Source organism: Rutilus rutilus, assembly GCF_951802725.1.
Source record: "Rutilus rutilus genome assembly, chromosome: 25".
NCBI lineage: Eukaryota > Metazoa > Chordata > Actinopteri > Cypriniformes > Leuciscidae > Rutilus > Rutilus rutilus.
Window position 1 is genome coordinate 16,954,832 of NC_140229.1, and position 274,943 is coordinate 17,229,774.

The window sequence follows — 274,943 nt, forward strand, 5'->3', positions numbered from 1 at the left end:
GAGGTTAACTCTACTCTTACCGATCGTGACGGCAAATCCCCATGTCCTTACTGTACACCATACCACTTCATTAACTGTATACTACTGTCTACACTGCACTATATGCACTCCCTGTCTGTTCACATCACACTTTTCTGCTTTTTTTGCACTTCTGGTTAGACGCTAACTGCCTTTCATCGTCTCTATAACTGTAATCTGCACAATGACAAAAAAAGTTACTATAAATATAATCTAAACTCCTGCTACTTGTACACAGATACCCAAATACATGTCACCTAATATCACCATTATAAATTGTTTTGCAACCAGGTAGTTACATTTTCCATATTTATTGTATGTCATTATGTATCAGTATTTGCTTTCTACCATGCACAAATAAAAATGTCACTGAACTTTTGCTGTGTAATTGTAACAATGAGCACTCAAACACACCAAACCAACAATTACTAAAAATACTCACAAAAACTGATTTTGGACGGGCACTTTGCACTAGTATTGTTACATTTTCCAAGTATTAACTTTAGATTGGGAGGAAATTCTGATTAATCATAGGCTTTCTGAGAAAGGAGAGCTACTGTGTAAAAACTAAAGGTGCCTCAAATATCCTGTAGGATACTCAATTAACTTAAAAATGTAATTTAAGTGCCTCAAAGCTCTTTCTCTTATAGTAGGGTTACTGGTGGAGCATTGACAATCTTTGTGGTTCTTGTTGGAACTTATGGGATCCTTTAAGCACTTTGTATTCAGTTCAGAGGTTCTGGAGTCACCTTTTCATTACCATGAGACCTCGAAGTGTTTTGGCGGAAATTAGAGGAACTCGAAATCTATAAAAGGGTTATTGTAAGATCTTTTTAACATTTAGTTGGTTCCTGGAAGATCTCTTATGTTAAAGCCAGCATCCAGAGGAATGGTTCTGTGAGGCCACGATAATATTTTTATTATCCTATTATTATTACATTTACATTTAATCATTTAATCATTTAGCAGACGCTTTTATCCAAAGTGACTTACAAATGAGGAGAGCAATAGAAGCAGTTAAATTAACAATAGGACAACAATATGTAAGTGCTGTGACCCTTCCCAGTTTAGTCTGATGCAGTATAGCCTATGTTTATTTTTTTTATTTTGTAAACAGATATTAAGTAGAAGAGAAGAGAAAAGAAAGATTAGATTAGATTAGATTCAACTTTATTGTCATTACGCAAGTACAGGTACAAGGCAACGAAATGCAGTTTAGGTCTAACCAGAAGTGCAATAGCAGCAAGTGCAGGATATACAGTGGTTCCATAAGTGCAGAACATGGATATGTACTGAATAAATATAGAGTTGAATACTATTATAAACAAAAATTTACAGATAGATTGTCCTATGAATATAATATACAGATAACTATTACTGTGAGCAGAATTTACAGCTAGATATGTACTGAATATAATATACAGATGGCTGTTACTATAAACAGAATTTTACAGATAGATATGTACTATGAATATATATACAGATGGCTATTACTATTAACAGAATTTTACAGATAGATATGTACTATGAATATATATACAGATGGCTGTTACTATAAACAGAATGTGAGCATAATATACAGATGGCTATTACTATAAACAGAATTTTACAAATAGATATATGTATAAGTTAGGCTAAAATGAGCAGTATAACAATGGATTTAAAGTAGTGCAAATTAAGTTTGGACAGGAGCTATCCGAGTGAAAGTGCAGTGGAAAGTAGCATTAGTATTAATGGATCCAGTGTTTATATTTAAGTTTGATTCAGTATACATATGCTTACATTTATTTAGTATATTTTATTGATTAATTTAAACCTTAAAAATGACAACAACAATAAATAATAATAATAATAATAATAATAATAATTAAAGCTGCAAGCAACATTTATCGGGGTTCAAGCATTTAAGGCCTTTAAGCACAAAAGCATCAAAAGACATTAAGTTTAATTTGGCAAGCAATAGTTCTTGAGGAAAAGTTGTTCAGTATGAGGAGATCTATCAAATGATATGCGTATTTTACTCAGCTGTAAAACTCGTTAGCGCCAACTAGTGGCCGATTTCTTTCAAAATTTTCACAGACCTCTAGGGCCATGAGTCGAACATGCCCACTGAGTTTCGTTCCGATCGGCCTCCGTTAACCTTGTCTAATATGTGCTCAATGTGCTAGACAGTCATGGCACCTTGGACCAAGACACTGCATACCAATTGTCCAGTAAATCGGACTAATGATCTGGGGCCGTATTCACAAAGAATTTTAAGGCTAAAAGTAGCTCCTAACTGGCGAATTTAGGAGCAACTCCTAAAAATAAAGGGCGTGTCTCTCGTAACTTTAGGACTCCTCATTTTTTTGACTAAGAGTAATTCACAAGGCATTTTAGCCCTAAAAGTAGCACCTAAGCCTGGGACAGCTTAAAAGAAGTCGAGAGGACTCCTAACTCACTAAGACCTTAGACCAAGATCACGTTGCGATGTTTTGAAATACGGCGGCTACAGGAGCTTCCAATCGTGAGGGAACAATTTTGCATTGTAGGCATAACTAGGGATGCAATAACGCCACCAACAACAACCAAAACTAGGCTACTCATTCATTGCATGTAAACTAATTGTAACGTTTGATTGTGAATCAAATTAAAATGTTCTTCTCTTTGCAAACGTAGGCAGAGGCATATAGTGACAGATTAATTCAATAATGTTGCAAAGATATTGCATCAATCCATATGTTTCATTAGGCTAATAGGCTATTTGTTTTTCCTTACTCTTTATTCATTTAGGCTATTTATTCAGTTATTCATCATCTTCCGTCCTTCGCACTACTTGTGTAGCGCACGCATTCTCAGACCTGTCACCTGTCAATCATCATCGTAGGGGAGGGGTTTGGAATCATTCCCGCGTTACAATCATCAGCCAATCAAGGTGGTCACTTCAGTCAAGCTCGTGCATGAGTAATGACGTCATCCATAGCAACAAAGACTCACTCTTAGTTTAGGAGTTGTCATTTTTCTTTACTAAGAGTAGGTCTGAAAGGCGTTGTGAATAACTTTTAAGAGAAAACTCCTAGCTAAAATCTTTTAGTGCGATTTAGGAGTACTCCTAGTGGTAAGATAAAATGCTTTGTGAATACGGCCCCTGGTGGTTATAGCCATTTTTTTCCTGTTATAGCACCACCTAGTGGCCAATCATCGCGATTTTTGCACGTGACCAAAAATTAAGCTCAAACACAGGTGTTCCAAATTTGGTAAAGATATCTCATTCCATTGACGAGTTATAGCCATTTTTGTAAAATTGGCTCCACCCACTTCGAACAATTTAGCGCCCCTTAGCAACCGTGACTCAAAATTTCAACTTTTTTTTTATAATTATTGATATTCAGACACCAGAGAACAATTCTGCACTGGTTTGATTCCGATCGGACGAAAAACCTAGGACTAGTTAAAAAAAGTCGTTTTTTGACAAATTCAAAATGGCGAAAAATCTATCATGACGGAATTGAAATCGGAGATATACGTTTTGTCCTTCTTGACCCAAGGATTCCAATGATATAGGACACTTGAGTCTACGATTAACGGTCTAGGAGTTATGAGCAGTTTCGCGTTTTTGATCACTATAGCGCCACCTATGGGCTGATTGGGCTGAGTCCGTGTATCTGAGTAGCAAGCAATAGTACTACCATCTGGCCAGGTTTCAAGTCTCTAGGCCTTACGGTTTGGCCTGCACAATCAGTTTTACAAATCCTTACAATTGTAAAATGCCGCAAAATGCGACATAGCAGAAATTTCTTACTGATCACAGTGGTGTGTAAGACACTTGAGTCTAGGGCAAACGGTCTAAGAGTTATGAGCGATTTTGTACTTTTGGTTGCTGTAGCGCCACCTATGGGCCAATCTGGGTCATATTCTGATAGGTTGTCCCCAAATTGAGGCCTACCATCTGGCCAGGTTTCAAGTCTCTAGGCCTTACGGTTTGGCCTGCACGATCAGTTTTACAAATCCTTACAATTACAATAGGGTTTCAGCATTTCATGCTTGAACCCCTAATAATAATATGAAGAAGAAGAAGCAGGAGGATAAAAGTTTTATTCTGTCACGAAACCGCTGCGATTCCTCTGCTGTCATCGCTTCAGTGATCCTCGCGCTACTCACGCGCAACAAAGCTCAGCTGATTGTCATCGGATTTGAAAGTAATGGCTCCCCTCATCAAAGCCTGCCGCAGCTTACACTGTTTGTTCGGGTCTACGTTACAAGGTTTGTAAACTCGCCAAAGAAATATATACACAGTCTATTCACTATATATTCAAACACATACATATATAAACTAGATGTATTATACATTACTACGTCTTTACAGTGTTAACCACTCGTTTATTGCACAGTAACGTTATGTGGTATGAAGGTTTTAGCCACAATGCTAACTAATACACAAATGGATATTTGCCACAAATGGAAACCACTGACTTATTGTCTTAGATTTCAATGTACTGTGTACAACTGTGTCTTCAAATTGCTGATAACTAATTTAGCTGATTCCTGCTGTCGTCATTGGTGTTTGTTATGAATAACACAAGTGGTTAATATAGTTTGGTCTGTTTTTGTTTATTAAGTTGGCTTGAGAGAGCCAACTTACTGATATTGTACTTGAAAAATGTACAACTCTATCTCCTCCTAGAGCTTTAACTCTACATACTCCAAACTCGGCTCAGACACTCAAACTGATCTGACTCGGTGTGCTATATCTTTTCAGACTGATCGGACTTACGGTTTTCCTAAAAATGACGATCAAAACTCGGAAAAACTCCCATCGACTTAACATTGGGCATTCTAAAAATATTCAAATCCAAACCGCCGTTTTCACACACACAGACTCCAAAAGGGCCTGACACCCCTGCGTCTCTCCCTCTCTCTCTCTCCCTCAGAGGATTTATATTATTGAGCAGCCAATAAGTAATGGCCTAAAATCTCCATAGCAACCACCCAGGACACCCTAGCAACCGCCTAGCAACCACCCAGAACACCCTAGCAACCACCTAAAATACCCTAGCAACCGCCTAGCAACCACCCAGAATACCTTAGCAACGCCTAGCAACACCATAGCAACCACCCAGAACACCCTAGCAACCACCCAAAATACCCTAGCAACTGCCTTGCAACCACCCAAAAGACCCTAGAAACCACCAAAAATACCCTAGCAACCGTCTAGCAACCACCCAAAATATCCTAGCAACCGCCTAGCAACCACCCAGAACACCCTAGTAACCACCCAAAATACCCTAGCAACACCCTAGCAACCACCCAAAACATCCTAGTAACCACTCATAACACCCTAGCAACCGCCTAGCAACCACCCAGAACACCCTAGCAACCACCCAAAATACCCTAGCAACTGCCTAGCAACCACCCAAAAGACCCTAGCAACCACCAAAAATATCCTAGCAACCGCCTAGCAACCACCCAGAATACCCTAGCAACCACCCGAAACATCCTAGTAACCACTCAGAACACCCTAGCAACCACCCAAAATACCCTAGCAACCGCCTAGCAACCACCCAAAAGACCCTAGCAACCACCCAAAATATCCTAGCAACCGCCTAGCAACCACCCAGAATACCCTAGCAACCACCCAAAACAGCCTAGCAAATTGTATTGTTTGACTGTGTAGGCCTACTTGTGTTTTTTAATCAGTTATTCTCTGAAAATCATGCTCTCAAATCTCATTCATGTTATTTTTACATGTAAAATAATATCACATGTTTGTTGCCATTTTTTCTTATACCTTAATCTTTTGCATTTGAATATAAGACATTTGAACTCTGAATTATAACTTCAAGTTTAGTCTTTTTAGACAACAACAACAAAAAAAAAGCTATTATATGGCTTCAGAAGACTTACAACACAACCCATAACACATGATTTGTGGACTCATTTGATTATTTTTAGGATCTTTTCTGGGACATTTTTGGAGCTTAACAGAATATTTATCAATTTTTACATAAATTGTTGCATTGAAGTGTACATAAGAATGGTTTCATGAATGATTTACACATTTTTTTTCTGCTTGTGTTTCATGCAGTGAAAGTGAACGGTGACTGGGGTTGCATTATGCCTGAGATCTGCTTTTGGGTTCCATAGACTTTGGATTATTTTAATTTCACAACTATCACTTTAATAACATTACTAACAGTACATTTTGTACTTTGCAGGGATCTCGGTAAGCTGAAATACAAGTCTGAACAAGAATAAAAATCCTCCTGTAGACCTGAAAATCATTGAAGTGCCTGGACCATCCACCAGAAAAGAGGAAAAACAAACGGAAAATGAAGCTGCTGCATCTTTTCACTTTTCTAACTCGTTAAGTACCTCACATGTCCCTTGTGAAGATTTTATTATTGATTGCATTTTATGTTGCAGCGAGTAAAGGTGCGGTCACATTTGTGAATTTCGTGAAATTACACAGGCAAAAAGGTCTATTGACCATTGACCATATGAAGCACAGCTCACACAGGAGTCACTTTCAAGCAGCTTTCTGTTGGTCAAATCCAGCGAATTCCAGTGACCAACTTGGTCCCGTAGTGCAATTTTTGACCACACACGAAATTGCAGATCGTGTGGATTCTTATGGAAATGACTGAATTCACCAGTGAACATTCACAGAACAACAGATCATTTTACTGCACCTTAACTCTGTTAAAATGGAAAATGTTTTCCGCTTGTTGTGACATAAGGAATACTGTTTCCTTCTACTACACTGTAAAAAATGAATCATGAGTCTTGTAATTTTCTTTAAAAAAATTGAGGTGATCATTAAAAATGTTATGCATATTTTATAAAGAAAATTGTGGTTCAGTGTTTTGTTGAAAATATTGAGAACATTTCACTAATAACACCAAGAGATGCATTTTCCTATTTTTTTTAAGGAAACATACACAATTTTAAGGCTTGAATTGAGGAACTGATAAACCTCATAAAATTAAGGAAAAGGGGCTACCTATTTATTTTAAGAGAATTAGCTAATTTATGCGGTTTTATTTAGAGACACCATTGTTTGTTCCCAGCATCCTTTGCACATGGCTGGAAATGGAGAGTAAATCTTGAAATTAAGTGTTATTTCATGTGTTTTTGAGTAAAGGGAAACATCTGTTAATGTTTAATGTTCAGGTATGTTTGACATTTGAAAGAGTTTCTATTATGTTAAAGTTTTGATCGTTACCATTGTGCAGAAGAGTAGGGCTTATGGTTAGGTTGTGAATAACTGCATTATTTTAATATTCTGAAGCATATTGTTTTATACATGTAGCAATAACTCTGCTAATGATGATGCAGTAACAAGTTTGATTCTTTGCTGTCCTAGCAGCATACAGTCTTTTTATAAAATAATATATCTCAAAGTTAAATATAAATAGGTCATATCCATTCACTTGACTTCACACAATTTTAAGAATAAAAAATACTTCAAATAAAAAAGCACATTTCACTAAAAAAATTGAATTCATTATGTCATAGACTAAATAAATTAGGGCATTTTACATTATTTATTCAGGTAGATTCCATGAATGAAATCAAGCTTTAACTACTCAAAAATATTATGTGTAATATTGTTACCATAATAAGTAAATAGCAGTAACATTTTTTACAGTGTACTTCTACTTACTCTATCTTGTTTCTAGTGAGAATACTCAACAACCATTTATGAGCACTGTTGATTCAAGTCACACATTTAAGCTTTTCAAAAGCCATAGTATACATTACAGTCTCCAGTTTCATGGCATCCCAGACTTCAATATTTTACGATTCAAAATAGCTGAATCACCATTTGAGATTTCGGTATACAGATAAAAGTTAGGATCATAATTTTCAGGAATATTACAGCACAATGAATGCATATTAGCACCGTTTGTTGTTTGTTTTTGGCAGCTTTTGGATTTGGAAACGGTGACGTCAGACTTAAGAAGCTTAACAAAACTTAAGTTAAGTGAAGATGCACATTTTTAATTAGGGTAGTCAAAATGTTAATGTCAATTTCTTGTTTACATTGATTTATGTCTTTTCTTGTATAGCCTATTGTATATACATGGTTGATTATTCATGTTGCTTATGTATTATACTATTTCTTTTGTGTATTCTATTCATTGATATTAATCTATTACTAGCTTTTTTTCCCATGTGCATGGAAGTGTATGTATTAAAATGGATCTGAAATATGTAATAAACAATTCTTATTTTGTATTTGGTTCAGTTTGTTTATTATAATAGAAGTTAATGGTAACCATAGTAACAACAATAAATGAATAAAATTGTGGTTCCAGACAGTGCCTAATATAAGAGTTCCCCAGGAAACCTCTGTGGTTCCTCAGAGAACCGGCCCTTTTTAAAGGGTGTCTAGAGGATCTACAGACGGTTCCGCCGGTGTGGCAAAGTGAAGAACCCCAAAAAGGTTCCTCCAGGCACCTTTTATTTTTACAGTGTAGAAATTTTCATTTTCAGAATTATCGTCTAATAAGGGTAAATCGACATACTCTGGTTGACTGGAGCATTTTCTACATAGTCTGATTTGGGTTTCATGTTTTCAGAGTTGTACCTTCACCGTTTGTAGATCTTTGATGGGATCACGTCCTCGTGTTCTGATATCAAAGACAAGCGACATTCAACTTCTTGTATGAAGTTCTTCGTCTGCTGGTCGAACAGGAACAAACTCAAATGCGTTTGTAATAATTGAAGCTGCGTTATATTTTGTGTATATATTTTATAGTTTTCACATGATTTTATATCATTTTATTCATTGGTTTGTTAAATACAAGTATTGCTGTGTTATTATGTTTAATACGGTCTCTATCTCTTAAGTTAAAAACAAAAACTGCATACTGTCAAGTGGTAAAAAAAAAAAGTTCAAATCTTGTTTTTCATGCCCTAAGAACAATAAAAACATATAAAACAATAAAATCTAATGACTGAGATTGTCATAATTTTTTAAATGAGGGAAGAGCAAAACACTACAATTGGTTATCTGACAAAATTATTAGACAAAAAGGGGTATACTCACTGATCTATATAATTTTTATTTAAAAAATAAAAAAATAAATGCATAGAAAAACCAAAATGTTTTATTGCGGAATTATCACAAATAAAACAATTGACTCCATGCACAACCATGCAATATGCTTACAAAATCTTTCACACATTTTTTACATTTTTGAAAAAGGGATGATGTCAATTTCACTAGGCCAAACATCTCTTTTTGCCACTGCTGTATATCCCTTAATAACACATTGACCGATGTATCGTCATCCTGCACAGGCTGAACATTTATCTAAGCATGTTGCAATTACAAAAAAGTAAATGCACATTGTTCTTAAAGGTGCAGTAAGCGGTTTCAAGAAATGCTGTTGTGGATTGGACGGAGTGCCACAACACACTGGTGGCCAATCAGCATTAGGGGGGCGTGTCCACTCATGATGGTGGAGAGAGAGTGAGATTTGAAGAAAGGCTGTTTTTTGTGTCAGTGTTTGGAGCTGCTACTGGCGACTAACAACAAACTCTTGCTTGTATATACTCTTGTGCACTGTATGTTCATTTTTTGTTCTTGTTGTTCATTCGTATTTTTGATTCCCATAGATCAGGTGACAAACTGCCTCTAGTTTACATACAATGTTCATTCAATTTTAACTGATCTTGGATTGTTCTTATACTGTACGCTTTGGGTGCAGTCATTTCAAATCATTTGTCATTGAGGTAAATAAGGGGGAGAGCAGAACAGTGTGGTGAACTCTAAAGTTGATGTATCTCTTGTAAGAATTCAAAGCGCAAGGCGTGGAGAGATTCTATCAAATTCATTTGTGTTGAATCAGAACCGTTTTTTCCACCACCAGGCTCTGTTTAACAGTGAAGTTTCAGGTTTAGCTGCATATTTTCTTTGGTTAAGTAAACATAGTTGTGTTTTTTTGTGTGTTTTTTTTTTTTTTGCTTGAAATCTTGCACTTATAAATGCGCCCGCTTTTACTTTCTTTAGACTGAAAAGGGAGAGGTTGCACTAGAAAGAGTAAGTAAGCCATTTCTGATCTTTTCAGCAGTTAAATCAAATGTTTAAAAAATATATAAGGTAAGAATTTTTTTTACATGAAGACATCCGATGCAAAAGCTTCAAACTGACTAAATCCCAGCCTCAGCCCATTCAGAAATGTCGGTATTGGGTAGAAACCTATACATAGGAGCCTGATAAAAATTATAAACAAAATATTAAACAAAAACTTGAGATGGATTTAGAGGCTTTTGCATCTGAAGTCTTCATATATATTTTTTATTTATTTTTAGAATTTTAAATGTTAAATGTCTCTTCTACTTGTATGCTAAATGTTATATTTATTTCATTTGTGTGTCTTGATAATTGCAAATTCCAATAAAAAAAAAAAAAAAAAAAAGTTTTCTTTTTGCAAATTACTTTGCAAGCCTATAGATATAATACCTGCATGTCGCACTAACTTGATAAGGTTGCACAATGATTATGGGTGAAGTTTATAAGTTAAATCATCTGTACGTGTTTGCATTTTACAATAAGGTCCCATTAGTTAACGTTAGTTATTGTATTACCTAGCAATGTGTAATTTGTTACAGTATTTATTCATCTATGTTAATGTTAGTCAATACAAATACAACTGTTCATTGTAAGATCTTGTGAGCTCAGGTCTATTAAAGAATATTAACAAATACATTTGTTTTTAGCTACGTATTAGTAAATGTTGAAATGAACTGAGATTGATACATTTTTAAGTGTTTTTCATTGTTAGTTCATGTTAACTAATGTTATCCTTATTGTAAAGTGTTACCTGATTATGAAAGAAATTGTCTTATTTTGCTTTCAATATGTACTCAGAGGTAGAGGCTGCACAAAATAGAAAATAGTTTTGAATGAATCATTATATTTTTTTGTAAGATCAAAAAAGGAAACAATAATCTTTAATTAAATCATCATTGAATGATAGATTTAGCGATTAAGCATTTCATTACTACTTGAGAAGTCATTAATAAAAGACATTTGAGAATAAATGAAGAAGTAACATCTTGCCCCATAGCAGTTTTTGTAATCTTATGTTTTGTTCTACATTCATTAACATTCACTGTTCTGACAAGCAGCCAACAAAACAAAAACCAGTGGAACCGGTTCATAGGCCTTGTCGGCAACTTACTGGCAAGTGATAATTTTTGATTAGGAAACAAAACTTTATAGTTTCGTGAGGCTTGTCATACAGGGCTGAACAAACAGTTTCATTCTGAACAGTGCTGTAAAAGGTGACCTGAAAGTTTACCAATGCATACAAAACAATTTCCAATAATACCCAGCATGCATTGCTGTAAGAATAAAAATGTATAGAATAAAATTGCATTAAAGGATGAATTTCTTGCATTACTAAACCTATGTTCAATACACTGCCTGTTCCTCATTACATTATACAAACTTTGGTTACACTTTAGTTATAGCATATTTATGCATTTAAGGACTGAGTAATATCAATTAACAACATATACTTACTATAGGGTTTGGTTTAGGGTTAGTTTCATGCAATTATGCATCATTTACTGTTATTTGCCATAGTACGTACATGTAACGTGCAACAAAGGCACTGTAAAGTAAAGTGTTACCCAAAATTCTTTAAATCCAGCTTTCTTTGGGTAAACTCATCAATTTGAGTTGGGTCTACTCTTGGTTCTCTTTTTTAAGTGAGGACAGTGTAGATTTTCAGTAAAATTCAGTTTACAGGATACCATACATAACTAATACCATAATACCAAATATACCATACATAACTAGAATCAGTGAGAACCTTTACTTTTTTGTCATTCCTCCATATCAGTAAGGTCAAATCGGCGGCTGTAATTATGCAGCAAACTTACATCAAGGCTCATAATAAGGGCTGGACTTCAGGACTATGTAGCTGTTGCCAGGACTGTAATTCTTGTAAGTATGCTACAATTCCATTTAAAGGCCTTATAATAAATACTACAGCTCCATTTTTACTGCTCATTAAAACGTATACAAATGATTTCCCAATTTGTGCATTTGTCCTCAGGCTGCTATGCGTTCTGGTGCTTTCCTTGTTTTACCTGCTCCACCACTAGTGCGTTTGGAGAGGGCTGCTGTCTGCCTCTCGTGGACATATTCGGCCCAGGTTTCCTGGCTTTGTTCGGGATTGCAACATGTGTGCCGCCTGTGACTCTGGGAATGAGGGTGGCGGTTCGCTACAAATATGATATTCCGGTGAGTTTTCCTTCGCCTCAACCAATAAACGAAAGAAGGCCACAAAACAATAATTTGTTTGTTTGTGTTGCAACAGGGCAATATCTGCGATGACCTCGTGGTGTCTGTCTGTTGCATGTGGTGTTCGTGGTGTCAGATCAGAAGAGAAATGAAAGCACGCAAAAGAGACGTCACCATAATACAAAACGTACAACCTACTATGATTCAACCAATGCCTGTATCAGCCACCACTCAATTTGTCTCACAGCAGTCGGCTAGTGTGGCACCAGCAGCATTTCCTCCTGCAAAACAGATGAAAGCAATTTAGACTGGTCCACCTATGGTCACAACAGTTGTAAAATAGAATTTAGATGTTTGTGACACACACACATGCTGGGTTTCCAAGTTTTATGGGGACTTTCCATAGACATAATGATTTTTGACCCTTATTTTCTATCCCCTAATCCTACCCCTAAGCTTAAACACAACCCTCACAAAAAACTTTCTGCATTTTTACATTTTCAGAAAACATTCTGTATGATTTATGAACTCACGGGAACCAAAATATGTCCCCACAAGGACAAGGATTTTGGATATTACCATGTGGTGACATTATTTTGTGTGAATAGCATTTGGAAAATGCCTGTGTCTTTATTTGTTTATTCCTTTAATATATGTAATCAGACTTATTCAAATTATACAATTATTCAAATAATAATAAAACACATCTGATTAAATTGTTATAGAAGTCTTTTCTTAATCTAAAATTTTTGATTATTTTAAAGGGATCTTGTCTGTGAATAACTTTGAGTCTTAAATAGCAGAAGTGAGCAGACGCCTCAATTTTTTATTTTTTATAAACAGATTGTTATATGCTGTTTGCACATTTACAGTATGCAGTATGGAAACTGAGATTTGTCAAAAACTAAAGCATTTAATTGTAAGTGAATTTGAAGTGTGTAGTAGGCCTATATAAACAATTTCATAATGTAAATATATTTTATGTGTGCAATTCAACATAACATCAAAACACATTTTTTGCACATCATGCTGGTCAGAAAGAACTTGGACTAAGAAACGTTTCACAACAAAATTCTTTTGCCAAATGAAGGAATTATGTTCAATAGGGAAGATAATCTCTCTGTCTTCAGAGACTTTGTGAAGGCTTTTTCTGTTACGTAGGCAACATTTTTGTGCGACTGAAACTGTATAAGGCTCAACTGAGGTATGTAACCTAAACATAAGAGAACTTGATAGTCTACATTTTAATCCTTTTGTGTTTACATTTTTTGTATTAGAGAAATTGAAAGTGATGTTCATGCTGATTGTTCTTGTTATTTTGAGAGAAGAAAAAGAGAAGAATGTGTGGATACGTATTCTTCATTTTCCTTTGGACATCCATCCTTCTCTCTTTACCCTGTGGTTATAATGGCGACAAGATCCTGGTTTTCCCCATTGATGGCAGTCACTGGGTGAACATGGAGGTACTGATTTGAATACACAGGAAGTGTAGATTTAAATGAGTGTAGAATTCCAGCAAAGTTCATTGTTCTTTATATGACTTTGTGTAAGTTGCTGTTTTCCTGTGTTTCCCTCAAAGTAAAAACAAATCAGGTCATTTAAAATAAACCAAGAAGTGAATTAAAGAAGTGTAGTTGCATTATGATATATAAGATCACAGTTATGATAAATCAATTGCAAAATTTTCTCACAATTGTGAGATGTAATGTCACAATTACCTTATTTATTTTGTCAGTAATTTTTTTATTCCTCTGAAGATAAACCATTTACTTTATTTTTAAAAAGACAAAAAGGGAAATATATAACCAAGGTAATTTGTCATCCTTTTGGCTAGCGTTACATTATATGATCACTGCTTTTCAACCATTCAAGCGAGACGAGCCAAAAGAAAACGGGCTGTTTGTGAATCTCCTGTCTATGTGACACACACGACACGACACAAAGAAAGACGCGCGAGCATAGACAGGGCACCAGAATTGAGTTCTCCTTCACGCTTGAACGAACAATAACACACAATTATGCCACAATGTAAGTTTTGTCCAGTGTCCTCATAAGAGCAATCTTAAATGAGTTAAATAAAGTCTTAAATGAACGTAAAGAGTGTGAGGTGTGTGAGGTCTGTGTCATGAGCAGCAGATCTTAAAGTGACAGAAATCACTAATACAGTCTGTCATTAATGTTAAAGACCCCTCTGTGTTGAAAGTGCAAAGTCATAAATCAACACCATGGCTGAGTATTTTCTCCTTAAAACTGCAGTGAAAAAAAAAGACAGTCTCAAAAATGTGGTTTGAAATCGCAGGTGTTTCTGACATCACAAAATACCTTAGCCAATCACAAAAACATGCGGGTGGGCTTTAGCATATCATTAACTGCAAAGCAGTGGAGTCTCAAGAGAGCCTGGTTAGCCCGGTATATTTTTCTGGTGATATTCAAAATTCGGGTACATTAAGCAATATAGCGGGTGAATAATGTATTTGATGAGCAGGGTTTGAAATTTACACCCGCCAACCTGCCAAATGCGGGTAAAAATAAATTGTGGCGGGTAACTGTCAAATCACTAGCCAATTTGGCATGTTACTTATTGGGCCCTATTTTAACGATCTAAGCGCATGGTCTAAAGCGCATGGCGCAAGTGCACTTAGGGCAGGTCTGAATCCACTTTTGCTAGTTTAACAACGAAAAAATGGTGGCGCGACAGGCTAATGGTCTAAAAGGGTTGTCTTTATTCTCTTACTGAGTAATGGGTGTGTTTTGGGATTTACGTGCAATAAACCAATCAGAGTCTCATCTCCCATTGCCTTTAAATGCCAGTTGCGCTCGCGCCATGGCAGATTTGCTATTTACATGATGGAATATGATAGTGGAAAGACCGAACGCGTCGCAAACGGATCTGCTCGTGCGCGAGGTAAAAGCACGCGAGCAGACCATCTACGGGACAAGCCGGATTCCACCATATCTTTATATGATTATTTACATTGTAATCCTTTTATTTTTGCCATGTTTGTGTGCTGCTGCGCGTCACTGTGTGTTTAATAAGCAGAGTGTACGTGCGTTGTGGACCCGCCTAGGCGCACATTACTAGCGCGCTCATTAAATAACAAAAAAAAGATTGCGCCATTCCCACTGCAATTTGATTACCATATGCAGTTTTAATAAAGTTGAATTTAATAAAGTTGAATTTAAGCCCTATTCGGACGGGACTAGTTTAACATGGAGAGGTGGGTAGTAATAATTACCAGAGCTTCTCTGTGAATTTAGTCCCGTCCGAATGTGCTATCTCAGTAATCATTACGGACAATGTCATAAAGATTACGGCGACTTTTACCTTCAGTAAAAAGGTCCGGAAAAAATACCTCAGGTAATACTAATCCCGTGCGAATAGAGCCGCTGTGAATATGTACATACATATTTCGTAATTTCCTGTTTAAAAGTAGTTTTCCACGGTTTTTCAAGTATGGAGACGCTTGAAAAAGCATTCAGTTGCCTTCTAGGCTGTTGGACAAGTCTGTGGCAAGACCACACAAGGCTGTGGCAATGATATGTGTTTTCCACATGCCATTCAGATCAGAAAGAAGATCGAAAGCACTTGTTAGAGACACGAAACATCTTTTAGCGTTAGGTAAGTGCCTATTACCAACACAATCCAATCTGAAGTTAATTAATACATTGTTTGACCGGTGTTGTGCAGAATTTTGACTCCCTGCCAAATTATTACCCCCCTCATTGAAGTCAGTACCTGATTGCCTAGTCCTAACCTCACCCCTAATCCTAACCCCTCCCCCACAACTAATACTATACCTACCAATACTAGGGGGGTAGTAATTTAGTGGGGGTCAGAATTCGGCACAACACCGGACCTAACTGTTTTAGATATATAAATATCATAGACAGTAAAAGAAATGGACACAGCGACCCCATAGACTTCAACGGAGAAAAGTGAAGACAATTAGAAGCACTCACTTCCTGATGGCTGAGCGTACTGCGCAGCCTCAAACTGAGCTTGACGACAGGTTGACGTGAGCAACCTGTCTGTCTTCTAGTAGCTGTGCCAAGAGAAATCTGAATCATTCCCTTCCGAAACTTGCAGAGACGGACAGCGTGAGTAGGAGGTGTCCATGAGCTAGGAGCAGGAGAAACTTTTGCTAAGTATTCTGATTAATAAGTTGGTCATTTTGCCTCCACGTCCCCCCGATTGCCTGCGAGCTTCTCCTCCTGTCCATACGGTAATTTCTCTACTGTGCGACAGAGAGCCGCGTGGTTATGACGCAATCGTTAGCCTATTTTTACAAAAACTGCTTCTACGGGGCCATAACGTAAGATACAAGGTAATGGAGCATTTTATATATTTTCGTGTTTCTTTAGAAATAAATAATGGACAAATGGAGTCTTTAAACGCCTCAGATGTAAAGTTATTCGCTGACAAAGTGATGCCAAAATGAATGGGAGTCAATGGAATGCTAACAGCAGGTGATGGTCTGCTAAAAAATGGCAGCCCCCGGGGAAGCTTCAGTTTCCAGCTGATGGATTACCCCCTTGATAAATATAGGTTACATGTGTTTGTGCACGTGATATCAGGAAGCAACGTAATACACACATGATGACAGGAAGTTAACGGCGGTGTGTAAATCGAGTTACTCCCCCACTTCTGCTAGTTTTACTGAGATATCTTATCCCGTGCGAATTGGCCATTAATATTACAGACGTCCTGTGGTAAAATTACATTACTCCATCTACCCTTGTAAAGTTAATCCCGTCCGAATAGGGCTTTAGCTAACCTTCTATGTCATTTTTACTCTTCAAAGTGTACACTTGCAGGTGTTGATTATAATTAATTTAGGCTACTGTTAGGCCCATAAATAATAATAAGGATAAACGTATATAGTTATCTAACATCTGACTAATTAAAAATTAACCACAAAACAAAACATAACATGCTAAATGGGGGATATCTAGCCTGACGTCGTCATACTCAGATTCTAGTCAGAATGTGAGTCTGATACTGCTCCAATGGGCTGTGATTAAGGAGCGTGTTTCAACCGAACCAGGAAAGAAAATGCCTCTGCACTCAATTGGATAGACCTACAACCAATCAGAGCAACGGAGTAAGTGACGTATGTTCATCAAGGCATTTGTCGATCAGAAAAATGAATGATCACGGTTCTCTGTTCCTCTTTTAAAATTAATGCGCTGTCGATATCTCAATTCTCCAGCGGCAACCATCTTTGTTGTAAACGAATTCAACCCAAGTGCTCTTTGGTGACATGGATGATTACGTTGCTGTTGATCATCTGTCCATCATCGTATAAAGCCCGCCCTGACAATTTGATTGGTCCGAACAGCTCTGGTTCGAGAACTGTTGCTCCACAACGGATCAAGTCCAGACCGAACTTCCTGACCTCAAATGTTGTGGGCGGGGCTAAGTTCGGCTGGCATCCAGGCTTATATAGGCCTATAGATATATTCCCCATTCAGCATTTTGTGTTTTGAGGTACTATGATTTTTAATTAGTCAGATAATTATATACTTTTACAATATTGTTTATCCTTATTATTATTATTTAATAGGGCTATCAGTAAATTAGCCTAATTATAATTAACACCTGCAAGTGTACACTTACTCACTTTGAGTAAAAATGACAGAAGGTTAAGTTAATTCAACTTTAAAACTGCATGGTAATCTTCCAAAAGTCATACATTTGTGAATAAAGAAGAAAAACTAAATAAACAAATTTACAAATTTCATTTAAGTATAATAAATAAAACATAAAAAGCAAAAATAAAATAAAAAAGTCAACATTGTGACAATGCTGTAACAACCTTCACCACACAACCTAGTTATAGCAACCTTTTGGCCATGTTGTTAAAATGTTGTTAGAAGGTTGGGTACGTTGTGCCAACGTTCTGTGTTTGCTGGGTATATGCCTTTCTCCACTAACGTTCTAGATTGTTCAAAGCGTTTCTAAGGATTCTTAGAAGGCAGCTGTCTAACTCAGAGGTGGCGAATGGGAACATGGTTTTGTGTAACATTAGCAAAACATTATTAGCTGTTTGATAACGTAGTCAAGCAAAACACTAATCATATTAATTACCGTTATGTGTCCGACTTTGTTGAGAACGATACACAAAACGCATTACCATTCTGATACATCGACTTGTAGACAACGACGTATGACAGAGTGAATCTCTGAGCAGGTGCGAGTGAGTGGAGGCGGGGCTTAATGCATATTCATGGTTCCGTGTATACTAAATGAAGCAAGGGTGTAGTAACATTAAAGCTATTTTAAGGCATGAATAATAAAAAACCACAGGAAAAAACTTTTGTCATTTTGGTGATCAAAGATGAGTTTTAAGGGATAAAATGATTGACTACAGGGGGACTTTAATCAAAGAACAAACAGAGAAAATTACTCACTGCTCTTGATTAAATAACTTTTGTAGCTTTAATAAGGATTAACCTATATTTAATTTATAATTTATGCAGTTCAGACTGTTTGATAACTTTATTCAATTTCTGTATTTTTTCTACCTGTTAGACAGGTAGGAAGGGCACAGGTAAATGTGACATTTAGTGAAGTTCACAACGTAATTTCGGGAGGAGTGAACCCATCTAATCTTTCAATTAACTGCCGGAGCATATAAGCAGCCGCTCGCCTTGCTCTGGCATCAGCTGTTTTGGCATCCCTCCACCTCCACCTCCCCCAACTCCGTCAATATAATTTAGACATCTTGCTAGCATACTCATCATCCAAGCATTAGTAGCCCCACTGGGGGGTATATCTAAGCTCGAGCTGAAGCTGTTTCCTCAAGCCCCTCCACTTGCGGACAGCAAGCCAAATACGCTTAACCTTATTAGCTTAAAGATTATATGGGCAAAGGAACTCGTGAATTATGGGTTTTTGTGAGGATTGTTTTATGTTCACTTAAATTAAAAGTTGTCATTTTTTTTTAAGCCTAATAAATGTTAAAAAAATTGATAGCTTTCAATTATGTAATGTTGAATGGCTATAATTATTGTTTAAAATTGGGGGAAAAATCATTTTCATTGAGACATCAGTAGCTGTATTAGAATCAGGGATACTGGCCTTAATTCATAAAAATATGCCATTAAACAAGTATTTAAAATATAGGCTACTGTCTTTATGTTGTTTCTACATTAATTTGGAGATTAACTGTGAAATTATTATAAAAAGTTATAAAATATATGAAAAATATTGCGATTAATCACAGAAAAAAATGTGTATTAATCTAGTTAATTTTTCTAATTAAAACCTGAGTGCACTCCTTTACTGCCCCCTAGGTGCTGGTGAAGAAGCTGCAGTCTCGTGGCCACGAGCTGAGTGTGATTCGCATGGAGGACAGCTGGTTCATCCAAGATAATTCACCTTCCTACACCTCCATTACAGTGAAGCTTAAAAAGAAACATATAGGCCTGGACCTGTTTGAGACCGCAGTACAAAGGATTCTTGAGGCCCGCAGGAAGGGCCCGATGATGGGAGCACTAGTCCAGATGTCTGAATTTATTGGAATCTTGAATGTGGCTCACACCGCAACCTGTGCCATGCTGACCGCCATGCTGGAGAACAAAGCTCTGATGAGACAGATAAAGATGGCGAACTATGACTTGATGCTCACTGACCCTGCCATGCCAGGTGGGATCATCCTGGCACATTACCTCCACCTTCCAATGGTCTATAACGTCCGCTGGATGAGTTTCGGAGAGGGACACTTCTCCATAGCACCTTCTCCAATCTCCTACGTGCCTGTGCCCGGTTCAGGTCTAACGGACCAAATGGGACTGTTAGAAAGATCTCGTAACCTTCTACATTATGGGTTGAACCTCATTCAAGAGCGCTGGCTGGTGATTCCCATGTATACCAGCTTGTTGCTCAACTACTTCCCTCCGGACGCCGACCTCCTCGCCATGCAACTTTCAGCGGAGATGTGGCTAGTGCGTGTTGACTTTGTGTTCGAGTTCCCACGACCCTCCATGCCAAACCTCGTCTACATTGGTGGCTTCCAGTGTCGTCCAGCCAAGCCTCTTCCTGCCGAGCTGGAGGAGTTCATGCAGAGCTCAGGAGACCATGGGGTGGTCGTGATGTCTCTGGGAACGCTGATCGCAGGATTGCCCAGAGAGGTCATGGAAGCCATTGCCTCAGCTTTCGCCCGCATGCCACAGAAGGTGGTCTGGAGGTTTATTGGCGAGAGACCTTCATCACTTGGCAATAACACCCTACTACTTCAATGGATGCCTCAGAACGACTTGCTGGGTCATCCGAAAACCCGTGCTTTCGTGGCTCATGGTGGCACCAATGGTCTATATGAAGCCATCTATCATGGAGTGCCAGTTCTGGGACTCCCTTTGCTATTTGACCAGCTAGATAACATAGTACGTCTTCAGGCAAGAGGTGCGGCACGGATGCTGGACGCAGCTACTTGTACATCAGAAGAATTCCTTGAGGCTTTGAGCGATATCTTAGAGAACCCAACATATCGTCAGAACATGCAGAAGCTCTCCGGTTTACACCGAGACCGACCTCTGCATCCTCTCGACAAAGCAGTGTACTGGATCGAGTTTGTCCTGCGCAATAAAGGTGCGCGCCATCTGCACGCTGAGGCTTACAACATGTCCATGTACTCCTACTACTGCCTAGATGTGGCTGCAGTGGTTCTCCTCATGCTTCTGGTAACTCTGGGAGGTGTCTATACAACATGGATTCGAAGATGGAAAAGAGAGACAAAAAAAGCTGTTAGAGATGGCAACAAAAAAGCTGTAAAGGATAACAGTAAGAAGCTGAAAGAGAGCATTAAAGCTCTGAAAAACAGCAATAATATTTCTATTCCAAAACTAAGAGCAAGCAAAACAAGATTTTAGTATACATACTTCATTGTTCTTTATATTTTTCTCACTTTCATTGTATCCAGTGTTCGTTCGTTCTTTCTTGCTTTCTTTCTTTCTTTCTTTCTTTCTTTCTTTCTTTCTTTCTTTCTTTCTTTCGCCATTAACCCCCACCCACCCCCATTTCTTTTCCTTGAGCTCTTGCAATTCCCTGCCAAGACTAAACTGTGTGCTTGTGATTAGGTGCAGATCTCTTCCTGGAATCCTTCACATTTATTGTAATCCCCCTATTTGCACACAAAGCATTTAAGGCCATTCAGCAAAAAGAAAAAAAGGTGAGTCACCTCACCAGTGACAAACAGCTGCTGGTCAATAGGCTATCCTGTGATCGAATGATAAAGCCACGCTGTATAAGCTACTCATCCTGTTCAGGATATGACATACAGTTCCAAAGTTTAAAAAACATGTAATCATTTGTAGCTCCATGAAACAATTTAATTGTAACCATTCACTTTTTCATTGTGTAAAACATGGCTAATTATGCATAGTAATGCATAACAAATGGTCAAAATAAACGCTCTTCCCCGAGTCCAAAACAGCAGGTTTCATTTTAACAAGCGTTTATATTTTGCAGCCAATCACCAGCAGATGGCGCTATGGATGTATTAAAAGTACTGCTCAGAATAATTTCTGCAATCCAAAATCAGATTACATACTATTTTACATCAGCGTAATGCTTTTTATACACCATACATCAAAATCCCATGTTTTCATTAAAGCAAAAATTATTTAAATTTAGATGATCACAAACCTGACCAAAATGGTGCGTGTCACCACACTTTCTCTTTACCACAGGAGGAGGCCATTCTTTTCTCCAGATATGAGACAGGAGATGGCTGGAAGCGCATGCAGGGACAGAATGATAAAAAGAAGACAGGCAAGGAAGAGAGAGCTCTAACTGATTGAGGGGACATTAGCCTGGGCTGTACTCGCTAATGTATGCTTCTAATGACTCGTTATCTCATTATCAATCTTATTCTCGCTCATCTTTTCTTTTCCTCACTCTCTCCCCTTTCTCTATCTCTCTATCTCCTCCCAATCGACCAGCAATGATGGGAATAGCAATTAGGACGCTAGTCTGCCAAATGGCTATTTTAATTAGCCTTTCTTAGCGAGAGAGAGAGAGAGAGAGAGAGAGAGAGAGAGGTGGGACGAGAGAACGGGTGAAAGAGTGAGAGAGAGAAAGAAAGAGACTAATGTTCTTCATAAGTGCTACAGATTAGAAGGTCATTAGGCTTTTGCTTGAATTAATGATTAGGAATTCCTGCAGGTCATAGAAACTTATTACACAAGCCTACTTAACATTAATAGAACCATCCTATTTGTGTTAAACACAAAGAAATTAAAACTAAAAACCAATTACAGAGTGATGGCATTGTCTTTCGCCCTCCCCCTGGTCACCCATAACGGAGACCCAGTGTAAAACTCTCTGGACAGTAGAGACTCTATAGTCGCACAAGGATAAATGATCGGTTTCGCTCGCGCTCTCCTGTTTCATTCTTTCCCAGTTTTACTCCCTGGTCATTCTACGTTTTTTCTATCTGCTTTCAATATCTTCTGCTTTTCCACTGTATGTTCCGTCATTGTCAGTAAACCGCAGTGTTTCTCCGTTGTGGTACGTAATTTTCTTCAAGAGCACAATGCAACATTCTTGTGTGTTATTTGTTCATTTGTGGCTTGTTTGGGACACGGGCTGGTCTGACGAAAATCTCTTCAGAGGCACTTTCCATCCCAAAAGAGATAGACTACTTATTTCAGCCCTTTCTTAGATCCATCCCCCTGACGCATAAAAACAAGGCAAAACACACACATAAGGCCTACTTTATGTGCACAGTGTTCATACAGAAAAAAATACGAGCATACATCATATAGAAAAGTAATGTAGAGTATAGCCTACATAGCAAAATCATGATTAAAAATGTCCTCTGCAGCCATACGAGTGATTTGTGTGAGGAACAAACAGAAATTCACTATTTGCTGATAATCTTCCCCTCCAGTGAGCTGTTAACTGCTGCATTGAATCAGTGAGTCAGTGAGTTGAACTTAAGAACCGAATCAATTTGATTCATTAACAGACCATTCCGTCTGTGTTTGAAAGGAATCTGAATTGATCCAATGAAAAGATCTGGCTCAAAGGAACAATATTATGAAGAATGGTTCTAAACAGTACCAGATTAGGTACAACATTAAAAAGTCATGTCATGACTGGGGGTATATGTTTATACATAAACTAAACAGTAATTGAAAACTCAAACAATATAGATCTGTCACTTACATGCTTAGTGGAGGAGAGAAGTATCCTCAACTGAACAAAGCTGGCCATACATTTTCTGTTAAAAAGGACAGTATGATTGGTAAAATTTTAAAGTTAAAATGTATATACATTTTAAGAAGGACATCACGTACCTGTTGAGAGTGTGTTGGCAGTCTGTGTAGTTGGATGTTGATGATTTAGCTTGAGAAGATCGATAAGGATGTGGCTTTAAAAGAGTGTTTTTGACAGTTCCAGATTTAAAAAACAAAAGGGCGGGAATAAAAAAACTAAATTAAAACACACACACACACACACACACACACACACACACACACACAAAACATTTCAGCATCCTTCAGGATGATATTGTTCCAACTATATTTATTTGTAAAACCATCTTTTTTTTTTTCTTTTTTTTTTGTGAATGATTAATTTATGAATTTCTCTCATTAACTCTAAGGTGGATGTAAAGATTTCTAGCAAATAATGACTTAAGCTTTGATCTGTTTTTCACACAAGGTGTCGTATATGATTTAAAAAGATTTATAGCACATGAGTCACATGTACTACTTTTATGATGTTTTTATGGTCTTTTGTTCATCCTTTTTTTAAAAGCTTGACTGCTCCTGCATTGTATTTAAAAGAAAAAACAAACAAACAAATGACTTCATTACGGCTTGTAATTCATTGTAATGTAAGCAACCTTATCATATGTTACAGCCCATTTCAACAATTAAACATCACAACAATTCCTATAGCTGTACATTGTGGTTGTATTTGTATACTGTCCCTCAATTTTCTTTCTCTCTCTGTCTCTTTCCTTCTCTTCTTTATCATGACGTGCCCTGAGGTTATGATTGTTATGATTTATATCGGACTGTTTTGAGATCTCTCTCTTTCTCTGCCCTCTGTCTTCATCTCTCTTTAGCTTTCTCATTCCTCCTCTCTCCTTTCTAATCAGTTCTCCTTGCATCCCCCCAGGTCGATTTGGGGAGTAATAATGAAAGAGATTTAACCCTTTCATGTTCAACCGCTTTGACCCCGAACACCTTCCCTCCATAGCGTTTCACACACACACACACAAACAAACTCTTATAAATAAATACACACATATTTGGGTGCGGATGACAGCAGATTGCAATGGAAAACACACAATGTAAAAAAGAAATTTAATTTTTTTCTCTGTCCAAAAGAGTGAGAAATTGGAACACTGTTGACTTTATGAATTCACACATTTTCACCTGTTTATATCCTTGCTCTCTGTTTTGTACATCCATCTGCGAATCCGTCTACCTGCCCATCTGTCTGTCAGACTCTCGGCCTGTGCGTTTAAACCCCAGATGACGTCATGAATAAACAGATATCTTCCCACCTAATTATGCGCTGTTAATTACAAATTTGGACTAATGTGCTTAATTAGACGAACATTATTTGCTCTCAGACACAGGACATCTTTTTTTTTTTGATTTAGAAAATTATCTCTTTAACAAACAATATGACTTAATTGCAGACATTTGCATAAACAAATGAGCTAATTAATTACAACCAAGCACTTCCTGATGAGTCGGAGGACAATGAGACTCCAAATGTTTTCCTAAGGGATACGGAAGGAGGGAGGGAGGCAGCGAGAGAGAGAGATAGAGTTTAAATGAAAGTTTATGAGCTTGTGAGCATGCTAATATGACTCTCTGAGCATGAGGAATTATGTATGTGTGAGAATTTGCTATAAATGTCCAGATAAATAAGTTTAAGTAGCTTACTTATCGGCTGTGGTGGTTCGGCTCTGGCAATATATCTCCGGATGGTATCGGTGTAACACTTAAAATCCCTTATTCCCTCTCTACATTCATCTCTCTCGTTTTCCCCTCCATCTCTTTTTCTGGAGGGTTTGTAGATAGAAGGGCCTCTCCCCTCCTTTTCTGTGTTGGAATTTAATATGCAACTTTTTATTGGAAAACAATCGTGCGTGCCTGCGTGAATCCTGACCGCAATATATCTGTTAGTGCAACTAATCCGATCAGGCCAGAGAGGGCTATTTATCACTGCAAATCCAGGGCATTTCAGCCCACATTTTATTATTTTAATATATTTCTCAGCTATTAAATCACCAAAATGATGAATTAGAACTGTCTGCCATGCTTTCAGCTGTGTGACAGAAAATGATGCACTACCCAATTTGAGTGGTCATTTGGACTTTTTAAAGACAAAAAATGATACAGGAAAAAGTCCAATATTTTTGTGTTGTTACGTCTCTGCCACCCCGTCCCTCCGCCTCCCCCCTCTCGCTGGCTGTTTTTAATAAAACACTCTAAGTGAGCTTTATTGCTGTGTTAGAGAGGGCAGGATCACAACTATCTTTAATATACAGCCAATTACCAAACACACACAAACATACGCGCTCACACACATACTTATGCGCACACAAAGACGGGTACGACGATACACAACTTTGTCTCTTAATCATAGCGGGCAAACATTAACAAATAGTCAATCTGTATACACCCACATTTCAAACGATTGAAGATGAGAATTTATGTTAGGTTGCCAGTTACCCGAGAGGTGAAAATATGAATTGAAACACATATTTTCACTTTCTTTAGATATCATACAACAATATTTACACTTATTCAGCTCTTTATTTACAGTTTATATTCCTTTCTTTTCCTTCTTTTTTTGTTCTTTGCAAATGATGGGTTTATGCCAGATCAACCAGCATACACCTCATATTAGATTTTTAAAAAAGATTCAGAACTTCAGTTTATCTAAAATATTGGGGTCTGGGTTGAATTAGTGCTGATTATCCACTGAAAGGGTGAAAGTTTGGAATTATTCTAGTGGCCCAGAAGGGTCACAGGATTTTATTTATTTATTTTTAATGTAAGGGGCCCATAAGGATCTACATTATACACACACAGAGGCACTGAATTCATAGCTACAGCTCTGGTAAGGAGGGGAATTTTGTTTTGAAAAATGATCTTAAAATATTTAACCATATCTTTATTTACCTTGCAAGTGTGGTGCTTTATTAATGTAAACTGTTTTAGCATAAATCAATTCTAAAATTAGATACAAATTGAGGTGTATTTAGGGTGCTTAAAATGCTCAAAATCAAAAAGTATGCATTTAAAAATATATATACATACACACCAGTGGTGTGCGGTGGGTCCTCACATTTATATATATATATATATATATAAAAAATGTAAATTTATGTCCCTTTTACACTTAATTTTCCTGGTTAAATAAACATTACGTAAAAAAGAGAGACCAAATACAATTCTATTTTGTATTTTTACACTAACTATGTAATGTTCTATTTATTAGTGTTTTTACGCAAATTTGCATTTATTTACTTCGTTATTTTTTTATGCATTTTGAAGCATAAATTTAATTGACAGAATCGACCGGAAAAACATGAAAACATCTTGTGTAACTGTCGTAGGCCAGTAAGAGCTGTGTGTGTAAACCTCACTCCTCTGATCTCAAGAGGCGCGCTAGCAACTGATGCTGGAGGCTGCAATCTTTAGCCTCCTTGTTAGAGCGAGGGTTCAAGTCCCGCTCGGAGCAAGGTGAGAAGGACCGATTACACTCAAGCATTTAATCAAAAACCCATTAAAAAAAACCTTTCTGTGCATCTGAAATTTGAAAATTTTAACTTTGCGACCGTTAGAATGTAATCCGGATGTACATCCGCCATGTTAAGTCATTATTAGGCCTCTCCCGTGGCCTCATGTGACCTACCAGCGTCAGTTGCATCACTTCACCTCCATTCACAAATCCTCTCCCGTGGCCTCATGGGATAGTAAAGTGTCCATCGTATGCACGCTTCAGAATCTCGCCAGAAGTAGGTCATCCGAGTACTGTTTTTCAAATAATATGTATTCGGACATACTACTCTGTTGGCGTACAGTTTTTCACATGCTATATACTAGGGAAGTATTTGATTTCGGATGCAGCATTTGACTTCAGGACGATTAAACCGGAAGTGCTAAATGCTAACTCGTTTCCGGGTTTTGTAATCATCCATGCTGTCGCATTCGGGAGCAACAGTAGGCTGCTTGAGTGCTTTCCATTAGACGGGTACTGTATTGACAAAACATTCGCATTGCAATTATTTAGCACTTTACATTTTACAAGTATATCACAGAGTTTTGTTTAAACACTATTAATCCAAAAGACACTTATTTTCTGCGAGGCAGAATTATATCGACAATTCCCGTTAAATGTCGTTCCCCTTTGAAATTCAAGGAATAATTTGTTGAGTGGTGCGGCTACGGTCTGTTCAGCACAGACATTTTTTGACTTTAGGATGTGTAGATATGGTGCTTCACCGCCGAGACTCATCACATCAGCACATCGCAGCTTCAAGCACTTAATCTGCCAAGTACACAATAATTACTAATTACCTATTAACTAATTACTCTGCATCCAGCATCTGAAGGCAATCAAAATTACATTAAGAGTGTTGTATCACTTGTCCACTCCCTGCCCACCCCTCCCTTCCCTTTTACTCTGATAGTACACTGCCGCTCCAATAGGGGGCGTCAGTGCCGCAGGTGGGTGGTGGGGTACACACTGCTCTGGGACAGCTGGCTTTAGCCTCCAGACCCCATGAGTCCTCACACTAATCAGCTCAGAGCAGCCAGAATCAATTAGCACCAGGAGGGGGGGTGGGGGTTGACGGGGGGGAGACCCACAGAGGACGACTGGCCCCACACCTGGCCTGTCTCTCTCTCTCTCTCTCTCTCATCTAATGCACTGCTCTTGTCCATTCAATCATCCATTCATCCATCCAACCATGCGGATCCTCTAACAGTGTTGTTGTTTTCCGTCCATCTTCCTGGCTCTCTCTTTTGGCTCTACATTTTAAAGATGTGTGTTAATAACTTTTAAATAGTCTGGCAGCATAGGGCCGCAGGGCTGGTTGCTCACCTTATTGCTCTCCTCTTCTCTCTCGTGCGTTCATAAAGTAGCTCTATCTCTCCCTCTTGTTCTCATTCACCTGTACACTCCTTCCTCCCCCTGCCCACATCCATGTCCTTTTCTCGCTCTCTCCGTACAACAATAATAGCGAAAAGCATGTTTTTAAAAGCATTATGGGATTCGAGAATCTCCCTCTCTATTTCAGCTAATCTATTCCTCAGTGCTGCTCAGAGAGTGTAAATGATATTTTAGCATGTTCATAAAATACCATGATGTATTCACAGTGCAGCACGTATTCCACTTTATGGTTCACACTGTCATCGTCTCTAACTCAAATAGAAACATTACATTGAAACTGGAATAACACACGTTCACGGCAATGGAAATTTATTTTCCTCTCGAGCAGGCTTATACATCAAGCGAGGTACAGTATGATACAGTGTGTATTATAAAAGCACATGTATCATCTACAAGACTCCTGCACTCTTGTTTGAACACACACATACACAAGCCAAGTGCAGTCGGCCTGGGTAGTGCTTTATAAACACATATAATGATAAATCAATAACGTCTTTGCCTCAGAGTCGACAGAGACGCTGACCAGCAGGTGTCAGTCTGTGTTCCAACTACAGACCGCATGGAGCAGATGGACTGAGAGAGAGGGCAACTTCTCAACTCCCAACCGCTTCCTCGCTCAGAAACGGGAAAAGTTGAAGCAACAGAGGGATGGAGAAAGGGATGAATCGAGGAGAGGGAGTTGAAGATAGCCTTCTCCTACTCTCACACTAATTGCGTTTTCCCTGAGCAGAATTGAGTTCCAGAGAAAGAGAGAAAGGCCAGAGGCTTTTCATAATTGTATCGACAGGAAAATGAATATGATGAATGGCGTTCATTCAGCGCGGCCAGGATTTATTGTCTTATCCTCCGGGCGTTAATCGCTCTGAAAAGTGGGGTGGAGGGAGGGAGAGAGAGAGAGAGAGAGAGAGAGAGAGAGAGAGAGAGAGAGAGACAGGAGGAGAGGGAGAAAGAGAGAGAATAACTGAATTCCAAACCTCTGTCCTGACAGTCCTCTTCGAAACTTAAGTCAACTTGCAGAACACCTTCATTACGAACTCTGCTGGCCACGTGGAGCTCCGCCCACAACTTTGATTGACACCTGTGGGGAAATCTTCTAAATCTAATTAGTTGTGTTTTTTTTTTTTTCTCATTTAAAATTCGCAATAATTCTGAATGAAAGTTATATCTGAGATTTCAGACAAAAAAAAGCTCACAGAATGGATGAAAAGCACATATGCATTTTTTCCCCCACACCTCACTCTGTTTCTCTGTCGCTACCCAGTTTTTTTTTTTCTTTCTCACATTCGGTTCACACATGCGCGTGCACACACACACACACACACACTAACACACACATTCATACACGTCCCAGATAAATCTGGTTGTGGATGCTGTGAATCCAGATGAATGCTCAGCTCATAAAGTGTGTGTTTGAAAGCCATCCATCATGGAGATGTCAGAAAGAAAAGAGCAGAAAGAACCCTCTCTGAGTGTATGTGTGTGTGTGTGTGTGTGTGTGTGTGTGTCCATTGGTTTGGCTCAGGAGTAGTGCTGCTGGTTTGCATGAGCGTTTGTGGACATTGCTAAAACTTACTTTATTGCATACATTTTTAATTTGGTTAAAGCTATTAAGCTATTGGTTGAAGCTATTAAGGTAGTAATGAGAAAATAATCACTTAATTAATTCCTGCATTATACTTCAGATCACCGTATAATTACATGTTGACTTACTTGTTAATAATAATAATAATAATCTCACTGTTTTTTGTCCATATTAAAGTCAGAGGGGTCCAATGTTCTTTTGGACACCACTGGCTTTCTTTGTATATCAGTTCCTCAAATGATTTTGTGTGTGTGTGTGTTTGTGGCCTGGTAAACCCTACAAAATGTCCCCACAAAGATGGCAATATCTGAAATCCTTGACCTTGTGGGGATATTTTTTGGTCCCCATGAGGAAAACAGCTTATACTAAATGATGTCTTTTGAAAATGTAAAAATGCAGAACATTTTCTGTGATGAGTAGATTTAGGGTTAGGGGATAGAATATACGGTTTGTACAGTATAACAATTATTATGTCTATGGAAAATCCCCATAAAACATGAAAACACTACGTGTGTGTCTGTGTTCCACAGAAGAAAGTAAGTCATGTACAGTTTTGGAAGGACATGCTGGTGAGTAAATGCATTTTCATTTTTGGGTGAACTTAGAATACTTTTAAAGCATTTATCAGTGTAGATTAATGCCAAATCGAACATTTTCTAATGCATTTTGTAGCATTTCAAATTATATAGGCTGAATTCATGTAGTATGAACAAACATGAATAAACAATAAAAAAATAAAAGTATCTAGATTAATAAATGCTGTAAAACATGTTTTTCATGGTTATTCCATGACACTTAAAGCTAATGCTAATGCTACTTAATTGAATCTCACTGTAAAATGTCCATAACAAGCACTGTTATCTCTTAAATCCCCCAGTAGCCTCATGTTGGATGTCAGCACACACACATACTCGAGACAGCAAACAACATTAATAGAAAATCCTATAAACACCCTCAAACCAGTAGAAGAGTCTATAAACCGCGCTACAAGTATGTCACCACCTAATGTAACTTAAAACTGACAGTTAACTCTGTAAACAGACGAAAACAGCTTGGAGGGAAAAACAACTATTGCTACTAAAAGAAAATAGCACTAAAACTAAACCCCCCCAAAAAGCGACAAAACATAAAATGAGCGGACTGGAAGTGAGCGGAGATGGATGAGACATAGGAGGAGACAGCGAAAGCCTCGGGCAGTGCTGAGAGACGGTGTGTGTGTATGTATAAATGTGTGTAGGGCAGGTGGGACAGCAGGGAGACTGGTGGCTCAACAGCTTGCTCCACCCTGAGGGCCCAGCGTGCTGGGAGGAGCAGGGTCTCTGCCAACGAGCGGGGCAGTAAGACTGGTGGCAGCTGGTCCTCGCTCGCTCCCGTCCCGCCGGCAGGCAGCAGGCAGGGTGAGAAGGTCAAAAGCCAGTCGTTAGGAAGACAAAGAGAGGCACAGCGACACACTGCATAATCGCCTTTTATTGAGTGTCTCTGACACGATTCACGGCGAGGCTGACACCGACACCACACACGCGCAAAACACACACACGCACGAGCATGTAGGCCTACACACACATATGAAGAGGAAAACACAATGCAGCTGTAGGAAGAAGCAAAATAAACACTGAAGGTGAATTCAGTGCAGGTTTAGGCGATTGTAAGGTTTAGCATCAAGTGTCCCAACAAAAGTTGTTCTCCAGGCCAAAGAAGTCAAACTCTTGCAATGGTTCCTGCAGCTGACCCCCTCAAACATGCACCCCCCCCCCCCCCCCCCCCTCGCCCCCCCCTCCCTGTCTGCCCCGTCTCATTCTCCATTAAAGCAAAACAGAGCCTCGCACTCAACCATCAGAGAAGCGGTTCTGCTCTCCACATGCCTCAGATCCAGCGTCCCCTCCGGCACACACAATGTTAATCTGCTTTCCATGTTCAGCGAGCACTTCTGCCCTTTCTGATGACGACTTTACCTGCAAACCTGTTAGATCAATGGGGATCTGATTTGGTAATGTTTTAGATGACATTCTGTGATCCTCAAATTACTCTCATTGATGTTTACTTTATTGGTCCAGGCGATGAGTATATGTATTTGAATGTAATATATATATATATAAATGGCAATTGAAACATTAAAATGATATAAAAATGTTTGATATTAGAAAATATATTAATGCAAAGGAAATAATGTAAATATATGTATATTTTTAGAAATAAAAGAAATGTAAATATTGAAATGACATTAAAATAGTATAGGAAAATGTGCTGTCAAATCGATTATTCGCGATTAATCGCAAATAATATATAAGTTTGTTTATATAATATATGTGTATGTATATGTATATATTATTATATTTATATATACTATGTGTGTGTGTGTGTATACAGTATATATATATATAAATATAATAATATACACATATATATATTATGTAAACAAACTTATGTTAGATGCGATTAATCGCAATTCATTGATTTGACAGCACTAATAATAATACATAATATTATGTTCTTATCAAATGTAATAATAAGTATTAAATCAATGCTAATAATAATACAATATTTTATCTTAGAATATTAAAACAAGCAAACAAAAATACTTCAGTTGGATTAGATTGATTTAGTTTGTGAATTAGATGGGCAGAAACTGTTTTATATGACTCATAAAGCTCATCAAGACAGACAGAATGTGGAAACACTAAACGGCCATAGTGAAGCATTTACAAGACCACAATCTTTGCATCACATCAAACAAGGTCCAGTCAAACATACACATGGAGTGTATACGCACTTCCGATTGCGGCTCGTTTCTGCACAGCGTGGTGTGTTAAACTCTCTCCATCTCTTCACTCAATGGAGCGTAGCTCATCTGAACACTGAGCAATAATGAGGCACAGAGATGCACTTGTGTCTGTGTGAACCAAAGCGAGTGAGCGAGAGAGCTCTGGAAGAGGAGGGGGAGAGAGAGGCTATCCATTTCCTCCCTGGGGCAACTCCTCTTTGGCTCTTTGTTGCTGAAATGCTCCCAGTGAGCAGGTTACACTAAAGCCTGCTCTATTGTCTTAAACAGCTGTGCGTTGCACACTCCCTCTCTCTCTCTCTTGCTCATTTTTTTTCCAGGTTCCTCAATCAGGAGCAGTTTCTGAGATCTCTAAAAGCAAAAGCCTGTGGCAGTGCCCCCCCCCCCCTAAACACACAGAGAGAGATCTGCTTCTGTTTACAGTGTCCCACGGTAGGGGGTCTTTCCTGATTCAGCTGCTTTTCTATACAGATAAACAGGTTCATATTACCATACACTGCAGATTACTAATAACAGCAAGAAGTTGAGAAAGACAAGAAACGATAATTATTGTAAGCTGAATAATACAATAGAAAAAAGATGTCCTAGATGCAGTAAATGATATGTCTGGCATGTTAAAACTAATGTATTATTCTGTCTTGTATATTACAACATACAGACTGCTAAAATTATTCAGAAGAATTGATGTGCATTACAGTACATTGTCTTTAGTCTTATATTGATCAAGAAATGCATCTTAGTTTGACAGAATAATCGTGTTGTGAAACTTGGATAACTGTAAATTTGTCAGCTGGATATTCATGGGGACAAACAGAGTAAAAATGTGTGTATCTGCATTCAGTAATTTTGAAGACTCAATGACATGAATCAATTAGGGGAGACAGGAAAGTGTTACACTCAAACTCTGTTACTTAGTGTTTTTTGTGCTATATGTGTCTGATATTTTTGACATAATATTCCCATATTTATCTGATGTATATTAAAGTAGTTAAAAAATTGTGTGTCTAAACTGTGTAAATTAATGTCAGGTACAAAAAGTGCTGTTGTTACAACCTACCTACTACCAGTAGATTGTAATAGCCTAGAGATATAATACTAACGATTTATGGGGGGGGGATTTTGTGGATTAATTTATAATTTATTGTGGTGTTCAAATAATCATAATGCCATTCCCAATCCCATCACACCCCACCATGCTCATTTCATTTCAAGCTGTTTAATTCAGAATAGAAACAAAAAGGAACAGCAAATAAAATACAACAGTATAATACATCAGGTGAATAACTATATAAACAAATAGTGTTTTTGCTGGCCACTCTCACAATTGTGGCAGACAAAGATCTTAAAAGACAGAATTAGCATCATAATCAGCAGGTCCTCTTGTTTAATTTCATATATAGCTATAATAACCTCCACACAAGCTCATGTTTAATTAGAAATATGATGAGCAGAGAGTAGGGTTAAAAAAACAAACTTTCCAATGTGTTGAACTGCACAAAATGGGTCAGTGTAAGCATACATCAACATGACTGTAAAAATCAAATACATTTTACTTTCATTTTTAAATATGTTTTTGTATTTTTTTACACAGAAACGTACACGTTTTATTGTCATTTCAGGAGGGTTATGCACGTCATTCCACTGTGGTGCATTGACAGAAAGAAAGAAAGAAAGAAAGAAAGAAAGAAAGAAAGAAAGAAAGAAAGAAAGAAAGAAAGAAAGAAAGAAAGAAAGAAAGAAAGAAAGAAAGGCGCATGCAGATTACGCACCATGTACAACTAAATTAAAAGGAGTTCTATTACAGCCCAAGAATAATAAGCAAGAACAACAAGCAGAAAAACAAAGAAAAGCCATAAAGGACATTAGGCGCTGAGCTTTATATAACATTTGAGTGAATATTTCATGGGCAGAGAGATAGAGAGAGACTCTAAACTTTCATTAAGCAGGGTATTTCGCTGGGAGGGAATTTCGGCGCCTTTCACTTTTTCTTGGCTTTTATTGCAATAATACAGATATCTCTCTGGCTCCCAGCCCCTCCTCATTCAGCCCATTTCCTTCCCGCCGTCTCTCTCACTCTATGCTTTTTAAAATATAGTAATAAAAACATACTAGATCCTTTTTAAATGCACTATTACTTATCATGGTCTTTTCATATCGTAGCATCACAGGTGTTTTAAAGCCGCTATAAAAGTGCGTCATTTATTATTCAAAAGCAGCGTCGTCTTTTTGCATATTATCCGAGCGCTTTTATACTGCGGGCTGCCAGACTCCCATTTAAAATGTTCGGCAGAATTGATAACGGCAGACACGCGCAATAAAAACAGCGCCGGAGGCAGGGTGGCACGCGCGCCCGCTCATATGCAGATCCCGGTAATTACTCCAACAATCCGCCAACCATTCCTTTATTTGCTCTTTGAGCGAGGGATTTCACGCTTTTAATTCAGTTTTCATCAATCTATTGATTCTCGGCAGCTAAATTGTTTGCACGGGTCAAAGATAAGAAGTAGGTCCGAGCGCCCTGCCAGGTGAAACCGTTTGTCTCCCATAGTGATGAATGGAATTTATACACACCCACAAAAAAAAAAAAAAAAAGGAAAGAAATGGTTACATTTTTAACGTTGATTTTAGACCATGCAAAACATTTAATTGAACTAGGCCTACAAAAATGCAACAAACAAAAAAAGTGCTTCAACTTACAAACATATAGGCTATGTTTTTATTGTAGGCTACATAATAATAATAATAATAATCATAATGATAACAAGGAGATGAAGAAGAAGAAGAATACATAGGAATAGAAAAATAAAATATCGTACTATTTATGAGTTTTTATGAGCGTTATTTTTATGTGACTATCTACACTGTAAACAAGTTGCTGCCTTACATTTTTACGTAGCCTACAATCAACTTGGATGTTTAAGTCATTTCAACTTAAATTGCATTAAACTGACTTAGAAAATTTGTTTTCTCTTGAATAAACAAAAAATAAAAGTTGAAAATTGCTTAACTTATTTTTGATTAGTTCAGGCAAAGCAAAAACACATGTTATCATAACTTATTGATCATATCATTTTTTTTACAGTCTATCTATCTATCTATCTATCTATCTATCTATCTATCTATCTATCTATCTATCTATCTATCTATCTATCTATCGAAACAGTGACCGTGGGTCAACGACAAGCATCACGGGAATGACGTAAGCGTCTTCAGCCGCTGGACGAGGGCCGAGCTCCCGGGGGAACGGGGCTTTTTAGCGTCAGCACTCACTAATGGTCTATTAAAATATCAACTACTTCAAAGTAAACGGATTTGCTCCACACCAGCTCCCACCCCCTGAAGCTAATCAAACGCGGCGGCCAGGCCAAAAGAGCATAATCATTTTTACGTGGCAGATTACAAGGAACCACTTAGATCCGCTGTCAGAAGATCGGGTGTCCCAACACTCTCGATTAAATAAGCGCATGGGAGTGCAGCTCTCCGAGCGCCGACACTGCATGGCTCCTTTAGGCGCACAGCTGTCAAACGCTTTCCGGATGCAACAACTAGCTAAAGAGCATCTCAAAAGATATTAACATGTGCTAATTATAATGAACTAAATTTAGTATAGCATTTCAGAAAATTTTAACGGAAACAAAATAACTGACGTGGCTTTAAGAACACTTTAAAAAGTAAGATTCTGTCTGCATTAACAAAAGTTCATTTGTTTTAACTTGTGAGATGATGTGCAATGTTGTTACCATTGTTGTCAGATGATAGGCTATACTCTGTATCTCGGACATAAACCATTGCTAAATTAATTCGTCAAAGACGTTTTTCTTTGGTGAATCCTTCTGAGTCTCAGACTGTTTAATTTTTGTAACATTTATGATTAATATATAAAAGCGCTGCTCCATAAACAAGCAACAAAAGCAAGATATGCAAGACCATTCAATTAACATGATTAATAAAATAAATCCGAATTTTAATAGTAGGCTATTAACAGCGACTAAATTGAACAGCAAAAATGAAAATTGTTCATATTATTTCTTATTGCATACTTATATTTATTTATATAGACGTAGCCTATTATTATCATTAGGCTACTATATATTTTATATTTTCCTATATCTTGATATGATATAGGCTAATTTTATATGAACAATACACGACCTATATTCCCACATTCCAACTGCCCCATGGACATAATAAATAAAGAGGATATTTAATTTGTTTCTCTTCATCCAATAAAGCCGAGAACGAGTCTAAAGTTGATTGACATATTAGAAAAAAAGGTTGAGGGCAGCTTTAAGGTCAAAATCACTCATCTGATTGCTGGAGGCGATATAAAAATTCGATTATTTTTTATTTAAAAGCGTAAATGATAATAAGCGTCCCTTGTTTTAGCTCGCCGTTTTTAAGTTTCTCATTAGAACAGATGGTTAAAAAAACTCATCAAATTATGCTTTCATGCTCATCTGATTAAATTGCATTATAAACAGACAGGGCCATATATGGCCAATAATGCAGTTGATGAACACTTTATTTTCCACGTGAGGCCACGGTAGAATCTTTATTAAAACTCCAATATTTAAAGAGCTAATGATGACGTGCTGATGTCAGCATGTCCATAATAAAGAGATACTTGACCAATACAAAAACTGAGAAGTAAATGATCTGCATTTTGAAGAATGATGTCACAATATTTTCTGACTTGTAACAAAATGAAAGCCAATAAGGAGAGGGAGATTGAGCGCTGTCCAATCAGTGAAGAGAAGAGCTCAAGAGCCTCGTGCAGGGATCCAGTGGAGAGAGAGAGTGCCAGAAATCTGCCAAGTCCTCGTGCCAAAAACTTTTCACCCACAGACGAATGCGTCCAAGCCATCTTAAGTCAAGAATTGAATCTCGAGGAGTAATACATCACAAAGTAGATATTACTAGGGATTCCCTTACTCATAGAGGCAGAGTTTTCCAATAGTGCAATTCCAGGGCAGTCAGAAATTGTCTGTGGAATAAACCCACTGGAAAAGGTTCGGGTGGTGAGGATGGACCGAGCCTCAAGCTCCAGCCCAAGTGGCACTAGTCAAACATCACAACCTACCCAACATGAACCCATCAGCTTCGGCATTGACCAGATTCTCAGCGGCACCGATCAAGAGTCACAGCAGAACTCGAGCAGGAATAGTTCCGAGAGTAGCAGCAGCGCGAGCGGAGGCGGTTACCATCTCGGCAGCCCAACGGGAGCGAGCGCAACGCCGTACACGACACTAACCGGCACGTTTCACGGTATCGCTTCACCATATGAGGAATCCAGTCCATACGGAGTGAACTTGACCCTTGCACCCGGAGGAGTGATTAGGGTCCCGGCTCACAGGCCCCTGACCGCGGCCGTGCCTCCACCCATGGCCAGCGCGGTGCCCGGACTTGGGAGTCTCAGTTTTCCCTGGATGGACAGCAGTCAGCGCTTCGCAAAAGACAGATTCGCAGGTAAATAAAATACTCCAATTCTTTCGATCGGTTCCTTTCGTTTTTCTAACAAAAAGCTCCTCGTGTGTTTGAAATGTCCGAATCAGGAAATTGTAAATTGACTGAGAAAACAAAAATCACTCAAGTTCACCATTTGCGCCTATAACAATAAGACAAACATAACCGTAAAAAGCCCAAGCGCTTAACGAATTATGTTTTAACATAGGCTATTTGTGATGTGTTTTGAAATGGCGGTGGTTTGTAGGCTAGATGTTGTTTGACAGAAGAAACGTCAAGCAGACACAACTTATGAAATGCAAAACCATAATTTCTGCTTTTAGTAGCCTAAACAAACTACTCTCTGCTGTGTATGTGTGTGTGTGTGTGTGTGTGTTTCTTTTGTTTTAAATGTATTTTTTAAATTTATTTAAATTTAATTTATAGGACGGCATCATTAAACGTGAAAAACTAAAATAGAAAAGCATTTTTTTTACATGTTCATTAACAGCTTACATTAGTAATAACATTGAGCCTATTATATGAGGCCTATATTATGCTTCAGCTATTATTAAAGTACATTTGACCAATTAGGTAATACTTTTTAAATATATATATTCATATTAACAAACTACGGATTCATCGAGTAGTTTATAATGTTTAAAGATTGACGTATTAGGCTATGGTTATCGCAATATATACATGTTCCCCAAAATAGAATAAATGCACAAAAATCTTGTTATTTTAGCTGTGGAAACTGTGATGCTGTTGCGTGTTTGCTTGTGAAAGAATCTTAAGGATGAATTGATGAAGGTTTCAATACAATAAATATTAGACAGTCTGTCTGGGAATGAATGGATGTTAATGAAGAGCTCGTTTTAGTTTTATTTGACCTTGAAGAACGTGAAACACCTGAACCGTTTATGAGTGAAATTAAAAGAAAAGGGCAAAACAAAGTCAACACTTCACGTTCAGCTTACGTCAGTGTCTGTTTAAAGCTTATTATCGGCATAAAGATTTATTATCATTTTTTTACAATTTACGTTGTATTATGAGTAACAATTTAATCTTCTAGCGCCTTCAAATTGTAATATTTTATTATCTAATCGTTAAAACGATACCAAAAATTGATAAGGCGTCTGAAATAGGCTATAGCCTGTTTTATTTGAATAAACCGTTTAATTAGGTGAAAATATGTGAATATAAAGGCTATTTTTCCAAACATGTAGGCTACTGAACATCTACCAAACGTGCAACATAAATACGGAAGTAAATGAGTTATTGTATTTAGTTAACCGCTGTTTTGCATATGAATGTAAACTCTTCCAGTTCATAGCTGTCACATAAATCATCAGCTTTCTTTATTCTGTGGTAAATGGTGAACGCTGTTCCATTAGAAAGACATATCAATATTTTACCAGCTTTAATATTGCTACTATAACTGCGGTAACAGGCGCTATCTGCTGCTCTGTGTTTTTTAGGTAATAAATAAATTAACAATATGGGAAATTACTGTCATTATACGAGAACAGCTGCTGTTTGTATTTGATGCAACATTAATAGGATATATTTTGTGTGATTTTATTGTTAAGCTTATATGTAACCTGAGTAACAGGCCTCTCAACGAATCCTAAGAGCATCCGCAATCCATCTATTTATGAGGGATTTTTAGTATTTATCAATCAATAACACAATGTCTGATTTGACATCTAAAAGGTATAGTGCATGAAGGTAATTTAAAATGATGATGAACGCAGTTTTCCTTTGACTCAGCAAGAGTTAGAAACTTAGGCTGATTAATGCAGCTGTGTTCACTTCTTAACAGTCCTTCATAAAAAAATAATAAAAGATTAAAAGCGCATGCATTCTTCATCTAATAGATTTAAAATTTCCTGTAATGCAACCCATTTTTGCGGGGACTTGGACAGTCTGTCTTTACATTTAAATGGATTTAATATATACTCTGATACAGTGTAGATGCACAAAATTGATATCTTAAAAATATACTTTTTATAGCATTTTTAAAAGGCATCTTGAAACTTGAAAAGGCAGATTGCAATTATGCTTTTTTTTATCTACTAAGAAAAATGATTGAGTGTGATAGAAAGAGGTCAGTAAGCTGTGTGACAGATCTCTCATCTCTCACTCTGTGGCTTTTCTTTCCTTCTTCAAACCACAGCAGCTCTGACGCCCTTTACTGTGGCTCGGCGTATCGGCCACCCGTACCAGAACCGCACACCGCCTAAGAGAAAGAAGCCCCGCACATCTTTCTCCCGAGTGCAGATCTGTGAGCTGGAGAAGCGCTTCCACAGACAGAAATACCTGGCCAGCGCTGAACGAGCAGCCTTGGCCAAAACTCTGAAGATGACAGACGCCCAGGTCAAAACCTGGTTTCAAAACCGCAGGACCAAGTGGAGGTGAGACAGAGAACGAAAGTGAGGTATATACTAACATAAGATGAAGAAATGCTGAGTAAAATGATCAGAGGAACAAAGGCACAAGAACTCCATTTCACTAGAATAATATTCCCCATTACATTTTTCTAAACATCAATCTGGAGTCTGGATGTTGATAATGTCCAATAACACATACTGTGAAATAGGTGTCCTGATTTTTTTAATAACCTGTTTTTAGCTAACAGAAATGATTGGAATGACAGTCAAATTTACTTTATGAAATGGCAAATAAAGACATCAAATTATTGAAAGGACTGAAATTTATATTTTATAAATTATTGCCCTAAAAGTAACAAACTAAATTTAGGCCTTTTTGAACCATAGAAGTAATACAGTATTTACAACATAGGCTCTATCTATCTAGAGACGAAGAGGAACACATAGGAATAGAAAAATAAAATATCATACTATTTATGAGTGTTTTTATGAGTGTTATTTTTATGTGACTGAATGGCGATCTGTTTATTTACGGATTCTTGAACACGTTAGATAGATAGATGCATCTATCTATCTATCTATCTATCTATCTATCTATCTATCTATCTATCTATCTATCTATCTATATATCTATCTATCTATCTATCTATCTACATACCAACCAAATTAGTGTCTGTTTTTTTTTTTTTTGTAGATTTGACCTACTAACGGCCGTAATATCTGTAAGAATTAATGGGAAAATAATGGGGGTTGTCAGGAAGATATATGAATTATTAATTAAGGCAAACACACTAACGACATGCCACGCTTTGGAGAAGAGGAGGGGCCGTTCGAATATTGAATATTTAAATAAACTCTACATTCACCTTTTGCACTGTAAAAAGTGAACAGTTGGATCAACTTAAAAAAAATTCTGCAATTGGTAACACCTAAAGAAATTAAGTTTTCTCAACTTAAATTATCACGTTTTTCACGATAAAACGTGATAATTTAAGTTGAGAAAACGTAATTTCTTTAGGTGTTACCAATTGAAGTAATTTTTTTAAGTTGATCCAACTGTTCACTTTTTACAGTGTGGTTCGGGTTGATTAATCAATTACACTTCCTCGAAACCTTCAGCTGTGTGCTTCTCAAAATTTCGACAAAATCAGATCATTCCTATCCCAAATCCACATGTCGGTAAAATATTCACATCGTTTCTTCAAAGATGACTTGTCTTAAATGCGTAATCTAGTTGCTTGTGATTCTTTTAACCCTGTGATTCAGGAAACTGAATAGAGGCAGTAAATGAGCAAGTTTGTGGCAAATGTAAAACTTCCACTCCTCTAATTTTCTCTGTCTCTTTTCCCACCTGTCAGACGGCAGACGGCGGAGGAGAGGGAGGCAGAGCGGCAGCAGGCCAACCGGCTGATGATTCAACTCCAGCACGATGCCTTCCAGAAGTCTTTGACTGATTCAGTTCCGTCAGACCCGCTCTGCATCCACAACTCCTCACTGTTCGCCCTGCAGAACCTCCAGCCTTGGGCGAGCGAGGAGAGCGGCAAGCTCGGAGGAGTCACCGCGCTCGTATGAGCGCCAGAACTCAAGAAGGAAATGACATTCTCATTCTTTTTTTGATGGACTAGGATGTTGGTTGACCTTATCTCCGTCCCGAAAGACTATTTCATTCCGCAAAAAAAAAGCGAGGAACTAATTACGGCCGTCCAACAGCGAGCAAACCCATATAAATAAAAAGGTTCTGCGTCGAACGAGCTCCTGCAGAATAAACGATGGCCGTTTTCTGCGGCGTGTCTGTGCGTACAGAGACTTGTATCCCCATTAGGGTCAGTTTCATTGACAAAGTGACCTTGTAGAAAGCAACAGGCCATCTCAGCTGACCCTTTTACAGATCCACTGATCTTCTCCTCCATCCTTTCATTTGCCCTTCTGCCCCCTGTGTAATTTCTCCACCACTCAGAACTGTAGAATACAGGATTAATGCAGAAGAGGGAAGTAATGATGATTTAATTATTTATAATGTGAGTTGCACGACCTAAAATGCCCCCAATCTGGCCATTTGTGGAAGTAAAAGGATACAAACACGCACAAATAGACACACTCTTCAATCATCAATCTAATTTACGTCTTTTTTTTTTTTAGGCTGGGTAGAATATACATATTCATCTTTATAAGGGTTTAAAGGAACCAGCTACTTTTAAATTTTTTTTATTTTATTTAATGAAACCACATCCCAACCGTATGAGGAATCGCATGAAACGTCCAGAAGAGAGGCATATGATGTCATACGGGGGGGGCGGTTGCAATATACTTTAACGGTTCGATTTATTCAGCATTAACTTCGATGGCTGAATGTTGTGTGTCAGAGAGAAAGAACAATTCAGATGAAACAAGGGTTTGTTAGACGCCCCTATATGATGTAGGTGTGCTGTTGCATTCCAAACTCTTTATTATACTTTGTATTTGATAAATATGTAAATAGCAAACAAAAAAGTAATAAACATTCTGTTTTGGCATTAACACAAAACGTGTGCTTTGCTTAATTTGCTATTCCCCTAATGTTTTCGGAAGAGGCATATTCCAAATCCCTAGGCAGCACTCTTCTCTAGAGTAATGTGTTGCTTTCAGAGGTCCTAGCGTTCTACACAACTTGATCGACAAATAAACACAGAGTCCTGGTAGTTGGCTGCAGCCGATTATGCCTGCCACAGCAAAGAAGCACTTATGTCCTCAAGCAGATAAATGCGGGATCCTGTGGGACCATAAAATGCCTTTATGCCCTCTGCAACCAACTCCCTCCTCCCAAAGTGCTGACTCTCAGGAACTGACCTGTTTTAAAGGCTTGCCTGGGTGGGGGGGAATGGAGGGGTGTCCATTATAAAGTGATTTAACAGACTCCTTGCATTATGATGCTGTCGAAGCCTCGGCAGGGTGAACCTGTGGAGTTTCGCCACAGCTCTTTGTGGATAGATGGTTAGCAGTGACCTGTGCCAGGGCCTATTTGACTGGTGATGTATACGGTTGAATCGAGGTCATCTGAGAAAGCCTTCAGTGTTATAGACTCAATGCTCAGGATAATTTACACAGGATGTATTCCTGGCTCCTTTCCACATTTACAGCAGTGACATCACTTCTACAGTTGCTCAACTAGCCTAGAAATTGATTTGTGAAGAGTGGTGTTTTACTGCCCTCTGCTGGCTCTCATGTGCAAATGCTCTTATGTCAGTCTACAGCAGCAACCTTCCAATGAGAATTTAAGATTTATGTTAAACGTATAATAAAAATATCAAAGCTATATTAACAGAAATACATTAAAATAATCAAACTCGATTAAACTTGTGTAGAACAACATATACGTATTCAAAAATTCCTTGAAACATTTGATAACCATGTCTTGTCTGCCAAAATGGCAAACCACAGTGGCACCAATGAACAACATGACATGTTATTAAACTTTTCATTAAAGAGAACGCTTGACTTTGTGCATGTTTTTTTTTTTTTTTTTAAACACAGTAGGCTAATAGTAACGAAAACATCACATTTTGACCAAGTGACGCCCTTCAGTTTTTCTCAACGGTTTTTAACTTTACAATGGTTGAAGTTAAGATTTTAAGAACAAAATATTTTAAATTTACAATTTCACCAAAAGCAAAGAAAGTACACAAAAAAGTCCTTTCAGGGAATTTTTAAGATGTCGATTTGGTCTTGATGTTTGCAATTGCTCCTTTTGAGTTGATAAAAAAAAAAAAAAAAAAAAAACTGTAACTGTTCTTTTACTGTAAATTTGCCAGTGCCTTTTGGGAGGATTTGCATTACTGGTTATTGCCTAAATTTGAAGATTTACCTGCATTAACAAAGAAAAATATAATATTTTGTATGTTTATGAAAGATGAATCACATGAGCAATTAATTATTATTTTTGGGAAATACTTTTTTACATGAATAGATTTCTAAAAACACTCCCAAACGTATACATATTTCATAAGGAACTGTCATTCTTAAAATTAATGGGACAATTTGCATTAATTTTTGTAATTTGATATAGGTTCTACCCCATGCCATTTATTATTATTATATATTTTTTTATGATGCTAAGATTTGTTTCTTATTTTGTACCAGTCCTATTATAGTTTAAGTTTATATTGTTCAATAAAGTATAAACAAATTAAATATATACTTTACAATTGACAAACCAAACCAATAGGGTTAACTGAAAGTAAAAAAACACCAATACAGATATCCCATCCTGCAAAATCTAATTTCTGGGAGATGGCACAACAAAAAATATATTATAGCTACTATTATATTCGTTCGCACGCACACATGAACAGGTTTGTTCATCCAATAGTTTTCGTCCAAAACACTACACAGTAACTGGGTTTAAACCTGTTAAATATAAACTTTATTTGCATTTAAACAGATTCGAGGAGTCAAAAAAGGTGAACAAGAGAACCACACCTGAACTGCAGTCATAGATTGAGTACTGATTCTGTTAAGATTTAGCTGCACAGACTGTGACATTACCTAAAATGCACATTGTTGACATTTGGATTTCTTAATTCTCAATCCCAAACTAGCATGTTACAAGATCTTGACAATTACAAAAAACAAAAAGAAAAACATGACCTGCAGATATACTGGAATTCATCCTTGATACCATTCTGAAACCCACTCATGGATTGCAACACCAGGTCAAGCGTTTCAAGATTTCAATAAAATCAACTTCAGTCGCATCTCTAAACAGAATGCCATGCACATTTACATGTCATTTTAAAGAAATCATGGACGGGTACAGACAACAATTCTCCATATAAATTAGAGGGTTGAATTCTTCTGCTCAGAACCAAATTTGAGCAGCCAAATGAAGGCTACACTCTATGGACATGACAACACCACAGGGGTGAGGAGAGGGCAGATTACAAAGATGAAAAAGGTCATGTTCTGAGTAAAGTCTTTAAGGAATGGCACGGATTTGCATAAAAATGAAGATTATGGGGGGGGACAAGCAAACATAAAATTGCAGGTAACGAAGTAAAATCATAGGCAAAAAAAAAAGAAAAAAAAAAAAGCTTAATTTAAGCAAAATAAAAAAGATTTCAGTTCTTCTCCTTGACATTTTGTCTCCACTTCCAGAGCTCCTCAATGACCTTAGAGTAAAACAAAAACAGAAAAACAGTTAAGACAATTCTTCATCCAATTCATTGTGTCAGTGTGCAATATACTTTTGTCTACGATAATATTGTGATAGTTGTAACTACGGTTGGGAATCGAAAATTGATTCCAATTCTGGAATAGCGTGCCGCACGAGTGCTATTTTTAGACCGCAAGGCCGCGTGACGTCAGCAACGTAAACCGGAAGGGGGTCAACATAGAAGCGCGCTCGCTTATGATTCATGCTAGTACTGCTTGTTTTCTGCCGGTTATCCCTCAAATAAGAACATGCCGAGTAAACACTGCTGCTATGGAACTTGCAGAAACGACTCCAGACACTATGACCGTCCACATATGAAGGATGTATTCTTTATTCCCGTCTTTATCAGCCCTCTACACTCAAGCCATCTCTTCAATTGAATATTTGTATGTTCTTCTACTTCTATACCAGTGAATTTGGCACCGGGGACATCATTCTCGGACAGAGTTAGCAGGTTTAGCTCAGTAGACATCTCGTCCGTAAACTGTTTACATGCGTCTAGCATGAGTGACACGCGCGAGTTTGACCCCCCCTAGCAACCGTCGCTAGCTTAATGAATATTAATGAGAAAAGGTGACGTATATCGTGCGGTACGCTATTGGATACTTGAGGTCAGGAATCAGAGAAAATTTCGAATTTGAAATTGAGACGACTCACACACATCCAATGCGTGCTCACAGAAAGAGTGATTTTAAACCCGTTAATCCGAACCGTGAATTTTGTGATCCGTTCCACCACTAGTGTTTACTTGTCTTTAATAATGCTTGATATTTATATTAGTTAGGCTAGTTGTTAGGCTATCGTTCCTTGTATAAGTGTTCTTTAGCCTGTTGATTTTTGTTCATGATATTCAGCTACAATTAAATGTTTTGCAATAAGACTAAATGTTAATGATATCTTATTTTTTTTACCTTACTGGAATCGATAAGAATCGGAATCTTTAAAATAGAAATGATACCCAACCCTAGTTGTAACAGTGCTTTCTGACAATTTTGAATTTGTCCCTCACTTTACAAAGACACACCTAGAGAGTGCACACATGCTGCCACCTACTGGCGGTTTAAAATTTCACATTTAAAGTGTTTTAAAAACATTTCTAAAATCAGTATTTGGTTTACTAAAGCATCAAAACATTTATGCATTTGTAGCCGGATCTGGCCCGAATCCAGCTCAGACGAAGGATCTGCACCTAGACATGACCACAACGCAGCCCTGAAGTGTCAGCAGAGACAGTGTGTCAACTAGACTATCCCCTGCGAAGGCCTCATCGACAAGTTTTTTTTTTTCACGGCAAAGGTTTTTTCCTCTGTACAGATGAAAACGTTTTCACAATGATTCCCACGGATCCATGAAAACGACTAAAAACGCTTCTGCATGCCAGACAAGTAATTGGCAATGTCACTTTGTAAAGAAATACTATGCGCCCGCACGCATTCAAAACGCTCTTACCTATGGACTAGGGCTGAACGATTAATTGCATTTGCGATAACATCGCGATTTGATGAAATGCGATTTTTTAACCGCAAAGCTGCGATTACAGTCTGGTCACGTGACACGCGAGAGTAAACCAGTCTGTATTGCAGATGAAGCATCAACTTGGCACGCTACGCATATATGCCTGGCTAAAGGAAATAACAGTTAATGTTTAATTTATGTGATATTGTGTTATAGATTCTCTCCAACGATTCTGTATCGATTAAGATAATTTCAGATTTATGTCTGAGCTTAGTTTTAAACACAGACACGTGTGCTTTATAAACAACCATATTCTGCTTGCTTCTAATTCCTCTGTCTCTCTCACACACACACACACACACACACACACACACTCACACACGACACCACTCGAACCTTACGAGAAATAATCTTTAATAAAGTTCGGAAAAGTTGAAGCGAATTACAAGGACATTTGCGGGCTTCATTGCAGAAGACATGAGATACGTGCAGTCTGCGTGATGTTACTTTTGTAGTGCACGGTCTCGCCCGCCGGTATTTTACTTAGAAATGTTCTACGAAGGCATCATATGTCTTGGAATGCAGTTGGCTTATATTAAAATATGAAAATCACAGACAGTAGCTGCTTTCAATTTCAAATACTCGCGCGCGCTTTGTGAAGAGCGCTTGAGCATGCGGCTGTGAGCGACTCCGTCTACGTGGTATGTACTTGCATCTCAAAATGCTTTTATGACGCAAAATTAATGTGACACAGTCAGTTATATCTTAAGCTATTAGACAGGACAAACCACATCTTATAATTTCAAAAAAGATGAAAACGTTCAGACAGCCTACTCTTAAATACTGAAAGCACTTTGTTTATTGCTTGTAATTTTTTTTCCCGTCTTTGTTATTTGTTTTGAAGCTATATTTGTTCAAATTATTAACATGTAATTGTATTAATTTCGTTTTTTAATGTGTAATTATTATAAGTAGGCCTACTTATAATTCTGTAATTAAATATTTTAAGTTTTATTAATAAGATCAATTAAAGAAAAAAATGTGATCGGCTCATGAGGTGCCTGAAGATTCCCTTCCCTATTTTACAATGATTTATTGCTTGTTTTTGTTGAATAATAGGAAAGATAAAGAGCTTAAAAAAATAATCACATATTAAATTGCAATTAGATTATTTTTCAAAATCGTTCAGCCCTACTATGGATTACACACGTGCTGCGCATGCGCATACCGTCACCGTTTTCACAGATTCACGTTTTGAAGTTAACAGATAAAACGGTATCGTTTTCAAAAACTCAGGCCACCAAAACGCTGCTGTCCAGCAAATGAACGGCCAGAATACATTACGTTTTTTAGTTGAAAATGGTGTTGTGCAAGCAGCCCCTACATTAATAACTAATGATTTTTACAACGGAAATCAAATCAAAAACGAACAAGCTAGATGATCACTTTCTTTTAGAGCTGCTGTACAGCCAAAACAATCTTTTTTGCATTATTTTCCTATTATCACTGTAAAACTGCTTTGAAACAATCTGTATTGTAAGTGAAGGCGACATGACACTGCAGGTTAAATGCATTTGACACCTCTGAGCTGCATTAAACAGTTTGTGTAAATGCATCTAAATGCCACTTCATGTTTCCTCTGCATTGCAAAGATGAATTTTGTTGATTACATTTGATTGGTAACAGCCCTATTGTCTCTTATTATTGTAACTGAATGTATTGATGAAATGTAAGAATTTGACAAAAGATGATGCATTTATATTTAGTTTTTAGTTTAGTTATATATAGTTTTTTTTTTTTAAAGCCTTTATAAAGGTAAAAATGCCCATAAAAAGGTAAAAATCCATTTAAACTTATTGGAAAAGATCATTTCTGTCACTGCTGCAAACTGACCACCACACAGAATATGAAGTATATCAAAACTAGGGCTGTCACGATTCCTCGATTAAAGTACTCGATTTTAAAAAGTCCTCAATTGCAATTTACTGCATTATTATAAAAACTTGGTGGTGGCCAACATTTGAATTTCAATTTAATTGAACAACATTTAAAAAAATCTTAGATAATCTTATGTTTTTGACACAAAGTCAAAGAAAAACAGCAATACACATACCTTTGAATCAGTAACTTTGAAGCAGTTCTTCACAAAGTTCTCAAACTTTGGCTGTAGTTTTGGAAGTGATACACCCTACAAAAAAAAAAAAGAAAAAAAAAGGGGGAAATTAACTTGTTGAAAGTGACATCTTCAGGTATGATTATTTTGGCAAGAATACCATGCATCAACTTCACCGTATTCCATCGTATTGAGGTGTGGAATTGGTATTTTCTTACCACATACACTGCCTCTACTTCTGCAGAGAGGACGTTAAGGAAAACACACCTTTTCTACACTCGCCATCATCTTGGTCTTGATCTCTGGGACAGTGAAAATCCGTGGCGTCTGTGGCGTTTTAGGTGACTGTCCTTTCTTTTCACCCTTGTTGTTCTTTTCTGGAGTCTTGAGCTGTGAGAGCATAATATCAAATCAATGAGTAAAGAGACTTCAGCAAAAGCTGCAACCCAAGACAAAGAGAGATGCTCACCTGCTTGGCAGGTGTATTGGGCTTGGGTCCTTTTCCATTCTGTGCAGGGGTCTGTGCTTTGGATGGGGTCTTTACCTGACAGAACAATGGGAAAATAGGAAATAAGCATTTCTAATCACACTTTTACACATTCTACAAGATTTAAGGGGTCTGAGTAACTCGTCTGACCTTTGCAGGCGACTCTTCAAAGCTTTCTTCCTCTTCATCGTCATCCTCATCATCATCATCATCATCCCTGGAAGGGAAGGAAAATGTTATTTTATTTATTTTAAAAAGCTGGCATTTCTAAAACACTGAAGACTAGGGATGGGAATTGAAAACCGGTTCCACTCGAGAACCGGTTCTAAGTTTTATGAACCATCGATATTGTATGCCCTCGACGTTAACGATGCTCCCGCTCCGATAACTCTCAACTGTCCCTTTTGTCCTTTATCGGGCACCATAGCACGGCGTCCTATGCATCTGTGCATCATGACGTCAAAGCGATATGAGCAAAGGAGGGAATCATGGAGAGGGAGAGACGATCTAAAGCTTGGCTTTATTTTACTAAATGAGACAAATTATGCCGTTTGCAATGAAATTTTAGCCAGGCGAAAGTGTAAACAAGACCTCACTGTCTCCAAATTAAGCGCTGTCTTGCTCTCTCACTCGCACATATTAATCTAAATAAATCGACACGATGGTTACAGGTCGGAACACCAGTTTCATGTGGAGCATTCAGAGATTTTTTTCCCCTGAATTACCGCTGGGTGTGAATTGTGCTAAAATACGTTGCCTTATCTTCTCTGAAAAAGCGTTCCGCACATTCAGCTGACATAAAATCATTATTTAAATAAACGAAAAAAACCTATCTAGTGATGTAATGTTTTCTGCGTTGACACAAACCTTGTGGGATGTCCATGTCCTAACTGCTGGGATAATCACACAACTTGTGTGACACGTCCAATTCGCGAACTAATGACTCCTTTGAACCGATTCATTTTAATGAATGGTTAAAACAACTGATCTGTCCAACACTGAACTCACGAGACGACTGAATCGGTGTATAACTAATCGGTAACACTTCACAATAAGGTTCCATTTATTACATAAATAGTACAGTTTGCTTACTCAAGTGTAAGCTTTAAAACAAATAAAACAACTTGTTTTTTGTCGAAAAAGCATATGAATACTTTTTTCCACACAGTGCTATCAGGAATCGATAAGAGAATCGTTAAAGAATCGGATCGATAAGCAGAATCGTCAGTGGCATTGATAAAATCTTATCTTACTCATCATCATCGTCGTCGTCATCATCTTCATCATCATCATCCTCTTCATCCAACTTCATTTTTTTCTATGAAAGTTAATTAAAAAATTAGCCACAAAAATCAATCATCATAATGAATCCTATAAATTAATTTGAAAGCTTACCGAAAGCTTCGGAGTCAGTGACGCTGGCCTCTTTTTGCCTGTCAATGTCTCTTCTTCTTCCTCCTCCTCCTCCTCCTCTTCATCAAAGGACTGGTCTCCTCCCATGACTGGCAGAAGGAAGATTCCAATAAATTTTTTTTACTGAGGCTTCCCAAAGCAGTTTTCCATGTGTTTATCAGAGACGACAGTTAATAATCATAGACCAAGTATTATCAAGTACTCACTGATGAGATGCTGTCCACTAATGTGAACTGGACCTGAACCAGAGCGTAAACGGAACACAACAGGTGGAGTGATCTCAAACCCACCCAGAGACACCTGAGATACAAACAATTTTTTGTAAAAAAAATAAAATAAAATAATAATAATTCAGCCACAGCAATTCCAGATCAACTCAAGCCCAACCAAAAGGTGTGTGAAATGACATGACTGCTTCTGCTTACACTGGGGAGGGTGGAAGGCCTGAGTGTGGCCAGAACTGCTTTGACCTTCTGACCCTCTGAATCCTGCCCTTCAATCTCCACAACGTTCAGTTCATCTTTTGTTGCGGGATCGACGCAGGCCTGCAGGAACAGGAACAAAATGCTTTAAGTATGACACTTAAATGTTAATACAAAATTGAGGACCATTTAAAACAACCCCAGAGAGGTCTGACAGCAAACGTAACATACCATTCTGACTGATAACTGATGATCAAAATCATCATCCTCTGGATTAAAACTGACATCCTTGCCTGCCTTGAGTTCACAACCTGTAAAAACAAACAAAAAGTTTATTTAAAATTAAAAAAAGGCATCAATACATATTTTGTAATGGGTAGTGTAACTAACTTCAGAGAACCAGTACTTTTGAGCAACTCAAAACCAATGCAGTGATTCATTTCCGTCGACACGTGGTATATGACGCACACTCTTCTTGGCTTAATGAGCCAGTGAATCGCTAGGTCTGATAAAACTCGATTCGTTAAAAAAAAAAAACTTTTTTGTGACCGGATACGTTGAAATGGTCTAAATCTTAGGAATATCACAATTATTTCTAGCCGTCATTTCACTGCATGGCACGTTGCACCGGTTTTATTTGAGAATATCTCAGACCGTGTTTTACCGCAACATACCTGACTTTAAATGTGGAAGAAAGGAAGTCCGCGTGGCGAGGCTTGAGAGATGCTCTTTAATGTTGAAATTTCATTTTACTAAAGACCTGACAATGCAGACAAAATACTTAAATCGGGGCTGCGTTTCCCTAAACCATCGCACGTTTAAGTAGATAGAGATAATTGGTACCAATAGTTTAGCACTGGTGTAATTCGAGCAAGCAAATATCCAGGGTATGTTTGTCAGGAAAACAGACTACATAATGAACATCCTATTAACTTATCGCATATAACTAGAATACTATTTTCAGTAGCAAGCTCTCAGGCGAAATTTACACAGAATGCGTTGTCTCAAACACGTGTAGTAGAGTGACGCCATTTTGGAGCGCCAAGGCCAGTCCACGTGTTTAGAGAGCGCGTGCAGGGAGACATCAGCTGTGCCGCGAGGGTTCCGTTTTCGTTGCTTTAATACATTTAATTCAAAAGATTATTTTGAATTTGATCATAAAAAGGTGTCAATGTTAACTGCTGACTACCCTTATGAGATCATAATCTTATGCTAATCGATTAGCTAGTGCGAATTCATGCTGCACACGTGCTTTAGTTTGTCACTCCAAATCGAGGGATTTCAGCAAGATAATACGCCGTAGTTACACCACTTAAAACATCAACATGTGTTTTAAGCAGTTTTGAGTCTGATAATATAACTTGGGTTAGCTGGTAAGCTACCACACTACGCCATCCTCAGTTTGCTTAACTTAAAAATGCATATTGCCACGTTTACGTGTGATCTAACGTTAATAGACTGTACGACACAGAACGGATCAAGGTAAGTATTTAATGTATTACATACCGTATAAAAAGGTTTGGGGACCCATTTGTTCGAGATCCATCTCTGTAGGTTATGTGTGTGTCCGTAGATAAGCTGAACTGTGTCGCGACTCTAACTTTCAGTTCGCGATGGACACACTAACCCACATTGAGTAAACCACGCCCATTATGGGACGGTCCTCCAGTCCATCCAATCAATGACCTCCATAGCCGGAGACTCATAGTTTTAGGGTATGATTTGTACTGTAGACAGAGCATGAGATTTATCCAAGTGAACGTTTTACATTTATAACACTCTCGAACTCTGTGCATTGGAAAAATAATGCACATTTATTTTACTTTTTGTTTCTATTCAAAATTGTTCTGGGGCCTGTTTCAATAAGGAGGTTCAACCAACTCTGAGTTAAAACTTGAACTCTAATTTAATCAGTTAAATCTTTAAGCATAAAAGGTTCATGGCTTTAGGCTACATGACTTTACAAACATTTGACATATTAAATAGCCTAAATATAATTAAATGTCTATTTCAATGTGCCGCAGCGGTTTCCATGTAGTACAATGCTCTTTTCACATAATTAAACGTTCTCTAATCCAACCTGTTACATTTTTTAATTAGGCTAATGAAATTAACATTTGACTTATAAGTTACTCCGCCAACAGCAAGAATGCAGAGGCTGGACCCGCACCACCACTGATAGATGAGGAGGAGATACACAATATTGGAAGAATATAAAATCCAACAGGAAAAAGAATAACTGTTGCTTTTGTATTTTTAGGAAATAAAGATGAACAAACAAATTGTGAATAATTTGTTTATTTAACAGCTGTGGTGGTGATTACGGCATATATCTCTACCCTTCCATCTGGCATCCTCCCATACGTTACAGTAATGTTTGATTTTCAGAAGGTGCGATGATGGGATTATGTGTCATCAATGCATCCAACCACACTGGAAATCCTAAAGGAAATTCTAATAATTAGATTACTTTCAGAGGTCACAGCAAGATGTTATCAAGTGAACATCATTTATCAGATTAGCCTCATTTAAACCGATTTCTCCACCACTGAACTGCAATCCTGTGAATCTCTTGTTTGATGGCTCATACAGTTTTGTGTCCAGGAAACAACACAAAAACTCTCAGAAAGAGCGTGAGCGCGAGGCACACTTTCCCTCCCGCTCTGATACAGTGGCCTTACTAATGTGCTCTGCATTTCCGATGTTATATAGAAAAATGCACAATGAATGAATGAACTGCACAAATCTTAAATCAAGATGCATTTACTACATAAGAAAAACTCTGGGTTTACCTAGGAAATCCTGCTCCTGACCAGGTTAGGTTACCATGGTAACTTACTCTGAGTTACCATGGTAACTTACTCTGAGTATAAGTTACCTCTCTTTCAGAAACTGACTTGACTTACTCTGCTTTCTTGGGTTTGACACACCTCCCATTCTGAAACGGAAAACCCAGAGTTTCCCTCATTTCAGGGTTAACATACTCAGAGTTTTCACTTAAAGGGATACTCCACTTTTTTTGGAAATAGGCTCATTTTACAACTCCCCCAGAGTTAAACAGTTGAGTTTTACCGTTTTCGAATCCATTCAGCCGATCTCCGGGTCTGGGGGTCCCACTTTTAGCATAGCTTAGCATAATGAATTGAACCGGACAAGACCATTAGCATCTCTCTAAAAAAAATGAACAAAGAGTTTCGATATTTTTCCTATTTAAAACTTGACTCTTCTGTAGTTACATTGTGTACTAAGACCGACGGAAAAGGAAAAGTTGCGATTTTCTAGGCTGATATGGCTAGGAACTATACTCTCATTCCTGCGTAATAATCAAGAAACTTTGCTGCCGTACCATGAGTCCAGCAGGCGTAATGATATGACGCAGCGCATGCTGCCTGATAATAGGCTACTGAGCTGGGGACTATTATCAGGTGCTGCGTCATATCATTACGCCTGCTTCACCCATGGTACTGCAGCATGTCATCTTGATTATTACGCAGGAATGAGAGTATAGTTGCTAGCCATATCAGCCTAGAAAATCGCAACTTTTCCTTTTCCGTCGGTCTTAGTACACGATGTAACTACAGAAGAGTCAAGTTTTAAATAGGTTCATTTTTTTGAGAGAGATGCTAATGGTCTTGTCTGGTTCAATTCATTATGCTAAGCTATGCTAAAAGTGGGACCCCCAGACCCGGAGATCGGCTGAATGGATTCGAAAACGGTAAAACTCAACTGTTTAACTCTGGGGGAGTTGTAAAATGAGCCTATTTCCAAAAAAAGTGGAGTATCCCTTTAACCTCCTTTCTGAAACGGGCCCCTGGAGGAATTTGATAAAGCCTTGGATTTTTTTTAGTTTTTTTGAGGTGTAAAGATTAGAATTGGATGTGATATTACCAAGTAATAGATTAATACCAAATTATGTAGTTTGATTAGGACTCATTTATTTATTTCGTTATTTTTAATTAACGAGGCAATTTATTTTGCTATCCACACTATTATTTATCCTTTGTCAGGTTATTCACTGCCGTTCGTGACACATCCATTTGTGTTGGGTCGCAAACTCGACCCACCAGTTGAGAACCGTTGATCTGTTCTATTCTCCATTTCATAAAATATCAAATTCACAGTGAAACATTTTAATAAAACAACATAGTTGATTAACATTAAACATTTAATGAATCTGAGACGTCATAATACAGTTATTTTTTAAATAATAATTATAATGATGCACTATAAATGGATGTCATTCATGCTTCCAGCACCTGAACCAAGCATTTAAATAAAAAAAATTAACCCAACCTTTTTAGAGTATAATAAAAAACACAGCTGAATATTATTCCACAAACATTTTAATCAGTTTTGACTGAGATTTGAATTGCACAGCATATGTCTGATATTTAGTTTTCACAGTTTGTATTCCCCTCACTGGACATTTCTTCATGTGGCACCATACTTGCAATTATATACATATAGCTTATATTTCTTACGACTCACCCTGACCACTCGACTTCTATATAAATATTTCCCCCCCTTTTTTTTACAAGTAATCTGGGTTTTTGTTCTCTCAGAAATACTGTTTTGTCCTTCTTGAAGGTATTAGAGTATCCCGGGCCTAGATTGTCAGTCTCTTAAGTACTCCTCACAGACTTAACACTTAACTTCTGTCCCACCTTATTCACTATGATCTGGTGGGCAAAAATGGCTTGACAAGTACTGAGACAGATAGACATAAGCGGACGGACTGGAAACAGCAATTATTAACAAACAACTCTGACAACACAAGACAAAAAATCAACATCCAATTGAGTATTCCTCAAACCCCATAAAACATAAATAGATATTTTGAAGGCCAAGATTATTTTCAAGCAACTCATAGGGAACATATCTGCTGGTTTTTATCATGCAAGCTCTTTTGGCAAGAATGCAAGCAAAAGAGGCTGTATTTGCAGTTCCAGTACACCAAGAGTCCTGAGCTCTAGGGTCAAGCAAACGAAAAAAAAAGTTTGAGACTGGCGTTCGTTTTCACAGGGAAGAAGGGTGTTGATCATCGCACAATACCTTTCAAACATATGTAGTCTTCTGTGGCTGGATCAAGGTGGATTCTGGGCTGATAGTTTCCCAAAACACCAGCAAAAGACAACATTAAATATGTTACAAAGTTTGAATAGAGAGAGAGAAAAAACGAACCCTAAAGACTCTCAGATTCCCTCAGGCCATAATATTCCCCCAGAACTCAGTCCAGTGAAATATAACACATTTAAACATAAAATCCCTCTCGCTTTCTTTTTTTTCCCCACTCTCTGTTTTGTTCTTTTCTTCTTCTGGTTGATCTTCTCTACATCACATTTTCAAAGAGCTGCATGGATCTCATCATATTTTCATCCTGGTGAGAAAAAGAGAAACTTTTAGATGTAGTTCATGTGTTTGACCACACCGAGGCAGCATAATCTTTTCAGTTAAAGGGGTGGTTGATTATGATTTCACTTTTTTAACTTTAGTTAGTGTGTAATGTTGCTGTTTGAATTCAATAAAGAGATAGTGTGCACATCCAGACACTTTTTGGCAGGTGCTCGAACAAAATAAATGATCAAACTCAAAATAAACAAAAATCGCTACTTCTGCTCCCAAAGATTTATTAAAAAAAGCAACGTTTCGACCCAAAAGGTCTTCGTCAGGCAAGCAACAATCATAGACAGATACAATTTATATCAGTGTGATATAACCTGGTCCCTGGTCACACCTGACCGCATTAATGAACTAATTACTCAATCATTCCATGCAGTAACGACTTAATCACACACAGATAACCACTTGATACATGATCATAAACCAACATGATATTAAAAAACAACAAAAAAACACAGAAGATATTCACAAAAAGATTTTCAAGTCAAACTCCATATTTATTTGTGATTAAGTCGTTACTTAATATATTTGTAAGTAAAGAATGTTGCGTGAACTCAAATATTTAAGTACATATAACAAAGGTTTTCTTGTTAATTTTAAGTAAAATTATTCCAAGTTGGGATTACTTAAAAAGTGTAATGCAAAAATGGTGCATATATTTTAAGTAAATCCAACACATAATTTTTTAGAATGCACTCTGGGGACATCAAATACTTATTTTACATCTTGTGAAAAGGGCATTATACCATACATTTTTTTTTACTATGGAAGTCAGTGGGGTACATCAACTGACTGGTTACCGAGTACCGACATATCTTATTTTGTGTTCAGCAGAAGAAAGCAATACATACAAGTTTGAAACAACTTGAGGGTGAGTAAAAAATGACAGAATTTAAATTAAGTGAACTATTCCTTTAAGCCATAAATAATTATTATGGTTCTGAATTCACCTTAAGACTAAGGCAAATGCAAAACAGCTGAAATCACTTACAGCATGTAATGTGAACATACCTCCTGACAGGCAATGACAAACTCCTCCAATGTTACAACTCCATCTTTGTTTTTGTCCATTTTCTGTGGGAGAGAGAACATTTATTTAAGTTGCTCTGTCATTTTTGCTGTAAAAATTAAGCACAGGGATGGGAATATATATCACTATTCATACTGTACATGTTTAACCTCAAAATTGAAAGAAAGGAATGTATAAATTAATGAGGAAATTAAATCTACATGTATTTTGAAAAACATTTTTACACAATAAGAATCATCTGAGTATGGAATTAAAAAAAAAGGATCCTAATTTAATAGTATATTTGAATAAGGGTGAAGATGTCAATTGTCCTAGGCCGGACATCAGTTTTGGCCAGATACATTTTTTTCCCACTTTGTTGCAAAATATGACCAGCATGTTTTGGAAAGATTCACCAAAATAATTACTTATCACTGACCTCAAAGAAGGTATCCACATGCTGCTTCGCTACATCCCCTTTTAAAGCTGGATACGTGTACTTCCCCATCATGTCATAGATGGCCCTCACTATCTCCGTCATTTCCTGTGAGGTACATGAACATTGAGTTAGTTACTGAATTATGATAATTAATAAATTATTATAATTGCCTTTTTAATTATGACATACCTCCCTATTAATAAATCCATCTCTGTTAATGTCATAGAGATGAAATGTCCATTCTAGTTTATCTCTGACGGTCCCCCGCAGCAGAGTAGAAAGTCCCATCACAAAGTCCTGAGAGAAAGTGAGAAAATAAATCCCGTGTGCAAATATTATGCTGTGCCAAGACTGCACATAGGCTCATAGTCTTCATACCTCAAACTTTATGGATCCATTATTTCTGGTGTCGAACGCATTGAAGAGATAATGTGCATACGTGCTGGCATCTGGAACAGCAGTGACAACAGATGAAAACATTAGACACTTAAGATTCCCTGAAATGTACCCATCGCAAGAAGCATGTAAGGATTTTACATCAAGTACCTCCATGTGGAAAAAACTGTGCATAAATGTGTTTAAATGTCTCTTCATTCACCACTCCACTTGGACACTCCTGAGGGGGGAAAAAACACTTCATGTTATTGGCTTGAGACTGATTCGTGCATATGCAGATTGGATATGATAACTGGAGCTCTGCAGACATTATCGTTAAATAAAAACTATATTATATAATATAATTTTAAAAGTGGGTTACACTTCATTTTAAGGTCGCCATGTTACAGTGTAATTATACATTGAGTACGTAAGGGATAATGTAGAGCGAGGCGGTTGTTATAGCGAATACAACCGCGACAGGGGTTGAAGGGGTTGTATTCGCTATAACAACCGCCTTGCTCCGCTTATTACATGGCTACCTACCAAATAAATCAATAATTTGACACAAAATATTGATTTAAAAAGGAGTTTATTGATTTAAAAACAACTGTATTGCTTCCGCTAAAGAAAATAGTCCATTCCGTCTCTACGGTTAGAATCCTGCGTCCATAGCAACGCTCTGTTTTTCATGGCAACGGTGTGTTATACTTAGCGGCGGTCTGTTATCAAGAAATAACAGACCGCATTCTACATTAGAATTCAACCAAGCCATGTAATAATGAATAATAATAATGAACTGTAGCGACTTACTATAGGGTTAGGATTAGGGTTAGTTGCATTTAATAATTTATAGTGTAATAATAACTATAGTAAATCCAAGTAACGTGTAACAAGGACACTAAAAGTGCTCAAGCAAATATGTTGATGAGATGTACAAGTAGGTGCACTGCCATAGAGAACTACACAGTATGTTTGGTAAAGCTTTTTTTAACGCAACAAATATGAGCTGCTGTGTGGGTGTATTGCTGACTGTTTATGTGTGTGTCTAATACAGCGTGTGAAGGTTGGTATTGCGAAATATGACTAGCTGACTGTTGCTTTAGGCTAGCGCACAGTGATTAGTGACATGCTGGATAATGCAAAGAGGAACAAAAAGAGTTTACAGAGTTTTAAAGACAGATGAGACATGGCAAACAGGGCCACAGGGACAGTATATGCAGATGAGATGCAATGATTCATAAGAGAAGATATTGAGGCGTAAGGATGTATTACATAAACACTATAAGCTTGTGAAAACGTGTCAAAAGACATTTGTGAAAAGTAAATGTGCTGATGTGGGATTGAAGGAGAAATGCTGGGGAACATACATTTTTGAAGCCTCTGTAAAGGACTTGTAGCTCTTGCTTGGTGAAGTTGGTCTGCGCCTCGAGCTGCTCGAGACCCTCCGGCCGATGGCTGACCATTGTCATCTCCAATTCATCATCCACCTTATCTAGAGAGAGAACATATTTTAATGCCTTAAAATTGCTTGAATGTATATGCTACACCCTTGCCTCATTTAGTATACGCTGTTCTATGAATATGCAAATTAGCCCCGCCTCCACTCACTCACACCAGCTCAGAGATCCACTCGTTCACGTGATTGGTTCACATTTATCAGACTGTTTGGATCTAGAAGAATTGGATGTGAAATGGTGGACTTCATATGGAAATCTCAGACTTTTAAATAATGTAAATAATTTAATAATAATAATAATAATTCATATTATTATATATCCCAGGAAATTAGATTATATTTTCCAGGAAGTGATGATTTTGTTCTCCTGAACACATGGAATGGAAACTGTGCTTTATTTGCTAATGTTTTTTGCGGTACTCAAATTTTTCACATGAGTTAAATTTGTAACTTTGGATGGAAACATGGCTAATGAGAGATCTGGAGCCAGAAGATAGAAAAGCAAAAAAAAAAAAAAAAAAGCCCAAGCATAAATATCAGTACAGGACCAAAAGATGGAGAAAATCCTGAGCAGTGATGCCCAAGTTCCTTATTTTGTGCAGAGACTGCTCTCTCAAACTCACAAGTATCAGCGTCATTTACTTAAAACTCAGAGACGATCGTGCTGATTCATGTCAATAGATGGCAGCATCTAAAGTTGTGAACAAATTCGTGAAATTTCGCAGGCAACAAAGTTCTGTTGTTTGCTGTCAGTAGTATAGTGATGTATCAAGCATTGCTTACACAGAAATCACTTTAAAACCAAGCAGTTTTGGTCAATGTAGCGAATCCTGGTGACGAAATTGAACCCGTTGCGAAATCTTTCTCCCGCACACAAATTTCCCAGAGGTAAATGTGACATAACACCATTGTGGTATCAGTACTTAAAAAAGAACACAGATGCAAACACTAGTTAACTAACTATTCAATGCCCCTTTAACAACAACATTATTTAGATTAAACTAAAAGTTAATAATCTTTAGTTTGTATAACCGATAACTTTGTTTCTTCTCAATGCATTTGGTGAGATTACGAAAGCATTGTGGGATTGTCGAGGATACTTTAGGAACACGCTCACTGCGTCCAAAATCGCATACTACATTTGGTTTGAAACTTACTTCACAGTTGTTAAAAAGGTGTGTTCAATATATAATGTACTGTATGTAGTATGAATGAAATGTTGTCATTGTGACCTACAGTGCCAGTTGTGATGCTTCACGGTCATTCACAACTCCTCTCCCATGGCCTCATGGGATAGTAAAGTGTCCATCGAATGCGCACTTCAGAATCTCGCCAAATCCAAGTACTTTTCAAATATTCAGACATACTTCTACTGTTTTTCAGTAGGGATGCATTCGTTTTCGGACGCAGCGGCTGTTTCCCTTCACAAAAACAGAGGTGCTCAGGGCAAACGAACTCACACACCTCCATTTCGAAGGCTTTCTTTTTGGTAAAGAAACTCAGATGACTCATGTGTTTCAAGATACTCACACACACACAGACTCGGCCCCCTGCAGGCCCTGCTGCTGTGTCAGCACTGGAGAAGTGATTGTGGGTAGAGAGGCAGATGGGGTGATGGGGGAAATCAGTAGAACAAATGAAAATAGCCATGGGTTGCTTGGGGGAAGACCTCCATCTTTCACAGAACACTGGAGAGCCTTTGAATCTTGTTATTAATGCCCCAGCCCTTTATAAATCCTCTCTCTGGTTTTCGTACACACACACACACACACACACACACACACACACACACACACACACACACACACACACACACACACACACACACACACACACACACACACACACACACACACACACACACACACACACACACACACACACACACTTTAACCTCCAGTATGCCCTCAAACTCAAACACATGAAGATGTGCATTTATATAACCACAAAGTGTTGGTGCTTACATCATAGGTAAAGGTTTGTAGTATTTGAGATGTTAAATTACTCTCTAAGTTTGTTAAATGGATCGTTAAATGTGCAGAGGGATCAATAAGAAATCTAATCGTAGACTGATTTCCCTGAGGTGTCTGAACATTGTGCAGTTTTCAAAAGCTCAGTTACTAGCGATCCATGTAAGTTTTGCCTCAACCAATTGTGTGATTCTGGGACATGGAATACCTGTAATAAGGTAAGAAGGAGCTGCAAATGTAAATGGTGTGTGCTTGAATTCACACAGGATATTGTGCCATTGAGTTGGTCTAAATCTAAAGTTCTCTGTTTGATAAGGCTCCAAACTATTGTGAATTAAAGGTGCAGTATGTCATGTTGAAAGCTGGCTAGCGGTTGAAATATACTGCAGTTAAAATTCTAAATATTGGAGAGTTGTTTCCCCTGCCCCCTCCTCAGGCCACGTCCACACGAAGCCGGTGCGTTCCCGATCCGATATTTTTTTTTCCTCGTTCTAAAAAAAATTTCCGTAAACACGGCGTCGTCTCAAGAAATATCTGCGTACACACGAAACCACTGAAACCGACTGAAAACGGTGTAGTATATATGCCAGACCAGTGTAGGGCGCTGTAATTCTGCCACAGAGATACACTATACACGGAGAAGAAGACTTTGAGCATGCGCATAACCTTGCGCGCTGTATACGAACTAAGAAGAAGAAGACAAAGATTATCGCTTTTTGCTCACCACAGTTGCAGAGAAGCAATAGATTTTGCTGTAATAAAGCTAGTAGGCTTAGTAGCTTCTGCAGCACGAATACGATCATATAAGTCCGCCTTTATTGTTGTTGCTGTTACTCGTGACACAGACGACACGTGATGTGATGACATCATCGTTTCACAAAATATACGGATTGGCTGTACACACGAAACCGCAAGGGTGTCGTTTTCAGATTTATCCACTTTGGGACCCGGTTTCAAAAAATAGCGGTTTCAGTCTCCCAAAACGCCGGATCCGTGTGGACGAAACGCCAATACGATAAAAAATTTATACGTATACAGCGAAACGCGTCTCCGTGTGGACGGGCCCTCAGACTCTATGCTAATGCGGGTTGCCAGATTGAGGACACGCAACAGGAGTGACTGCAGTAATTGACAATGGAAGACACTGTAAGGGGCCGATCACTCCTAACGCGTTTTTCAGGTTCGAAAACGCGAGGTGCACAGCTTTTAGGCCGTGTGTCCACCAAAGCGTTTTTACTCGCGGCTGGCGCGTTTTTTCAATTGTTTTCAATGGGAGCGCCGCGTTTTTAAAACGCCATGAGCGTAACGAGGCGCTGAGCGTCTCTTTCACGCTGAAGCGCTGAGCGTTCGGCGTTTTTTATTGGTCGCCGAGAGTTGAAGAATGTTCAACTTTTGGTAAAACGCAGCGCTCATCACTGTCACTTTTTACCCAACCGTCCAATCACAGTGGAGGAGGGGCGGGACTAATACCACACCGACCAACCGCGTCCGCCCGCCACATGATTCTGCTTGTACAACGTCAACAGATGTCAACAACAAGCATAATAACGGAACAAAGCTGCGCTGCCAAAACGCTCTTAAGCGCCCACAGCTGAGCGTTTTTAGCAGAGCGCCTAGCGTTTTCAGCTGGCTAAAAACGCTTTGGTGGACACACGGCCTTAAGCGCCCACAGCTGAGCGTTTTTAGCAGAGCGCCTAGCGTTTTCAGCTGGCTAAAAACGCTTTGGTGGACACACGGCCTTACCATCACACAGAACGAGCAGTACGCTGCGTTTTTTATGTTGCTAGGCAACCACTGAAACAACTATCCTGACAGTCAAGTAAACGTCAAATCAGCCTTTTATTAAATATATTTACTTTCTGTTAACATTGTGGTAGTTACAGTCGTGAAGTCGTTAAGCGCCTGGTAACCTGCGAGAGCACCACAAGTTTATCCTCCTCCATCGCACTCTCCTGGCGTTCAAGCAACTGTAGCTTTTATCACTAAAACGGAAGGCCCGCCTCTCACTTCATTCAATTGGACAGTGAAAAAAAACGCGATGACGTCGGGTGCTTTTTCCGCTCGGAGTTGCTTTTTTTTCAACTTCAAAAACGCGAAGCGCAGCGGGCGGTAAAACGCGAGGCGCAGCAGGCGCATAAACAGCGCGCAGAACGCTCGCTGCCATAGGAAACCAATTGAAAACAGGCGCCTCTCACTGCAAAAAATGCGTTAGGTGTGATCGGCCCCTAAGGCTGTTGATGTATCTTTTTAAAGGGGTTCTATAATGCCCTTTTCACAAGATGTAAAATAAGTCTCTGATGTCCCCAGAGTGTGTATGTGAAGTTTTAGCTCAAAATACCCCACAGATAATTCTTTTACAGCATTTTAAAATTGTCACCTTTTGAGGGTGCGCAAAAACGTGCTGCTGTTTTTGTGCGTGTCCCTTTAAATGCAAATGAGCAGCAGCTCAGATGGCAGATGGCAGAGCTTCAAGAGCTCGTGTGGTGGCAAATTTGATTACCTCAGACACAAACTGGAAATTTCTAAACCTTTTAGACTTTTATGTTTAAACCTGAGTCGGACAAAGATGGAGAGACTCAAGAAGAAGTGACAACATGTAGAATGCAACATGACATTTCTGAATGGTTAGTTGATGAATTTATGTAGCTTATTGTGGAGTTAACTAACTTTACGTTAGCCTATATCTTCTAGTCATTGATTAGCATATTCTGTCATGATAATCTATAAATCGCGTTCCCAGGGCAGGGTTTATGTCAATTTTAGTAGGCCTAATGTCACTAACCTGTGAAGAAGCTCATTGTAGTTCCTACCAGCCGTTTGTTGTACTAACTGTTAGTCCTTAAAAAGCTATTTCTGTAAAAGAAAATATCTCCCTTTGCTTTGAACTTTGAGCGTCGTAACTTTGCAGATGTTGTTTATGCTCAAACAGCAACATTACACACTAACTAAAGTAAAAAAATTGATATCATAATCAACCACCCCCTTTAATATGCTCCCGTTCATAGAGATTTTTAGATGGATGCCTGGCTTTTTAGGTCGAGTAGAATCTGCGATCTCTGACCCAGGTCGTTTGCTGGCTTTGCATGGCTGCAATACGCTGTGTTTTCCGCCAACTGGCAACATGTGGTGTCAAAATACAATTAAATACTATTAATATTATTAATATTATTATACTAAGCTATAGTATATTCGCACAGATCAAAACAAAAACAGACATTCTGAGTTTCTGACATGGAATGCACATTTCAAAGTAGGCTAGAATTGTTTTTCTGCGAAATAAGTAACTTAGTTGAAGTTTCCTAAATATCTGCACACATAGTATGGTATTTTTATTCTTTAGTACAGTGAAAAAATGACATATAGCACCTTTAAATTGTCATTGCATGACAATCTGACCTCAATTTTCCCCTTTACTCAACATATGGCCACATTAGCCCTGTGATTTATAGCACGGCCACTCCAGTAACAGCTCTCAGTCACTCATGAGTTTTATTCATTCTTTATATCCTGCATACAGCTCTCAACACTGTCCATTTTTCCTGATCACATAAATGCACCATCACAGTCACACAAGAAGATAAAGAATAATCCCATTAGCCATTTCAGACTAGTTTGGACAAATTATGGAAAACAAATGAACTGATGATATCATGTTTATCACAGAAAAAGACCTGCTCAGAGTAGTATGAATTTCCAGGTTATTACAGGCTGGTTTATGCTGGTTGACTGAGGACCGGGGACATTATCATCCAAAATACAACATACAACTATTCAAAAGTATATTTTTGTGTGTGTGTGTGTGTGAAAAAAAAGTATTGCTTTTATTCTGCAATGATGCATTAAATTGACCAAAAGTGTCAGTAAAAACATTTATAACATTACAAAATATTTCATGCTGCTCTTTTGAACTTTTTATTCCTCAAAGAATCCTGAAAGCTATTATCAAGATTACTGCAAAAAAATATTAAGCAGCACAACCTATTTCAATATTATTAATAATAAAAAAATGTTTCTTGATCATCAATTCAGCATATTAGAATGATTTCGGAAGGATTATTATGTGACAAGGACTGAAGTAATGATGCTGAAAATGTAGCTTTGCATCACAGGAATAAATTACATTTGAAAATATATAAAAATATAAAACAGTTATTTTAAATTGTAATTATATTACACAATAATAATCTTTCTGACCCTAAACTTTTGAACAGTAGTATATGATATGCTGCCGTTGTCAGAGTTTGTCTCCCTTTTTTCTGTTCTGTTCCTTGGAAAGTTCGGTCAGTGTGGACATTTCACTCAGATGTGTCTACACCGCCTATATGATGCTGGTTATGTCTGAGTTAAATTCATCATAGCTAAAAATGATCTAATGTTTTTCTTCCCAGTTCCATGATTATCTTTTATAAAGAAATCAGTAAACAGTTATGTAAAAGCTATGAGATGACATCTGAAGCCTTTTAATATTGTGCATGAATTGTATGATACTATTGTGATGCTTTCTATAATTTTATGAGTTTAACAGTCCCTGGTCATCATTTATTTACACCATTTGGAAAGAGCATGTCAGCATTCTTATAAACGTCTTCTTTTTGTGTTCCACAGATAAAAGAAAGCCATAAGGATTTGGAACAACATGAAGGTGAGTTAATGATGACAAAATCATTGTAGTATTATCTTAAAACACAACACACTCTCCAAAGTCAGATCCCAATCTTTTCTTTGCACCAGCTATTTTCAGATTCTTCAGCTTGCTCTTCATTTCTTTGCCAGGCTTGTTTGCTTCAGTTTTAAAGGGATACTCCACTTTTTTTGGAAATAGGCTCATTTTACAACTCCCCCAGAGTTAAACAGTTGAGTTTTACCGTTTTCGAATCCATTCAGCTGATCTCCGGGTCTGGCGGTACCACTTTTAGCATAGCTTAGCATAGATCATTGAATCGGACAAGACCATTAGCATCTCTCTCAAAAGAATGACCAAAGAGTTTCGATATTTTTCCTATTTAAAACTTGACTCTTCTGTAGTTACATCGTGTACTAAGACCGACGGAAAATGTAAAGTTGCGATTTTCTAGGCTGATATGGCTAGGAACTATACTCTCATTCCTGCACTCATGGTACAGCAGCAAATTTTCTTGATTATTACGCAGGAATGAGAGTATAGTTCCTAGCCATATCAGCCTAGAAATACAGAAGAGTCAAGTTTTAAATAGGAAAAATATCGAAACTCTTTGGTCATTTTTTTGAGAGAGTTGCTAATGGTCCTGTCCGATTCAATGATCTATGCTAAGCTATGCTAAAAGTGGTACCGCCGGACCCGGAGTTCGGCTGAATGGATTCGAAAACGGCAACTGTTTAACTCTGGGGGAGTTGTAAAATGAGCCTATTTCCAAAAAAAGTGGAGTATCCCTTTAATCTCTAACAGATCTCTGACATTTTAAAACAAATTCTGTCTATTTGGAAAGACTGAAGCTATTATAACCAGTTTGACAAGATATGTTTGTGATGGAGAATATAAGCTTGAATCGTGACTGAATGTGTCTTGAACAACTCCCAGACATTTTCCGATCTGTCTGATAACTGTGATAAGAGTGTAGTGAATATATCTCACTGGAATGATTTGAAGCTGCTAACTGAACAGAGCAGCCCCTCATTTCATCAGTCTTAATTATCACCTCTCTTCTTTTTAACACATGCAAACTGATGTGAGAGTGAGAATGAAAATGGAAGTTGAGAGAAAACCTAAGGTGAAATATGTAGAAAGGCAGAGAGCATTACCGGCACAATTAAAGGAACACGCCACCGTTTTTTTTTTTAAAATAGGGGTTATTCACCATCTCCCCTACATGTAGGTGGACAAACACATTTTTGTCTCAGTGCATGCATTGTCTTAGTCTGGCAGTGCCGCCGCTAGCTTAGCTTAGCATAATGAATGGAATCCTTTGTTGCCGGATAGCATGTCCTGAGTAAAAGTAAAAAAAAACAAATTACTTCTTGTGGCCTGCGTATTCACAAGAAGTACAAATAGCAATACAGATTAAGACTAGGCGATTTCCAAGGCAGATATTGACATGGGACTATATTGGGGTGAAGCACAGGCGAAGCACTTCTTGGGTGCAGAGATATCACGCAACACCTGAAATCCGCTATCTCTGTGCCCAAGATATCTGATATCTCTGTGCCCAAGTAGCAGTGCTTCGCCTGTGCTTCACCCCAATATAGTCCCAAGTCAATATCTGCCTAGGAAATCGCCTAGACTTATTCTGCATTTGTACTCGTTGTGAATACGCTTTTACTCTTGACATGCTATCCGGCAACAAAGGATTCCATTCATTATGCTATGCTAAGCTAAGCTAGCGTCGGCGCTGCCAGACTAAGACAATGCATGCCCTGAGACAAAAATGCGTTTATGAAAAAACGCAAAAAAAATCTAAATGTAGGGGAGACGGTGAATAACCCTTATTTAAAAAAACGGTGGCGTGTTCCTTTAATGTGTAAATTATATTTTATTTTATATTTATATTATTTTATATTCTTTATTTTATTTTATTTTATTTTATTTAATGTAATGTTTTGTGTGTGTGTGTGTGTGTTTTGTTATGCAAAACAATAATGGCAATAAATTACTTGGAAACTGAAAATGGAAAAGACGGCTATTACACAAAAGACAGAATGGGTTGAAGATGTGTTTTTAGTAGGGGAAAACAGAGAGATCAGTTGAAAGATGGAGAAGGAGAGAGATATCAGCACATGAAAAAAAAAGGTCTTGGAGAGCCGAAGTGCAACAGAACACAGCGTGTGTCTGAAACTCTCTCTCTTCATCCATCTATTGCTCTCTCTTCCTCTTTAATGCTTAAAACAGCAACAAAGCCCTTGAAAACAGTGGCAGTAGGAACACACTAAAATAAACTTTAAAGACACATTCTCCATTCAAGCTGCTATTAGTGCCATTAGAGTGCTTCCTCTAGCACAGAGATAGATGAAAGTTTAAAACAACATCAGCACAAGCCTTCTTGTCTTCTTGTTATGATGTCTATCTTTTATTGATTTTATAACTGAGATGATCTCTTAAATTAATGATGATACATGTGAACTCATTAGGAAATAACTGCAGATTGAAATTGGTAAACTCCAAGCAAATTGTTATGGAAATCAGTTATGACAAAAATTAAAATGAGATGTTGTTACCAGTGCAGAGATCATCGTTTGACATGCAATTAGATATAATGACACACTATAACATATGATTGCCAAATGAAAACCAGTAATTAATTATGATTGCAGAGTGTTGTATTTTATTTAATTAGCTAATTCAGTGTCAAACATGAGCATTTTAATGAGCCAGTTCTAAAGACAGGTTAAATCAAGTTGGCATCTTCTCAGTACAGGCCAAGTGTAAGACAACAAATAATTCCAGTTCAGCACTCTGGGGTTATATATAAGACTGTAATTTAGAAGCCAGCCTTTGACGTCAAACTCAACTATATCCCTTAAGAGGTAATTAACCAGAGCAAGCCGCCCACATTCTACCGCAAGGGAGCACGCAGTGATCTATAGGATAAGATGTCAGGGAAAAGTGACAAATAGCAAACAAATAGATAAACAGCAGGATGAATATTCATGAGCAGCTGCTGTAAAGGCTGTGTAAATCACTTGTTACTGCAGATCTAAACTCCCCTCTTATTAGGACCGGGGTTGAGTCACACCCCTCAGATAGAGACGAGAAGCCAAGCAAAGGCATCTCAGGCCAGTATAAAAAGTCTTGGATGGAGCAAAGGGAAGTAAAGACCATCTGCCAGATGGAAGCAGTTTCATTTCATTTTGCATTAGACCACTGAGGTTAAGAGATTGTTGAGGATATATATGTCATTCTCTCTCCCGTTTAATGGCTTTAAAATGTCAAGGATTTTTTAATACTTTCCCCCAAAATATTTGCCTGACTACGTCAGACTTCGTACTTCCGCTCAATTTCAGTTCGCTTCTGTACTCAGTCTGAGATAGCGACCGTTTTCCCCGTTTTCCTCCGGCCTCAAAACAGCCGGCCAATCAACGAACAGAGGGTGGGCTGAGAGCCGTGACGTAGACGCTGATTGTACCGTGGATGCGTAGATTTACTTCACATAATCTGCAAAAGTCGTTCACAGCCATGTTCACTCCGGTATTTCGCTCGATGGTTTTGTTTTCGCATCATACATGTGTTTACAGTGGAAGTCAGATGCGGCTGAGCATGCGCATAACACACGCCATAACCAAACGTTATGTGATTGGCTTACGGGTAACCAATTATTTTAAACTTCAGACAAGCGCCCCCCCCCCCCCCCCCCCGCGAGAAAGAAAACATTTTTCAATTACGCCCTTCCAGACTCTGTCTACGAAGCAAAGCGAAGTAGAAGAGTTTGGTATTACCAGGCTACCAAAATATATATATATATTTTAAAATATATTTAAAGGTGAACTAAGTAACTTTTTTTACCTTAACTGAACAGCTTCGGAGTCATTGGAATGGTTATATTACTTATTTCGAGTTGAATGGTGGTCGTTTCGCACCCCCCTGGTGCCCGTGAGCGGAAAATACGCACTTGCAACTTTGGAAGTCTCGCGTGATATCAGGTCTCGCGATGTAAACAATTGCTTTACGGCCAAAAGAAATCTGCTAAAATACTGTCATTATTGCGCTCCCTCACGCTGTTCGAACCCGAATGAAGAAGACGTTTTAAAGAATGTCCCATCTGCTTTGATGTCGTTGATCTACTAGCCTCTGGTGTCTGAGAATCACCAACGAGTTTTTACAACAGTGTTGGCAAATATCTATTCCGAAGCTGTGGGGGGAGCTCTAGAGAGAAACATGCGAGCAAAAAGCGAGAATACAGCGAAGAAATCCCGAAGCTACTGAGTGCTGCTTTAATGTATTTAAATGTATAAGCACAGAGATTTTTTATAGATTTCTTATTATATTAGTTTCAATAGATTCCTGTTTATTTGCTGTGCAGTTGACCTCTAATAGTGTATTATTTAGTGATTGAATGAATCAATGAATGATGCATAGTATTACTCGAGTTTAACCATGATTAAACTTGTGATCCATGTGAATTGATCAAGAACAGTTGCAGTGCTGTATGTATAATGCTGTCATGTCGATCATAACATCCCATCATCTGCTGTACCAAGCATTAGAAAGCTGTCTCCATGACAACTACACCAGGGCGCATGTGAACAGGAAGAGGGTTGATATGTGAGCAGAGTGTTAAAACAACCGCTCACGTACCAAGATGCCACACACACACACACACACACACACACACACACACACACACACACACACACACTCTAGCGATGATGTTTATCAGTGAGGGATGAGGTTAAACCATCATTTGTAAACAGCAGACCGTGATATGTTGCTTGTCTACTGCATATCTTCTCTGTTTCAACCATGCATCCATTCCATCCTCTATCAGCTCTCTTGAAAGAGGAGGGAAAGATCACATCTTTTTTTCAAGTGTTATCCATCACAAATAGGGCACTTCTTTTCTTTGAGTGCTCTTTCAGTCCTTTCAGGGTCTGAGTTAGACATTGATGCTGTTGTTGATACTTCAAAACTCCTTGTGCTTCAGTGTTTCTGAACAATAATGCACCATTATTTATGCGAGTACAAGTCGGATAATCTGTCATTTGTCAACATACCTCTGGCTCTGGATGGTCTTTGTCTTGTCTGCATAGTCAATGTGCCCACTACTGCTCCCATGTTGTCACCGCAGAGACACGACGTTCAAACTAATAAGCGTTGAGTCCGCCAGTCTGTCTTTCTTTGTTGAAGCCCCTGCTCTTGTTTTCCTCTCCACTCTTCTCTTACTTGTCAGTGAATGAAGACAAGCTGGAATTTTCTTGCTAAAAGCATATGGTTGCTTCATTGATGCCCCTCCCACAAATTTCCCTCCCTCTCACTCCTTTCATTTCTCTCTCTTTGCTCTCGCTCGGGCTGTTTCTGCTGGGTCCCGTTTGTTATTTGGTGTCAGGAACTGTTGCTCTGCATGATGGGAAGCAGTAGGAAGAGTGTGAGGATGAAATGCTCCTTTCTATTGCACACGCACATACAGCAAGCAGATCTCAATTTTTTTACACTGAATGTGGCAAGATGGATGATGACTTTCGTCTACACACTGCTGCTCTTATACGCACATACATTTGTTGTTCTATCTTAGTAGGGATGCTATTGACCTCTGTTGTTTTTATACTGAGCTAATGATGTTTATCCTCTAACCTTGCATCTGAAACTAACAGAAACCATTTTAAAAGGGATAATTCACCCCAAAATGAATTTACTTTCATGGTAATAATAAATAATAATAATAATAATAATACACCCCCCCCCCCCCCCCCCCCCCCCAACAACTTTAACAAATGGTGACACAACTTTTTCTTTTGAGTGAAATATCCAAAAATATTATCCCTTTAAAACTTTATTATTATTATTTATGGGTTTTATTTATTATTATTTGATTATTATATTTGTATTATTACTTATTTGTTAGTTTATCAAGCATTTTACCTTGGAACACTATAAAAATGATATGTAAAAAATACATAAATAAATAAATAAACAGCCGCTGTGGTTGCCTGAAATTGACCATAAAAATATTGTGACAATGTTTCACATATTATGGGATGGCATGTTAAAAGTTATAACTAATTATAAAAATTATAACCGAATACTGCATTTCATTATGTGATATAATGTTAATTTACCAAGCTACAACAAAAAATCTGCTTTTTACTTTAAACAAATAATAACCACTAAGTAAATAACATAATATTTTATACAAAACACCCTAATGTAAATTACTGAGAACAAAAATAAGAAACTAAATTGCTTACATATAAAATGTAGTCACGTGTCATGCAGGGAATCTCCTTTACTGTTTTCATCGTAAATTATTGTAATTCATACTTTTGACAATATTTTACAGTAAAATTACAATAATAACAAATAAAGTTAAAACATTAAAATGTAGAACTATTCTAACATGGTTTTACTGTAGCATTTTTAGTCTTGTTTGTACAAACATTTTTTACAGTGTATCACTGGCTGGTCATTGTAAGATATTTCAGATTTTACTGCATTTGTGGAGTCATTTGGTCCCCATAATGTTGGCAAATCCTGATCCACATTCATCAAATGAGCTGTGGTACGACTGTAAGTAGTTTGTTTTATCATCCATTGTTTATTTCCAGCCATTGTGCGTGACTCAGATAAGAATGATTCATGGATCATTACACATGGATCATCATGGTCATGGATCAAATCACAAAGTAATTTATGCACAAATGTGCTTTTTTGTTTGTGTACTGTACATATACCATTTGAATGCATTGTAAAATGACCTATTGTTTTGTTTCATGCTTTCCCTCATTAGTAGGGAACCGATCCAACAAACGTTTCTGATTAAAAAGACGGAAACAGAGATAAAGCAAGATAGAGACTACAGAGGAAAAGAAATTGCCAATAAGGGATGTCTGAGTTTCAAAACAGCAGATCTGTAACCTTATTAATAATACAAAAAAAAAGAGACTTCAGACGGACAAACTTTGGGCTGGGAGTGTGGAGAGAAGTTGAAGGTAATGAATAATTACATAATATCAACCCTCACTGCTCCGTATTACGCAAATCCAGCAGGACTGACCTGAAAATCAGGCCAAGATATCCAGAGATATCCTCTAGCTAGCACATAGACATCTGCACTCCATCACCACAACCCTGTCTGCACAAAACACACTCTCTTTCTCTTCATCTCTATCACACACCACCTGCCTTACACAGGATAAAGACGTTTGTAATGGAATTCCTCTTGCTTTGGCACTCGTCCATGGAAGAGAAACAATAATATCCAGCAAACGACTGGCATGTGTAAAATCCACGCAAGCAGGTGTAAGCCTCTTTTTCCCACTCAAAAAGTGTCTATGTTGGACTTTCTCTATTCAGACGCCTTATTGCTTAATGCACTTGGGAGATGGTTACAGATGATTTGCTTACCCTTGGAAACATGCAATGGTGCGAATAACAGCCTGAACCCTTGTATAGCTTCAAAATGAATAAAATACACCCAATATAAACCATGTATTTAAACTAATTTTGTAGTCAATTCTATGTTCAATTAAAGCTTTAAGTAACTGTAACTAATGAATAGTAACTAGTGACTTTAAGTAAATATTACTTAGGTTGGTTTGTTATATTAAGTGTCTATCACAAAATAGAAAAAAAAAAACCTTGATTAATTGATTTATTGATTGATCGATTGATTATTAGAAAATTTCCAAGGTGTAAAATTAGGCGCTGTGTCCAAATACTATATAGTTAGCGGAAACAGTACTGTATGTGAGCCGAGTATGTCCGAATTCATAGTATAAAACAGTATAGGCGAAAAGTACCCAAATGGCCTACTACTTCCGTTGAGATTCTGAAGTGCATTCGATGGACGCTTTACAATCCCATGAGGCCACGGGAGAGGATTTGTGAATGGAAGTGAAGTGTCGCAACTACCGTAGGTCACATGACCATGACAATATGGCGGATATACTACTTCCAATTTTCATACTACATACATTCATACTAAATAAAACATACTTTTTTAATGGTTGCTAAATAAGTTTTAAACCAAATGTACCTAATATATAATATAAGCCTACGATTTTTGATGCAGCAAGGGTGACAGCTATTCAAGCTGGTTTTCCCAGCATGCACCGGGGCGTAAATAATTAATAAGGCTGCATGCTTTCACTGTTTGTCAGCTTTATTTACAGTCTAGGTATTGATTTTGTTTAATAACTTGTTTTGTGATGTCTAAAATTACCTGTTAACTGCTAGCGGGACGTAAAATAGATATTTTAGCACTGTTTTTTGTTACAAATTATGTAGGAACAGTAATAGATACATTTATGACAAGAGTGCACCTCAAAAAATCTACATCATAACAGGAGTTCTGACCTTTGTCACAAAAAGTCGACGCACACACTTTTAATAATTGAAACTTTGGTTTTCATGCTAAAAGTTAATAATAAAACATATAATCTAGTATTTGTCAATAAAAAAATATATAAAATAATATTATCCTCTAAAAAGTATAATATGTATATTATCCTCTAAAATATAATATTATCTTTTTTATCGCCTTTTTTTATTACATTACATATTTTAGTAGTTATCATAAAATAGGTATCGTTTGAAAGCTTACGAACTCAGAATTCATCCTGTGAAACCCGTTTTGAAATGGGACGTTGCGTTACCATAGAAATGGTACTCTAAATTCTTTCATCGGGCTCCTCCCCTTTTGGGCGTCATCATGTTTCATAATTTATGATCAAAACCTTTTCTAATCTTGACAAAACACATATTGTCAGAAAGGTCTGAGTCTCAAGGTTCAAAATTTTGTGAGAGAAGTGATATTTGGACAGAAATGTAGTAATTTGTTACGGCAGAATACATACAATTAAATTAAAGCTGCAGTCGGCAAGTCTGGCAGATTGAGTGGATTTAGCCAAAATTTTGAATGTTTACAACTCTCGTGCCCCTCCCCCACTACCAACGAGCACCCGCCCATCGTCAGTGCGTGTGTACCTGATTTTCTGTGAACGCGCGCGTCTCTTCAGCATCGATCAACACCATGGACTCGGAGGTAGGCTGCCCTGGCTAATCTATCCATAGATAACAATAACCAATACAATAAATAATACAATCTTCAGGCGAACTTTAGGCATGTCGTGTGCATGTGATATTGTAATGTGCGCGCCTGCGCGAGGGAGGGGGGATCTGTGGCGTGTGCACGAACAGTGATTGACAGTCAGATCTCACACCTCCCTGCGCTGATTGGACCCGATGAGACGGGAGCGGTGGATTTTTGCAAAACAAATAACACGCTCCAGGTGGAGTTAGAAGCTCGGTTTTTTTTCTAAAACCTCCTTATTTATGTTGTTCTGTCGGATTATAGTGTCGATTTCACTGAATATGACCAAAAATTTTTTGCCGACGGCAGCTTTAATTGGAATGTATGTCACCCAGTGGCTATTATTGGTATTACGCCTAAACAAAATCTCATGGGAACTTCAATTTTTTTGACATCAACTTTGGTTAGATATATTGCTTTGATTTTATAGTAATTGTATAGTAAAAATATTTTGTAAAACATATATATTTTATATAAAAGAAAAAATATTAAGTACAGTATATTTGATTTACTATAAATTTAAACTTCTATAACTTTTTCATACTTTCATTTTTTGATTTTATGCTTTCACTTCAGCAATAATCTACTGAGTGTTTTCTTTAAAACAAGACCAAACTTAGGTCTGTATTCCAAAGCATTCTTGAATTACAACCATTTAAGTTTGAATAGTGCATTTTAATGTCCATTCTCAAAAAGGGGGGTGACATTTTAGGGGTTAAAGGAAAGTCCACCAAGTACAACTATTCCTAAGTGAGTTAAACCTACGGGTTTAACACAAACACAAACATAGTATTTTAAAACATAGTGCAGTCGCAGTGCTTTATAGGCCATTCCTACAAACTACAAAACTAGAGAAACACTATTTAAAGTTGAAACTGAAATCTCTAGTGATCATCCTCACAGTTTTTATCCCCAATGCATGAACCTGAAGCAGCGGCGTTCAGAAATCCAGCAGAAGTTATAGTCCGTCAGGGCTGAGTGCCGTAGCTGACACACAGTTTTTCTCTAGTTATAAACTCACAGACAGCTCCTGTAACTCCTGGGGATTTTACTGAAGACTTCAAACAAGTTTTCTGTCTTTCTGCCCAGAACTCGTAATCCTCTCGGCTCCTTAATCTTTCTTCAGGTCTCCGATGTGTGTATACGTGTGTGTTTGTATGAAGTGTGGCTCTCTATTGCTCTTATGAGTGAGTATAAACACATGCTCACACATGTGAGTGCAGTGTTGTTGATTTGTTGATTTGCTTCGGTATTCTGTAGTGCATTAAGGCTGTGGCGAATCAGAAATGGTAATTTTGCATACAGTGTAGGTTAATTATCCTTCAAGGCATAAATAATCACTAACAATCCGCCTTCTCTTTTTCCTCTTTTTATGCATTTTCTTATCACATACTTGCAGCCTGATCACTCCGGTTTTCCGCCTCCTCCATCCTCCATGGAATAAATGGCCATGTAATACTTTCATAACTCATAATGCCTTGTATGGAACCCATGCCAGCATATGCCAACACATTCAATTCATCCTTCGCACATGCAGACTTCTCATTGACTTTATTGAAACTAAAATTTGGCTAATTAAAATTGCTATTTGCTTGCCCTTTGAGATATCAATTCTGGAATTTGTGGAAGTGAATACAAAATTATTTAGTCTCTTTATGAACCATTTCCCCCATTTAACACGGCCCCAAGAGGGGTTTTTCTGATTTAGCCAACTTCAAGGGCATTCTGTTGCAATTTTTTTCTCCAAAAATGATCTGGGTTAGAAACACACATGCAGACATTCAAGTCACACACTAAGAGGAACAAGATTGATAAGTGTAATAAAAGAAATAAAAGGCATAACCTCAAAGAAATCTATTAAAAATCATCAAAATGACACTGAATCTAATATTGTCTAATTCTCTAATTTTTCTCATCTATCTATCCTTCGATCTCACAAACCAATAACACATTAGTGAACGTATTTCTAACTGGTTAATGTGTAAATTGGATCCTACCTGTCCTGTAGGTGACCTGTTTGGTGTGCATAGAGAAGGTCCCCAACACCACACCCATCTTCAAAAGAGTTCTTCACTTTCCTCACTTTGATCTTGGTTTGAAAAAATCTCTATTCCCTGTTTTTGTATTTTATCTCCTGATTTTTCAACCCTCTCTCGCTCTCAGGGTTGTTGGTTACTTAGCTCTCGCTGTCTCTGACTTTCCTCCGCGTTCTGTCTGTCTGTCATGTGGACTCTGAAGGATGCTCATCATTTCCTGAGCTTTTATTGGGGGCTGAGAGAGAGAGAGAGGGAGAGGGTGAGAGATGGTGAGTGGTTCATATACTAGTGGTGAATGAGGGAGTGATAAAACTGAGTAGTTAATAGGTCCTTTCAGCAGAACACTCGTGGGTGCAGATATATTTTATATCAGATATCTTTGTCCAGCAGGTATGAAAAGATGATTGTCTTCAGTCAGAGGTTTTGTGAAGTGTGTAATATCTGTAGCACCAGCATCATCAAACAAAATTGTAAAAATAAGTACACTGTAAAAAATTTGTAACACTCCCAAATCAAAAATTTCAATTGACCGATAACATCTAAATTTTTCAATTGGCCCAAGTGAAAATCTGTACATTTAATTTTAGAATTTACAGAATTTCACTTGGGCCAATTGAAAAATTTAGATGTTATCGGTCAATTGAAATTTTTGATTTGGGAGTGTTACAAATTTTTTACAGTGTACTGTTTTCCAAACAGGTTTCCTAAACATTCCTTGTCTTCTATTGGTCGGTCAAACAGATTGCCCTGCCTCAAATTCACACCATTGGTTAAGCCAGTGCTGATGTTGTCGGGCTGGTCAGGATGCTCTTGTTTTGATAGTGCCACAGTGTTCATGCTTTTTGGTGAAATCAGCCTACAAATAGCTTATTTATATGGGGATCACATAACTTTTTTGGTCTGGTTCTCAAGGGAGCATTTTACGTGGCACGCTTATCCTACAAGCTGTCGTCATCACATTCCTCCTGACTGCTCTCCTCATTATCTTCTATCTTCTAACAATATTTGTTCACAGTAGAAATTAAACATAGGTTAATCTTTGTCAAAGCTGTATTTTAACAATAATGACAGACAACATCAGGAATATTAAGCTGCTGTCACTTTAAGAACGAATGCACCGACCGAATATACTGATACACATCCAGTTTCTTTCTCAACTGTTCACCTACGACATAACCGAGAGAATACTTGCTGAGATGGGTGTGTATGTTTCCGTTCAAGCTCAAGTAAACACGAAAGAGGAACTCATTTTATTGTTCGAGCGCTGTCTGAAACACGTCTCTCTCTCTCTCTCTCTCTCTCTCTCTCTCTCTCTCTCTCTCTCTCTCTGTCTGCGTGCGAAATCGAGTCCCGATTTCTGCCTCTTCTTCCACATTTAAAATCGTTTGAATGAGTAAATTGGCAAGACAAAACATGTCCAATCATGCCATTGTCACTTTCTGAGGGTGAGCAAAAACACGCCGTTTTTGTGTGTGTCCCTTTAAATGCAAAGGAGCTGCTGCTCCCCGCACAGAGGGCGGAGCTTCAAGAGCTCGTGTGTGTGGGTTAGCAGCTCCGATAACCTCACATGGACACGCACTGAAAATTGAAAAAACATTTAGCCTTTTATGTTCAAACCGAGGTCGTACAAAGATGGAAAGACTCAAGAAGAAGTGACATGTAGAATGCAACAGGACATTTCTGAATGGTTAGTTGATGAATTTATGTAGCTGATGTGAAGTTAACTATCTTCTAGTCATTGATTAGCATATTCTGTCATGATAATCTATAAATCACGTTCCCGGTGTCAGGGTTTGTGTAAATTTGAGGGTTAGTGATTTCACTAACCCGTGAAGAAGCTCCCTACCAGCCATTTATTGTAGTCCTTAAAAAACGATTTCTTCAAAAGCTAATATCTTCCTTTGCTTTGCACTTTGAGCGTTGTAACTTTGCAGATGTTGTTTATGCTCAAACAGCAACATTTAAAAAAGTAAAATCATAATCAACCACCCCTTTAAGATATTTTACCGTTAAAATTAGAAATGTTAATACTATTCATACATGTTAAATATGTCGGTGGTTTGGGACTATACAGCTCTTGAAGACACATACTGTGAAACATTGAGAATAATTTGCTATTGAAAAGAGTCATATTAGAGAATACTTTGATCTCTAATGGAGATTTTAACACGTTTTATTACTGGATGGGGTGACTTAATGTTTTTATTACTTGGTGTTGATTTTTTAATTATGCATATAGTATGACTTATAGTACAGCAGTCCTATTAAGATTATGTGGTTGGATATACAGTACCAATCAAAAGTTTGGGGTAATTTTTTAAAGAAGTCCATTATGCTCACCCAGGCTGCATTTAATTAGTCAAAAATACAGAAAAACAGTAATATTGTGAAATAATATAAAAATTTCAAATAACAGTTTTTTTTATATATTAGACCTATATGATATCAAAGCTGAATTTTCAGCCACCATTGCTCCAGTGTCACATGATTTGGTTTGATGCTCAAAAAAACAAAAAAAAACATTTATTATTATTATCAATGTTATGTCCTGCTTAATTTTTTTTTTTATTTTTTTTGGAAACCATGATTCTTTCAAAAAACAAAGAACTTACTAACCCCAAATCTTTGAACACTAGATTTGTTTGTTAAATAAAATATTGAATATTATTTATTATTGCATTGTTTGATATATCTGTCTACATATTTTGATATTTTGATTAAATATGCAGTCCTTTTCCATTTCTATAGTGGATTTTGGAAATGTACATTTGATTTGAACCATTGGATTTCTCACTTTATCAGTGGTTAGAGTATCACAGTGTGAGGATTAAAATAATCACTTTAACCGAAGCTCTCTCACTCGCTCTCTAGAACATGCTGGACTCTTATCTATCTGGGCCACTTAAACATTAACATCTTTCAGTTCAGCACTCCATATTGACTCTTTCACACACAGAGGGAAAAGACTAGGGATTCAATTACACCCCGCAATTAAAATACAAGCATTCTGGCTCTTAAAAAGAGAGATTTAAGAGCATCAAATCCTTGAACTGGAAAAACCACTGGATAAACGCATGTCCTCGGGAGGGAGAACGAATACAGAAAAAAGGCTTAGATGAGGTTAGAAAGAACAGGGTTGATGTGAGGATGACGAGGAATTGTGAGGACGAGGCTTTGCGCCCTTCATCTTTGCACAAATCTCTCTTCTACTCCGTGTGCGGAGGAAAATGTCTGACAGCCGGATAGAAGGGAATGAAAGTGAAGCAGAATATAAGACAAAGCGATAGAAGGAAATGTTGATGAGAAAGAGAAACTCTTGTTCTGTCAAGAGCTAAAACATGTCTCAGCAACGTGCTTGCACATCATTCTGTGTCCTTTCATCTGCCCATCCCTTTCTTCTACTTCTCCTTAATCTTCTTCCCCATCATCCCCGTTTCCACCCGCCCTGCGTGTCTAGCTTCTGCTGTCAGAGGAAACTGCTGGTGCAGTGGAGGATCTGAGGCAGGTGAGGTAGGACACAGGATTGATCTGTGTGTTCATAGTTCAAGATCAGATACTGGTTTTCTAGGAAAGAGAAATCACAAAGGAGATCTCTTTATTTTTTCTTGGCCGTTTCTCTTAGACAGCAGTGAGATTAAACGGCAAACAAATTGAGACTTTTTCTTTAAGTCAGCATGAAAAAGTGTTAACAACTCATTTTACTTCCATAAAGAAGTAAAATGCAATCATTTGCAATCATTTTTTTTTCATTAAATGATTGCAAAATACTTTCATGTTAAACAGGTTATTTAAAAATGTTCTACTGATAAGTACGTTTTCGAGCTGTTTAATTAATAAAAATGTATTTAATGTTAAAAATGTATTTAAATGATTTAACTAAAGCTAAATCTATAAAATGGTCCCATGATGGGAACCCATAAACGGTTCTGAATCACCTGAAAGAACCTTTTAAGTGTCCTTTTAACTTTTCTTATTCACACCAACACGTTTGGCACGAAAATTAGGTCCTATTTTTGCATATAATTTGTCTTCTGCTCGTCACAGACAATAAAGTTAAACAGTATTTGCATGTTTTCAAACAGTCAATCAGATTTTTGTATTCGCTATGTTTATCAAACAACACCAGATAAAAGAGTACAGAGACAAGAGAGCTGGTTCTAGATTCTTCCTCTGTTATTCACTATTGCTTAGTGTAAGCCCGATTATCGGTCCAATGGCGGTTTTCCAATAATACGGGCGAAGGTCTTTGCGCGTTACTGTCTTTCCTTTTACGCAACACAACAAGATGAAATGAAATACATTTTCTCATATGTATTACTTCGTTATTTCATGTTTGATAATTCTTTTTAACTCTTTAATTATATTTTACCTGCTCAGATTAGGAAACTATGTCACTTTTGAGGTCCTCACGCCTTCTGTTTTACGCGGGTCTCACTGTCACAAACTCGCCAGCTTCGGTCACTAAACAGAGGTAATTGGCTATACTGTATACCTGAGATGGTTGCATTCACGCTTACACAATCAAAGATACTTTGATATAGCCCCCATGGTTTTTGCATACACTTGAATTTAAAGTAACGTTTACTTCAGTAGAGGTATGGCCACTACTACAGATATAAGTCGACCAATTTTACTTCTCTTATAATAGCTTTGGACTGGCCATGCCGTGATTTCTCACGTACACTTATCTAAAGTAACATTAAATTAAAACAGAGGTAAGACACACCCAAATTTAGGTTGGTCAAATAGCATTTGCTGCCCTAAACGGAAATTCCCTTCTTGTCTTTGCAAAACCAAGTACACTTGAATTAGCGCCAAATATTAGTCGTCACTAATCTGACACAGATTTGAGGTAACATACGAATCCGTTTAATCTACTTTGGAAAACAATTTCAGAGCAAGTCAGAATAAAATCAAATGTAACAATTTATCATGTCAGGTAAATGTATCATGCCAATTTCATAATCAGTTCAAAGATAATAAATACAAAACATCAAATGCTCTGGAATAAAGAGAAAAGATGCAAACCTGACATTAGAAAATACATGATGCTGAGATTCTTGGCCACTCTCTGCATCACAGGCTAAGTTGAGTTACAAATCGCCATGAGCCTTCTTCAGCATCTCCCTAAATACTCAGACCAAGGCAGAAACCTCTTTTCAAATGTAAAGATGAGTTCACAGTGGGAATTTGCATTAATCACCGTCCCAGATTTACTGGGACAGAGGTTGATTTACATGGGAACACACCCACAGCAGTTAACAAGATATCTCTAAACTCTTCACACCTTATTACCTTTTTGGTTTACTTCTGTGGGAATGAGACCTTTGTACCAGTCGCACTGAGACATTTCAAATGATACCAAACATGTATAATACTGAATGATAATTGTTCATATTAAACCATATAGATTTTTGGGTGAATTCAGGTAGGGATGGGTGAAGGGAATGATGTGTAAATTGGGAGGTGATCAACTCAAGTGTGATTGTGTCTCGAATGGGGATGGTAATATAGCAAGAGAGTTCAAATGTTAATGAGAGTAGCCCTCTCTTCCAGTTCTTCCAGTTTCTCCAGTCTTACATTAGTTTTAATGTAACAGCAGCAGCTCAGGGTATGTGACCAAGTTATATTTTATTGGTTGGTCAGTGGGAAAGTAAAAAAAAAATAAATGTTTATTTTTTCAACTGTGAAAAAGTAATTTAGCTTATGCCAAGATCTCAACAATGTCACAATGTTGTGACTCACATTAATCAAAATTCAGAGATCCCAATATGACCTTATTATGAATTTCTCAGAAAACAAATGCTATTCACATTACTTTTATAACACTACACTCCTTCTGTCTGTGAATTGTCTCATTTGTTTCTATTTGTATTCCTCCATAGGATTAGATGAAATATCTGAGCCGAAATCGATATTTAAATGAAACAAGCTTTGAAAGAGCAACCATTTAGTTTGCAGTCGAATTTTCCTCTGAGTATATATATAAGCCAAAGGCTACTCTGCACTGTAATACTAACAACAGGACAGAAAGAACAGAGAAAATGCGCCATACCAGCTTAATATTGTTAAAATGAGGTTATTCATCTCATTATATGGTATTTTCAAAGCTAATGGATCAGTTGCTCGACAGCGGCAGCTGCAGCTCACAGTATGTGAGTTCCTGCCTGGGGTGGATCATCAGCCCATGCCCCCTCATATACCCACAGTTCACAGTCAGCTTCTGCTCCAGGCCTGCTGTCCACTGTATGTAAACAGTCCCTCGTGCCCGCGCAAGGACTGCAGTATGATTTGTGAGTGTGATATGATTAAGATTACAAATGCTGCAAATAGCCGACATGGCATGCTGTTTATGCCATGGAGAATAAACGTACAGGCTCTATTATTCAATTGTGCAGTGCCTAAACTGTGTTTTTCAGGTTTCTAACTTGTAGTCAGTTTCTTGATGAATAGCTGTTACACATGTTTTTGCCTTGTAGGCAATTTGTTGAGCCTGTTGGCTGCAGATGTATTTTCCTTTTGCCATATCTAATTTTACCAGCCACCCTCTGAATGCTTACAGAAGAGCATTAAATCATTTTAGTGCAGGGATTTTCCTCAAGTGCTTTTATGTTGGATATATACTGCCCTCTTGTGGTTACGATGGGACCAAAGAAACCAAACCAAAGCTGTCAGACATTAATGGCTAGGCTAACCGCCCTCTAGCGGTTGAAGCATAAAACTACAAGTTAGTTGCGGAGGTACATTATTTTGGTTGTTTGGTGAGTTTTGCTTATACTCTTCTATTTTGTGCTGGTGAATCTGATGGCTTTATGCATAAACACTGTTTTGTGAACTCTGTCAATGCACAGAAAATGTGATGATTTGCAATTATTCCTGAAACTCCATGCCAGTGTTCTATTGTTTTTTTTTGTTTGTTTTTTTTATTAGGAGCACTATTGCTTTCCTTTTTGGCTGGAAAACACGTTTTAGTTCGAGGTTAATTTGTTGTGGCTTTTCAAGCCATTAGGACCTTCCACTGCATATTAGTAGCCTATATTTATGGATATGAGGTAAACAAGGATGAATGACGGAAGTGGCCTATGCATTTTCCCGCGAAACCCGTCCCTGGTCTTGACAGCTCTAAAACATAAATAATTATTAAAGGCTTAATTTTATGAGGGTGAGGCAAAAACACGGATTGGAAGATGGATTTATGATGTACTCAGTCATTATTTACATTTTGTTAATTTAGAAGAAAAAATATTGCATAGTTTAGCTCAATAGCCTATGTAACTCAAAAATAAGGCTTTTTACACTGCCCCAGATTATCGTTGCTCTAAAAGGTTGCGTGCTTCGTTCGTCCAATCAATGACACTGACACTGAATTTACCCTAGGTAAATTATGAGCAGTGTGAAACATGAAGGAAGATAACCCAGGATTCTGTATACCGGGGATGACCCAGGGTTAACTATTTCAAGTGTGAAATGCTCTAAGGAGTGTAAGTAAACAAAAGTGCATTTCACATTTAAAATAGAAAACCTGGGTTATTCTAAACCGTCATAAAAAAAGAAACGAAAGATGTGCTCTGAGATTTGTCAATATTGATTTCATGGTTAATTTAAAGGGATAGTTCACCCAAAAATTTTAAATCATTCATCATTTACTCACCCTCATGTTGTTCCAAACCTGTATGAGTTTCTTTGTTCTGTTGAACACAAAATAAGATGTTTTAAAGAATGTTGGTAACCAAACAGTTGACGGTAGCCATTGACCATAGTAGGAAAACAAATGACATGGAAGTCAATGGTACCCCACAACTGTTTCGTTTCCAACATTCTTCAAAATATCTTCTTTTGTGTTCAACAGAACAAAGAAACTCATATAGGTTTGGAACAAAATGAGGGTGAGTAAATTATGGTTTTGGGGTTAACTATCCCTTTAACAGGTGTACATAGATAGTACTTCCATGAACCAAAAGAGGGCAGCATTTTACACATTATCTCCCACCAAACCTCTGCAATGCCAGGCAGTGATGCTGTGCAGTTGTAAGCAACTTTTATCCACAGCTGTGCATATTGATATAAAATAAGTCAACTAATCTTGATAACTAAATTCCTCTCTGTCCAGTTCAATGAGCATCCATGCTTTTCTTATGTAACCCAATAGCTTCCTAACATTCACTGCATGTTTGACTTGTGTCAGATATCTCTATTGTCCAATTTTGATCTTGTAATTTATGGAATTTGAATGTGGACATAACTGCATAACTATACTGTTAGTGAAGATGAGTTTATAAAATATACTTTTAAAATCATAAAAAAAAGATTAAATCACATATATGTAGGAAGAACATCAATATTTTCAGGGCCTGCCTAACACACACCATATTTATCTCCTTGGAAACCATCTGCGCAACCTTAGCACAGATGCTATATATGTATATCTTCTCAAATGAGCCTTGCTGAAAATAAAAATGTGCCTATAATCAAAGTCATGCACAGAATTGTTTTGATGCAGTATCATAGATGTCATATTCATTTTAGTTCCTGTAAGCGGCAGTCTTGTTTGGTCCAGCACGTTGTCCATTTAATGAATGTACCTCCTCCAAAAAACCTTTAAAGTTCATTATAAGCATAATGCTTCCCTCCTATTAGAGGTCACATATACACCTAGAGGGGTAAAGAGTCGCCCACTCTTCTCTCATGCGTGCTTAACTTCAGTTTCACGAAAATCACAAAATAAAATGTAAAAAAATGACCCAGTTTCTGATTTGCAATCATTGATTTGCATATTTTAGTGTTCCCCCACACACAAAGTCCCAGGTAGTGATGTAGTACTCGAGTCCGGTCTCGAGACCGATTTCTGCTTTCTCGGACTCGACTCGGACTTGTTCCTTCAAAGACTCGGTCTTGACTCGGACTCAACCCTTCAAAGACTCGGTCTTGACTCGGACTCAACCCTTCAAAGACTCGGTCTTGACTCGGACTCAACCCTTCAAAGACTCGGTCTTGACTCGGACTCGGAATAGGCGGTCTTGTCCCCATCACTAGTCCACTAGAATACATACCACTAGAAATTTTTTATTTGCTCTGCATGTCCTAACTATGATTAAAAAAGTCAGGGTGGGCTTAACATGTTGATGACAGAGCAGCACTGTTGAAGCAGTTTAGAAAAATAGGCAGAAGATGATGCATGTAGGGATTTTTTTAATGATAGTAAAAGCATAGTCCATATTAAGACGTTAAGACTGCTCCTCTAAACAATTCCCAATCTAGCTTAGTCTGTAGGCCTAACTGTTGATTATTAACTGGGGTGATATTAAATCATGAATATGAAAACTGACATGTTTTTATGGTCTTGGTCTCGACTCCTAAAGACTCGGTCTCGACTCGGACTTGCTTCCTCAAAGACTCGGTCTTGACTCGGACTCGACTGAATTTGAAAACCAACGGACTCGGTCTCGACTCGGACTCGACCCTTCAAAGACTCGGTCTTGACTCGGACTCGGCATAGGCGGTCTCGTCCCCATCACTAGTCCCAGGTAAAGGACATTCACATTGACAATGATACGAGGTAACAAAGCTACCAGAGTAAAGTCCTTCATTTTCAATGCAACTTGGTAATGATTATAATAATAATGTCAGTCTATTGGTTTAAAGTTATTAACACTGATTGTAAGCTACTCGTTGCAAACAAACTGCAAATTGGGGACCCACTTTTACCAAAAGCACATGCTCTGTCATTCCTGAGGTATTGCTAGAAAGCTTACAAGCGATAGTACAGTGCCTAGCAGGGATAAAATCGCTATCAGCGTGAACGCCACTTATTCTGCTGCCGTTCTGATATAATGCACTGATCTCATTACTAAATGATTCGTAATGTTTGTTTCAGTGGCTCGTAAACTCTCAGCGAGCAAATCTGAGCCAACAACGATCGTCTCTGTAAGAGTTGTGCAACATCGACCCGACGCAAGGCCTCATGCCGTGGGTCAGCACGCATATGACAAGAGAGAAGGAAATGATGGATATGGAGAAACAAAGAGCAGAGAAAGAGGGAAAGAGATGAGAAAATGTGGGGAAGTGTCATGAAAATGGAGGAATGATGGGTAAAGGAGGAGAGAAATGGAGAGGAAGAGTGCAAGAGAGATGGATTGGGATGCTGGGGATAAAAATAAACTGCAGGAGGAAGTAGATTACGTAAAACGGGACGAGTGATTTAAAAATTAAAGATGGAGACGTGCCCTGTCTGCTTCGATCTGCTGTTAGAGAGAGAGAAAGTAAGGGCAAGACAGAGAGAGATAACGTAAGATACCGAGTATTGTAGTAGACGTTTATGTTCACTCTGCAGGGGAGAGAAAGAACTGCTGCCGACCAGACAGAGTCTCTGTCTTCACTCCAGTGAGTTTTACATCTGGCTTCTGCAGACATCTGGATAGGCAGCATTTTAACAGCTGTTTCTTAGTCTTTAGTCTCGGTGGATAACGCAGCGAGGCAACTGAGTCTCATATGAACTTATTCCTACTTTAGTAAAGGATGGATGTATTTTTGTTTGTAATTTTAACAAATTTTATGAAATATGTCCCTGAATGGTAGCTAACTGTCATGATTCCTATCTTGTGTTCCCCTTGTCTTGTGTGGACTTTTATGTTATTTCCCTGTTCTGCGCCATGTTTTTGCCAATCTCCCCTTATATATACCCAAGTGTTTCTCATGTTCTTTGTCTGGTGTTGTCCTTAGTGGATGTCATACTGCACTTGGATCCTCCTCTAACTTGTTTGGATCCAACATATGGATCCAGCAGTGAGACTTATGTGTCTCTGACTATCGGACTTTATCGATCTGGCTCAGTTGACAAACATGGCACAGAACACTCCATATGTTGGATCCAAACAAGGAAGAGGAGGATCCAAGTGCAGAATGGCAGTTTATTAACAAAATAACACAAAAACATCCAAGCCACAGGAGACAGGCAAAAACTAGAGTAAATCCAAACAAGGGGTAAAACAGAACTGAAAACAACTCACACGAAACATCCACTAAGGACAACACCAGACAAAGAACATGAGAAACACTTGGGTATATATAAGGGGAGATTGGCAAAAACATGGCGCAGAACAGGGAAATACCATAAAAGTCCACACAAGACAAGGGGAACACAAGACAGGAATCATGACACTAACTTGTACTTTCGGTGATGTCCTCAGCCATTACTTCAGTCTGTCCTCAGCCATTACTTCATTCTTTAATGTAACCAATATTGAGTTGTGCTCACCAAGATAAATGTGTCCGACTGTAACATAGTCCACTGTAGGCGAGATTGATAGAACCCAAGTGCAGTATTTATTAACTTCCAACGTGAACAGATACAAAATAAACAACTGACTTGACTTGACTTGAAACTTACTGACAATGGTTACAGGAACAATACTAGACAAAGTAACATGGCAAAGATGGTGGCTGAAATACACAAGAGGACTGATGACTACAAGACACACCTGTGAACATGAACAATCAAGACGATGAATCAATGACAACATGCTTGTTCGACTTGAACCGGCGCTGCACAGACCGATCGGTTTATGACATCAAAGTACCGCAAGAGCGATTCAAAAGCATACGGAGCCGTCTGCTTTCTAATCGCTCTCGCGGTACTTTGATGTCATTCACCGATCGGTCTGTGCAGCGCCGTTTCAAGCCGAGCAAGCCTAACATAACACATGAGACTTGGGAAGCACATGATATGATCACATGAGGACAAGGGAATCACATGACAAAGGGGAGCATATGGCAAACCAGGAAACATGAAACTAGGGATGTTAACCGATGACCGTTTGACCGATGGTTGACCGTATCAACGTTAACCGATCAAAGTTGTCGATCAAAAGTGATCTCTAAATTAGGCTATTATAGACAGTGGACTAAACGCTACTACAGTTAGCCATCTCATTCCAAGATCTTTTTGTGTGAAGTGAACAAATCCCTCACACTCAATTTTTCATAACTCGCCTGTTTGTACTTAATAAACCAATAAAAACATTTGGCGCGAGGTCACAGCGTTTGGGTTCGCGCGCTCACAACGTTTGCGAAAAGTAAAGGCTACAGGCTAAAACACTCGAGGTTAGAGCCAGGGCAGATGACAGGATGAAGCGTGCAAAGAAAAGTAATGTGTGGGACCATTTCACCAAAAAGAATGACACAGATGTAAGTTGCAACTTGAGTGATACAGTGCTTAAATACAGTAGTAGCACATCATCTATGATGTATCACCTGAAAACGCGACACCCGCAAGCCTCTTCGGGTGAGAAAGGTAGCCAAAGCCAACCTACCGTGTCATCTATGCTAGCTGGTAGGAAATGTGACAAACAGCGCTCAGAGACTATTACCCAAAAGATATGCGGAATGATTGAAAAAGACATGCTGCCCCTTTTTTCTTAAATGAGCCGCGGCAATGTTTCAAATGAGCTTCTAACGCTAGACAAACGCCTTTATTTTCAACGCGATCACCTTGTACCCAAACCATTTCGAAACTAAGGAGCCATTTGTCCTCCGATTACATACAAGCTCCTCGGCGCTGCGTTTGCGGGACTCATGTTTCGCGCTGTAGGGGATTTAAAAAAAGTGACGTGAGTGGAAGGGCGGCAGTGTGTGTGTGAGCGGGAGGCAGAGCGGCAGAGAGATGCGACAGAGTTGCGAAATTGCAGGCGCGGCTCGAAATGGCTGTTATTTCAAATAGCATAGCATATTTTAAACTAATCGGTTAACCGGTTTCAACCGGCTAATGAGGCTCGGTGGTCGGTCAAGAAAATGTTTAGTTTTCGCCATCCCTACATGAAACAAAAACCAAAACTATACATTACAGCAACATGTTTTTGCCTAATTCGTGAGAAGCATCAGTAGGAATAATTTATTATTATTACTATTAATGTAAATTAAAAACCTTGCAATTTATTTGTGATATTATGTAAATGAATAATTCAGTCATGAAACTCTAGATAGCGCAGACTGACTGGTCCTTTAAATGCTGTCTGTAAGCAATCACATCATTATCGCATGGCACAAGCTGATTGGTGTATGCTGATCCTGTAGCCAATGAGATTGCTTGCTCAACATTTTAATAGTCCCTCCACCTCCCCCAGCTCCACCTGCTTAGATCTGCTACAGGGTTTACATGACTATTCTTGCAGCAGCAGCATATCTTACATGCTCACAGCAGCGTGTCTGTGTATCTATTGGCAGTATGCACACACACACACACAGTATATATGTGTGTGTGTGTCAGGCCAGCTGCAAGTAATGTTTAGTCCTTGAAAGAAAGAGAAAGAAAGGGAAAAAGAAGGGGTGTGTTCATAGCTAAATGTTTCTATTTGTGTGTTTGTTCTTGTGTGTAAAGAAAAGGACAGGAAGGACAGCAAACGAGAGAGGACTATGGTAGAAAGAGAGCTGACTACTATCTCTAGGGAGAGTTCGGTCCAGGTGTTTCTGAAACAAGTGCGTCCAAGTGTGTGCCAATGTGCGTGTGTGACCCTTGAAAAGTGCTGAATGCCTCTGCGTCTGTGTGTGAGTGTGTGTCAGCGTGGCTACTTCTGTTCAAGCTCACATAGACTCAAACACACCTCTGGGACACTGCAGTCAGGTGGACTCTGCTCTCATACACATGCGGTGCTGTTCCGCTCTGTTCTCTCCTGGTTCCAGCTTATCTCTCCATTAAAAGTCAAGTCAATTAAATCGCCTCTGTTATACAGCAGTGTAACCATGGTTACACACTGTATGCATGCAAACCTTAGTTTGCCTGTGCAAAGTCAGAAGCGTGAAACCAGGTTTTCAGTTGTGTTTTATGAAACATGCTGCACTGAACGTTGAATGAACGTTGCTTGAGCAAACTAAATAACAGAAATCTACATAAACTCTGAAACACTGCAGTGCAGTTCTTCATTGTTTATTTTTTCTTACATCATTTTATTTTTAGGTGCGTAAACATGTTAAAACCGCAGTGTGTCATTTTTCCTATGAACTATCACACTGTGTATTTATATTTGTGGTGATTTTTTTTGGGGCATTCTGCAATTTCATAAAGCTGCTGCATTATTCAAAACATCTACTTTTGTGTTCCACAATAGAAAGTAACTGATACAAGTTCAAAAGACACAAAAGTGAATGGCCATCCTGATTCATTCAGGTTAATTGGGACACTTTTTACCACTGAGGTGACTGGGAAAAAGTGTCCCATTTAACCTGAATTAACCCTATAACTGGTTCAGACTGCAGTGTAGTTTTCCAATGCACAGTTATAGACTAATGAATGATAAAGATCACACCAAGAATGATAAGTACAAAAAGATAATGATAACCATACGAGCTCTTTAAAGCATGATGGATTCTTATTGACTGTCAATGTTTTTATTGGTCATCAGCTAGAAAAAAATCGTTCTGAAAGTGATTCCAACGATATTTCTCTGTGACATTATCGTTATAGGACTCTGCGCTTGTTTTACACTTAGAACATATTTTCACTATAGTTATCATCCTTAGTGTGAACGGACTTAATGCACAGATCAATGCGAGCACACAGGACCTGAGTTCAGTCTCCCACACACATATTAACATGCTAATACAGGCATATTCTTTTAAAGGTCATGAAAAGGTCATTAGGAAGTCAGAATACATTTTTTTCCCTCTCTCTCTAATTACTTTTCTCCTTCTTTAGATAAAAGGAAATGTGTTAGAGGTTGGGTCCTGCTGGCATTGCCTGTGTTATTGCCGCAAGTTATTATGAACCTCAGAGACACACACTCTCACACACACGTATTATCAACAGCTCAGCAGGAGCAGGAGGCCGAGGTGGAGGAGGACGTGAGCAGGCCTGAATAAATTTGAGATGTGAATGTTTCACATCTAATGTTACATTTACATAAGATGATGCTGAGGAACATTTGGCACCTCCACAGCTGCTTGAGCCAAAACGAAACAGAACAGTGCATGCCGGTGTTTGAAAAGAGATTGAAATTCAGCGAGTGACAGAAGGAGATAGCCTAGAAGAGGAGAAAATGTGCGAAGGAGGGAAAGAGTGTGGGGGAGAGTTAAATTGCATTGGCATTGTAGCTGTCAGACAGATGGTAACAAACTAGTGTCAACTAAAGAGTTTAAAACCAGATGGAGAACTAAAAAAATTGATAATATTAGTTCAATGGATAAAAAGCACCTTGACTCATATATCCTCATTGCAATTTATGCATCCAATTTCAAAGACATTTTTAGTATGCGCATTAAAAACCTCTCAAACATTTTTTTATTACCCTTATTTATTGCATCTTAAAGAGGTCATCTCTTTTGGGGTTGTATATTGAGAACATTTTAATGAACTTTTGAAATAATAGTTCAAAGTTTTTATTGGAAACTAAGCTGCAAACACATTTCATTTTGTAAGTGTATAAGTTTTAGATGTGTGTAGCACCTTGCACTCTGCATATCAGATGGGATGATAATCAATAACTGGTATTTTGGTCAGTTTCTCACACAAAGCTACTGTATGGTTTTGAAGATTTGGAATATAGACTGAGTCATATTATGATACTTTTCATATGATAGCCTACTTTTATGGGGCTTTTTTCATTTTGGAGCTTGACAGGTCTAGTTCCTTTCACTTTCATCATAATGAAAAGAGGTGTGCAGGATATCTTTCAAAAATTCACCTTTTGTGATTTACTGAAGAAAGAAATTTATGCAGGTTTAGAACTAGGGTTGTCACAGTACCAAAATGTCAGTAGTCGGTACCAATATACCAGTCTCAATACCAGTTCTCAGTACCAGTTTTGGTACCATTGCAAAAACGATTTTAACTATTTTGTTGAATTTTTTTTATTATAATTTTTTTTATTATGAATGGCTTATATATAGAACGCGAGCAAAGAATGCTCCTTTTAATAAATATGCATGGGAGCCAGGGTTGCCAGGCTTTTGCTACAAAACTAGCCCAATGGCCAAAGTCAAAGTTTATTTATATAGCACAATTAATACAGCGACAGATGACCAATGTGCTTTACACTACATCATAAAACATAAAACAAAACATAGTAAAAGGATAAAAAAAAAACCACAACAGACAAACATCATATATGAAAGGCATGTGAGTATATATCAGCATCTAATGATCATTAAATGCCAGAGAGAGTAAACAGGTTTTTAACAAAGACTTAAAGGTATAGCGGAGGATTTTCTTTTTCCGGGTGGATCATCAAGACTATTGGTCCTCCTAAGTGTCAATCATTCTGGTGATATGTTTACGTAAGGCCGTCGTACGTGCTCGTGCACACGATTCACACGATGGCGTGCGCTCAAAACACAGGTTGGGCTTCCCACTGATGCCTCAGTCGCGAAGTTTCTACTCGACAGGTAAAGTTCGGCATGCTGTTTGGAGAAATCCATTTAAAATCACTGCTAGTAAAAGTTAATGTAAGCTATGATTAGCTCGTGCACACGTTTAATAGGCGTTCCCTCTCGGGAGCAGGTAGAGTGTTGCGCATGTGCTTTTTTTCAAAAAGTGGAGAGGGCGGTTCTTTTCTAAAATTCGGGAAAATCCTCCGCTATACCTTTAAAAGGAGGAAGGGATGGTGCGGATCTAATCTGTAAAGACAAGCTGTTCCAAAGTTTAAGGTTCACAACAGAAAATGCACAATGTCCCCTTTGCTGTAATCCGAATCTAGGGACAACTAAAAGTTTCTGAAAGGAACTAATAGATTAGAGATGTAGGAAAGCGTCGGATTATTCAAACATTTACAAACAAATAAAAGGATTTTAAAATCATCTCTTAAACAAACCAGCAACTAATGAAGTGATGATAAAATGTCAGTGATCGTCATGTTTTTTGCATAGACATACCGACAGAATGATCTAAAAAACAAAACAAAAAAATTATCACAATTATTTTCATTTAGCTTTAAAAAGTTACCGGACATCCACATTTGAATATCGTTTAAGCAAGCCAGAAAAGGCTCAAGTGAATTATTCCAGAGTGTTTGACATAAATCTAGGTGTCGTCTGCGTAACAATGGAATAAAACATCATGTTTCCTAAAAATGGAGCCCAAAGGGAGCATATTTAAAGAAAAAAGGGTAGGGTGGAGCCCTGAGGGACCCAGAGGACTCAGATGAGCCAAGATTGACAGTGAATTTACAATATTTCAAAAACGAGCTGAACCAGTTTAATACAGTTCCTTTCAACCCCACATCAGGTTCAATTTGAGAAATAAGGATATCATGGTCCACCATGTCGAATGCAGAGCTGAGGTCACCAGCATCAGTTGTCAATATCAAATAAATATAATTGAGATTCGGTACTGTGGAGTGCTCTGAAGCCAGACTGAAACCTCACATAGATAGAATTTAGGTTAAGATAAGAATGAAGTTGACATAAAAAAAACTTTTTCGAGAACTTTGGAGATGAAAGGTAAATTAGAAATGGGCCTATAGTTTTCAAGTATAGCAGAATCAAGATTTGGTTTCATAAGAGATGAAACTACCAGAGCATGTTTAAGGTCACCTGGAAAAGTCCCCAGACTCAGTGATTTATTGACAATAGAGAGGCCAATCAAAACTAGCCCAAAAATATGCCGAAATTGTACTTGAAAAATCAACCCGCGGCAACAATTTAAAAGTAACAACACCGATGTTTAGACACTAAATCACTGAGTCGCTCTCCATCTCTTTCTCTGTTTCTCTCTTTGTGAGTGTGGTACATCTTGGTCTGCACTATTCTAAAATGTTCTGGTTTAGAGTCCTCAGGCAATTGGACTGTGAACATTGCATCAGCACTTCAGACTTGATAGCCTATAATTCATAAAAAAATCTATTAAAGGCACATGAAATGGGAGAGGTTGAACTTTGGATGCAGTGGAATTTTGTAATCAGACCTATAATTATTATAAAAATAATTAATTTATCCTCATCCAAACCTGTATGACTTTATGTGGAACAATAACAAGGAGTTATGTTATATATTTAGAAACAAGCTGGTGCAAAACTCTAAGCGAGTCTTTATCAGTATTGATTCCGCCAATCAGAAGGGTTCACATGAAGTGTTGTATGGATGTACCTTACACTTTTCATGTGCGCTACAGTTCCTATACAGAACAGGGAAGATTTGCAGGATGTCAAGGGAAGTAGGCAGGATTGATCGACCCTGTACTCTTTTAAAATGTCAAATGCTCTTTCTCTTTCCCCCTGAGGCTTATTCAAATGGAGCTGTAAAACTGCAGTAACACTAACATAGTCATTTTGTCACCCATACCAAAAATGTTTTCAATGTCAAAAATATTGTTTTCATATTGAGTTTCCACAAACATTATTATTTTTATACTGTACAAACTGTATATTCTATCCCTTTCTACACTAACCCTACCCCTTAACATGCCATCACAGAAAACTTTCTGCATTTTTACATATTTATTAGCAGTATTCCTTACAATAATGTCCCCACAAGAACAAGGATTTGGGATATTGCCATCTTTGTGGTGACATTTTGTCCCCCCTCACACCTTACACCTTAAACACAACACTTACACCTTGCCATGCGCTTGACTGACCTTGTCACTCGTACTCAAGGTTGCTACTGTAACAAGTCTACGTGGCCAACAATATTTCTTCCTGCAGTGTTCTCAATTTTTTTTTCCGGCCATAGGTTTTAAATAAAAAGGTTATGATGGAAGATCTGGATACGGAATGTGCCATACAGCTTACATAGACAATTTTGCAACATGAATTAATGAGTGTGTAAAATATTAGTGTGCAGAAATAGTGCATATTTAGGGCAGAGCAGGAGGAAAGGCTCAGAAATTCACCATTAACGCTCACCATTAACCCATTAATAGGTTGACTGACGTAAAGAGCAGTGAACTAGAATAACCATGATGGATGAATACAGTCTCTCTCTCTCTCTCTCTCTCTCTCTCTCTCTCTCAAACTCTATTCACTGAGTTTTCATTACAAATTCCATTCTATTCAGTTATGTTTTGTTCTGTCTATTGAGTAGACAGAATATTCAGAATATTTATAGAATATTACTTCAGAATAGTATAGGTTCTATAAATATTCTACTCTGCTTTGATAAGATTCGATTAAAGATTCTACTATTTTGTTAAGATGCCATGGTTTCTCATATGCTCTGCTAAAGACCTTATTCTATTCCATAGTCTAATTTTTTTTTTTTTTCTGGTGCTGAAGATTTCAAGATTCCATTTAATTTTTCTCTTTAGAGAAGAACAGAATAGTACCTATGCAAACTATTGAGCTAAAATTCTATTATATTTCGGTCAATTTTCCATTCGATTCTATTATATTCTGCTAAACATTTATTTTTTTCTAATTAAAATTCTATATATTCTATTAAAAATTATATTCTACTTTGATTTATCCTAATAAATATTCTATTCTACTCTATTAAACATTCTTTCTATTGGATTTAAACTATTCCAATCTATTCTTCTCTATAATTTTGCTATAGATTCTAGTTTATTAAATATTTTATTCTACTCTATTCTTTTATTCTGTTCTACTTTGTTAAATATTCTATTGTATTCTGCTAGCTAAAGCATAAGACTATTGTAATCTATTGTATTGCATTGTCTCTAACTAAACTTTTAGCAGTTCCTTTGGGGGGGAAAGACTATCTTGTTGTCTGCTACTATATTTTACTTGCACAGCCTAAGATAACATAAAGTCAGTGCACACAAGTACAAAGTATTTGAGTCACAGCTTCCTTTCACAGCTTTAGCGCTCTCTGGGTTTAATTCCATACTGTGTTGCTATAGTGGTCTAGAGAGTGGTTTAGATTCTATACGGTCTCTCCAAATCCTCAATATCCTCTTTAAATGAACTTCTTACTCCCCTGTGTATAGAAAGAACATCTATCAGTGAGGAAGATCTAATGAAGGAGTGGAGAGATAGCGGGGTTCAGCCAGGTTCAGTGACAGCAGATAAACAGCCACTGCTTGGTTACAGCGTCTCCACGGGCACCGTCGGCATAGAGATGAACCATGCAGTGCTTTTTATGCTGACACAGTGCTATGATACTCGAAAAAAAGAGATAAGAGAGCTGAAAGAGAGTAAATAATACCACTGCCAAACAAAGCACCCAGACTCTACTATAAAGGAAAAAAAGTGATAAAAGGACGATTTTCTAAGACCCAAATGAGGTGGAAATGTGTGCTGATGAAAGAATCCAGGTGAAGCATACAAGAGTGAGGCATTGAAACTCCATCCTAACATTGGCGTATTTTTCTATTTGGTGCTATACAAGCTTAAAAAACAAACAAAAACATAATGGACAAAAACATTAGAAATGAATACAGGTAAATTGGGACACTTAACACAATTCTGTGGTTGGTATGGTTTTACAATATGATTCTAAATTGCTCATATCCCATAAATAATACCATTTTCAATAGCAAAATTATTCTCTACAGGAAGAAAAAAAAAAACAAACAAAAAAACTTTGCATTACATATTTTACAATAAATAAAATATTAAAAACGTTATATTGAAAATAATATTAACATAAAATCTTAAATATACTAAAAACAAAAACTTTAAATATAATATTAAAATATTTTTTATAGGCCTAGTAAATAATAGCAATATTAATGACAAATTCTTACTAATAAATACAATATTAAAGTTTACACTGAATATAATGACTAATATTACGAATAAAACATTTAATATAATAGAAAAACTATAATATAATATTAAAATACAATTTTATAGTGAATATAATAGCAATATTAATGACAAATTATTACTAATAAATACAATATTAAAAAGGTTATACTGAATATAATGACTAATATTACAAAAAAAAATCATATAGAATCTAATATTACAGTAAAGTCTTTATTTTAAATATAATATAAAACCCTAAAACTTTATTTGTCCCAACTAACCTCTACTCAACCTTATACACAAGCTTTTCCTTTTTCTTTGAGCTTCATGTTAATGAAGGTGTCTTACCTTTACTGAGGGTTCCTGAGACAAGCCTCTGAAGGGACTGAATGAGCTTTAGCACCCCCTGTCTGCAGCGGCTGGTACAGCCAGCCATGATGAGAGAGAATCCGAGGGTGCACAGAAAGCCCCTGCAACAGCCCAAACACCGCACAGAGCTGCTTTCACCAGCGGTGCTCACAGACGAGGCGCACGTCCCATACGAGCCTCTCTGTGGACTCCAGAATGCTTCTCACGTCACAGTCTCCCACGTTTAGTCCCACAAGAGCTGCGCTTTAAGTCCAAGAATGAGATGACCAGGATGCCCTCCGTCCAGACAACACACACACCTTTCGCCCACTCTCCCCGCACACTCTCACTCAAACAAACACACACAAGACGCTCACAAAGTGCCTGACCTTGTTTTTCCTCTACCTCTGTGTCAACTGTTTTTAAGTAGGAGAGTTGCTGAAACAGCCGACTGCTTATGTGCAAAAGTTCGAGAAGGAAAAGTTGGTGAGCGCTGCAGGCTCAAAGCTCAGAGACCGACCTGATGAATTATTAAGCGGATGGCAAGAGCCCGCTGCTGTGCTACACGAACTAAGAAGTGCTCGAAGGAAGTGGAGTGTCCATGGAGACAAAAGAGTGGCTTTCCTTTTCTTTCACGATGCTTCTGGTTACGCCTCTGTGTCTCTCTCTCTTCCTCTGGTTGTATGTGTGTGTGAGAGTGTGGTGTGTGTTGTGGCGAGAAGTCGGTGGTCTGCTGCGGTGTTTCCGACTGCTCTGTGCTGCTGGACAGATCCCTGCAGCATAAAATAAGAGACAACTGCTCTCTCTCTCTCTCTCTCTCTCTCTCTCTCTCTCTCTCTCTCTCTCTCTCTCTCTCAGAAAGCATTTCTTGCACACCTCTCTCACTCTCGAATGTCATAGCTGAGTTAAAATATAGTAGAATAGATAGAATAGATTATTAAAGATAAAATTCTATTAAGAACTATTTATCTTTTGCTGTATTCTAACATATTTTATTAGTTTCTGTTCCATTCTATTCTATTCTATTCTATTCTATTCTATTCTATTCTATTCTATTCTATTCTAATTTTCAATTATATTCTACTCTATTCTGTTAAAGGGATAGTTCACCCAAAAATGAAAATGCTGTCATCATTTACTCACCCTCATGTTGTTCCAAACCTGTATGATTTCCTTTCTTCTGCTGAACACAAAAGAAGATATTTTAAAGAAGGTTGGTAATTAAACAGTTGCTGGTCCCCATTGACTTCCATAGTATTTGGATTTCCTACTATGGAAGTCAATGGGGTCCATCAGTCGTTTGGTTACCGACTTTCTTCAAAATATCTTCTTTTGTGTTCAGCAGAAGAAAGAAAGTCATACAGGTTTGGAACAACATGAGGGTGAGTAAATGAGGACAGCATTTTCATTTTTGGGTGAACTATCCCTTTAAAGATTATATTTCATTAAAAACTATTTTTCCATTCTGTTCTTCAAGTCTCTATTATATTAAAGGGGACATATTATGCAAAATTCACTTTTACATGGTGTTTGAACATAAATGTGTTTCAGCAGTGTTTGTACACAACCATAATGATAAAAATCCACCCACTCGTCTTTTTTTAATCCCCATAAATCATGTCTCAGAACAAGCCGTTTGCAGATTGTAGCTTTTGTGATGTCACAAATGCTTAGGCCCCGCCCATGACAGCTGACAGACTCTGCCCTATTAGCATAGACTCCGCCCCGAATGAGCTATACACAGTCCCACGTTTATCTTCTCGCCAGAGCATTTAACAGCAGCATTCAAGTAAGAAATGTATTCTTATTAAAGCTATACTAAAGTTATTCAATCAAGACCAGTGAGTGATTTTCAGGTTTTCTTTTGTTGTTTGATTCATATTATCAGCATATGTAGCAGGTACTGTATATTACGCTGCTGTCACTTTAATACACAGATCTAATATACACATGCAATTTCTTTACTTGCTGTTTACGTTCATAGACATAACCGACTGAGTTTATGTGAACTTTGTGTTTTTGACATAGCCTTGTGTGTATAACGCAATAAGACGTGAAAGAGAACTTAGTTTAATACTCACGGGACGCACCGTCTGACATCCAGCTTTGGATGTGTGCGTTCAGAAAACCATATATCAGAAGTTAGACAGATATGGCTTTAAAACGCATGCAGATAATACACTTTCATGATGATGAAGAACTGCAATGTCAAGTGAGCGTGACGATGATCAAAACCAAACAGATGGTTTAGTTTTTGGCAGAGTATGGAAGGCACGAGCTGTAAAGGCTCCGCCCTCTTCTGGAAAGCGGGGCGGGGAGCAGCAGCTCAGTTGCATTTAAAGATACATGCACGAAAACAGCATGTTTTCCCTTCTGCTCAAAAATGGCCATTTACAACATGGTATAATAAATTATATGTGGGGTATTTTGAGCTGAGATTTCACAGACACATTCTGGGGACAACTGAGACTTATATTACATCTTGTAAATTGGGGCATAATAGGTCCCCTTTAAAGTTTCTTTTCTGTTCTATTTTACTCATTTGTTTGATTATATTTATTATTAATACTCTATTTTATTCTACTTTATTTGACTATATTCTATTCTATTAAAGTTTGTACTATATTCTATTGAATTTCCTAATAACTTTTTTCTACTATATACCATCAAATATTATATTAAATATGTTATTCTATTCTGCGCTATTGTTTTAGATTTTATTTATGTTTTAATGTTTCTATTCTATTATGTTAAAGATTATATTCTATTAAAAAATGTATTCTTTTGTTGTATTCTAACAGATTATATTAGTTTCTGTTCCATTCTATAAATTATATTCTAATCTATTCTGTTAAAGATTATATTTCATTATTTATTTTTTTACATTCTATTCTGCTAGCCTCTATTATATTAAAGTTTCTATTTTGTATTATTTTACGCATTTGTTTGATTATATTTATTAATATTCTATTTTATTCTGCTTTATTTTCCTAGATTCCATTCTATTAAAGTTTCTATGCATACACTTTATAACTTTCCATTATATATACTGTTAAATATTATATTCAGAATATAAATAACGGTTTGCTAGGTAAATTGCTTGTTTGAAATATCATTGTTTCCAACCCCAAAATTCCCACATGCAACCCACTCCAACCTCTTACCCTCATTTTTCATCCTTGCCCTAACTGAGGGGAACCCAAAATAGTCAGACAGAATACGAGGAAAGTGATAGAGAAAGAGGGAAGAGGTAATGAGAAGTGACAGCTCTGATAGATGGCAGGATGATGCCGGAGGAATGAGACAGATAAAGTTAAGAGGAAATATGGGAAGAGATGGGTGATCTGTCTCTGTATTCTCCAGAGAAAAAGACCCTGGAAATATCACATGTGTCTCCACAAGGGTTTCAGAAGAGATTTCAACAATGTCTCAAACTGTGCTCAGATAAGATACCAAAGTCTGCAAAGTAAGAGATCTGAAATATGAACTTTTGGACTCTCATGTCCAAACTATGTGCAATGAAATCCACATTATTTGTATATTTATACTGTACAGTATGTCAACAACTGTTTAATTTTAAAGGACACATCTGAAACGAAGCTGAGACCTGAGAGCTCCTTGGAAACAATAACCTCTCTGCGGTAAAATTTACCTTTAGGCATAAGGCGACATTTTTTTTTAATGTCACTCTAAATATAACAGTAACGTGATAATTGACTATTTGTTTCTTTGTTTGAAACCTTTCTTTCAGTGGGAGGTTTGTAAAGGTTAGGTTTAGCATGTCCCCAGAGCAGATGCTTCTTATTCTATTAGACATGCTCAGAAAAGCCCTTTTATGTCCTGTGTTGGATATTGAAATATTTTTGGATTATGTGGGTGGAAGTGCAAAGTGGATCGAGAGCAAGCAAGACAGAGTGAGAATTTTGTATTTATTGATTAGGAGATTTACATAAGAATTTAGACTTCAGTCTCCAGTTTTCCTTTTATATTTCATATCTGCTTCTGCAAGATTCTGAATCTTTTATGTGCACAGATGGAACTAAAAGAAGTTATATTCCTGCCTAAAACAATAAAGAATAATGTTATCACATAATTATGAAGTAACATGTGCAGTAAAACTGTGCAGTAAAATTCAGTGATCACAATATGCAATAGTATTCTGTAAAGCATTTCAGAATGCTTGTGTTTGTGTGTTTAATGTTGTAAGAGAGCAGCAGGATTCATTCAAAGCAGGAGTATCAGCTCACAGCAGCTGCAGTGATGTTCAGTCCTACAGAGATGTGCTTTAACTCTGCAGGTTTAATGCCCCTATTTCTGCAAGCTGCTGGATGCATTTGATGCAGTCAAATTTGAAGAGGAAAACAATTATTCAGAAAAAAAGCACGTTACAAATAAATATGTGTTCTTGGATAAGTGCTTCATGATGTATTCTTATGTTATGAGTACTGTGTTCTTAAAGGGATAGTTCGCCCAAAAAGGAAAATTTGCTGTTAATCTGATCACCCTCAGGCCATCCAAGATGATTATGTATGATTATGTAAATTTTCATTTTTGGGCAAACTATCCCTTTTAACTGTTTATATGAATACATCTTGAATTGCGAGACCAATATCTAGAACAGGGCAATTAATTATAATATAATTTAATATAATAATGTAAAAATCTGAAGACTTAAAAAAACTAAAACATACAAAATAAAGCGGAATCTAAATATAGGCACAATATACCCTTTGGCACATAAAGTCCACTGGAGTGGACAGATGTATTTTCTGTCACAGAAAAAAAATTTACAAGAAAAATATTATTAAATTCTGGATAAAAGTATTTCTAACATCTTAAGCTGAAAAATATTTTTGTACCTGTCTGGTTTTCTGAGAACAAAAGGATTTAACACTTATTCCTGAGGTCCTTGGTGAATCTCCTCTTTCCTCCGCCATTTTGAATGAATGCAATATCTCAAAACAACAAAGAAATACAAAGACAGTAATTAAATGAAATCGTAGACAACCCTTTGGGGGTTCGCACTTGATGGTTGGGACATGGTACTACAACTTAAATGGTTCAAAATGGCTTCCAAATATCTGTCCATTGTAGTGGACGCCATGCATGAAAGGGTTAATAATCCATACGAGCAAACAATCCAAAAGGCAGACGAGCAAACACAATCTAACATTAACGTGACCAGACGAATGAAAAGTGCAAACACAGCAACTTAAATAGTTAAACAAACGAAGGTAATTAATGCCACACAGCTGAACTCAAGAGTGGTAGGAAACTAGAACAAAGGAGACATGTGACTAAAGAGAAACAAACTAAAAGCCATAATGGTGACTTGACTGACGACATTCGGGGGACAACTGACCAAGGTGAAGCCAATGAAAGTGCAGCCCTAAGCGCAGTTGGAAGGCAGAGGGAGTGATGGGATGCTGTTGACCTGGGTGGCCACGACAGCGCGGCAGCGATAACTCCCTGAGACGGAAGTGGGGATCCGGGGGGGCTGAGGTTGAGCTAGAATGACCGAGGGTGGAGGTGGAGCCTGAGGGAGAGCCAGTCCGCAGCGAAGGCGCGGCGATGTCCGACCCTGGTGGAGCAGGCAGTCCAAGGGAGCCCGGCGAGGCCAAATGGCCAATGGTCCACACTGGAGTCGAGGGAGGAAGTAGCGCAGGCATAGGAGTCAGGACGACGGGTCAAGGAGGGACAGAGCACTCTGTGGCTTGAGGCGAAGCCACGGGCTCATCACGCCTAGGAGGAACTGGCTCCCAGCAGGTCCGCGGTGTAACCATGCCACTGAGAGGAGGTAGAGGTGACACTGAAGGTACATGGGGCAACTTTTTGAGCAATGTTGCTGGGCAATGTTGCCGTCAACAAGCAACCAGGTAAGACACAGGGCCCACGACGGGAAAGTGCCCAAGCAACATTGCTCAAAAAGTTGCCCTGTGTATCATCACCTTGAGGGACCGATGGGGGACGATGATGACTGGGTGGCAGGAATGGCTGAGGACTGAGTAGGAGAATGGAGAACAGCACAAAAACCAACAAAAAACAGAGCATTCCTGATAGCAGTCTGAAGACGTGGTGGGAGAGGGATGCTGGATGGGGTCAGCAGGACAGAAGAAGACAAAACACATTCTGGCAAGATCAAGGGACACAAGGAATTCATATCTCCACAATTACATGAACTGTCTATTAGGTCCAGCTGGTGCTCACTCTCGGTGGATGGAGGTTTGGGCGGGGCTCACTTCCATACCCTCGAACTCCACAAGGACTCCCACGGCGATGGCCGGTGATGCTAACATACACCCCTGGTCAGACTCACTAAGGTGCTTCGACTCCGGGGCAATGATGGGCGCTGTCCTCCCTTCCTTGGGAGTAGGCTCACACGTCGCGGCAGGTGGAAGCTTATAGTCGATTGGGGATGGTGATGGGCTGGGCTCTGGGTCAGGCTGTAGCTGAGGTGTGGATCAGGAGTAGACACTCTCCAGACACCTGATGATGACCTCCCTCCACATACAGTGAGGAAAATAAGTATTTGAACACTCTGCTATTTTGCAAGTTCTCCCACTTGGAAATCATGGAGGGGTCTGAAATTGTCATCGTAGGTGCATGTCCACTGTGAGAGACATAATCTAAAAAAAAAAATCCAGAAATCACAATATATGATTTTTTAACTATTTATTTGTATGATACAGCTGCAAATAAGTATTTGAACACCTGTCTATCAGCTAGAATTCTGACCCTCAAAGACCTGTTAGTCTGCCTTTAAAATGTCCACCTCCACTCCATTTATTATCCTAAATTAGATGCACCTGTTTGAGGTCGTTAGCTGCATAAAGACACCTGTCCACCCCATACAATCAGTAAGAATCCAACTACTAACATGGCCAAGACCAAAGAGCTGTCCAAAGACACTAGAGACAAAATTGTACACCTCCACAAGGCTGGAAAGGGCTACGGGGAAATTGCCAAGCAGAATTGGTGAAAAAAGGTCCACTGTTGGAGCAATCATTAGAAAATGAAGAAGCTAAACACGACTGTCAATCTCCCTCGGACTGGGGCTCCATGCAAGATCTCACCTCGTGGGGTCTCAATGATCCTAAGAAAGGTGAGAAATCAGCCCAGAACTACACGGGAGGAGCTGGTCAATGACCTGAAAAGAGCTGGGACCACCGTTTCCAAGGTTACTTTTGGTAATACACTAAGACATCATGGTTTGAAATCATGCATGGCACGGAAGGTTCCCCTGCTTAAACCAGCACATGTCAAGGCCCGTCTTAAGTTTGCCAATGACCATTTGGATGATCCAGAGGAGTCATGGGAGAAAGTCATGTGGTCAGATGAGACCAAAATAGAACTTTTTGGTCATAATTCCACTAAACGTGTTTGGAGGAAGAATAATGATGAGTACCATCCCAAGAACACCATCCCTACTGTGAAGCATGGGGGTGGTAGCATCATGCTTTGGGGGTGTTTTTCTGCACATGGGACAGGGCGACTGCACTGTATTAAGGAGAGGATGACCGGGGCCATGTATTGCGAGATTTTGGGGAACAACCTCCTTCCCTCAGTTAGAGCATTGAAGATGGGTCGAGGCTGGGTCTTCCAACATGACAATGACCCGAAGCACACAGCCAGGATAACCAAGGAGTGGCTCTGTAAGAAGCATATCAAGGTTCTGACGTGGCCTAGCCAGTCTCCAGACCTAAACCCCAATAGAGAATCTTTGGAGGGAGCTCAAACTCCGTGTTTCTCAGCGACAGCCCAGAAACCTGACTGATCTAGAGAAGATCTGTGTGGAGGAGTGGGCCAAAATCCCTCCTGCAGTGTGTGCAAACCTGGTGAAAAACTACAGGAAACGTTTGACCTCTGTAATTGCAAACAAAGGCTACTGTACCAAATATTAACATTGATTTTCTCAGGTGTTCAAATACTTATTTGCAGCTGTATCATACAAATAAATAGTTCAAAAATCATACATTGTGATTTCTGGAATTTTTTTTTTTTTTGATTATGTCTCTCACAGTGGACATGCACCTACGATGACAATTTCAGACTCCTCCATGATTTCTAAGTGGGAGAACTTGAAAAATAGCAGGGTGTTCAAATACTTATTTTCCTCACTGTAAGTCCTTTGGTGTCTTGGAGGTCTACTGGCTGGTAGTAGTTTGCCCTGATCCAATATAGTGATTTGAGGGTTTCAGATGATAGATAGATAGATAGATAGATAGATAGATAGATAGATAGATAGATAGATAGATAGATAGATAGATAGATAGAAAGATGGACTCATTGGTTGACCTCTAATTTTTATATACTTTAGAAAGTGGCTTCTAAAATATCAAGCAGCAAAACATCTCCTTCCATATTTTCTGATCTATTAAACGATCCTCCAGTGTGCCTAGTAAAAATGCCATCCCGTCCCAATCTATCCCACAAAGTCTGTGCACCTCAAAAATGTCTAAATGTTCCTTGAAACACACAGACCAGACACTCAGTTGCCATTGCATCACACTGTCTGAGAGCACCCATCTCAGGCTATTTTTTACTGCTAACCATTTAATGAAGCTGCCACAGCTCACATTTACACACAAACACACAGTGATAAACGCACACACGCTTAGGGCAAGAAACTGCACTCAGCACTGTTGAATTAACCTTCAGACTTTAGCTGCCTTGCATCTGTTCTATCCCACTGCACTGAACGACAGTCTTCTAGGCCACTAAGAGCACACTTTAGTGTGAAATTATAATTAAAGAACTGAATCTATTATAACAGAACTTTTTTAAATACTTAAAAAAATAAAAAAATCTAGGGATGATTATGGGTTTTTAAGAGTATATTTGATATACACAGACTACCAAATAATCATAGATCATGTATGAGTCAGAACTGCAGTATTTTTGCTGTTCCATTTTAGACGGAAGCAGTAGGTACAACAGAACACATAAGACCAGATTAAGTTTATTCTGAGTAAAAAAAAATGAAAGTAGAGAACAATATAATAATAATATATCCTAATATATCAAATATAATATAATAAATCCTTGTCTAACTACCTTACCTGCCCACCTGAAGAGTGTGCTTGCTTGCCCTCAATGGACAGACTTTCAGTTTCAGACAGACTGTACTGCCTGACTGACTCATTCACATTCAGTTGCAGCTTGAACACATACCTCTTCAAATACTCTTGCCCTTTACCAGCACTCTTCTTACTCACCTGTAATATTTGAGCTGTACTTATCTTCAATACTTCTTAGTTTTGTTTATAATCCAAAGTTTTGTTTATAATCCTATTTAAAGTACTGCAATAGTCTCTGCTATTTGTATTTTGAGTTTAGTACTTTTCACAGTAGGATCTTTCTGCCTACAGAGATTTAGTTTTGTGGTGTAGGACATTAGCACCCAAAACACACCATATACTGGTCACTAGCAATGCTGCTTTTGGTAACTGAAATTTGCAAATGTCTCGGGTTACGAATTTCACCATGGTTCCCTGAGAAGGGGAACGAGACGCTTTGGGGAGCGCCTCCAGCGTGACCGGTGTCTGAAGCACGTGTCTAAATTCAACAATAACATTGGGCGGCGACAGCCTATGACGTCACTACCTGCGTGGCCTAGAGTATAAAAAGGCTCCTGTTGTAGACTTCAACAACTTCTTTTGTCTGAAGGAGACGTGGGCAGGCATAAACGAAGCATGGCAACGGTTCTCAGGGAACCATGGTTACATTTATAAATCGAGATGTTTCCTTTCGAATGGGAACTCACACTGCATCCTAGGATGCTTTGGGGAACAAATACACTCTGCTATGCTGCAGGAATGAATGCCGTAACCGCTGAAATAAAGTCAATGACTCCATGGAACTAGATCGGGAGTCACAATTTCCCGTCCTAGATGGTACCCACCAGAGGCTGTAGTGACTCTATTCTCTAGGGCCAGAAACCCCGGCAACACACCCTGCGGACAAAGCTCAGGGCCTGGTATTCTTCTGAATACCTTCAATGGAATATGGCAAAGGATAAGGAATATCCTTTGAAGGGATCCATTTTCAAGAAAATATATCTTGTTTTTAAAATGTTTAGATATTGTAGCCTACTGAAAAACAAGAAAACAAAAAATAGAAATAAAAAAGTGTGGGTCTTTTACAGCACTGACATCTTCGGAATACCAATGGCTTCTAACTTTGGTTAGTTTATGGGGGAGAGAACGAGAGAGAATGTAAATGATCTAGATTTAGTTAATATGATAAAATAAGGTGGTGGTATGACATAAATGTAGAGTAATTTATGATGAGATATAATAATACATTCGAATATAATGAGATAAAGCGAGACTAATTTGCACTCACAAGTCAAATTTATAAAGCTATATGACACCTAATGGATAACACCACACCACCCCATGCTATCCTGCTACAACTGAAAATGCAGTCACTGTAAAGTAAGATACCACAGCCTCTATTTAGCACAGCGTTATATGTGATAATGGACAGAGTATGTGTGATTTAAGTGCGTTTGATAGGTGACAGATAGCAGGTGTCAGCCAGTTGTGGCACCACATCTCAAAAGTGAACTTGGATGTAGGTTTCAAACTGACAGAAAGGTACACACCTGCGAAAGCTTACAGAGCTTTCGGTCACAGCTGAGAACGCTATAGAAATGGTTCAAATGGGTTAGTTTATAGAATCACTGCTACGAATATACTTTTTACTCGTTTACATCTGGTATTAGCAGGCGTGTCAAATGATCTCACTGCTTTTTTTCAGAATTCGTTGAGACAACCCCCCACCCTCCTCCTATTTCGCCACTTTCGTTGGAGTGCCAATGAGTGAATACTTTTAAATGAACAGACTCATGTTTATGTGACTTTTTTAAATGAACAGACTCATGTTTATGTGGCTTACCAGTGAGTGGGAAAGAAAAGCTAATTAAAAAGATAAGGAAAGCAGCTGCGATTTCCACTGTAATCAATGTATGTGGTAAAATGCAGCAGAGATAAAATTGCTTGTTTTGGTGTTCTTTCTTAAATAATGTTCACATGTTAGTGACTGGTCGGCGAGTAGGTCTGAGCGTTTACACTCAACTGTGATGTGGTTACCTTCATTCGTGGTTTTCAATGAATAGATGAAGTCTGAAGTAGCATGCATGCTGCAGCACCAAATGAGCCAATAAGCATTTCCCAATGGGTTATTGAACCAAATAACCGGTTATAAATTAACTATTACAAAATAACAGAATGAGCTGGTTCTAAGTGTTGCATTTTTCAGAGCATAACCTCAACATGACCAAAAAGCTGACTTTCAACTCTGCCTGTAGGTTTGATTTGTTAATTTCAAAATTATTCTTTGGTAAACAGGGTTGTTCCAATGTGGTCCATGATGCCCTAGGCATGTTCACAAACCTATTTTAATCTCTTTATTTTAACCATCAAACATCTTTAGGGTATAGTTAATTTGAGCTATGGTTACTCATCAAAACAGTGTGGGATTGTGATTCATGATATACGTGAAGAAGACAAACAATAGGCCTACGTGAAGAAGCTTCAAGCTTCTCATGGACTCAATTGCTCTCAAAATACCAGGATTTGGGAGGGTAATGGCAATGCAGCATGTATCCACTTTCTCCTTGTGTGCTGGAAGGAAACAGTGTTAAACCTAATATCACCTGAAGTAAAAATAGACACTGTCTTCTAGTTCCTGACTCGCATGTATGCCCCTGAATGAAACCATGTGATGTGGCTCTTCTCCCCCATCTCCCTTTATTCGTCTCTCTCCTCCCTTTTATTTTCTCTCTACACAATATAAACAGGAATCGTACAATCCACTGTGCAGGCTTTTTCTAACACCCTGCTCAGAAATATCCCAGGCTCATTTTACATTAAGAGCGAGAGACATAACGTTGTGCTTGTTTCACTCATATTCACTCGTTTAGGTAATTGTTTTCTTCATGTTCCCCTGGGGAAAGAATGTGTGCTTTAATCATGCTGCTTCTCTTCAGCGCTCTGACCATCCATGTCCAAGAGAAATCCCTCCAGGCTCTTTCTGTCATCATAATCTTGCTTAACGTGGATGTTTTTTCCTGGTTGCTGGTCTCATGCGATTGACCATGTTCTGGTGTTTTACACTTTTGGGGTTCTTTGCAGACATATGAAGGTCTGTATTGCATTACACTCTAAATAAAGGTTCCAAAAAGAGGTTTCTGTAATGCCACAGAAGATGCATTTTGGTTTCCCCAAAGAACATTTCAGTGAATAATTGTTTAAAAAGAAATTCATTTTAATAATCTGAAGAACCTTTTTCCACTATAAAGAACCTTTTGTGTAGTGGAAATTGTCCATGGATGTTAAAGGTTCTTTGTGGAACCACTGATGCCAAAAATAACCTTTATTTTTAAGAGTGTGTTGGATAACTCTTCAGTCTTGCTTCCTTCACCTTTTGCAATGAAATCAGGCTGTGCTAAATAAGAATTTTAATTTATACCATTATACTGCTTCATTTTAATCTATCATTGTCATTCTTGTAAAATGTATTAAGAGCATTTGTGGAACCAACGGTTTGTGTTACTTGAATATTGCAGTAGGAGTGCTCCTTGATGATTGGACCATAGTGTCATGTGACCCCTTACATCAGCACATTTCAGCTGCACTGAACAGAAACGGTGAACTAATCAAAGTCTCGCCCTTGTGAGTAAAATAGAGCACATGTTTTACGATCATTAATTATGAAAGACTAAGAGTAAGCAATGGAGATGCTGGCATTAGGAAATTTACATGGAAATCAATGCTGTGAGGTTTAAGGGCAGGGAGATCCAAGAGAGTGTTTGGGCTAAATTTACGTAGTGCACAAACACTAACACTCAAATGCACATCATAGTTATGTAACCAACGGAGATAGACCGCTTTTAGAAAACAGTGTTTCATACATCACTGGGCCGGAGACATTTTCACAGACTCGCTCTCTTTTTCTCTGAGTCACATAGTGCTTCTTGTTGTAATCTTTGGTTATGACTGTCATAACTCATCTTCTGAAAGAGAAAAAAGTGATCCACACAGTGTCCATGAACAACGCACTCACATACACCAAATCCATGTCCAAAGCTCTCTATGGGGTAAAAACAGCCAGAGGTATAATGTTTTATTGTGCATTTATATATTTTGTATCCTGGCTGCTCTTTTCAGTGTAATAAAAGTTAATTAGGATCTTATTTTGTAATGTTCTACAGAATAGTGAAAGTCATTCAGTTTTGGAATGAAATGAGCATGTATATTGATAGATTTTTCCTTCTATCTAAGTTGTGAACAAAATCATTCTTTTGTACCAACACTTTTCAATGAATTGGTTGATCCAGTTCACAAAATCAATCTGAATGATTTGTGTAATCTGAATCTTGAGTTCAGCTCACTGGCTCAATAGGGTACAAGTCATATGGACAACTTTTATGACACTTATAGTACTTTTGAGTATTTTTTTGAAGCTTAAAAGCTCCAGTCCAGTCATTGCAACTGCATTAAAAAGAGAAACCAGTAACCATAACGACTTATTTTGTGTTCTACAGATGATATAAACTCATACAGAGGTTGGAATGACATTAGGGTGAGTTAATGCAGATTTCTTTTGATATGTTGAATTCATCCTTGCAGAGGTCATTTTTGATGCGCATGTTACCAGAGCTCCATATCTTTATTGATCCTAGAAGTGGAGCTTAAAAAAATGCTCACAGTCCTACTAACTTCATTACTTCCTAAAACCAATAGCAGAAATAATGTACTGTCCTCAACCAAACTTCACGCTGACTTCTCCTTCGATCTCTGTAACAACACTGCATACAAAATCAATGAAGCATAGTCGATCTTCTCTCTCTCTTTCTCTGTTTCTGCTTCAATTTCCAGGGATGAGCTGTGTTGTATACAGATGGAAAGATTGTAGAGGGGGAGCTTAATTCAATATTTCATGATGGATGGTTGAATGGGGACATGGGTTGCATGTGTTGTGCCATACCACTAATTTGTGCATATCTGCATGTGTATGTGGTTTATATTTCACTAGTCAGACGTGTGATCTATAATGAGGCTTTGCCAACATTAATTCTGCTATCTTGTCTTATATATTAGGTACACAACTTCATGTTTTAGTCACACCTGCAATGTTTGTGAATTCCACGCTCCTATGCTTCTTTCTCTGTGAAGATTGCTGAAGCTTTGTGTAGGGCCAGGACTCAGTGCTGTCAGTAATAATCTTTTATGTAGGACCCTGCTTGCAAATGAAGAAGTGCTATTCCACTCCTCACACAGACGCTGCCCTCCTTCCCTGTCTCTCATATCTATACAGTTAGGTGAATAAAGGCTAATAACGTTAAAGAGCTGTTACTGAACTTAAGCTGGAAAAGGTGACATGAGATCAAACAACTAATAACAGCCCAAACCTCAGGAGGTAAACCTTGTAATAAAAGTTTGCATGTACTTTAATGTGATTGGATGAATGGTAATTACAAGATTTATGCATTCAGGTCTAATTACAGAAGAGAGAGAAGAGGCTTAAACTTTTAAACCTGCTTCATTTGACCATGAGAGGAAAGCCCTGAGGTACGAATGAGAGGCCAGAAAGTGTATCTTAAAAGCTTTCTTATACATATACATTTAATTTAAAAAGACTGAAGATAATGAAACAAGTAAATAAATAATGTTTAACCATGTTATTATATTTTGCAAATTTAGTGTTAAAATATTCTATTGGTCATTGCGTGAAAACACTATTTTACAAAATAATTTGGATGCCTTGTGACCAATGTCTCAGTTTTAAGGTTGATATCCATGAACTAGTTAGTTATCAGACAGTCAGGATAAGGCTTTACTGCCATCTATTGGTTGTAGAGTGCTGTTAAACCCAAAGGGGCGGTTTCCCGGACAGAGATTAAATGGATAGTTCACCCAAAAATGAAAATTAGCCCATGATTTACTCACCCTCAAGTCATCCTAGCTGTATACAACATTTTTCTTTCAGACGAATACAATCGGAGTCATTTTAAAAAAATGTCCTGGCTCTTCCAAGCTTTAAAATGGCAGTTTCTGTTTTGAAGTCCATAAAAGTGCATCTAGCCATCATATGGGGTTAATAAAGGCCTTCTGAAACGATGAGTTTGTGTAAGAAAAATATTTTTATTTAACACGTTACAAAGCAAAATTCTAGCTTCCGGCCAAACGGCCATACACAGTCTACTCTTACGAAAAATACGTTTATTCAAGTGTTCTATTAGTATACTTCTTTTAAACTAAAAATAAGAAAGTATACTTTCAGTCTACATTTTATATACTTCTCAGAAATATATTTTATGTACTAAATATACTTAAAATTACACTTAAGTGTACTTGACTTATACTGAGAGAAATATCCAAGTATGTTTGGCCTGTACTTGTACTCAATATTTTGATTGAAATACAGTGAGGAAAATAAGTATTTGAACACCCTGCTATTTTGCAAGTTCTCCCACTTGGAAATCATGGAGGGGTCTGAAATTGTCATCGTAGGTGCATGTCCACTGTGAGAGACATAATCTAAAAAAATAAATCCAGAAATCACAATGTATGATTTTTTAACTATTTATTTGTATGATACAGCTGCAAATAAGAATTTGAACACCTGTCTATCAGCTAGAATTCTGCCCCTCAAAGACCTGTTAGTCTGCCTTTAAAATGTCCACCTCCACTCCATTTATTATCCTAAATTAGATGCACCTATTTGAGGTCGTTAGCTGCATAAAGACACCTGTCCACCCCATACAATCAGTAAGAATCCAACTACTAACATGGCCAAGACCAAAGAGCTGTCCAAAGACACTAGAGACAAAATTGTACACTTCCACAAGGCTGGAAAGGGCTACGGGGAAATTGCCAAGCAGCTTGGTGAAAAAAGGTCCACTGTTGGAGCAATCATTAGAAAATGGAAGAAGCTAAACATGACTGTCAATCTCAATTAGAGCATTGAAGATGGGTCGAGGCTGGGTCTTCCAACATGACAATGACCCGAAGCACACAGCCAGGATAACCAAGGAGTGGCTCTGTAAGAAGCATATCAAGCTTCTGGCGTGGCCTAGCCAGTCTCCAGACCTAAACCCAATAGAGAATCTTTGGAGGGAGCTCAAACTCCGTGTTTCTCAGCGACAGCCCAGAAACCTGACTGATCTAGAGAAGATCTGTGTGGAGGAGTGGGCCAAAATCCCTCCTACAGTGTGTGCAAACCTGGTGAAAAACTACAGGAAACCTTTGACCTCTGTAATTGCAAACAAAGGCTACTGTACCAAATATTAACATTGATTTTCTCAGGTGTTCAAAAACTTATTTGCAGCTGTATCATACAAATAAATAGTTAAAAAATCATACATTGTGATTTCTGGATTTTTTTTTTTAGATTATGTCTCTCACAGTGGACATGCACCTACGATGACAATTTCAGACCCCTCCATGATTTCTAAGTGGGAGAACTTGCAAAATAGCAGGGTGTTCAAATACTTATTTTCCTCACTGTATACTTAAAGGACAAGTTCGGTATTTTACACTTAAAGCCCTGTTTTCAGATCGTTTCTGATGAAATAGAACGGTTAAGATTGAAATTTGGACACATGCTGCTGGCCCGAGAATTTTCGATTTCTGTGGTAGCACCCCCCCACCTCCACATAGGTGCACTGGAACAATCCTTCCTTAAACGCATTAAACTTTCGTTTACAAAGACGTGAAACTCACAGAGTGGTCAGGGGTGTTCACTGATATGCTCACACAAAAATCACTGCAAAAGATGCTTTCCAAGATGTAGATGTATTCGCTATAACAACCGCCTCGCTCTACATTATCCCGCTTATTACATGGCTACCCACCAAATAAATCAATAATTTGACACAAAATATTGATTTAAAAAGGAGTTTATTGATTTAAAAACGATTGTATTGCTTCCGCTAAAGAAAATAGTCCGTTCCGTCTCTACGGTTAGAATCCTGCGTCCATAGCAACGCTCTGTTTTTCATGGCAACGGTGTGTTATACTTCGCAGCGGTCTGTTATCAAGTAATAACAGACCGCATTCTACATTGAAATTCAACCAAGCCATGTAATAAAGAACTATATCAACTGTTAAATAACATATTGGAGATTAAAATAATATCAGATTTGTCTAATTTTAAATAAACACAAAAAATAGAGATGAAAGATTTACTTAATTAAGAAATCTACTTTTGCATGTGTTTAATAAATGTCTATGATTATCTGATTATTAATTTTGGCGCAATTTTTTCTCTATATAGTGTTGATATGGCAACTAGTAAATACACCAAGTTTCGTCATGCTAGCATGTGTGGAAGTATTTAAAACAAGTGTGTTACAACTAGCCCCGTGTTACGTTGTGCCCCGCTCTCCCCCTATACTGCAAGTGCAAAAATAATATATAAATAGTAAACTATAAGTATAATGTTATGTTCACTTAAAGAAAACTTACAAGTATTATTGAAGTGTCAACTACTAAACTAGTAGTTTACTGAGAGTACACTTTCAGTGTGTACTTTCATAAACTAAAAAATGTACTACTTGTATTAAAATAGTAAACTTCTGTAAGGCTGCAAGCTTACGCTGCTATTTTGAACCAATAATCGGAACAAAAGGCAGTTGAAGGATAATGTGTATGATTCAAATTTACTGGCTCCAATATAATTAATCTGACTCCATTAAAGTTGTTGTTATTCTTTAACCTCTTATTCTTTAAAGGTAAAAAGGTCTTTCGTAGAACTGATAGGAAAACGTAGGATTTAAACTGAACGTTTAGATAACGAAAGTTATAATCACTTTAGCTTTCAACATAATCAGTGATAAAAGGAAAGATTCTCAAAGCCTTTAAAGCAGGCAAAGTAATTTAAGTTACATGTTTAAATATACAGACAGTAGAATGGAACAACATACTGTATAGAAACTCAGTTGTAACAAATAATGCACTGTCGTGCAGAAGAGGCCGTAAAAGCCTTTCTTGTAGTATGAGTTTACGCACCGGTGTGCGGGAGTGGCAGGGTTAAAGCCTTTTACCTTTCCTTCTTATACCCTGAGCAAAACATTGTTAAACATGAGTGGAATACCAACACCAAAACCAACCGACAGGAAACCAAAAGATGAGGCAAAAGGGGCGGAGATCTAGAGGGGGAGAAGAACATTAACATATTCTCCTCAATGTATGTTTAAGTAATAGTACCTAGATTGTACATTAGGATACTTTAATATCTCTATTAAGTTCACAACCATTCATTTCAGTTTATAAGCTGTCAGATGAGACCAAACATGGCATAGTTACATATTAGAACACACTAATAAATAAACAGTATGTAGTTGAAAGCATATGTCCTGTGAAGCAAATGGTACAGATGTGTCATTGAGGTGCAAACGCCTCTGTCTCTCCCGACAGAACAATCCTGTGCCTGGAGTGTCCCAACAGTCCTCAATCAGCATATTGATGAAATCCCTGCACTAGATCACCATTAGCATACTGGGATGATGAAGGCCATTGTGCCATGTTTAATTCACGTATACCTTTAAAAGGCTTTATAAAGTACTAGGGCAGTAAAGAGTTCTGCCCATATTTGCTCAGCCCTACACTACTAGTATACTTATAAGTTCACTTGTAGTACAAATGCATTACAAATGAGAAACCTAGTTGTGTACTTAGTTTACTATTCTTACACTTATAGTACACTTAGACGTATACTTTTATATACTAAAAGTGGGCCAATTTAGTCCCAAGCAGTATTGAAATACTTACAAGTTTACTACAAGTACACATTGATATTAGTATACTTACTACATAAAGTATACTTAGATAATTATATACTTGAATATTACTTAAGTATACTTAATAAAAATTAACTTGAAGTATACTTCTTTTTCGTAAGGGTACTTGTGCCTAAATCGCAACTTGCGCAACTTGTGACGTCGGAAGTAGCGTAGTGCGTCATGGCATAGCGTAAATATCAGCAGTACTGTATGTCGCATTATTTGCATAAGTTGCGCTTTAGACTTAAGTGGAATAAGTATGTTCGTTTGGCCGGAAGCAATTTTTTTTTTTACTTTATAAAGTTTTATATATGGATATCCTTCTCAAACAAACGCATCACTTCGCTTCAGAAGGCCTTTATTAACCCCCCCCGGAGCACTTTTATGGACTTCAAAACAGCAATTCACTGCCATTATAAAGCTTGGAAGAGCCAGGACATTTTTTAATATAACTCCGATTGTATTCGTCTGAAAGAAGAATGTCATATACACCTATGACTTGAGGGTGAGTAAATCATGGGCTAATTTTCATTTTTGGGTGAACTATCCCTTTAAGCCAAGTCATATGGTACCGCCCAAAATTGCATACTTTTACAAATGTGTAATTATCTTAAAAACTATTAATGATAGAGAGGGTGCGGTCTTTTTTGCCGTCTTCCTCTGATTCCGCTGAAAGCAGTGGTATCCAGTTTATATACACATTCCTTGTTGCGTAATACCACTGCGCAAAAAGGCCAATGAAATCGATGTTGTTAGGCAGATTCCACGCGCAACGACCAATGGAAAAATATTTTTCTTACCCAAACAGAGGAAGTTTACCATGACGTATTCTAGCTAATCAGAGGACTCTGTAGCCTTGCAAGGGGTGGTACCAAAGTAATGGACAGCTATGTACAAACAGCGTCGAGTGGAGAAGGAGATAGAGAGCGAACAGAGCGGAGTAGAGTTCGGGATCGTTTCGTCACGTCGCAATGCATTGTAGGAACGGTACGTAGATGTACTGTATAGTAGGCAGTAGGTAATTAAAAGTGTAACGTTGGTCATTTGATAATATTAGGTTTAATTTAGGTTATTTTAAGGAAAATGGTTCAGTATTGCTGTATTGTGAACTATAAGTTAGATTCTGTAGTATTGTCTATTGCATGGGTTTTCAAAGTGGGGGCCGCGGCGCCAGGGGGGCCGCAGCAAGTTGGAAGAAAAAAAAAAGGAAAAAAAACGTAAAATTATTTATATTATTTTGAGTATTGTTATGAAATAGCATTATAATAATTTGTTGCATAGCCTATCTGAACATTATACTTTATAATGTATATCCTACATTATACATTATGCTAAACTTTTAGAGATGCACCGATTGATTGCCTGGTGACCGGAATTTCATAGCTCCATAGCTCAAAAAGACAAGCTTCATAGCTCACAGAATCTGACAAGTGTGTGTGTGTCACCACTGATGCTTTGTTAACGTTAACGTTACCTTTACCTTAGTGCAAAGAACGATTGTCTTTTCCGCGTTTACTTTGTAGATCTGCAGATCTTGCACCCATCCATTTGTGAACTTGCAGGTGAGCCTCCAATGAACTTTTTTAATTGATCGGAGGTGTAAGCGCTCACTCCACACAGACCAGGTAGGAGAAAATATCAGGGAAACTGAGGCTTGGTAAACTTTCATAATTATTACACCATACTCTATGTTCATAGGGATCGATTCCGCCTATATTCTCAATTTTTTTTAAGTAGCGTTGTTTGGCTTCATTATTAAGTTCGTCAGTATACGCAGTGGTTAAAGTGGGATTTGGCAGGTGGGGGAACCCTCAAATTTTGTGTAGGTGCAACAGGAGAAATGACTCACCGTGGGACAACATTCACTAACTATCACTAACTATTCACTACTATTCACTAACACAGCACTAACTATCACAATACTTATTTACTTGATATTTGAATGTTTTTATTTTGGTCCATCTACATCTACACTGATATGATGATGACGATACTATGTTAAAATTGACTGGGCTGAAAATGGACTGGGACAAAAATTCAGCCCTGGCACTGCTACACCAGCCCATATACCATCCACAGCCCATCCACAGATACAGGCATTCAAATGTAAGGTAGTTAGGAGGGTTTGGGGGCATGCTCCCCCAAGAAAATTTGGATTTCTCTGACCTACATATGTGCAATTATTTTTATCCAAAAATGGATAAGAAATAGCTTTAAAACCATGTCAGTGGGCATTCGATTATTTGTCAATACCTGCTCTCTCCTCATCTTCATCTTTCTTTTTCTCCTCATCCTGCCCTATTTCTTCCCCTCCTAAAGCTGAACTTTAACTGATAATCTTTTCATTTTCGTCTGTGTCAGTAAAGAAAGTAAACATAGGCTCAACTGATATTTATGTTTTTATTAATCATTTTCTTAGACAAGTTAATTGACTCGAGGCTACCAGGAAAGCTGTAGCCTATGTCAGTATTGCCAATAGGAACCTTCTACAAGCTTTGGAATTTGAAAACGTCTGTTTTTAAATGTTAAAAGTAATTTAAAATAATTCAAATTATAGGCTGGGGTTTACCGCAGTTGGTGTAATTGGCAGACGTTCCCTTAGGCATCATGCGCTGTGGAAACGCGTCAAAGCATTCTCAGTTATAAATATGCAGCATTAACGCACGTAGGTGATTTTGAATGAATATTTAATGTAGATATACAATGGTTACATAATGTGAAAACTAATCCTGCTATTGATATCTTTGTAAGACTGCCGACCCTATAGAACATTGGCAAGGGCAAACAAATGTCCGACGAATATCGAACCTAAAACTAACTTTACCGCGCTCAACCATTGTGAGTGCATTTCACACATTAGTAATCGCTGGCGTTCAGCGAGGAGGGGAGGAAGGACTTTGTCTGCATGCGTGAACCGGCGTAGATGCACTCAAATCAGACAGGAGAGCCGTGACTGAAAACATAACGTCGGGAAGCGTGTTTGCCAACCATCAATACCCTACCCATCGCGCTATCATTGATATTAATGAATCTATTTATTTATTAATTTATCTGAGGTGCCAGAACGCAGTTCCGGACCGTTCCGGCCCACTTTAACCACTTAAAGTGTACGGTATAGCAAACTTTTTTTGTCATGGTCCATAACTCTTTCTCGATGCCGGTGGAGACCGGCCGGCTACGCTATTACCTTATTCCAAACCGCCCTTTGCGTTGCCTCTAAAATGGTCGCCGTTACCCACAATGCACCGTTCCATAACGTCTACGCCCGAGCTCTATTACAGAGCGCACAGAGATCTATATGAGAGAGAGACAGAATAACTTTATTAACAGCATTATTATTGTATTGTTTTAGGACTTTTATGATGGCAAGCAGTAAAAGATTTATGGCAGAACAAGCTCTGGAACAATTACTGGAAAGTGACGAGGAGAAATCCGGAGCAGACAGCTTTTTCACAGATGACGAAATATTTTACCAGGATGGGGAAGATCCTTTTGAGGACTGGTATGTAACTTAAAATAACCTCTTTATCATTATAATTTATTGTCTCATAGATCTTGAGTATGTGTATATAATGGATTTTTAGTTAGAGAGAGATTGAGACATGAAATGTTTGTTTTAGTGTACTATCCTTCCCTGTAAGCTCAGTTCAAGAGTGGTGTGAAATTTGTTTAAATAGACTGACTTACCACCTCCCCCTTCACTGTAAGCTCAGGTCATGAGAGGTGAAATATGTTTTTAGTGGAGTTGTTATTTTTTTCTACATTGAATTTTGACACAAAAAGAAGCTTCCAGTTTCATTGTGTAATTGCTCTCTCCTTTTACATTTATTTCAGTAATGATAATGACCCAAGCACGTCATCTACACCGGCAACAGCACCTCAACTTCCACCGAGAAGAGAAACTTCAACACGCAGACAATCTACACAGAGTGTTCAGAGGCCCACACTGAGCCGCTCAAGATCACGCTCCCCACACCGTACAACACCTGAACAACACTGGAAAACCGAAAGCGATCCAGATGTGGCACCCATTCTCCCCAGGTTTACCCCTGCCAGGCCCCCAGGAGTGCAACTCGATAAATCCAAAGTGTACAGTCCACTTGATTTGTTCCAGCATTTTTTCAGCAATAATGTCATCAGACAATTATGCAGTAACACAAATAAGCAAGCTACAAAGAGGATAGCACAAGGACTTCAATTCAAATGGACTGATGTCACCCCCACAGACTTCCTAAAATATCTTGCACTTGTTATTTTCATGGGACTGCTAAAACTTGGATCAGTGAAAGCTTACTGGAGGCAAAAAAACATTTTTTCAGTGCCATTTCCAAAGAAAGTGATGCCAAGGGACAGGTGGCTCTTCATTTCCTCAAATGTGCACATGAGTGATCCGGCTGAGGACGTTGTGAATGACAGCAAAAAGGGCACATCAGACCATGACCCACTGTTTCGCCTCAAGCCTCTGATGACAGAAATCAAGGCAGCATGCAAGTCCTTTTACCAGCCCCAAAAAAATCTGGCAATAGATGAGAGGATGGTGGCAACAAAAGCCAAAACAGGAATGACACAGTACATAAAGGACAAACCGACTAAGTGGGGATTCAAACTGTTCATCTTGGCCGACTCTTCAAATGGATACACGTCTAGCTTTACCGTGTACACGGGGAAGGCAAAGTTCCCCACTGGCTTTGGACTTTCCTATGACGCAGTTGTGGGCCTCCTGTACAAACCGTATTTGGGAAGTGGTTATCACATTTATTGTGATAACTTTTATACAAGCCCTCAGCTATTCAAACACCTGTCGTCTCTGCACTTTAGAGCCTGCGGTACATATAGAGAGGGAAGGAAGGAACTCCATAAATCCACTGTGAATGCCCTCTCCAAAAATTCCCAAAGAGGCACAATCAGATGGATCCGAGATGGTGACTTGCTCTTTGTCAAGTGGATGGACACAAGAGAGGTGTCCATCTGCTCGACCATCCATCAAGCCTACACATCTGAGAAGGTCACGAGAAGGCAAAAAAAGAGAGATGGAACCTGGGAGAAAGTGAGCATTCCAGTTCCCACTCCAATTCTGGAATACAACAAATACATGGGGGGTGTGGACTTGTCCGATCAGCTCATCCAGTACACCTCTGCTCACCACAAAGCACATAGATGGTATAAGACTATGTTCTTACACTTTGTGGACATAGCCACATGCAACAGCTACATCCTCCACAAAGAACTGTGTAAAGAGCAAAAGACTACACCGCTGACACACAGAGCCTTTATGGAGGAGCTCTGTGCTCAACTTGCCGGGGTGACAACTGAGGTAACAGTGGCTGCAGACAGGACAACTCATCACACACCCCTGCCCATTGCCCCCTTGGACCCAGCAAACCCTGCACACAAGCCTGCAGATATCAGAAAGTACTGTGAGCACTGCAAGAGAAGCAGAGTGTACAACAAGACCCCCTGGCAGTGTGGGGCATGCCAGGTGGCCCTCTGCAACTTCCTGGAGAGGCCTTGCTTTACTCACTGGCATGCCTAAGAAAAAACGCCTGGGACTGTTTGTAAAAAAAGTTCATTATTTCATTGTTCTTTACACATTTGACTGAACAATTACAAATATCTGTCAAGCAAAGGGTTTGAAAAATATTTTTTTGTTCAAAAACTGTTCACTATTGTTGTGTGAGGTGTGATTTTTCAGTAATAAATGACAAAAATCTAATTTTCGTTTTTGGAATTCTCAGGTTTATTGTACATCTTTCACTCATACTTCCTTTATAAACACATTACATGCATGCTTATGTTAGCTTAGGGTCCTCTGAATCCATAGATACCAAACACATGGTGTTCCATCTCCATTACATATGGTTTATAAGCCCAAATGTAAAAATAGAGAAAACGGACCAAAAAGGGCTTAGTCCCCAGAAATCAGCTTTCTCTGTCATGGGTTTAAATAGTTCTCAACTTAGTCTAGTCCAGAGTTTAATAAGCTGACTTCCTGGAGGAAGACTAGAGCTACTTAATGACTAAATTGAGGCTTAAAGGGTTAGTTCACCCAAAAATGAATTACTCACCCTCATGTTGTTCCAACCCCGTAAGACTTACTGATCTTCAGAACACAAATTAAGACATTTTAATGAAATCTGAGAGCTGGCTCACTCCTTAATAGGTTCCTAGGTAATTTCATCTGCCGGCCCAGAAAAGTTAGAGCACTACTCCATCTGTCCACAGTGTCCAGATCCAGATCCTCTGTCTAAGTCCATGCATGTTGATATGCTTTCCTCTTAAAGGGGTCATAATGGTACATGCACTTTTACAAGTTGATTGTACTGAAATGTGTGTTGGCAGTGCCTGTACACAACCATCATAAAATGATACAAATCCATCCAGTTTTTTTATTTTTATCTTCTTATATGTTTTCCCCTCTCTCAAATCAAGCCGTTCCCATGATTGTTGGTTGACAGCAGCGTTTCAACACAGACCCGCCCTCACTCATGAGCGAGCTGTCCGCGGTCATTGTTGATACTGGAGCACTGTCTATGAGCAGAATGGCGTCTAAGCGATTGTGGTGTTCTGTTCTTGGATGTAATAAGGAACACAGCAGTCATTTTGATGTTCCTAAATCCGAACCGCTGAAGTCACAGTGGCTGAATTTGCTTTCGAAGGGAATATTCCCCACGATCAACAGCAATGCTTTCATGTTTGCGCGAATCATTTCACCAGACTGCCTTACAAACGAGGGTCTGTAATGTTATAAAGCTGGTTTTGCTAAGAAGCTGCTCCTGAAAAAAGGATTGGTACCAACTATTCATGTTCCTGCTGCACCTCCAGAATAACTGAAGTGAATGTAACGTTTTATTAACCTTTATATTAATATTTATATTAATCTTTGCAAATCGCTTGCACGCTTCACGATGAATGCGGCTAAGGTTTACACTCAGGGTACATTACGGCATGTTTTCTATGTACGACGTTCTCAATATAATTCATAATCCCACGTTTATAATGAACAGCGCATTATGGTTATTGTGTTATTAAAACTGTGTATGCAGTACGCACAGAACAGAGGGGCGGGGTGAGCAAAGCTCATTATCATTTAAAGATGCATGCACTTAAACGGCGTGCTGAAAACAGAGCTGTTTTTGACCAGGTAAAAAGAGTGTTTTCTTACAATACTAATGAGAATTTTTAATTAAAGTATATACAAACGTTTAATTTAGACCCTAAAGAATCATATTAGCTTGTACAAAAATGGCATTATATGACCCCTTTAAGTTTTCAATATGTTTCAGGTCAGGGGACTGGGATGGCCATGCAGATTTTTTTTTTTTTTTTTTGTGGTGGTGGTTGTTGATTTTTGTCATCTGTATGAATCAGTGACTTCAGTGTTATCAGACAGTCAGGAAAAGGTTATACTGCCATCTGTTGGTTGTATGGTACTCTTATAGCCCAAAGGCCTCATGCCACAAAATTAACCAATTAAAGTATTCTGATTACAATTCACTGCTGGAAACTGATAAATAAGCATTATTTTAAGTCATTGCACAAACACTACAAATGCACACTATTTAGCTGCCTTGTTTATAGGCATTGCATACTATTGGGCAGTTAAATGCTTGATTTTAATTGGTTGATGAACATTATGAGGTGTGCAATTATTTTCCAGAAAATGCATAGAAGTATAGTTCCGGGCAGGTCTGACAGGTTTTTTTTTTTTTTTTTTTTTTTAAACCTTTATTTAACCAGGAGAATCCCATTGAGATTGAGAGCCTCTTTTGCAAGGGTGACCTGGCCAAGACAGGCAGCAGCATATAAAAAATAATACAAACACATAGGTACAGACAAATAACACAGAAAACTCTAACACTTCATAAAATCATTTAAAATCATTTTTACAATCTAAAAACATTTACATATTAAGACACCTGCCTCTACGTCTTTCATTTTAGTTCCATATCACTTCTCCAAGTTATTTCAGTAATTTCAAATGTCCTTACAACAGCTTTACAAAATATCAAAACCCAGAAAGACCGTAGCCTATATGCAGTGGCGCCTCCAGAATTTTTTTATAGGGGTGGCCAGATGGGGCCACTTAAAATCTTGGGGTGGCACACCAAAACTATAAACCATAATTTCAGATTTTTTTTTCTACTGTTGTAGTAAACCGGCCTGTAGAAAACTTTTAGAAAGACTTAAGGAAACTCCTACTGATATACTATATGATGGTTTATTGTGTTATATTTAATGTTACTAATGATATAATGTGCATAGACTAATAACAGTAGCCTACAGTTAACATTTTGAGTTGCACAACAATTCTGTTTTATTTTGCAATTATATTTGGCATAAGGTGTACATTTATTGCAAACAAAACAGTTACTGGGGAAAAGCAGATATTGGCAGATACAAATATATTATATTTATTAATGTCAAGAATTCAGAAGTGTATATATTTATATAGCCTACACTACAAAGAAATAATGTACAATTAAATTATGCTTATTTTAAATGTATTGAGCAGGCTAGGTATAAAAAAAAATATAGGCTTTTAATAATCTTTCAGTGCGCAAAACCATGATAATATGAAACGCTTCAAAACAGAGCGCACAAATGCGTATGCGCATCGCGGGTGCAGAATGATGTGCTCAAAAGCAACATGGAATCGCAGTGTGCTGCGCTGCACAAGTGCGCATTTAAAAGTTATAGGCTAGGATTTAAAAAAATGGCAAACTACGCTTTCCCCTCTCGAAATTATGTTTTATTATGGAAAGCACGCCCTCTTTCTCCCGCTCCCTCTCCCATACAAACGCACACACCCGCAGTGGATGTCTATTAAAACAGCTGTTTTTTGTTATGCAAAATTAAACAAAGATAAATTATATCAGAACTTCTGTTTAATGTAAAAATTCCAACCTATGCAATGTCACTGAAAACCAAAGTGACACATTTGAGAAAGAAATATTAAAATCATATTCAATATCCCGATTCCGAACGGCATTAGTGTGCACTCCCTCTTGTGGTATATGTGGCTCTGTTCAACTTCAGAATTAATAATAAATCTCATGTAAAACAGCTCGCACGTCTTAATCTGATTGATTAAACATCTAGCCCGTCGTCAGTTATACTTAAACAATCGCATAAATAGCCTAGTTGCCTTCGTTAAAAAGGCCACGAACACCCAGGGTACTTTTACACGTCAAAGATGTAGGCTACTAAAAACGGAGGGTTTTCCTTTGCGTTTTTCACTGCGTAGCCTGTAGTATGACAACGTTGTCAAAACGATCCCATTTCACACGAATCCACACGGTGTAGTAAACGCCCCATCAGTTTCACAGTATCCCAGAAACAAAAGTGAAAATAAGCAGGAGGGCGTGTTTCAACTATTAACATTGACTGAGTAATTTCCTCATAAACCAGAACGATCACGATGCCGATGGACGAATATCCCCTCACTGTCGAGGGAGACTGGGGAACTGAACACGCTAAAAGTGTGAAAAATAAACTTCAAATTCACTTTCAGAGTAAGAAGAAATCTCAGGGAGGAGACTGCGTCGTGCAATATAATGGCGAGAGCAAGTCTGCTACGATTCTGTTCAAATCATCTGACAGTAAGTGCTAAACACAAAAGCATAACATGTTAACAAACGTTTTTACATATATTTATAATATTTTAATGTAATAAATGTAATCGAACTGTTAAGATGTTATCATAGGCTAATAAAACTATTAAAACTAAACTCAATTAAAAAGAAGGAAGGAAATGTGAGAACCATATTAGGCACAACAACAACAACAACATCTTCCATGTGAGAGAAAAATGTTGTATTGTGATGTGATCTGACTAAGTGTGATTGTTTGTGTTTAAGTCCGAGATGCCGTACTCCTTCAGGAAGAACACATTATTACTATTGGTAATCAGAAAATCAAGTTGAAAGTGTACAAACCCAGTGATGCAGAGAAACAAGCAGACAGCACCGGACAAAAGGTGAGTGTAATTAGACGTTACAAAATGATCAGTTATAGTTCTACAAATCCCTTTAGACTGCATCAAGTAAATTTATGAACAATATGGTCTATCATAAAATTCTGAAACTTATTTTGTGGTACAGACATGTTTTACAGTTTCTTTAGAAAGATGGTTGTCATTTCTCTCTATATTGTTGTTTAGTAGTGTTCTCCATTTATGTAGTCATAAATGCTTTATGTTTGTGTACAGACGGAGCAGGCATGTGGGAATCAGAAACCAAGTAAGTCAGTCATCTGAACTTTGTCTCCAGCTTTATTGGTTTAGGTTATCTTACTGTTATTGCCCATGTATTTACTTCTTTTCAGGTGTAAATACATCAGTCAGACTCATGTAGTTACCTAATTTGTACAAAATCTTATTTTGCTGTATAGTTGCTTATATAGGGAGTCTTTAACTCCTTCCATAAACAAGAGAAAAATGTGTTGTGGTGTATCTGACTAAGCTTGATTGTTTGCATTTAAGGCCAAGATGACGTGCTCTCCCGGGCAAAACAGATTAATACCACTGACAGTCATCAAATCAAGTTGAAAGAGTTCAAATCCAGTGATGCAGAGAAACAGGCAGACAGCAATGGACAAAGAGTGAGTTGACATATTTTAAAATGCCAAATTAGGAACAACAGTGCTTTTCCAAACAAACCATGGACAATTGGCAAGTGCAAACCAAACCCTTTAGATTATTTCAAGTCACTGCTATGGCCTATTAGAACATTAGTCATTAAAATATTACTGTTTTATGGTTGAGATGTAGACACATTTAGTGTTTCTCTATAGGAAGATGGTTGTCATTTTTCTGTAATGTCTCAAAAGGGCGGAGATTAAAAAAGAACAAATTGCTTGCCCTACTTGTTTAGCATGTTCTCTATTTTAATGTTTTACATTCGTGTGGTTTCAGATGGAGCAGGCAAGTGGATATCAGGAACCAAGTAAGTAGTCATCTGGAAATATGTAAATGTGATCTTTTTTTATTGGTTAGGTTATCTTATTTTTATAGCTAATGTCAGAGGTGGACAAAGTACACAACTTCCTTACTTGAGTGAAAGTACAGATACTACTTGTCAAATGTTACTACGTTAAAGTTGTAAAGACCGATTTTTACTTAAGTAAAGGTACAGAAGTACTCGTTTTTAAAAGTACTTGAGTATCAAAAGTAAATGTCAATGCAATGTTTTATTATTGTTGCATTGTTGTATGTAATACTTACAGTACTTTATTCCTCTGAAGCAACCTAGAGAATACACCTATCAGTTAGTAGTATCTGTGGAATTTAAGAGCTTTTAGAATGTGATAAAACCTATAGAAATTAAACTGAATTGACAAAAAAAGACAGCCATAATCATCTTTTTTAAATTTATTTAACACTCCTACCACCCCAACAAAAGAAGTACACATTTATGTGTCATCTATGCACATTTGAATCAAGTGTTTCTATAAAAATCCAACCTGGTTTAAAACCCAGCTCCACAACCATAGCTGTATAACTGCCCAACAGCAAAACTGCTTTAACAAACAGAAAGACCTATTTGCCAATTATGTGCGTACTGCGCCGGGGATTTGTCTTTGTACATTTTTGCCACCAGTTGATTAGTGTTCAAAGAACATGATGGAAAATCGCTGAACTCCACAACATGTGACCCTACAAGAGTGATCACTGATAGGCTGTCTGAATGTCTGTCACCTACAAAAACCCAATCATGTTTTAGAGATGAAAAAAAAAATCATCCCCTGACTGACATTACTTTCTACTCAAGGACCTTGACAGAAATGTAGTGGAGTAAAAAGTATGATATTTCTCTTTCAAATGTAGTGAAGTTAAAGTAAAAAGTTTCCAGAAAAAATATTACTCAAGTAAAGTACAGATACTTAAAAAATGTACTTAAGTACAGTACTCAAGTAAATGTACTTTGTTACTGTCCACCTCTGGCTAATGTACATAAAACATGTTCACATTCAATTGTAAAGACATGAATTCTGTAGTTACCTAATCAGTATAAAATGATCAAGATCATGATCATGTTAATTGTAGGGGGACCTAAACAAGTCACTTTTAATTTTCCTGAAGATCGAGGTGTCCTGCAATTCAAGTTGGATGTGAAGAAGCCTCAAGAGTCAAGTGCTGTGGTCTTGGAGAACCTTCAAGATGATTTTAATTCAGATGTTGTGACTCTTTTGGTGGAGAACATTACAAGTCTTTCTGAAAATGACTTTGGCATGGAATTAATACCAGAATTAGGAAAAGCAGTTGTGACCTTTAAAAATCCCAGTGGTAAGTTGTTCTACTCATATAAAAATATATTTACATTTATTATTTATATAATAACATTTACATTTTCACATAATAATAATAATAATAATAATTTTTTTTTTTTTTTTTTTTATTACTACTTTTTTCGAACGTATGTACAGTACATGCATAAAAGATGTCATATAATTTAAAAAAAATACTTGGTCATTAAAAACTTAATTTAGCTTAATCTTGATTTATCTCTATAGATGTATACATCAGACTCTTTTTGAACTAGGGAATGAGTTCTTAGATCTGGAAGTTAGGAAAAATAACATTTTAATTTTAATTAGTTGTGTCCGGTTATTGAACAAATCATTCTTTTGAACTGGTTCTTTTTAGTACACACAATGAACCAGTTCACCAAATCAGACTGAATCATTGAAAGAGTTGCTGCCGTTTGTCAACATTGATTTACAGACTTAATCAAAACTCACTTTCTTACGTGCCTGACAGCCACGGCATATCGAAATGAGCAAATACATCCTATGATGCCTAATCATGTTGATTTTTGCCAACCTTTCTTAAGGGCAATTTACACTGCACTAACAGACGTTGACAAACATGGATAATCACCAGATTACAGTGTGTCACTTCTCAGACATTCCATGACCCGAAAAACAGCGATTCAACATGTTTAATTCTTTCTTTCTTTTGTTTATTGATATAGCAATGCTAAGTACAACCGAGGTTGCCCAAAGTGCTTAACATGAAAGTAAAAATAATAAAAGACAAAATATAAAACGGACATATTAACAACTCTCACACCACAGACACCACATATACCACACTGAGATTACCTGTTATAAGCGGTCAATGATAAATGCGCCTTGAACAAGTTCCTGAATACTGATATAGATTTAGCAGATCTAATAGATAGAGGCAGCTCATTCCATAATCTCAGTCCCATAATACCCCAAAGTGCGATCACCTTTATGAAGGCGTTTAGTCCTAGGTACGACAAGAAGTTTTTTATTTTTCTGAATGCAATGCTCTAGGGGATTATAAGGAATCAAACGATTTGCAAGGTACAGGGGGGCCTGATTATTTAGAGATTTTTATACAAACATTAAAATCTTGTATTTGACTCTAAGATGAATTGCCAGTGCAAATTAGCTTAAATCGGAGTAATGGATTCATATTTCTTGATTCTCTTTAAGAGCCTCACCGCAGCATTTTGCACTGATAGTAAACAGGCCAGGGATGCGGCAGAGATGCCACAAATAGAGGGAGTTACAAAACGAGACTCGATAGAACGAAAGTACGAATAACTCTTTCGAAATCTACATTTGATTAGAAAGGTTTAGTTTTTACTAGGAGACACTGATTATAAAAACAAGCCCGTACCACTGCATTGATTTGTGTTTGTTGCCATCTGTCGGTGCAGTGTGAAATGGTCTTATTTCGCAGTTACTCCAACCATAGGCAGAGATTTATGTTTCTGCCACTGGGTGCCCACCCTCCATTACCACACCCCTCCCTCCAAATGCGATGAGAAATGCACATACTTTTTCTTATCTGCTTTCCATGAGCAAATGATAACTGGGCTAAGCAAGGTGTTTACACTGACACATACGCATACTTAAAACATTTTAACATGCTCATTAATATGTAATTATACTTATTTTAAAGTACAACCTTTTCTCTGTGCGATGGTGCGCTTGATGAATTCATTACACAAAAGTTATTAGTCTCTCCGAGAAAGTTACGAGAAACACACAGACTGCAATTTTATTTTTCATTGGTTAAAGTTGCCCCTATTATGTTTCAAATATCACCTTTTATGTTGTGAGTAATATTGCTTTTTGTGAATGTAAAAGGTCTGCAAAATTGTAAAGATCAAAGTGCATGATAAATAAAGTTATTGTCTCCCAAAAGAAAGAATCGATCCTGAACTGCCAAAACGAGTCGTCGTTCCAGTCTTACTTCTGTAACATTCATACGTAACAATGTAACAAATTTGCATAATGCGATACAACAGCAGTATAACCTTTTGACAATCAAGGCGGGATTTGCTAAAGGCTTATCCATTAATGCCGATTTACATACTTCGCCACCTATTTGGTGGTTGTGCAATCATTTTTCAATCTGAATAAATCACTTTAAATAAGAACTATATTGTCTGTTTGATGTGAATTATATAATAAAAAGACTGATTAAACTAAATAGACTGTGCTTGCAAAGATAACAGGTTGTAAAAGTTTATTTTTTTATGTTTAGTCATTTTGCTTCCACGTTACTTGAAAGGTAAGATATAAACGCTTTTTATTATAGAAATACATTTATAGGCAAGACAGATTGCACACTATATATATATATAGATAGATAGATAGATAGAGAGATAGAGAGATAGAGAGAGAGAGAGTTTTTTTAACCGTTATTTTTAACCGTTCAAAATTAAACAATTTGCACAAATGAACTGGTTCACAGAAAAAAAAACTCTTTCCCATCATTATATAACACCTTTAATACTTTGTTTGTACATACAGTTGCATAATTTTGATTAAATGTGTCTGGGACATTCTGTAAAATATAATTTCTGACAGATGCAGGACAGTTCCTTGAGGACAGCAGGACACATGAAAGGTTCAAGAAGAGTAATCTGAGGGCCTGTGCACTGGAGAGAAGCACATGTGTGCGGGTGGAGAATCTTCCAGCTGAGGCCAACAACAACAAGATGCTGCTGGAGCTGTATTTTGAGAAATGGGGTGGTCCAGTAGAGGAAGTTATCACAATTCCATCAGAACAAGCAGCCATTATTACCTTTAAGGAGGAAGAAGGTATAGTTCAAGTTCAATGTTATTTATATAGCACATTTACAACAGCCACTAGGCTGACCAAAGTGCTTTACAGAACAACAAGATTAAAAGAAGATATAACATGCATAACAAAAAATAAAACAAAAAATAAGAGCAACATAGCTAAGAGTAACCATAAAACAGGAGTAGCAAAACAGTATCAGACTCAAATATAAATTAGTAAAACCAACCGAAGAAAATAATCAATATACTAAAGAAAACAGGTAGGTTTTTATAAAAGACTTGAAAGCAGAGAGAGAAGGGGCCGTTCTAATCTCTAGAGGCGTTTCAGAGTCGTGGTCCTGCCACCGCAAATGCACGCTCCCCTCTACGCTTGAGTCTAGAGCAAGGGACTACCAGCAGAGCCCGGTCACAGGTTCTTAGGCTTCTGGACTGAGTGTAGGGATGAAGAAGTTCAGAGAGATGGGCAGGAGCTAAGTTATGTAGAGATTTAAAAACAAACAGTAGAATTTTTAAATCTATTCTCTGGTGAACTGGCAGCCAGTGTAGAGATATGAGAATAGGAGAGATGTGATCATATTTACGACACTTGAAGAAGTCTGGCCGCAGCGTTTTGTACAAGCGGAAGACGAGCAATTTGAGACTTGAATACACCGCAATATAAAGAATTGCAGTAATCTAGCCGAGATGTAACAAACGCATGAACAGCCATTTCCAGAGTTTTCAGAGTGAGAAAGCCTTTGATTTAAGACAATAGACGAAGTTGATAGAAGCTAGAACTGATTACCGAGGAAATATGTTTGTCAAATTTTAAAGGCTGGTCAACAAGAACACCTAAATTCCGCATCCTTGAGGATTTAAAAATGGACAGAATCTCTAAATCAGGACTTATACACTGAGAATTTTCATTTGGGCCGAAAACAATGACCTCAGTCTTGTTTTCATTTAGGAAGAGGAAATTTTGGGCTAGCCATGATTTAACCCCGCACGTACGATCACACCGGTGTGATCAGTCTAGGCTGGTCCCTGGAGCGTACGATCACACCGGTGTGATCAGTCTAGGCTGGTCCCTGGAGCGTACGATCACACTGGTGTGATTAGAACGGTCAGTGCATGACGTGATCAACTGCTAAATTCAAATATGATTCGCGCGCGGGCTGGCGCTGAGCCAGAGACAGGTGCGCTCAGAGCTGTCATATATTGCAACTTTTCAGTGTTTTAAACCACATAATGTTTATTTTAGGTTTCAGACATATAAGTTCTAAAAATACAATACATTTAGAGTTTGTAAAATACACACCGATGTCAAAGGAAGAGGCAATAATAATCCTTTCCATTATAATTAGACACGTTTTATTCATATCAGATACACATTGTGTAAGTAACTTTAAAGTTTACTCTATTCTCCTCCCAGTTCACCAGCCACTTACTTTCATGTATTTCGGGAGAAGTGGATGAATTTACGTGTTGTAAATCCAACAGATCCGATTCTCTGAACTGCGTCTGCGGCACAAACTAAGATGGCGGCGCCCATCGCGCATACAGTTCAACTGTACGTTATAAAGGTGTTTAAACAACAAAACACTTCCACTTGCATATATTTGACAATCGGAATATCAGATATTTCATGCCATATCTAACAAATTTGTGAATATTTTGAATAAAAAAGGAAAAATGACATAAAAGCAGATCATCATTCATTCAGCTCTGTTGTTGCTGCGGTGTGTCACGTGACAAGCAATGACGCGTCACCATGGAAACCATAAAGTGACACATTCTAAATAACGGTCGCCTTGAAAAACTCACGCTGGGGGGTCAGCTGAGCCAGAATATTTTAAACTTACATGTGAAAGGGTTAACCTCATCTAAGCATCGCAGAAGAGATGTAATCGCTACAGGGTTGTTTCTTTTGATTGGTATATAAATTTGAGTGCCATCTGCATAAATATGAAAGGACACACCATGTTTCCTTAGAATAGAGCCCAGAGGTAGCATGTAGAGAGAAAATAGAGAGGGAGCCAAAATAGAGCCCTGTGGAAGGCCACAAGTCAGATGTGCCATGGAGAAGGAGAAATTACCCATCTTTACTAAAAACTTTCTGTCAGACAGGTATGACTGAAACCATTTCAGAACAGCTTTTAGATCTAGACTAGAGTCTTGGTTGGGTCTAAAAGCTACTGTTCTGAAATGGTTTCAGTCATACTTGTCTGACAGAATTTTTTTTAGTAAAGGTGGGTAATTTCTCCTCCTCCACAATTTTCTCCAACAGCTTAGAAAGATAAAACAGAAATAGGCCGATATTTTTTTTTTATTTTTTTTTATTTTATTTTTAACCGAAAGATCTAGTTAAGGCTTCTTGAGCAGAGGAGTGACTGTAGACACTTTAAGATTGGCTGGAACAGACCCCGTTTGGAGGCACTTGTTGAAGCTAAGTCTTAAAGGGTTAGTTCACCCAAAAAAGAAAATTCTGTCAGTAATTACTCACCCTCATGTTGTTCCAACCCCGTAAGACCTTCGTTCATCTTCGGTAACACAAATTAAGATATTTTTGATTAAATCTGAGGGCTGGATCACTCCTCCATAGGCTTCTAAGGCATTATAACTTGCTGGCCCAGAAAATGTATTAAAGACATCGTTAATATAGTCCAAGTGACTCCAGTGGCTCAATCTTAAGTTTATAAAGCGACGAGAATACTTTTTGTGCGCAAAAACCCCCCAAAAATAACGACTTTATTCCACTATTCATTTCCTTCTCTCTGGGCCTCAAGTTTTTTCATGTAGTAAAACTGCGCAGCGCATCTGTGTTGTACGTCACACGTAGGCTCACAATTGGCCAAAGCTGGTCATGTGTGTGATGCGTGTGACGTACAACACAGAAGCGCTGCATAGTTTTACTACGTGAAAAAACTCGAGGCCCAGAAAGAAGGAAATGAATAGTGGAATAAAGTCGTTATTTTTGTTTGTTTTTTCGCACAAAAAGTATTGTCGTCGCTTTATAAACTTAAGATTGAGCCACTGGAGTCACTTGGACTATATTAACGATGTCTTTAATACATTTTCTGGGCCAGCAAGTTATAATGTCTTAGAAGCCTATGGAGGAGTGAGACAGCACTCAGATTTAATCAAAAATATCTTAATTTGTGTTCCCGAAGATGAACGAAGGTCTTACAGGGTTGGAACAACATGAGGGTGAGTGATTACTGACAGAATTTTCATTTTTGGGTGAACTAACCCTTTACACTGAATGACCTCTGACAAACTGCATATTCGGGACAAAAATCTCTTAGTTATTTCAATATTTAAGGAAAAAAATAACAAATAGTCCTTTTAATATAATACAGCCAACACTTATATGAACATGCCAAGAAAGCAAATATTTTTTTTAACATGATATTTCATAAATTTTGTAAATAAAAAAATCTCACAAATCCTTCACATAGAGCATCAGAGGCAACAGACAATGTGTTAACAGAAGGATTAACAACAGACTGAATAACTGAAAACAGAACCTTTGGTTTAGAGTGATTGGATTCAATTAAATTAGAAATATAAATGTATAAATGTACACTACCGTTCAAAAGTTTGGGGTCAGTAAGATTTTTAATGTTTTTAAAAGAAGTATTTTCTGCTCACCAAGGCTGCATTTATTTGATAAACAATAAAAAAAACTGTAATATTGTGAAATATTATGACAATTTAAAATGACTGTTTTCTATTTTAATATATTTTAAACTGTAATTTTATTCCTGTGATCAAAGCTGAATCTTCAGCATCATTACTCCAGTCTTCAGTGTCACATGATCCTTCAGAAATCATTCTAATATGATGATTTGATGCTCAAGAAACATTCATTATTATTATCAATGTTGAAAACAGTTGTGTGCAATTCTTTTTTTTTTCAAAATTCTTTGATGAATAGAAATTTCAAAAGAACAGCATTTATTTAAAATAGAATATTTTCTAACATTATAAATGTCTTTACTGTAACTTTTGATCAGTTTAACTAATCCTTGATGAATAAAAGTATTGATTTATTTTATTTCTTTCCCCCTTTAGATTTCAGATAAGTTCTGTTCTTTTGAATTTTCTATTCATCAAAGAATTTAAAAAAAATGTGTACACAACTGTTTTCAACATTGATAATAATAATGAATGTTTCTTGAGCATCTAATCATCATATTAGAATGATTTCTGAAGGATCATGTGACACTGAAGACTGGAGTAATGATGCTGAAAATTCAGCTTTGATCACAGAATTAAATTACACTTTACTGTATATTCACATAGAAAACAGCTGTTTTAAATTGGAATAATATTTCACAATATTACTGTTTTTGTTTGTATTTTTAATCAAATAAATGCAGCCTTGGTGAGCAGAAGATACTACTTTTAAAAACATTAAAAATCTTACTGACCCCAAACTTTTGAACAGTAGTGTATATTTATGAATACATGTGCAATTGCTTGTAGACTTTGTTGTTATGGTTCTAGATTTGGTAACATTTATTTACCTCATTTTGAAAATATCATTGCATTTATTCATTGTACCTGCAACTTTTATTCTTTACAGCCAAAGAGAAAGTCTTGAAGCAAGAGAATAACATCTGTGAAGTTCCAGTCAAGATATATCCCTACTTTAAATCACTGGACACAGTCTTGTATGGTGGCAATAGACCACATTTGAAGCTGCCTGAACCCATTACTGTCAGTGTACATCCTGCCATCAGGAAGTTCCTCCTCAAGAAAGGGGAGATTTCCAATATTAAAGACCAGATGAGCTCACATTTCTGCAAAATAAACATGGACAAACCTGAAGCTTCACTCAGACCCGATCAAGCATTACTGAAACAGAAAGGAGTTACCAGAAGACACATTGATGGCTGGAGTAAGAATGCCTGTGATGCCTTCCAGAAAATAATCTCAAACTACACAACATCTGAGTGGCCGGTGTCACACCCCTTGTGGTCTAAAGTGGAGAGTAATGTAAAGGAATTGGTGAAAGATAAGGTTTTCACATATATGGATGCCTCTAAAGGTGTCCTGACACTGGCGGGAATGACCCATGAGATAACTGGACTGAAGCCCATCATGGAGAAAATTATAGAGAGAGCAACAAATCAAATAGAGAGAGAGAAGAACAGTGTGACAGACCATATGGAGATTTCTCCTGCCATGTACTCTCTGCTTTTACAAGATGACCTGAAAAGTGCTGTTCCTCCACACCTGCACATTGACTACAACAAAAAAATAAACAGACTAAATTTATCAGGTATTCATTCAGAAATTCTTGCCTTCAAGAATTGGGTCCTTGAGAAGAAAATAAACATGAAACAGAAGCCCTTAAAGATTGACCGTTCAGTCCTGGAGTTCCTGAGATCAGTGAACTGTGATGAAATGTCCACAGATCTCTTTATATCTCATGAAATAACTGCTGTATACACAATCGAAAATGAAGATGTTGTTGTGATTGGGAGCACAGAAAAAGCACTTGTTGAGGCAGAGAAGAGGTTGAATATGGTTCTTACATCCAAAGACCTTATTATAGAAGATCAGGGTGTCCTTCAAATGCCAGAGTGGCAGGATCTCAAAAAACAATTGCAAGAAATGTTCAATACTTCCAAAAAGAGATCTGTGTTTATTAATCATTCACAGAGAGGCAAAATAATAGTGACTGGATTCAGAGAACCAGTGATGGAGGTCAGTGAGAACTTGGGACGTTTCATCGAAAAACACAGTAGAATTGAAGAAACTGTTCGTCTCAAATCACATGCAGCAGTTGAATTCATAAAAGACAGAAAATCACAAGACTGGCAGCATTTTATGAAGTCTGATAAGATGAAAGTGAATTTTGATTCAAAGAGACCCTGGATCAAACTGTCTGGAGAGCGTATATTTGTCCAGCCAGTTATGACTTTCTTTAAAAGGTTGGCAGATGCTCTCTACACTGACACACTCATCATTAAAAAAGCAGGAGCAAAAAAGTACTTCAAGGAACAGGGTAAAATGATGCTCTCAATGCTGTTGAAGGATAAAAGATTTGTGGTGGTGTTCCAGGAAGATAACATGCTGCAACAAGAAGAGGATGAATTTACTGAGCGCAGTTTTGAAGATTTTGGCCAGGTCTCTTGTGAAGTTCAAACACCAGGTGGAATAACTGTTACTGTCAGGATGGCAGACATTTGCAAGCTCAGTGTTGATGCTGTGGTCAATGCTGCTAATGAAGATCTGATGCACAGTGGTGGTGTAGCTTTCGCACTTCTACAAGCTGCCGGACCATGTCTACAGCAATACTCTGACCATTACATAAAAGTAAATGGGCGTCTGAAGCCTGGAGATGCCATCATCACTGAAGCTGGTCGTCTTCCCTGTAAATATGTGGTACACGCTGTTGGACCTCGCTTCAGCGATTCAGACCGACGTACAGCAGTTCAACGCCTGAGACGTGCTGTGAGGGAAAGCTTGAAGCAGGCATCGAGCAAAAACTGCTCCTCCATTGCAATTCCAGTTATTAGTTCAGGGATATTTGGTTGTCCTCTTGAACTTTGCACTGAATCAATCGCCAAGGAAGTGTGTGAGTACATTGAAGATCATTACCAGAGAGGCTCCAGTAGCACATTAACTAAGATTCACTTGGTTGACAATAATGGCAGCAATGTAAAAGCCATGGCTGAAGCTGTCAGAAAGGAGTTTGCTGCTTATAACCCCAAAATGACTTTCCCTCAGCAAAACAAACCTCATGGGTATAGTAACTATGGACAAGGCTATCGTGGTCGTGGTCGTGGCCGTGGTCGTGGAAACTATGACCAAAGAAACCGTGAGTTTGAAGGTCCCAAAGGCCGGGGTAATAGATACTTTGACAGACAGGCACACCCAGGCTCTGGTGGCAGATCTGATCATTTTGATAGGTTGAGTGTTCTTGAGACCAAAACTACAAAAGAGGGCCTAAAAATCTTTCTGAGCAAAGGAAACATCCAGGATGCACATGTAAGTGTAAATATTGAGGTTTTTTTTTCACTTGTTTTCCAGCAAAAATATCAAAAAATCCTTAAAGGAGTCATAACCTAGTATTACATTGGATACCTACTGCTGTATTATAGTCTTTCAGGCCCTTCTAAAAAAGAAAAGTGGAAAAAAAATAAACACAGACCTACTTTTGACTTTTGACTTGACTTGACTTGACAGACTTTATTGTCATTCAGTATACAACAAGTGTGTACAGAACGAAATTTCGTTTGCATAGGCCACAGTTTTTACAGTTTCAGTACAATGCAAATGTTTATGCAAAAAAATTCTGTAAGCAAAATATAAATAAATATACAAATAGCAGAATGGATTAAATATTAAATATACAAATATCTAAATAGATGTATGACAGCAGTCTAGTGTAAGACCAGCAGCACTAAGTATTATTTTTTAAGTGTTCAACAGTCTGATGGCTTGGGGAAAAAAGCTGTTATAGAACCTGGTGGTCCTACACCGCATGCTGCGGAACCTCTTTCCGGAGGCCAGCAGAGTAAACAGACCATAATGGGGGTGAGAGGAGTCGCTGCAGATTTTTCTGGCCCGAGATGCACAGCGGTTCTCTGCAATGTCCTGAATGGAGGGGAGAGAAGTGCCGATGATTCTCTCTGCTGTCCTCACCACTCTTCTCACATCCTTCCAGTCAGAGGCACTACAGCCTCCACACCACACTGAGATACAGCTGGTCAAGATGCTCTCTATGGTGCTTCTGTAAAATGTGGTGAGGATAGGTGGGGGCAGATGAGCTCTTCTCATCCTCCGTAGGAAGTACATCCGCTGCTGTGCCCTCTTCACCAGTGATGCAGTGTTTACAGACCAGGTAAAATCGTGTGTGATAAGCACCCCCAGAAACTTTGTACTGCTGACCACCTCCACGGTTATGTTGTTGATGAGTAGTGGAGCATGGCTGGGCTGGTTCTTCCTGAAGTCGACAATGAGTTCTTTGGTCTTGTCGACATTCAGGATCAGGCTGTTGTCTCTGCACCAGCCCACCAACTGCTCCACCTCCTCTCTGTAGGCCAGGTCCTTGTCATCCCTGATGAGGCCTACCACTGTTGTGTCATCCGCAAATTTCACAATGTGATTAGTGGCGTGCCTAGGGACGCAATCATGTGTCATTAGAGTGAACAACAGAGGACTCAGGACACAGCCCTGAGGGGAGCCTGTACTGAGGGTGATGACGCTGGAGGTATTCTGTCCAACCCGCACTGACTGAGGTCTATCAGTGAGGAAATCAAGCAGCCAGTTCCGCAAGGGGGTGCTGAAGCCCAGAGGTTCCAGTTTGTCTACCAGGTGTTGAGGGATGATGGAATTAAAAGCTGAACTGAAGTCCAGGAACAACAGCCTAACATGCGTGTTCTTCTCCTCCAGATGTGCGAGGCTCAAGTGTAGAGCGGAGGAGATGGCATCCTCAGTGGAGCGATTTGGCCGGTAGGCAAACTGAAAGGGGTCAAGCGTGGGAGGGAGTCTGGAGATGATGTAGTCTTTGACCAGCCTTTCAAAGCACTTCATTATGATGGAAGTCAGTGCGATGGGCCGGTAGTCATTTAGAGAGGTGATCCGAGATTTTTTAGGCACTGGGATAATGGTGGCGGTCTTTAGGCACGATGGCACTGTGGCTTGGTCTAGCGAGGTGTTAAAAATATCCGTCAGAACACAAGCCAGCTGGTCTGCACAGTCCTTGAGCACTCGCCCCTGTATGTTATCAGGGCCTGGGGCCTTCCGGGTGTTTACCCTCCTCAGAGACTTCCGCACATCAGCTATGTCCAGGCAAAGTGTCTTTTCTTGCTGATGGGGAACTGCTTTCTCTGCACGAGTGCTGTTTAGTGCCTCAAACCTCGCAAAAAAAATATTTAGTTCATTGAGGAGGTCAGTGGCTTTTACCCTTACCCTTATTTCTGAAGGCATTATTGTCTCGCGAGATCAATGCGATGTTTTGGCTGTCGTGGACGCTCTATATGGCTCTGCACGCCAGTTGAAAGGGTTGTTGGGACAGCGTCATTAAAAATGAATTTCATCCACTGGTCCCTGATAGTTTCGTCCGATTTTGGGAGATAAAACACATTTACATGTTTTTTATGGCAATCAACCACAGAGCAAGTCCGGTGTGCACTCGGTTTCTCCATCTTTCTCGACTGAACTGAATATGAGGGGGAGAGGGGAAGGGGGGCTTCCTGCTGCGGTGTCCATATATGGTATATCCTACTACCTCATGACGTCAAGAGGGAGCTGAAATCAAAATCTCGTATTTGAGTGCGCGTGCACGCGCGCTGGTTTATTTACCCTGAGGTAAACAAACGCTTCACTTTTAAATATCGGCTTCCCGGCCAGTGTATAATCGTTAGTCGATCATAACATACATTGATTCTCGTGGAAAAGTGAAAATTGCAGGTTATGACTCCTTTAAAACAAGAAAGAAAGAAAGAAAAAAACACAACACTGCATAAGGATATACTTTTAGAATTATACTTGTGAAGTGCATTAAAATAAAATCTAATTAAAAGGATAGTTCACCTAAAAATCAATCAAAACCTTTCAATGATACATTCTCTGAAAACAAAACAAAAAAACATGTTATGCAGTGTTTTGTTTTTTACCAGCATACGGGTCAGATCAAAGTGAGGTATTTTATATTGGTTTTATGGTAATGGTGACCATTTCCTCCAAAAGTAGTATCTCCTTCTTTTTTTTTTTTTTCCTGCAGGCTGATATCATTGTAAACACTATGTCGGAGGACTCGGACCTCAGTAAAGGTGCCGTTTCCAAAGCACTCCTTCAGACTGCTGGCCATCAGATCCAGTCAGAAATCAATGCAGCTGCTCGCAAAATCAGTTATGGTGATATGGTCATCACAGATGGTTATAAACTAAAATGTCAAAAAGTCTACCATGTAGTTTGTCCATTTTGGAAACAAGGCTCCGATATGGTGAGTAACAATTTTCTAATCTAAATTTATCAAAATTGTCATTAACTGTGTTACTGCTAGCTGATTAAATGATGTGCCTCATATGTAGGTTCCATTTCTTTATTTAGATGAATGAATGAATGAATGAGGTATTTCTATAGCGCAATGTACTACTGAACACCCAAAGTGCTTTACAGTCATGTCAGGGGGTCTTTCCCTTAATTATGATGGTACTTATTTAAACATAATAATATATATATTTATTTACATTTTAAAAGGTACTCGTTCAGATCATTAGAGATTGCCTGAAAAAAGCAGATTCCTGGAGAATGGCTTCAGTCGTCTTCCCAGCTATCGGCACTGGGAATCTTGGCTTTCCTAAAGATCTGGTGGCCAGAATCATGCTGACAGAATTCCAGGAATTTAACTGTACAAATCTCCGAGAGGTAACTGTGATCGTGCACCCTTCTGATGAAGAGAGCATTCGGGTGAGTGAAGGAAAAGTAGATTCAAGAACCATAAAAACAAAAAGTCAAGGTTTTTCCCATCACATAAAGTATGATCAATATGTGCTTTTTATTTATTTTTAACTATAAATTATTTAAATAATTTACCATAGTTGCTCATGTTAATGTTGTCTTGTATATTTCTGTGTTTTATCTATTAGTGCTTTACCAGCATCTTTAGAAATGGGATCCAGGGTCCCATCACAAAAGGAGCACATCAACATTCAGTGCCTAAAATAAATACTTCTGGCAAGTCAGCTCAGACCTCTGGTAACTTTCTTGTCTGATGTCCATCCCACTTATTTTTTTGAGTACATTTTATTAAAATATATATTCTGATAAAAAATATATCCAAATGCCACAGGATATATTTAGGATAGTGACAAAAGAGATTTTCCATATACACTGTACATCTTTATGTTTTTCTTTAGAGATTGTTGGCAAAGTCTCCTCTCCCTCTCTTGGGGTGCACACTATGCAGCTGGGTCGAGTGACTCTGGAGGTTTCATCAGGAGATATAACTAAAGAAAAAACTGATGCAATTGTCAACTCCTCAAATCCAACATTTTCTCTGAAAACAGGTTAATCCAACTTCACACACTGTCTTGCTTATGCTTATTTGAATGAATCTCTGTTTCATTTATAATTTATTTCACATTTGAAGAGAATTATAATGTAATATGTAACTGTCATTTATTTATTTATTTTTGTTATCCAGGAGTATCCAAGGCCATTTTAGATGCTGCTGGATTTCAAGTGGAACAAGAATGTTTACAGATTGGTTTGTATTCTTTTTTTATCTATTATTATTTCTTGTTGATGGACATTACCTTTTTGAATACTTCAAAAGTGATCTAATGAACTTTAGAGACAATTGGTAAACCTGTTTTTTTCAATAGTGGGATCATCAAACTTGCAGCAAACAGAGATTGTGACCTCAGGCGGGCGCCTGCCATGTGGAAACATCATCCATATTACTGGACGCAATAGTCCATCTGAAATTAAGGACATTGTTTTGTCTGTTCTGAAGTTGTGCGAATCACGCCAAATTACTTCTGTTGCCTTCCCAGCTCTTGGCACTGGTAAGATGCTTTACCAGTAATATAAAAAGTAATATATATATATATTACTTTTTGTAAATTTATTTCAAACTTTTTATACTGAAATTATGTGTGAATTATTTACTATCCTTTTCGATTTTTGTCTCTAACCCTTTAGGTCAGGGAGGTGCAAAACCAGCTGATGTTTCAGATGCAATGGTTGATGCAGTTGTTGATTTTGTGAAGAAAAAGAAACCAGTGCATGTAAAGTTTGTGAAGTTTCTCATATTCCAGACGAACATGTTGGGAGACTTCCACCAAAGCATGGTCAGAAGATCTGGTGAGAAAGTAGAGGAGGATAAAGGTCTGCTTACCAAAATTAAAGGTCAGTGAACAATAAAAATAATGCTAATCCTATCCATTCTTGTTTTTCTTAAACGCAGTAATTAATTCCTCTGTTTCTTTCCAATAAATATGGACCTTGAAAAAAAAAAAAAGAGGGTTTTTCATTCTTTTTTGGGGTGGAAAGTTCAGAATCTCCCTCAAATGAAGAGTTTGTGATGGTGGGTGAGGAAATTGAGCCAGCTGTGTTCCAGCTGTGTGGAGAGACACCAGAGGACCTGCGGGAAGCCAAGGACATGATCAACAGCTTCATAGTACGGGAGCATTTGACCATCCCAATCCGTGATCCAGCCATTGCTCATTTCACAAAGGAGGATGTAGAAATACTGAACAGCATGCAGAGGGAGTTCACAGTCAGTGTCCAACTTGAGAAGAAAGGCCAAGACTCTGTCGTCACATTGGAGGGACTGACAAGAGACGTTCACAGTGCAGAGAGTCGTATTCGGGACATGATCCGCAAGGTGGAAAGGAATGAAAACCGAAGACGTGAGGCATTTATGATCAGCAGTGTAGTCAAGTGGCAATATCAGGAGAATGGGCGTGGCGTCACAAAATTTGATATGCTGACTAATTATGACCTGGAACAGGCCTATCAGAAGAGACAGCCTTCAGTGAGAATCAAGATTAATAATGATGAATATGAGGCTGATTTAGATCGAAAAATGGCCACAAGAGGGAGAATGAGGATAGAACTGAACAGAGTAGAACTGCAAGGTACAGTAAGATTATTTTCATAATTTAGACAATGATTATAAGGCCATCATGTACAAAGATTAGTTATTCATGTTTTTGTTCTTGCCCATAGATGCAGCTGCAGCTCAAAGCCCTTTGCCTTCACACTGGAAGGACATGAAAGGAAAGTCGGTTGTTCTTGTAAAACTCAAAGCAGACTCAAACGAATATGCAGAAGTGGAGAAAGAGTTCAGAAGAACCGGTCTAACCTCTAACATCATTGAAGTAAGACTAGATGAAGGGGAAAGAGACGTCTCCTGTTTATTAGTTTTGAAAGGTTCTGGTTGTGCATTTTAGTACTATAGTGTAATACTAATATTTATTTTTGTCTTTAGATTGAACGAATCCAGAACAGCGCACTTTGGAGAAACTTCATGATCAAAAAGGAGGAGCTGGAAGACAAAAACATGCATACAAACAATGAACAGCGTCTCTTCCACGGCACTGGCCCTGATAAAACAGATCAGATCAACAATCAAGGCTTCAATCGCAGCTTTGCTGGGGCACATGGTATCAGTAAAATTTAGCACAAACTTTATTTGCACTTGTATCCATATGTGTCAACGGTCTATTTCTATTGTTCTGTTTTTAGGAGCCTTGTATGGGAATGGTACATATTTTGCTGTGGACCCGAGTTACTCAGCCCAAAACTACTCAAATCCTGATGTCAACGGACATAAACGCATGTACCTCGCCAGGGTGCTTGTCGGTGATTTCACTCAGGGAAAACAAGGCCTTCCTGTTCCCCCTGCGAAGAGCACCAATAGTGCGGATCTTTATAACAGTGTGACTGACAGCATAAATAACCCAACCATGTTTGTGATCTTCAATGATGTTCAGGCTTACCCAGAATACCTAATCACCTTCCAGTAATGATTATTAGATCTTAGTGTCTGTTTTTACTGCTGTTTTACATCTGATTTGGTGTATCTGAATACAGTGGTACGTGTAATTTTTACTGGCAATGTAGACTAGACTAGCATCATGCTCATAAATCACAAAAACTGAGACAACAGTAATTTATCCCGAGAAAGTTTTTGTCCAAATCCCAAGACATTTAGACTGTCCATTTTAGCTTGAACTGTTTTTTTTTATTTATTTTTTTATGAAACTTAGCTGTTTAATGTTATGGTTTCCTTCTAATATTTACTTATCCTAATCAGTAGTTATTTGTTGTCATATATTGAAGTATTACCTAACAAAAAAAACAGTTTTTGCTGAACATATATATGGGGATTATGTTTATGTGGATTAAAGGGGCACATTGATTAAAATTAGATATATCATTATGTAACAATAAATATAACAAAGGACTTAAATTATGATTGGTGGATTTTTAATTTTTTACTACATCCTGTAGAATAAATCAGATATTCTGTGGATGTTTTAATATTTTTTCTGTGTAATCTTGCACAAATTTATTTACTATAAAATAAAAAGATGACCTTCAAAAAAGATAAAATTAAATCAAAGTAAGAACAAAAGGTAATGTCACATGTCTGGTTCATATACCACAATGAGAACATCTTGACTTATTATCTTATTATAATATAAATATATATTTTTCCATCACCATGTCCCTTTTAGGGTCTCCGTATTAACCTGTCCAAGTTGCTGCGTTCGACATAGCATACTAGGGTTAGTTTCAGTTGTTGGAATTTACCTTATTAATCAACAACAGGCAAGATTAACATGCCTAAGACTTTTGCACAGTACTGTATGTCTTTTTCATATTATCATAGGGTAGATAAATGTTCCCCCTTAAGCACTGTGATTTTGTTCTGTGAAATAAAAGTAAAATCTGTGGTTATCCTATAGTTTTCAGTGACAATGAAATAAATTATAAACCAAGTATGAAAAATGTCCAGAGTTTTAATGTTAGATTTTTAACAAAAAAATACATTTGTACCAAGGGACATTTTGCCCCAAGAGGGGTAAAATGCTCCCACTCTGACAAAGCAATTTGCTTCATCCATTTAAAGCTAAACCATCTTAAAATTAAAAAGACAAGCCAAAATGACAGTGGATAAATATGAACATTTATTTATGAACCATGCTAAAAATCAGCCTATTTGAAAAATAATGTTAGCTAATGCTAACTCCAGGTAATTTTTAAATATAAGTCCAAATATTTTTATCCAACCACCTAGTTAGATTAAATTTGATGGAAAAACAAAGGATGTGTTGTTCAGAACATGGTAACTACAGTAATTATGATAGTGAGAAGCGATGCCCCCCTGGGGGCGTTTTTCCCCACAGACTAAGTTTGAAAAAAAATACTGTCATTCTGAAAATATAATTTTATTTTCCTTAAATAGCATGTACTCCCTAACTACAGGCCTTACTGTTCTAACTACAGAATAGTAGTTATATAACATACCTACAATATAACATCACAGTCATATCATGACTGTGATGTTCTGCAAAAAAAAAACAACAACAAAAAACACCTTTAAAACACCTTTTTTCTTACTGCTGAAAATTAGATCACTTAATGTGAAATCCATTTTCTCTCAGATACATTTTACCAATTTACCAATTCGACTTATTTGTAAGTGTGAACTCGTGAAATATGTGGGGTATTTTGAACTAAAACTTCACATACACACTCTGGGGACATCAGAGACTTATTTTACATCTTGTGAAAAGGGGCATTTTACCACCCCTTTAAGGGCGGTCTCAATCGCAAAATCCGTCAAGAGCACTGGAACGTTTGCTCCCTGGAAAATCCCACAATGCACCACAAAAACCATGGAACATCGTTGCTCACTATAGAGAGCCTAAGTCCCTCCCCTTCCGGTTGACCACCATGGGACCCAGAGCCCGTCTACGGAGAGCCTGCCCACTCCCTATTAAGTCGTATTGTACCGCATTTTGGTTGTAGTTCCACCAGAGTTCCACTGGGGGCGATCGCCATGAGTGCAAAATGAATGGGAGTCTATGGGGCTAGACGGCTAAATGTGTCTCTTTCATCCGATTGCCGTTGAGAAATCTCAGATTTGAGTGTAGGTTTTGCAAGTTCAACATGGGTTATAGGTCGAAAGTTGAATGAACGAGTACTTGTGTCCTTTCGATTTCTTACAGGTTGAGTTGTTGTTGCCCATAACACGCTAGCATTCTCCTAATGAACGCTGATTGGTCAGTGAAGGACTGATTACGACCAGAGATACCGCTTGATGGCATCGATGCATCCGAAGCGGGACCAGAAACAAACAAAACAAAAACTCGTCAAGCACGTGTATTTCCCTGTGTCAGCTGTGTTGTCGATGCCTGGAGAGAAAAGAAAGTGCAGAGCGCGAAAGCACCAAAGTGACTGAAGGATTGCCGTAGCAGTATCTCTGGTCGTACGATGTATATGACGTCATTGACACTTTAAAACATTTTTTTAAGCAAATAAGTGACTCTAAAAAATCTAACACCCAGCTGTGTAATGTGTAATTTCTTTGCATCTCCTTTCGAATACAACATTCAAATTACTAGACAAAAAATGATATCCTGAGAAAAGTGGATTTTGGTTGGTATAGCGCCATAGACCTCCATTCATTCTGCACTCGTCCTGTGAGCGCCCTCATATGGAATCAAGAGTGGAACTGCAACCAGTTTAGAAGCCGGAAGTGTACTGAGAGTGAAACTTCTCGCCTTATTAGACATTCTCTGATGGGACCTTACTTCGGAAAAATATTGTATGGTAGTCAATGGCGCGGGACAACAAATATTTTGATCTCGTTTGAATTGTGCCCTGAATTACACATATGATTTTTGTCAATTTAAAAGATACATTTTAAAGTCAAGAAAGTCGCAGTTTGATGTAAAACTGTTGAGGTACAAGACTGTGAAAATACGTAATTACAGAGACTACAAACCCAAAAGGCGCACGTGTGACGTCCTGATACCTTTGTGATACCTTTTCTCTCAATGAATGAAGCTAACTTTACTGAAGCTAACGTCTGTCATTTTTTTGATAGTCTTACGTTATAATCATAACGTTACGCCGTCATGCCTGAGTGTTTTGTACCAGACTGCACACATACGAGCAACGGATCTTGTGACGTACATAGTGTGAGACGAGAGATGTAGTTCATTGAGCGATTTTCACATAAAACTAAATGTTACTCTTCTGTTTTATGACAAACTGCGACTTTCTTGACTTTCATAATTATCTTTTAAATTGACAAACATTATGTGTAATTCAGGGCAGAGTTCAGACGGAATAAAAAGATAAGTTGTCTCTCGCCATTGACTACAATACATATTTTTTCCGAAGTAAGGTCCCATGAGCCGGAAGCGGAGGGGAGGGACTTAGGCTCTCTATTGGGGCGTTCATGCCATGTCGTAATTACCATAATGATTCTGAAATGTAAAAAGCCTTCACATGGTTGTAAAACTTGTAATCACAACGTGTAAACTTGATTTTTTGAGAGCTACGTCTTGTACCACGTATATTTGTATATATTCTGTATATTTGTATAAAAAGTAGGCATAGCCTATGATTAATTTCTGCGAACAGGTTCTCTCATACAGTTCGATTCAGTGATATCAATTGAACCAATTGCTTCTCAAAATAATTAAATGGGTGTTTCTCAATACTTAAATGAATGCTTCCTCGTTTCCTCGCTCCTCCAGCCCGTGACCTGGAAACTGATCGAATTCAGCATCCTTAAGGGACATCACAATTCTCTCAATTGAGAACGAGGAGTGAGGAAGCTTACAAAGTTATAGAGCTGGTAAGTCCCGCCCCTTCCGCTAACCCCACTTTGACCTCTAGGTTGAAAAATCGTCAATGCAAGTGAATGTGAGAAAATAATTATTTTCTGGTCCCGTTTGAATTTTGCCATGAATGTGAACATATGTTGTCTGTGAATTTTTAATATAATTTTTCGTGTGAAGAATGCTACAATTTAGCGGGTATAGAAGTTTGATATGGTTAGACTTTGTGTGAGAGCACTTTGTGGACTACAACTCTTCGCTGCTTTCGATTACATCAGATGGGAATCTGAAGAAAGAACAGCCCATTTTGTTTGAATGGTGACATTTGGGTACAAAACACACAGGCATCTCGATCTGTCTCCATAGATTATCGCAGCATTAGCACCCTGATTTGACAAGTTTTTTTTTTTTTTTTTTTATTCAAGAGATGTTTTACAATATTGCAAACATTTCTTAGAAATATAGAACATTTCACAAAATGCATATATTAAACAGTTGAAGTCAATTTTGCACAATCATAGAACACCAAAAGGAAAAGAAAAAAAAAGAAAAAAGGAGAAAAAAAAATAAAAATAAAAAAATAAAACATCAAAGAAGTAAATCATGGTACATGAAAGACCTCATCAACCCTGATTTGACAAGTGGAGGGAAAATGTGTTATGGGGTGACGTCACATAGGCGACATGTAGTCTTTCTCGTTATGTCTTTTCCACAACTGCTAGCCAAAGAATCATACTGTCAAACTCGTAACATGAAAAATTATATAAAAAATTCCCAGACAACATATGGTCACATTCATGGCACAAGTCAAACGGGACCAGGAAATAATTATTTTCTCACACTCACTTGCATTGACGATTTTTCAACCTAGAGGTCCACTTGGGGTTTTACGGATGGGCGGGATTTACCAGCTCTATGAGCAACAGGTGTGTATCCTATGCGGAAGTCTTTCTTGTCGAGAAACCTGACGCACATGACGTCACTCAAATAATGAACTCAAAATATTATTTATAAACAAAAATCTTGCAGAGCAAATATAAAGATATATAAAGCAAACGAATATAATGAATTAATTGTTTAACATAATTAATTGTTTCAGAATCGCGGAGGTTTTTCAAATCCTGCTGCTGTAGAAATCAATTTTTTCAAATCCTGCTGCTGCTGCTGTACCTGCTGTAGCTCCCAAGGTACGTCAAGCTATTTACGACCTCAGTATATTGCCGACAGTCACGCACCCCACTGGACCGCCTAGTACCGACATGGACTTCGATTTTTCGGCGTTTTCGCAACCCGACCTTCCCTGCTTCAGGCGTGTCGTGTGAAACACACTGAGTGATCTGTTACATCTTAGGCTACTACAACATTTAAGCAGAATATTATTTATAAATGTTAAGATGTAAAACCAAAACACACATCTTGTATCAAATGGTAAGTTATCTCAGGGCATGTTTTACAGCTAATCTCAGCACATTAGTGGGATAATTGATAATATAGTGATAAAGAAGATTAGAAAGACATGAGAAAGTATATTTCCTCCTCCCGATGACAACAATTCCAAGTACAGATGCATCAATATCGTGGAAAAGTTTTTTTTTCCCCCATACTTTAATTTAAAAAGTAATTTTTCAATATATTCTACATTCATTACATACAAAGTAAAATATTTCAAGCCTTTTATTGTTTTAATCTTGATGATAAGGGCTTACAGCTCATGGAAATCAAAACTCCAGTACGCCTATCTCAAAATGTAGTATTAGAATTTTAGAACAAAGATTTTTTTATACGCCCTGACAGCTACTCAGCTAATCAACTCAAAACACCTGCAAAGGTTTCCTGAGAATTTAATCTGTCATTCTTGTTCTGGTGGTGCAGCACAATGACCTTTTCCACAATATTCAAAATTTGAGATGCGCCTGTAATAATGTAATACACGTATTAGTATTTACGTAATTAAAGGAATTGTTATGGTGAACAGTAATAATGAATAAATAGTAGCAGCAGAGTATTGCTAATTTAATAAATTTAATAATAAGTTTTACACGCCACCAGATCCCACTGTGTTTATTTTCCCAGATAGTGTATAGATTTTTAGGCATTCTATTGTCTCAAACAGCCTGAAAAATAGTGCATTTAGCTGACGTAAATGGGGAAAAAATCTTCCCGGGGGAGTATGCCCCCGGACCCCCCTAGGTTTGGGCTAAGCCCCGAATGTTTGCATCGTCTGGCTCCGCCCCTGCCAATGAGGTCAACGTTTATTTTACAATCGCACTACTATCGTTCCTGTGTTGTAAACAGGTCACGCGCTCTCGGTTTCACGGCAAACTGACGGAGAAACGAAAGTGAACATAAGCAGGCGGGCGTGATTATAAACACTGACACGCAAGTCATTTCCTCGTTGATCAGAACGATCACGATGGACGAATATCCCCTCACTGTCGAGGGAGACTGGGGAACTGAACACGCTAAAAGTGTGAAAAATAAACTTCATATTCACTTTCAGAGTAAGAAGAAATCTCAGGGAGGAGACTGCGTCGTGCAATATAATGGCGAGAGCAACTCTGCTACGATTCTGTTCAAATCATCTGACAGTAAGTGCTAAACACAAAAGCATAACATGTTAACAAATTAAGTGCGATTAAACTCTCACGAATTAGCCTAGGCTAATCTGTGAATCTTCCGATTACTACTCTTATAGCCACCGTTGTCATCCTTTTAAAGAAAAGTCAGAAGTTATGAATACAGGCTAAACCTGAAATTTGCATACTTTGTAATGAATAAGAATAATAGCAAAATCCATGTTGTCACTCATTGTCATACATTTTAGAACATGTAGGCTATTTTGGGACGTAACGACATAAAACTCTGTGTTTTTTTTGTTTTTTTTTTTGTGGTATGTTAACAAAGAATTCTTTGTCTTAAAGTGTTGTGATGTATCTGACTAAGTCTGATTGTTTGTGTTTAAGTCCGAGATGCAGTACTCCTTCAGGAAGAACACATTATTACTATTAACAGTCAGAAAATCAAGCTGAAAGTGTACAAACCCAGCGATGTAGAGGAACAGGCAGACAGCACTGGACAAAATGTGAGTAGACATTGCAAAATGCAGTTTTAAGACCACAATGCTTTTACAATAAAACCTTAGCTTAGTGGCTTAAAAAATCAAATCCTTTAGATTGCAGGTCAAACAAAATGAACAAAATGGTCTATCATAAAATATTAATTCAATTATGGTTGATGGTTGTCATTTCTCTATCTTGTTGAAAAATGCTTGAGTAGAGAGAACTAATAACTTCTTTAGTAGTGTTCATCATTTACATGTTTGTAAACAGTATTGGGAGTAATGCATCATGAGTTTCATAATCAGATAACTTTTTTACTAGTAAACTAACGCATTACTTTTAAATTTACAACAAAATATGAGTTACCTTTTAAAATAAATAACGTAAGTTACTTTGATTTCACATTTAATAACTGACAGCTCTCCTGTCTCCATGTTGAGAGAATTCGGGAACGAGGTGCAGAGGCATTGTGTGCGCTGTGTGAACATGATTAGTTTTAAACTAAATGTGTTTCCCATTTATTGACTGACACCTCTCCTGTCCCCATGTTATTGTAGTTTAAGACTAAATGTGAGCATGAATTTACTCATCTCACTTGCACAAAAACAGATTCAGTATCCATCAAATTGAATACAAACTCTGAATATTATGCAAACCTGCAATAATTAAAGGAACACTGACTTTTTGGGACTTATCTTATTCGGTGATAGCTTATTCACCGTATCCCCCAGTGTACTGTTCTCCTTGCATGTACAAATGCAATTTAACAGCCAGCCAAACTCCATCCATAAAGTACAGATGAGTCAGGATTCATCTTAGTTTTTGCCGTTTAATAAGATGCCAGGTACATTATGAATTAGGAGTAAAACTGTAAATAACAGCAAAATAAACAATAATCAGAACAATAATACAATGACTAAAGACCATTCATGTAGTTCTGAAACTCTTATCTGAAAATACCCAAATGAATCAGTATAATCAATTTACTTAAATGAAATTATCGGAATAGCAAAAATACAGATATTGACTATGGTGAAGTTATCACATCAAAGTAGAATGGAATCAACACATTGAATGCTATATCAAAGAAAGGCTAGGCTAATAGCTAAAGGCTATCACAAAATAACTTTAAATCAAAGCTTCAAATAAATCTATCACAAATATATGCAAATATATATCCTCAAGCATTATGTAAAGAAGAATTAACTTACAGATGATGCTTTTACAAACGCAAAACAAAGGATGGCATCCAAAGATCGAGGAGAATCTGACTGCATGAAATGTGATCACTTATATTTCTAGAGAACTACCACAGGGGGGCGCCATAACTAAATCAACTATATAAAACAATACAAGTGACATTCAAACTAGAAGCAGAACACCCAGAGTTAGATAAGTCCATACATACCCTTCTCATCTCCGTGCGTGCCGTAACTCTGTCTGACGCACCCACCGCTAGCCTAGCTTAGCACAAAGACTGGAGGTAAATGGCTCCAGCTAGCATACTGCTCCCAATAAGTGACAAAATAACGCCAACATTTTCCTATTTACATGTTGTGATTTGTATAGTCACAGCGTACAAATAACAAGGTGACCACCCTATTCATGTAATAGTGTCACTAACGTTACATTAGATCTAGCTAATTGGTAGGCTAGTCATCTAAAAACATAACGGAACACTTACCGCAGCTGCAGGTGATCCACTTTGTCCTGTCTGTACTATCGATGGGATGGCCATATCCTTCAGCACACGTTTCATGGTCCGTGTGGCAAATTCCATTTTTTCAAAATAGTCATCCTCAGTGAAATGTTCTGAGCAAACAAGATTGTACTTGATGATGGCTACAGGTCTGTTTGGATCTATATCCAGAGCAAGTAGCAATAGATTCATCAGGTCAGCGTTTTTTGGTTGGAATTCTATGAAACATCATGGTATTACCAGGTCTCTCCTGTTTATTGTCGCAGCTCTTTACAACATAGGAACACCCATGATTGTAAACTATGCATTTACTATCTAGTAATTGCCAACTCTATTACTCCAACTCTGAGCGAACTCTCTGCTCCTCACCACGGGCTTCTCAGGTGCTGCGAGCAAATCACTCTGTAGAAGTAGCAGTGCTTCGCCATCTGAGATTATCGTTCCCAGGATGTATATGGTTAGAAGATGGCTGTGTCTCATGTGACCTTTTTATTTGTACACGCTGTGACTATACAAATCACATGTAAATAGATAGATAGATAGATCGATTTTTATTTGTCCTCGAGAGGAAATTTGGCCTAACATATTAACAACATAAACATATAAACATATACCGCACGCACGGAGATGAGAAGGGTATGTATGGACTTATCTAACTCTGGGGGATATGGTGAATGAACTAAAGTCCCAAAAAGTCGGCGTGTTCCTTTAAATTACACAGATATACTTTGTATTTAATCTCACTTTACTAACCAATATCTTTGCTGGTTCGATGATCCAATTCAATCATAATAATAAGCAAACATGACTTTAGTTAAACATTACATTTCTTCTCCTGTGTCCTATTCTTCTGCAATCCAGAATGGCAGCACAGCTGAAAGGTTTGTTTGAGCTGCATCCTCTACTGTGCAGTCAGATGTGAATGTTCCTTTCCTTCAGCCTGAGGCTTATTCATTGTTAAAAGGGCCTTTACATTTGCAAAAATATACATTTTTGTTGATGTTTATTAAAAACAAACAAGGCCAGCCTAGATGCGAATACTTACATAAAAAGTAACACTATAAGTTACTTTTCAGGGAGTAATGCAATATTGTTATGCATTACTTTTAAAAGTTACTTTCCCAACACTGATTGTAAATGCTGTGCTTTCAGGTGGACCAGGCATGTGGATATCAGGAACCAAGTGAGTAAATCATCTGGACTTTGGTCTCTGACTGCATACATGCATGTGATCTTTTATTAGTTAGGTTATCATACTGTTATTGCTGATGTACTTTTTAACACATTTGTTTTCAATGTTAAAGATATTTATTACTAAATAATACAAAACATTATTTTGTCAGTTAACAGTAGTTGATACTGTTTGAACTGACTTTACAAAAAAATATTCTTTAATGCTTTTATTCATCTTTTTTTACATCCTGCAATAACATTTTATAAATATATTTCACTTTTATTTTGCCTGAAGATCAAAGTGCCCCTCAAACTGATTTGGATGTGAAGAAGCCTCAAGAATCAAGTGCTGTGGTCCTGGAGAACCTTACAGATGAGATTAAACAAGATGTTTTGACTCTTTTGGTGGAGAACATTACAAGTCTTTCTGAAAATGACTTTATCATGGAATTAATACCAGAATTAAGAAAAGCAGTTGTGACCTTTAAAAATCCCAGTGGTAAGTTATCATATAACATATACATATTTTTTTTATCGTAAGCATAATTCAGTTAGTAAAATTCTTTTGCACCAAAAACTTAATCTTGACTGCTTAAGCTTTACGTGATGGTCTTTTTGGCTTGGAGGAAATAAGAAAACTGAAGAAAATTGTAGATCTAAAAATGAGATTTTTATAAAATTAACACCTTTGATATTTTGCTGGTATATAATGTTGTATGCTATTATGACTTGACAAGGGCGTGGGAAGAAGGTTTATTTTGGGGTTGCTGTGTTTTGTGTTTTTTGGTCACAACATTTAAATAAGAAATATTATCGAGTCTTTAAAACATGCATAACTCCACGAAGCACAACAAGCATATCGCTGAGAACAATCGTTTTAACAGCATACACACCGGGATATTTGACTGCACATTATTGATACTACTTGCAATCATAATGCAACGGACCGGTATATGGGACATAAAAAATAAAAATAAAATGTGCAGTGTTTTAGTTATTTTTAACATTTCTTAAGTGAGCCATGGTTTAAATGAAGGATTTTTAACTTTTTTGAACCACAAGTGCCTTGAATATTTTTTTTTTAAATACAAGTTTGAAACCCAACCAAAGAGCAGCTTCTGGGTCCTTCCAGCACCTGTACTTCCCGCGCCCCTGATCAAATGCATCCGGCACATTCTGTAAACTATTATTTCTGACAGATGCAGGACAGTTCCTTGAGGACAGCAGAACGCATAATAAGTTCAAGAAGAATGATCTGAGGGCCTGTGCACTGGAGAGAAGCACATGTGTGCGGGTGGAGAATCTTCCAGCTGAGGCCAACAACAAGATGCTGCTGGAGCTGTATTTTGAGAAATGGGGTGGTCCAGTAGAGGAAGTTATCACAATTCCATCAGAACACACAGCCATTATTACCTTTCAGGAGGAAGAAGGTATGAATACATGTGCAATTGCTGGTAGTCTTTGCTGTTATAATTCTAGAATTGGTTACATTTATTTACCTCATTTTAACAATATCGTTACATTTATTCATTGTACCTGCAACTTTTATTCTTTATAGCCATAGAGAGAGTTTTGAAGCAAGAGAATAACATCTGTGGAGTTACAGTCAAGATATATCCCTACTTTAAATCACTGGATACAGTCTTGTATGGTGGCAACAGACCACATTTGAAGCTGCCTGAACCCATTACAGTCAGTGTACATCCTGCCATCAGGGAGTTCCTACTCAAGAAAGGGGAGATTTCCTCTATTAAAGACCAGATGAGCTCACATTTCTGCAAAATGAACATGGACAAACCTGAAGCTTTGCTCAGTCCTGATCCAGCATTACTGAAACAGAAAGGAGTTACCAGAAGACGCATTGATGGCTGGAGTAAGAATGCCTGTGATGCCTTCAAGAAAATAATCTCAAACTACACAACGTCTGAGTGGCCGGTGTCACACCCCTTGTGGTCTAAAGTGGAGAGTGATGTAAAGGAATTGGTGAAAGATAAGGTTTTCACAGATATGGATGGCACTAAAGGTGTCCTGACACTGGCGGGAATGACGCATGAGATAACTGGACTGAAGCCCATCATGGAGAAAATTATAGAGAGAGCAACAAATCAAATAGAGAGAGAGTCAAGTGCTGTGGTCCTGGAGAACCTTCCAGATGAGATTAAACAAGATGTTTTGACTCTTTTGGTGGAGAACATTACAAGTCTTTCTGAAAATGACTTTATCATGGAATTAATACCAGAATTAAGAAAAGCAGTTGTGACCTTTAAAAATCCCAGTGGTAAGTTATCATATAACATATATTTTTTTAAATCATAATGTAAGCATAATTCTCTTAGTCAAACTCTTCTGCACCAAAAGCTTAACCTTGACTAGATAATGCTTAAGCTTTACGTGATGGTCTTTTTGGCCTGGAGGAAATTAGAAAACTGAAGAAAATTGTAGATCTAAAAATTAGATTTTTATAAAATGAACACCTTTGATATTTTGCTGGTATATAATGTTGTATGCTATTATGACTTGACGGGCGTGGGAAGAAGGTTTATTTTGGGGTTGCTGTTTTTTTTTTTTTTTTTTCACAATATTTAAATAAGAAATATTATCGAGTCTATAAACATGCAAAACTCCACGAAGCACAACAAGCGTATCGGTGAGAACAATCGTTTAAACAGCATACACATATTTATTTGACTGCACATCACTTTTTTGACATTATTGATACGGCTTGCAATCGTAATGCAACGGACCGGTATGTGGGACATAAAAATAAAATAAAATGTGCAGTGTTTTAGTTATTTTTAATGTTTCTTGAGTGAGCCATGGTTTAAAATGAAGGCTTTTAAACTTTTTTTGAACCAGAAGTGCCTTGAATATTTTTTCTATAAATACAAGTTTGAAACCCAACCAAAGAGCAGCTTCTGGGTCCTTCCAGCAAGCAGCGCTCCAAGATGTTTTCCTTGATGTGTAAATAACACTTTAAAAAAAAAAAAAAGCCCACTTAAAAAGTGTTTATCACAAATAAATGATCAAATGCTAAAAACAAATAAATGTAAATTAACAAATATTTGCATTGAATTTACAATCCTGTGAAAACGGGGTGCTGCAGCACCTGTACTTCCCGCGCCCCTGATCAAATGCATCCGGCACATTCTGTAAACTATAATTTCTGACAGATGCAGTAAAGTTCCTTGAGGACAGCAGAACGCATAATAAGTTCAAGAAGAATGATCTGAGGGCCTGTGCACTGGAGAGAAGCACATGTGTGCGGGTGGAGAATCTTCCAGCTGAGGCCAACAACAACAAGATGCTGCTGGAGCTGTATTTTGAGAAATGGGGTGGTCCAGTAGAGGAAGTTATCACAATTCCATCAGAACACACAGCCATTATTATCTTTCAGGAGGAAGAAGGTATGAATACATGTGCAGTTGCTGGTAGTCTTTGCTGTTATAATTCTAGAATTGGTTAAATTTTTTTACCTAATTTTAACAATATCGTTACATTTATTCATTGTACCTGCAACTTTCATTCTTTATAGCCATAGAGAGAATTTTGAAGCAAGAGAATAACATCTGTGAAGTTCCAGTCAAGATATATCCCTACTTTAAATCACTGGATACAGTCTTGTATGGTGGCAACAGACCACAATTGAAGCTCCCTGAACCCATTACAGTCAGTGTACATCCAGTCATCAGGAAGTTCCTACTCAAGAAAGGGGAGATTTCCTCTATTAAAGACCAGATGAGCTCACATTTCTGCAAAATGAACATGGACAAACCTGAAGCTTTGCTCAGTCCTGATCCAGTATTACTGAAACAGAAAGGAGTTACCAGAAGACACATTGATGCCTGGAGTAAGAATGCCTGTGATGCCTTCCAGAAAATAATCTCAAACTACACAACATCTGAGTGGCCGGTGTCACACCCCTTGTGGTCTAAAGTGGAGAGTGATGTAAAGGAATTGGTGAAAGATAAGGTTTTCACATATATGGATGCCTCTAAAGGTGTCCTGACACTGGCGGGAATGACCCATGAGATAACTGGACTGAAGCCCATCATGGATAAAATTATAGAGAGAGCAACAAATCAAATAGAGAGAGAGAAGAACAGTGTGACAGACCATATGGAGATGTCTCCTGCCATGTACTCTCTGCTTTTACAAGATGACCTGAAAAGTGCTGTTCCTCCACACCTGCACATTGACTACGACAAAAAAATAAACAGACTAAATTTATCAGGTATTCATTCAGAAATTCTTGTCTTCAAGAATTGGGTCCTTGAGAAGAAAATAAACATGAAACAGAAGCCCTTAAAGATTGACCGTTCAGTCCTGGAGTTCCTGAGATCAGTGAACTGTGATGAAATGTCCACAGATCTCTTTATATCTCATGAAATAACTGCTGTCTATACAATCGAAAATGAAGATGTTGTTGTGATTGGGAGCACAGAAAAAGCACTTGTTGAGGCAGAGAAGAGGGTGAATATGGTTCTTGCATCCAAAGACCTCATTATAGAAGATCAGGGTGTCCTTCAAATGCCAGAGTGGCAGAATCTCAAAAAACAATTGCTAGAAATGTTCAATACTTCCAAAAAGAGATCTGTGTTTATTAATCATTCACAGAGAGGCAAAATAATAGTGACTGGATTCAGAGAACCAGTGATGGAGGTCAGTGAGAACTTGGGACGTTTCATTGTAGAACACACTAGAATTGAAGAAACTGTTCGTGTCAAATCACATGCAGCAGTTGAATTCATAAAAGACAGAACATCACAAGACTGGCAGCGTTTTATGAAGTCTAAGGAGGTGAAAGTAAATTTTGAGTCAAAGAGACCCCGGATCAAACTGTCTGGAGAGCGTATATTTGTCCAGCCAGTTATGACTTTCTTTAAACGGTTGGCAGATTCTCTTTACACAGACACACTCATCATTAAAAAGGCAGGAGCAAAGAAGTACTTCAAGGAACAGGGTAAAATGATGCTCTCAATGCTGTTGAAGGATAAAAGCTTTGTGGTGGTGCTCCAGGAAGATAACATGCTGGAAGAGGATGTTGGCAAAGTCTCCTCTCCTTCTCTTGGGGTGCACACTATGCAGCTGGGTCGAATGACTCTGGAGGTTTCATCCGGAGATATAACTAAAGAAAAAACTGATGCAATTGTCAACTCCTCAAATCAGACATTTTCTCTGAAAGCAGGTTAATCCAACTTCATTTCAGTTTAATTTAGAATTAATTTCACATACAAAGAGAATTACAATGTAACTGCCAATTTCTCTTTGTAATCCAGGAGTATCAAAGGCCATTTTAGACGCCGCTGGATTACAAGTGGAAAATGAATGTTCACAGATTGGTTTGTAATCATTCAAATTTTATCTTTTATCTTTTAGATTTATACACCAACAGTGATCTAATGGACTTTATATACTATTGGTAAACCCTTTTTTTTTTTTTCAATAGTGGGATCATCAAACACGCAGCAAACAGAGATTGTGACCTCAGGCGGGCGCCTGCCATGTGGAAACATCATCCATGTTATTGGTCGCAATAGTCCATCTGACATTAAGGATGTCGTTTTGTCTGTTCTGAAGTTGTGCGAATCACGCCAAATTACTTCAATTGCCTTCCCAGCTCTTGGCACTGGTAAGACTCTTTGTCTGGTCTTATGTTCATACAGTAGTTGCAGTACATTGCTGATTATTTTCGGGGTTTTTTTTGGTAAATGTGTCTGTAACCGTTTAGGTCAGGGAGGTGCAAAACCAGCTGATGTTGCAGATGCAATGGTTGATGCAGTTGTTGATTTTGTGAAGAAAAAGAAACCGGTCCATGTAAAGTTTGTGAAGTTTCTCATATTCCAGACAAACATGTTGGGAGACTTCCACCAAAGCATGGTCAGAAGATCTGGTGAAAAAGTAGAGGAGGATAAAGGTCTGTTTACCAAAATTAAAGGTTAGTAAACAATAAAAAATAATGCCTTTTCTATTAATCTGAAATTGTTTTTAAATAAAAAATTATTGATCGCTATTTTTTTCTATCAAACCTGCAGACTTTTTTGGGGGGGAAAATTCAGAATCTCCCTTAAATGAAGAGTTTTTGATTGTGGGTGAGGAAATTGAGCCAGCTGTGTTCCAGCTGTGTGGAGAGACACCAGAGGACCTGAAGGAAGCCAGAGACATGATCAACAGCATAATAGTACGGGAGCATTTGACCATCCCAATCCGTGATCCAGCCATTGCTCATTTCACAAAGGAGGATGTAGAAATACTGAACGGCATGCAGAGGGAGTTCACAGTCAGTGTCCAACTTGTGAAGAAAGGCCAAGACTCTGTCGTCACATTGGGGGGACTGACAAGAGACGTTCACTGTGCAGAGAGTCGTATTCGGGACATGATCCGCAAGGTGCAAAGGAATGAAAACCGAAGACGTGAGGCATTTATGATCAGCAGTGTAGTCAAGTGGCAATATCAGGAGAATGGACGCAGCATCATAAACTTTGATATGCTGACTAATTATGACCTGGAAAAGGCCTTTCAGAACCAGCAACCTTCAGTGAGAATCAAGATTAATAATGATGATTATGATGCCGATTTAGTTCGCAAAGAAGCCAGAAGAGGGAGAATGAGGATTGAACTGCACAGAGTAGAACTGCAAGGTACAGTTAGATTATTTTCGAATTTGGACAATAATCATAAGGCCATCATGTACACAGATTAGTTATTCATGTTTTTGTTCTTGTAGATGCAGCTCGAAGTTCTTTGCCTTCACACTGGGAGGACATGAAAGGAAATTCGGTTGTTCTTGTAAAACTCACAGCAGGCTCGACTGAATATGACGAAGTGGAGAAAGAGTTCAAAAGAACCGGACTACGTTCTAACATCATTAAAGTAAGACTAGACTAGACTAAGGAGAAGGAGGAATGTATATTTATTAGTTTTGAAAGGTTTTGGTTTTATAATTTATCACTATAGTAATAGTGTAATAATAATGTTTTATTAAGCTGAATGTTTATTCTTGTCTTTAGATTGAAAGAGTTCAGAACAGCACACTTTGGAGAAACTACATGATCAAAAAGGAGGAACTGGAAGACAAAAACATGCATAAAAACAATGAACAGCGTCTCTTCCACGGCACTGGCCCTGATAAGACAGATCAGATCAACCACCACGGCTTCAATCGCAGCTACGCTGGGGCACATGGTATTAGTCTGTTACAAAGTTCAGTTTAGGGAAGCAGAACCGGCAAACATTAAATGTAAACTTTAATACTAAAATAAACATAAATAACAAAATGAAAAGAGTGGCAGTTGGCAAGAATACAGCTCATATAAACAATCAAATAACAACTTAAAATGTCCCAGGCCTGGTCCTCTTTCACCCTTCACTGTCCTCACTCTGCTCCCGTGGCTTTTGGCCCCGGACTGCTCCCGACACTGTTAAATCCGGCATAAACTTTATTTGCACTTGTATCAATTTGTCTATTAAACCAACATTCTATTGCTCTTGTTCTGTTTTTAGGAGCCATGTATGGGAATGGTACATATTTTGCTGTGGACCCGAGTTACTCAGCCCAAGGCTACTCAAATCCTGATGTCAACGGACATAAACGCATGTACCTCGCCAGGGTGCTTGTCGGTGATTTCACTCAGGGAAAACGAGGCCTTCCTGTTCCCCCTCCGAAGAGCTCCAATAGTGCTGATCTTTATAACAGTGTGACTGACAACATAAGAAACCCAACCATGTTTGTGATCTTCAATGATGTACAGGCTTACCCAGAATACCTAATCACCTTCCAGTGATTTGTTGTTTTTGTTGCTATTTTTATTAGGTTGAACTGAGTGGTGTACAACCTGTAAAATATTTACTAGCAGGAATTACAGAAATTATTGCAAAAATCTTTGCTGTGGCAAATGAGAATGAGGGAAAAATAAATAGAGGACAGTAATGTAATCCTTAGATTAGGCTTGGCTTTGTCCGAACCTAAGCACATTCAGATATTTCAGATTTTGGTTTAATCTCGTGGTTCTCTTTCAATCTTCGGGTTAGTCAGCAACATATTTGTTTTTAGCCTGTTAATTTAACATAATAAATAAAAACCAATAAGGAAAATTATTTGTGATGAGCATTTCTGTTTTACAGTGGATGAAAAAGCAGATTGATTCAAATTATATTTTGTAAATGTAACAAAAGTGTATATAAGTCTATAAGAATATAAGTCTAATTTTACAGTACGCCACTGTATACATCTCTGTATAATGTTACAGTTAACTGCTAAAGTCGACTAAAGTCGAAAATCCAGGCATGGGCAGGGGTGGGATGAGCCCCCCCTAAACACCTGTCTTGGCCACTCAGTCACAACAGGCAAAGAAAGCATTAATCTTTTTTTTTTTTTTTTGCTTTGTCAAAGCTGAATGTTGAGAAGTTTAAGGAAATTTGCCGCAGTGGTTGAAAGTCACTAATGAAATGGCCTCGGTGTTGCAGAAAAGCAGAGGCTGTCAGTCACGAGCGATAACAAGCATACATATTTCTATGCAATGCACACATGTGGAAGTATCTATTTTCTGTAGATTCGGAAGCAAGACTTCCGATTCCTTCTGATGTTATTGCCAACTATGTCAATATAATAATTAAATATTAGTGCATTTGGAATGTCTAGGTAGCATATTATAGCATATATATATATACCATTTGTATATTGTTGAATCTGGTTTTATAATTCAATAGTCATTGCAGGCCATTCTTAATGTATTATGCATTCATGCAGTTATTTTCTCAAAGTGTGAAATGAGCCCTGGTATCCACTGCATGTTTCGTTGAATAGCTATGTTTCTTTTAGAAGGGCATTCATTGTTCAGACAAAAGGCAAATCCCCCTGATTGCTGCGTCTACAGCAGAGCAGCTGTGCGCATGCCCGATGGAAATCCTGGTTCAAGGCTGGGTAGAGAATGGGGTTCAGTGCAGAGTTGAGGTATCCCAACCAAAGAACGATAGAGTGAGTCAATTTTTTCGGATGGGTCTCTGCCCACATTCCCATGTATGTGAAGTAGGTAAAATAGGGGAACCAGCAAATGACAAAAGCACCAAGCACTGCTGCTAGGGTCACTGTGGCTTTGTGTTCCCGCACAGTGGCAACAGCATTGGCAGCCTGAGCAAAGGATGGAGTGGTTGCCCGTATACGACGCACCTAAAAGTTAGACATGGAGAGAGAGTGAGACAGGGAACAGAGAAATTGTGTTTTTTTGTTTTGTTTCGCCTTTTCTGGGGGGATGCAATGAGATATTTGGTATAATAGTTATGAGGTGGGTCAATGACAAATAAGTGTCCACAAAAAAAAAAAAAGTGTTGGAATGTGCCATAATGTTTTTTAGGAATGTACTCTTTCTAGCCATATTTGTGTCATATTGTTAAAACATTTAATACCAACAACATGTTAAAACTAGATTAAAAAGTTCGTCGAGACAAACTTTAAGTTGGCTTGAGAAAGTTTGGACCAGAAAGTTTGAAGAAGTTTAAAGTAGTTTGAAGTTTAAATTAGTTTAAAGTTTAAAATAGTTTGAAGTTTAAATAAGTGTGAAGTGTAAAGTAGTTTAAAGTTTGAAGAAGTTTAGTTAAAAAGTTGCTAGGGTGTTTCTAGTGGGTTGCTAAAGTGTCCTGGGTGGTTGCTAGGTGGTTGCTAGGGTATTCTGGGTGGTTGCTAGGCAGTTGCTAAGGTGTTCTTGTTGGTTGCTAGGCGGTTGCTATAGTGTTGCTATGGTATTATGGGTGGTTGCTAAGGTGTTGTTAGGCGGTTGCTAAGGTATTTTGGGTGGTTGCTAGGGTGTTCTGGGTGTTTGCTAGGGTGTTGCTAGGTGGTTGCTATGGTGTTCTGGGTGGTTGCTAGGGTTTTCTGGGTGGTTACTATGGTGTTACTAGGCGGTTGCTAGGGTATTTTGGGTGGTTGCTAGTGCGTTTATAGGGGGTTGCTAGGGTGTTCAGGGCGGTTGCTATGGTGTTACTAGGTGGTTGGTAGTTGTCACAGATGGTTACTATGGAGTTTTTGGAGTTCTTAGCATGATATTGGCATGATTTAGCACTTAACTAATCGATATTAGCATGGAGCTATTTACTGCTAGCATGTGTAGCATGTTGGAAGTGCTGTTTGCTAGCATGAGTCAAAAGAGCCAAACCTCATCTCTATACGATGTTCTGACACAGAGATATAGGCAGGGGCGTAGAATTTAGTAGGGACGCTAGGGACGTGTCCCTACCAATATCCAGTGACACTGATATATCCTTAGCAATAATTTCGATCAAAACTTAAAATATATTTATATTGATGTCCCCGTCCCTACCAATTTCAAAATCAAACCTACGCCACTGGATATAGGTCTTGCAAAACGGTTGCTAGGGTACTCAAGTTTGGTTGCTATGGAGTTGCTTGGGAGCTGGAAGCTTTAAACTTTAGAAGTTTAAAGTGGTTTGAAGTTTAAAGTAGTTTAAAGTAGTTTGAAGTTTATGATAGATAGATCGATAGATAGATAGATAGATAGATAGATAGATAGATAGATAGATAGATAGATAGACAAACAAGTTAGATAGATACACACACACACACACACACACACACACACACACACTCACTCAGACACACACACATGCACACTCAGAGTTTATGAATTTAGAATTTATAAGTGTATAAATTGATGAGTTTATAAGTTTACAAGTTTTTGAGTTTAGAGTTTGTATATTATTGGTCAACATATTTATTCATTTTTTATTTCTGCAGGTTTGGTCCTCCATATAAATTCTCCTCCCCCTTCTCATCGGTCACAATAATTTTAATTTATACTTTACCTTTGCAGTTTATATAAACCACACATCTCACATATTTCAACAGGGTATCTTGCTTTATTATGAATTTTTTTAAATAACCAAACTAATACAAAATAAGAGCAGATCCTTTGAGCGCAGCTGATGACGCTATGAAGTGACGCTCGAGTGATCAAGAATTCCAATGTATAAAAAAGCTTTCATTCGATTCTTCCGTCCTCATTTTCTTTCCTTGCATCCTTCCCTCGCATCCTACAGGGGGTGGAGATGAGACGCGAGGAAAGGAAACGAGGATGCACAAATAAGAATTGAGAAGCACCCAGAGTTATGAGCAAGGATGCACAGGTGTCGGCTATCCTAAGCGGAAGTCTTTCTTGTCGAGAAACCTGACGCACATTACCAATGACGTCACTCAAAGAATGAACTCTAAATATTTATAAACAAAAAATACATATTTTCCCTCTGTCTTGCAGAGAAAAATAAAGATTATATATATATATATATATATATATATATATATATATATATATATATATATATATATATATATATATATATATATATATAATATAAAAAGTTATATATAAGGTAAACGAATATAATCAATTAATTGTTTACCATAGGTTTTTCAAATCCTGCTGCTGTATACAGTGCTCCCAAAGTAACATTTAAGCAGAATATTAATTATAAATGGTAAGATGTTCACTGTCTGTCTAGCGATGTGTTTATGCTGGTTTGTCTTTTAATAATAAAACATTAGTAAAAGTTTGCTGGAACACCAGACAACTCCCAACAGTTAAATGTTAATATAATACGCATACCACTGCGTTTATTAACTGTTCTTGGGTCAAAGTTTATATAAACAATCGCACTAGCGTTCCTGTGTTGTAAACAGCACACTCTCGGTTTCATGACAAACTGACGGAGAAACGAAAGTGAAAATAAGCAGGCGGGCGTGATAAACACTGACACGCAAGTCATTTCCTCGTTGACCAGAACGATCACGATGGACGAATATCCCCTCACTGTCGAGGGAGACTGGGGAACTGAACACGCTAAAAGTGTGAAAAATAAACTTCATATTCACTTTCAGAGTAAGAAGAAATCTCAGGGAGGAGACTGCGTCGTGCAATATAATGGCGAGAGCAACTCTGCTACGATTCTGTTCAAATCATCTGACAGTAAGTGCTAAACACAAAAGCATAACACGTTAAATAACGTTTTGTGTTGTTTAGTAATATAATAAAGCTGTCGAGACATGTAAGGTAATTTCAGGTTCAAAAAGTGCGATTATAAACTTTCTCGAATTAGCCTAGAGGCTAATCTGTGAATCTTTTGATAACTCTTAGCCACCGTTGTCATCCTTTTAAAGAAAAATAAAAAGTTATGAATACTTACAAGGCTAAACCTGACATTTGCATACTTTGCAAGTAATGAATAAGAATAATAGCAAAATACCTGTTGTCACTCATTGCCATGCATTTTAGAACATGTAGCTGCTAGGTTATTTTGGGACCTACTGTAAGAATTGTGAGTTTATAGCCTATCACGTAACGACATAAAACTCTGTGTTGTTGTTTTTTGTGGTATGTTCTTTGTCTTAAAGTGTTGCGATGTTTCTGACTAAGTCTGATTGTTTGTGTTTAAGTCCGAGATGCCGTACTCCTTCAGGAAGAACACTTTATTACTATTGACAGTCAGAAAATCAAGCTGAAAGTGTACAAACCCATCGATGTAGAGGAACAAGCAGACAGCACTGGACAAAAGGTGAGTAGACATATTACAAAATGCAGATTTAAGACCACAATGCTTTTACAATAAAACCCTAGCTAAGTGGCTTAAAAAATCAAATCCTTTGCAGGTCAGACAAAATTAGCAAAATGGTCTATCATAAAATATTAATTCAGATATGGTTGAGAAGTAGATGCATTTTAGAGTTTATATAAATATGGTTGTCATTTCTCTATCTTGTTGAAAAATGCTAGAGTAGAGAGAACAAATAACTTGTTTAGTAGTGTTCGTCATTTACATAATTGTAAACAGTGTTGGGAGTAACGCATTACAAGTAACATGAGTTTCATAATCTCATATCTCTATAAATCTCTATAAACTAAAGATTACTTTTTTACTTGTAAAGTAACGCATTATTTTTAAATTTACAACAAAATATGAGGTACCTTTTAAAATAAATAACGTAAGTTACTTTGATTTCACATTTATTGACTGACAGCTCTCCTGTCCCTATGTTGAGAGAAATCGAAATCGGGAGTGAGGTTCAGGGGCATTGTGTGCGCTGTGAACATAACGGTTATTGTAGTTTTAGACTAAATGTGAGCATGAATTTACTCATCTCACTTGCACAAAAACAGATTCAGTATCCCTCAAAATGAATACAAACTCAGAATATTACACAAACCTGCAATAATTAAATTACACAAATATACTTTGAATTTAAAGTCTTTGCTGCTGACCTTCGATGATCCAATTCAATCATAATAATAAGCAAACATGACTTTAGTTAAACATCACATTTCTTCTCCTGTGTCCTATTCTTCTGCAATCCAGAATGGCAGCACAGCTGAAAGGTTTGTTTGAGCTGCATCCTCTACTGTGCAGTCAAATGTGAATTTTCCTTTCCTTCAGCCTGAGGCTTATTCATTGTTAAAAGGGCATTTACATCTGCAAAAATATACATTTTTGTTGATGTTTATTAAAAACAAACAAGCCCAGCCTAGATGAGAAAACTTACATAAAAAGTAACACTATTAGTTACTTTTCAGGGAGTAATGCAATATTGTTATGCATTACTTTTAAAAGTTACTTTCCCAACACTGATTGTAAATGCTGTGCTTTCAGGTGGACCAGGCATGTGGATATCAGGAACCAAGTGAGTAAATCATCTGGACTTTGGTCTCTGACTGCATACATGCATGTGAACTTTTATTAGTTAGGTTATCATACTGTTATTGCTGATGTACTTTTTAACACATTTGTTTTCAATGTCAAAGATATTTATTACTAAATTATATAAAACATTATTTTGTTAGTTAACAGTAGTTGATACTGTTAACTGACTTAACAAAAAAATCATCCTTGAATGCTTTTAATCATCCTTTTTTACATCCTGCAATAACATTTTATAAATATATTTCACTTTTATTTTGCCTGAAGATCAAAGTGCCCCTCAAACTGATTTGGATGTGAAGAAGCCTCAAGAATCAAGTGCTGTGGTCTTGGAGAACCTTCCAGATGAGATTAAACAAGATGTTTTGACTCTTTTGGTGGAGAACATTACAAGTCTTTCTGAAAATGACTTTACCATGGAATTAATACCAGAATTAAGAAAAGCAGTTGTGACCTTTAAAAATCCCAGTGGTAAGTTATCATATATAACATATACATACTTGTTTATCATAATGTAAGCATATTTCAGTTAGTCAAACTCTTTTGCACCAAAAACTTAATCTTGACTGCTTAAGCTTTACGTGATGGTCTTTTTGGCTTGGAGGAAATAAGAAAACTGAAGAAAATTGTAGATCTAAAAATGAGATTTTTATAAAATTAACACCTTTGATATTTTGCTGGTATATATAGTTGTTATTATGACTTGACAGGGGCGTGGGAAGAAGGTTTATTTTGGGGTTGCTGTGTTTTGTGTTTTTTGGTCACAACATTTAAATAAGAAATATTATCGAGTCTATAAAACATGCAAAACTCCACGAAGCACAACAAGCGTATCCGTGAGAACAATCGTTTAAACGGCATACACACCGGGATATTTGACTGCACATCACTTTTTTGACATTATTGATACTGCTTGCAATCGTAATGCAACGGACCGGTATGTGGGACATAAAAAAAAAAAAAAGTGCAGTGTTTTAGTTATTTTTAACGTTTCTTGAGTGAGCCATGGTTTAAATTAAGGCTTTTTAACTTTTTTGAACCAGAAGTGCCTTGAATCTTTTTTCTATAAATATAAGTTTGAAACCCAACCAAAAAGCAGCTTCTGGGTCCTTCCAGAAAGCAGCGCTCCAAGATGTTTTCCTTGATTTGTAAATAACACTTTTTTTTTTAAAATAAAGTGTTTATCACAAATAAATTATCAAATGCTAAAAATGAATAAATGAACAAATTAGCTAAATTTGCATTGAATTTACCCGTACTTCCCGCGCCCCTGATCAAATGCATCCGGCACATTCTGTAAACTGTAATTTCTGACAGATGCAGGACAGTTCCTTGAGGACAGCAGAACGCATAAAAAGTTCAAGAAGAATGATCTGAGGGCCTGTGCACTGGAGAGAAGCACATGTGTGCGGGTGGAGAATCTTCCAGCTGAGGCCAACAACAACAAGATGCTACTGGAGCTGTATTTTGAGAAATGGGGTGGTCCAGTAGAGGAAGTTATCACAATTCCATCAGAACAAGCAGCCATTATTATCTTTCAGGAGGAAGAAGGTATAAATACATGTGCAATTGCTGGTAGTCTTTGCTGTTACAGTTCTGGATTTGGTTTCATTTATTTACCTCATTTAGACAATATCAGTGCATTTATTCATTGTACCTGCAACTTTCATTCTTTACAGCAAAAGATAGAATTTTGAAGCAAGAGAATAACATCTGTGAAGTTCCAGTCAAGATATATCCCTACTTTAAATCACTGGATACAGTCTTGTATGGTGGCAACAGACCACATTGGAAGCTGCCAGAACCCATTACAGTCAGTGTACATCCTGCCATTAGGGAGTTCCTACTCAAGAAAGGGGAGATTTCCTCTATTAAAGACCAGATGAGCTCACACTTCTGCCAAGTAAACATGGACAAACCTGAAGCTTTGCTCAGTCCTGATCCAGCATTACTGAAACAGAAAGGAGTTATTAAAAGACACATTGATGGCTGGAGTAAGAATGCCTGTGATGCCTTCAAGAAAATAATCTCAAACTACACAACATCTGAGTGGCCGGTGTCACACCCCTTGTGGTCCATAGTGGAGAGTGATGTAAAGAAATTGGTGAAAGATAAGGTTTTCACAGATATGGATGGCACTAAAGGTGTCCTGACACTGGCGGGAATGACCCATGAGGTAAATGGATTGAAGCCCATCATGGAGAAAATTATAGAGAGAGCAACAAATCAAATAGAGAGAGAGAAGAACAGTGTGACAGAGCATATGGAGATTTCTCCTGCCATGTACTCTCTGCTTTTACAAGATGACCTGAAAAGTGCTGTTCCTCTACACCTGCACATTGACTACGACAAAAAAATAAACAGCTTAGTTTTAGCAGGTCTTCATACAGAGATCATCATGTTCAAGAATTGGGTCCTTGAGAAGAAAATAAACATGAAACAGAAGCCCTTAAAGATTGACCATTCAGTCCTGGAGTTCCTGAGATCAGTGAACTGTGATGAAATGTCCACAGATCTCTTTATATCTCATGGAATAACTGCTGTATACACAATCAAAAATGAAGATGTTGTTGTGATTGGGAGCACAGAAAAAGCACTTGTTGAGGCAGAGAAGAGGTTGAATATGGTTCTTACATCCAAAGACCTCATTATAGAAGATCAGGGTGTCCTTCAAATGCCAGAGTGGCAGGATCTCAAAAAACAATTGCAAGAATTGTTCAATACTTCCAAAAAGACATCTGTGATTATAAACTTTTCTAAACAGAGAGACAAAATAATAGTGACTGGATTCAGAGAACCAGTGATGGAGGTCAGTGAGAACTTGGGACGTTTCATTGTAGAACACACTAGAATTGAAGAAACTGTTCGTGTCAAATCACATGCAGCAGTTGAATTCATAAAAGACAGAAAACTACAAGACTGGCTACATTTAATGAAGTCTGAGGAGGTGAAAGTGAATTTTGATTCAAAGAGACCCCGGATCAAACTGTCTGGAGAGCGTATATTTGTCCAGCCAGCTTTGAATTTCTTTAAAAGGTTGGCAGATGCTCTCTACACTGACACACACATCATTAAAAAGGCAGGAGCAAAGAAGTACTTCAAGGAACAGGGTAAAATGATGCTCTCAATACTGTTGAAGGAAAAAAACATTGTGGTGGTGCTCCAGGAAGATAACATGCTGGAAGAGGAGGATGAATTTTCTGTAAGCAGTTTTGAAGATTTTGGCCAGGTCTCTTGTGAAGTTCGAACACCAGGTGGAACAACTGTTACTGTCAGGATGGCAGACATTTGCAAGCTCAGTGTTGATGCTGTGGTCAATGCTGCTAATGAAGATCTGATGCACAGTGGTGGTGTAGCTTTCGCACTTCTACAAGCTGCCGGACCATGTCTACAGCAATACTCTGACCATTACATAAAAATAAATGGGCGTCTGAAGCCTGGAGATGCCATCATCACTGACGCTGGTCGTCTTCCATGTAAATATGTGGTACACGCTGTTGGACCTCGCTTCAGCGATTCAGACCGACGTACAGCAGTGCAACGCCTGAGACGTGCTGTGAGGGAAAGCTTGAACCAGGCGTCGAGCAAAAACTGCTCTTCCATTGCAATTCCAGTTATTAGTTCAGGGATATTTGGTTGTCCTCTTGAACTTTGCACTGAATCAATCACCAAGGAAGTGTGTGAGTACATTGAAGATAATAACCGTAGAGGCTCCAGTAGCACATTAACTGAGATTCACTTGGTTGACAACAATGGTAGCAATGTAAAAGCCATGGCTGAAGCTGTCAGAAAGGAGTTTGCTGCTTATAACCCCAAAATGACTGTCCCTCAGCAAAACAAACCTCATGGGTACAGTAACTATGGACAGGGCAATCCTGAAAGTGGCCACATAAACTATGGCCAAAGAAACCAAGTGTCTGAAGGTCCCAAAGGCCGGGGTAATAAAGACTTTGAAGGAAAAGCGCACTCAGGCTCTGGTGGCAGATCTGATAAATCTGAAAGGTTGAGTGTTCTTACGACCAAAACTACAAAAGAGGAACTAAAAATCAATCTGAGCGCAGGGAACATCCAGGATGCACGTGTAAGTGAATTCTAGATTATTTGTTACTTATAAAACCAGAAAAATAGCTTTTAATAAACAGAGCAATTCCAATTCCAATTCGCACCATCTGTGCTTGGGCCCTGATTAGTCTATTTTGACTGGACGCCAAATATCTAAAAATCATTTTAAAAAATGACCTGAGAAGATATTACACTGCGAACATATTATTTTTTAAGATTCTCCCTCTTCAGAAATGACTTATTAGTTTCTCCTGCAGGCTGATATCATTGTAAACACTATATCGGAGGACTTGGACCTCAGTAAAGGTGCCGTCTCCAGAGCACTCCTTCAGACTGCAGGTCGTCAGCTCCAGTCAGAAATCAACAGAGCTGCTCACTCAGACAATCTGAATTATGGTGAAATGGTCATCACAGATGGTTATAATCTGAATTGTTCCAAAGTCTTCCATGTAGTTTGCCCAGTTTGGAATGGTGGACAAGACTCGGCAGATAGGGTGAGACATAATTTACCTCAAGTTATATTTATTTTTGTTTTTCAGTTAATAATTTTTATGTTGAATTTAAATTAACATTATTTATTAACAGTAATTGCTTGCTGATTGTAAATTGTTAAATGAATAATGCACATGTGCCTCATATGTAGGCTTTATTTATTTACTTCAATTGTACCTTTTTTAAAGATCATAACAGATGTGTTTATTCAAATTTTAAAAGGTACTTGTTCAGATCATTAGAGGTTGCCTGAAAAAAGCAGATTCCTGCAGAATGGCTTCAGTCGTCTTCCCAGCTATTGGCACTGGGAATCTTGGCTTTCCTAAAGATCTGGTGGCCAGAATCATGCTGACAGAATTCCAGGAATTTAACTGTACAAATCTCCGAGAGGTAACTGTGATCGTGCACCCTTCTGACAAAGAGAGCATTCGGGTGAGTGAAGGAAAAATAGATTCAAGGACCATAAAGCACACATTTTTTAAAATCTCAAAGTATATTGTTGTTGTTGTTGTTAAACCACTTTTTTTGTTTACATTTTGATAATCTACCATAGTTGCTCGTGTTAATGTTGTCTTGTATATTTCTGTGCTTTATCTATTAGTGCTTTACCAGCATCTTTAGACAAAGGATCCAAGGTCCCATCACAAAAGCAGCAGATCAACATTTCATGCCTATAATAAATATTTCTGGCAAGTCAGCTCAGACCTCTGGTAACTTTCTTATCTGATATCCATCCCACTTATTTTATGCTGTTATCACTGAATGCAAAGATTTGAAATTAAAAGATTTATTCTGAAACATTATAGCTAATTTATTATTCAACCAAATTATAAAACCAGATGTTGATTAGTGGTCAATAGTAAAAGTTTTAACATACATGACAAACGGTTTTGTTTGTATGATATAAAGTTTATTATAAGAATATTTTCAATTTGTTAGCAAAAGTTAATTAATACATTTATATAGAGCAGTTAAATTGTGTAATCAGGTTAACTTTGAGATTTTTCCATACATCTCTGCGTTGTATTATTTTCTTATAATTAGGGCTTGTTGGCAAAGTCTCCACTCCCTCTCTTGGGGTGCACACTATGCAGCTGGGTCGAGTGACTCTGGAGGTTTCATCTGGAGATATAACTAAAGAAAAAACGGATGCAATTGTCAACTCCTCAAATCAGACATTTTCTCTGAAAGCAGGTTAATCCAACTTCATTTCAGTTTCATTTAGAATTAATTTCACAAACAAAGAGAATTACAATGTAACTGCCAATTTCTCTTTGTAATCCAGGAGTATCAAAGGCCATTTTAGACGCCGCTGGATTACAAGTGGAAAATGAATGTTCACAGATTGGTTTGTAGTCATTCAAATTTGATATTTTATCTTCATACGTCAACAGTGATCTAATGAACTTTAACGAACTTTATATACTATTGGTAAACCCATTTATTTCCAGTGAGATCATCAAACACGCAGCAAACAGAGATTGTGACCTCAGCCGGACTCCTGCCATGTGGAAACATCATCCATATTATTGGTCGCAAAGGTCCATCTGACATTAAGGATGTCGTTTTGTCTGTTCTGAAGTTGTGCGAATCACGCCAAATTACTTCTGTTGCCTTCCCAGCTCTTGGCACTGGTAAGACTCTTTGTCTGGTCTTATGTTTATACAGTAGTTGCAGTACATTGCTGATTATTTTCTTTTTTTTGGTAAATTTGTCTGTAACCCTCTAGGTCAGGGAGGTGCAAAACCAGCTGATGTTGCAGATGCAATGGTTGATGCAGTTGTTGACTTTGTGAAGAAAAAGAAACCGGTCCATGTAAAGTTTGTGAAGTTTCTCATATTCCAAACGAACATGTTGGGAGACTTCCACCAAAGCATGGTCAGAAGATCTGGTGAAAAAGTAGAGGAGGATAAAGGTCTGTTTACCAAAATTAAAGGTCAGTAAACAATAAAAATAATGATTTTTCTATTAATCTGAATTTGTTATTAAATTAAAAATAATTGATCTTTATTTATTTCTATCAAACCTGCAGACTTTTTTTGGGGGGGAAATTCAGAATCTCCCACAAATGAAGAGTTTGTGATGGTGGGTGAGGAAATTGAGCCAGCTGTGTTCCAGCTGTGTGGAGAGACACCAGAGGACCTGAAGGAAGCCAAGGACATGATCAACAGCTTGATAGTACGGGAGCATTTGACCGCCCCAATCCGTGATCCAGCCATTGCTCATTTCACAAAGGAGGATGTAGAAATACTGAACGGCATGCAGAGGGAGTTCACAGTCAGTGTCCAACTTGAGAAGAAAGGCCAAGACTCTGTCGTCACATTGGAGGGACTGACAAGAGACGTTCACTGTGCAGAGAGTCGTATTCGGGACATGATCCGCAAGGTGGAAAGGAATGAAAACCGAAGACGTGAGGCATTTATGATCAGCAGTGTAGTCAAGTGGCAATATCAGGAGAATGGACGCAGCATCATAAACTTTGATATGCTGACTAATTATGACCTGGAAAAGGCCTTTCAGAACCAGCAACCTTCAGTGAGAATCAAGATTAATAATGATGAATATGATGCCGATTTAGTTCGCAAAGAAGCCAGAAGAGGGAGAATGAGGATTGAACTAAATAGAGTAGATCTGCAAGGTGTGAATATTTTATCATTTAGACAATGATCATAAGGCCATCATGTACACAGATTAGTTATTCATGTTTTTGTTCTTGTCTATAGATGCAGCTCGAAGTTCTTTGCCTTCACACTGGGAGGACATGAAAGGAAATTCGGTTGTTCTTGTAAAACTCACAGCAGGCTCGACTGAATATGACGAAGTGGAGAAAGAGTTCACAAGAACCGGACTAACTTCTAACATCATTAAAGTAAGACTAGACTAGACTAAGGAGAAGGAGGAATGTGTATTTATTAGTTTTGAAAGATTTTGGTTTTATAATTTAGCACTATGGTATAATAGTAATGTTTTATTAAGCTGAATGTTTATTCTTGTCTTCAGATTGAAAGAGTTCAGAACAGCACACTTTGGAGAAACTACATGATCAAAAAGGAGGAACTGGAAGACAAAAACATGCATAAAAACAATGAACAGCGTCTCTTCCACGGCACTGGCCCTGATAAGACAGATCAGATCAACCACCACGGCTTCAATCGCAGCTACGCTGGGGCACATGGTATTAGTCTGTTACAAAGTTCAGTTTAGGGAAGCAGAACCAGCAAACATTAAACGTAAACTTTAATACTAAAATAAATAACAAAATGAAAAGAGTAGTAGTTTGCAAGAATACAGCTCATATAAACAATCAAATAACAATTTAAAATGTCCCACGCCTTTCACCCTTCACTGTCCTCACTCTGCTCCCGTGGCTTTTGACCCTGCCCTGCTCACCACAATGTTAAATTCAGCATAAACTTTATTTGCACTTGTATCAATTTGTCTTTTAATCCAACATTCTATTGCTCTTGTTCTGTTTTTAGGAGCCATGTATGGGAATGGTACATATTTTGCTGTGGACCCGAGTTACTCAGCTCAAGGCTATTCTAAACCTGATGTCAAAGGACATAAACGGATGTACCTCGCCAGGGTGCTTGTCGGTGATTTCACTCAAGGAAAGCAAGGCCTTCCTGTTCCCCCTGCGAAGAGCTCCAATAGTGCTGATCTTTATAACAGTGTGACTGACAGCATGAACAACCCAACCATGTTTGTGATCTTCAATGATGTACAGGCTTACCCAGAATACCTAATCACCTTCCAGTAGTAATTTGTTGTTGTTGCTATTTTTATTAGGTTGAACTGCTATAGCGTGTAACATATTAACTAGCAGGAATTACATAAATGATTGCAATAATCTTTACTGTGGCAAATGAGAATGAGGGAAAAATGAGTGGACAGTAATGTTATCCCTAGAAAGGCTTTGTCCAAACCTTTGATTTTGGTTTAATCTCATGGTTCTCTTTTAATCTTCGGGTTAATCCGCAACAGATTTGTTTTTTTCCTGCTAATTTAACATATGATAAATAAAAACCAAAAAGGAAAATGGTTTGTGCTGAGCATTTCTGTTTTACAGTGGATGAAAGACATTGATTTCAAATTATATTATGTAAATGTAACAAAAGTTTTGACTGAAATACCATTAGCAAATAAAACATTATTTGAAACATTTCAAATAAGTCTCATTTTACAGTATGTCACTGTATACATCTCTGTATAATGTTACAGTTAACTGCTAAAGTCGACTCACCCGGGGCCGGATCTAGGCATGGGCAGGGGTGGGATGAGCCCCCCCTAAACACCTGTCTTGTCCACTCAGTCACAACTTAGGCAAAGAAAGCATACTTTTTTCTCTTTTTTTTGCATTGTCAAAAGCAAAAGCTGTGTGTTGAGAAGTTTAAGGAATTTTGCCGCAGTGGTTGAAAGTCACTAATGAAATGGCCTCGGTGTTGCAGAAAAGCAGAGGCTGTCAGTCACGAGCGATAACAAGCATACATATTTCCATGCAATGCACACATTTTATCCATGTGGAAGTATCTATTTTCTGTAGATGTGCAAGACCTCCGATTCCTTCTGATGTTATTGCCAACTATGTCAATATAATAATTAAATATTAGTGCATTTGGAATGTCTAGGTAGCATTTGTATATTGTTGAATCTGGTTTTATAATGGTCATTGCAGGCCATTCTTATCTTCATTTTGGGATTCTAGCATACTTAATGTATTATGCATTCATGTAGTTATTTTCTCAAAGTGTGAAATGAAATGAGCCCTGGTATTGTAACGGTCACTTGTGCCTTGTGCTTTTATGTTAATCTGAGGTAAAATGAGAACTGCGCATGTGCGTAGAGTGTCAGTAATAGATTTGACAGGTGAGGAGAAGAGATAACCGCTCCACCGACCTTTGTACTATTTCTTTTATTTCCTTTTATTTTTGTGACCAGAGTTGGATGTTTGTTTGTATACTTTTTCTCACTCGATCCCCATGTATGCGGACGAGTGTGACGTTTGAGTAATTTTATTAAACACGGGGAAAATACGCCATCTCTCGTCTCTCGTGCATCTTTTCCTCCGACACCTATTTTTTTTTTTTCTCTCTGCATGGGCAACATCTCAACTTTGCGTTACAGTATCCACTGCATGTTTCGTTGAATAGCTATGAGTATGTTTCTTTTAGAAGGGCATTCATTGTTCAGACAAAAGGCAAATCCCCCTGATTGCTGCGTCTACAGCAGAGCAGCTGTGCGCATGCCCGACGGAAATCCCGGTTCAAGGCTGGGTAGAGAATGGGGTTCAGTGCAGAGTTGAGGTATCCCAACCAAAGAACGATAGAGTGAGTCAGTTTGTTCGGATGGGTCTCTGCCCACATTCCCATGTATGTGAAGTAGGTAAAATAGGGGAACCAGCAAATGACAAAAGCACCAAGCACTGCTGCCAGGGTCACTGTGGCTTTGTGTTCCCGCGCAGTGGCAACAGCATTGGCAGCCTGAGCAAAGGATGGAGTGGTTGCCCGTATACGACGCACCTAAAAGTGAGACATGGAGAGAGAGTGAGACAGGGAACAGAGAAATTGTGTTTTTTGTTTTGTTTCGCCTTTTCTGGGGGGATGCAATGAGATATTTGGTATGATAGTTATGAGATGGGTGTCCACAATAATAAGAGTGTCCACAATAAAATTTTTTTTTTTTTTTTAGGAATGTACTATTTCTAGTCATATTTGTGTCATATTGTGTTAAAAACATTTAATACCAAGAACATGTTAAAATTAGTGACTTAAAGCTCTAAAGTGAACTAAAGCTAAAAACTTTTTTAATGCAAATTTCATTATTTTACTCAATTAAATACACATTTTACAACACAAAAAATGTCAAATTATATGATATTTTAAGAAAGATTATGATCTTGATTTTGATCTCTCTATGATGTAATTTCCTGTTTCATGCATTCTTGTAGTCTGCTTCACTTATTCTAAATATTAAGCAGTGCGACTTTTTGGTTGCTGAAATCTTTAATTTATAAGAAGATTATGCCAAACTGCTTAATAAGGTTTTCTTTTCAATATTTTAACTTTCTACATTCTACATTTTTCTTCATTATGATGTATCACCCTGAATAATTATAGAACAATTTGTAACAAATAACTCTGTGGAGCTATCAAAACATTTGCTTCAGATTCCTGACATGCCCTGCATTAACAATGGTGTGAGTTTGAGAAGGGGCTATTCGTTTTGACCAACATTTTTCTTTGACTTTATTCTTATACCCCCACACAAATACAAAATTAATTTTAATTCAGAAATTAAAAACATGTCCATCATAGAAGATATGTATTCAAATCATTGCATTTTTGAATTTAATAATATACATAGATCAGGACATAATTGTCATGTCATTTACCCAAGTGAAGAAACGTACCTGCTCACGTGCAACACAAAATATACGATGGTACATTCCACACATGACCAGCAGAGGGAGGTAGAAGATTCCAAATGCTTTGAGAAGCACGTACTTATTATTCCATTCATAGCGGCAGGTCCTGCCTTCCTCTCCTTCATCCCACATGACCCAGTCCAGGTTTTGCACTCTGAAGTTAGGTGTGTTCCAGCCTAGGTTAATAGACACAAAGGACACAGCCAGAGAGCACGTCCAGATTCCAGTCAGTGTGATCGCCACCCGTCTAGGTGTGACCCTCCTGGGATAGCAGAGCGGGCTGGAAATGGCAAGATAACGATCAACACTAATGGCTAGTAGAGTGAGGATTGAAGCACTGCAGAGCATCACATCCAAAGAGATGTAGATGTTGCAAAAAACACCTCCGAGAGGCCATCTCCCATTGCGTAATTCCAGCATGGCAGAGAGCGGAAGGACCAGCAAACCCAGCAGCAAGTCTGTCACAGCCAGTGATAATATAAAACAGCTACTAATCTGGTGCAGACGCCGACTGGTGGCCACAGCCAGACAAACCAGTACGTTTCCACAAATGGTCAGAGCAATGAAGGCCACCAGTACCAGCCAGCGCAGGGTAGTGAACGTCATTGTTAGCTGCTGAAGCAGGAAAGCTTGGAGATTTTTGTCCTTAAATGTTAAAGTGATATCCAAACTAGTTTAGTCAGGACTCCACGTGTCATCTGTTTTTCTCAAACATTTACATTGGGTGCTATAAAACTGCCATAACATTACCATCTAAGGCCACTGCTCAGATATCAGCCCAGGCTCATTCCTACAAGAAAAAAAGAACATGGTTACAGAAAAAAGCAGCCATTTTGGTAATTCATTTAGAACCTTTAGTAATGTGTAATACTTAAAATGTTACAGTACTTAATCCCATCCCAGTTTAAAGTGCTGTAGGTTAATGTGAAAAGTTGAACTGGCGCTATCAAAACATTTGCTTCACATTCCCGACCTGCACTGCATTAACTCTTCCAGTGGTGTGAATTTGGGAAAGGGTGAATCAAGGAAAGATTGATCAATCTATCCGATTGATCAACCAATAGTAGGTGGGAGCATGTTTAGAAACCAATATTTATTTTTGACTAAATAGATGGTAGACATTTTCTCCCTGGTTTCACAGACAAGGCTTAAGCCTATAGTCCCAGACTAAATGACATGTTTGAGCTGGTTTAACTGAAAGCAACTTGCACTGACATATATCAAAACATTTCAGTGCCGTTGTTTTGTCTCAAGATGCACACCTGTAATGTTTTTTTCTTTTTTTTTCTTTTCAAATGCATGTTTATAAAAGCTACTTAAATGTCCTAATTGAACTAAGGCCTAATCATGGCTTAATCTAAGCCCTGTATGTGAAACCAGACCTTCATCAGGTTATTAACTATTATAGGCTTATTGGAAAAACATGTCTCTACCTAGTAATGGGTATTTTAAAAATGCTTTGTGAAGCTTTGAAAATTCTGAAAATCATTTGTTTCAAACCAGTCATTAGCATGTTATTCCAGGTTAGGGTATGGGGTAGGACTTCGTTTTTTGTTGTAGCATTAGGAGAGTTTGACAATGTGGCGTTGTGCAGGCACCAAACAAACGCAATGCATTTTGGTTAGAAAGCTTGTATTAAAGTAATGCAAGAGCAATGATTCCAGCCACCTGGGTCAGGGACTGCACTTGTCCCAAATCGGTTGAACACAGGACACAGCTGTTTCACGATTGGCTGGATTCACCGAAGACAATGATCACATGTGTTTCGTGGTTTATTCTAACACATTCAGCTCAGCTGATGCTCACAAATTCACTTTTCATGTAACCTTAATGTTGTGTCATGCTTATCAAAAGAACACGAATAAAAAATAGACCCACTATTATGTTTTTGTGGCTTATGTTGAACTTTACTCTAGTACAAATTGGCTCTGTATTAAGCAGTACATATTGAATGAAAAATGTCCCTGTTCCTTCATGAAATCGTCTGAAAGGTCTGTGCATTTGACAAATATTGCATCTAATCCACATCATATAGTAATATAATAATAAAGAATGCAACCAACATCTCACAAACTTCAAGTTTCAATTTTCAAATCCTCCCCGACTGCAACTGATCTCACCTATTAGTGGATGCCTAGTATAGTTCAACTCAAACACATCTTAGGTACATGGAATCAGCAATCAGCTGTGATTGACATGACCGGTGAAATCTTAAGAACCCACTGTTTGAAAAAATAAGAAGTGTATCAAACTGCCAAAGTCATGTGATTTCAGTTCATGAGGCTTTGTTTCATAACCGTTTCAAAACATTTTGAAATTTCAATTGGTCACCACTATAGGGAACGATTTCTGTGATCCAATGAACATGATATTAATTTTCTACCTAATCTTGGTTTTATAAATTTTTAGACATTTTAATTAAACATTTGTACAATAAAAAGGAAGAGTGGTTGTTAAAAGTCTCTTGGCCTGATTTACCAAGCTCTCCATAAAACAAACGAAACAAGCCCTACGAATTTATACATATTATACTGACCACTTCATATTTAATGGTATTAGATGATTTGTTGAGTGCATTTAATAGATTAAACTTTCACTATGCATGTTATGTTTTTTTTTGCATTTACCTCGTTCTGACGGTCATCAGGCGTTTCGAGCACTTCTGCTCAAATTTTAAATTGTCGAAAAGCGTTTTTTCTCCCATCACTGCCTTTTTGTTTTGAAAAACTCCAAACATGTAAATATTCAGTTCACTGCAGTTTCCAGATCAAATCACTGCATTAACTGCATGCACTGATAACATTAGTTAGGTATGGTTTAGGGCAGCGGTCCCCAACCTTTTTTTGCGCCACGGACCGGTTTAATATCAGACAATGTTTTCACGGACCGGCCTTTAAGGTGTGGCGGATAAATACAACAAAATAAAATGATACGACCGGCATAAAAACGGGGGTATTTTTTAAATATAATAATAAACGTGAATCCAATGTGTAGGCCTACTCGCAACTTTATTAGCAGCATCCTCGTAACATCACGCCTAAAGACAACTGAGAAAACCTGAACACAAACAAAATGCCCCCCAAAAGATTTGGTATCTTTTCGGTGCAGATGTAACGTAAGGGTGGCGCTGAAGCACCTAAAAGCTGTCACAACGAACCGCCAAAATTAATGATTATGCATATGTAAAATATAGCATGAGACATTTAAATTTACTAATAAACCAGTTTTTTTTATGTCAGTGTCAGCTGCAAAGATGAAGTTGATGATGCTGACTCGCGATTTTCGCAGTAGTGAACGCGCCAGAGAGAAATGCACATTTCATACGGATTACATAAGCAGAGAGCAGTCTGTTTTCTTTCGTTTTGAAATGTTCTGTTTAAAAGTAGACATTTCAAGCTTTCTATATATGTCTCAGGTCTGTGAGGCAAGTATATACGCTGGGTTTCAGTTCATTTAAGAGACGAGCTCCAGGTTCCGGCGCCTCCGTGTCGTAATTATCTATTTTCTAATATATTTACTTCTTATTTATTAAATCCAGACAATTGGTTGATGAAACATGAAACATTGATTAAAATTATTAAGATACAATTAATACCAAACAAAATTAAATTTAAAGACAGGTTTTGTGCTTTCGGCCCGGGGGTTGGGGACCCCTGGTTTAGGGTATGGTTTAGTGTAGGTGGTCTATTACTTGTTTCAAATGCAATATAGCATTAACCTTTTAACACCACTCAGCGGATATCTAATTTCCGACTTGCCGTGTTATGTACAACAACTGACATAATAAAACGTTCATCTTTTTCGAATAAAACTGAACATGATTTTACTGTCACTCACTGGACATTTCACTATTATATTGTCACTAAAAGTGCAAGGAGCAACATATTGTCATTTTGCAGAAATGTCACCAAATGCATGTTTTTCCAATGAGCCTGGGTTGGCCTATTCTCTGCCATTCATATTTCGAAACGTATGTGTTGGCACAAAGAAATGTTAATGAATGCGCCTGTCTGATATGGTGTGGTATTGTGTCTTCTGGAAGGTCACCCAAAAAAAAATTAATGCAAATCTGAATCTAAATTGAATGCAAATTTAATTCAAAACTTCGGCCCCTGTTTACTGCAAGGACAAAAGGCCTGAGTTATACAAGATCTTAGAGAATCAGATATCTCTCTCAATTGTAGCTTATCTCGTTTTCTCTTGTTTGTTTTTAATATTCATTTTTGATTTAAATCACAGTGGTTGGATGTTGATTTATTTTTCCTTTATTTTGCATTCAACATTAGCTGCCAACGATGAACACTGTTGTGATAAAATCACAGTAGGACATGACACAGGTTAAACATATACTTGTAAAGGGAAAGGAAAGCACACAATCACAATGTCATTGGTATCCACGTGGATTTTACAGCACCAGACATGTTTGCACAAGTGAGAAATATACAATCGAGACACCATAATTGCTGGGCAACCTCATGTATTCCTTTGGCATCCATATAAACACTCTGGGATGTTTGTCAATTTGGATTATTTTATACACCCTCATAAAATAAATTAAATTGTTTGCCACCATACAATATATGATGGCCAGACTTTCTGCACTTTTAAAAAAGGACACCAGAGTGTCGTTTGTCCCTACACTGGTGAAACAAAAAATGATCTGCTCAGATCATTTTCTGATAATGAAAAATTTCTTTTAAAAAAGGAACTGGAAATCAAATTTAGTCAAAATAACAACTACATTGAAGGACTAGCAGGAAGATTTGTCCCACCAAAATTCAGAATCTTTTTTTTAACCCAGCCTAATGTGCAGCTACGTCTATAAATAAGACATTCATAGCTTGATTTTCCCTCAAGCCTTTGCAGTTCTGATTTGCTGCTAGTGCAAAATTACACTTTGCAGCTTTAAACTACTAATAAATTCTGGTTAGAGCCTTGCAACGTAGCAATAGTTATTAATCACAAACAGACAGTGTTACAAGATTTTCAGTTTCAGTGGGAGAAGAACACAAATTCATTTTTGTTCCTCCATTGACAAGTCTATGCAACGACCATTTCTGAACCAACCCTGTTTCCAACCCTGGAACCAAACCAGTGTTTACCTTTTCTTAGCAGTTTATAATGTTTTTATTAGTACTTTTTTGTTTTACCTCTTTCATTAGAGCAAAACTGCCTTTGTCTACATTTATTTCAGAGTGTTATATGCTCTTCCTTTGTACCTTGTGAGGCTTTAAAACAGTGTCTTTTATTATTAGTATAATTTGTTGAATACATCACTGCCTGTAACAACCAAATCATCATTTGTTCTTTGACCATTTGTCACTGTGTACGTGGATGATGCCCAAAATTATCTATTTTGATAAACAACACATTCAATATTATTTATAGGTCATAAAGGTTTATAAACATGCATGTTCTTTAATTATGAATGAGCTATGAATTTAATAAAAAAAATTATCGTAAGTGGTTGCACACAATTGATTTTACCTACATTTAAGTTGAACTTAATCAGTTTTGGTTCAACTTAATGCATTTGTTTAAATGTAGGTAAAATCAATTGTGTGCAACCACTTACAATACATTTTTTTTAATTAAATTCAACGAATAATTTTTTTTCAGTGCTGGGGGAAATTTTTGACTACTTGAAAATTTGTAAACTTTGGATTTGTTAAAACTTACATGGAATAAAGACTGGATTATGGCCTTTATTAGTCTTTGATTATTGAAAGTTAGTGTAAAGTGTGATGGAGTGGACAACTACATTATTTAAAGGAATAGTTCACTTCAGAATGAAAATTCTGTCATAATTTGCTTACTCTTAAGTTGTTCAAACCTGTATGAATTTCTTTCTTCTGCTGAACACAAAAGACGATATTTTAAATACAGTTGATGGACCCCATCGAGCACTATGGAAGTCAATGGAGTCCATCAACTGTCTGGTTATTGTCTCAACATTCTTCAAAATATCTTCTTTTGTGTTCAGCAGAAGAAAGAAATTCATACAGGTTTGAAACAACTTAGTGAGTAAATTATGACATATTTTTATTTATTTTGCCTAACTAGTCTTTTAAGAGTTGAAATTGTGTTGAAAGCAGCACAAAAGCTTTGCTAACCCTGTTCGGTTTCATAACCCCGCTTTTCTAAATTACTAGTGTGAGATGTTCCTTTACCCGGGGTTAAAAGCGGTGTTCAGAGTGACGATAACACAGAGTTGTGTGAAAGGGCTGTGTGAAAAGCCCTTGAGTGTAAACATGATGAAATACTGATAAAAACTGTATGAGAAACCTCTGTTAGAAGCAACTGATCAAAAACACTTGATATTTTCATTTCCATGAAGTCTAGTGCCATAAATATCACAACATCTTTTAAAGGGAAATGTCACAGCATAACGTGGCTGGAAAGAAAGTAAGAAATACATAAAAATGCATGCATGAGCATGCAAATGTAAAATTTGGTTGTAGGGGAAGGGAAAATTGTCAATCTTTCAGTCAAAGGGTAGACAAATTTAACGGTAAACAAATTGAATAAAAGTGTGACTAAAGACAATGTCAATTTGCATTGTGCAATTTCTTGTGTGTATATCTGATTTGGTATCTTCCTGTAGTTAAGACTGTAATATCTCTCCCCCTTTTAACCATTCGTTTGTTACCACAGAAACATATATACTCAAGACCAAGCATTTTCATTTTGCACTTTTATGGCAGAGGTCAAATAAATGTTAGATTGCATGGAATGCTCAAACATAAATTCAGGTGAGAGATGGCCGATAGCAACGACACAATTAAAGCACTTTCATTCAGCATTCTCTGCAGTGCAGAAACATGAGCTTAAATATGTTTCCATGACAAAATTCCAAGCTCACCAAGTTATACAACATTTGCCCGGTGTTCTATTAGACCTATTAACAGACCTTTTTTAAAACAGCATGAACTTTAACTCAGATAGATATCATGCTCTGGCCCTTTCACATGCACAGAAATGTGCGATCATGCACTAGATCAGGCATTCTCAACCCTGGTCCTGGAGGGCCACTGTCCTGCAGAGTTTAGGTCCAACCTTGATCAAACTCACCTGCCTGTAGCTTTCCAGTAATCCTGAAAGGCTTAATTAGCTTAATTAGCTGGCTCAGGTGTGTTTGATCAAGGTTGGACCTAAACTCTGCAGGACAGTGGCCCTCCAGGACCAGGGTTGAGAATGCCTGCACTAGATGAATCACGCTCAGTGAATCATGCTGAAATAAATGAATGGTTTAAGTGTGCAAGTATGAGGTTGATGACAATATTGTTCCTTCAATTAACAGTAAATCAAACAGTTGGAGTGGTAATTGCAGTAGAGAGCCTGAACTCCCTGGGGTGGGAGCAAACGGCCAACTAAACGAATATCTTATACAAATCTATAAAAATATTAACAAACAGAAAATTCATTGGCTGAAGTGTGATCAAGCATTGTAGCCATGATAACAATGGACAGTTTCTATGTGTGTGGTCTCACGTCAAACAAACAGTTTGCTGAAGTGTAGCCTGAACAGAAGATGATGCTAACTCATCCATCTTTAAACAATGAGGAAAAGCAATAATTCTTTCAATAAACCATCTGGCTACCTTCGTCAATGTTTAGTTTCTTTGCTTGGAATCCAAAAATAAATAACCAGGCGGCAGTCTGCAGGTTTTCCAAAATGTAGGACAAACAATAGCATCTATATTTTATCACTTGCTTATGTTAAACATAACTATGGGGGTTGCTTATGTGATTTAGAATGCTTTTCACAAAGGCAAATCTTTAAACTTAATCAAGCTTTAAGTTTTGGGTCAGTAAAATTTTGTTTACTCAGCAAGGATGCATTAAGTTCAACAAAAGTGACATTAAACACTTGTATATTGCAAGAGGTTTATATTTAAAATAAATGTTGTTCTTTAGAATGCTCTATATCAAATAATAAAACAACAGAATGTATCAGGGTTTCCATTCAAATATTAAGCAGTACAGTAACTGTTTTCAATATTGATAATAAAATGAAATGTTTTTGAGCATATTAGAATGATTTCTGAAGGATCATGTGACACTGGAGTAATGATGCTGAAAATTCAGCTTTACCATCACAAAAAAATAAATAAAATAAATAAATCTACAATTCTCAAACCGTAAACCAAAAGATATCTTCTCTTATCAATAAATGAAACCTTGAATTCCATGTCCTGCAGTTTAGTATATAAAACTGCATGGAAGGTATGAAACTATTTTCACTCCAAACTTAACATTCTTTCAAAAAGGCAGTGAAAGGATGTAACTCACATTCTGCAGGTGTATCACGGTCACAAAGTGGAAGAAGGTTCCTGCATGAGCTGGTGTTCACATCACTGTAACAGCGAGATAATGCCGGTCTGTTTGCGTTTGTGTGTCTTTCAGTGCTTCTGTGCTCTTATTCCATAGTTTCACACCTCTCTTTTCCCTCCTTGTGTCGACCACTCCCTCTATCACTCTTAGTATTTATTATCTGCTATGAAATAAACATTGTTATCTTATCACTGTACACGCTCACTTAGTTCTCTTTTTCTCACGGTAGCCTACAACATGCTACTGTTTTGGACAGATATTAGACTTTGGAACAAACATGAATAAATACAGAATTTCTGTCTACTTTTTCTTGATCTTGTTAACATTGATCTTCAAACATATTTAGGAAATATTTATCAGGAGTGTTAATAAAGTGATCGTTGCTGGGGTTTGTGTGCATCTGATGCGTAACAGAGAAGCTGAAGTTTGTGACGTGTGAACTCATAGAGCCAGACAATCCAGAAAAAAACAAAAGAGCCATGTTGAAATATATATTTTTGTAATTATTGCAACTGCAAAGCGACCATGCACATGCAAATGCTTTTGAATTTTTTATATAGTCCTCATCGGCACCATTAAATGGTTGCATGTTAACAGGTTGTAGCATTCATACTCAAACTCTGTAAGCCTTTTTAATAGCATTATCTATTGCAATATAGGATTTTATACAGCAGAAGCGCTGGTGGTGTGAAAGCACAGTTCAGACCTGCTGTTGCATTTACACTGTTTACACTTACTCGCTGCTTACGCACATAGGGTGTTTTAATCAAAGTGATAAGGATTCCAAGACAGATTCTTCTAATTTATAAATTATTAGTTGATAAGGTGTTTGACGTGACCCTTAATGATTGACAGCCTAATAGTTATTTGTTCGTTTTATCTGTGTAATTAGGGAGCATGCAGTGTGGACTGATAAGAACATACAATATGTGGTCTGTTATTAAAGACTGGGATGCACTGATCATTTTCCAGCCTTAAATGACTGTGTGAAACCTAAAGGGCAGCTGTATCATGTGTTTATGACACTCCACTAGAGAGATTATCATCATGCCACTTAATTAAGTCAGATCTACTGATTTAGAAGAATGGGAGTAACGGTCTTGAATTTTTTTTATAAATTCTAAACTTCTAAAGGTAAGTCAATACACAAAAAAACAAAACTCTTCTGTAATGCTAAACAGTTTTACATTTTACAATAAGGTTTAATTGGACAACATTAGTTAAAGGAGCTGTATGTAAGAAATGTATTTCAATTAATCATAAAATGGCCCTGATATGTCACTAGACATTAAGAAATCATGTTCATTTCAAATACTTATATCACTGACAACAGTAGTCCGGCCAGGATATTGTCATTTAAAAAGTGAAGTTGCAACCCTCAACTGATGTTGATGTTGTCATGTTGTGTTTTGGCCTGATGCTCTACCCTCCACCTATCTACCAATCACGAAGTCAGTAGTGTTTCGGCATCCGGGTTGCCAGCTCAGCTCTAGTTACCACAGCTGCAGCTACAAACGTTCCTGCTGGATCTGGCAACCTCGAGTCAGGGGGGAGGGGGAGGGGATACACCGCTCTACAGTAATTTGAAAGTGATTGCAGTACCAGTTTTGGCCACAATCTTACATGAGGCAATTAAATGCCAGCATTAAATTAAGACCTAGACATTAGACCATTTTTATAAGTTGTTTTGTTTTTTTGTTTTTGTGGTTGTGTAATATTGACTATATGGAAACTAGATATATCAGTGAATGTTCAATATTTTATAAGAGGTTGATCATGTCAGCAGTTTACTAATCATGTGACTCACCTGTGTTTGTTTGTGCTTCTCTCCCTGAGGAAGGCATGTGCCAAAACGCATATGAGAGTTTTTGTTTTGTTTTGTCGCCATGAAATAATAAAGGATTTTTAATTGAAAAGAGGGGGTCATCCCAGAACTTTGTTGAAGGCTTAGGTATACTTCATATTCCGCATTCCACTCCATCTCACGGACAGTTGAGTGCACGCCCCATTCAAAGTATACTCCTTTGGCTGTGAGCGCGGAAAGACAAGTTCTGCGCATGCGAATGCGTTCGAGCGGACAGTGCACGTACAACAGAAATGTTTTTGTCTCGACATTCACCTTACGCATGCAGTATTGTATGAATGTGCACAGCCGAAAAATGCACAAAAATTGGGCTGGACGTGGACGGTGTGTGCGGACACACCTGATGACAAAATTATGTCACGGAACGACCGTCGCGGAATGTGGACGGCCGAAATATAGACCTTTAGGCCTGAGTATACTTCATTTTCCACATTCCGCGCATAGACTGTAAAAAAAGATGCACTGTAGAAAAGTGAAGCCGCCAATGTCCCAATATGGCACTGACATCTTGCGCTGATTCGGGACCTGAGTTTGCACAGTAGTGAGCATGAAGTGGAGCCGCGATAGGCCCCGCCCACACTCCTGCAGAATCAGTTAGTACAGATTACTGCAGAACAACTCATTATGTCAGTGTGAAAGAAACAGTTATGGAAATGTAGAAATTAAAGTTAAAGCTCCAATCTCCTGCCGAAAATCCAGAAAAAATTCAGTTGGTGCTTCAGTGACTACTTCGCTCAGAGAAGCTGTCAATCTCAGCTGTCAATCATGACATCTTTATAGCATCAAATAACTAACTAAAAGCAAACTTCTTTTAAAAAAACTAACTCTAGAACACATTAGCATGATAAAAACTACATAAGATGACAGAAACCAACTTTGGAAAAAATTTTGAAGTGTAATTTGATTGTTTAGTTTGTCTCACGTCCCATTAGATTACATGGAGAGAGGGCAGGGTTTATGACCTTTACTGGGACCAGCCACCTGGGGGCAATAGCTTCACTTTTCAGGACTTGTGCCGCACACTTGGTTCCGCAATGGTCAGCACATGATGCATCCGCATGACGTAACTTCAGCCCAATTTGTGTGTCCGAGTGGACGGTGCATGTACAGCAGTGCATGCGCAAGGTGAATGTTGAGACAAAAGAGTCCACTAGATGGCAATACACAGTTGTGATGTATTGTGAAGTAGTCGAAGAAGAGTACGGAAAGAGCGATTCAAAACAACAGGCTGTTCCAAGAACAGTAAACAAAGCAGCATGTCATTCTCCATCGTTTTGTTTTTGGTTCTTCTAAACTTTGCATGCAATGGCGGATCCGCTACTTTTCTTCTTCTATCCTTCTGATATCATGTAAATGACATGACTTTTCTGCCCTCTGACGTCTTGTAGAGTATAGAAATGCAATTGTCTCATCCACCCCTCGAACATCCACAGTTGAGTATACTTTGAAAGCTTGCAACTCTGCATGAGACGGCAGTGGAACATGGAAAAATCTGTATGTCTTTTTGTTACTGTGCCAGTCTGGCTGACGTGTATTTATAGATTTATAGAAAACACATCAACTTTCATCAAGTTGCAGAAGACCTTCAATCAATTTACAGAGCGATACCTGACAAAACTATGAAAGCATCTGAATATCTATGGCACTCTTCAAATTACTGTGTTTGTGTCTAATGATTCGAATTTCAGCATCTCTGTCATAGGGGTTTGTGATTGTTTGAAGGACGTTTCCTGTCAGCGGGATTATTTTCGCTCCATGCCTCTTCTGGGCCAATTAACAGGGATTCAAAATATCTTCTGGTGCTTAGATCCTGTCTATGTATATCATTCTCATCTGAGCATGTGTGTGTGTGTGTGTGTGTGTGCACGCGAACAGGCCAGAAGGAGCCTCTACTCTTTGCTCGTCATTAACCAGCCCAAACAAGACCAATGACGTCTCAGCGCTAAGCTCGATGTCAAGGGTCTACAGTCACGTCTGTTCTCTGATCTTCCTGTCCAGAGTCACCTAGCAACTCCAGAACTCCACGACCCCTTGTACTGCTCAAAGAATGGACTGCAAAGATGAACAGCTGAATCGAGATGATATTAAGACAGAGAGCAAACATTGAAACGAGGTCATTGACTCAATATCAAGTCTCTCCTGGCTGTTGTTTGTTGTTCCATCATGATGGAATATTCCAAGTAAATAAATTAAAGGCTTTTAATGAAGGTGAGAGAAGAGGTAATTTCTTCTTGGCTAATGTATCAGGAGACTCTTTTGGTGGTTGTTTAACTTCAAAGCTGTTATTGAGACACATTCTTCTGTATCAAATGTCTTGTTAAAGAGAACTAAAGTTTCTCTTTGCAAGCAAAGCTTCTGTCAAAGAAATTGTTCCTCTGGGGTGATGTGTGTAATTTTTTAGAAGTTAAAATAGTTTCTCCCATTCCTCACTTAATGCGCAGAGACAAATTTACGTAAGCCGCTTGAAAGTTGATTTCCTCAAAAAGTGTAAACACTGGTTCTGTGGGTCTTTCTGCATTGCTCATTTGTTTGCGCAGGCCGACAAAGCAACATTGCTCAACCAAAGCTGTCCAAACAATGTCTGCAAAATGGGGAAAGAGAGTGCGAAACCTCATTTTTTTTTCCAATTCAGTTTGGTACTGCTAAAAATGCAAAAATAACACATTGCATCTTTTGTTTTGTAAAACCTAACTTTACAAAGACAATTTCTGTAAGACACTTTGATAAAGAGCGTATAGCTTCTAATAGAATACAATAATTACAATTAAACTTTAGTCTTTAGAAAGCAGAATGAAATAGTAATTTTACATGTAAAAAATTACTAAACACATTTCATATTTTAGATTCAATATCTAATAAATACACGTTAACTTTGACTGCCCTAAAATTACACTATTGTTCAAAATGTTGGGGTCTGTAAGACTTTTAAATGTTTTTGAAGTCTTTTACACTCAAGAAGGCTTATAATTGATCAAACATACACAATAATATTGTGAGTTTTCTATTTTTATGTATGAAAATGTCATTTATCCCTGTGATGTCAAAGCAGAATTTTCAGCATCATTACTCCAGTCTTCAGTGTCACATGATCCCTCAGAAATCATCCTAATATGATGATTTTCTGCTCAAGAAACATTTCTTATTATTATAATTGTTGAAAACAGTTAAAGGCTTTTAGTATGAATATGTTAGTCTCTAATCTATAAGTTAGTGTGCTCCAAAACAATGACACAATTTGCATTTATAATAGTTTAAAACTTACAGTTTCTCACTTCCTCCAATATGTATCAATGATTTTGATGACATCACTCTGCACTTCAGCTTCTCATTAGATTTTCTGTCCAATCAAATGCTCTCTAGAATCTAAAATGTCCCGCCCCCTACATTATAAACAGACTCTGAAGCTGCAGCTAAAATCGGTCATTTGTTCACACAATTACTATTTTCTACATGGTGAATGGCACATAGTGCACTATAGAGGGGATAGGCAACGATTCAGATATGCAAATATGCTTTCCATTGGGTCTGGTTTCATGTTAGTGTCACGCGAACAGTCGCAGTGCACACACACAATCTGCTCCGTTATTCAAGTCGGTGCATACCAGAAAACGTATAGGACCCATTTGAATTATACACAGAATGCTATATTTTAAAGCGATATGGAGGAGATTATGAGGAGAAACTGTTAGGGATTATGAGGAAACTGTGGCTTTACTGAGCTCAATGCTCTGAGCTGTGATGTAAACTAAACACTATTGGCTATTTTTAAAAAGGGGAGGAGCTGTTCGATATGTTCCGTCCTGTCTTCCTATTTCAGTGGAAATTACGTCAACACACTGAATAATTCTGCGCATTTCAAGGCACTTCAGTGGCCTTTGAAGGTACACAATGTAACTTTTGGCCCATGCAAAAAGAAAAAGAAAAACACTGCATTTTGCGGAAGAACATTGTTTTGGTTGTGCTTTGGCTCTGCGTGACTGTGTGGATGAAAATGGTTATTCTACTGCTCATGAAACATTCACTACTAGGCTTAAGAGATATAACCAGTTTGGATGGGAAGGATCTCAAGCTAACTAGCTGAAGATGTTACTGTAGTTATACCCATTAATTAACACTTTAATTTATAGTACTTGAAAATAAATTCCAGCACAGTGCTACAGTACAACAATCATGATGAAATGACCTTTCACAATAGATAATGCTTTAAAATGAACTCTGTTAGAGAGCTATATGGCAATTTATCTGTTCAATAAAATACCTTACTCACCTGTTGTTGCTTAAAGGGGTCATATAATGGTACTTGCACTTTTACAAGTTGATTGTACTGAAATGTGTGTTGGCAGTGCCTGTACACAACCATCATATAATGATAAAAATCCATGACATGACGTCACACGGTCGGACGCCCCTCCCACGATTGTTAATTGACAGCAGCGTTTCAACACAGACCCGCCCTGAGCGAGCTGTCATCATAGTCCGCCATTGTTGATACGCTGGAGCAGAATGGCGTCTAAGCGATTGTGGTGTTCTGTTCTTGGGTATAATAAGGAACACAGCAGTCATTTTGATGTTCCTAAATCCGAACCGCTGAAGACGCAGTGGCTGAATTTTGTTTTCGAAGGGAATATTCCCCACGATCAACGTCAATGCTTTAATGTTTGCACGAATCATTTCACCAGACTGCTTTATAAACGAGAACATTGAAAAAGGTATTAGCTCCTGTCTGAGTATGTGTTGTTTATGTGCCTAATGACTGCCATAGTCTCACAGACTGGTTCTTTTTTAAACAGATCAGTAAAATGTTAGTGCTTCAGCCCTGACAGTTGTACCTAACACTGCATAAATAACGTTACGCATCACGGACAAGCCTACATTTACCGAAAAAAAGTTTTTCATGACCATTAGCTGTAACATCAATCTGTCAATGAACTAACGTATACATCAGTAAACACATAGCGTTCGTATCTCACTACTCTACCCTGCCAGTACATACAAAGATAGATCAAAGTGACATTACGTTAACCAACCATTCAGAAACGTCCTGTTCAAGCCTTAATTGTCGAACTTCTTCGGGGCCGTCATCTTGTTCCTGGTCCGACTCCGGTTCAAATTGATACGGTTGCACAAATGTGTCCTCAGAGACTCCCGCTTCCATTCTTTCTCCAAAATATACCCTCAACTGTTGTCAAGGCAACACTCCACGTGTATTGTGTCAAAACAGAGGGGCGGGGTGAGCAAAGCTCATTATCATTTAAAGACACATGCACTTAAATGGCGTGCAGAAAACAGAGCTGTTTTTGACAAGGTAAAAAGAGTGTTTTCTTACAATACTAATGAGAATTTTTAATTAAAGTATATAACAAACTTTTCATTTAGACCCTAAAGAATCATATTAACTTGTACAAAAATGGCATTATATGACCCCTTTAACAAAAACGCCCTTTCTGCTTCACTTTTACAGCATTTCAAATCCCTCAGATTCCAATGTTGTTTCTTGTGTTATTACGAGCTCTGTTTGCCAGCAGACTCTCCTCTGTAAAATGGGGGATTCAACGAGGTTTGAGATTTAGCTGCTCCACATCAACCTTTCTCGCTCATTGTGACAACTAACCTATGCCACTCCCAAACCATACATGCAGTAGACGGAGCAACTTTTCTCTATTTACAGATATGGCGAGACACGCACGGGCAAGGGACGCATATGTTTTCACATGAAAACAATCCCTCCTGGGTTTAAAATATTTTATGGTGGCTTACCATAGTGAACCAGAGTTAGACAAAAACACATTTTGGAAAAAAGTATTGATGACTCATTATTTATATTTTGTTTATTTTGAACAAAACATTTACAATTGCTTAATATTTTTGCAGAGACTGTGGTACGTTTTTTTTTTTTTTTTTTTTTTTTTGCTTGTGATAAAGTTCACAAGAAGAGCTTTTTATTTGAAATAGAAATATTTTGTAACATTATAAATGTCTTTACTGTCCTTTTGATCAATTAAATACAACCTTGCTAAATAAACTATTAATTTCTTTCTTTCAGAAAGAGTTAAATGACTATTTACTTACAAGATCTGAAAAATAAGTTCACTATAGGCCAGTTCAACATGCCCTATAATCATGGATATAACAGATTTTTTTTTTTTCATTTATGAATCAAATGTCAACTGCAGCCTAAAAATAGTAACAAGGGGAAATTTATTTTGGACCTTGTTACCATAAAACACTTAAGGAATCTAAACAGATGGTTTCATCCAAAGTGACCTATGCTGGTCTGACTCATTCCCCTGAAGCAGCATGAGGTTAAATGTCTTGTTCAGGGGCAAAACGGTGATACAGCAGGACTATGATTTCATTGGCTCTTCAACTGATAGTTCATCCTTACGTCTTAGCAACTTTGGCACACAAAGTACAACCTCTCCGGAAACAGCTTGGAGCCGTGAGCACAAAGCTATCATCATCCCCTCTGCCTGTCAGGATCTCTCCTTGAATATGTCAAGATATTTAGAGCAGCAAGCGAGATATTTAGTGAGCTGACTGATTTCAGGTCAGCCCCTTCATTGAGATGACTATTTGTTTGTGATTGTGTTTTACCATTTTTGGTTTTGTAGCTGAGTGTGTGCACAGTATCTGTATACGTGTCAGTATCTGTGCATGTAGATCTAAGTGTGTAAGCTGTGGCCCTTCGCTGCAGTCTGTCATATCATATTCTCATCTTACGAAACATCGACCTTATATCTCCAGAGACGCATGCTGCTCCGATCTGCACCCCGCCTCTGGAGAACCCCACCGGGAGAAGAATGGAGAGAGTTAGTGCACCCTCATGTCCCACCCCGACTAAAACACAAGCTCCCCTGGGAGGGTCAGAGAGAACGCAGCCCGTCACACATTGTCTCCAGCCTCCTCCATCTTACAGTTACAGAGTTACAGCGGCACGCTTGCTTCCTTTTTTAGGAGAAGTGATAGGAAGGCGCTGTTCTACTTTTGAGATTAGCAGAGGGAGAGAGAAAGCAAATGAGAGGGGTGAGAAAGAAGAGATGTTGAAACAATAAAACTGAAGAGAGAAAGGCAGACTTGATGTTCATATTTTCTCTCCCAGTACTGTACAAAATTTTACAATATTACAATGTTACAATATTTTTTATGTTGTAATCTGTGCATATGTATTCGCAATTTTATGTTTCAGCCTAAGATGGCGACAGAGAGCCCATGCTATAGGATACCTTCAAGAAATAAATTCCTATATGAATTCTTTATGTAGAATTATATACTTTTTAGTCTCAAATATGTCAGGGTTTGTGTTAGCACTCAGCTACATGGCCTTTAAACACACCACAGGCTGGAAGCAGACAGTAAATTATTCATTTTTTTAAAACTAAACTATACATTATACATGCAAATTAAAGATTCATCTTTACTAGCATCACACAACATTATGAAAGCGACCTAATCTTGCTGACAAATATGCATGCACTGATCCCAGCCTTGCTTAGTAATGCTGCCCTTACTGGTTTGTTTTGTTCCAGAGACAGAGTGTATTGCAATGGCACTCGCTCTCTTGTACGAGGGCAGGCTGTGAGGTCCACTTGCTCTTTGGCATGGAGAGAGAACCCAACCCCTCCAGAGCAGTGGAGAGATGCTGACATTTGGGGCTCCTGTCACTTTACTTGCACTGCAGAGATTCAATTTTTTTAGATACTAAGTTAAGGCAGAATCTAGTCCAAAATAGTGCATAGCCCCTGGCAACAGCTTATTAATCAAAGGAAGCTACCAGGGCATGAATAGCTCTGGAGTGGATTTGCTTCTACATATAAAGCCATGAGTGTGTCGGGCAGCCAAACTTTTAATTCATCATAGGTTCTTCATGCTTCGCCACGTTCTTCCTACATTGTTTGACTTTCAAAGTCTTTTAAGAAAGCCTGTTAGGCCACAGATTGTTTAGGGCTTTGGAGACCTGAAGCATGCGTCCACTTCCCTTTGGGAGAGTCAGGAGTGAAGCTGATTGCTTTCAGACCAACCGCCTGTCTCTCCTCTTTGTGTACCAGGACAGTCGATTGGATATACATTTAAAACACTGTATGTGAACAACAATTTCTCGTATGAAATATACAGTCGAAATGTTTGTTGATGACAGGTTTTTAAATTGAGTCAATGAAAACGAAGAGAAAACGGAAAATGCATAGCATGAGGATAATATTAAAAAGAATAATCAAACAAAATAAAGGATGATCTACATTTTTTATCGGATATATATTTGGACTGTAACACTGCATGCTGACAACAATTTCTAATAAGAAATTACAGAAGAAATGTTTGTTAATAAATGGTTTTTGATTTAGGAGTAACACTTTACAAAAAGGTTTCATTAGTTAACATGAACTAATAACAAACTGCACTTCTATAGCATTTATTAATCTTTGTTAATGTTAATTTCAACATTTACTAATACATTATTAAAATCAAAAGCTTGTATTGTAAAGTGTTACAGATTTAGTCAATGACCAAATCAAATCTTATATTTAATCTTGTATTTCTCATTAGCTAAAATGTTATTTTTGACTAAATTTAGATGCCATTAAAATTGACAAAAATGTATGACATGAGAAAACTTAAAGGGGACGTGTTATGCAAAATTAACTTTTATACTGTTTTGAACATATGTGAGTCCGCAGTGTGTGTACAAAACCACCCATATTGTGGTAAAAGTCCATGTCTCAAAAAACAGTATCTCAAAATGAGCCATTCAGGAATGTGCTCCAATGTAACGTCACATTGGAACATATATAGCAGTAGGTATACTGTGTATTACACTGCTGTCACTTTAATACACAGATCTAATATACACATGGCATTTCTTTTCTTGCTGTCTACTTTCACAGACCTAACCGACTGTGTTTGTGAAATTGTGCACTTTGTGTGTAATTGACAGTTTAAAGGTGCACTGTGTAATATTTAGGAGGATCTGTTGACAGAAATGCGATATCATATACATAACTATGTTTTCAGTGGTGTATAAAGACCTTACTTAATGAACCGTTATGTTTTTATTACCTTAGAATGAGCCATTTCTATCTACATACACCGCGGGTCCCCTTACATTGAAATGTGCCGACATGTTTCTACAGTAGCCGTAAACGGACAAACGCGTTTCGTCAGTATGTTGTTCTTTATGCAAAGAAGCTAACTAAAGTCAGCGAATAAAACACTGACACAATGATGAACAAGCAACAATAATAATCGCAATAACATATCGTTTTAGTGAATAATTAAGTAAACCTAATTTCTTAATTTATCTTTGTAAAGAAACCTCATTGCTTAACTGGCTACTATCTGCTGTCTCAGACGACGACATCTTTTCCTGTCGGCCACCGTAACTTCTGTTGGTTGCAATTCGCAACCTCACCACTAGATGCCGCTAAAAATGACACAGTGCACCTTTAAGTGCAATAATATGTGGCAGAGAAATGAGTTTGATACTCACAGATTGCCACTGCAAACACTCTTACTAAAACAAAAACAGTAAATTAACATGATTATATTTGGGCATAAATCTTCTTTCTAAATCTTGTTGATTTAGAAGAAAAGAGACAAAACACCCATCTTTGTTGCATAACCTTGAATCTGTGGTTTATTTAGCAATAATTCAGCCATTGAAGCTCCATATGTCAGTCCCATCACAGTCATCTGGCTTTAACAGATGATAGCTGTCCATTTGGAAGATCAAAAAGGAAGTGATGTGTATCCTCATCATGTCATGTCCTAAAAAAGCATCTTAAGTGCAAAACCCTTCATGTTTAGTCAAGGCAAGCATATTGTTCATTGTCACTGTAGGGAACTTAGAATACATTTTTAAAGTAAATCTTGTGCAATAGCATTTGCCAAGGAAAACTAGTTTCATGGTTCAAAATCCTTGGTAGCTCACAGTCACAGAATGCCATGAAATATTGCTCCATTCCATAAAATATGTCAGACTTCAGATTGCATTTCGACCAAAAGGAGTTGTGACTCCGCATACCAGAGGGTTGAGAGTCATGCATGAAAATCAGATTCTTGGCATGATGTAGTCATTTTGTTTGGACTTTGTGTGGCAGCCAGCCGAACAGCTTCCTGCATAATTTCTTCCTCTTGATTTTGGCCTTGAACAGGCACTGATTCTCTGGGTGAGCCTGAGACTGAATCTGAGGCATAATCTCAGTCTGAGATTGAATCTGAGATATAATCTGATTCTGAGATTGAATCTGAGGCTGAATCTGAATCTGAGAGTGAGGCTGAATCCGAGATATAACCTGTGGCTGAGCCTGAGGCCGAGACTGAATCTGCGACGGCGAATGAGTTTGAATTTGAGACTGAGCCTGGATTTGGCACTGAATCTGAGAAATAATCTGAGGCTGACTTTGAGTTTGACTCTCAGATTGACTTTGGGTCATAATGTTGGCATTTAGCTGGTGTAATTTGTGATTGTGAATGAGTAAGGTGAGTAAAGAAAGAGATTCTTCATATCCTTCTCTCCTCTCTGGGGATGGTGGACACAGACTCTGGAAGAGCTCCTTGAATCTTCTCTCCTGTTTCCGGAAGTCATACTCCACACTAGCCCAAAGAGTGAGTAAAAAAAGCGGGAGAGAGAGAGAAGAGAAAAGGTAGGGCGATAGAAACGAGAGCATTTCAAGTTACTTCTATTTCTCATAGTCCATGCTTCATAGTTATGTTTTCCCTTTGGAATTAGATACATTTACACTATTGGTCAAAAGTTTGGGGTCAGTAAGATTTTTTTTTAATGTTTTTATGTCTCTTTTGCTCACCAAGGATGCATTTATTTGATTAAAATACAGTAAAAACAGTAATATTTTGAATCATTATTACAATTTTAAATAACTGTTTTCTATATGTCATTTATTCATGTGATGACAAAGCTGCATTATCAGCATCATTACTCCAGTTCTTTCCTCAATATCACACGATCTGTCAGAAATCATTCAAATATGCTAATTTGATGCTCAATAAACATTTATTATTATCGTCATTGTTGATAACACTTGTGCTGCTTCATAGTTTTTGAGGAAACTGTGACAAATTTGATATAATATTATATAATACATATAAAATAAAATAAATAGAATAACAAATTTTATTTTATTCTGTATACATTTACATACTGTACAAATATATGTTTGTGTGTGTGTAATTGCAAGTCAAATGTGTTTTTTTTGTTGTCTATTTTGTCTGTTATTTTCTCCCACTATCCAGACATTAATATTAATACAAATATTATTATAAAATATAATTAATAAATGAATATGAATTTCTTTATTTCGTTAGTAGAAGAAAATATTGTGTCTATGGAAAGAAATAGAATTTGAATCTAATTGTATCGAACTAGAAGACACACTAAAGTACAAAAGTTCATGCTTATAGGGATAGTTCACCCAAAATTGAAAATTCTGTCATCATTTACTCACCCGTTTTCGTTCCAAGCCTGTATGTCACTCCTTCTTGTGACATTCCTTCACAAAAGAAGATAAGATAAGAACTTTGGGGTCCAACATTGGACCCCATTCACTTTTGTTTAAAAAAAAAAAACATTTGTCAAAATATCTTATTTTGTGCTTCACAGAAGAAAGAAGCTTTACAGGTTTGGAATGACATGAGGGTGAGTAGATTATGACAGGAATTTTGGGGGAACTATAGGTAATACGGTAATTACACACCATACCGTAATTACCGTAATTACAAGATTTTAACTTGTAAAAAGCATGTGACCACTGCAGATTCATTTAGGCATTGATAGTGTTGCCATAGAAATGCATAATTCCTAGTCCGACGACGTTGACAGCTCAGAGCAGAATGTGTTGTCATCTTGAAATTACGGTAATTAAGACATGGTGTAAATGCAGCATATCTCTTTAAAATGGTTGGTAGTCTCACTGGGTGCTCTCACCTGTAGACAGCACATGCAGTCTTCTGACAGGTGGAACAGTCACTAAGGTCTTGGCCAGTCCGAAAACATCGCCGCCTACATAAATAGAAAACATGCAAGGAAAAGGATTTTAAACAGCATTGTTTTAGAATGCCTTTGGCCTTGCACTCACATCCATAAATTCATTTAGAGCTCATTTACAGACCTTATTGACCTACGCTTGGATATAAAAACCAAATGTACATCAAATTAAACCACGACTACCTTCTTTTCCTGCCGCTCCGCTCTGAGAATTTCTCACAATTACCTTTAACACATCCAGCACGCCAGTCACACTTGTCTATTATCTGCTAATTTTTGAATAACTCTGTCTCTCACCCTTTGCTGAGTGCGTGGCTCATCTCCAGGTCCTGGATGCAGTTGAGAAGAGTTGTGACTCTTTCCTTGTTGGATTGCAGACTCTCCTCTACCATCTCTAGTCTACGCTTAGGGTCCCGACGACTGCCACAGTGAGGCGATGCAGGCAGCAACCGGACCGCAGAAGCCGGATGGTCGTGCTCTAGGGAACAGTGTTCATTTGGGACAGACCCAAATGCTTCAGAATGAGATTCCATTTGTGTTTTTGAGTTCTGGAGATTCCCTCCATTCTGTGAGTGCTGCTTAGGCAAAGTGCCTGACGGTGTCAGAGGTGAGTTTTGGTTGGAGGCCACATTCAGGCCTCTGTTTTCACTGCCCCCCAAAATGTATTTAAAAGTTGGCGCTTGCGGAGGTGCAGAAGAAGGTTTGGGAGGTCGACAAGCAGGGGTCACAGAAGGAGGTGGTTTGTTTGGAGGCTGAAGAAAGTGTTGTGAGCCATTGATCATTTGACGTTCTGGTTCTGCTGCCTTCATTTCAGTTTGTTTCTTTGACTCTGTGTCATTCCAAGACTTAAACTCATTCCCATTGAGTGTTTTAGCTTGAGGAAAAGCTCTAGCGGAAGCGATGGCTAGTAATGAGGACTCAAGAGTGTCATTATTAAGCTGATTCAGGACAGAGCGTCTGAGAACTGTAGGCTCTGTCTGTCTTTGTGGCGTTTTCGAATGAACACACAAAGCGCGCGGGGCAGCTTTGACCCCGGGGCTAGTTTGAGAACATTCTTTGGTGTACGTTTGCACCTCCACCTCAGTCTGAGTGGTGGTAAATGCATTTGAGAGGTTCTGATGGTTGATTGTTTGCGTCGTAAGTGTTGCTTTCTGATGGGTTGACATATTTGGGGCATGTGAAAACAAGCGAGTGTCATTTTGGCTTTTTGACTCAAGATAAGGATGTGACAGTGCGTGTTTATGTGCGGATATACCCTGCAGTGATGTTCCGTTGGTGTTTGTTCGCTGAGTGGATGTGTGGGAAGCTTGCTTGTGCGTGTCGGCGGGCGAAAGAGTGCCGGTGTGTATTGACGCGTGACGTGATTCACCGTGAGGCCCTGAGAGTTTATGTGTGTGTGTCACCAGCGCAAAATGCAAACGTGAATCCGAGGGTGAGGATTCTGACTCTGTGTCAGCACAGATTTGCGTCCTGCTTTGAGGTTTAATGCCGAAATTTGTGTGTGAGCACATTGATGGTTTAGTGTGCGTGTCAAACTTGGACTCTAATCCATTAGGGAATTGAACCTGTCTGTGAAGGTTTGAAGCAGTGGGGGATATGACACCTTCATTCACACAACTCTGCACTATAGTTTGGTGTTTAACATTTGAATGTAAATGAAAACAGGTAGGAGATTTAGAAAGTGTACTTGTCTGATTCAATCGTGAGCAATTGCCATTTTGAAGTTTGGAGTTCTGTGGTGTGCTAGTTTGGGGGAATATCTGTGGTTTCAAAGTAGTTTGCAAAGGTTTGATGTGCATTTTATTTTGTGACTGGGTAAGCTCTGAGTGTGTGGGTGCAGCTTGGTTTTCTTGATTTGGACGTTTCTCATCAGGGTTTGGCTGGTGAGATGATCTTAAGTGGGTGTTCACATGTGGTATTCTGGTACTTGTCACCTGTGGGGCTGCTAGCTTCTCAGTTGGGCTGTTTTTGTGTGTTTTGGGAGGGTTAAGAGACACTGGTCTGCGGGGACAAGAGTTATGAGGTTTGTTAGCATTCGAGAGTGTGTTTACGACCTTTGTCGGAGCTCTATCCTCTTTCACGGTAACAGTGAGCGTGTGTGTATTTAGAGCTGATGAACAACCGGTATGATTAATGTGTGTGTCAGCACTAGATTCCCTCTTGACTGTGTGATGATTAGTGAGGTTTGATGCCTCACTCTGCTGAGCAGGCAGCAGAGATAATGGCCATTCCTTGTTTATATTCATGTTGAGATAAGAATGAAGGTTAGGGCTCATGGGGTGCTGCTCTGACTGTGTAACACTGCGTTCGGTGTGCCTTTCTATCTGCGTGTATTTCTGCATGTCACTCCCAGGGTAAAAAGGGGATGAATGTCTCGATTGGAGTCCTAGAGAACCAGCAGAAGTTGGAGGCGTGATCGCCCTGGATTGGCTGTGGAGTCCAGGAGGTTCTGTATTCTGCCTGCCCCCACAAGTGCTGCAGAAGGTCAAGAGAGGTCTATTAGGAGGTGAATGCAGAGGTAAAGTTTTTTTCTGTCCAGTTGTAGACTCCTTCCCCTCACTGATGTCACTGCTGATCCCGCCCATTACCTCAGAGTCAACCACACTCCCATTAGTGAAGTGACAATTCCGTCTCGGTTTCAGCCTGCTGTTAGCCACACCTCTTAACGGAGGACTGGTTCTGATTGGACGGTTATGGCACTGCACTTCTTCCCTGATGCTTTTACAAATATCCCTCTCCATCCCCTCAAAGGTCACACCCTTTTTTATTTTAGCCTCTAGACTTCTTCGTTTAATAATGATACTTCTTGTTTTTTCTTTCCCGCTATCTTCCTTTTTACCAGCCTCATTTAGGATGTTGCCATTAGGTGGCATGATCACTGTTTTTTCTGATTGATTTCTACCAGTGTCCCTATGTTTAACGCCCAGCTGCAATTGGTTGTTTCTCATTGCAGGTGATGTCTGAACACCGACGTTACAGTGATGAGTCAGTGCGAGGGCCGCCATACTACTGGTCCCATTTGCCACGGTCCTCCAGACACGTGTCCCCACAATGGCGGGCGCTCCGAGAACTGGCACCGGAGTGGTGTGATCAGCTGCCCGTCTACCCATCTCAAGTATAACTGGTCCAGGCAGACTTGAGTAGAAATCAATGCATTTGACGACTATGGTGCACCTGAGGTGGAAGGAGAAAGAGAACTCTTTAAAGTAAATAGACTGAAAAAGGCAGACAAAAGGTGAATAGTAATGAATGTTATTTGGACTGCAAAAAAACCCTGATACATGAGTCATACTTAAAGGGATACTCCACTTTTTTCGGAAATATGCTCATTTTACAACTCCACCAGAGTTAAACAGTTGAGTTTTACCGTTTTAGAATCCATTCAGCCGATCTCCGGGTCTGACGGTACCACTTTTAGCATAGCTTAGCACAGATCATTGATTCTGATGAGTCCAGTAGCATTTCTTTCAAAATGACCAAGAGTTTCAATATTTTTCCTATTTAAAACTTGACTCTTCTGTAGTTAAACCGTGTACTAAGATCGACGGAAAATGAAAAGTTGCGATTTTCTAAGCCTATATGACTAGGAACTACTCTCATTCCGGCGTAATAATCAAGGAACTGTGTGGCTGTACCATGGGTGCAGCAGGCGTAATGATATGACGCAGCGCCTGAAAATAGTCCCCAGCTCGGTAACTTCTTCCAACGTGAACGGGGCTAAGTTTGTCTAACCTATTAGACCTATTTTCAGGCGCTGCGTCATATTACGCCTGCTGCACTCATGGTACAGCTGCACAGTTCCTTGATTATTACGGAATTATTACGCCGGAATTCATTTTCCGTCGATCTTAGTACACGGTTTAACTACAGAAGAGTCAAGTTTTAAATAGGAAAAATATTGAAACTCTTTGGTCATTTTGAAAGAAATGCTACTGGACTCGTCAGAATCAATGATCTATGCTAAGCTATGCTAAAAGTGGTACCGTCAGACCCGGAGATCGGCTGAATGGATTCTAAAACGGTAAAACTCAACTGTTTACCTCTTGGGGAGTTGTAAAATGAGCATATTTCCGAAAAAAAGTGGAGTATCCCTTAAAAAAAAAAAAAAAAAAAAAAAACTGTGCCATTCTTGCTCTAAAGAAAATCTGAATTTATTTGTTTGTTTTCAGGTCTACATTTTTTTTTTTAATTCTCAGAAAATTCTATTAATTATAAGAATAATGACATTTTTCTTCTCTTTTGTGTCAACCCAGTTTAATTCAAAATGTTTTGGGGTTGTATGTGAAAAAATGGCAGTGATTAACTATATCAAATATTCTTGTGCTTTGTGCCAAGTATAATATGTATCTGTTAAAATGCATCTTTTTTTCCCCATAACAGAGAAAGATTGAACTAGATGAGGCCAGTATAAGTATAAACATAAAAAAAATAAAAAAATATGGACTTTAAGAGAAATGGCTCTCTGTTTGAATTATGTGTTATGATGTCACTCTCTTAAATATGTCAGAAATGCATTAAGTATTTTAGGAAAACCAATCTATAGTGTAAGCAAGATTTCAATAAACTCAGGATAGTCAAATATATATATATATATACGTAAACATGTTTTATATAACCCATGTAAATGTAATGTGGATGAAAGGTGATGTGAATTGTTATATTCAAATTAAAAAAAAAAACCTTTTAAACACAATTAAAGTTTTATTTATTTTACATACTTTTCAGAGTCGAATCCATCAGATAATGCGACTAAGTTCAGTATTCTGTAAATGATATCATTAGTCAGTCATGGGGACACACATTCATGTAGCACAAATGGCACTGTTTTCTGACAGTGGCCCACATACAAAAACTGCAAACTATAAACCATCTGCTACCGCCTGCAGTTAGTTTTGAAATGAATACATTATATCAAGACATTAAATAAAAATGTAAAATTGGGGTGCAATCTATTATGAGGTGTATGATGCAAAAAAAAAAAAAAAAAACCCCTCATGCTTCATAAAATAAACTCAATGCTTCAATAACAACTGTGCTGATTTCAGAGCACAAGACCTCATAATAGAATGTACAAAAGACTTTCCTGCCTAAACCACATGAATCCAATTTGGAAAGAGTAAGCAAAAAGATGAGAGAGAACAGGGTGAAATCAAAAGAACAGAGTGATATCAAACAGAGAGAGAGAGAAAGAGAGTAAAAGTGGGCTCTAACACATTCAGATTCCATTACCTCTGATCTATCTATTCAGAAAACTAATACGTACAGTTTCCAGAAATATAGAGAAACTGTCGTCTGTTTGCTCTGAGTTAAACTGTGTCAACCTGAGTGTGTGTGTGTGTGTGTGTGACTAATTAAATATTTCACACACTGACACACGTTTTGTTCTGCTCTGACCTAACTCTCTCTCCTTTCCGCTGTTACACCTGGCCCCCCTCCAGCCAGGCTCGGCTGCCCTCTCTCTCATTCAACACACCTTGGGCACCTTGATAATTTGCCTGACAAAGAGGGTGTTAATCAGCGACTGAAAGTAAATTTTCTAACGAACCACTCTAATAAGTGGCTGTTATAAAAAATGTGTGTGTGTGTGTGTCATTTTGCGTACATTTTAGGGACCAAATGTCCTCAAGAGGAAAGTGCGAACTCCACCTATGTGGAGACCAGCTCATGTGGAACGATGCTAAATATCATACTCAATCTAATATATACTAGTGTAATATATAATAATATATTAATAGATATGTTTTCAAAAACAGAAAAAAAGTTGCACTTTGTTGCACATGAATTGCTTCTTGTACTTGAAAAAATTTGACTGCACACTTAATAAAGATACAGATTAAAAAGTCGAATAAAAATATAAAAAAAGATATATATGTTTATATGTTGTACGTGTTTATATCTAAAATATTTTTCTATTTGTTATGTTATGATGTTATTATATATGTATATAACATATAAAAAAAATATATAATATATATATATTATATTATATGGATTATATATATATATATATATTATTTTTTTATTTTTTTATTTTTTTTTATTTACATTAGCAGTCACTCACTTTTTACTCCACTATCTTTATTCAGTGTGTGGAGAGTAGTTTAGAATTAAGTTTAAAAAATCAGAAGGGTTTGTTAAAGGTAGGATCATTACCTCAGGGTAAAACATTATAAAAATGGAAAGTTTAACTCCATGATAGAAAAACAAACATGTCATGTACGTATGTATGAATGTATGTGTTTTTAAAATATATCATCATGACATGAATAAATGGAATCATGGGACTCTGAAGTGTCACAATAAACTATACTGTGACTGTGAGCCAAACCTCGTCACTTTCCGTCATCACTTACTGTTTCGCCATCACATTTCCAGCGAACACACACACACATTCCCTCAGCCCCCAGCCTTGAATGTGCAAACATTTCAGATCATCTTGCTGTTCATTCCCCCTAGCATCTCTCTTTCTTGATGTTCTGTTGTGGATGTCAAGCTGACCCCTCTGGGTGGCACCAGGCTGTGGCACCACACATGTCAACAGCCTGAAGTCAGTCTAGGAAAGATTGTAGTCTATGAAGCACAAGACTCACAAGTCTTTCCTTCAGAAATCACAACAATCATGCAGCCTTTTATTGCAGTGAGAAAAAAAGGGAAATGGGATCAGTAAATGTTGCAAGCAGGATTCAAACTAGTATCGCCACAGCTCATGCACTAACCGCTGTACCACGGCTCTGGCACAACAACTACCCGATTTTAATCAGTATCAATGTTACATCATGCAGAAATCCCATAAAGACCACAACACAAACAATAGACTTTTATTTTGTACATACACAAGCACCTACCTTCAGTTACATCCTGAGACGCAAACCTCAGAGCTTCCTGGCATGTTGCAGGCATTTGTTTCTGTAGGTTTCAGTATCCACGAGAGGTCTTGTTGTCCAGTAAGTGGGTGCAGTGAAGAGACACTAAGATGACTCAAATCCACACATACGCTTGTGTTGAAACAGCACCTGCCTTGACAGTCACTCCTCTAGCTCTCCGCAGACAGTGATCATCCTCCCTCAGAGGCTGTTTGCTTCTCTCCAGAGGCGTCTGCTTTTTATTTGTTTTGATTTGCTCTCACCTTCACTTGCTGAGGCAGCAAGCACAAAGATGCATTGATCTGTGTCCTCAGCCTTGCGCACTCTCTCTGTTCCTCTGTCTCTCTCGCTTTCTCTCTCTCTCTCTCTCTCTCTCTCTCTCAAACACACACACACACACTCACTCTGAGTCACTCTTCCTGTCTGTCCCTGACCCTCTCTCGTTGTCTCACCCTCTTTCACATATGCATATCCAGTGCTGGGTCAAAGGCATCCTAAATTCAGCTGAAATTAGGCAGGGTGGAGAGAGAGAGAGAGAGAGAGAGAGAGAGAGAGAGAGAGAGAGAGAGAGAGAGAGAGAGAGAGAGAGAGAGAGAGAGAATGTTCTGCATGCCAAGGGGCCGTTTGAAAATTACCAACATAATAGAAAAGCAGATTGATGGATGTAGTTACGGTATGTATTTTTACATGAAATAAAATTTCCACTATAAAATAAAATGTCATTTGTTATATAATATGTGATGCATATTTGTATTAAAACTGCTGTAGGTAGGGAAATGCAAATAATAGTAGAAAATCAATGTTATTATGGGGGCGTTCAGATAAAGTCTGTGTAATACAATGTGATTTCTATTATTATAAAACTGCTGTAGGAAAGGAAATGCATAACTTTTAAAGTTCATGTTATTGTGAGCATGGTCAGATTTCTACAGATAATATATAAGAGTTTCACATCATATTAATTTAAAGGTTAGTTTAGACCAGGTTAACTGAGCCCACTTGACCGTCTCAAACATTTGTTTAAAGGTCTCAAAGTAAATGTCAAAAAAAAGGACGTCCATAATTCCGCTGATGTTATTTTTTAAATCTATAATCTACAGGTCTTTTTTTATTTACTTTGTATTGTTACTTATTATAAATAGCCAAAATAGCTTATTTAGCAATATATTTTTTTCACTACATGTTTAAAAGCTCAACACTAGATGTCACCATTTAACAACAATATGATCAGAGTTTCTGCAGATCACGCAGACAAATGTAATTCACTAAAACCACTGGAATATACCTATTCAGTCTTTTTCACTGATTCTGTTATGTTGCATAATACTAAAATTGTATTATCACATACCTTACAACAGTAAACAATGCAGATTTTTTTTTTACTCTTCTTTTAATCTATCCAACACTAAGAGGGAGTGATTGCTTCTGAAAGTCATTTGCCCCTCGCCAGACAAAATGTGAATTCGATTCATTTCCGACATTAATCATTTTCTGATAACTATTTTTTCAAACTCATCCTAGGCCGTTTGTCTGACTCTCATTAATTTTATTTATAGTATTAATTGCAATATTGAGGTGTTTTAATTGGTCATTTCGATTTTAGAAAATTCATCTTGTGATCGCTCTCCTCACAAATCAACTGTTTCTTATTTTGACTGGCATGTAGGCATTGAGGACTAGTGCATCTTTGAGCCTACATTCAGCATGAGTAAAATATTTAAATACTGTTCAAATCTGATAGGCCTACTCTTTACTCAAGTGCTATTGTAATTGATAACTTGTAACTAGTAATGGAGTCATTTTCACAAGTAAGGTCTCTACTTTAAGTAAAAAGTATGGTGTATACTTTCTACACCTCTGCAAAATTGGGTTTGCAAAAGTTTAGAATTTAAGTTGTTATAATTTTTTATTCATTTAATCGTTGTGGAGTTTTGGGTGTGGCTCATATTTACTAATACACTCACCTAAAGGATTATTAGGAACACCATACTAATACTGTGTTTGACCCCCTTTCGCCTTCAGAACTGCCTTAATTCTACGTGGCATTGATTCAACAAGGTGCTGAAAGCATTCTTTAGAAATGTTGGCCCATATTGATAGGATAGCATCTTGCAGTTGATGGAGATTTGTGGGATGCACATCCAGGGCACGAAGCTCCCATTCCACCACATCCCAAAGATGCTCTATTGGGTTGAGATCTGGTGACTGTGGGGGCCATTTTAGTACAGTGAACTCATTGTCATGTTCAAGAAACCAATTTGAAATGATTCGAGCTTTGTGACATGGTGCATTATCCTGCTGGAAGTAGCCATCAGAGGATGGGTACATGGTGGTCATAAAGGGATGGACATGGTCAGAAACAATGCTCAGGTAGGCCGTGGCATTTAAACGATGCCCAATTGGCACTAAGGGCCCTAAAGTGTGCCAAGAAAACATCCCCCACAACATTACACCACCACCACCAGCCTGCACAGTGGTAACAAGGCATGATGGATCCATGTTCTCATTCTGTTTACGCCAAATTCTGACTCTACCATCTGAATGTCTCGACAGAAATCGAGACTCATCAGACCAGGCAACAGTTTTCCAGTCTTCAACTGTCCAATTTTGGTGAGCTCGTGCAAATTGTAGCCTCTTTTTCCTATTTGTAGTGGAGATGAGTGGTACCCGGTGGGGTCTTCTGCTGTTGTAGCCCATCCGCCTCAAGGTTGTGCGTGTTGTGGCTTCACAAATGCTTTGCTGCATACCTCGGTTGTAACGAGTGGTTATTTCAGTCAAAGTTGCTCTTCTATCAGCTTGAATCAGTCAGCCCATTCTCCTCTGACCTCTAGCATCAACAAGGCATTTTCGCCCACAGGACTGCCGCATACTGGATGTTTTTCCCTTTTCACACCATTCTTTGTAAACCCTAGAAATGGTTGTGCGTGAAAATCCCAGTAACTGAGCAGATTGTGAAATACTCAGACCGGCCCGTCTGGCACCAACAACCATGCCACGCTCAAAATTCATTGGACATTAATTGGACATTAACAGTGTCTGATATATAGTTTTTAAATATCTTGGATCTGTTCATTAATTGTATTCATTTTGAAGTGTGAGAGACGACAGATGACAGTTGTTTGGCCCACGTTCATGACAAGGAGCTCTGGGGCCATAGTGGATCAAAAGAAAGCTCAAAACAGATACTCAAATAATAGCCTATCATTTGAAATTATATCATTTGCTTTGTCATGTATATCGAGGTCTGTATATATAGCCGCACAAAGCAGTGTTTGACACTTTAATGCGAATGAGAAACAGTGCGGGAACTGATGGATTTTTTAAAAGAGTTGTTACAGATCGCTGCTTACACACAGAATCCTTACTTGTCACACAATTTCTGAAACTTGACGCTCAAACACCAGAACCACACTCCAAATCTGCAAAACCATACACTAGGTCTCTGCCTTCGACTCATTTTTCAATTTCATAAAACACTTTTTGCAAACCACAACACACAATTCTCTGTGTAGCATACAAACATCTAACAGGAAGTATCTTGATTTCCTTTTTTCAAACACAACCTATCAAATTGCCACAATAATTCATCAGTGCCTCACACTAACTCATCACATGTGCAACCACTCATTGCTTTACTTACTGCAAAACCAACCAATCATGGCTTTAGGCCAAAGGTCAAGTTATAGGTTTTTCCGACTGTGTAATACTGTATTCACCATAGATATCATATAAAGGCTTGATGTCTTAAGGCGGAGTCACTTCCGGCATCACCGACGGCCATCTTACCACAGGGCTCTGTGAAGTAAGGTAAGTGAGCAGCACGCACACAAATCCTCTTATCTCGGTGAAATCTTGACGGATTTACAAACGGTTTGGTTTCTTACAAACGTCATTACCGTGGCTATAATTCTTTCATATGGAAGTCCATTTGTATAATTATTCATATGTATGCAGTTTCATAGCTACATCTCTGACGTTAATAACAAACCAAACCGTTTGAAAATCGGTAGAAAATTGAGCAAGTTATGGTTATTTAAAAGTACATGCACCATGTTACGAGTGAGCACCCTGTGGTAAGATGGCCGCCATGTGCGGACCTCCATTGGCCAGCAGCGCGGACGAGACATCTAGCCTTTATATGATATCTATGGTATTCACAACCACAAATGCTTAAAGTAAAAAAAAAAAAGAATTAAAAAAAAAAGGTTTGGGTTCAATCTTGCTTTTGTGTTTACCGTGAATTTTTCAACATCTCTCTGCCAATTACTTAAAATCTTGTACAGAAATGTACATAGGAGCTCATGAAAGAAGAGCTTTAGGTTTTGAATAACTGTGTATATGATATACCAACGCTATCTCACGACCAATTCGTACAAATTCGTACGAGTGATAAAAAGGTGGCTAATTCGTACGAATTCGTACGACCTCACTCGTATGAATTTGTACGATTTGTCTAAACCCACGTGATGGGTAGGTTTAGGGGCGGGGTCAGGGGTAGGTCATTCGTATGAATTCATACGAATTGGGCAATTCGTAAAATATGTACGATTTAGCAAAAATCTTACTAATTCGTACGAGTGAGGTCGTATGAAAATACGAATTAGCCACCTCGTAGAATTCGTACGAATTGCTGTGAAAGATTGCTTTTGAGATGTGTTTGTGATATTTTGAATGCAGTGCTTCATTTACCATGATATGTGAGGCATTTTGCATTTTGTGTGTGCAACTCTTGGATTTGTGTGTAAAGTTTTGAAAAAAAAGAGGCAAAGTTTTGAAAATGTGTGTAAGCAGTTGAAAAAAACTGTAAGCGCAATAAATCTTGACAAATAACTATTTTGTGGAGTATATTGACGTAAACACAATCATTATGTCTTAAATTACATAAACAGTTGGAAGGTCTTAAAGTGACAGCAGCCTAATATACCTACTGCTGTCTGTGTCCTTAATGTTAATCAAACAAGAAACGAAAAAGAGAAAATCACTCTCTGCTCTGAATAACTTTATTAGCTTTAATAAGAATGAATGTACATTTAATTAATTTAAGCTGAAAGATGAAGGCTGTGATATTAATGTTGTCCACTAGAGGGATAAGGAGTCACAGCATGGGGACTATTTTAATCCTAATCTCTTTCTATCAATTTCCATCCCTTATAATAGAAATAAATGAATAGATCTAGTTCATTTGTATAAGTATGGTGTACTAAAAATATATACTTATCATTAGTGTACATGCTTATAGATTATGAAATGTTTTTTTTTAACTTTTATAGACACCAATAAAGCATATTCTTCACGTTTTCCGGACATGATTCAATATGCTGTCCATTTAAAATGTAGAGACAATTTTATTAGATTATATATATTATACAATTTCTATAAAGACACACTTATTTACTGTTGTGGTATGAATAATAATAAAACAAACACTTATGTTATGTGTTCAACTGCAAGCATAAGTAATCATAGACAGCACATTCTCATATAACCTGACAGCAACTCAGAAGCAACTGCAGCACAACAATCATTACATTTATTTACTTTTTCTATCATGTTGTCTTAGAACACTTTTTTTGTGTTGTATTTGTGCACTGCAGTATTACACTATATTATTTTTTGCACTAAAACATTACATGATTTATTTACTGTTTTAGCTTCAGTTCTACAACACAACAATACTGTTATTTAATAATACAAATCATACTGATGTATTATAAAGAGTATAACAATAATATGAAATTATTATTATTATTATATTTTTAAGCAGATACAGAGGTTTTTAGGCATGTACAATTTAGTTAATGCAAACAAAAGCATGCAAAATCATTATAGTTACTGACTTTTCCATGGTAGTATCAGATTAATACAGCATGAGTATAATTGTGAATTTTCTGAGAGCAGTCAGTTGAAGATTGAAGATGAAGATTGTAGTTATATAATTGAAAATTCAAAACTAATGTAGTAAGAGCACAGATAAGTGAATTTGTCTTTTGTTAGAGAATGAACAACCAGAGGATCAATAAAAGCGTCCATGTTTTGTCAGTGTTCAGTGGTCAATCACTATATTGGGTAAATGAGGAATCCACTGAAAGTGCTGAGGTTACCTGCACTGTCATAGATGGTGTAACCTGGGAGGAGCTTCATGCAAACTTCATCACCCACTTCCAGCTGCAGGACAGCTCCATTTGATGCATATCGGTGCTGATCGTGATGAAGCCATTGACCCACTGACACAATATTCTGCCCATTTTTATATAAATTTGCACCTGTTGACTGGTTGATTCGATTACCACATATAGTGAATCTGAAGTAGTAGACTCCTCTAACTGGTGCGGTGAAGAGACCTGCCGTTGACAAAACCGTCAGATCAAATGTAAAATGGGTCTGATAAAAAGGAAAGACATTAGCTATAGCTTAAAGTACCTGTTGTTGGGTTGTAGTTGTTACCAATATTTGTGAAGACGTTGTTGAATTTCAGTGTGATCTCAGTAGTCAGGGGACCTAAATGGCCACGGATCCCCAAGCCAGCTGTAAATGCCACTTTAGGTTGTTCTGTGGGCAGAAAATAATTTCAAACCCAAATTAAAAACATATGTTCAGAGTTATATTTACTGTGCATTTAATGCTGACTGTAAATGTTTAAATAAAAAAGGAACATTTTATTACCTGCATTTTCTCTCTTTAATTCTTCCAGCTGGGTTTCACTGACCTTCATGCGTTCATTCAGCCCTAAAATTATTCAAATCATTAATTCTAGCTGAATATATATATATATTTCATATTATTTAAAGGAGCATAGGATGCATTTCCTACGTGAAATAAAGCTCTGCATTATTTTTCCCTCCCACATCGGAACATACTGTATCAAGCTCCTTAATAAGGCATTTTAATTGTAATTTTCACATATTTTGTTAAATTATTCCATTTTGAAAACTAGGCGGCATCTTAATACACTTTTGAGTACCTGCATTCTCTATCTTCAGCTCCAGTATTTGTTCTGCCATTCCTATAAAACATTATGAGTCTATTTATTTAAATTACTTATTTAATGTTGCTTTGTATTGTATAGTGTTTTTTGAATCTGTTATTTTAAAGATAAGTATTTAAAGGGTGACAGAAAAAGCAACCACTACTAACTTGAATTGTCGTTCATCACCATATTCAACTTGACTCTGAGCTCCACCATCATGTCTCTTACATCTCTCACCTCATTCCAGGTGTTTGGCTGGCAGTTTTGTTCTTCCACATCAGTTTGTCCACCAGTGAGTGACAGACAGCACAGCATCAGCAGAGCAATACTCACCTTCATCCTGATAGTCAGAGACAGAAACTCTTGGGTTTATGAAAATAACACATTCATATAACTTTTTATAGGACACTTTTGGACTTTGAGGTAGTTAATCATCATAGATATAAACACTAGATGTCGCCTTGGGGTTCTAAACATGCGTCAAAACCGCCGCCATCTTTGAACAGGGGTCTTGCCATAGGAAGTAGCTAGGTAACGCTGCTATCTCCGCCTATACTTCAATTTTATGGATGATACCGGACTTTTGTGCTGCGTATGGATGTTCACACGAACGAAATCTAAACCAGACAGCATGGGATTAGATTTACTCTGTGGATGGTAGTAGTCAAGTTGTTTTTTTATAAGTTCAGTGTACATTTCTCTGCTTGGAGGAAGAAAATGAACTGTGATTCTCGCACAGCTAATGAACTGTGAATATTCTTTAGATATTATTTGAAATAACTCTTGTGTTTAAAATGTACAATATGCAGGAGTTGATCCTCAATACCCACTTTTGGCTGTGATGTGCTGTGTTGTTCCTAACTTTTAATTTTTTACCGATTGTACTCAAACCTTTTAATGAAAAAAAAAAAAAAAAAAAAAACTGTAAGTACAGTCCTAATAGTATGCTGGTCCTCTCCCTGTCAATCTTCAAACAGTACATCCATGATTATTATACATAGAATTCCGCAAATCTTATGTATGTGTGCGTTTTGCACAAGGACAGTGGGCTCAAGGGCTTGTTTCTTTTCCTTGCAAACTGGGGATGGAGGTGTGGAAGGACACTGAAATTTGTGAAAATGTCAACTGTTTAAATCCTTTCTTTAAAGTGAATTTCGTTTTGTATAAATTGTATCTTAATTTTAATAAATTTTATTCATCAACAAATTGCTTGTTGATATAATCATGGAGGCGTCCGCGCGGTCACTTACTTATTGCACGTTAACTGGAGCGCATCTCATCCTAACTTAACGAAACTCAGCCTATGCCTCACACAGACAAGAGAAATACATCAAATACACAAAGCTTAAATAGTCTTTAAACGAAATAATTTAAAACGAAAGAAAAAAGCTAGGCTACTCTCTGATTATGTAATCGATTATGTGCATTTCTCTCTCTAGGCGCGTTCACTACGGAGATGGCGATCGTCAACTTCATCTCTGCAGCCGAGTCGACACTGTCAGAAGTTTATTAATAAAAATCAATGCACGCGTCACCGGATTTACAAATGCACTTCTTGATTGTTGCACGCACACATATTATGTCGAAATAACGAGATATTATGTTGAAATAACATTATTCTTAATAAAACATCTTTTAGAATATTTGATTGAATGCTGAATGTTGCGCTTGTTCAATTTAATAAAATTAAAAATTTAATTGTGATCATTAAAATAATTGAATATTAAATATTTAGTGGCCAAGTTTTGCTCATTTATATATGTATTATATAGCAATAGTTTATTCTAAGTTTACTCAAGTGGAAGAATGTGACTAATAAACGTAGGCCTACTAGCACTATGCATTATATTTTGAAAAAGAAGTAATTATCTTAATATCAAAACCTTAAATTTCCTCTGGACTCAATGATAAATACATGACTGACCGTTGGAACGAACCATAAAAACTCGAAAATCGCATTTATGGTGATTTTATTTCCGTTAGACCTTTGCCTACATTGACGCTGATGCATTAAAGAGGAGGGGCTCCCCTGTTCCAAGATGGCGGCTCTATTGACGCATTCGTTCCAATGAACTGCCGTATACAAGGCAACATCTAGTGTTTATATCTATGGTTAATCATTACAGATATTTTGCATCCAATTAAATTGCAAAGTAACAGGAAGGGTAAAGTTCTGTTTCTGTGTCTTAGAAGGGCTTTTGAGTTTGTAAATCGACAAAAAGATAAATCTAAATAAATATAATATTTCTCTTTTCCTATTTGTTGTCTTTCTATGTAAATTTCACAAAAAAATTAGACCTCTTGTAAATGGCTTTTCCAAAATTGAAATGTATTAGGAATGCTTAGTAAAGCTGAAAGCAAACCCCCCCCCATCTTATATCTGAACTCCATCATGATTTCTCTCACAACACAATTGTATTTCCAGAAGTTTTGCAGTAATTTTGGCACCTCAGAGCAGAGTGAGACTTATTGAGACAAAAAAAACCCTCTAAAGTGTATGTAAATAACACACAGTATAATTTATTTATTTATTTTTCTTTCTGAATGTTAATCATTACTACTCACTTGTAACGACATTTGTTACATTTGTTACATTAAACAAATAAGCTTCAAATCTCACTCTTAGGAATGAAACATCCTGCCAAAAGAGAAAAGAGAGCAGGAAAGGTTTCAGTCGTCGGGGCAACGATCAGATAAGATGTCTTTATTGCTGTGAAAAATTTGGTCATGTGGTCAGGACCTTGGCCATAGGTCCTACAGACATTAAAACAGAGTTTCCTGCATTCATTTATCGACAAACTGATCTATAAATCCCGGAACATTTTGTGAATGATTTACTGTCTTGTGTAATGTCTTTTAACATCATTTTGTTGATGCTGTGTATTTTACAGTAGAATCAATGGTCACCTATACCATGCTTGGTCTCTATAAATTGGTACTTTGAAGATCGAAATGATTGTGTACATGATATGCCGATAGCTGCGCAACATATTAGTATTACAAGAAAATGTCTTAGTTTCTTCATCAGAAACCAATCCAGAAACTTCATCCTAACCCTTACCCTAACCCTAACCATAACCCTAGAATTAATAAACAATTAACGCTGAGTGTTCACGGGACGAACAGGTGGGTTGATTGTAATATTAATTTGACTACGTTAAGTTCATTCTATTAACTAATCCAAATGTTCATAATCAATTATAACAAGTTATGATTGATTATTAATATTTCTTTGAGCTAACTCGTTACACACTATTGACACAGATGTTTCTCAAATACAGAATCTATATGAATCAAAAGTTTAGAAGTTCTGTTTGTTTCTTGAGTTTCTGTCTGGATAAATTCAAATAAATTATGAAATTATTTTAAGTAAAACAATGATATAGTGTAACATAAGAAGCAGAGATTTAGAAATGAATCACAGTCATTATAAAATGAAAATAAAATTAAAACGACCCTGCAGTGAGCAGAAACAATCTGGTTTAATGTCACTAGATGTCGCCCTTTTACTACAAATGATAGTCAGTCTGTCACTCTTGGGAGCTTGGGATTGGCAGAAGATGATGTATCAGATGCTCTTAACACTTATCTTGTATTTACTTATGGATATTATTTGTTTGATTTACACTTGTGTTACTACACACATGTAGGGATTCAAATTTTGTATTTTTTTTTTTATTAAAATGAATTGGGTTAAATGACAACTTGCTATTGACTTGGAATGTAAACTATGCCTTAATGCAAACTGTCTTAGATACTTTTAATAAAGAAAGAAAGAAAGACATTTTCATTAATATTTCAGGGTTAAAGTACCTCATTAAGATTAAAGGATGTTCAAGGATGTAAATGTTCACCCATAAAATCTAATTCTGTCATTTTACTCACACTCATGTCGTTCCAAAACTCGTAAGACTTTCGTTCATCTTCGGAACACAAATGATCTTTTTAATCAAATCTGTGGTTTTTATATCTTTCCGTTGACAACTATGCAACTACCACTTTGATGCTTCAAAGCGTTCATAAATAGATCGTAAAACTAATCCATATGAATTGAGCAGTTTAGTACACATTTTCTGAAGAGACATGATTGCTTTATATGATAAACATATTTAATTTAGTCTTTTATTCACATACAAACATTCATCAACTCACATCCGTTCAGTATTGGTAAATGGAAGCGCAAGCATGTTCGCTTAACGTGCAAGAACCAATGAGGTTCATTCTCATGTTACCAGTGTGGTTTGTTCTCGCACGTCAAGCAGGTTCACTGATCAATGTTTATATGTGAATAAAAACCTAAATTAAATCCGTTCATATAAAGCGATCGAGTCTCTTCAGAAAATGTGGACTAAACCACTCAACTCATATGGATTCGTTTTACGATCTTTTTACAAGTGGAAGTTGCGTAGCTGTCAACTGAGGGACACAAAGCTCTCAGATTTCATCAAAAAGATCTTAATTTGTGTTCCGAAGATGATCGAAAGACTTACTGGTTTGGAACGACATGAGGGTGAGTAATTGATGACATAATTTTTATTTTTGGGTGAACTATCCCTTTAAGCTCCAAAGTCATTAAAACACTAAGTCTGCAGAGAGGTTTTAGTTGCAGGCCATTTCATGAAAATGGGAATAGCTCTAGGCCACCCTTGCCTGTTTGGCTATTATCAGTTCTGTCAAATGTAAATAAAAAGAGTTTGCCTAATGCTGTGCCAGTGTCATCATAGTGCTGCAGTCAAGTGCACTTTTTTGCCTGCCTGATGCCCGTGAGACTCAAGCACAGCTCTTTAAAATGCAGCGAGTGTTGCCAGGACTGGACTGCAGCAAAATACTCTAACTCTTTATGTTTCTTCATTATGTGTCCCATTTTATCAGCCAATTACACATTATTTCTCTGGAATGGAAAGGGCTGCTTTTTTGTTTGTTTACCTTTTTTAAATTAAAAAAATAACTTCTTCATATTTTTTCTACTTTAACCACTTGCAGCATCCAGACAGCAGAGAGAGAGAGAGAGAGAGAGAGAGAGAGAGAGAGAGAGAGAGAGAGAGAGAGAGAGAGAGAGAGAGAGAGAGAGAGAGAGAGAGAGAGAGAGAGAGAGAGAGAGAGAGAGAAATAAGAGGTGATTGTAAGCGGAAAGACAAATAATAATTCCACAACCTCTGGATTTCCAATGAAATTCTTTTGATGTGTTCTTCTAACTTAATCAAAACCAAACTGGCAGATATTATTGAAGCTTTAACCTTCTGTTAAATCACAAAGTAGCAATGCCCTTTTTTTATATATAAAGAAAGATTTACCATTGGTTTCACAGATGTGATTATATATGTAAATAATTACTGAAACAAACATTTAAGTTACATTTATAGAAAAAACAATTGACAACATATTAGGGTGGCATCTAAAAGTACACAAATTTGGGTAACACTTTCTTTTACAGTGTCCTTGTTACATATGTTGCATGTACTTACTATAGTAATAACAGTAAATTATGCATAACTACATGCAACTAACCCTCAACCAAACCCTAGTCCTACCCTAACCCTATAGTAAGTACATGTATTTGCTTAATATTACTCAGTACTTAAATATATAATTACACTGTAACAATGACACCTTAAAATAAAGTGTAACTCAAATTTGTTTACAGGACTTTAGGATATCGGTCATAGAAAATGATCGGATACTCCATATTCAGTATGGTTATCTAATCTTGTGAAAAGTTTGGAAAACTTTCTGCTTGATATTTGTAATTGTAATGTTACAGACTTTAGTACCATGTTTTAAAGATGTTGGGTTTAAGATATTCTTCATGTTGTTGTGAATGAAAAATGATAAAATAATTGTATTTATTACTATTATTATTATTATTAGGAGGAGAAGAATAATAATGTGATCATATCAAAGTTGTATCGATATAAAGAGCAAAGTCATTTGGGAAGGCTAGTAGTTATTATTGAAAGATTTTATATAGGAATGGAACATAAATATATTGGAATAAATAAATACATGTGTGTGTCAGACGGGGTTGCATTTTTTTGTGTGAATATTTCATTAACTTAATTTATATTTTGCGCTGTTTTTAACACAAAAAACTAAAATTCTATTCAAAATAAAATATCCACTTGTAGTTACACAACTCAAACAGCAGATGTGCGCAAGTGAGCCACTCTGAAACCCCTCCTCCTGGGCGGATCTTCCCTGGTTGGACCCTCCCGCTTCCCGTCAGACATCCTCCCATTTCCACCCCCTTCTCCAGGCCCACCCGACCATCTGCCACAGGCCGACATTTCCTGCTATCCAGCTGCCAGCCCCGAGTTTATTCTCTTCCTGCTTTTCTGCAGCTAACAGGATGAACGAATCCCATTCATCCATCGCCCCCCTCCCTCCTTTTTCCCTTTATTCAATCTCCCGGGAAACAAGCAACTTTGAGGCAAAAGAGAATGCCGCATAAACACGCATGCTGTTCTCGCGCCAAGCGTAAAGGTATTGTTTGAGGTTTAAAGTTTAAAGAGACACAATGCAAACACTTTTGACTCATGGAAAACAGAGGTTTTTCTAACCACAACAACGACAGAACAACATGACAAATGATAAACTATCTATCTATCTATCTATCTATCTATCTATCTATCTATCTATCTATCTATCTATCTATCTATCTATCTATCTATCTTCTTTTATTTTATTTATTTATTAAAGAGAGAAAGTTTGGTTATTGGGGAGTTAACACAAGATGGATCAGGTTTTCTTCACATTATGTTGAAATTCTAGGTCAGTCCCTCCCCCTCACTTTTGGCATTGAGAGTAAGTCCACTGCTCAATACCTTTTAAGGGAAGAAAAGAGTCAGAGAGAAACTTGAGCAGAGACAGAACTAATAATGTTACACATTAACTCTGTGTGGATGAAAACACAGAAGTGAATGTAACAAGGAAATGTGGCACTTTCGTGTCATCATACAAATGGAACGTCCATGTTATCTGCTGTTAGGTGTCCTTGAGAAAGACAAAAGTGAAAAACTGTCCCGTGAGCAAAGCTTTTGTGCACATACACTGCTTTGCATTCTTTTCTTGTTTTGAGTGTACATGTGATGATTATTATAGAGTCTGCTGATGTCTGGAATTATCATGTGGTTCTAGTTTATACCACTGAGAGTTGAAATTCAATTTGTTTGGGATTTTTCTTCTGTTTGTCTTTCCCTCCACCTTTTTATTAGCAGTCAGTAGGGGGAGCTATTGAGCTATGGATGAGGTTCTGTTTGTGTGTGTGTGTCCCCCCAAGGAAAGTTACATCAATTCCACAGATGTTTTATAACTTAAAACTCTTATCCTCCATGTTACTAATATACCACAGTACTTGCATCAAGTGAGAGATATTTTATTCTAAATCATTCATTATTCTGTCCAACCCCTCCCCCCATTTGAATCATGCTTAGTCACTCACTAACAGGCACACTGACACATATTTGGCTTGGAAGAATGAAAGAAGGGAGGTTTAAGGGGGGCTCTAAAAAGGACAGACATGTTGACTACCAAGGAGTTTTGGATTAGTAAATTCAGCCATCTGTCTCATTCTCTCTTTCAACTGTTTTGTGTGTGTATCAAAAACAGAAAAAGAGCCCATGTGTCTCTCACTTTCTGTTATATCTATATATATATATATATATAAAAAGACTACCAAGTTTGATTTTCTTGAAACGAAAAAAAGAAACATTATAACAATGATAATATTATTAAAAGTTTGGGGTCGGAAAGATTTTTGAAAGAAGTCTCTTATGCTCACCAAGGCCGCCTTTGTTTAATTGAAAAACAGTACAGTAAACAGTAATATTGTGAAATATTATTACAATTTAAAATAACTGATTTATATTTGATTTTTTTTTTTTTTAAATGTAGCCTAAGTTATTTCTGTGATGGCAAAACTGATTTTTTAGCAGCCATTACTCCAGTTTACAGTGTCACACAATCCCTCAGAAATAATTTAATATGCAAAGTCTCTTTTTCTTTTATATATATATATATATATATATATATGAAGAGTTCAGATGCAAAAGCCTCTAAGTGCCATCTGAAATTTTCTTCTAGAATGGTCATTTTTATCAAGCTCGGTTATTTAAGTTCAGTAATTTCACTTAAATGGAAATTAATAGGTAATTTTCATTGCCATTTAAGTGAAATTACTGAACTTAAATATACAAGCTTGATAAAAATGATCATTCTAGAAGAACACATTCTATCAGATGGCACTTAGAGGCTTTTGCATCTGAACTCTTCATATATATATATATATATATATTTTTTTTTTTCATGTGGGTAAATGAGAGAGAAAACCCATTGCCTATGACCTCATTCAGTCCATACCTTACAGAGAGAGAGAGATTACAGAGCATGATAATCATAAGCATTGCATTTTATTTTTAAAAATGCATTCCAGTGGTCTCCCATTCATTCTCTCTCTCTCTCTCTATCTCTCTCTCTGTGTGTGTGAGAGAGAGAAAACGAGATAGAGTGGTGGGGTCCCCCTTAGTAAGAATGCCAATGGATGCAGCTGCTTGTTTGACCCCTGTAGTGTCAGGTTATTCCTGGAACAGCTGTCAGATTGTGTCTGGGTGAGTGTGGGTGAATTGTCAAAAGGAAACTACTGGAATAGAATAAAAAGTGCTGGTCTTTTGTGCTCTTATGCAAAGTAGCGTTTTGCTTTTGGTAAACAAGCCATGTGTAGGCCTCACCACATGTCTTAAATGGATAGTTCGTCATCGTGAGGAGGAAGGAAAATCATTTCCTCCCAATGCTGTTCCAAACCTGTATGACTTAGTTTTTCTTCTGTGGAATACAAAGGAGATATTTTGGGAAATGTCTCCTGTAAGAGATAGCCCAGTGGTCAGGGAGAATAATTTGAACAAGCGGGCAGAGGTTCAGTGGATCTCCAAACGGTGGTTTATTATAATGAGAGAAAAATAATAATATTTACATTGAAAGGTACAAACAGGACAAAACAAAAACTGCAACAATGTGCAAAAAGGCTACACCAAATAATTCGGTCCAATTCGCAACAGCATCACACCTCCAGCCTTAAACAGACCAAGACTGCCTGATAGTCTCTATAGTTCCCTATTTATAAGGGCTAACTCCACCCTCAGCCTATTCCAAATGAACAAGCAGGGAATACACATACAACACATTATACACCAAAAAAATAAAAATAATAAAACACTAAACATATTCACAAATAACACTGTGTAAACCCATGGGTACTTAACCACCAACACACTAAACCAAAAAAAAAGGAAATGAAAAGGGAAAAATTGTTTACCAGATATTCCCCCACCCCCATACAAAATTACCAATGGTTCAGTCCAATTAGGCAATGCTAATGCTACAAAAACATGTTTGAATCAAACGGACTGTTTGATGGTGCAGCATGGGATGAGACCAGTAGGCCAACAGCCAAAACAAAGTTTTGGGGGTAATTCTTTCAAGAAATAAAAGGTAATTCTGATTGCAATTATACCTGGTTGTGAAGTTATTAAAGAAAATTAATCATTGAGTTAAACAGAAAACAAAACGTATATCAGATTCATTCCAAATGGGGGAAACACATTACAACATCATTCTGATCTTAAAAGATGGTAAATGCCGGCACAATCAGATAGTGATGTGTGCATGTGTATCAAGTCCATGTAATTCATGTCCTGTCACCAAGCTTAACTTGTGACATTTTCCCCCCCTTCTCCAGACACCTCGTGAGGTGTCCGTGAAAGATAGTCCGCAGTACAGTTTTGGGTGCCTGATCTATAAAGGACTTCAAAATCAAATGGTTGAATAGCTAAAAACCACCTTGTAATCCTGGAATTAGTGTCTCTCATTTGCCCCAACCAGGACAGGGCCCGATGATCAGTTTCCAGTCTAAATTTTCGGCCCAGCAAATAATAACGTAGGGAGTCCAGGGCCCATTTAATAGCCAAACACTCCTTCTCTACCGTAGAGTACCTAGACTCACGGGGAAGGAGCTTCCTACTAATATAAGCCACCGGTCTTAATTGTCCTGACTGCCCCTGTAAAAAAACGGCTCCAATGCCGTGCTCAGAAGCATCGGTTTGCACAGTAAACTCCTGTTCAAAATCAGGACTCTGCAGTATTGGCTCCTTGCATAGAGTGTCTTTTAAGCCCTGAAAGGCAAGTTCACATTCATCAGTCCACACCACCTTGTTTGGTTTGTCCTTTTTGGTGAGACTGGTCAGTGCAGCAGCTTGTGCAGAAAAGTTTGGTATAAACCGTCTATACCATCCACTGAGTCCAAGGAAGGACCGCACTTGTTTCTTCGTCTGTGGTCTTCCAGCAGACTTAATAGCCTCAATTTTGCTGACTTGAGGCCGAATCATTCCATGACCCAGAACGAATCCCAGATATTGTGTTTCTTGCTTGGCCAAAAAACACTTATCAGGGCGAAGGGTGAGTCCTGCACTTTTAATCCTCCCTAGAACATCTTTCAGATGAAGCAGATGTTCTTCCCATGACTTGCTATAGACGACAATGTCATCTAGATAAGCCGCTCCATATCCTTCTGTACCTCGTAGGAGCTGATCCATCATTCGTTGAAAGGTGGATGGTGCCCCATGGATGCCAAAAGGCAATACCCGGAAATGGAAGTGCCCAAATGGTGTTCGGAAGGCTGTCACTTCCTGACTCTCTGGGGTCAACGGAACCTGCCAATAGCCTTTACACAGGTCTAGGGTGCTGATGTACTTAGCTCGTCCCAGTCGTTCCACAAGATCATCTACCCTGGGCATGGGATAGGAGTCAAATTTACTGACACTGTTTACCTTCCGAAAGTCCAAGCAGAAACGAAGGCTGCCATCCTTCTTGGGCACCAAGATGACTGGACTACTCCACTCACTGGCAGATGGCTCTATGACCCCCAGATTCTGCATGGATTCTAACTCCTCTTTAAAGACAGGCAAGAGTCGTTCTGGTATTCTGTAAACAGGTTGGCGAATGGGTTTAGCATTGTGCAGGGTAATGTGGTGTGATACCATTTTGGTCAGACCAGGTGTCTCTTTGAATAGACCCGGTGGTATCAGGTCCAGTAATTGCTTTTTCCCATGTTCGGACAGTTGGCCCAAATCTAGTTGAGCAGATTGGCGAGGAAGAGGGAAGTATTGTTCCTCTACCTCCTCTTCGTCCTCCACTGCTCGAATGAACAAGGTTTTCTCTGGGCTTGATTCACTGGTGCTAGTTGGAGAAACAGAGGATGGAGGTCGCACATGCCATCTTTTCAGTAGATTAACATGAAATGTCTGCAATGGCTTACTTCTCGATGGAATGTAAACTTCATAAGTGACTGGGCCTACCTTCCGTTGGACCCGGTAAGGGCCCTGCCACTTGGCCAGTAGCTTGTTTTCTGAAGTAGGCAGAAGTAACAACACCTCATCTCCTTCTTCAAAGCTGCGGGTTCTGGCTGTTTGATCATACCATTCCTTTTGACGTGCTTGGTTCTGAAGAAGGTTTTTTCGAGCCATAGCTGTAGTTTTCTCCAACTGTTCTCTCATCTTTAGGACATAAGAAATAATGTTTATTTGACCTGGCTTTGCTGATGCTTCCCAGGACTCTCTTAAAACATCAAGAGGACCTCTGACTGGGTGAGCATAGAGGAGTTCAAAGGGAGAGAATCCTGTTGATGCTTGGGGTACCTCCCGATACGCAAACAACAGGTATGGCAACCACTTGTCCCAATCTTTTCCAGTCTCTGAAACAAACTTTTTCAGCATATTTTTTAGAGTTTTGTTGAACCTTTCAACCAAGCCATCTGTCTGAGGATGATAAGGGGTAGTTCTTACTCTCTTAATTCCTAAGAGTTGATAAACCTGGTGTAGGGTGCGACTCATGAAATTTGGTCCTTGATCTGTTAGGACCTCCTTAGGTATGCCTACTTGAGTGAAGAACCTGAGAAGTGCAGTTGCTACCTGCTTAGCAGTGACTTCTCTGAGAGGATAAGCCTCGGGATACCTAGTGGCATAGTCACAGATAACAAGAATGAACCTGTTCCCTGACTGGCTCCTTTCTAGTGGACCTATCACATCTACTCCAATACGCTCAAAAGGCATATCAATGACAGGTAATGGGTGCAGCGGTGCATAGGGAGGTTTATAACTAGTTGTGAGCTGACACTCGGGGCAAGACTTACAGTACTCTTTCACTTCAGTATACATCTTAGGCCAGTAAAACCTCTTAGAAACTCTCATAAGGGTCTTCATGAAACCTAAATGACCAGACCAGGGAATCGTATGTCCGAGCTCAAGCACCTCCTTCCTGTATGCTTTAGGTACAACCAACTGAGTTCCTTCCTCCCTACTCTTCCTATAGAGAAGGCCCGCCTTGAGAACATAGGTTTCTCCCAGGCCATGCAAGAGACAACCCTTTTCAGTTTGCTTAAAGAACTCCACCAGAGAGGGGTCTTCCTTTTGTAACTCAGCTAAGTTGTTGGGTATAGTTACATCAGACTCGGTTAGTTCAGGTTCCCCTAAATCTAGATCAACATGGTCAGCGTTGTCAATAAGTCCCTTCACCTCCTCCCTACGCCTCGCTAACCTCTCTTCATCAGTGGGCTTAAGCTCTGCCTCTATGTCAGCAGTTGAAAAAGGCATCTCATTCAAAACATTAATCTCTGTCTCCTGCCTTTTATGCTGGGTTTGGGCCCTTGTAACTACCCCACACCAAGTGCTGCTCTGCACTAGATCTGACAAAATAGGGACATCAGTACCCAACAAAATGGGGAAGGGGAGATTGGTGGCTACCCCCACACCCATCAGATAAGGCTGGTTGTGTATTTCAATATATACATCTGCTGTGGGTAACTCTGTTCTATCTCCATGTACACAGACAATGGAGACGGTTTCCTCCTCATTCCACATATCTCTAGGGATGTACTGAGACTGTACCAGCGTACGGGAGCAACCTGTGTCTATTAGGGCAGTGAGTGGTTTACCATTAAGCAAGACGGTTATAGTGGGCTCTGGGTTGTGGGCATGGGTGGGGGAATGATTAGGACGGGGCACCCAACAAAGACTGGTGGTTTTGGGCTTTTTCAAGGGGCAAAAAGGGCTAGTATGACCACGTTCTCCACAATTAAAACACACAACATCGGTCCTGTCAGAATGTTGTCCTCCTTGTGGGGCCTTAGCAGTATAAGTCTTATTGTGGATGGGCTTCAGGATCTTGGCTGGACTAGTGGTATAAGAGTTTAAACCAGCCCCAGTTCCTTCAGACTTACCCCTGCCAGGATGTATCATGCCTGCATATCGATAGTTGCCAGGGCCTTTTCGTGCTGCAATGTAGGCCTCCACATGTGTAGCAGCTTCTTTAGCAGTGAAGGGATTCCTTTCTTTGACCCAAGTCCTTATTTCCGGGTAGAGCACTCGCAAGTATTGCTCTAACACCAAAGTCTCCATAATGTCCTCCTTGTCGCAGCTGTCAAACTCTACCCATTTGCAGAACAGATCCTTGAGGCGTACATAAAGTTCTCTGGGAGTTTCCTCTACTGGAGTCTCACGCCCTCGGAATCTCAGTCTATAGGTTTCAGAGTTGATTTCATATTTTGACAAGATTGCCTGTTTGACCGCATTATAATCCTGCGTCAATATTGGATCCATAGAGACAAAAGCACCCCGTGCTTTACCAGTCAACAGCGGGATAAGGCGTATAGCCCAGTCCTCCTTTGGCCATTTTACGACTTCTGCGAGTCGTTCAAAGGTTGTGAGGTACTGCTCAATGTCGTCGTTGTCTTCCAGCCTTGTCATACGTAGCTCTTGGTCCATTACTCGAGCTGATTTACCCGAAGTAGACACACCAGCCCTGGTGTGTTCAAAGTCAAGCTGTATCTGGCTGACCTGATGCTGGAGGACCTTGTATTGTTGTTCCCGACGGGCCGTTTCTCTCTCTTGCCTGTCATCACGATCTCGCTGATATTCCATAAAGCTCTGGAACATCTTAGAAAGACTGGTGATGGCTGCTTCTCCTCCAGATGAAGTAACTTCAGCAGCAGACGAACCTCCACTTGCACCTTGTCCCAGATCTTGCTCATTGCCCTCCTCAGGCTGACCCCTCAGCTTTGGTGGCATCTCAATGAGCAAAAATAATCCAGCTTGTTTATGACCAGGGTTATCCCACTTCTGACACCAACTGTAAGAGATAGCCCAGTGGTCAGGGAGAATAATTTGAACAAGCGGGCAGAGGTTCAGTGGATCTCCAAACGGTGGTTTATTATAATGAGAGAAAAATAATAATATTTACATTGAAAGGTACAAACAGGACAAAACAAAAACTGCAACAATGTGCAAAAAGGCTACACCAAATAATTCGGTCCAATTCGCAACAGCATCACACCTCCAGCCTTAAACAGACCAAGACTGCCTGATAGTCTCTATAGTTCCCTATTTATAAGGGCTAACTCCACCCTCAGCCTATTCCAAATGAACAAGCAGGGAATACACATACAACACATTATACACCAAAAAAATAAAAATAATAAAACACTAAACATATTCACAAATAACACTGTGTAAACCCATGGGTACTTAACCACCAACACACTAAACCAAAAAAAAAGGAAATGAAAAGGGAAAAATTGTTTACCAGATATTCCCCCACCCCCATACAAAATTACCAATGGTTCAGTCCAATTAGGCAATGCTAATGCTACAAAAACATGTTTGAATCAAACGGACTGTTTGATGGTGCAGCATGGGATGAGACCAGTAGGCCAACAGCCAAAACAAAGTTTTGGGGGTAATTCTTTCAAGAAATAAAAGGTAATTCTGATTGCAATTATACCTGGTTGTGAAGTTATTAAAGAAAATTAATCATTGAGTTAAACAGAAAACAAAACGTATATCAGATTCATTCCAAATGGGGGAAACACATTACAACATCATTCTGATCTTAAAAGATGGTAAATGCCGGCACAATCAGATAGTGATGTGTGCATGTGTATCAAGTCCATGTAATTCATGTCCTGTCACCAAGCTTAACTTGTGACATCTCCGTTTTTTGTTGTTGTTGTTATCCATACTATGTTATTTGGGTCTCCAACGTTCTTCAAAATATCTTCTTTTGTGTATCTTTATTTTTGTGTGAACTGTACCTTTAAGTAATATTCAAAATGGATGTGGCTAGTACTTACATCTAGTGTTGTGAGTTGGACTAAACAAAACCTAACCATTTTGGTCCCATGTAAATCAGCCTCCATTTGTTATCCATCAGGCTTCGAATAAGTGTTTGCATTCAGGGTCACATATTTTGCACATTTGCAAATAAAAGACAGTATTTGCATTCACAATGTTGCGCCCAGCTGTGTTAGAAGAGGTTTAGGCCTATACGTGATTTTCTTCATTATCGTATGTTCTGTGTAAAACATTTTACTGTGTAAAAATGTGGCCTTTTATATGACTAATAGCATTGTTTGGCTTGAAATTAATAGTTTTAAAAATGGGACTCTGGATATCTGAGAGTGCACCACAATCTGCTCTTTCATTCCATCTGCTCTTTCATTCCTTTGCAGTTTTATTGTAAGGACAGTTGGGGGCACTCCAACATCATAGTATGTCTATGGCTGATAAAGGTGTGTGTTTGTCTTGTGTCTCCTGTTTTTCAGTAAAGACCTTGGAAAAATAGTCCTGCTGTTTAGAGACTGTAAACCCTCTTATCAGTGTAGGCCACTGCCATATGTGGGAGTTATGGGAGCAAGATTAGTACAATCATACTGGGATTGATGGAAGTGTTTTGGGTACGAGGTGAATGAAGGCTACTTGTTTAGTTTATCGGCTTAGGCCCAAAAGAGAGAAACCACATATCTCAAAGCTTCTTAGAGCAAGTTGCAACTCAAACTGGCAAAGACTGATTGTGTGTGAGAGGAGACAGCTGGAAAGGGGGGGAAAAAAAGCATGAAAGCATCTAATCCACTTATTCTGCTGGAGATGTGGGACTACACTGGTAATCTGGGACTCTGTATGAGAGCTTTGTTTGAGCGTGAAGAACAAGAGGGTCTCATGTTTCTCTGCTGAGACACTGCAATGTCCTTTATGTAATACTGCATGTCCTTTTTTATCTCTCTTTGCTTCCATATTCATTTTTTTCTCATAGAAAGTGTGTGTACACTTAAACCACATTTAAATTGCCATTCAGTAGATAACAGAAATACAAACTAAGTGACACATAAAGGTTTTTTATAAACTTTAAAATATATATATATTTTTAGCCTGCTGGTCCCAAAGTTTTACTTGTTGATCTATTTATTTATTTATTCTAATAAAAAGCCTGTTATGCTCAAGTTCATGAGGTTTATCACATTAAAACAATAATAACATTAATAATATAAGTAAAACAACTTTTTTTGTGAACTGTTTTTTTTTACATGAAAAAAAATTCAACTTTCAACTTTTCATTCTTGAAATACTTTTTGAGGCTATTTTATTTTATATTAAGATATTAACTAATGCATGCATGTTTGTGTATGTTTAATAACAGTTTTGCGCACAAACTACACAGCCTTTCTGCTACTGCAGTCCACTTGTTTCTGCCAGCTCTGCGTTCTAAAGCCCCTTGAGTGTTTTTTCTGAGTGACTGAGCACATCTGTTTCTAATCAAGCTGTCGTACCCCACATTCCTGTGTGAGAGTTATGACTTCTAGTCTCCCACACTTTCATAAACAAAAAATGGCATGCAATCTGACTTTGTATAATGAATTCAAGTTGCTTATAATTTAACCCGAAGAATGTTTCCTTTGTGTTTTATTTTTTCATTGTTCAGGATGTTTTGTAATACATGAAAATCCTGGGGTGAACTTTTTCCCGGGTGATGAGTCAGAGTTTTTCGTTCCTCCTCCATTACTGGCCAGTTGAGAAAGCAGAAAAGAGAAGGAGAAAGAGAAGTGCTGTTGACTAACCTGTGTTGTTGTTGGTTTTATAGACATTTAACATTATAGACCATTTAGGTGTAGTTTCCTGTCTTGACCAGTAGAGGTTAGTGTTGTTTTGTGAAGCGTTTTAAGCGATTATTATAGTGTGTGTGTGTGTGTGTGTGTGTTACTAGGTCAGCTGTAGTAATGTGGTGTGTCCTGTAGTAGTCGCTATTGCTGGGGAAATTTGCACTAGGAGCTGTGTCACTGTAAATGAAGATTTTCACGATTTTAGCCAGATGGTGCTCTTGTTGCTTGAAGTTAAAACGGAATCAGTCAGGTTTAAAGCATCTAACCGGTTCAGATTTCAGATATTATTTTCCCTCCTTTCAGAAGTTAAGTAGACACATGGTGGGTGCTGTTTAACACGATTTGTTTTGTTCTTCTTTGTTTACTTTTGGTTCATACTGAAGGCTAGATTCCTCGACTTGAAACACAATTAAATGATCTTAATTGTAAGATATAGGCTATTTTCAACTTTTTTATACGTTTACAAGATTCAATAATATATATATATATATATATATATATATATATATATATATATATATATATATATATATATATATGGTAATTTAATGTAATTTAAGTTTAAATGAATCAAACATCCAAGTTGATTGTACTTAAATGTAAGGCAGCATTTTTTTTTTCAATGTATTTGTGCTTATAGTGGAGCCTCATTCTTGAATCTGGGGAATATGCCCACTAGATGGGGTATAGGACCTATACTGTAAGAAAGTGCAGATGTCATGTGGAAGAGACCATCAGAGAAATGCAGTGGGGGAGTTTTGCCTGAAAGTGTGTCAGTAGGGGAATTATGTCAGTGTAGAACAGCCATAGAAAGTGAGCTGTGAGAGAAAAGGGGAGAGGGAGCGCTTGCTTCAAATTTGATTGTGATTTGTAAAGCAGGGCGGGAACATTGTTTGTCCTGTTTTCAGGTTATGAGGCCAAAGCATAAATCTATTGCTATTTAAGTCATGGCTTTAAGCACATGGGATATGCATGTAATATAATAATTGTATGTGTATGGCTCCATAAAAGCTTTTAAATATTAATCATTTTGGTGAAGATTTCTTCTCTAATTTTCCGAGGAAGATAATGTTTTATTGTGTAACCTATTTATGATCAAGAGCTAGATCACTGTGACTCTGTGAGGATTTATTGCTGTCTGTTCTGAAACATTCATAATCCTGTGACTGTGGTTCTATAGGGATTTACATTTTATTGTATATGTTGAAATATAATGTTGTTTATTGTTATTGTCCGGGACCTAGCATACAGATAACACATTATAAACTTCTATAATTCAATGTTAGGCTGCATAGATTAGGTCAGCCGGAACTGGGAACACTCCCCATAAATCCTGATATACTCGTTACATCATAAGAAGAATGGCGTCTACCCTAATATTAGTCTCTCTGTTTATCCCAAGGTTTACTGTAGTCCGATGAAGTCTGATAGTCTGATGAAGGACCTGCGCCTGGACACACACACACACACACACACACACACACACACACACACACACACACACACACACACACACACACACACACACACACACACACACACACACTCCAAATCTGATGAAGGATCTGCGCCTGGACACACACACACACGCACACTCACCCACGCACACTCCAGATCTGATGAAGGACCTACGCCTGGACGTGACGACAACGCAGCCCTGAAGTGTCAACTACTCTCTCCCCTGTGAAGGCCCCCTTCTCCTTCCCTTTACCTCTCTACAGATAAAACGTTGTCAAAATTGTTTCCGGTTCACATGGTTACTCAGAAGTGATAAACAATTCTGTATTATAATTTTTTTAGGCCAGACAAGTAATTTGTTGAGGTCAATTTGTAAAAAAAGACTACACGCCTGCGCACATTCAAACCCACATACCTATACTAAACTCATAATACGCATGTGCACGCCGTCAGCGTTTTCACAGGTTTGCGGTTTTATATATATATATATATATATATATATATATATATATATATATATATATTATTTTTTTTTTTCAAGGCTTGCACCTTGAAACCTATTTCAAGGTTTGCGTTCTCGAGCCACATTGTTAAAAGTGCTATATAAATGAAGGTGACTTGACTATATATTGTTTTTACAATGGACTATATATATATATACAGTTTAGTATAGTATGGATGAAGGCCATCAGGTAAAGGAGGATAGGGATGTGCCATCTGTTTTCATTACAGTATTAGAGTAGCTTTCAGCCTCCTTGCAGTCACATGATCACTAATCATCATGTTTGTGTTTGTGGTCTCCCTAAGATATCTGGATGGCAGACATGATGGGGTGAATGGGCCTGATGAGCCAGATTGGAGTCTTTATCAGATTACAGACCCTATTAAACGATCTGCACAGCAGCAGTGCCGGATGCAGCATTAGCTGTGATCGTATCTCAGTCTTGTGAGAGGTCAGTGTATTAGAGACTTTAGTAACACTTTACAATAAGGTAATTCATTCACCAATATGAACTAACAAAGAGCAATATATTCTTACAGCAATTTTTAACCTTTATTAATGTTACTTAGGCAAGGCAAGTTTATTTATATAGCACATTTCATACACAATGGCAATTCAAAGTGCTTTACATAGAAGAAATTAAATTAATAAAAATAAATAAGAATAATTAAACCAGTTTAGAAAAATAAAATAAAATACAGTACAGTACAGTACAAACAGTCGGACGAACAGCGGCACAGTGCTCATTCAGTAAACGCATAGCTAAACAGATGTGTTTTGAGTCTGGATTTGAATGTGATTACTGTAGGAGCACATCTGATCTCCTCTGGAAGCTGGTTCCAGCTGCGGCTGGCATAATAGCTAAAAGCGGACTCGATAAAACGTAATAAAAGTTAAACTTAAGTTAAACTTCTTAAAACTTAAGAAGACTTAATAAAAAAAAAAAAGTCATGTTAGTTCACAGTGAATTAATTAATGTGAACAGATAGAACTGTTGATCTTAAAAATGTATGATTAAATGCCAAGATTAACATGAATTTGGATAATACATTCTTGAAGTATTTTTCAGTGGTAGTTCATGTTAACTATATAGCTAACTTATGTTAACAAATGAAACCTTTCTGAAAAGTGTTACTGAGATGTCTTAAAATTGAAACAGCTTATTTGGTAAAAATGATTATAATCATTAATAATAATAGTAGTAGTAGTAGTAGTAATTTTCAGTGCATAAACACTCTTAGTATTTAATCGAGTTAGGGGAGATTTTGTCCAAAAAACACATAGATGATACTAACCCGGTTTCACAGACAGAGTTTAGATTATGACAGAAGTAGGCTTTAGTTCAATTAGGGCATTTAAGTAGCTTTTATAAACGTGCTGTAAAAAAAAAAAGAAAAAAAAAAATTACTGATGTGCATTTTGAGACAAAAGAATTGCACTGACACATTTTAAGATATGCCAGTGATATTTGCTTTCAGTTCAAACAGTTCAAACATGCATATGGCACATAGGCTTAAGCCTTGTCTGTGAAACAGGGGGATTGATAGATAATATAGTCTCTCCATAGATATTCATTTAAAATGTTTGGCAATGTTCCTGTGCTTTCTTTATCAGCCAGCATTTGTGGACACTGGCTTGTTTTGCACATAAACAAAGTGCTATTCTTGGGTTAAATAGATGTCATCTTAGGCAGGATCTGAATCTTAACTCCTTTTCTATGAGAGAGTGTGCGTTTTGCTGCAATAATGGTCACATTTAAGCTACAGGCTGAATTACTAATGTATTCCTAACTGCATCCTCCTCCTGGACACACTTCCCTTCTCTCACAAAATCCGGATGCCTTTCTGTCTCTCCCCCAGCTTTGTATCAGAGAACAAAGGCTGAGCGTGTGCCACTGTAAAGAGCCTGGCCTGCTGTGCTCTGTGTTGGCATAGAGCCTGTGTGTGTGTGTGTGTGTGTGTGTGTGTGTGTGTGTGTGTTCCTGGTAAGAAAATGTCCCCACAAAAAGATGGCAATATCCAAAATCCTTGTCCTTGTGGGGACACTTTTTGGTCCACTTGAGGAAAACATCTAGGGGATATAATTTACAGTGTGTACAGTATAAAAATCATCATGCCTATGGGATGTTCCCATAAAACATGAAAACCCAACATGTGTGAATAAAGTCTATAGGTTATTGTAACGAGGTTCAATAGTTATGGGAAGAAGGAGGCGGGAACCGGCGAACATTCAATATATTTTAATGACAAAAATAAACCAAATACAAAATGAAAGTAAAAGCCAGCAGCCCCTCACGGACGACTGCTGGCCACACAAAACAGAAACAAAACACAACATAAAATCAGGCCTGTCCTCTCTCGCTCTTCACTGTCGTCGCTCCTCCTTTATGCTTCCGCTCCTCCGTGAGAGATTCGAGACCGGTGCGTCTCGCAGGTGTCGCTCATCAGAGTAATCACGCCACCGGCCTCATGCCGCTCTCTCACGGCCCTCGGCCTCGTCCTGCTCGCCACAGTTATATACTGTGACAAAATGCCATCAGTTTCTAAATGAAAGGGACATCTGCACAGCCATCACACACACACACACACACACACACACACACACACACACACACACACACACACACACACACACAAACAAACACTCCATGATTTATAATCCTTTCCTCACGGGAAACAAATGTCCCCATAAGGTAAAAAAATACTGGTATTACTAGGGGATATTTGGTCGCTCTAATATAGTGAATACCAGCACACACACACACACACACACACACACACACACACACACACACACACACACACACACACACACACACACATACTGGTATATATGGTTTAAGAGGACAGCATGTAACCACTATGGTTTAGAGGGACACCCATTGCCTAACACTCTACAAATTAAACAGACATGCTAAACAATGTTATATGGTCTCTTTAAGATACATCTCACTTAAAAGTGTTGTTCAAACTATAAAATCATGGAAAATAACACACCTGATTTTATATGGTTTACGAGGACAGCATGTAACCAATGTGGTTTAGAGGGACACCCAGTGCCTAACACTCTACAAATTAAACAGACATGCTAAACAATGTTATATGGTCTCTTTAAGATACATCTCACTTAAAAGTGTTGCTCTAACCATAAAATCATGGAAAATAACACACCTGATTTTACACAGGCTTCCATGGTCAACTGAATCATGGTTTGCTAGGACATCCAGGTTTAAAGGGACAGTTCCCTTTCGTTCAATCACTCTGAGTTACGTAAGTGATTGACGAATGGGGGTTTCGCTTGGAAGCCTATCACCTTCGAGATCTTACAAAACGAGCCAATGGCAAAACTTGAATTTGCATAACGCAACTCCGCCCCACCGCGTGGGTATAAAAGGAGCAGCGCGGCAATCTCGCATTATGTTTTTCCATCGGAGCCGAGTGTTTCTTTACTTCTCTCCACTGCAAGCTGTCTACGAGTTCTAGATACTGTACGAGACGAGTGACTCTTCAGCGGTGTTGGTTTGATGGCGTGTTCCAGCGAGATCTCTTTCCTGCTGCTGGTCTGTGCAGTGATCTGCCAACAGTGTGTGTTTTCTCCTGTCACCGCGGAACACTCGTCCTTCCCTAGCCTCCTCTGTCTGGACGCGGCCTTGCTGCCCCATTGAGGGTATGTCTGTGGTTCACATGATATGCGGGAGGCTGAGCAAAACACGTTCCTCAACACCCCCATATCCTAGGCTGGCCTCTTCTGCGGCGCATCCCAGGACTTTGCCCAACAGTTTTCGCCCACCCAGGAGCAGCCCGAGGCCATTAAACATTCTGCCCCGGCGGCCAGCTGCTGCTTCCACCCAGCCGCCGACTCAGCCGCCTCAGTCCGCTCACCGCCGAGGACGCCCTACTGTGGCTCCCGCTCCTCCCGCCCGGACCCAGCAGCAGCATTCACCAGCCCTGCAGGCTGTCAAACGGCAGGCAAAGCGGCACTCCTGATACGGGCAGATGGAAATGTGAAAGCTCCACCTCGCCACTCTCATCCCCCTCTGTCGCCAGACTCGTCCTTCCCTGGCCTTCTCTGTCAGGACCAAGCGTGCCGCACAAGCCCTGAAAAGTGAAGCCAAAACGTCTCGATCGCCCCCCGGTGACTGGTCCTAGTATAGGTCATAAGCCCCGCCTCCCTGTGTTATTCAACGAGACGTGAGACCAACTAAACAATTAAATTACACTTCAAATATCTTTTTTCCAAAGGTGGTTTCTTTCATTTGCTGTCGTTTTTATCACGCTGATGTAAGTTCAAGTGTCTGTTTCAAAAATAAGTTGTTTTTTAGTTAGTTACGTGATGTGGTGGTGTAACGTCATGATTGACAGCTGTGATTGACAGGTTCTCTGAGCGAAGTAGTCACTGAAGCACCAACGGACATTTTTTTCGGGATCTTCGGAGGACTGAGGAGATTGTATTTACTTTATTTTAACAAGCCTCTTTTAATTTTTAAAAAAAGTGTGCAGAACTGTGAGAGTGAGGGCGGAGCGTTGATTTTGCGGCTTTACTTCCTGCTCACTACTGCGCAGGTCTGGTCCCGAGATCGCTACTGCGCAGACTCAAGTTCCAATATGTCAGCGCCATATCGGGACACTGGCGGCTTCAGTTCTCATCAATGGAAGAGAGCGAAGGGGCGTCGTCCATCTTTTTTTACAGTCTATGGTCAGGACGCAGCCTTGCTGCCCCATCATGGGTACATCTGTGGTTCACATGACCCCGCTGGTTCAGTTTTTGGGAGCCTGGCTGGAGCTTCCTAAGCTGTCCCGCTGGCTCGCGAGAACCATCAGGCTCGGCTATGCATTTCAGTTCGCAGTCTCCTCCCTGAAAGCAGGGAGTCTGCTATACCATGGTGGGTGGCAATGCCCCTGTCATGCGTGCAGAGGTCACCACCCTACTGGCGAAGGGTGGAATCGAGACCGCCCCTCCGGCCGAAATGTAGTCCGGCTTCTATAGCCCCTACTTCATTGTACCCAAGAAGAGCAGTGGGTTACGGCCAATCCTGGACCTGCACATTTTGAATATATATACAGGCTCACAGGCTTCCATTCAAGATGTTGACAGCCATACGCATTTTTGAATGCGTTCGTCCGTTGGATTGGTTTGCAGCGATCGACCTGTAGGACGGATACTTTCAAGTCTCCACTCTTCCTCGACACAGACCGTTTCTACGGTTTGCTTTCGAGGGGCAGGCATACTAGTACACGGTACTTCCATTCAGGCTAGTGTCTCCTTGCATCTTCAAGTCGTTGAGGCACTCCTTGTGCCACTCCGGCAACACAGGGTTCACAACCTGAACTATCTTGCCCGTCTGGGCCTTCGGGTCAACTGGGAAAACAGCAAACTTTCCCCCGTGCAGAGGATCACTTTTCTTGGTATGGAAATTGACTCGGTAGCCATGTACGCACAGCTTACGAGCGAGCGCGTGTAGTCACTGCTGAACTGACTCTTGAGTCAATTCAAGGGCAAGTTTGCGGTTCCACTGAAGTTATTTTAGAGGCTCCTGGGGCATATGGCATCCGCAGCGGCTGCCACGCCACTCTGCACCGTTTACGTTTGCTCAAGGACCAACACATACTAGTCCGTTCAGACATCATGGCGACAGTAGTGTATATCAACCAACAAGGTTGCACTCCCGCTGTATATCGCAACTCACCCTTCACTCTTATGGAGTCAGGTCGCTTTGAGCCATTTACAGTCCGGGAGAGCTGAATTGTGCAACCGCAGGCTCTCACGATTTCGTCCACTTCCCGGGGAATGGAGACTTCATTCCCAGACGGTTCAGCTGATTTGGGAACAGTTCGGCGAAGCACAGGTAGATCTGTTTGCCTCCCCAGACACTTCCCACTTTATTCCCTGACCGAGGGGACCCTCGGCTTGGATGCACTAGAACACAACTGACGGCTGCATGTGTGTGTTCTGGACAGGACGCGGCAGGTTTGAGTACCCTACCACCTCAGGTGGTGGCCACCATCACTTCTGCTAGGGCCTCCACAAGACACGCCTATGCTCTGAAGTGGAACCTCTTCATCACCTGGTGTTCTTCTCCATGTATACCATGATTGTGTTTACACAAACACATTTGATAGAGAGGAACTGTCAGCTGTAGAACTACATACACAAGTCCTGCTAAACCATGTGTCCTTGTATACCATGATTGTGTTTACACAAACACATTTGATAGAGAGGAACTGTTGGTTATAGAACTACATACACAAGTCCTGCTAAACCACGTGTCCTTGTATACCATGATTGTGTTTACACAAACACATTTGATAGAGAGGAACTGTCAGCTGTAGAACTACATACACAAGTCCTGCTAAACCATGTGTCCTTGTATACCATGATTGTGTTTACACAAACACATTTGATAGAGAGGAACTGTTGGTTATAGAACTACATACACAAGTCCTGCTAAACCATGTGTCCTTGTATACCATGATTGTGTTTACACAAACACATTTGATAGAGAGGTAAACCATGTGTCCTTGTAAACCATGATTGTGTTTACACAAACACATTTGATAGAGATGAACTGTCGGCTATAGAACTACATACACAAGTCCTGCTAAACCATGTGTCCTTATATACCATGATTGTGTTTACACAAAAACATTTGATAGAGATGAACTGTCGATTATAGAACTACATACACAAGTCCTGCTAAACCATGTGTCCTTGTAAACCATGATTGTGTTTACACAAACACATTTGATAGAGAGGAACTGTCGGCTATAGAACTACATACACAAGTCCTGCTAAACCATGTGTCCTTATATACCATGATTGTGTTTACACAAACACATTTGATAGAGAGGAACTGTCGGCTATAGAACTACATACACAAGTCCTGCTAAACCATGTGTCCTTATATACCATGATTGTGTTTACACAAAAACATTTGATAGAGATGAACTGTCGATTATAGAACTACATACACAAGTCCTGCTAAACCATGTGTCCTTATATACCATGATTGTGTTTACACAAACACATTTGATAGAGAGGAACTGTCGGCTATAGAACTACATACACAAGTCCTGCTAAACCATGTGTCCTTGTAAACCATGATTGTGTTTACACAAACACATTTGATAGAGAGGAACTGTCGGCTATAGAACTACATACACAAGTCCTGCTAAACCATGTGTCCTTATATACCATGATTGTGTTTACACAAACACATTTGATAGAGAGGAACTGTCGGCTATAGAACTACATACACAAGTCCTGCTAAACCATGTGTCCTTATAAACCATGATTGTGTTTACACAAACACATTTGATAGAGATGAACTGTCGGCTATAGAACTACATACACAAGTCCTGCTAAACCATGTGTCCTTGTAAACCATGATTGTGTTTACACAAACACATTTGATAGAGATGAACTGTTGATTATAGAACTACATACACAAGTCCTGCTAAACCATGTGTCCTTGTATACCATGATTGTGTTTACAAAATATTAATAGGGAATAGGTAAGCAGTTTGAATAGAAGAATAAAATAGAAGACAGATAGAATAAACTCATTTACATATTTATTTATTGTAAGTTAGGGAAGCAGTTTGAATAGAAGAATAAAATAGAAGACAGATAGAATAAACTCATTTACATATTTATTTATTGTAAGTTAGGGAAGCAGTTTGAATAGAAGAATAAAATAGAAGACAGATAGAATAAACTCATTTACATATTTATTTATTGTAAGTTAGGGAAGCAGTTTGAATAGAAGAATAAAATAAAAGACAGATAGAATAAACTCATTTACATATTTATTTCTTGTAAGCTAGGGAAGCAGTTTGATTTGACGGTCACTTACTGAATTGTGACAGATAGAATAGAAGATGGATAGAATAAACTCATTTACATATTTGTTTCTTGTAAGCTAGGGAAGCAGTTTGATTTGACGGTCACTTACTGAATTGTGACAGATAGAATAGAAGATGGATAGAATAAACTCATTTACATATTTATTTCTTGTAAGCTAGGGAAGCAGTTTGATTTGACGGTCACTTACTGAATTGTGACAGATAGAATAGAAGATGGATAGAATAAACTCATTTACATATTTGTTTCTTGTAAGCTAGGGAAGCAGTTTGATTTGACGGTCACTTACTGAATTGTGACAGATAGAATAGAAGATGGATAGAATAAACTCATTTACATATTTGTTTCTTGTAAGCTAGGGAAGCAGTTTGATTTGACGGTCACTTACTGAATTGTGACAGATAGAATAGAAGATAGATAGAAAAAAATAATTTATATACTTGTTTCTTGTAAGCTAGGAAAGCAGTTTGATTTGACGGTCACTTACTGAATTGTGACAGATAGAATAGAAGATGGATAGAATAAACTCATTTACATATTTGTTTCTTGTAAGCTAGGGAAGCAGTTTGATTTGACGGTCACTTACTGAATTGTGACAGATAGAATAGAAGATGGATAGAATAAACTCATTTACATATTTGTTTCTTGTAAGCTAGGAAAGCAGTTTGATTTGACGGTCACTTACTGAATTGTGACAGATAGAATAGAAGATAGATAGAAAAAAATAATTTATATACTTGTTTCTTGTAAGCTAGGGAAGCAGTTTGATTTGACGGTCACTTACTGAATTGTGACAGATAGAATAGAAGATGGATAGAATAAACTCATTTACATATTCGTTTCTTGTAAGCTAGGAAAGCAGTTTGATTTGACGGTCACTTACTGAATTGTGACAGATAGAATAGAAGATAGATAGAATAAACTCATTTACATATTTGTTTCTTGTAAGCTAGGGAAGCAGTTTGATTTGACGGTCACTTACTGAATTGTGACAGATAGAATAGAAGATGGATAGAATAAACTCATTTACATATTTGTTTCTTGTAAGCTAGGGAAGCAGTTTGATTTGACGGTCACTTACTGAATTGTGACAGATAGAATAGAAGATAGATAGAAAAAAATAATTTATATACTTGTTTCTTGTAAGCTAGGGAAGCAGTTTGATTTGACGGTCACTTACTGAATTGTGACAGATAGAATAGAAGATAGATAGAAAAAAATAATTTATATACTTGTTTCTTGTAAGCTAGGGAAGCAGTTTGATTTGACGGTCACTTACTGAATTGTGACAGATAGAATAGAAGATGGATAGAATAAACTCATTTACATATTCGTTTCTTGTAAGCTAGGGAAGCAGTTTGATTTGACGGTCACTTACTGAATTGTGACAGATAGAATAGAAGATAGATAGAATAAACTCATTTACATATTTGTTTCTTGTAAGCTAGGGAAGCAGTTTGATTTGACGGTCACTTACTGAATTGTGACAGATAGAATAGAAGATAGATAGAATAAACTCATTTACATATTCGTTTCTTGTAAGCTAGGGAAGCAGTTTGATTTGACGGTCACTTACTGAATTGTGACAGATAGAATAGAAGATAGATAGAATAAACTCATTTACATATTTGTTTCTTGTAAGCTAGGAAAGCAGTTTGATTTGACGGTCACTTACTGAATTGTGACAGATAGAATAGAAGATAGATAGAATAAACTCATTTACATATTTGTTTCTTGTAAGCTAGGGAAGCAGTTTGATTTGACGGTCACTTACTGAATTGTGACAGATAGAATAGAAGATAGATAGAATAAACTCATTTACATATTCGTTTCTTGTAAGCTAGGGAAGCAGTTTGATTTGACGGTCACTTACTGAATTGTGACAGATAGAATAGAAGATAGATAGAATAAACTCATTTACATATTTGTTTCTTGTAAGCTAGGGAAGCAGTTTGATTTGACGGTCACTTACTGAATTGTGACAGATAGAATAGAAGATAGATAGAATAAACTCATTTACATACTTGTTTCTTGTAAGCTAGGGAAGCAGTTTGATTTGACGGTCACTTACTGAATTGTGACAGATAGAATAGAAGATAGATAGAATAAACTCATTTACATACTTGTTTCTTGTAAGCTAGGGAAGCAGTTTGATTTGACGGTCACTTACTGAATTGTGACAGATAGAATAGAAGATAGATAGAATAAACTCATTTACATATTCGTTTCTTGTAAGCTAGGGAAGCAGTTTGATTTGACGGTCACTTACTGAATTGTGACAGATAGAATAGAAGATAGATAGAATAAACTCATTTACATATTTGTTTCTTGTAAGCTAGGGAAGCAGTTTGATTTGACGGTCACTTACTGAATTGTGACAGATAGAATAGAAGATAGATAGAATAAACTCATTTACATACTTGTTTCTTGTAAGCTAGGGAAGCAGTTTGATTTGACGGTCACTTACTGAATTGTGACAGATAGAATAGAAGATAGATAGAATAAACTCATTTACATATTCGTTTCTTGTAAGCTAGGGAAGCAGTTTGATTTGACGGTCACTTACTGAATTGTGACAGATAGAATAGAAGATAGATAGAATAAACTCATTTACATATTTGTTTCTTGTAAGCTAGGGAAGCAGTTTGATTTGACGGTCACTTACTGAATTGTGACAGATAGAATAGAAGATAGATAGAATAAACTCATTTACATACTTGTTTCTTGTAAGCTAGGGAAGCAGTTTGATTTGACGGTCACTTACTGAATTGTGACAGATAGAATAGAAGATAGATAGAATAAACTCATTTACATATTTGTTTCTTGTAAGCTAGGGAAGCAGTTTGATTTGACGGTCACTTACTGAATTGTGACAGATAGAATAGAAGATAGATAGAATAAACTCATTTACATATTTGTTTCTTGTAAGCTAGGGAAGCAGTTTGATTTGACGGTCACTTACTGAATTGTGACAGATAGAATAGAAGATAGATAGAATAAACTCATTTACATATTTGTTTCTTGTAAGCTAGGGAAGCAGTTTGATTTGACGGTCACTTACTGAATTGTGACAGATAGAATAGAAGATAGATAGAATAAACTCATTTACATATTTGTTTCTTGTAAGCTAGGGAAGCAGTTTGATTTGACGGTCACTTACTGAATTGTGACAGATAGAATAGAAGATAGATAGAATAAACTCATTTACATATTTGTTTCTTGTAAGCTAGGGAAGCAGTTTGATTTGACGGTCACTTACTGAATTGTGACAGATAGAATAGAAGATAGATAGAATAAACTCATTTACATATTTGTTTCTTGTAAGCTAGGGAAGCAGTTTGATTTGACGGTCACTTAATGAATTGTGACAGATAGAATAGAAGATAGATAGAATAAACTCATTTACATATTCGTTTCTTGTAAGCTAGGAAAGCAGTTTGATTTGACGGTCACTTACTGAATTGTGACAGATAGAATAGAAGATGGATAGAATAAACTCATTTACATATTTGTTTCTTGTAAGCTAGGGAAGCAGTTTGATTTGACGGTCACTTACTGAATTGTGACAGATAGAATAGAAGATAGATAGAATAAACTCATTTACATATTTGTTTCTTGTAAGCTAGGGAAGCAGTTTGATTTGACGGTCACTTACTGAATTGTGACAGATAGAATAGAAGATAGATAGAATAAACTCATTTACATATTTGTTTCTTGTAAGCTAGGGAAGCAGTTTGATTTGACGGTCACTTACTGAATTGTGACAGATAGAATAGAAGATAGATAGAATAAACTCATTTACATATTTGTTTCTTGTAAGCTAGGGAAGCAGTTTGATTTGACGGTCACTTACTGAATTGTGACAGATAGAATAGAAGATAGATAGAATAAACTCATTTACATATTCGTTTCTTGTAAGCTAGGAAAGCAGTTTGATTTGACGGTCACTTACTGAATTGTGACAGATAGAATAGAAGATAGATAGAATAAACTCATTTACATATTTGTTTCTTGTAAGCTGTGCCCTTGTTCCGGACAAAGTCTCTTATGTTTTGGCTTGTCCGTGAAGCAAGAATGGGGTGGTCTGCCTTCTTGCAAGCCTCACATTCAGTCAAAGTTGCCAGCTTCCCTTTTGTGATGTGGTTTCCAAAGAATTTCATGACTGATTTGACCTCTGAAGCGGTCCATGGTCTTTTTACATAGGCCCTTTTTTTCTTTGGTCTGTCAAGCTCTATTAGAAATGTATTAGATGGTTAAAGTACAACATAGTTAAATCCAATGTATATAAGAGAGAAATGAATACCAAGGTAATGCAAAGTTGAAACAAAACCAGACATACCTTTAACTTTAGTGGATGAAGTAGCATCTCTGCAGACTTGTTCATCTCGCACATGTTCACCTATACCGTGTAAAAAAATTTAATTAAAACCTTTTTTCATGGCATATTTACCAAATTTCATTGCATATGAAATCATATGACATTGTTTCCCTCTCAAAAATCAGTTGCATGCTGCATAAGAAACATATACTACACTTTTATTCATAGATGATTTTAAAGGCACAGTATGTAACTGTAAGTTGTGCCGCTACAGGTCGCTTATTCAAAAAGATAAAAGGCGTAGCTTGATGCAGTGAATGATTATGGAATCTCATTCAATAGGGACAGAGACAGAGACTTGAGGACAGAGACTTGGGGTTTCCACGGAGGAGAGAGGTGAGGGGGCCGGTGATGACACTGTAGTTCTTGATGAAGAGATAGATGTTATCAAAACCAAGAAATCTCTGGAGTTCCCTTATGGTGGTGGGAATTTAGGATAGTATCCACCTTCCTTTCATCCATGGTGCCTTGTTTGTTTATGACGTACCAGAGGAACTGGATCTCTGACTGATGGAACTGGCACTTCTCTGCTTTCAAGAATAGTTGATCCAAACTCCGGGAATAAATGAGGATGTTGTTGTAGTAGACCAGTACAAATCAGTGGAGGAAATTCCGGAGCACCTCATGCGTGAAGTCTTGGAACACGGAGGTGGCTTTTACCAGCCCATCAAAAGGTATTTCACGAGTTCACACTTACATATAATTAGATAGAGTTAAGGTTTATGTGTATTTGGTGTGCTGTCCAGGGCAGGGGTTTTGAGCACGGAATTTGGCCCGAACCCAGAGTACTCCCCCCTGTTGTGGTAGGAATAGTAAGAAGTCAGGAGATGGGGTGGTGGAGGGATGCTGATAAACTGTCAACAAACAGAGGCAGGTCTGCTGTATATATACCTCTTATCGTTAATGGAGTTGATTTAACTGAATGCCCTCCTCTCGTGTTAATTAGGTTAATTATCTGAACATGCTCCTCCCAAACTTTGTTAATAAAACATCATTCAATGTGGCCTGTAGGTGTTACCACGTAGTTGTTTCAGGGCTGAGTGAACTAAAGGAAGGGGATCTCGGAACTATGAGGCATTTATTCTATCTAACTTATTTGTAAGTGTGAACTCGTGAAATCACAATTCTCCAGTGGCAGTCATCTTTGTTGTAAACTAATTCAACCCAAGCGCTCTTTGGTTATGTGGATGATTACGTAATTGTAGATCATCTGTCCATCATTCGTATTCGTACTCCTCAACGGATCAAGTCCAGACCGAACTTCCCGAACAAAGAAATGTTGTGGGCGGGGTTCGGGCTGGCATCCAGGCTAGTGATATCCAAGGAGCAAACAAGGAACACGGAACCAGGAAATCGATTGGGAGGTAGGTAGCACAGGTAAGTAGCTCATCGGAACGTCACGAAAGTCCTTGTCGCAGTCGAGACCTGACAATGACTGTGTCTGGTGTCAGCTTATACAGAGGTTATATGGTTGATGAGATGATTGGATAAGTGAAAGGTGCAGGAGATTAGAAGTCTGGTAAGGCTGAATGGAGTGAGGGTGGAGCATGGTGATTCCTTGACACTTGACACATTATGCTTGACATAGTGATGCAACTAATCAGGGGTGAAAAATGTTACATGCAAGACCTGAGAGAAGTTTTCTCTGTAGGGTGTCTCGGCTGACCCTGAGAAAGAGGGCGAAAAGCTCATATATGCTGGAGGTACTGGGAGTAGAGCAGCTGCTCCTCCAAGTTACAAAGAGCCAGCTAGGGTGGTTCAGGCATCTGGTTAGGATACCTCCCGGATGGCTTCCAGAGGATTTTTTTCCAGGCATATCTAACTGGAAAGGGACTCTGGGGAAGACCTAGAACATGCTTAAGGGATGATATCTTTCTGCAAGCCTGGGGACAATTTTGGTTCCCACAGTAGGAGCTGGAGAAAGTGGCTGGGGAAAGGAAAGTATGGAAAGCCCTACTTGGCCTGCTGCCACCGTGGACTGGTTCAGGGTAAGTGGAGGAAAATGGTTGGATGAATGGTAACAAGGTAACATTAATAAAATGTTGATTTCTCATCCAAAACAGTTTTAGTTGATGCTTAAAGTTATGTTTGACCAGCAGTAATTGCAACTTTTGTCCAGTGTCTAATCCTGCTCCCGGAGGGTCATTGCTCTGCAGTTAGCTCCAACCCCAATTAAACACACCTGCTTCATATTTTAACCAGGATATATCAAATATTGTCCAGCTATTATCTTTGCCTCCCCTCACATACCCTTGCGTTCTCCCCTTCACACTTTGAAAATCCGTTTCTGACTGCAATAAGATCCATCACACAGACAGAATGCTAAAATGAACTAAAATTAATCATCATACATACACGTTTACACAAATATTAAATAACATTAACCATTACTGATTGAGTTGAGCTCCAGAGGTCTGGCTCCATTGGAGTCTTCATCGCTGTCAATGTCCTGGTCGTCATCTTCGTCTGTAAAATCTTAGAAAACACAATGGAAAAATAAGCTTAACATTGCTCATTTCATGTTAGTTAGTACTCATTACTTAATTGATTAAAAAATTGTATAGTAACTGTACCTTGGATTTCATCAAGAGATTTTCCTTTTAATTCTGTCAGCTTACCCTTTTCAAGGGCTAGAAGCAGTTTTGAAATTTTGGTCACCTGGATGGTTGCCTCAGGTAGTCTGTAATATTCTCTATGCACATTAATATTGTGGCCTAGAAAGTCTGCCAGTTGGTCCAGTTCATTATTTTTTAAATTAAGAATTTGGGAAGTTGTTGCAACTTGTTTCCTCAGTTGTGTCGATCTCAAGTACTCTGGGTGAGTTGCACCACACTCAGCAGCAAACCTCTTGAGACAGTCGTGACCTCTGTAGTAGCTAGAGCACTTTGGAATGGCAAAGAGGAATTCATTTTCTTGCAGTACTCCACATTGTGCCCGCTTCTCAATAAGCATTTCCAGAGCTTTTGTGATGTCTGGGTTGAGCAAAACAGCTACTTTTCGTCCTCTTTTTCCTTTTAGCTCAACTCGTGTAAAATATTTGCACAAGCTCTTCTCATAAGCTGAAAGACCCAGCTCGTCAGATGTGTAAGAGTCATCTCTTTGGAGGAAATTTTTTAAAGGCATCTTGGAGACCTCTCCAACCCGTCGTCTGTTGAACAGGATGATCCTGGTCATTGTTAGCTTGGTGAGACATGCATAGTTGCACTCTGAGGTATTTTGGCTAAGTTCCTGGAAGGCCGATTCTGCACTTCTTTGTAAATAGTCATTAAGCTTTTCAATGTCTTGAGTGAGTGGCATTTTGGTCGGCTTGTTGTATTTCGAATCATTAATGGTGCTTAACGCTGAGTTAGATATGAATTCCGACCACTTTGATTTGTACAGTTTCTGGAATGCTTCTGCACTGCTTGCCAACTCTGCATTTTCAGCAATAAGAGCATGACATTGGATAATTTCGCTAACTTTTAAGAGGGAGTGTCCGATTTTTAAAGCTAAGCTTGGAATTTGGAAAGAATGTGTATTTTCATGAAACCCTGCAGTTTCTCTAACTGCTTGAATGACATTCATGAAATTTGCTGGCTTCATGGCATCATCCAGAGATGCAGATGGGCATTTTTTACGCAGTGTTATCATGAATCTGCCAAGCTCACGGACCTTCTGGCGGATGTATTCATGCTTTGAAGTGTGAAATCCGTGGCGATTATATAGGGACTGAGCAAATTGAAGAAGGCCAGAATCATGTCTCACAACATGGGCAATTTCATCTTCATTCATTTTACTCAATATTTTCATTAACCCTTCCTCTGTTTTACCAGAGAAGCAAGATTTGGCCACTGCAGCAATGGTGAGGACTCTCTGTCTGCCCTCAGTAGCTTTATCTATCTTAGCTGGTTTGGACTTGCATCCTCTCATGTGCCTCCACAGCTCATTTCGCAAAAACATTCCCTTGCAATACAAGCAGTATTCATATGTCTTCTGGGTTGAACCTGTGTTTTTAAATGCTCGTCGTTTTACTTTTAATGTACCTTCTCCCTTTTTAAGAACATTGTTGTTGTGGTTGAAGTTGCCTCTGTTTCTCAATTTTTCAAGCAGTTGTTTTCTTATTTTCGATTTTGCAGGTAAACTCAGAGCCTTTGCTATATCCATGTCTTCTTTGGCATGGACTTTAAAGTGTCTTGAAATTTTGGACTGAGGTTCTCCACACACAAAGCAAAAATTCTGCCATGCTTTGGCAAGTGTTGATGATGTTTGAGTTTCTGAATAGCTGTCAGGAAAGTAAATTTTTTGTGTTGTATCTTGAACTTCTGTGTAGTCCATAGAAATAGGCTCATCTGGTGTCGTTTCATCTGGTGTCGTTTCTACATGTATTTTACATGTAATTGATGCATCAAGTGGACTACTGACTGAGTTTTCACTTTCACTGTCTGTGTCATTATCAGATGCAGAACAGGGGACATATTCCTCTCCAGAGGACCTTTCATCCCCCTCACTTTCATCAGCTGATGCTGATGTATACTGAAGAAACAGTGTAGTAGATTTATAGAATTAAATTTCATATGCATGCATAGAAATTTATTAAATATATTTTAATGTAATTATTTATGGTAATTGCTTACATCATTTCGTAGTTTTTCAAAACATTTTGCATGCCATACTGTGAAGCAACCTGAGAAGTAAAAATCATTTAATCAGTTCAAATGAGATTTTCAAATATGGTAAATGTAATTTGATTATTTCACAATAACAAACTGTTCACCATTCATTGTTGTTGAGAACTGGACTATAATTTAGTGTTATTCAAAATATCTATAAAAAAATCCAGACAATTTAAAAATTACCTATACATTTGACTCCAGACCACTTTAGAGAGGAGAATGGTCCATGGCAAGCAAGACACTTCTCAAAAGAGGACAGTTGTTCAGGTTTTATAGTGTGTTTCTTACAAACTGAAAGAAAGCAGAAAATAAACACTTTCACTTTTGAAATTGATAGATTCAGCTAATGTCCTTAGCTATCCTTGTCAGGATAAATCACACTGAGAGGGTGATTAAACTCAACAAAACTTTATTGAACACTAGGGTGTGTGAACCTTGACTGGTGTCACGATTTGATTAGAATAGGATTATCATGTCAACAATTCGGTTCAATTTAATATCACAGTGCATTGATGGTGTGTTGCATGATTTTGATTACATAAACTGAATTTGCGTTGCATGATTTTGACTACATTTGAAAGAGGGTGGCAAACCAACATGAGGAAAAAAGGTAAAGTGTGGCTCTTACCTGATGTACCTTGAGCAGGCTCATCGGCTTGACTGAATTCTTTAGGGTGCCAATGGGCTGGATCACGCTCTGGAGTGGCCTCATGGGCTGGATCACGCTCTGGAGTGGCCTCATGGGCTGGATCACGCTCTGGAGTGGCCTCATGGGCTCGATGACGCTCTGGAGTGGCCTCATGGGCTCGATCACGCTCTGGAGTGGCCTCATGGGCTCGATCACGCTCTGGAGTGGCCTCATGGGCTCGATCACGCTCTGGAGTGGATTCTGTTGTGTTAATAGAAGTTGTGTTGTGTGATTTTGACTAAATTCAAGAGGGCTGCAAACCAACATCAGGAAAAGAAAATAAGAAAAGCGGTGCTCTTACCTAATGTACATAAAGCGGGCTCATGGGTTGGAGCAGATTCTACAGTATGTTCTTTGGCAGGAACGGGCTCTGGAGCTGATTCATGGGCAGGAGTGGGCTTTGGAGAGGACTGTTTTCAAAATATATTCAAAAGTATATTCTTAATACATAATACCCAGATAGCAGACAGACGTCAATTCAACATTGATTTTTAGTTGTAAAGGTCTGTATCAGTTAGGGGTGTAACGGTACGCGTAATCGTGTTGAACCGTTTGGTACGAGGCTTTCGGTTCGGTGTTACGCATTTTCAAACCGAACGGTTATTTCAAATGTACGCGCGTCGCGAGTAGGAAATTTCTCTGGCATTTCTTTCTTTTTGCTGTATCGAAAACATACCGAACCGTGACACAAGTGTATCGTTTTGAACTGAACCGTGAATTTTGTGAACTGTTACACCCCTAGTATCAGTCATGAACTTTTGTAAACATACCTTGTTTTTTGACGTTGTGTTAACACGCCACGGCAATCCAGTTCCTCCATAATCATATGTGACTTCTTCTTCAAAAAAAATGTCCTTTATTGCAAATAAACATAAATGAGGGAGGCCATCAACTTCAAGTTTTTTCATTTTTGCGTTGGGTTTTGCGTCATCATTGACGCGTCTTCCTAGGGACCCATCATCCATTAAGGCATCAATACTGAAAAGAAGTAAATAATAAAACAATCATATAAATTAATAGGCTACTTCTTACAGTATTTCTGAATCATATGGCTGGTTAAAAATAATCCTCCAATTAATTACAATCTCTTTTTAATAATCTTAATAATAATTCCTAAAACTCCAAGATTATTTATGATAATATAACAGAGAGGAAGATCAACTAAGCAAAGAACTTGTTGCATATATAGGTAAACAGGTATTACAAAAAAGCAGTAACATTTCACTGAAAATGTGCCCAAATAAAATCTTAAATTTATGGTCAACTATTTCACAGATGAAAATACATGGCTTAAAGAAGGAAATTAGAAAAAAAAAGTGTTCTGGTTTTAAAATAAAACTACCCCTTCAGTAGCTAATGCTAAATAGGGGAATAATAAGTAATCAATTCTTCCTTACCCCTCATTTACACTGCAAATGTCTGCGGCGCATTACGGCTGCAACACGGCTACCGGAGCTGATCGCGCCCATTCTAGTCAATGCTTGTGTTTACACCGGGCGCGACGCGGTGCGTTTCAGAAGCTTCCCAGAAGCGGCTCTCCGCACCGCTTCGCTAAAAATAGGCGCCTAGTCTATTTTTGACGGACGCGCGTCCAAGTCGCACTGGTAATACAAAATAAAAGTAAAAAAAAAAAACTCAATTTCAAAATAAAGACCTAGGAGGTAAAAAAAAGTAAATTTTCAGGGTATTTTTTTATTTATTAAGCACATAAATATGTAAATGTATTTTTAGTATACTTATAGCACACACACACACAAACAAATTTCCAATACATTAAATTATATTTTTTTTCCTCTATGGTGGACATTTAAGTGTATTAACTATGCCGGCAACAGCACAACAAAATAGGACATATCAAAAAACATAACAATAAACACAATTACACCGGACAAAACATAAACATTTAGCCATGGTATCTAGAAACCCCAAAATCAAGAAAAAACACGTCGGGGTCAGGCAAATAACGTGGTCTCACGCATCCAGTCGCTCCGCTTCTGATATGCTCCCGGTGTGAGTTGGCACCGCGTGAAGGACGGAATAAAACCTTGTCGCAGCCGTAATGCGCCGCAGACGTGTGCAGTGTAAATGAGGGGTTAGAAGTAATGCTTTAAACATACTTTAAGAATAAGACTTTGCATGGTCACTAGTACTCACCAGAAATCTATATTGTGGTGCCTGAAGTTGTATGCATACGGATTGTTAACCTGTTTTTCCACAAGTTTTCCTTTATACTCCAAAATAAAGTCTCCTTTCGCTATGCTTTGGGTAGCAAATACTCCATGTCCTGACAAAAAAAAAAATAGGCATCATTAAAAGTCATTAAGTATGTATATAATTGAGTCATTCCGTGCCATAATTTTTTTTTTTTGTGGAAAAAATCTAGACTCAAATGTTTCATTTTGATCATTTTTCTTCTGATGAAAGAAGTACATGTATGATGAAGAAAGGTAAAATATTAAATGGAGCCAAATTACTGGTGAGTAAAAATGACTTTATAAGATGGCAGTAGGCATGTGCCGGTATCAAATTTTCATGCTGCGATTAATTGATTGTAGGGCTGTAATCTCTCAGTCGTCTAGTCGATTAATTGGTCGATACGTTCTTGCTCGACCAAAATTCTGATTGGTCGATGTGTTTGCCGTGTTAATTTCATCAGGTGGAAAGCAGGAATTGCTAATGGGGGTGTTTTCAGAGCACTCCTGTTTCGCAGGTAACAGTCTGTCTTCAGAACAACCCCCTTGTTTTCGAGACGAGAAGCGCCGCGCCATGTCTTTACAATTTGAACACATTATTCTCAGTGTACACACACTGGCGGCGTCTGACTGTCCGCGGCGCCCAGCAACAGCTCAGGACCGCGTTCAAAATCTTGCCGCACCACAGAGCGCTATTTACATAGTTTTATATTTAATTGACATTATATTTGTCTCAAATCGTCGTTAATGTATATACTGCCTTCACCATGTGCTGCAATATACATTTAGTTTTACATTCATTCACAGAAATCAGCTGATAGAATGAAAATTGCAGATGTTATCGGAATTATAGGTGAGATTCTCAATTCATTCAGTTTTCTTTGGTTGATTACAGCCCTAATTGATTGAGCTTTTATCACAGTATACAGTATTATCACAATATATTATTTGCACAAGAGAAACGGATAGATTGGGTGGGGATGTAAAAAAACCCGGTAACTAAACAGAATTTTATTCATTTTAGTGACAACATAATGTACCATGTAATAATAATAATAATAATTCATTACATTTAGGGATGGGGCCGATCCGATCCAGTATCGGGACCCGATACCAGCGTAATTCACGTATCGGATTTTCCCGATCCAACCTGCGGAGATTTCCGATATCCATGAGTCATGTCTGCGCTCGCTTTAACGTCTGCTGAAATGACTCCAAAAGTGATTCCCGCTGGATAGTCTGCTAGCTGGCTGCAAACTGCGGAATGGATTTCCTGAACGGAGGCGCGGCTCAATGAGACACAGAGTTATGAGACACGCTCCCGCTCAGGAAATCCATTCCGCAGTTTGCGGCTAGCCAACAACGTCTGCTGTGTGGATAAACTTCACACTGGAAACACCGCAGAGCAAGACAGCAAAATGCAATGATGCAATAAGTCCTTTGAAGCTCCCTCGCGTCGTACAACACAACGAACTCAATAAAACATTTAAAAAAGCACAACGTTACTGTGCGTTCACACCAAACGCGAATAGCGCGTCAAATTCACGTCTACCGCGTCTAGTTGGACGCTTGAATATTTTGAATCCATTCGCGTGTCCAGAGAAAAATTGACGTGCGTAAAAAGCAAAAGTTTGAAGCGAAGTCGACGCGCGTCTGAGGCAAAATCCGCTTGTTTGTTTGCACGATGCTGATGTTGATCGAGCATTTACTGCATCGGAGCGAGGATCACCCTTCAGATAGTGTGTGTGTGTAATATGTTTACACTTGCACTTTTCTTTCAAGACGCAAGTATTTGACATTTTGGGAATGTAATAAATATTGACATGACAATCAATTTGAAACCTCAGTTGCATATTTGTTTTCAGAATGGGATTTTTCCTGTTAACAGGATTTCCTGTTTTTCTGACTTCCTTTTCTGACCTTATAACTTACCTCAAGTTGCCTTTTGGGACATACATGCATACATAGGCTACATACATAACATATTATTACTTGCCTGTTGAGAGAAGTTTATTTCAGCCTCATATAAAATAAACAAAAATGAAATTAATAATAATATTAAAGCAAACACAGCTCTGGTATCGGAATAGTATCGGTATCGGCCGATATCCAAATTCAGGTATCGGGATCGGATCGGAAGTGAAAAAATGTGGATCGGTGCATCCCTAATTACATTTATATAGCGCTTTTCTCGGCACTCAAAGCGCTTTACATAGCTGGGGGAATCTCCTCAACCACCACCAATGTGCAGCATCCACTTGGATGATGCGACGGCAGCCATATTGCCCCAGAACGCCCACCACACACCAGCTTACTGGTGGAGAGGAGACAGAGTGATGACAATGTACAATGTTTACATGGTACAATGACTGGTAGGCTACTGTTTGTATTATTGCTCAACACAATTTTCACGATTTCAATTCAATACTTGGGATTTGATTTCAGTCTTGACTCATTTGAATAAATATTATGTAGGCTACAGTTACAGTAGATAGCCCATGTTATTTTTTCTCATGAAAAAAAAAAAAAAAATCAAACATGTAAGTAACCATACAGAGAGCCCTATCAGCTGGTATTATTAAAGGTTAAAAATAACACATTAAATCAAACATAATGTGGTTTTCATTATAATAACAATTATGTAAGGACACAAGTAAAAATATAATGAATATGTAATAAAGGGCACCTATTCAGCAAAATACTCCTCTATAGCTATTTCTTCTAGTCGACTAACGTGCTGGTCATTAAATGGCTTTGCTGAGGTAAATGTGTTTTTTCCCTCAAATTTCCCATGTGAGGATTGCTTACATTAGACTAGAGTGCGCACTGCGCTGCATGCTCACAGTGCTTATAAACATGTGGCGATTGTTTACATCAGAGTGTGCACGTGTTTCGTGCAGATACGCAGTGTTTGTTTAAGCGGTTAATGGAAAATAAGCTAATGCGCGTTCTAAAAATCTAAATTCGGATCTATTATTTTTCACGGTATTTTAAAGTGCCCGCGATAACAATATTGTGAATATTCATTACTGCGATTTATCGCATTACCAAATACCGGCACATGTCTAGATGGCAGCATAGTTTTACACAGAGATTGTTAGGTCTATTTGTGAAACCTGTTCAAAAGTCAATTGAAGAGTTCAATCCAGTTGTTTCAACTGGTTTTGAAGAGTTTTAGAACGTTTGAGCAGTGTGTATGATTGTCAACAATCAGGCACTATCTAAAATAGGGATGGGCATTTTTCAAAAATATTGCTTTCGAATAATCAGGCTCATAAAAATAGAATATACGAATATTTGTTTATTTAAATGAAGTTTAACAAAAAATACTATTTTTTTTATATATATTTTAATATATATAAAGTATTTTTATATTATTTTATAAAGTATTCGTATATTATATTTATAAAGTATATTCTGGTCCATTCTCATTCGTGTTTCTTCTGCCGGAATCTCTTCATCATCTGGGTCTGATTCCGGTTCATACATGTACGGCTTAATGCCATACAGAACAGCGGGTCTCTCACTCTCAGCCATTCTGCTTCTACTGACTGTTTATTGCCATAGGTATGCAAATTATTATTTTTTAAGTTACGCCCTCATCCAAAAGCAGGGCGGGGATATGCAGCTCATTCCCATTTAAGGTGGTACACACCAAAACAGCTCTTTTTAAAACAGGCCTCAGTGTTTCCCACAGACTATAAATCAATTTGTGGCGGGTGGTAATAATCTCCGTTGATAATCTGTTACACAGAACTTTATTATATTAAATATTAATCAAAAATGATTCACACCTTCACAAAATCCAAATATTCAGTGTAAGAGTAAAAATTACATAACATTATTTATAGTAAGTTTATTTGATTCACAGCTTATTTACAGTTTTGACCTCGACAACCCAACTGCATTTACCGCAAACAGTCTAAACTAAAAGATTGTTTTGGTTGAATCGGTTTAAAGGAGTCATTAGTTCGCGAATCGGACGTGTCATTAGCGGACTTGTACGCGTTGAGTGATTATCCGGCAGTTTAGGACATCGCACAAGATTTGTCAACACAGAAAACATTTCATCATTGGATAGGTTTTTGTTTAGTTTATTGAAAGTGTTTTTTATGTCAGCTGAATGGGCAGAACGCTTTTCAGAGAAGAAGGCAAGGTAAAAAAGTTTTTTTTTGCACAATTCACACCCAGCGGTAATTCAGGAAAAAAATATCCGAATGCTCCACGTGAAACTTCGTTCTTCCGATCTTTTACCATTGTGTCAATTCTCAATTGATTTAGATTAATAAGCGCGAGGGAGTGAGAGAGAGCAAGACAGTTTGAAGACGCGCGCGCGACCGGGCCTCTCTCTCTGCTCGTTCTTTCAGTAATATGCGATTTTCCTCAGACATACGTTTTTCTCCCACACAAAAACAGAATTTTATTCCAAATATGTAAAATTCCGCAAAATTCCGCGTTGACACTAGATTCCGCGTTAATTTGCCAATTCCGCGATTCCGTGATCGCGGAAATTATAGGGCCCTAGTTTAGGATGTTTGCATGGAAGGATTGTACAGGGAGAATACAGATATAAAATCTGCTGACTCGTTAAGTGATTCTTTCCCTCATTAAAATCAGATAATTTCCAATTAATTCTAAATACTAGGGAATACCAATATGGTGGCACAGTGGCTTCCCTATTTATGGTGTCATGAGCAATCCAGTCATTTATATAGATCAGTGGCGTGAACGCAGTTTGATTTTGGGAATGCTGCTAGTTATTATCAGGACTAAACAGGATCTAGAATGCAAACAACATGTCTGGATTTTAATTAGAGAAATGTTAATTGATAAACATACATTAGAATAAATAAAATTACTTACCTTTCACATCATTTATAAAAACAGCTTGGATACAATTCTTGTCTCTACTCTCCTGTATATAAAACAAGGCCTCTTCAATGGGGGTACGTCCGCCCTTTGATCTTGTACAGATCCTTGTCACTAAATGAACAAAACATTGAAGATTAACATCTAAGGCTACATGACATTCAACAAAAACTTTTAAATGAATAAAAAAAAATATATATATGTAGCTATAGAATTACACCACATGTCCTTGTAAACCATGATTGTGTTTACACAAACACATTTGATAGAGATGAACTGTCGGCTATAGAACTACATACACAAGTCCTGCTAAACCATGTGTCCTTGTAAACCATGATTGTGTTTACACAAACACATTTGATAGAGATGAACTGTCGGCTATAGAACTACAAGTCCTGCTAAACCATGTGTCCTTGTAAACCATGATTGTGTTTACACAAACACATTTGATAGAGATGAACTGTCGGCTATAGAACTACATACACAAGTCCTGCTAAACCACGTGTCCTTGTAAACCATGATTGTGTTTACACAAACACATTTGATAGAGATGAACTGTCGGCTATAGAACTACATACACAAGTCCTGCTAAACCATGTGTCCTTGTAAACCATGATTGTGTTTACACAAACACATTTGATAGAGAGTAACTGTCGGCTATAGAACTACATACACAAGTCCTGCTAAACCATGTGTCCTTGTAAACCATGATTGTGTTTACACAAACACATTTGATAGAGATGAACTGTCGGCTATAGAACTACATACACAAGTCCTGCTAAACCATGTGTCCTTGTAAACCATGATTGTGTTTACACAAACACATTTGATAGAGATGAACTGTCGGCTATAGAACTACATACACAAGTCCTGCTAAACCATGTGTCCTTGTAAACCATGATTGTGTTTACACAAACACATTTGATAGAGATGAACTGTCGGCTATAGAACTACATACACAAGTCCTGCTAAACCATGTGTCCTTGTAAACCATGATTGTGTTTACACAAACACATTTGATAGAGATGAACTGTCGGCTATAGAACTACATACACAAGTCCTGCTAAACCACGTGTCCTTGTAAACCATGATTGTGTTTACACAAACACATTTGATAGAGAGTAACTGTCGGCTATAGAACTACATACACAAGTCCTGCTAAACCATGTGTCCTTGTAAACCATGATTGTGTTTACACAAACACATTTGATAGAGATGAACTGTCGGCTATAGAACTACATACACAAGTCCTGCTAAACCATGTGTCCTTGTAAACCATGATTGTGTTTACACAAACACATTTGATAGCTTCCATTTCATGTAGTAACACAAACACATTTGATAGAGATGAACTGTCGGTTATAGAACTACATACACAAGTCCTGCTAAACCATGTGTCCTTGTAAACCATGATTGTGTTTACACAAACACATTTGATAGAGATGAACTGTCGGCTATAGAACTACATACACAAGTCCTGCTAAACCATGTGTCCTTGTAAACCATGATTGTGTTTACACAAACACATTTGATAGAGATGAACTGTCGGCTATAGAACTACATACACAAGTCCTGCTAAACCATGTGTCCTTGTAAACCATGATTGTGTTTACACAAACACATTTGATAGAGAGGAACTGTCGGCTATAGAACTACATACACAAGTCCTGCTAAACCATGTGTCCTTGTAAACCATGATTGTGTTTACACAAACACATTTGATAGAGATGAACTGTCGGCTATAGAACTACATACACAAGTCCTGCTAAACCATGTGTCCTTGTAAACCATGATTGTGTTTACACAAACACATTTGATAGCTTCCATTTCATGTAATAACACGAAAAAGCTTTGATTTATATGCTTATTATTGTTTGATGATCATGTTTGATCTTATACACCTGATCAGTGCGTCTGACGCGATTGGATCTTTCACTTTATGAAAATAAGATTTTGATATTACTATTATCACCTTTATGAAAAATAATTTAGTACATAATTATAGATGATATAACTACTTACTTTTATTTGTCGAGCTTCTGTCTGTCCCTCCACTCTCCAGAAGCGCAGATAAACAGCTGACAGGACTTTCCCCGCGAAGGTTCTGTGGGACATTTCCATGTGTGGCGGGAAAGAGAGATGACGTGTACAGGTTTAAAGGATAATATATATATAAACGTAATAATATATATATATATATATACACTTATTCTCATAAGAGGCAGAGTGTTCATGATGGCCAGTTTCCAAAGTGTGAATTTATTTCTCTCACACAAAAAGGTCATTAGGGTGGCTAGAAAAAAGCCAAATTTGTTATACTATTTAAGCTATTATTATTTTTATTATACAATAATAGTGTACAAACACATTTGATAGAGAGGAACTGTCAGCTATAGAACTAACTTACATAACGTTACACAAGTCCTGCTAAATCACATTTTCTTGTACACTGATGTTTACACAAACATCTTGTGTACAATTAGCTTCCATTTCATGTAATAACGCACAAAAAGCTTTGATTTAACGTTATATGCTTATATAATGTTCGATGATCATGTTTGACGTTACACCTGATCACTGCGTCTGACGAGATCTCCTCAGGCAGGGATCGATTGGATCTTTCACTAACTTTATGAAAATAAGCTTTTGATATTACTATTATCACCTATATAAAAAATTATTTAGTTAATAATTATAGATGATATAACTACTTACTTTTAATTGTCGAGCTTCTGTGTCCCTCTCCAGAAGCGCAGATAAACAGCAAGCTGACAGGACTTTCCCCGCGAAAGTTCTGTAGGACATTTCAATGTGTGGCGGGAAAGTGATGATCACGTGTACAAGTTTAAAGGATAATATAAAAAATATTATTATTTTTTTCATTCAATCATTCTCATAAGACGCAGAATGTGCATGATGGCCAGAGTTTCTAATATGTGGTGAATTTATTTCTCTCACAAAAAGGTTATTAGCCGTTTAGAAAAAAGCCAACTTTTTTTTAGCATTTATAACAATAATAGTGTATACACAAACACGTTTGAGACAGTGAGGAACTGTCAGCTATATTACTACACACAAGTCCTGCTAAACCACATGTCCTATAATAGCCTAACGTTACAATGATTGATTGTACACAAACACGTTTATGACCATTTTGTTGACAGCAAGGAACTCCACTCTCACCCGTCTTCAAAGCGCTGCAAATCTTTCTCCCTCGCGCATATTAATCAAAATCAATTGCATGGTAAAAGGGTGGAATAAGACCGAAGTTTCACGTGGAGCATTCTGAGATTTTTTTTCCTGAATTACAGCTGGGTGTGAATTGTGCTAAAAAAAAGTTGCCTTATCTTCTCTGAAAAGCGTTCCGCACATTCAGCTGACATAAACCACACTCTCAATAAACAAACAAAAAACTATCCAGTAATGACCACAAATCTTGTGCGATGTCCTAAACTGCTGTGATAATCACACAACGCGTCGTAGCCTATAACGTTACACACGTGCTAAAAATGTACGTCCGATTCGCGAACTATATGACTCCTTTATACCGATTCAATTGAATTAGCAGCTAATGGTTCAAACAACGGATCTGTTCAACACTGAATTCACAAAACGTCTGAATCGGTGTATAACAATTACAAATCGGTAACACTTTACAATAAGGTTCCATTTATTAAACTCTAGTTAACGACATCAGTTAACATTAATTATTACTATTAACTGATAAACTGCACTTCTATTTATTAATCTTTGTTAATTCACCAAATTTTAATAGTAGTCTATAAATCAAAAGTTGTATTTGTTAACATTAGTTAGCATAATGCACTGTGAAGTGACATGAACAAACAATGAACAGCTGTATTTTTATTAACTAAGAATAACAAAGATTAATAAATGCAGTAAAAAATGTATCGCTCATGCATGGTTCATGTTAGTTATAGGCTACATTAATGTTAACAAATCACATTTACTCAGAACACCTCTTAATATGATAACATAAGTGAGCTTACCCCATTTGTTTTTAGTAAGAGTGTTAGCAAGATTTAACCTTAATAAACTACAGTATTTACAGTATTTTCAGGTTACTTACATGACAATGTGAAGAAAAGTAACCCAAAAAACTTTTTGTTAAGATTAAGACTGAGGTGAAACCAGAAAAAAATGGCAAAGCAAGTTGTTGTTAGCTAGCTGCTAATTGTATTCAATTGTATGTGGTAGAAAATATAGACAATTAGTTAAAATGTACTTTTTTTTATTCTATTTTTTTATATTGATATATACCAAAATAATTATTAGGTCTAGCAAAGAAGGATTTTATCTTACAAAGCTATGAAATCCAGTGGTAAAATCACAGCTTTAAAAAAAAAAAGAAGGCAAGAAAGGACGACAGCCACCACCAAAGACCAATTTTGACCCAGGAAAAACCCGTGGGTTCATTCTCACTGCATTCTAATAGGCTTCATCATGCAGTGCTTTTGGAGTATTTAATTTTTTTTTGCAAAAGTGACAATGTCAGCTCGCACAGATCTCTAAAAACTGCACAATTTGCCTTATAGATATTTGCAGGCACTGGCTTCAAACATAAGAACTCATCATTCTCCAGCCATTTTTCATTAAACTTGCATGCATTACTCATTTTAAACTGGAGTCTATTCAGATAGCTCAAGTTCTGCTTTCTGCTTCTGTCGGATAACGCACTAAATAGGAAAAAAAAATTCTAGATCTGTCCATGATTGTATCTTGATGGGACATGTACAGTACATTCATGCTTGCACATCATATATAACAAGTGTTGAACACTAGTGTGTACTGCAGTGTAAATGCTGACAGGGGAGGGTATAAAGGGGTAGGTAGGGTATAACCACTGGTCACCTGATGTGAGCAAACTATTTAAAAAAAATCATCATTTATACAAAAAAAAAAAAAAAAAAACATATATATATATATATATATATATATATAGGAAACGCATAGTCATGTTTTGTAAATGATTAGCTAGATCATTAACTAATCAATTGTAAATGACTTAACTGAATCTACAAAACTTACATAGAATAAAGAACATATCACTTATTAATAATTTATAATCCGATAGTCGTTTCATAAATGATTCGTTAATCATATATTATATATATAAATAAACATACATAAAATGTTACTATATCACTTGCTAATCATTTATGAATTTATGAGTTCATCATTAACTAACCATAACTTACTTACAACTGAACGTTATAAGTGTTACCCTCACTATAAAAACTAGACAACACCACTGTACACAGGTATTATATGTTAAGTCTCAAAAATCTTAATTTCAAATTGTAATAACAGTGTCTGTGTCAAAGTGTTCTCAATATTTTGTACATATACACCAAAATCATTACCTGGTTTGAGAGGAATATTTACACATTCACATCATGGTATGTAAGGTCATAGTTGTATTCATACACATTCACATCATGGTATGTAAGGTCATAGTTGTATTCATACACATTCACATCATGGTATGTAAGGTCATTTTTTAGAAAATGATCAAACTTCATATGGGCATTTATTTATGCCAGAAAATAACATATATGACCTCCGAATTACGGGGACACTGAGGTGTCCTCATAAACCTAGGTGTCCTCATAATGCTGGTGAGTAACCTGACATATTGTCCTTGTAAACCATATACACAAGCACACACACACACACACACACACACACACACACACACACACACACACACACACACACACACGTCTGGTTCACTATCTTTGTGGGGACTCTCCATAGACGTAATGGTTTTTATACCGTACAAACTGTATATTCTATCCCCTTACACTAACCCTACCCCTAAACCTACCCATCACACACACACACTAACCCTACCCCTAAACCTGCCCATCACACACACACACACACACACACACACACACACACACACACACACACACACACACACACACACACACACACACACACACACACTAACCCTACCCCTAAACCTACCCATCACAGGAAACATTCTGCATTTTTACTTTCTCAAAACAACTCATCCTGTGTGATTTATAAGCCTTTTGAAAAGTGGGGACCGCTGGCTGGTCCCCACAATGTAGGTGATCTCAGGTTTTACTATTCTTATGGGGACATTTGGTCCCCACAATGTAATATAAACAAGGGCACACATTACACACACACACACACACACACACAATCATAATAGCATTGTGTTCACAAGTACTCAATTCAACATTTTGCATTTTACATTTTACTCCAGTACTGAGCTGAAGAGTAACACTTTAGAGTTGACTCGGAAGTTTAATCTCAAACTTCAATATATTGTTCCCATATTTAGTATTGTGTTTAAAATGTCTCTTTACCTTTGTGACCTAATTTGATATGTCTATCTTCAGGGCAGAGTGATTTAAGTTTTATTCCCCAGGTATCCAGGCATTATACCAGGGCGTTTGTGCAAAATTCAATTAGTGTTTTGCTTTTTTTCTGCTCGCGCCCTAACACTGTTCCTCACAGGGACGGAGTGTAAATGGAACTTGAACGCAGTCAGATCCTAGAATAGAAACTCTAGAGGCGAGTGGCGACTCAGACTAGTTTACAGACATTATATTTACTCTCTTCTCCTTCTGCAATATAGATAGTGCCATAGGCAAGTCAGTTTCACTAAAGAACAGCGGATAGAGGTACAGAGAGAATTAATGTTCATGATCTCAGTGTCTTTGTCCTGGATCACTCAGACTGTGTTTAGGAACAGATGGACCATTAGTGCACTCAGGCTTTACATCTGCACACATCAAACCTGGTCTAAATATAGTCAGGGGATTGAAGGTGACGTCACATATCTCTTATATGACCAGTGTGACCTGTAAAATTGTGCGTGAGACCACACGCATGTGCTCTGTCACCATAAACACATAAGGGCAAGCCTTATGCAGATACATTTTTAATGGCGTATTGAAACTGCAATACTGCCAGGCACCACTAGTTGGCAGCACTAGTGCTCACCTTCCCGCCTCGCTCTTTTTCCTTTTGTTCTTTGATTCTATTCTATTCTCTCCTCTCCTCATCTGACATGTTTTTTCATCTGTAGCCCTTTTTCCTTTTCTCACGCTTTGTCTCCTTAACTGACTTCTCTGTATTTTTTTATTTTTTATTTTTTTTATACTGTAATCATTTTTATGATTTTAATGTTTGATACTGTTATGTGATTGTTGTTTTCCACATATATCTGACCTAAATCAGACATCTGCTCCATCAGCTTTGGCTGCGTGACAGATTCTCGTCACACATACAGCCAGCAAACTGTTCACCTTGGCAGTCAGGCGAGTCACTGCGGTTTTCCTTTCGAATGTCTCCACTGAACACTGTTAGCTTTAATGCCATCAGTTGGCTGTCAATCATCGTCTCTTTTACCCTACCTAACCACCCCACCATCCAATTCGCACATGGACCCGTAGGATAGCATATCAAGGGTTAAAGACACCAACCCCACCCTTTCAGAATCTCACTGTGACCTATATAATCCAAAATGGCTGCTATAGAGCTTCATATATGAAAATGTATCTCACCCCTCCCTTTCTTGTTTTCCATCCTCCTTCTCTTTCTCTTCTTATTCTCTTTCTGCATTCATTCATTACTGGGATTTGACTTGAAATCATTTTAATGTGCTTTTACATGTCCTTTCATATTTTCAAGTGGTCAAGAACAGGGTTTTTTTTTCAGTGTAGCTCTGCAGAATGAGCGTTTTGATTTAAATGGATATATGAGGATGCTGTCAGCTGATCCGAAGTCCCGTGGTCTCCATCAGGAGCATGGTGTTAACAGCAGGCGCATTCGCTTAATGTGGGTGTGTGGTTTTGGACTGGTGTGTGATGATCAGTGTGTCTCACCGTGTGTTTCTCTGCAGGGATGAACTCTGTTAATCCTTCGCCTCTGAGCTTAACACAGATCAGATCGGCAGCTTGGGTTATTTGTTTCTTTTTCTGGCATGTGCCGTAGGAAGTTCACCTCACAATGGCACAAATTTGTGTCAGGAAGTTTTATCATAACTCCCCCTGTCAACCTCCATCGATTGAACGAATGTTGTATTTATTTATGAATTGGTTGTATTTGCTTTGTGTTTGCATGAAAGTCACTGTGGACAAATGTCATTTTATTCCTTATGAAACTTAAATCAATCTCAGTCTAACAACTAGAAAGTAGGCCTCATTGGTCTCATTTAAAAAAGATTATCTCATATTAGTTTTATAGCAAACTTCATGAGTTGAGTGACTTCTAAGAAATGGTTAGTTATGGCTGTGCTTTGATAATAATGATGCATTTTATTAAAACATGAGAGGAAGATGAACTTATGACTTTTGGCATCTTAAGATATTTGTATATTTTCATATAGTTAATGTCTCATTGCATTTTTTGCTACTGGTGGTAAAGCTGCAAACTCTTCAGCGGAACTGAACAGTGTAGTGTATCATATGTCAGATCGATGTGATCATTTTTGAATTTGCTGTAGTTTAGAAACGGGTCAATCAGATTATTTGCTCTTCACAGGCTCACTGACATGTCAACTTAAAGTACTTAGTTAGCTAGTTCTGTGATCCTAAAATATGACATAAATGTAGATGATTGATTCTCAATGAATTCATATTGGTACAAACCCCATTTTCAGACAACGGAATCCCTTCTATGTGCTTCAGGTTGGCTTATAGCCGTTGAATATTAAGATTTGATATTTGAATGGCTACCAAAAAACAATTTTTTTATTTTTTATTTTTTTATTTAGCCACCCCCTTAGAAAACATAAAGTTAATTACATGCTTGAGGTCACAGCCAGATCAGACTGTCTCCCTTAAACTGCCGGCCCACTGCCTCAGTCATCACTTCAAAGTATTATTCTGCCTGAGGGCACAGACAGCCAATCAGCTTTGAGAACTAGATGTAGCTGCTAGCTGATTGGAAGAGGTTTGTGGGAGTCTCCAGGTAAAACTCTTTGCTCACCCTTGTGAAAAAAATAAAAACATCCCCACCACTGTTGTTTTCCCCTCTTGTTGAAGTCAGCAACATAGACAATTTAGCCAGATAGCTAGATAGCTATAGATAGATAGCTAGATAGCTAGATAGATAGATAGATAGATAGATAGATAGATAGATAGATAGATAGATAGATAGATAGATAGATAGATAGATAGATAGATTTATTGATAGGTACATAGTACATAGATAGTTACATAGATAGATACATAGATAGATACATTGATAAATACACAGATATATTTATCGATAGGTACATAGTACATAGATAGTTACATAGATAGATAGATACATAGATAGATACACACATATTATTTAATCTTTTCTGATAAGCATAGAAAGTCTGGTTGTCTGAAGTGACGTCTTCATCCCTGTTAAATTACAGTCACCCTCATTAGCCCTTATGAGAGCAATCTCAAACATACGCTGCAGATTACATGGCTGTGTGTAAAACGTGTACAGTGTGGAATCACACTTCCATGGCTGTTTAGAGCAGAACCAGAGAGAGAGAGGCGTCTTATCTCCTCACCCTGCCCTTCATCTGTCAGTCTGTCACAACTCAATTAGCTTCAGGCTAACCCCACAAAATGGCTTCCGTCACCTCATCACCACCTCATGTTCACATTCGAATATGGAGAAATGGATGGGATAACGGTGGTTGTTTGTGCATAGAACGACTACAAATACTTACCAGGTGCTTTTTTCAGGTCTTCTAAAGATGTTTAGCCTACTGTATTGTAGATAAATTAATAGCATGTGAGCAAAACCCTTGTGAAAAGATCGTACACTTTTTAAAACGGGTACATATTACAGAAATAATACGTTTTAAAATAATATGAACGTGTACTCTCTTTAAGTAGCCCTTTCTATCATCATTATTAATGCATTATCTGCACGTACATTTAAAAAAATATTCTTTTAAGATTTGAAGTAGCCTACACTATGGTTACAAAATACATTTTATTGCATTAGATATCAAACCCTGTCTCATTTAGAAAGAAAGTTAGCACAAACACCTTTTCAAGCATAATATTTTACTGAAATATTAACATTTTATGTTCAAAATTATGTCAGAGTGTTTGGACACTGGTTAACAAATGTGTATGTGATGAACTACACCTGTGATTACTCTACTATAGGACATTATACATCTTAAATTAACTATGAGACCAGTTGGGTAGTTGCAGAAATAGTTATAAATTTGATGTTATATGATTCATAAGTATAGTCCAAGTGTCCAAATACTTTTGGGGCAACTGTATTGAGGCTGAAAATGAATCACTGGTTATGTGGGCAGCAGATTTCCAATAATAGGTGACATTATACGGTTTCTGTTTGTTGTTTGTTGTGTAAGGATTCACCACCTTGCTTCCTACACATAATTCATGAGTAAATCTCTCCAGGAAAAAAGAAACACCCACTTTCTGCTAATCGAATGTGAAGGAGGTGTGTGGTTTAGTGTGTGAATCTGGGGCAGTTGTCCTGGTCATAGTCAGTGCTGATGTGATTGGTATGATGGTGGGGTGGGTCGCTACAGTGTGAGGTCACATCCTCATGAAGCCTTCAGGCCGTGTGTATCTGAATGATCATCTGTATCTGTTACGATACTTCTGTCTGACCCAGATGTGTGTATTAGACCGACTCGCTGACTGACAGAACTAGATTACACGATATTGTCTCTCCCTTTTTCCATGCCAGCTTGTATCGACTGTGACATCAGACCAGTCAGTGGCTCGACCCACAATCAGATGGCGGGGGGGGGGGGGGCATAATCAGGCTGAATGAAAAAAATAAATAGTGGAGGGTAGTCCTGCACAAACAACAACACATTTGACCGACTGAATGGTCATCTGCCTCTTAAGCCCTTCCCACACTCGCCCCCTCACACTCTCACAGCTGTTTATGCCACCATTATAAAAAACACTATAGCACACATATCCAAAACAGCCAGAGAATGAAACACTAGATAGCATTTAGATAACACATTTAATTGAAAAGGAACAATTGGGGGAAAAATTTGCACTTGCATTCGTGTTATACGTGATGCAGATAAAAATAACATGCGGTCTTATTGCAAACCATTTCCTTCCACTGTTCACCCTACAAAATGTCGTCATCCCTTCTTTGTCCGTTGCCATAGTTACCTTGCTCCTTGTTCATGATGAGGTTCCTCTCCCCCAGCCTGTGTGTTCATGTGTGTGTGTGGTTGTGTGTTCTTGCTGCAGGCATCTCTCCATGTGTGTTATCATACACACTTTGATACCTGCCAGAAAGACGAACAAAAGAATGAAAATAAAAGCATGCAAGGAACCAGGCGGGATTGATTCAGAAGGAACGCGAACAGAAGGACTAAAAGGGGGATGGGGGAGAATGACAGTAATCTTCTTACATTGATGCTACTCTGTGTGCTGCTTTAAACATGATATAGTCTTGGCACGAAGCTGAAAGAAAAGACGATACTCTGAACGGATGATAGACTCAGTGGGTTGCGTACAATTATTTTCAGTACATTTCCTACTCCACTGACCTGCGAAATGCTCACAGCTGCTGCTCAGGTGGGTTAAGGTCGGGCTGTAAGCCTGCGGTAGAGAAATGCAGACTGGCATGTAGGTTTAGGGATGCGAGGTTGCTATGGATACGGCCACGGTGGATGAAAGTGGGGGGACAGACTGGTTTTATGAACCCACGCTCTGCGGAGCCTCTGCGGTCTATGAATATTATATAGGACAAGGACTCACTCCACTGACGAGAATCTATAAATATAGACAGCCTTTGAAAGAAACGATGTATAGCAGAAAAAGGAAGGTGTTTGGCAGTAGGGAGAGAGAAAAAAAAAGATGGTGGGGGTTTAGTGGGAAAAGCTGACGTCATGTTGCTTCCCTTTGGTAAGCGTTAAGTGGGGCAATGAAGCATTGCTTTTCTTAGAGGACTTCATAAATCTTTCACACTTGCAATCTGCTGCAGGGCCTAAAGCAAGGAATGGATTGTTTTTTGAGGGTTTTTGTTATTTTAGTTACAATCTTGGTGATTTTGGGGGGATTTTCTATGTGGTTGTGTTTGACTCTATTTTTCTCAAGAATTAACACTTTGGATTTGATTTATTTGTCACTATCACATTTGCTTTTACATTACACACGCACAAAGCTGAGATGAAGAGAAAGACAATCACACCGTCTCCATCCTTTTAGGGTCTCAAAATGTCGTTTTTGGATGCTCAAAATCCCTGTGTTGGTGGGAGGGCTCGGCTGACGGCCTTGTTTCCATGACAACAGCAGCTGCAGAGGGTTTTTTGTGGCTGTCGACTCTATATTCAGTGTGTCTGAGCAGGGTGGAGGGGGGGAGGAAAGGAGGAAAGGAATGGAGGGGTGGGGTGCTCGTTCGCATGGCAGATGGAGTCCTTTTATTCCTTGCTTGCGTTTTCTCACTGAATGACTTCAGTGCTGTCTCACAAAGCAAAGAGAAGCCGCAAATCTGTGTCCTGAAACACCGAACCCATCCGGTTTTGTGAGCAAATTAGTGCACGAAAAATCCAGTTCTTTTGAGGAATGCATTAGAGCCATCTGACAGCGATGAGGAAGATGGTTTTGATGTGTGCATGATTCGGAAGAACCAACCTGCCGGGTATGAAGGACGTTACTGGTCAGCTGTCCTTTTACCAGATAATTGTCTGCAGTGTTTTAAGAGGGAATGACCTTTCCCTGATGGAATGACCAGTGGCACTGTGTAATGGCAGCTGAAAAGACCATCTGCCCTGCTAGTGTGTAGCGATGCTTCTGTTCGTGTGGGGCATTTACTGGCAATCCACGTGATCTGGGCTCTGATCAATGACCTTGTTTATGCTGGTTAACAGGCAGCTCTGATTGAACCGCCTAAACAGAGCCATTCAGTGTTGCCAGATAGTACAATCAGAGATGAGAGAGCTTTTTTTAATATCATTTTATGTTTGTGATGTAAAATGAAAAGCAAGTTAAAATAGGTATAATATTTCTATAATTATTTTGGGGTCAGTGAGATTTAAAGACATTCTTATTTTTATTTTTATTATCCTCCGGTTTCACAGATGAGGCTTAAGCCGAGTCCCAGACTAAAACATTTGAGCTGTTTTAGATGAAAGCAACTTGCACTGACATATCTTAAAATATGTCAGTGCCATTTTTTTTGTCTTAAGATAAACACCACATTTATTGGACATATTTATAACAGCTACTTAAATGTCCTAATTGAACCAAGGCCTAATCCTGGCTTAATCAAAGCCCTGTCTGTCAAACCAGGCCTTATACTTTTATTCAACAAGGATGCATTAAATTGATCAAATTTATATTTATTGTAGGTTTTTATGTTTACATTATACTTTAGACTTTAATAAATGCTGTTCTTTTGAACTTTCTAATCATCAATGAATCATGAAAAGCCAAATGTATCACTGTTTCCACAAACATATTAAGCATCACCACTGTTTTCAACACTGATAGTAATAAAACATTTCTTGAGCATCAAATCAGCATTTTAAAATGATTTCTGAAGGATCATGTGACACTGAAGACTGGAGTAATGATGCTGAAAATTCAGCTTTGCCATCTCATAAATTAAATATTATAATATATTAAAGTAGAAAACTGATATTTAACATTTTAATCATATTTCACAGTATTACTGTATTTTCAGAGATACATATATAAATATATAATAATATACATATACACGCATACATACACAAATATATATACAGTATTTGTGTGTGTATGTTTATTTATATCTGTATTTTTTAAATTAAGTTTTCTGTGTAGAATATATTTGCTCTGTGACCGCAGCAGTGATTGTCTTTCATGCTGCACTGAGTGTGATGTTGTGGACTTTGCTGATTGGCTGCATAATCTCCGTGGCAGAGAGGAAATGGAGAGTTTAGCTCTGTAAGAAGCAGCTGCTGTCTTGGAGAGTTGCCCGTCTGAAGCAGTGCGTTAATGCTGTCATGTCCCACTACAGCGTCTTAGACAGATCATATAGGGACAGCTTCCTATATCTATAATGCCTTCAATTGGATAGCACATAAAATGATGCTAGATAGACTGTACTTAGAACTTAGTTAATAGGAAGTCATATAAATGACCTCTAATCCAGCCATAGTCTCTTCCCTGTAGCGTTTTCAAGCTTCTTTTTGCAGTGGTCATTTGAGGTTCAAATTGTGTCCTTTGATGCAACATAAGAGATAAGTCATTTTTAAAGAGAACCTGCATCATTATTTTGTGTATTTCACAGTTGACCACTTCAGTTGACCTCTATGAGGTCATGGATTTGTATTGTTTGCTGTGTGCATGGATGCTGTATTGTGCACATATCACCTGACTGATTCTGATTCTGCTGTTTCTCAGAATATTGGAGTCCTTCTCTCATCACCAAGGCAACCGCTGCAGTTGTGCGAGGTATCGGCCATTTTGTGGGGGAGAGGAAACTGCTTTGCTGAGAGCAGGTCTGCTTTAATAAAATGG

The 274,943-nt window shown here is 38.0% G+C and overlaps 12 protein-coding genes across 20 annotated transcripts; 5 read left to right on the forward strand and 7 right to left on the reverse strand.

Annotated features, from left to right (window-relative positions):
* Positions 1-13,390: 13,390 nt before the first annotated feature.
* On the forward strand, positions 13,391-24,161 carry ugt5g2 (UDP glucuronosyltransferase 5 family, polypeptide G2). 2 transcript variants are annotated; one of them, XM_084401131.1, is made up of 3 exons: positions 13,391-13,463; positions 13,588-13,722; positions 19,556-24,161. In XM_084401131.1, exons 2-3 carry the CDS (start codon positions 13,600-13,602, stop codon positions 21,128-21,130), a joined length of 1,698 nt encoding a protein of 565 aa, XP_084257257.1. In that variant the 5' UTR covers positions 13,391-13,463; positions 13,588-13,599; the 3' UTR covers positions 21,131-24,161. The 2 variants fall into 2 exon arrangements, with proteins under 2 accessions (XP_084257257.1, XP_084257256.1); XM_084401130.1 differs by having other exon boundaries at positions 13,402-13,463; positions 13,583-13,722.
* Positions 24,162-37,611: 13,450 nt separating this feature from the next.
* tlx3b (T cell leukemia homeobox 3b) lies at positions 37,612-42,804 on the forward strand. The gene is made up of 3 exons (XM_084401506.1): positions 37,612-38,236; positions 40,392-40,629; positions 41,964-42,804. The coding sequence occupies exons 1-3, from the start codon at positions 37,795-37,797 to the stop codon at positions 42,175-42,177; spliced, it is 894 nt and encodes a 297-aa protein (XP_084257632.1). The 5' UTR covers positions 37,612-37,794; the 3' UTR covers positions 42,178-42,804.
* Positions 42,805-44,981: 2,177 nt separating this feature from the next.
* On the reverse strand, positions 44,982-53,379 carry npm1a (nucleophosmin 1a). 2 transcript variants are annotated; one of them, XM_084399891.1, is made up of 11 exons: positions 53,190-53,379; positions 51,915-51,994; positions 51,687-51,806; positions 51,468-51,561; positions 51,244-51,350; positions 51,102-51,166; positions 49,999-50,065; positions 49,831-49,905; positions 49,629-49,751; positions 49,362-49,436; positions 44,982-45,749 (listed from the first exon to the last, which is right to left on the reverse strand). In XM_084399891.1, exons 1-11 carry the CDS (start codon positions 53,227-53,229, stop codon positions 45,699-45,701), a joined length of 897 nt encoding a protein of 298 aa, XP_084256017.1. In that variant the 5' UTR covers positions 53,230-53,379; the 3' UTR covers positions 44,982-45,698. The 2 variants fall into 2 exon arrangements, with proteins under 2 accessions (XP_084256017.1, XP_084256018.1); XM_084399892.1 differs by having other exon boundaries at positions 49,999-50,061; positions 51,101-51,166; positions 53,190-53,343.
* Positions 53,380-56,015: 2,636 nt separating this feature from the next.
* kcnip1b (Kv channel interacting protein 1 b) lies at positions 56,016-99,824 on the reverse strand. 3 transcript variants are annotated; one of them, XM_084401190.1, is made up of 8 exons: positions 99,068-99,824; positions 60,277-60,401; positions 59,078-59,147; positions 58,910-58,980; positions 58,721-58,828; positions 58,532-58,636; positions 58,095-58,157; positions 56,016-57,060 (listed from the first exon to the last, which is right to left on the reverse strand). In XM_084401190.1, exons 1-8 carry the CDS (start codon positions 99,153-99,155, stop codon positions 57,013-57,015), a joined length of 678 nt encoding a protein of 225 aa, XP_084257316.1. In that variant the 5' UTR covers positions 99,156-99,824; the 3' UTR covers positions 56,016-57,012. The 3 variants fall into 3 exon arrangements, with proteins under 3 accessions (XP_084257316.1, XP_084257318.1, XP_084257317.1); XM_084401192.1 differs by lacking the exon at positions 99,068-99,824 and adding an exon at positions 78,048-78,284; XM_084401191.1 differs by lacking the exon at positions 99,068-99,824 and adding an exon at positions 72,017-72,252.
* Positions 99,825-118,697: 18,873 nt separating this feature from the next.
* On the forward strand, positions 118,698-124,232 carry LOC311285620 (piggyBac transposable element-derived protein 4-like). The gene is made up of 3 exons (XM_084401351.1): positions 118,698-118,844; positions 121,210-121,359; positions 121,692-124,232. Exons 2-3 carry the CDS (start codon positions 121,217-121,219, stop codon positions 123,388-123,390), a joined length of 1,842 nt encoding a protein of 613 aa, XP_084257477.1. The 5' UTR covers positions 118,698-118,844; positions 121,210-121,216; the 3' UTR covers positions 123,391-124,232.
* Positions 124,233-127,203: 2,971 nt separating this feature from the next.
* LOC311284813 (uncharacterized protein) lies at positions 127,204-165,462 on the forward strand. Its single transcript, XM_084400025.1, has 34 exons — positions 127,204-127,456; positions 127,715-127,833; positions 128,065-128,095; positions 128,338-128,456; positions 128,770-128,800; positions 129,901-130,140; positions 132,705-132,938; positions 137,488-139,901; positions 142,642-142,863; positions 143,121-143,330; positions 143,510-143,618; positions 143,780-143,929; positions 144,067-144,129; positions 144,248-144,430; positions 144,567-144,773; positions 144,887-145,504; positions 145,596-145,747; positions 145,858-146,032; positions 146,115-146,391; positions 152,561-152,817; positions 153,193-153,311; positions 156,140-156,170; positions 156,456-156,659; positions 157,360-157,590; positions 157,719-158,438; positions 159,331-159,564; positions 159,693-161,345; positions 161,437-161,499; positions 161,607-161,789; positions 161,889-162,095; positions 162,193-162,798; positions 162,885-163,030; positions 163,168-163,342; positions 163,661-165,462. Exons 1-34 carry the CDS (start codon positions 127,276-127,278, stop codon positions 163,939-163,941), a joined length of 10,845 nt encoding a protein of 3,614 aa, XP_084256151.1. The 5' UTR covers positions 127,204-127,275; the 3' UTR covers positions 163,942-165,462.
* Positions 165,463-167,876: 2,414 nt separating this feature from the next.
* LOC311285250 (protein mono-ADP-ribosyltransferase PARP14-like) lies at positions 167,877-178,448 on the forward strand. The gene is made up of 17 exons (XM_084400824.1): positions 167,877-168,132; positions 168,600-168,718; positions 169,808-169,838; positions 170,123-170,326; positions 171,173-171,406; positions 171,535-173,936; positions 174,175-174,411; positions 174,632-174,841; positions 175,011-175,119; positions 175,454-175,603; positions 175,695-175,757; positions 175,861-176,043; positions 176,139-176,345; positions 176,442-177,047; positions 177,133-177,278; positions 177,410-177,584; positions 177,889-178,448. Exons 1-17 carry the CDS (start codon positions 167,958-167,960, stop codon positions 178,167-178,169), a joined length of 5,532 nt encoding a protein of 1,843 aa, XP_084256950.1. The 5' UTR covers positions 167,877-167,957; the 3' UTR covers positions 178,170-178,448.
* Positions 178,449-179,483: 1,035 nt separating this feature from the next.
* hrh2b (histamine receptor H2b) lies at positions 179,484-181,439 on the reverse strand (the record flags this gene model as incomplete). The annotated part of the gene is made up of 2 exons (XM_084400825.1): positions 179,484-179,928; positions 180,819-181,439. 2 exons carry the CDS (start codon positions 181,437-181,439, stop codon positions 179,596-179,598), a joined length of 954 nt encoding a protein of 317 aa, XP_084256951.1. The 3' UTR covers positions 179,484-179,595.
* Positions 181,440-200,634: 19,195 nt separating this feature from the next.
* Positions 200,635-210,359, reverse strand: LOC311285146 (uncharacterized protein). Of its 4 annotated transcripts, none has more exons than XM_084400636.1 (5): positions 209,872-210,359; positions 209,380-209,579; positions 203,324-206,200; positions 202,967-203,041; positions 200,635-201,618 (listed from the first exon to the last, which is right to left on the reverse strand). In XM_084400636.1, exons 2-5 carry the CDS (start codon positions 209,388-209,390, stop codon positions 201,096-201,098), a joined length of 3,486 nt encoding a protein of 1,161 aa, XP_084256762.1. In that variant the 5' UTR covers positions 209,391-209,579; positions 209,872-210,359; the 3' UTR covers positions 200,635-201,095. The 4 variants fall into 4 exon arrangements, with proteins under 4 accessions (XP_084256762.1, XP_084256764.1, XP_084256763.1 ...); XM_084400637.1 differs by lacking the exon at positions 209,380-209,579 and adding an exon at positions 202,488-202,532 and having other exon boundaries at positions 200,639-201,618; positions 209,872-210,220; XM_084400639.1 differs by lacking the exon at positions 209,872-210,359 and adding an exon at positions 202,488-202,532 and having other exon boundaries at positions 200,639-201,618; positions 209,380-209,538.
* Positions 210,360-214,881: 4,522 nt separating this feature from the next.
* cbln17 (cerebellin 17) lies at positions 214,882-217,201 on the reverse strand. Its single transcript, XM_084399804.1, has 5 exons — positions 217,024-217,201; positions 216,851-216,892; positions 216,553-216,615; positions 216,310-216,438; positions 214,882-216,230 (listed from the first exon to the last, which is right to left on the reverse strand). The coding sequence occupies exons 1-5, from the start codon at positions 217,193-217,195 to the stop codon at positions 215,947-215,949; spliced, it is 690 nt and encodes a 229-aa protein (XP_084255930.1). The 5' UTR covers positions 217,196-217,201; the 3' UTR covers positions 214,882-215,946.
* A 30,387-nt stretch (positions 217,202-247,588) lies between these two features.
* On the reverse strand, positions 247,589-251,989 carry LOC311285264 (uncharacterized protein). 2 transcript variants are annotated; one of them, XM_084400842.1, is made up of 4 exons: positions 250,603-251,989; positions 250,421-250,504; positions 247,991-248,050; positions 247,589-247,882 (listed from the first exon to the last, which is right to left on the reverse strand). In XM_084400842.1, exons 1-4 carry the CDS (start codon positions 251,966-251,968, stop codon positions 247,644-247,646), a joined length of 1,749 nt encoding a protein of 582 aa, XP_084256968.1. In that variant the 5' UTR covers positions 251,969-251,989; the 3' UTR covers positions 247,589-247,643. The 2 variants fall into 2 exon arrangements, with proteins under 2 accessions (XP_084256968.1, XP_084256967.1); XM_084400841.1 differs by having other exon boundaries at positions 250,415-250,504.
* A 1-nt stretch (position 251,990) lies between these two features.
* LOC311284815 (uncharacterized protein) lies at positions 251,991-254,334 on the reverse strand (the record flags this gene model as incomplete). The annotated part of the gene is made up of 7 exons (XM_084400027.1): positions 251,991-251,998; positions 252,052-252,541; positions 252,643-252,692; positions 252,865-252,972; positions 253,310-253,570; positions 253,671-253,779; positions 254,140-254,334. The coding sequence occupies 7 exons, from the start codon at positions 254,332-254,334 to the stop codon at positions 251,991-251,993; spliced, it is 1,221 nt and encodes a 406-aa protein (XP_084256153.1).
* Between the last annotated feature and the right edge of the window lie 20,609 nt (positions 254,335-274,943).

Bases quoted from the DNA above. Each gene is read 5' to 3' on its own strand.
- LOC311285146 (XM_084400639.1), bottom strand. The intron at 202,533-202,966 runs GTGAGAGCACCC...TCTTTTGTGAAG, and splicing joins ACTGCATGTGCTGTCTACAG to GAATGTCACAAGAAGGAGTG. The intron at 201,619-202,487 runs GTGAGTAAATGA...TCTTTGGGCTAG, and splicing joins CAGGCTTGGAACGAAAACGG to TGTGGAGTATGACTTCCGGA.
- ugt5g2 (XM_084401131.1), top strand. From the start codon at position 13,600: ATGTGTGGATACGTATTCTTCATTTTCCTTTGGACATCCATCCTTCTC. The intron at 13,723-19,555 runs GTACTGATTTGA...ACTGCCCCCTAG, and splicing joins GTCACTGGGTGAACATGGAG to GTGCTGGTGAAGAAGCTGCA.
- LOC311284813 (XM_084400025.1), top strand. From the start codon at position 127,276: ATGCCGATGGACGAATATCCCCTCACTGTCGAGGGAGACTGGGGAACT. The intron at 127,457-127,714 runs GTAAGTGCTAAA...TTTGTGTTTAAG, and splicing joins TCTGTTCAAATCATCTGACA to TCCGAGATGCCGTACTCCTT. The intron at 128,096-128,337 runs GTAAGTCAGTCA...TTTGCATTTAAG, and splicing joins ATGTGGGAATCAGAAACCAA to GCCAAGATGACGTGCTCTCC.
- LOC311285620 (XM_084401351.1), top strand. From the start codon at position 121,217: ATGATGGCAAGCAGTAAAAGATTTATGGCAGAACAAGCTCTGGAACAA. The intron at 121,360-121,691 runs GTATGTAACTTA...CATTTATTTCAG, and splicing joins GAAGATCCTTTTGAGGACTG to TAATGATAATGACCCAAGCA.
- kcnip1b (XM_084401190.1), bottom strand. From the start codon at position 99,155: ATGGCTGGCTGTACCAGCCGCTGCAGACAGGGGGTGCTAAAGCTCATT. The intron at 59,148-60,276 runs GTATGTTCCCCA...TTCCCCCCTCAG, and splicing joins TTTACAGAGGCTTCAAAAAT to GAGTGTCCAAGTGGAGTGGT. The intron at 58,637-58,720 runs GTATGTCATAAT...TGTACCTCACAG, and splicing joins ATGGATTTATTAATAGGGAG to GAAATGACGGAGATAGTGAG.
- tlx3b (XM_084401506.1), top strand. From the start codon at position 37,795: ATGGACCGAGCCTCAAGCTCCAGCCCAAGTGGCACTAGTCAAACATCA. The intron at 38,237-40,391 runs GTAAATAAAATA...TTCAAACCACAG, and splicing joins CGCAAAAGACAGATTCGCAG to CAGCTCTGACGCCCTTTACT. The intron at 40,630-41,963 runs GTGAGACAGAGA...CCCACCTGTCAG, and splicing joins AACCGCAGGACCAAGTGGAG to ACGGCAGACGGCGGAGGAGA.
- cbln17 (XM_084399804.1), bottom strand. From the start codon at position 217,195: ATGAAGGTGAGTATTGCTCTGCTGATGCTGTGCTGTCTGTCACTCACT. The intron at 216,893-217,023 runs GTTAGTAGTGGT...AATGTTTTATAG, and splicing joins GGTGATGAACGACAATTCAA to GAATGGCAGAACAAATACTG. The intron at 216,231-216,309 runs GTACTTTAAGCT...TGTCAACGGCAG, and splicing joins CAACTACAACCCAACAACAG to GTCTCTTCACCGCACCAGTT.
- npm1a (XM_084399891.1), bottom strand. From the start codon at position 53,229: ATGGATCTCGAACAAATGGGTCCCCAAACCTTTTTATACG. The intron at 49,906-49,998 runs GTCAGACGAGTT...TTGTTCTGTCAG, and splicing joins TTGAAGAGTCGCCTGCAAAG to GTAAAGACCCCATCCAAAGC. The intron at 45,750-49,361 runs GTATGTGTATTG...TTTTACTCTAAG, and splicing joins TCAAAGTTACTGATTCAAAG to GTCATTGAGGAGCTCTGGAA.
- LOC311285264 (XM_084400841.1), bottom strand. From the start codon at position 251,968: ATGTTTTTGCGAAATGAGCTGTGGAGGCACATGAGAGGATGCAAGTCC. The intron at 250,505-250,602 runs GTACAGTTACTA...GTGTTTTCTAAG, and splicing joins ATCTCTTGATGAAATCCAAG to ATTTTACAGACGAAGATGAC. The intron at 248,051-250,414 runs GTTAATGTTATT...TACACGGTATAG, and splicing joins GCTCAACTCAATCAGTAATG to GTGAACATGTGCGAGATGAA.
- LOC311285250 (XM_084400824.1), top strand. From the start codon at position 167,958: ATGGACGAATATCCCCTCACTGTCGAGGGAGACTGGGGAACTGAACAC. The intron at 168,719-169,807 runs GTGAGTAGACAT...CTGTGCTTTCAG, and splicing joins CAGACAGCACTGGACAAAAG to GTGGACCAGGCATGTGGATA. The intron at 174,412-174,631 runs GTGAGACATAAT...AAATTTTAAAAG, and splicing joins GACAAGACTCGGCAGATAGG to GTACTTGTTCAGATCATTAG.